The sequence below is a fragment of the Ovis canadensis genome, chromosome 17 (genome assembly GCF_042477335.2).
Source record: "Ovis canadensis isolate MfBH-ARS-UI-01 breed Bighorn chromosome 17, ARS-UI_OviCan_v2, whole genome shotgun sequence".
NCBI lineage: Eukaryota > Metazoa > Chordata > Mammalia > Artiodactyla > Bovidae > Ovis > Ovis canadensis.
The window spans coordinates 16,914,154-17,202,511 of record NC_091261.1 but is presented as its reverse complement, the minus strand read 5'-3'; the positions used below and the strand labels follow the sequence as shown (position 1 = coordinate 17,202,511).

Genomic DNA, 288,358 nt, shown 5'->3' with positions numbered 1-288,358 from the left:
TATTTTGCAATAGCCAGGATATGAAAGCAACCTAAGTAGCAATCAGCAGACAAATGGATAAAGAAGATGTGATATATACACACAATGGAATATTGCCTGACCATAAAAAAATGAAATATTGCCATTTGCAGCAACCTTTGCAACCCTAGAAATTATTATACTGAGTGAAGTCAGACAAAGACAAATATTATATATCACTTATATGTGGAATCTAAAAAAATACAAATGAACTTATTTATGAAACAGAAACAGACTCACTTACATAGAAAACAAGCGTATGATTACCAAAGAGGAAAGATGGGGGAAGGGGGGGTAAATTAAAGGTATGGGAGTAACAGATATATACTGCTGTATATATGTAAACAGCAAGGTCCTGCTATATAGCACAGGGGACTACATTCAATATCTTGCAATAACCTATAGTAGAAACAATAACAAAAATATAGACATGTATAACTGAGTCACTTTGCTGTACACCTGAAAGTAACACAATATTGTAAATCAACTATACTTCAGTTTTAAAAAGTCTCCAGAATGGTTGGACATTTTAACTCTTAGGAGACAGCTGAATCAAACTGTTATTCTTAAATAATTATATATTTATTATGGATAGAGCTATAGAGCAGTAAAAACATATATATGCATATACTGTTAACACATATATTGCAAAGCAGATCTTAACACCCCCATTTGGATCCTGTGTGATTCTGTTTATTTATGAGGAACCTAAGTGTGGGAAACTCTCATCCCATGAAGTTAAATGGTATTCTGATTGTTTAAAATGTCATTATAGCTTTTATTATCCCTGCACAAAGAGGGAACTGGAATTGAGTCTGTTTATAAAATAGTCTGCAGAAGGGAAAACACTGAATAGATTAAGCTCCATTCTTGGCTTTATTATGGGTGAAAATTATGTTAGCATAATCAAGAACCCATGGCTAAACTATAATTGTTATATAAAAATGATGAGTATGGGATGGCAGGCCGATTGTTAATAGCAAGTTGATGAAAGAGGAAGCTACAGAGGCTGAGGGGACCAGAGCAAACCAGGCTAATGCCTGGATTCTACCCTGAAAGCAACCTGCTGCCTTTAGGGATGTCAAACCCTATCTAGTGATAGGATTTCACTAGACTCCTAAAACCACTAGCAACTACCCAACCCCAATACATATTTGGGTAGAATCACCCATTGTATAGTAGTGGTGGGTTGCAGTGTTTATATTAGTTTACAATAATTTGCATTTATAGAGGTGTGCAACTGTGTGCAATAATGAGATTAACACATTCATTGTAGGAGGGCACTTAGGTTTAGTCTTTTTCCTCAAAATGTTGAGAAACTGAAAGTAAAGTTAAAACATCTTCTCTGGGGCTTCCCTGCTGCTGCTAAGTCGCTTCAGTCGTGTCTGACTCTGTGTGACCCCATAGATGGCAGCCCACCAGGCTCCGCTGTCCCTGGGATTCTCCAGGCAAGAACACTGTCCTTCTCCAATGCATGCATGCATGCTAAGGCGCTTCAGTCGTGTCTGACTCTGTGTGACCGCATGGACCGCAGCCCACGAGGCTCCTCTGTCCACAGGATTCTCTAGGCAAGAATACTGGAGTCGGTTGCCATTTCCTTCTCCAGAGGCTTCCCTAGCAGTCCAATATTGGTACTCCACACTTTCAATTCAATGCAGGTTCAATACCTGGTCAGGGAACTAGGATCTCTCATGCCTCACAACTCAGCAAAAAAAAAAAAAAAAAAAAACAGTCTTATCTTCCCATTGGTAGATGTCGCACCATCTTTACTGAGGGGCTCAGAAGTTTATAAATATTATTTACCTGTCAATCATTAGGAAAATGCAAACCAAAACCACATTGAGGTATCACCTCACACTTATTAAAATGGCTATCACCAAGAAGACAATAGAGGGCTTCCCTGGCGGCTTAGTGGTTAAAAAAAAATCTGCCTGCCAATGCAGGGAACACCAGTTCAATCCCTGGTCTGGGAAGATCCCACATGCTGCAGAGCAACTAAGCCCACGCACCGCAACTATTGAGCCTGGGCTCTAGAGCCCAGCAACCACAGCTACCGAGCCTGCGCACTGCAGCTCCTGACGCCTGCACGCCCTAGAGCCTGGGCTTGCTAACAAGAGAAGCCACCTCAATGAGAAGCCCAGAGAGTAGCCCCCCTGCTCGTCACAACTAGAGAAAAGCCCAAGCAGCAATGAAGACCCGGCACAGCCAAAAATAAATATTAAAAAAAGAAGAAGAAAAGAAGTGAAAAGCACTGGAAATTATGTGCAGAAAAGGGAACCCTTGTACATTGTTGGTAGGAATGTAAATTTTTTCAGCCACTATGGAACACGGTATGGTGGTTCCTCAAAAATTAAAGATAGAACTACCATATGATCCAACCGTTCCACTTCTGAGTATATACCCAGAGGGAATGAAAATAGGATATTGAAATTACAAATGTATCTGCACTCCCATTTTTATGGCCGTGTTATTCACAAGGGCCAAGATACGGAAATAACAGTTTTGTTGCTGTTCAGTCTCTGGGTCGTGGCCAACTCTTTGTGACCCTATGGACTGCAGTGCACGAGGTTTCCCTGTTCTCCACTGTCTCCTGGAATTTGCTCAAACCCACGCCCGTCAAGTCGGTGATGCCATCCAACCATCTCATCCTCTGTCGCCCCCTTGTCCTCTTGCCCTCACTCTTTCCCAGCATCAGGGTCTTTTCCAGTCAGTCACCTCTTTGCATCAAGTGGCCAGAGGATTGGACTTTCAGCTTCAGCATCAGTCCTTCCAATGAATATTCAAGTTTGATTTCCTTTAGGATGGACTGGTTTGATCTCCTTTCAGTCCAAGGGACTCTCAAGCCTCTTCTCCAGCACCACATATGGAAACAACTTAGGTGTCCATAAGTGGATGAATGGATAAAGAAGATGGGGTATGTAGCCAACAGAAAGAAGAGCATAGTGCCATTTGTGATAATATGGGTAGACCATAAGAGGATTATGCTAAGTGAGATAAATCAGGCAAAGAAAGGCTACTACTAGATATCACTTATATGTGGAATCTAAAAAAAAAGGCAAAACTCATAAAAACAGAGTAGAATGGTGGTAACCAGAGGCTGGAGGGAAGGGTGGGAGAATTGGGGGGATGTTGTTTGAGAACCAGAACAACTAAGAGAAAAATAAGTCCTGTAGATCTAATGCACAGCACAGTGATTATCGTCAACAACACTATATTAGGAACTTCAGAATTGCTAAGAGTCTAGATCTTAATTGTCCCCGCCACAAAAAAGAAAGTGATGTGGCAGAGGTGTTAGCAAACCAACGGTGGTAATCATATTGCAATATTGACAATATGGCAAATCAACACGCTGTACACCTTAAACTTCAGTTCAGTCGCTCAGTTGTGTCCGACTCTCTGCGACCCCATGGACTGCTGCACGCCAGGCCTCCCTGCCCTTTACCCACTCCCAGAGCTTGCTCAAACTGTCCATCGAGTTGGTGATGCCATCCAAACATCTCATCTTCTGTCATCCCTTCTCACATCTTAAATTTACGTGATGTTATATATCAATTATATCTCAATTAAAAAAAAATACTTGCTGGAGAAGGAAATGCCTTGAGTCTAGAAGAATAAAGAAGATAGTATGACTTGAAAGAAGGCAGTTTTCCTGAAGTGTTCAAACCAAGATAGCAAAGACTGTCAAGACCTAAAGGTTAGGAAAAGTATAGGTTCTAGGGCCTACAGAACCACACAGGGGCTATATCCAATGAATAGGTAATGTAAGATCATCTACTGAGATGAGAAAGATCATCAGGGAGAGTGTGTAAAATGAAGAGGAGCACAGCTACAGAGTACGGGGCTTGTGATAGATAACAGAATGTCCCATAAGGATATCCACATTCTATTAGGTTGGTACAAACCCAATTTCAGTTTTGGACTGTGAATTTTAAATCATTATAACAATGCTCAAACATAGCTTTATTAATAAAAATAGAAATCATTAAAATCAACACATTTTTTTGCCAGTGAGAAATAAGTTTGTTTATTCCTATAGCATAAAAATCCATGTTTAGGTTTGGACGAACTCTTGGAAAGCATTTTCTGCCTCCTGTTGGCTGTGGAGGCATTTTCCCTGCAAAAAGTTGTCAAGATGCTTGAAGAAGTGGTAGTCAGTTGGCAAGAGGTCACGTGAATATGGCTGGTGAGCCAAAAGTTTATAGTCCAATTCATTCAACTTTTGAAGTGCTGGTTGTGTGACATGCAGTCAGGAGTTGTCATGCAGAAGAAGTGGACCCTTTCTGTTGACAGATGCTGCTGCTGCTGCTGCTGCTGCTGCTGCTGCTAAGTCGCATCAGTCGTGTTCGACTCTGTGTGACCCCATAGACGGCAGCCTACCAGGCTCCACTGTCCCTGGGATTCTCCAGCAAGAGTACTGGAGTGGGTTGCCATTGCCTTCTCCAATGCATGAAAGTGAAAAGTGAAAGTGAAGCCGCTCAGTCATGTCCAACTCTTCGCGACCCCATGGACTGCAGCCTACCAGGCTCTTCCATCCACAAGATTTTCCAGGCAAGAGTACTGGAGTGGGGTGCCGTTGACAGATGCTAGCTGCAGGCATTGCAAGTCTTGGTGCATCTCATCAATTTGCTGAGCATACTTCTCAGATGTAATGGTTGCGCTGGGATTCAGAAGCTATGGTGGATCTGACGGGCAGCAGACCAACAAACAGTGAGTGACCGTAATCTTTTTTTGGTGCAAGTTTGGCTTTGGGAAGTGCTTTGGAGCTTCTGGGTCCAACCACTGAGCTGGTAGTCGCCAGTTGTTGTATAAAATCCACTTTTTGTTGCATGTCACCATCTGATCAAGAAATGGTTCACTGTTGTTCTAAGAGAAGACACTTCAAAATGACTATTTTTTTGATTTGCCATCAGCTCATGTCATTCACTCGCTCAGTCGTGTATAACTCTTTGCAACCCCATAGACTGCACCACGCCAGGCTTCTCTGTCCTCACTATCTCTCAGAATTCAGCTTGTCCTTCCAATAAATAATCAGGGTTGATTTCCTTTCGGATTGACTGGTTTGATGTTCTTGCTGTCCAAGGGACTCTCAAGAATCTTCTCCAACACCACAATTCAAAAACATCAATTCTTCGGTGCTCAGCCTTCTTTATGGTCCAGCTCTCACATCCATACATAACTACCAGAAAAACCGTAGCTTTGACTTTTACAGAGCTTTGTTGGCCAAGTAATGTCTTTGCTTTTTAATATGCTATTTAGGTTTGTCATAGCTTTTCTTCCAAGGAGCAAGCATCTTTTAATTTCACGGTTGCAGTCACCATCTGCACTGAGTTTGGAGCCCAAGAAAATAAAAGTCTGTCACTGTTTCCGTTGTTTCCCCATCTATTTGCCATGAAGGGATGGGACCAGATGCCGTGATCTTAGTTTTTGAATGTTGAGTTTTAAGCCAGCTTTTTCACTCTCCTCTTTCACCTTCATCAAGAGGCTCTTTAGTTCCTCTTTGCCTTCTGCCATTAGGGTGGTGTTAGCTCACGAGCATCCACTGATCAAGATTTTCCCCCTTTCCAATTTGCTTCAAATGACAAACGACTATAGAATGGTTGGCACTGAGTTCTTCAGCAACTTCTTTTTTTTTATAATTTTAAAATCTTTAATTCTTACATGCGTTCCCAAGCATGAACCCCCCTCTCACCTCCCTCCCCATAACATCTCTCTGGGTCATCCCTTCTTGTGTAGTTGTAGGAGGGTCATCTTTGATGATCCTCTCAGTTGGTGGTTGTCAACTTCCAACAGTCGGCCACTGCTCCCTTCCTCTTCAGGGCTCTCTTCTCCTTTGCAGATCTTCTTGAACCACTGCTGCATTGTGCGTTTGTTAGCAGTCCCTGGACCAAATGCGTTGTTGATGTTGCAAGTTGTCTCCGCTGCTTTATGACCCATTTTGAACTTGAATAAGAATATCGCTCGAATTTGCTTTTTGTTTAACATCACTTCCCTAGTCTAAAACAACTATAAAATAAACAGCAAGTAATAAGTCATTAGCAAAACACATATATATATATAAAGAATGCAAGAAATTACATTAAAATGATGTATAACATAACCACGTTTATTTAAGAATATATTCCAATATCAATTGGCAAAGAGCAACAATAGAAAACCTCAATTACTTTTGCACCAACATAACAATCCCTGGAACCATGTGAATATATTAATTCACATGGAAAAAGGACTTTACAGATGATTAAAAGATCTTGAGATGGGATATTATCCTGCATTAACTATTTCAGCCCAGTATAATAACAAAGATCCCCATATGTGAAAAAGAAAGGCCAAAAGTATAGAGTCAGTGAGAGATTTGAAGACGTCACCTTGATGGCTTTGAAGATGGAGGAAGAGGCCACAGGCCAAGGAGTTCAGGAAGTGTCAAAAAGCCGAAAAGGTAACGAAACAGATTTTCACTTGCAATCTCCAGAAGGAACACAGCCCCACCAATGCCTTTATTTTAGTGAAACCCATTTTGGAATTCTGACCTCTAAAAATGTAAGATGAATTTGTATTGTTTTAAGCCAGTTTTTTTTTTATAAAAAGGTAAGTATATTGCCACCTTCTTCATATACGCAGCTAGGCTCAAATATAGAAAATGACATTTTGAAGCCATAACTGCCTAATTCTGTGGTTCTTACCACTGACCATTCTCAAGAATCACCTTTTATAAATCCCAGTGCCCCCGCCAATTAAATCAGAATCTTGAGTCGGACCCAGGCATCAATAGTTTTTACAGCTTCCCAGGCAATTACAAGATAAGGCCTAGTTTAAAACCACTGAACATTTTTTTTTTTTTTTTTTTGGCCTTGAGGGAGTGAAGTTGCTCTGTCGTGTCTGACTCTTTTGCAACTCTGTGGACTATAGACCACCAGGCTCCTCCATCCATGGGATTCTCCAGGCAAGAATACTGGAGTAGGTTGCCATTTCCTTCTCCAGGGGATCTTCCCGACCCAGGGATCGAACCCAGGTCTCCTGCATTGCAGGCAGACGCTTTAACCTCTGAGCCACCAGGGAAGTTTTTTCAGCCTTGCAGGATCTTAGTTCCCTGACCAGGACTCAAACCTGCACCCTTGACAGTGGAAGTATAAGAGTCTAACCACTGAACTGCCAGGGAATTCCCTGAACTAATTTTTATTTGATTAGCATATGATTGTGCTTACTCATGACTTCCGTGATGACATATGTGTATATATATATAATGAACTATGTTTATGTTAATTAAAAATAAGCTGTATTAATATAAAGATTTTAGTGTCACTCAGATTATTAGAAACTACCTGGAAAGTCTCTAAATCTGGGCAATCTGGGTCATGTATTTCTAGCCCAAAAACAACACTCTTCTAAATCAGAGGGAGAACAACTGAGAGCTCTGTGTAAATAGAAAATGACAGAGAGTTGCTAGATTTCATAGTAAAAGCAAGACAGAAATAGTGTCGACTTCAAAATAATTTATTTCTAAAGAAAAACATAGTAAGAAATTAGCATTTAGGAAAATGCAGTTTCCAAGATCTAAACATGAGATTACTAAAAGTCTGTGATCAACAACTATGGAAGAAATAGCTGAGGGAAATTATTTTATGCTGTAAAGTAAAATTAAAAAGTCTTTATTCCTCTGCTAAATTCAGTTTCTTTTAATGGAAAGTTAAAGAATGATAGTTAACAAATGATAGTTTAACATTGATGTCTTTAAGCTTTAGAAAAACAAAATGTATTTTGCTTAGGTCATTTTAACCACTTGAGAAAAATCTCATACAGAAAGTAACACAAACCAGTACTGAGATAGGACTAGTTCCGTGAGTCATAGTTGTAGAAGCTTAAAAGGCAAAGAAAAAAACTATTGAATTGAAGTCCTGGAAAAATGAGGTAAGATGAACTTCAGTGGAAACAAGTATGGTAAGCCACCCCCAGACTATAATACACATTTATGTCAGCCTTCTGTTTTGTTCTTTACGGATGGATGAGAATTAAGAATAGAAAATTTTTTTTTTTTAATTCTCCCTCAACCATTGTTAAACAAGGCAGTACAGTACAAAACGAGAAGAACAACTGAGCAAATAAATTTTGTGTTTTTTTCCCCTCCGGTTCCTAAATATCTGACTGTCAAAAAACCAAAGTGAATCCACTTTTTTGTGTACTATTAGTTAATTCTAAATTGTGATAACTCAGTCAAGGTAGGTAGATCTTACCTTTTCAATAGGAAGAATAAAAGAAGACCAGAGACATCTACTGAGTTTTCATCCCAAATCCAGAGACTGTTAGTACGTCTGGGTGCGCGAGGAACTTTCGGAGGCCGTGAGTAAAAGCCAGGAGACCATCTAGGATAACACTTACGTAGCCTACACAAGATGGAGGCAGAAAGGGGAAAGGAAAGAATTTAAGATATATTTTTAAAACAGAACTAACAGGATTTGCTCATGCACTGTACTCACGTTCCTCTCTGAGGAACCGCACGGACTATAGCCTGCCAGGCTCCTCTGTCCGTGGATTCACCAGGCAAGAATACTGGAATGAGATGCCATTTCCTTCTCTGATGTATTGGATATTTGTGGGCAAAGATGAAAGAAAGGGAGCCGTGAAAAGTGGCTTCTACGTCTTGCCTTGAGCAATTTGTGGATATGCAATTGCCTGAGGTGGGGGTGACTGGAGTTGGGTTGGGAGAAAAGTTGGCAGTGTAATCAAGGACTTGCTTCACTCACTTGTTACTACCATAGCTCCCGAAGGCATTTTAATTTATTTTTTTTTTCCCTCTCTAAGTGGATGGTGAAGAGGAAACCCCAGATCAAGCCTGGAGCTCTCTGAAATGGAAAGGGAGGTGAGGAGAGGAGAAGGAGCTGAGGAAGGAGACTGAGAAAGGGAAGGCCGACAAGGTAGGTGAAAAACAGGAGTGGGGAGCCGCTGCAGCCAGGGAGGGAGGCAAGTCAACCAGGAGGAGAGTGATCAGGGCAAGCCTGTGCTTACTCGTGACCCTGCTTCATATGATACTGGCTCGTGGAAAATTCTGAGACATCTCTGTACCGGTGGCTGCACCTGTGCAAGAATGGGCTTTTGTGTCACAGCTACATTCGTATGTTCAGTTCACCCCGCCCTTGCTCCCCACAAAATGTCGTTATCTGTGACAAAATTGATGATGGCACATTTATTATTCCTCTTATGGTATTTTTCTCTTCTACTTTAAACAACGCTGAAGGGTCTCACATTAAAAAGTAATGCATATGCCAAAAAGAAGGAAAGAACAAGAAAACAAAACAAAAATAATGCATGTCAGTTGAAGAAAGTTTGGGAAAGTGCAGAAAAAAATAAGTCTAAACAAAAAAGAATTACACCCTTATTGCAACACCCATACATCTTTGGCCCTTGGTGTACAAATGTAGCCCCATAAATAAATGATTATTATAAAAGTGAGATCAGGTGAAACATACTGCTTGTAGCCTTCTTTTTTTCACTTAGAAATGTATCACTAACATTTTCTGTGTCTTTTAAATATGACCTTAAAAATAGCTGTATATTATTACTTTATTTGACTTTTCAGGCGTTCAGTGGTTAAAAAAAAGAATAGGCCTACCAATGCAGGAGACTCGGGTTCCATTCCTGAGTTGGGAAGATCCCCTGCAAGAGGAGGAAATGGCAGCCCACTCCCGTATTCTTGCCTGAGAAAGCCCATGGACCGAGGAGCCTGGTGGGCTACAGTCACAAGAGTCTGGCAGGACTGAGTGCTAGAGAAGGGGGCGGCAGAGGATGAAGTGGCTAGACAGTGTCACCAACTCATTAGACGTGAATTTGAGCAAACTCCCGGAGACAGGGAAGAACAGGAAAGCCTGGCATGCTGCAGCTCATAGGGTTGCAAAGAGTCAGACATGACTAAGTAACTGAATAACAACAAATGGTACCCTAAAAGCAATTAGTGCTCAGTAAATGTAAGCCGTTATAACAATAATTAAAGCGCATGTTGTTAATTGACTGTACTTTTAATTTTTGAAAAAATTATAAACACTTTCTGATCAATAAAGCTATCTACTCTTCCGTTTACCAGCTATTCTGGCATTCAGACCCTGCATTTAATTTTTGATTCAATCACAAATTTCATTAGTTTCTTGGACCCAAAGAGGTTAACTCTTGACAATGGGTTTTTCTTTGTTCAGTTAGACCATTGCTGCTGCTACTGCTGCCAAGTTGCTTCAGTCGTGTCCGACTCTGTGCGACCCCATAGACGGCAGCCCACCAGGCTCCTCCGTCCCTCGGGTTCTCCAGGCAAGAGTACTGGAGTGGGTTGCCATTGCCTTCTCCTACTTAGACCATTAGGCATCCATAAAGCCAAACTATTTAACTGATCTTTTTCAGAAAATTTCAAATCACAAATGAACAGTGCTTAACAGTGCTAAGCACATGAACAGTGCTTATCTGATAAAATATATCAACAAGAATCTAGGACTAAACACGACAAACGAGTAGAGGCTCCTGCCCTGCCCGCTAGGCTGTCAAGGCTGCTTGCTTCCTCTACGCTGCTCTCCGTAGGGAGTGAGAGGCAAGAAGGCCGAGCAAAGTTCACCGGCACCGAGAAGCTCCTGAATTCTGCTCTGCCTGAAACAGCAGCTGCACTCGCCTCCGGCACCTCCCCAGCAGCTCATAGACTATGCCCTGCAGCAGGGTTCAAGCTCGCCAGATCCTTTTGCGCCTCCATCAAGAAAGAATTATTCTGACTTCTTTTGGAGTAAGCTGAGTTCTCACTCACCTCTTGGTCCCTTTTTTAATCACTGAAAATGCTTCAGGGTTCCTACTCATGAAGTATTTGAGTCAAAAGTTTTGGATAGTTTTATTTTTATTTTTTAGAAAAATGCAGGAGCAACCAGACAGCCTTCCTACTCCACCTCCACCTCCTTGAATAAAACTCTTATTTGGTGGACTGTGGGTTATCTACCGTGATCTCTTTCTACTGCGTTCCTAGCGTGCCAACTAGAAAAATTACAGGTACTATGTTTACACAGCCTGCATTTCTGTTTACAAAATCTCTCTACGGAGTTTGTGAAGTTGGTTATTTGTTTCGTTTCTTCCTCCCCCACCCCCCCTCTTTTCTCGTGGCTGCACCTGTCGATCCGACTCTGAAGCCAGTTTCCGACAGGGGAAGTCAGGGGGCGAGGTACCCATCAAACTGGTTTGACTGCTTGAAGATGGCTGGTTACCCCAGTTTTAGCAAAAATTAGAAACGACAAAATAACCTCACTGTTTGGATTTCTCAGTGCAGAAACTGAATTTGAGGCCTGTGAATGACCACTAATACACTTTTTTTTTTAAACCATTTTAGGACTGCCATGTTGACAGAGCTCTAGAGAGTTGCATTGTTCTTACAAATAGTGCAGACTCTATTATACCCTCTCAGAATGGAAGAGTTAGGTCTCCAAGAACCTAACCAATTGCTGGGCCACTTTGACAATGAAGAAAATGAGTCCCCTGGGTTAAATAAAAGGTACTGAATCTAAGGACCCCTGAATCCATTCCGTTTCAATGATGGCATTTTGCTTCCTGATTTAGTAGAAATGAAAGGAAGGAACACACTTAAATAAATATTCTCATTCAAGTTGCCTAAAGAATTCATTTCAAATAATGAGGAAAGGAGAGTTTAATTCTATTTGGAGTCCATTTTGTATATTCTTATTTAATTTCTCTGAGTCTCATTTTCTTCATCTATAAAACAGGACTAATAAAACCTATGAGATGGGTTATTCCAAGGATCAAGCAAGGAAACAATTACCACTAGATATGGTAATCACTTTTAAAAGAAAGTTTTTATATACATAACATAATGAACAAATGGGCTTCCCTGGTGGCTCAGAGGGTAAAGTGTCTGCCTGCAATGCAGGAGACCTGGGTTCGATCCCTGGGTCAGGAAGACCCCCTGGAGAAGGAACTGGCACCCCACTCCAGTACTCTTGCCTGGAAAATCCCATGGACAGAGAAGCCTGGTGGGCTACAGTCCATGATCGCAAAGAGTCGGACACGACTGAGCGACTTCACTTTCACTTTCTAATGAGCAAATAATTGAAAAACCAATTTTTCTTTGAGAATCACACAAACTTTATAACTCAGTTCCTTTCTTATTACCAATGAAACATTGGTAATAGATACCCTCTTCTGTGGAAAGATATGAACCAATCTTAGCTTCAAGGTCACCTTTAGTTACCGCTCCTTTTCACATCCACAAAATACTGCTTATGCTTCTTATCAACACTCACCTTATTCTGCTTTGAGTTTAATTACTTGCTTATCCTGGTGGCTCAGACAGTAAAGAATCTGCCTGCAATGCGGCAGACCGGAGTTCAATTCCTGGGTGGGGAAGATACCCTAGAGAGGGGAATGGCAACCCACTCCAGTATTCTTGCCTGGAAAATCCCATGGACAGAGGAGCCTGGCGGTCTATAGTCCATGAGAGTTGGACAGAACTGAGAGACTAACGCTTTCACTTTCACTTGCTTACCAATCTCTTTCCTCCAGAGGACTGAATTCTTTGAGTCTTTCCCCCCTTACAACCTCTGGCATGATGTCTTGGATGTAGTACATTTTCCATAAAAGCCTGCATTGAAATGATAGAAGCTGAACAAAGAACCTGTTATAGGATCTCGCTGTTTCCCATTGGCAGTCATGTCCTGACTGGAGCCCTTTTTTAATTTTCTGTCAGTGGAAAATGGACCAGGGGAGGGAGTACAGCTACCATCAAAATGAGTTGGTAAGGACAGCCTTTTAAAAAAGACAGAAGATTAAATTGTTAAATGCAGATAGCTAGGGAAGGATGAGGGCTGATAAAGGTCCATTGGTTTTCCTGGTGGTTAGGGATGACCTTCAGTCGAGCTAGAATGGCCTCAGTTAAGTGGTAAGGAAAAGCCGGTTTACTGTAGGCTTGAAAGTGAGTGGTGGTGGTTTAGTTGCTAAGTTGTGTCCGACTCTTGCAACCCCATGGACTGTGGCCTGCCAGGCTCCTCTGTTCATGGGATTCTCTAGGCAAGAGTACTGGAGTGGGTTGCCATTTCCTTCTCCAGGGGGTCTTCCTGACGCAGGGATCAAACCGAGGTCTCCTGCATTGCAGGCAGATTCTTTACCAAATGAGCTACAAGGGAAGCCTCAAAAGCCTTAAAAGTGAGTGGGTGGTGATAACTGGCTGGAAGACAGTACAGGTTATAGACTATTTCTGCCTCAGGGTTGAGCTCAGGTCCAGGATGACACATCCGTGCCCTCCACAAGTCTACTCTCCAGCCACGCCAGCCATACCACAGCTTCTTTTTTACACATAGTGATTTCCCATCCGCAGGATTTCCTTCTCCCCAAGTGACCTGAGGCTCCAATGTCAAGTACCTGAAACTCAGAAGTCTTTTCTCAATTGCTCCAGCTTAACATGTTCTGTTTTGCCCTGAAATTGATAACATGCAAGCCTTATTTTTTAACAAATTATTTATTTAATTGGCTGCACCAGGTCTTAATTGTGGCACATGGTTTGATTCCCCGCCCCCCCCCCCCCCCACAGGCTCTAGGCACACAAGCTTCAGTAGTTTGGCACCTAGGCTTAGCTGCCCTGCAGCATGTGAAATTTCTTCCAACAAGGGACTGAACGGTGCCCCCGCATTGGCAGGTATTTTCTTAAGCACTGGGATGCCAGGGAAGCCCAGCACATGGGTCTTCAGTTGCAGCATGTGGGATCTAGCTCCCTGACCAAGGATCAAGCCCGGGCCCCTGCACTGCTGTTGTTGTTGTTCGGTTACTAAGTTGTGTCCGACTCTTTGTGGCCCTATGGACTGCAGCACACCAGCCTTCCTTGTCCTTCGCTATCTGCCGGAGTTTGCTCAAACTCATGTCCATTGAGTCAGTGATGCTATCGAACCATCTCATCCTCTCCTGTCCCCTTCTTTTGCCTTCAACCTTTCCCAGAATCAGGGTCTTCTCTACTGAGTCAGCTCTTCGCATCAGGTGGCCAAAATACTGGAGCTTCAGTTTCAGCATTAATCCTTCCAACAAATATTCAGGGTTGATTTCCTTTAGGATTGACTGGTTCAGTCTCCTCTCAGTCCAAGGGGCTCTCGAGAGCCTTCTCTAGCACCACAGTTCAAAAGCTCCCCTTGCATTGGGAGTGGTCTAAGCCACTGGACCAGCAGAGAAGTCTCAGTTACATGTAAGATTTCTGATGGCATTAAATACATTCAGCCTAGTATTAGAGTTAGGTAAATGTATCCCTTATTAGTCTGTAAGGGATAAACAGACTTTAAAAAATACTGAATCTTTTCATCATGTTAAGATACTACTTATTCATATTAGATACTATATAATGGGTGTTATAATTGTCTTAAGTAGATTCAGACAAGGAATTTTAAGTCAGAAAAATTAAATCTAGACTTTTATAGTTTCATTTTAATCCAACAAACATGTACTGAATATCTTTTGTGTGCAAAACATTGTGCCATCAAGGAGTTTAAGATCTAATGCATTAGTCTGCAAACTTTTTAAAATAAGTATTCAGTAAATATCTTAGACTTTACAGACCATATGGTCTCTGTCTCAACTATTTAACTCTGTCACTGCAATGAGAAAGCAACATTAGATACTGTTTAAACCAATGAGAATGGCTGTATTCCAATAAAATTTTATTTATGAACCCTGAAATTTGAATTTCATAAAATTTTCATATGTTATGATACATTATACTTCTTTTGATGTTTTAAAAAAACAGGCCCCTACCCAAGTAGAGGATGGTATTTCCATGCCCAGATGGGTCAGAACCAGAGGGTTAATGACTGAGATTTCACTCCCCAATTAGCTAACACCAACCAGTCAGAAGAGAGTCAGGCACTCTGTAGGCCTCATCCCATATGTAGCCTTTATAATCATCGTGGAGTTCAAGTGTTTTGAGCCCAAGTCACCTGTTCTGGCTTGGCCATGGCATAAAACTTCCTCTCCTCCAAATTCCAATATTTCAGTTTGTTTGGCCTCACTGTGCATCAGGCATACAAAATTAGGTTCAACAACAGAAGTAACTTTGAAGTTCTATTCTTAATACTAAAACAATCTATTATTTTGCTGCTGTTTTGGCAGGATTTGTGACTGACGTGTGACTTCCCCAGGTGGTCAGTGGTAAAACCTGCCTCCCAGTGCAGGAGTAGAGGAGACGTAGGTTTGAGCCCTGGATCGGGAAGATCCCCTGGAGGAGAAAATGGCAACCCGCTCCAATATTCATGCCTGGAGAATCCCATGGACAGAGCAGCCTGCTGGGCTACAGTCCACGGCGTCACAGGAAGTCAGACACGACGGAGTGACTGAGTACGCACGCATGTGACTGACTTACGCTACTGACTTAGAGTTCCGTGCACTTATTCACAGAATATTTATTCAGTGCCTACCTCATTCTCAGCACTATGCCAGGAACTGAGGACACAAGGTGAGGAGGTCAGAAAAGAGGACTGTTTTCAGAAAAAAAAAAAATCAGTTTTTCAGCTACCATTGTAAAATAATTCAAGAGTCATCAAAGGACACTAAAACCAATGAGTGAAAGATTGTTAAAGAACTAAATATTCACATGTTTTCAAAATATCAATATTAACTATCAGATGGGACAGCTTTCTATTTAATGTTCACTTGATCTCTAATTTGTACATTATGTAGCACTTTAAAACTCTAGATTTAGGGAGAAGACACAGTTCATGCCTTGGAGGAGTTTACAGTCCCACAGAAGCAGTTCTTATTTTGCCTGTTGTTCAGTAAAGGCATTTTTAGGAGGAAACAATCTGATAGACCCCATCTTAACCAAATGACCCAACAGCATCACCAATAGCACAGACTAACATTAGGTCTCCTGCTCTGATGCAGTAAGTACCTCATCGCTATACGGGCTTCCCAGGTGGCGCTGAGTGAGTGAGTGAAAGTAGCTCAGTCGTGTCCTCAGTCAGACCCCGTGGACTGTATAGTCTATGGAATTCTCTAGGCCAGAACACTGAAGTGGGTAGTCTTTCCCTTCTCCAGGGGATCTTCCCAACCCAGGGATCAAACCCAGGTCTCCCGCACTGCAGGCAAATTCTTTCCCAGCTGAGCCACAAGGGAAGCCCCCAGGGGGCGCCAGTGGTAAAGAGCCCGCTTGCCAGTGCGGGAGAGGCAAGAGAGGTGGATTTGACCCCTGGGTCAGGAAGATCCTCTGGAGAAAGGCATGCTGACCCACTGCAGTGTTCTTACCTGGAGAATCCCACGGACAGAGGAGCCTGGTGGGCTACAGTCCATAGGGTCGTAGAGAGTCAGACGCAACTGAAGCTACTTAGCACATCACATTAATATTCTTGCCAAAAATAGATCAGAAAAGATTCTACAAGACAAGGAGCCTGAGCATTCCCTGGTGGTCCAGTGCTTGGGATTCGGCATTTTCACTGCCTCGGCCCTAGGTTTGGTCCCGACATTTCTATTCTGCAAACCATGCAGTGAGGTGTTAAAAAAAAAAAAGAATAAAATGTCTTAGTATAAACTTAATCAAGGAGGTAAAAGACCTATACTCTGAAAACTATTAAGCACTGATGAAGGAAATTGAAAATGGAAAGATATCCCATGCTGTTGGATTAGAAGAATTAATATTGCTAAAATTTCCATACAATACCCAAAGCAATCTACTGCTGCTGCTGCTGCTGAGTCGCTTCAGTCGTGTACGGACTCTGCGTGACCCCATAGACGGCAGCCCGCCAGGCTCCCCTGTCCCTGGGATTCTCCAGGGAAGAACACTGGAGTGGGTTGCCATTTCCTTCTCCAATGCATGAAAGTGAAAAGTGAAAGTTAAGTCGCTCAGTCGTGTCCAAGTCTTCGTGACCCCATGGACTGCAGCCTACCAGGCTCCTCCGCCCATGGGATTTTCCAGGCAACAGTACTGGATTTAATGAAATCCCTATCAAAATGCCCATGATATTTTTCACTGAAAAATAATCCTAAAATTCATATAGAATCACAAAAGACCTCAATTTACTGAAGTAATCTTGAGGGAAAAAAAAAGAAACCTGGAAGTCTCAGACTTCAGCCTATACTACAAAGTCACAACAATCAAAACACATGCTACTTATCAGCACAAAAGCAGACACATAGATCAATAGAACAGAACCAAGAGTCCAGAGTTAAACTCAGGCACATATGATCAATTAATCTATGACAAGGAAGGCAAGAATATACAAGGAATGGAAAAAAGACAGACTCCTCAACACTTGGTATTGGGAAAACAAGCAGTGCTGTTTGTAAAAAAATGAGATTAGAACATTCCCTTGCACCATACACAAAAATAAACGTAAAGTAGTCCAAAGATATAAATGTGAGACCTGAAACCATAAAACTCTTAGAAGACAACACAAGTGGAACACTTTTGATGTAAATCATAACAGTATTTTCTTGGACCAGTTTCCTTAGGCAAATAAGTAAAATAAAAGCAAAAATTTTTAAATGAGACCTGTTTTTTAAAAATAAAACTTAAAGGCTTTTGCATAGCAAAAGAAACCATTCACAAAATAAAAAGACAACCTATAGAATGAGAGAAAATATTTGCAAATGATGTGACTAACAAAGAGGCAATATTAAAATATATAAACAGCTCATACAACTCAATATCAAGAAAACAAACAACCCAATCAAAAAATGGGTACAAAACTTGAAAAGATATTTCTCCAGAGAAGACATACAGATGACTAATAGGCACATGAAAAGATGCTCAACATCCCTGATAATTAGAAAAATGCAAATCAAAAGAAGACATCACTCCACATCTGCCAGAATGGTTATCATCATACTGTCTGCAAATGACAAATGTTGGAAAGGATGTGAAGAAAAGTGAACCCTTGTACATTGTGTTAGTGGGAATATAAATTGGTCCAGGCACTATGGCAAACAGCATGAAGTTTCCTCCAAAGAACTAAAAATAGAACTACCTCCTGCATGCGTGTAAGTCATTGCAGTTGTGTGCAACTCTTTGCAACCCTGTGAACCACCAGGTCTGTGGGATTCTCCAGGCAAGAATACTGGAGTGGATTGCCATTTCCTTCCCCAGGGGATCTTCCTGACCAAGGGCTGAGCCTGTGTTTCCTGTGGCTCCTGTATTACAGGCAGATTCTTTACTGCTGAGCCACCGGGAAAGCTCAAGAACTAGCAATTTCACTCCTAGATAAATATCCAGAGAAAACAAAAACATTAATTGGAAAGTATCTATGCACCTCAATATACACAGCAGTGCTATTTACAATAGCAAACACAGGGAAACAACCCAAGTGTCCATTACAGACAAATGGATAAAGGAGATGAGGTATATATGTATATGTGTAAATATATATATATTATATATATACACACACAATGGGATATTACTCAGCCATAAAGAAGAATGAACTTTTGCTATTTATAGCAATGTAGATGGACCTGGAGAATATTATGCTGAGTGAAATAAGTCACACAGAGAAAGAAAAATATTTTATGATATAGAAAATAATACAAGTGAATGTATATGCAAATCAGAAAAGACTCTGATACAAAAAACAAACCTGTGGTTAATAACGGGGAGAGAGAGGTAGGGAAGGATAAAATAGGAGTATGAGATTTATAAATATAAACTGCTATGTAAAAAATACATAAGCAACAAGGATGTTTTTATAGAATAGGGAATTATAGCCATTATCTTGTGATAACTTATGATGAAGGGTAATCTGCGAAAATACTGAATCACTATGCTATACACCTGACACTAATATAATATTGTAAGTCAACTATACTTAAATTTTAAAACAAGAAACAATTGGAAAAAATTGAACATAGATTATATACAAATAGTATTATGGAAACTTAAAATATTTTAGAGTGATAATGGTATTGTTATGAAAGAAAGATTTCTTGTTCTTAGGAGATTCAAGTTGAATTACTTAGGGGTGAAGTATGATATCTGCAACTTTCAAATAGTTCAAAAAAATATAAACATACAAATATAAAGACAGAAGTAGAGCAAATGTGATAGGATGCTAACAGTTGAAGATCGGGTGAAGGATATTTAGGTGTTCATTATACTATTCTTTTAACTACCCTTTAGGTTTGAAATTTTTTAAATAGAAATCTGGGAAATTTTTTTTTTTTTAAGAAAGAGAGCTAAAACAAATAAACAAAAATACCTGTTCCACAAAATTTACATCCTAACAAATAAGTAACATACAGCCTTTTACAGATTATAAGAAAAGTCAGTGAAGAAAATAAATGTGACATGACAATGAGTGGTTGGGCAGATGGGAGCCTATTTTGGAGATTGTGCTCAGAAAAAACCTTCTCTGCAGAGGCGTTATTTCAGTTGAGACCCTCAAGATCAGCCAGCTGAGTTAAATACCAGTAGGAAAAGGATCCCAGGATTTTAAGTTAAGGAAACACTGATTGTAAATGTGTCATGAAATAAATCGGAGAGGTGCAGGCAATAGCCATATTACACAAGGCCATTGTTAAAGGATTGAATTTTCTTTAAAAATTCAATGAGAGATGTCTGCACAACTCTGTGAGTTGTATATTTAAGAAGGTGAAAATTGTGTGATATGTGAACATATCAATAAGAAATTATTTAATAAAAATAAATTCAATAAGAACCCAGTGAAGGTTTTAAGTAAGAACATGATACGACCTGGTGGTTTCCCTGGTGGTTCAGAATTCACCTGCAATGTAGGAGACCCAGGCTCGATGCTTGGCTCGGAAGATCCCCTAGAGAAGGGAATGGGGTATTCTTGCCTGGAGAATTCCATGGATAGAGAAGCCTGGCAGGCTAGAGTCCATGGAGTCACAAAGAGTCAGACACAACTGAGCGACTAACACTTTCACGTGATATGACCTAATTCACCTTTAAAAGTTCACTGTGGCTGACTGCAGCTTTCCTAAGTCACACACCCTCACTGCCTTGTATTAAGGTTCCAAATGTGTCTGATCTCTCTAGCAGTTTGTAAATACTGGACTCAAGGGATCAGTACGCAATGTAACTTTATATTCTTCAGAGTGTCAAGCCCAGCACCTTACTCATGTTTTACGTTCAGAAAATATATGCTAAATGAAATGATTAACAAAGGGAAAACTGCATCTCAATGATAACCATATATTCTTTATGGTTTACATAATTTACATTTCTTTGGAATCAAGAAATCAGTGTCCAAATATATATTCAATGTGGTTTATAAATATATATTCAAAATGGAAACAGTGAGAGACTTTACTTTCTTGGGTTTCAAAATCACTACAGATCATGGCTGCAGCCATGAAACTAAAAGACGCTTCCTCCTTGGAAGAAAAGCTGTGACCAACCTAGACAGCATATTAAAAAGTAGAGGCATTACTTTGTCAACAAAGGCCCGTCTAGTCAAAGCTATGGTTTTTCCAGTAGTCATGTATGGATGTGAGAGCTGGACTATAAAAAAGGCTGAGCACCGAAGAATTGATACTTTTAAACTGTGGTGTTGGAGAAGGCTTTTGAGACTCCCTTGGACTGCAAGGAGATCCAACCAGTCCATCCTAAAGGAAATCAGTCCTGAATATTCACTGGAAGGACTGATACTGAAGTTGAAACTCCAATACTTTGGCCACCTGATGCAAGGAACTGACTCATTGGAAAAGACCTGATGCTGGGAAGGATTGAAGACAGGAGGAGAAGGGGACAACAGAGGATGAAATGGTTGGATGGCATCACCAATTCAATGGACATGAGTTTGGGCAAGCTCCAGGAGTTCGTGGTGGACAGGGAAGCCTGGCGTGCTGCAATCCTTGGGGTCACAAATAGTAGAATACAACTAAGCAACTGAACTGATCTGATTGATGGTTTATAATCCATTTCAAATATCACTGATATAAACACTCCAAGAGAGTTCCATCCAGTCATGATATTGTTTATAACATCTAATTTTATTTTTGCATATTTTGCCACATTTTTCAAGTTTCCTACAGATGAACTTGTAATACTTTTTAAGTATTTATATTTTAAAAATATTAATTGACTGCATGCATGCTAAGTTGCTTCAGTCCTGTCTAACTCATTAGAGGAGCCTGCCAGTCTCCTCTGCCATTCCCTTCTTCAGGGGATCTTATAGACCCAGGGTTCGAACCCTTGTCTCCTGTGACTCCTTCATTGCAAGTAGATTCTTTACTGCTGGGTCACGGGGGAGTCCCTTATTTGATTGCATGATCTTAGCTGCTGCAGGCACCATCTTGGATTTTCTTTGGGGCCTGCAGGGTCTTTTAGTTGTGGCATGTGGGATCTAGTTCCCTGAAAGTGAAATTCACTCAGCTGTGTCCAACTCTTTTCGACCCCGTGGACTGTACAGTCCATGGAATTTTCCAGGCCAGAATACTGGAGTGGGTAGCCTTTTCCTTCTCCAGGTTTTCTTCCCAACCCAGGGATCGAACACAGGTCTCCCGCATTGCAGGCGGATTCTTTACCAACTGAGCTATCAGGGACCAGGGATCAAACCGGGTGCCCCCTGCATTGGGAGCAAGGAGTTGTCACCATCAGACCACCAGGGAGGTCCCTGTAATACTTTTATAATCAGGACAAGCAGCTCTTCTAGACTATAATTAGAAGTGTATAAAAAATTTTAGATCATTAAAAACAACCAATTACATGTAGTCTAAGAATGAAGCTTGCCCGATTTTCAGTCTCTGCAGGACTCTTCCTCACTCAGCTGAGGCCACTCACACATTTGTTTATTCATCAATAAAATGCTATCAGACCAGGGCTGATAGACAGACACACAACTCCAGAAGGATCCATTCACACAGAGTACAGTGAATTGAAGATTGTCAGTTGCGGACACTTAGGCACTAAGCAGGTTCTGCTTCAGGCAGTTTGTAAGCCTTGGAGGTAAGAGAGAAAACAAAGCATTGTGTTACAGTTAGAAATGTAGTTATCTGGCTCCCCTGCTGCTGCTGCTGCTAAGTTGCTTCAGCCGTGTCTGACTCTGTGCGACCCCAGAGATGGCAGCCCACCAGGCTCCCCCGTCCCTGGGATTCTCCAGGCAAGAACACTGGAGTGGGTTGCCATTTCCTTCTCCAGGGCATGAAAGTGAAAAGTGAAAGTGAAGTCACTCAGTCATGTCCAAATCTGTGCAACCCCATGGACTACCGCCCACCAGGCTCCTCCGTCCATGGGATTTTCCAGGGAAGAGCACTAGAGTGGGGTGCCATTTCCTTCCCTAGTATGATGTAAATCCTGTGAGGTCAGGAACCATACAGACTTAGATAAATGAGATTTAGGAAGGAGGTGATCACTAAGAAGTGTACCCAAGCAGTGAAGGGATGCAGTCAAGGAAGAAGATTCCCATCAGAGCAAAGAATAAATGAGAAGGCAAGAGAAGATTGTGTTTGACCTGTTCTGTTAGTGTAGGAAAAAGAACAGGAGTAAGACAGTGGAGAGACACCCATTCTGGAGAGATTTATGAGTTTCAAGAAAGGCTTTGGATTTAACTCTAAAGGCCAGGAGAACAAAGGAAGAGTTTTAAGGAAAGAGTAGCTCTATGAGATTTGTTCATTCCTAAAACAGACACTGGATAAGAGGCAGGATCTGACTGAAGGCAGGGAAATTTGTTTAGACGATACAACCTAAAACCAGGGGCTCATTATCTGTGGTCAATGGTAGGATGAAGTTGGATAGGAAAATACATCTTTAATTTTACTTAGTGTTTACTGAAATTTAGGAATCCCTCACACAAATCCATGAAGCGTTCCATATTTTGAGGGGCCTTCCCTGGTGGCTGAGTAGTAAAGAGCCTGCCTGCATTGCAGGAGACCAGGTCATATCCCTGGTTTGGGAAGGCATGGCAACCCACTCCAGTGTTCTTCCCTGGAGAATCCCCATGGACAGAGGAGCCTGGCGGGCTGCAGTCCACGGGATCGCAGAGTCGGACACAACTTTGCGACTAAACCACCATCAGTTATAAATGTGGGCAATAAACCACAGTCCTATGAAATGTGTGCTTCTAAAACTGATAGAAATCAGATACTTTCCCAATACAGTCCTGTTACTGCACCTATCGCAGACATTATTTATCCTCACTGCTACTGTGGAATTATAGTAGGGCTTCCCTGGTGGCTCAGAGGTTAAAGCGTCTGCCTGCAACGTGGGAGACCTGGGTTTGATCCCTGGGTTGGGAAGATCCCCTGGAGAAGGAAATGGCAACCCACTCCAGTATTCTTGCCTGGAGAATCAAATGGATGGAGGAGCCTGGTGGGCTACAGTCCACGGGGTCACAAAGAGTCGGACACGACTGAGTGACTTCAACCACACCCACTGCTACAACTTACTATTAATAGGTTAATAAAGAAATACATGTTGCACTTTCATTTTTAAGTATTCTGATAACTGCACTGTAATTTAACAGTTTCCTTCTTTATACATTTAAAATATTACTCTTGAGAAGGGTTCATTGGCTTTACCAGATGGACAAAGTGAGTTGTGGCACAAAAAAGGCTTAAAAGCCCTGCTCAGGGTCTAGTTTTACTGAAACACCTTTGACTGAAGCACCAGGCTCCTCTCCCTGACCTTGACCTACTTGCCCAATCTCTTCTGGTTTAAAAGCTGGTTCTTTTCTCCACCCTCAGACTAACTCCCTTCGGATTTTACCTTGGACTCTCTGCACCTACCCTCCCTTCTCCAATCAAGTGTCCCTTCTATATACTTAAAAAAAAACCTTATCATTTATTCCTTGATAAGAAATCCGGTCGAATTCTGTATTACTGGGATCACAAGAAGGCAATTTTTAAAAACATACATTTGAGATTGTTGGGTCAACAAAAAGCACAGCTAAAGGAATCCAGAACTTCTAGTTACCTTCCATTGGTACATGAGATTAATATTTAAGATAAACGTGTTAACTGTTTCTAAGCAATTCTGTAATATGACCAAGGACCTTAGAAGCTAGAGAAATCTGGCAAAAGTTCAAGAGCTTCTGAAAGGTTAGATTATTTCTCACCAAACGTGATCTGGTCTTTAAAGCACTTGTAAGCCAGGGGTTCCTGCCATGTTTTAACATAAAGCAGCTTAGCATTCAGATGGGCTCTCCGTATACTCTTCTGACAGCCTGTTTTTACCCCAAACATAGCGCTTGCAGGTGGACGCAGCATCCCCAAATCTAGCACTTGAGGTTTTAAATATCTCAAGCGGCCGGGAATCTCCAGGACATGTAGTGATTTGTCAGTCTGCCGAGGCATGAAATAGGATTGCAGTCGCTGAGCCAGTCAGGGGCCTGACTGCCCAGGGTCCACCTTGCCACATGATGTTTTTCTATGTGCACAGCAAATCTCTAAGTGAAGTCCTGTCATCCCCGTTTTACAGATGAAGGGTTTGATGAAAAGTTCAAGTAAAATTAGAGGATCTGGAGATTTTCAAAGGTCTTTAGTCCTCTTTAAAGCTCTGGCAGTTGGTGACGGACAGGGAAGCCTGGAGTGCTGCAATCCATGGGTCGCAAAGAGTCAGACGCAATTGAGAGGCTGAACTGACGGAACTGAGACTATATTGATTCTGACTCAACTTAAGGAGTGAGCTCCCTGAAGGCCAGGAATTTGTCTTTAATCCTGGCTCCCCAGGGCATATACTGGGTCTGACAACAGTAGGTGCTCAATAAATGGCTTCTGGATTAAATTCTAAAGAACTCTGCCTTCCCTCATAAGAAGGGAATTTCCTGGAGATTACGGCCTCCATCTTGATCCCGTGAATTCCCAGCTTCTAGGAAAGTACCTGTCTCATAAAAATTAAAAGTATTTATTGAGCTTCCCTGGTGGCTCGGTGGTAAAGAATCCACCTACCAATGCAGGGACACAGGTTTGATCCCTGGTCCAGGAAGATCCCGCATGCCGCGGAACAACTAAGCCCGTGCACCACAGCTGCTAAGCCAGCCCCCTAGAGTCGGTGAGCCACACCACTGAGGCGCACACACCCGGAGTCCCACAGCCGGAGAGACCGCTGCAGTGAGAGGTCTGCGCGCCCCCGCGGGAGAGCAGCCTCCACTCTCCGAGCTGAAGACGGCCCTCACACAGCAACCAAGATCCAGCACGGCCAACAATAACATAAAATGTTTTTAACTAAAAATATTTTTTAATTGATTAACTTTGTCTTTGGCACCTGACGTACACTTTGTTTTAGAAGGTTTTCTGTAAATGTCTGAACATCAAAATAAGGTACGAAAGTATAAATAAGCCCAATTTTATAGAAAATTAGTACCCCACTCCAGTACTCTTGCCTGGAGAATCCTATGGACCGAGGAGCTTGGTGAGCGGCAGTCCATGGAGTCGCTAGGAGTTGGACACGATTGAGCGACTTCACTTTCACTTTTCACTTTCACGCATTGGAGAAGGAAATGGCAACCCACTCTAGTGTTCTTGCCTGGAGAATCCCAGGGACGGGGGAGCCTGGTGGGCTGCCGTCTATGGGGTCGCACAGAGTCGGACACGACTAAAGCGACTTAGCAGCAGCAGCAGCAGTAATTCTTTTAAGTTTTCACCATTTCTATTCTTTGGAGTAACTTGAATATCAGCCTCCTTCATTATTATAGGGAGTTTTTACTTATAAAATATTAGGAGAGAAATCTGTATTTTGTTTTGGCTACTGATCATCAGTATACATATGACTGGTACACACAAATAATGGTACTTTTTTTTTGTAAAATCCGGTGTTAGGGGCTTGCCTGGTGGCTCAGGCAGTAAAGAATCTGCCTGCAATGTAGGAGACGCAGGTTTGACCCCTGGGTCGGGAAGATCTCCTGGTAAAGGGAATGGCTACCCACTCCAGTATTCTTGCCTGGAGAATTCCATGGACAGAGGAGTCTGAGCCTGGAGGGCTATAGTCCAAGGGGTCACAGAGAATCAGACACAACTGAGCAACTAACACAAGTGTCCTTTTTTTTTTTTTGGTAAAATCAATGTACTACTTTATTAAATGAGTTATTTTACACAATATGAACATCAGTATAATCACAATTGTAAAAAAAGTTTTTATAACAAGGATGGACTGGTATTCAGATTTCCAAATCAGACCCAACTGTACATTTACACAGAATTGTCTTTGCTTGAAGCCCCAAAAGAAATAGCATAAAAATGAGCATTTCTGTAGTGGCCCCTTATTTTTGCTGATCAACAATTTGTTAGAAAAAAGCTGCAGGTTTGTTACCGAAGGGCTGAGATCATAGAAGAGTCAAAGGTGTCACAAATTCACCTATAAACAACTTTATGCCTGAACATCTAATATAACATCTAGCAGCTAATTCTGGAGAAGTGGAGTCAGGATGCTTGCTCTCAAAGGGCTGCTTGAAGGTCTTAGGGTTTGGTATTTGTGTCCTACAGACTGTGCAGGTATACACTAAGGCAGCTTTTGGCAGCCTTTTGCTCATGTCCTTGTTTGTTTCTTTTGTCCAGATTGCTTTTTGGCAGTTTTCTGCTGAGACTGAATCTTCTGTTGTCCAGCAGCCATGTCTTCCCACCCTGGCCTCCTCCCTTCTGACCCTACCCGCTTGTACACCAGACCCTCTTCCAGTCACGCCAAGGGTACTTTTACATAATCATATTTTAAGTTCAGATAGAATAAAAATAATAATATTTGATTTCTCAGTTTCTTCAGACATTCATCTTACAGAATGAAAAAAAAATGAGGCAGAAATAAATATGGGGTGCTAGGTGGGGGGAAGTTTCAAGAGGGAGGGGACAAATGGCTGAAAGCATTGGGGATGGCACTGGCACAAAAACAGAAATATAGATCAATGGAACAAGGTAGAAAGCCCAGAGATAAAACCATGCACCTATGGGCACCTCATCTTTGACAAAGAAAGCAACAGTATACAATGGAGAAAACAGTCTCTTCAGTAAGTGGTGCTGGGAAAACTGAACAGCTATGTGTAAAAGAATGAAACTAGAACACTTTCTGACACCATACACAAAAATAAACTCAAAATGGATTAAAGACCTACATGTAAGACCAGAAACTATAAAACTCTTAGAGGAAAACACAGGCAGAACACTCTCTGACATAAATCACAGCAAGATCCTCTGTGACCCACCTCCTAGAATAATGGAAATAAAAACAAAAATAAACAAGTTTGGCCTAATTAAACCTAAAAGCCTTTGCACAACAAAGAAAACTATAAACAAGGTGAAAAGATAACACTCAGAATGGGAGAAAATAATGGCAAATGAAACAACTGACACAGGATTAATTTCCAAAATATACAAGCAGCTTATGCTACTCAATAAACAAACAATCCAATCAAAACATGGGCAAAAGACCTAAACAGACATTTCCTCAAAGAAGACATACAAATGACTAATAAACGCATGAAAAATGTTCAACATAGCTCATTACTACTACTGCTGCTGCTGCTAAGTCGCTTCAGTCGTGTCCGACTCTGTGCGACCCCATAGATGGGAGCCCGCCAGGCTTCCCCATCACTGGGATTCTCCAGGCAAGAATACTGGAGTGGGTTGCCATTTCCTTCTCCAAAATGCAAATCAAAACTACAATGAGATTATCACCTCACACCAGTTAGAATGGCCATCATCAAATAATCTACAAGCAGTAAATTCTGGAGAGGGTGTGGAGAAAAAGAGGACCCTCTTACACTGTTGGTAGGAATGTAAATTGATACAGCCACCATGGAAGACATTATAGAGATTCCTTAAAAAACTAGGAATAAAACTACCATATGATCCAACAGTCCCAATACTGGGCATACACCCTGAGAAAACCATAATTGAAAAAGAGCCAGTGTTCATTGCAGCAGTACTTGCAATAGCTAGGAGATGGAAGCAACCGAGATGCCCACCGACAGGTGAATGGATAAAGAAGCTGTGGTACAAATACACAAGGGAGTATGACTCAGCCGTAAACAGGAATGCATTTGAGTCAGTGCTAATGAGGTGGATGAACCTGGGGCCTATTATACAGAGCGAAGTAAGTCAGGAAGAGAAAACCAAATATGTCTATGGAGACACAGTGGAGATGCGGACATGGAGACCAGACTTATGGACACGGGGAGGGGCCGGTAGGAAGGAGAGGGCGGGCAAATGGAGAGAATCGTATGGAAACATATACGCTAAAATATACAAAATGGATAGCCACTGAGGATTTGGTGTGTGACTCGGGGAACTCAAACTGGGGCTCTGTGATGACCTCGGAGGTGGGATGGGGTGGGAGGTGGGAGGGAGGCTCAAAAGGGAGAGGACATATGTGCACGGTGGCTGACCCATGTTGATGTATGGCAGAAACCAACACAATATTGTGATTATCCTTCTATTAAAGATGAATAAATTTTTTAAAATGTGTTGAGCTTCCCAAGGCTGATTCATGTTGATACATGGCAGAAACTAACACAATACTGTAGAGCAACTATCCTCCAATTAAAAATAACAAATGAAAAAAAAGAGAAATATAATGGGGAAACTCAATGTAAACTGTAGCATTTACTTTAGGCTTGAGATTGTTCTTCAGAGGGATGAAATTTTATGCTAATAGTAAGTCAAAGAAAAAAAAGATACACATTTTTCAATATCTCAAATGTGTTAAGCACAAAAAGGGTCCTATCTCACAATGCTTCCTTCCTGAGGGATCCAGAAATAGACACCTAAAATCCAACTGTGAAATGTACAAATGTCTACCTAGCTCCTGCCCTTTTCCCTCATTAGCTTCAGCTGGACTAAACTTGCTCAGTCACTAATGACTATGTAGCCCATGTATAAATTTAGAAGCCTCCTTGCAGAAGCATTTGTCTTTGCCTCTAAGTGTGGGTTTCAGTGAGCACGTCAGTTACTGTTCCTTATATATCACGAGAGTACCAGTTTGTAAAATTAATCACTTTCACTTTTAAAAAAATAATGAATTTTCATGTGGTGAGGGATGACAAAAACATTGGTACTATTTTTTCATATGTCATATAATCAAGGTAAATTTACCAATGATTGTTTAAACAATTTATATATAATGTATGGATAAAATATAATAAAGGAAAAACAGTTCTCAGTTCATCTTTGTGAAATTTGGGGATATGTTGACAAATGAAAACATTTTACTGAATCCTAATACATTCTGAGTCTACACATAAGTGATGTGACCAAAATCATCTCCCCATCCGTGGTCTTCCACATCTAAAAAGCCAACAGTGGGATTAGTCATTAAAGGTTTTCTTAGCATGTTGACATCTGAACTGGAAGTCACTCTGTTAATCTGCTCTGTAAATTCATTCCTCCTCATTCATGTAGAGGAAACCATGGCTCCTGAAAGATGGCACACATAGTGCTAATTTTTCTCCCTCTCTTCCTCTGTTTTTGGCTGTGCTGTGTGGCGTGCAGAATCGTTGCTTCCCGACAGGGATTGAATCCATGGCCCTGCAGTGGAAGTGCAGAGCCCTGACCACTGGACTGCCAGGGAATTCCCTTAACAGCTATTTTTTAATTGAGAGCAAGTTCTGCTAGAGAAAAAACACCCACCTTCTGATATATCAAAGTATCCAGGAATGACTACTCCACCATCTTTCTCTTTAGCTAGTTTTGATCCCAAGGAATAGCAACATTGAGTTGGAAAAGAGGTAAAGAAATTAGGCAAATAGTGTCAGTCAAACCTCACACATATTTCTTGATAATGATGATGATTCTAAAAGAAAAATCCCAAAGTTCACACCTAAAGCATGAAAGAGGCAAAAATTTAGCTCAGCTCTAAGGTATATTACAGTATTGTCTTATATATAAGTTAAGAAAATATTTCCGAAATTTCTGAGTTAGGGTAGCAGATCAAAGGCATTTATTTCACTCTCCTTCCCAAATAACAGCACAGGTAAAGAAGTATAGAAAAAACAGACTGAAGCATCAAAATTTTGGAAGCTGAAAACAAAATAGACCATTGGTACTGACTTAGATCCAAGAACCCTGAATCCCAGAACATCAGTTGAAAACCAACTCAATTTACTCTACAGGATCTTCGAAAGACATGGAAGAAGCAGCGTCAAGAGCCTCTGAAACTTGCAGACAGGAAGCTGATGATAAGAGCAATCTGGGGCTTCCCTGCTGGTCCAGTGGCTGGGAATCCACCTGCCAGTGCAGGGTACACGAGCTCCATCCCTGGGACAGGAAGATCTCACATGCTGTGGGGCAACGAAGCCTGCACACCGCAACTACCCAGCCAGGGCTCTGGAGCCCATGAACCACAACTACTGAGGACCATGTGCCCAGATCTGTGCCCCCGCGAGAGAAGCCACCGCAACCAGAAGCCTGCTCACAGCGATGAAAGCGTAGCCCTCCATTGGCCACAGCTGCAGACAGCCCGGTGAAGACACAGCGCAGCCATAAATAAAGAAATCTTTACAAAAGTAAGAAAAAAGGCAGTTTGACTTTCCCTTTCCTGCTGGGGAACAATTGTTCCTCCTCAAGCCAGGTGATGGATCAGACATTTATTCTCTGAAGACAGTAAAAACGTAAGGTCTTTAGACTGTGAAAGTTCCTGGTGCAGTTGAGGGGATAGGTCTGGTACCCCGACAAGTGGACTTATCGTCTGTATGTGAATTGAATGCTGACTGCAGAGGCCCTCAGGCCTCTTTCCTCCCTTAGTGCCGAGAACGTCAGCAACCAGGCGCTCAGCCACCTGGCATGAGATTCCACTTCTCTTTCCAGGTGGATCAAACCTGAGTTAGACTTGCTCAAAAGGTCGCCCTACAGAGAACTGTAGTCACTAAGAACTGTAGTCACTAAGCCCAACATTTAGCATATTCAATGAGTTCTTTTAGTCCCTCATCTTAATCATGGGGTTACAAGGTCAAGGAATACCAGTCATTGAGGAAATCTAACGTGAAAGATACAGACAAATATAACAACAAATCCCCACAATCTGCGGGAATTAAAGACTATACAAGGTGACGAAAACTTTAAAAAGGAAAAAAAGTCATTAATATCTTTTAGAGTTAATTTTTAAAAATTATGTGCTGTGTGCTTAGTCGTGTCCCACTCTTTGTGACCCCATGGACTGCAGTCTGCCAGGGTCCTCTGTCCATGGGATTTCCCAGGCAAGAATACTGGAGTGGGTAGCCACATCCTCCTCCAGGGGAATCTTCCTGACCCAGGGACTGAACCAGTGTTTCCTGTGTCTCCTGCATCGGCAGGTGGATTCTGTACTGGCTGAGCATCCGTGAAACAAGAGCAGGATGACATGCGACAGGAATTCTCAGAGGATAAACAAAGAATCCTTGGGAATTAAAAGCTTGATAGAAGGTAAAAAAATAAATAAATAAAAACCTTAAAGTTTGGCTTAGAGGATAAAGTTGAAGAAAGCATCCGTAAAGGTAGAACAGAAGGGGAGAGGATACAAAATAAGAAAAAAAAAAAAAGATAATAAAACTGCAGAAACAAAAAAGTAGAACACAGAAAATCATCAAAATTATTCAAGAAAAATTATGAGAATGTAAGGACTTACATTTCCAGATTAAAAGAACCCAATAAAAATAGTTGAAGATGATAGAATCTGTTGAGGATAGAATCTTGAATCAATCTTCATAACAAGCCACTTGTGAAATTTCAGAACACCTGGACAAGGAAACAATTCCAGTAGCTCTCAGGGAAAAAAATAAACAGGCTGATTACACACAAAGGATAAAGGAAAGCAACTCTGGACTCCTTCACAGCAGCACTGAAAGCAAGAAGACAGGCTTTCAATAAGCAAGAGAAATACATTCAAAACTCTTAGTAGCCAACAATATTGTAAAGCAATAATCCTTCAATTAAAAATAAAAATCTTTAAAAAGAAATACATTCAAAATTTTGTACAAAAAGATTTCCAACTGAAAATCCTATCCTCAGAAATTATCAATCAAGAATGTGGATTGAAAATGGTATTTTCAGACATTCAAGATCTCAATTTATTTCCCATTTATCTTTCCTTAAGATGCTACTGGAAGATATGCCTCACCAATATGAGAGAATTAACCAAGAAAGAGAAAGACATGTAATACAGGGAATCCCAGGTTAGCTGTGTCCCGCACACGGGGGCAACCAGTCCAGGCAGGGCAGTATGGCTCCAGATCAGGCGCAGTCAGCACCACCAACATCCTCTGCCCTTACACCCTCTGTCAGCCTGAGGATGCCTGTGTGAGCCTGACCCAGGCTCTTATCTGTGTCTTATCTGGATGTCTCTTTAGTAGGCCACAGGAGTCACAAGTAGAAACTACAGAGAAACGCTTCCTGTCAGGCCAAACTTTAGCTCTACGACCAGTATCTGGTCCACACCACATCCGTGTCAGATGGGTGAATTGTATTAAGCTATCTGTTTTCCAGGAATTTTCTACAGACAGAGGAAGTCTCTTATAAACCTTCAGAAGAGCTGAAAGCTAGACTATGATACAGAGACTCCATTCAATGTTTTTCCTGATAGTCTTCAACAAGTGATGACAATATTTCTTTATGCAGTTAGGTTTGTGATTGCTACTCTGGTTTTCAAAACTAAATTTTATAATATATATATATGGTAATTTTTATTTTTGCTGTGCCACACAGCTTGCGGGATCTTAATTCCCTGACCAGGGATTGAACCTGGGAACTTGGCAGCGAAAGCATGGAGTCCTAACCCTGGACCACCAGGGAATTCCCTAAATAATGTACTCTTCAGGGTAGATATACAAATGATGGGGCTTTGGGGAAAGCAAATGAATGGTGGAAACAAAATCAGAATGATAGTTGTCTCTGAGAAGAAAGCGGGAGACGGATGGGCAGGGGCATGCAGAGTGCTGGTATAGTAAGCTCTTTCTTCACCCAGGTGGTGGGTCCACAATTTATCATGAGTATTTAAAACTATGCATATATGAGGTTTATACAGTGTTCCAAATAAATGAAATAGGCATTTTAATAAAAGTTATTTAACTGCATTTAATGAAAGGTGCTTCTATTTTATTACTAACTTTGATATCAGATCTAATCAAATTCGAAGTGTTTATAAAACTTCATCTCTCTCAGTGCAATTATTCGCTTCAAATAAAAGCATTCAGAAAAAAACAACCCTCATCTCTCCTATACTCATGGAATATTCCATTCGAAAGGAAGTCACATAAAATAATAATAATTTCTACTTTGTAGAAAACAGAGAGCAGTTTCCTTTCAAATAAGCATAATGCAACCTGCTTTTGCACTGTGTAAATTTTCTTGGCCCCTGACATCAATTTACTTGGTAATTTTATAAGTATAAAAAATTAGGAATATTTTCTCAATGTTTATGCTAACGCTATAAGCAATTCAAATATAATACATATTTAATAGTAATATTTAATTAGATAAAATATTTAAAGTATATTAAAAACCAGAAGATCTAATGTTGCCACTAGTTGACCAATCTCGAGTACTATTTACCCTTCTTAAAACACAGTGTTCATATTTACTTATTAAATCAACTGTGGTAATCTAAAGTGAATTTGCTTACCTTTGGTTTTGAGACTAGCTGGTGAGGTACAGTGATATTTTGATGTCCCTGTTTTGGTTTATTTTCAATATCTGAATATTACTGAGGTCAGGTAAAGGAATTTTTACACAGGTTTATAAAACACAGATATTTTTCTAGTTTGGCTAAATATAAACTACAGTTAAGAAGATTCTAATTTTCTCTGGACACACTGCCTCAGGCAAATATCTACTTTTACCTATGCCCAGAGGTTCTCATTGCTCATTAAAATTGCCATTTACCCTCTACCTGAAAATTGCTAATTATATATATTTTTTCTAAAATATACTACAATTGTAAGATAACGATGATCCTATATGCAAGGCAGCAAGAGACGGAGAAGTAAAGAACAGACCTTTGGACTCTGTGGGAGAAGGCGAGGGTGGGATGATTTGAGAGACTAGCGCTGAACCATGTATTTAACCATATGTGAAACAGATCGGCAGTGCAAGTTCTGTGCATGACGCAGGGCACTCAAAGCTGGTGCCCTGGGACAACCCAGACGGACGGGGTTAGGGAGGGAGGTGGGAGGGGGTCCAGGATGGGGGACACATGTGCACCCATGCCTGATTCATGGCGACGTACGGCAAAAACCACCACAATGCTGTAAAGTAATTACCCTCCAAGTAAAACTAAGTAATTACAAAAATAAAATGTGCTACAATGGTAAGCAATCGTCAGTCTAAAACTAAAGCTGAGTCATTTGCTCTAGTTATGAGTAGCCTCAGTACTACCCATATAAAAGTTCTTACTATAAAAAGTGAGGTCTTGCTAATTAACTATTTAATTAGAATTTTATTAGTACTCACTACATGTGAAACACTGTACTCAGTACGTTAGAAGCAGTAAAACACTGTACTGGGCACAGCAGATAAAGCAGAAATATCTCTGACCATGGGAGCTTATATTCCAGCACGGGGGGCTGATGATAACCTTATATGGCATAATACAGTAAGGGAGGAGGGAACGTAGAGGAGAACACAGACAGGAAATGTGTGTGTCATGACAAATGCAGTTTTTTGGGGGGTGGGGGGCGCTGTGCTAGGTCTTTGTTGCCATGGGCTCTCTCTATTTGCAGCGAGCAAGGTCTGTTCTCTAGACGTACATTCTCTTTTTGCAGAGCACGAGGTCTAAGGCACGCAGGCTTCAGTAGTTGCAGTTCACGGGCTTAGCTGCTCTGCAGCATGTGCGATCTTCCTGGACCAGGGGTTGAACCCATGTCCCCTGCATTGCAAAGCAATTTCTTAACCACTGGACATCAGGGAAGCCCACAACTGCAGTTTTAAACGGCATGAAATGGCATGGTTAAGGAAGACCTCACTGAAAAAGTAGTATTTGAGCAAAGTTAGGTGACAAAGACATGAGAGCTGAGGTTATCTGGAAGAAATGCATTTTAGGCAGAGACAACAGCAAGGATAAAGCCCTGAGGTGGGAGTATGTCCAGTATGTTTGTGGGAAAACAAGGAGGTCAGTGCACCTGGAGTGGAATGATTGAAGACTGTTGTAGATGAGATCAGAAAAACAAGGGGCCAGATCATGTATGGCCTCGTAGGCCACTGTGAGGAGTGTGATGGAAAGCCACTGGAGGATGGATATGGTGGGCATCTTTGTTGAGCACATGAATGAAAAAAATCATTACTTCAATTTCTTTTAGTTTTTATTTAAACTTTTTTTTTCTTCCAGTTTTACTGAGATATAATTGACATATAGCACTTGTATAAGTTTAAGGTGTACAGCGATTTGACTCATATTCATCATGAAATTATCACAATAAGTTTAGCGAACTTATTTCATCATCTGAAAGATACAAAATGGAAGAAATAGAAAAAAACCTTTTCTTTGTGATGAGAAGTTGGCCTTTATTTACTTATTTTTGGTGTGCTGAGTCTCCATGGCTGGGCAGGGTCGTGGTTCGGAGGCTTCTCATTGCAGTGGCTACTCTCGTGGAGCACGGACTCCAGGGCCGTAGCTTCAGTAGCTGCAGCACGCGGGCTGTAGGGCGCGGGCTCGGAACATGTGGTATCTTCCCGGATCAGGGACTGAACCTGTGTCTCCTGCACTGGCAGGCAGACTCTACCACTGAGCTCCCAGCAAAGCCTTGGCATTTATTTTTATACAGTCCCTCTGGGGAGTTCCCTGATGGTCTAGCAGTTAGGATTCACTGCTTTCACTGTATGGCTCAAGTTCATTCCCTACTCAGGGAACTGAGATCCTGAAAGCCAGGTGTTGTGACAAGAGTCCCACTGGCTGTAGAATTCGGAATAGGCTGGAGGCAGGGCTAAAAGCCAGAGTACAAAAGCCAGGTACGGAGAAGAATGCAGGCAAGATATGATGATGGCTTTGACCAACAGTGGAAATGGTAAGAAGTAGTCAGATTCTGAATTTATTTTGAAGATAGAGCTGATAGGTTTTAGATGTGGAATATGAAAAAAAAAAAAAGAGCTGAAGCTAATTCTAAGGTGAACTGCTGGAGGAATTCAGCTGCCATTACTGAGATGAGGAAGGTTACATTCTATCATGAATACGCACACCTGAGTTTAGAAACGTGGTGAATTTATTTCTAAAAAACGTTTTATTAGTTATCAAAAAACAACTTGAATTAGAATGTGACCTTTTTCATTCCTGAGGATCTGGTAAATGAAAGAAACATTCACAACTGTTCTTTAAAAACAGCACTTCTTATATAATTGTTAACTGTAACTTGCAATCTTTGCTCTAGTTAAGCTGCTTGAGTCTTTGTGTCTCACTGTGGGTGTTGAAGTAAGTATTGACTCCATAGCACTTTAATTGCAGGAATTATCTCTTAGCCTATCCATCGCCTGATTTTTAATTATCTCTAAAGAAAAGTGTAGAATTTCCACAATGATTACCCACTGTCCTACGCTGGTAACTCCAAAAACTGTTCATTATGATGAAAATAGGATAAGAATATGTCCTCCACTCCACTTCATAGGGTCTATTTCACAGTGGTGTCCATTTTCATTTTGACAGACAGTCCAAATCTAAAAATGTACACTCTTCTCTCTTATTTTTATTTCTTGAAAATAAAATTCTTTGTTTTCAGGGCATCACTCTTGACAATGACTACCATGCCTGAGTTTTATTCCAGTATTCTTTAATGGACATTTATTGTTTATTTCTATAAAGTGAGTTTTGCTTTGCTTTTAAGATTCTAGAATTCCGATTTTACTGTCATGGTAAATATTGGCCTGTTTTACATTCTTTTTAACCTTAAAATTAATATAGAATCACATGTTAGCACTTATCAAAAATAATGGTCACCTTGGCCATTTATTTTAACCATTTCCAGTATCAGAGAGCCCACGACACTACATAGCAGCCCACTGCCATTCTGAAGAGCTCTAACTGCCAAACATCTCTTTTTCACAAGTAGTTAAAGTTGGCCTTCCTACATCCTCTATTCATTAATCCCTGGAACTACAAAAAGCACAAGGGACTTTTCTTCTCAGGTCAGCCAGTAACTAGCCACGTGAGGTCAGGACAGAATCAGTCACTCAGAGCTCACCACACCATCTGATCTATAAAATGAAGGGATGGATCTCTTCTAGCTCTTAAGTTCCTTCCAGTAGCTCCTGCACAGGATCTTAGGATACCTCAGATAGCACTCCTCCCTAAATTCATGTTTATTCCACCCTAATGACTGGAGTTCACACCAAGATTCCTTGTATGACAGTTTTTAGCTCCTTCACAATCCTTATCATCCCTCCTTAGATAAGCTCCAGATTACCAACATACCTAAAGGTAACACCCAGAACTGAAAAAAAAAAAAAAAACAAGTGATATTCTGGAGAATCTGGATACTGAGTTCCATGTTACTAGTATGCCATTGTCCTTGTAGTGGTTACCTATCCCCACATAACCAGTTGCCCCCAAATTGAACAGGTTTAAACAGCAAGAAACATGAACCCACGGGTCAGGAATTCAGAAAGGGTTTAGCTGAGTGATGCTGGCTCAGGGTCTCTCATGAAGTAAGAGTCACTGACCAGTGCTATCGTCATCTTAAGACTCAACTAAAGAAAAAAGAGAGAGAGCGACTCAACCGAAGGATCTCTTTTAGACTCACTCATGTAGTTGGCAGGTTTAACTTTCTCACAGGATACTGAATAGAGAGCCTCAATTTCTCATTACATCATGTGGGGCTCTCCAAAGAACTGCTTACATCATGATGCATCACGACAGTTCGCTCACCCCAGAGCAAGTGACTGTAGGGAAGGGGAGAGAGAGAGACAGGAAGGGGGGGAAGAGAGAGAGGCCACTCTTTCTTCTTATTTTTTTATTAAAGGATCTTTATTGGTTATTTGAAATGTATCAGACAGTTCTCTAGGCATGTGGGATATTAAATGAACAAAACTGACCAGTTCCTTGCCCTTCTTTCTAAAATAATCTCAGAGGGAGTATTCCATCACTTCTGCCATATTCACTTGCTAGAATTAAGTCACCAGGGTCCAGCCCATAGAGTTACACACAGACATTGAGCATCGGGGCAGGAGGTGCTGCGGCTATCCTAGAGGCTGCCTGTTTCAGTTGTGAAAACCATCTTTCTACAAATGCAGCCCAAGATCTCATGATGGTTTAGTGCCAAACGTGCCTGCTGATCTTCTCAGCAACTGAAACTCAAGTTTCTCTCTGTTTGCTTTACAAAGCCATTGATTTTGTACTTAATCCTTTAAACCTAAGGGCAGGACTTATCTCTGACGTTTAATTTGTCTCTAATACATATTTTTTAAAGTTACTTCCTATATATTATAATTTAAATCCCTATTAGAGGAGGAGGAGGCTGCTAAAACACATTTTTCCAGATGTCGACCAATGTACTTTCAGTGACTCTTATGTTGTCTCCTGAGGGTTAGGGGGGTTAAAGTAGTATTTTGAGTAAATGCAATATCTCATTAAGCCTCAGATTTCTCTTATAAAAGTTGACAAACATTCTTTATTAAATTAATAGAAGTGAAGTCGCTCAGTCGTGTCCGACTCTTTGCGACCCCATGGACTGTAGCCTATCAGGCTCCTCCGTCCATGGGATTTTCCAGGCAAGAGTGCTGGAGTGGGGTGCCATTGCCTTCTCCAGGGGATCTTCCCGACCCGGTCTCCCACATTGCAGGCAGACACTTTACCGTCAGAGCCGTAATAGAGGATGGCCATAAATAAACTACTATATCTGTGTTGGTCTTCCAGGCCTTTTCAACCTTTGACTAACCAAGCCTTGCAGGAACTGAATAGGAATTCATGTCTGTTCTACTTTCTGTTTCTTTGAGTTACTTAAACTTACTATTATTTAAGATTAAAAAATATTATTTTTCTAATCCAGCTAAAATAAAATTAATGTTAGATTAGGCCCCACTTAAGAGATTTTCTTCTACTCTTCTGCTTTCTAATTAAAGAGTTTTAGTGTACAAAATAAATACACAAATTTAAAATGGCACAGTTAAGTACTGAGACACAGCACATTACATTTTAAGAATCTTTAGTATAAAAAATGTATTTAGTGTTATAAATCTTGCCTCCAGTTTCTAAATAATTCCTTTTCCTTTTATAGAGTAAAAAACACGTAAAAAATAAATATGAATAAAATGACATTTCTTAATGTTGTAGATGTTTCGTACTAGTTTTGCAAAATATGAAATAAGCATCTTTTGAACGGCTATTTTTAGCAGCATAGTACAGTTATGTACTATAAACTAAGGAAGTGTATTTCAAGTTAAAAATCACTGACCTGATTCAGAAATCCCATCAAATAAAATCATATGTTTTTGACTAGTGAAGAAAGTGAAAGGGAAAGTTGCTTAGTCGTGTCCGACTCTTTGCTACTTACAGTCTATGGAATTCTCCAGGCCAGAATACTGGAGTATTTCCTTTTCCAGGGGATCTTCCCAACCCAGGGATCAAACCCAGGTCTCCCTCAGTGCAGCTGGATTCTTTACCAGCTGAGCCACCGGGGAAGCTCAAGAATACTGGAGTGGGCAGCCTATCCCTTCTCCAGCCGATCTTCTTCACCCAGGAATTGAACTGGGGTCTCCTGCATTGCAGGCGGATTCTTTACCAAATGAGCTAGTGGAGAAAAAGAGGTTTCAAATTTGTTTCTTTCCTTTCAACAGGAAGAACCATCTTACTAAGATCAGAAGATCCAGGCTCTGTATAGTACTTCCTCTATGGTATGACCTTACATCAGTCATCAATTCCTCTACATCCTGGTTACTGGTCGGTGAAAGGAAATGGTTGGATCGAGGTTTCTTTCAGCTTTCAAAGCTTCTGATTCTATGAATTTCCTATAGTTCCCAGTCTCTTCTCTGATAATTTCAATTTAAAATTGTAAAAAATTGTAGAGAAGAGAAGCACAGGCAAATTAAGTATGCATCTGGGTGCTTCAGTTCAGTTCAGCTCAATCACTCAGTTGTGTCCAACTCTTTGCAACCCCATGGACTGCAGCACCTGGCCTCCCTGTCTATCACCAACTCCCAGAGTTTACTCAAACTCATGTCCATTGAGTCAGTGATGCCATCTAACCATCTCATCCTCTGTCATCTCCTTCTCCTCCCACCTTCAATCTTCCCCAGCATCAGGGTCTTTTCCAATGAGTCAGTTCTTTGCATCAGGTAGCCGAAGTATTGGAGTTTCAGCTTCAGCATCAGTCCTTCCAATGAATATTCAGGGTTGATTTCATTTAGGATGGACTGGTTAGATCTCCTGGCAGTCCAAGGAACTCTCAAGAGTCTTCTCCAACACCACAGTTCAAAAGCATCAATTCTTTGGCGCTCAGCTTTCCTTATAGTCCAATTCTCACATCCATACATGACCACTGGAAAAACCATAACTTTGGCAAGATGGACCTTTGTTGGCAAAGTAATGTCTCTGCTTTTTTGTCTAGGTTGGTCATAACTTTTCTTCCAAGGAGCAAGAGTCTTTTCATTTCATGGCTGCAGTCACCATCTGCAGTGATTTTGGACCCCCCAAAATAAAGTCTGTCACTATTTCTACTGGTTCCCCATTTTAATTCATCTTTAAGAAAAAAAAATTTAAGCAGTTTTAGGTTTGCAGTAAAATTGAGAGGAAGATACAGAGATTTCCATATGCCCCTAACCCCCATACCTGCATAGCCTCTCCTATTCTCAGTACCACTGGTAGATGATATATTTTTTACTACAGATGAACCTACACTGACACACTGTAATCACCTAAAGTCTACAGTTTACCTGAGGGTTCAATCTTGGTTTTGAACAGTCTGTAAGTTTGGACAAAAGTATAATAACATATCTATCATTATAATATCATGTAGAATATTTTCATTGCCCTAAAATCATTAATATTTTAAAGATTAATTTGTTAATTTTAAATTTAAACTTAAAATATTTTTAAATTAATCTTTTAAGTTATAAAATGTATAATCTTTATGGGAAATTCAAATATTTTAGAAATATAAAATTTTTGAAATGAAAATCAACCTAACCACTCTTAGAAGAAATCTCTGATAGTTTTTTGTGCAAACCTCTAGATTTTAAATGTGCATTTTAACTTATATCTTAATTCTAACCTAACCTAAATATTTAATGAGCACCTATTACGTACTCAGATTATTTTAAAAATCATATAAATATTAACTTAGAGAAATGCAATTGCATTTCATCCAATACATGCAATTCAAGCCACTGTCTTTTTTCACCTAACGAGGAATCTTGAAATACTACATGGTTTTCTATTGCCCTTTTAACAGATTACTGGGTTGTTTCCAATTTTCATTATTATGAATAAACTTTCAGTGGACTATGTTCCTTTTTGAAATCTCTTTAAACAGTTTGAAAACAAACTGGCTGGAGCAGATTAAATATGAGTGCTAATTCTGACTCCACCCCCCAAAAGTGACAACAGATATGTTATTACCTTAATTGTACCCTTAACCTCCTCAAGGACATCTGGAGAGATCTCTAGAGGTAGTTAAGTTGTTATTTCAATGCAGAGAGCAGTACTTCAGGAAAAACAAATGTGTGTGTAAATCACGAGGAAAATATTTGAAAGAGTAAAATGTGAATTTGGATATGATTTGTCATTGTTGATTATTTATATTTTTCTATGTGTCTTACGATGAGCCTAAATATATTTCTAGAATTAAAGTTTTGTTACAGTAACAGAACCTATTTCTATTTAGACAGAAAACTGAATTGCTTTTTTATTGAGATGTGATTCACATATCATACACTTCAGTAAATTTTAGTATATTCAGAGTTAAGTACCATCACCATTATCTACTTAGAGAACATTTTGTGCTATGCTTAGTCATGTCCGACTCTTTGCAACCCTATAGACCATAGCCTGCCAGGCTCCTCTGTCCGTGGGGATTCTCAGGCAAGAATATTGGAGTGGGTTGCCATGCTCTCCTCCAGGGGATCTTCCCAACCCAGGGATTAAACCCAGGTCTCCCATATTGTGAGCAGATTCTTTACCATCAGAGCACCAGGGAAGCCCAAGAATACTGGAGTGGGTAACCTATGCCTTCTTCAGGGGAACTTCCCGACCCAGGAATTGAACTGGAGTCTCAATTAATCTGCCTGCATTGCAGGCGGATTCTTTACCAGATGACCTACCTGGTAAGCCCACTTGAGAACATTTTACCACCCTATTAAAAAGCCCCATATCCATTAGCAGTCACTCCTCATTCCTCTGTCTCACCACAACCCCTGGCAACCACTAAACTATTTGTCAATTCTATGAATTTGCCCATTCTGGAAATGCCATAAAAATAGAATCATACAACTGGTTGCCTTTTGTGTCTGGCTTCTTTCACTTAACAAAATGCTTTCCAGGTTCATGTATGTGTCCCATATATCAGTTCATTTCATAGCCTGTCTTAGTCACTTCAGGTGCTTTAACAGAATACCATAGACTGGGTGGCTTAAACAGCAGACGCTTATTTCTTTTGGCTCTGGAGAATGTGAAGTCTAAGAGCAAGGTACTGGAGGATTTGGGTCTTAGAGAGAACCCTCCACTTGTCTAGCAGTCACCTTTACTAAAAAGAGGATGCGCTAGTTTCTGTTTCCTTGAAAGGGCATTAATCTCATCATGAGGGCTACATTCTCAAGACCACATCTAAACCTAATTACTTCCCAAAGGCTCCATCTCCTTAAATCATCACACTGGGGTTAGAGCTTCACACATGACTTTGGGTGGGCGGGAGACAAAATATTTAGTCCATAACATGACCCAATAATATTCCATTGTATAGAATACCATTTTGTTTATCATTTCATTAGTTGACAGGCATTTAGGTTGTTTCCACTTTTTGGCTATTATGAGCAATGTTACTATGCACACTTGTATACAAATTTTGTGTGAATGCATGCTTTCAGTTCTCTTGGGTATACACCTAGGCATGGAATTTCTAGCTCATATAATAACTCTATGTTTAACCATTTAAGGAACTGCCAATCTGATTTCTCACTGGCTGTACCATTTTATATACACATAAATATATTGTTTATATATACATTTGTTGCTGTACCAGCAATATATTAGGATTCTGATTTCTCCAAATTTTCACCAATACTTATTATTGTCTGTCTTTTTTATTATAACTATCCATCCTAGTGGGTGTGAAGTAATCTCTCATTGTGGTTTTGATTTGTATTTCCCTAATGACTAATGTTGAGTGTGTTTTCACAGGCTTATTGTCATTTTTTTTTTCTAGTGCTCTCACACATTAAAAATTTTTTTTCTTGGAGTACAGTTGATCTATAATGTTGTGTCATTTGTACGTCTTCTTTAGAGAAATGTCAATATGAATCCTTTGTCCATTTTTAGTTGGGTTATTTGTCTTTTTTATTGTTAAATGTAAGAGCTCTTTATATATCCTGGATACAAATTCTGTATCAGATATATGATTTACAAACATTTCCTCCCATTTTTGGGTTGTCTTTTCACTTTCTTGATAGTGTCCTTTGAAGTACAAATTTTTTTTTAATAAAAAGCAATGATAAATTACATTTTTTAAAGGTCTTTGGAGATCTGGATCCAGCATAATATTTTCCTATCACATAATAAAAGTTTCATAGAATTATATAGCAGGTAGAAAAGTAATTCAAGAGTGTATTATAAGAATAACAACAGAAGCTAATTGATAATTAAAAGATATTTTGATGGGTAGGAAATTAAATGTCACATAGCTAATATATGAGAATAAAGACTCTAACATATTTAACTTCTTTTTCATATGTGTAAATGCACATAAAGCAGACTGCAATAAGTTATTTTACGCACACAGTTCAGTTCAGTTCAATTTAGTTGCTCAGTCATGTCCGACTCTTTGTGACCCCATGAATTGCAGCATGCCAGGCCTCCCTGTCCTTACACACACACACAAGCCAGAGAAAAATCTGTGCTTATCCCTAAACCTACTAAGTGGAATTGAAGCAGAAACAGAGTTGATTACTCAGGTTAATGGGTAGTTGTCTATAAATGACAAATGACTATATTAAAGAAGTTACTAACTTTATATGCTGAACTATCGCTAACGATATTTTACAATAATTAACAAAAGCTGCTTTTGAAACAAACCTTTCTGGTTAATTTCTCCTCTCTCTTTGGAATCTTTGGTATTTAAAAAAACTATACTCAATATACACATGAAACTTTTACAACAGTTAATATAGAGCATTCAAAGGTAACAGCTTATAAATTCTCCTTAAGGCAAGGGAAAAATAGTGGGCATAAGAAACTATGAAACACTATCATAGTCACACTTGCTCAAAGACTTCTCTAATGTACTTTGGGCTATTCATTTCCTTCTTGTAAATACATTTTACCATTCTTTAAAGAAACATGAAGATGCTGTAAGACACAGAAGGAATGAATAAGGAATTCAGGTGGTCAGGTGAGATTTAAATAACAGGATTGGGTGACGGTAAAGTTGGAAGTAGTCTCTTCAACATGGGCCAATAACACAGGCAAGAAGAAAGACTGCATGAAGTCGGAAACCCAGTCAAGCAGACTAGTCAAAAGAGTCTGGAACTTAAGCAGACTTTAAATATTGGGTTGGTCAAAACGTTCATTCGAGTTTGTTACAGTTTACAGAAAAACCCAAACAAACTTTTGGGGCAACTCAATAACAGATACAGGGACAAATAGCTCGTGGCATCTTGACTCCCGGTAACTCTTATATGCTTCCAGTTAAGAAAGAATTACATTCTCAAACCTGGCCTGAGTCTGCAATGAAGGTCAGTGGAGTACTTGGCTGAAAGGAAGAGAACAGGAGTTTTTGACACAGACTAACCCTGACAAGACTGAGGTCTGCGTACCTGGGAGAGTTTCTAAAAAATCTGGAGCCATGTATATTCTCCAGAGTGTTCTCTAACTATGTTGGAGAATGTGGGATCAGTTGAAGTAAGCATTTTCCAGCATTTGTAGAAAATCAGTGTTACCTAGTGGCACTTGGTAAACATAATGTTTTAGCCGCTAATAATAAAACCCATTCACATTGTGACTAATACTCAAACAACTGGGAAATTTATTATATCATATAACAAAGAAGTTCAGAGGGAGGGCAAGGTTGATAGATGCTGTTGCACAACTATGTTATGAAGGATCCAAGGCTCCTCCAATCTTTACTCTATCATCCTTCAGACAGAGCTTCATCCTTGGGCAAGAGAGAGATGATAGCAAAAAACCTTGGCATCACAATCCAAACATGCCACTATCCACTTCTCCTTAAGGCAAGAAAAAAATAGTGGGCATAAGAAACTATGAAACACTATTGTAGTCACTCTTGCTCAAAGACTTCTCTAATGTACTTTGGGCTATTCATTTCCCAATGAATGGAGAAAGAAGACAACTCTTAGGAATGAGGAAGTATTTCTAAGAACCCTGGCACAAGTGGTCACACTCCTAATTTGGAACCAATTGCTGAAAAGAAAATAGAATAATTATAATTAGTTTAGACTGGTCATCTGAGGTGTACCCAAAAATGGGATAAGCACTGGTCAACTATTTATACTAAGATTTTGCTTTTGTTGAGACTTCCTCAGTTTCCCCTTAAATTGTCTGTAAGTTGTAATGTCATAATTATTGGGTGATATCACAAAGGAGATACTGCATAATCTTTTTGCTCATCTGTTTTGGTAAAGAGCTTTTTTTCTTCTCCCATGCCATGAACCAGAGCTGAGGTACTACTGTCCTTCTGTGATGACCTAGAAGGAAACAGATATCTGAATACTTAGCTTGTAAGTCAAACTTATAAAGTGATGAAAATGTCTGGGAGAGAAATAAGTTCACACTACCTATGCCATGCACATGTGAAACAGTTTAATCACAGGTAAGTCAGTATGACTAAGGTTTAGAATGAATGGTATAAGTACTTACTGTTGAACTCAAGGGAGTAGGGGGTGTGCAAGGAGACTGTGTGACCTGTTTTGATTCCAGAAAGACAGACAGTTAAATTATGTAATGACATTTATCTAGCATCACAGTGAAGACTACAAGGACCAAGCAACTGAGGGGTGATGAGTAGCAAAGTCAGGTTACGGGTTACAGTGTGCCTGTCCATCAGCAGGCCTGGGTTAATTGTGCCACAGGTATAACAGGGGAGGGCCTTTCATTCTTAAAAGAAGTAAGGAAGTTCAAGAAGTTCAAGTCCTACCAAAGATCACTATTTCCAGGCACCTAACCTCCCTGGCAGATTTGTGTCTCCATTCCTGACAGGCCGAACAAAGGTGCTGACAGAGCCTGAACTATTAATTAGTGCAAAAACGCCTGAAAGCACCCAAAAGAGTTTTTATTTGGGGAGGTTACTTTTTACATGTGTTAAACGGGAGAATCTTTGAAATTCTAAAGTGAAAAGAAAAATACAATGAAATATATGCACCTTGTCCATCAACAGAGGAATAAAGATGTGCTACATATATATATATATATAAAATACACACACACACACACACACACACACACACACGATGGAATATTACTCAGCCATAAAAAAGAACAAAATAATGAAATTTGCAGTAATATGGATGGACCCAAAGACTGTCATACTGAGTGACATTAGACAGAGAAAGACAAATGTTATATTGCTTATATGTGGAATATAAGATAATGGTACAAATGAGAACTTATTTACAAAACAGAAATAGTCACATATGTAGAAAACAAACATAGTTACCAAGGGGGAGATGTGGGAAGGGATAAATTGGGATTGACATATACGCTCTACTATTTATAAAATAGATGACTGATAAGAACTTACTGTACGGCACAAGGAACTCTATTCAGTGCTCTCTAGTGAGCTCTGTGGGAAAAAAATCTAAAATAGAGTGGGTATGTGTACATGTGTAACTGATTCCCTCTGCTGTGCTGCAAAACTAACCAACTACACTCCAATAAAACTGAATTGAGAATATATAAAGCCTCATTTTTCCCTTGATAACTCTAACTGATTTCACTAGATACTTACAGCAGTGGTATTCCAACTTTTCTGATCATAAGGCACAGTAAGAAACACATTTGATATGGTGACCCACACCCACACATCACTTTATATTTTCTAAAACTGAAACAAAAACTCGTAAAACAATAGTTAAACTTTCTAAGTCCATGCTAGTCCTACTCCATTTCATTTAAAAGCAAGTGCTGCTTGACACTAAACTGATTCCATGACCTACTACAGGATCTGACTAGCAGTTTGACAAGCATTGTTTTAAGGTCAGTGGGTAAGGAACCCAAGTCCCTTAACGCAAATCACGCCTCTGCTCCTCCATAACAGACAATGGTGGGAAGGAGATCACGGTAGGCAATGGTGAGAAGTGGCCGGCAGGGTCACTGAGTCCCCAGTTTCATTCTCCCTTTTAGCTTCTAGCCTAGGGAAAACAAAGCTCTTCTCTTAACTTTATGTGGCCTAGTTAATTTAAATAAGATTTTACCAAAGGCTGAGGGATGACAAGAGGAAAGTGAACAAGAATAAAATGAGCCTAGATCTTTTAAGATAAGACTCATTTATCTACGGCTTTGGTGGCTAGTTCTGGTTGCCTCCCAGTTGCAGAGGTCATCCTCTTTTTCCCTTCCAGAAGGAACCCGAAATGAATTCTCAAGAAAACAACAGAGTAACTCCCAGCCAAATACCTGAAGTTCCCCCTCCTGACCCTCTAGTCTCTGGTTTCCTATTTCTTTCTCACCTCTTTGACACTGAGCGCAGTAAAGACCTGCTCCTCAGGGGGGACCTGCACCCCTAATATCAGCAGGATGACCTTGCCCTGTGACTTTATCCTGTTGAGTCAATAATGTACATAAAGAAGTCTTTTGTGAGTTCTCGAAGGACTGATTAAAAGAAATACATTCAAATTTCCAGAAAGCAGGCACACTTACTCTGGCCCTTCCGAAAGAGTACTGTGATAAGCTCAGGTAGGATAGACATCATTAGAGCAGCAGAAACATCATGCTTCCCAATTTTAACTTTTTTTTTTCCCTTCCTGAGAATACAGTCTTGTGAAGTCCAACTCACTGTACCTTAAAGGACAAGTTTCTTGTTCTCTCTGAATCCCAGTTTATTCATCCATAGATGGACCTAAATAATACTCACAAGCTTGTCAAACAGGATTAAATGAGCTAACCAGATAACATGTATGATTCATTTAGCTAATCATCAGTACATGGCAGCTGCTGCTTATATTAGGCTGGTTGGCTATAGACTAAGAAAACAAACACTGTAAACTTCTTGTTTAACAAAGAAATCTTAGGTTGCCTGATACTTCCTGGTCTGATGTTTCCTTTGGGAAGCTTTCAATTTGCCTGTTATCTAGAAGGACTGTGCTAATGTTCAGATGCTTCAGTTGTGTCTGACTCTTTGCGACCCCATGGACTATAGCCCACCAGACTCCTCCATCCATGGGATTCTTTAGGCAAGGATACTGGAGTGGGTTGCCTGCCTACCTCCATGGGATCTTCCTGACCGGGAATCGAGCCCACGTCTCCTGTGTCTCCGGCATTGGCAGGTGGGTTCTTTACCACTGAGCCCCCTGGGAAGCCCCATCTGGAAGGATACCACTATCTATATTCTGGTCTGCTCTCTCCTGCTATAATAGAAGTCTAATTGTAAGTGCAGTGGATATAAAAGAAAACAAAAGGGTAAACACAGATTTCATATGTTTCTTTCTAGGAATAGAAAGAAAAATGCCCAGTTTAGTGCCCCTAGGGGCTGAGACCACTGCAAGAGGCCTGTGCCTCCAGTCCACCTCCAGCCTACCAAATCTGTGATGCCAGATGGATTTCCTAGAGCTCTGACTGTGTCATTTCATTGCTCAATGAATGACCTTAGCTCCCTACAACCTACCGAAGAACCGTATTATTTTGGTATTGGGTATAATATGAAGGAAAAGAGTCTAACTTGCTTTTGTTTTGTGAAATAAAATTCATGCTTTATTTTATGCAAGACAGAACAATTTAAGCAGGAAACACTGTCTTTGCCCTCCGGCCTCCTCCCTCCCCTCTACTGTGCATTGCGTCTGCATCATGCATCAACCACAGCCTCCCGCGGGCAGAAATACCTGCCCAACTGCAGAGAGCAACATTCTCCTGGCATCAACAATGCGACTCCCTGAATAATCGCATTCATCCCTTCTTGGTCTTGTAAGGGGTCACAATGACCCACCACTTTGTACCTGCAGACCTGGATTGTGTAAACTGCCAATAACACATCATTTAATGTACAGCCTTCTGTCTCAAAATAACCTACATAACTGGGTTTGGACCTCTAATGAGTAGGACATTTCTCAGAGCTGAGAGGTTGTTCATGGGTGATAGTCCTCAAACTGGCTCGAATAAAATTTTCCTATTCTTTATTAAATCAGCTAATTATTCACAATGTTTTTTAAACAATAAAATGTTTATTTTTGTTGTTGGACTTGTCAGAGAAGACCCTGATGCTGGGAAAGATTAAGGGCAGGAGGAGAAGGGGATGACAGAGGATGAGATGGTTGGATGCCATCACCGACTCCAGGAGACGGTGAAGGACAGGGAAGCCTGGTATGCTGCAGTCCATGGGGTCGCAAAGAGTTGGACATGGCTGAGTGACTGAACAACCGCCTCTTCCCCTTTGGTAACCATGCTTGGTTTCGGTGCCTGTGAGTCTGCTTCTATTTTGTAAATAAGTTCATTTTTACTATTTTTTATCCCACATGCATGTGATGTCGTATTTGTCACTCTCTGTCTTATTTGCTTGGTACAGGGATCTCGAGGTCCACCCATGTTGGGGTAAGTGGCACTGCATTCCTTTCTGCGGCTCAGCAACATGCCCTTGTATATACATATGCACCACACGGTCTCCATCCATCCGTCTGTCAATGGACACTTGGGTGGCTCCCATGTCTTGGCTATTGTAGGTAGTGCTACTATGAACACTGCGAGTTTTTTCTCCCAGTGCATAGGTTGTTTTTTTTGCTTTGATTTTTCCTTTTAATGTTATTGATATGGTATATTACATTTATTGATTTTGAGAATTAAGCCAATCTCACACTCAAATATATCCCACTTGGTCATGGTATATAATTCTTTTTATATGTTATTGGATTCGATTCTAGTATTTCATTGAGGATTTTCCACATTCATAAGAGATACTGGGTTTTTGTTTTCTTTTTGTAACTGCTTGTCTAGTTTTAGAATAGCTTTGTCTAGTTTTTTAAATCAGGGTAATACTGGCCTTATAGGATGAGCTTGCAAGTGCTCCCTCAACTTCTGTGTTCTGCAAGTGTTTGTGATGAATTGGTACTAATTCTTCTTTAAATGTTTGGTAGAATTCATCAGGGAAGCCATCTGGGGCATGGCTTTTCTTTGTGGGTATACACAGAAGGAAAGGGGGCAGGGCACAGCCTTTAAAAGAATGACATAGTCATAGGACATGACAAAAACTGGTCAGAACCATCTAGGTCCAAGATGACAGAAGATCCCACTTCTAGTGAAACTTGAGCCTCATTATACACTCACTGTAATACAGTAGCATCTAAATGACACAGCCACCAGTGCCATCCCAGTTCTGAAGCTAACCATAAAACATCAAAAAGTGGGTGATGGCCCCTGAGAGCGAATCATTCTCCCACTCTTTAGCCCATGAAATTACTCAGCCCATAAAAATTAACCACACCAAGACAGGGCCTCTCACCTGAGATGGCCCATATTCTGTGGGTGTGTTTCTAAATAAATCCACTCTTTCTCTCGTTGAATTCTGAGACAAGACATCAAGAATCTGAGCTTCATTAAGTCAAGTGTGTGATCTCAATTAAAAGACTGTGGGTTCAAGTCCCAGTCTGAACTGCAGTTTCAGGTACTGTTTATTACCAATTCAATATGCTTATTATACGTCTATTAAGATTACCTATTTCTTCTTGAGTTAGTTTTGGTGGTGTCTTTATAATAATCTGTCCATTTATCCTGTTATCTAATTTATTTAATTTATTGGCATATAGTTGTTCATAGTTTTCATTTATTATCCTTTTTATTTCTGTAAGCCCAGCAAGAATATCCCCTATTTCATTTCTGATTCTAGTAATTTGAGTCTTAAAAAATTTTTTTCTTGGCCAGTCTAGCTAAAGATTTGCCAGTATTGTTGACCTAGTCAAAGAACAAGCTTTTGTTTCCATTTATTTTCTCTATTGTTTTTCTATTCTCTACTTCATTAATTTCCTCTCTAATCCTCATTATTTTCTTCCTTGTTTGCCTAAGATTTAATTTGCTCCTGCTTTTCCAGTGTTTTAAGATAGAAGGTTAAGCTATAGATTAAAGAGCTTTCTTTTAATTCAGGCATTTTCGGCTATAAATTACATTCTAAGTGTTGCTTTAGCTATATCCCATAAGTTTTGGCATGCTGCTTCATTTTCATTCATCTCAAATTATTTTCTAATTTCACTTTGGCTTTCTTCTTTGACCCTTTGGGTACTTGCTGCTGCTGCTAAGTTGCTTCAGTCATGTCCGACTCTGTGCGACCCCACGGACGGCAGCCCACCAGGCTCCGCCGTCCCTTGGATTCTCCAGGCAAGAACACTGGAGTGGGTTGCCATTTCCTTTTCCAATGCATGAAAGTGAAAAGTGAAAGTGAAGTCACCGAGTCGTGTCCAACTCTCAGCAACCCCATGGACTGCAGCCTACCAGGCTCCTCCGTCCATGGGATTTTCCAGGCAAGAGTACTGGAGTGGGGTGCCATTGCCTTCTCCATTTGGGTACTTAGGAGTCTGTTTTTTAATTTACTTATGAATTTCCCTAGATTCTTTCTGTTACTTATTTCTAATTTCATTCTTTTGTGAAACAAAATTCATATTTTATGGCAAGACAAAAAAATGTAAATAAAATTTTCTTTTCCTTTTTCCTCCTCTTTCCCCCTACTGTACATTGTATATCTGTATTTGTATCAACCAAACCTTCCCCACTGGCAGAAATTCCCTCTCAAACACTAAGAGCGACATACTCTTAAGACAGGTAACATTCTTTCTTGATATAGGGCCACACTCAGATCTGGATTATGTAAAATGTCAGTAATACATCTTTTGATATATAGCCCTCTGTCTCAAAAAAATTCCGATATAACTGTGTATTGACTTCTTATGGGCAGAACAGTTCTCAGAGCTTTCTGAGATACTCTTTCTGGGTTATGATCCTTAAATTATGCTTAAATAAAAATTTCCATTTCTTTTCTTAGACTGATTTTTCTTGACACTTTGTTTGAGAACATATTTTGTGTTATTTCTATCCTCTTAAATGTATTGAAGTTTATCTTATGGCTTAGCATATGATCTATCCCGGAGAATCTTCCATGCGTATTTGAGAGGACTGAATTCTGCTGTTGTTGGGTGGAGTGCTCTCTCTACCTATTAGGCCTAACTGGCTTATAGCATAGTTCAAGTCATCAATTTCTTAATTGGTCTTCTATCTAATTGTTCATTTTTGAAAATGGAGAAGTCTCCAGTTATTACTGTAGAACTACTTTTCCCTTCGTTTGTCAGCTTTTGCTTTACGTATTTTTGATGATCTGTTGTTGGATGCAGGTATGCTTATAACTGTCACAGCTTCCTGACAGATAGACCCTTTTATCATTATGAAATAGCCCTCTTCATCTCTAGTAACGTTTTAATAGACTTTGTCTATTTTGTCATACTAATCATTTTAATTTCTTTTGATGTTTGTATTACATATCCTTTTCTTTTCCTTCACTTTCTATTTATTTGTATTTTTGAATATAAAGTATCTAGTTTTATAATCGCTTCTTCTGTAGACAATATAGAGTTGAATCCCTTTAAAAGCCCAGTTTGACAGTGTCTGCGTTCTGATTGGGCTGGTTCATCCATTCACGTCAGGTTACTGGGCTGCATTCACATCTGTTATTTTTGCTTCCTATATGTCTCATGTGTTTTTTTTTTCCTCTATTTTTTTAGTGCAAAAACACACAAAAAGGACTGTATATGTTTCAAGAGGGGTAATCTTAGTTGTTCCCAGCTAGTATATGCTGGTTTTTCAACCCAATGTTCCATACAGTTTTATCGATACTAGATGATGAATACAGCAGTCTTGCCCAGTGGTTCTTAAAATGCGGAGCAAGATCAGGATATGTAATTCCCAGCAACATGTGGGAATTTGTTAGCGGAAAAGAGTTAATCTCTGTAATCAAACTTGGTTTTGAGTCCCAGCTCTACATTTATAGCTGTGTGACTTGGGGGAACTCGCTAAAGCGTGGGGCCTTTTTTCCTCATTTAATAATCCTGTCTTACACTGTGGTTGTGAAAACTGTAAGAGACTAAGTGAGATAACATAAATACTACTACCGGATCAGGACTGCTCCTGATTTTCTCTCTCCCTGCAACAAAATAACAAAGCTTCTACCTGTTTTCTCTGTATTTTCAGTGTAACTACCAGCAGCTTAAATTACTTAAACTAATTCTCACTTGAGCAATTACTGAGAGGGACAAATGCAGAAACAGGAATAGGAATAGAAACCATGAGGCTGTGTGGTAGGTTAGCAGAGAAAAAGAGGAATTCAGTCTGAACCCATCTCTCAAGCTACCCAGAAAAATGAGGTGGCAGTTTAAATATCACTCTGGATGCTGATATATGCTCAAGGTCTGAAATTATAGCAATTTTAAAAACTCCCTATTTCTCTGCATTTTTAACTTCTACTGAGAGCACAGCTATAATCCTGTGCGGTAGACTAGGCAGGCATTATTATCTCCATTTTGCAGGGACCTAAATCTCAGAGGGATTAAGTAACTTTTGGTGGGAAAGCTGGGACTGAAGCCATGTCGGTTAATTGCAAATTACACTTATCACAGTACTTGAGAAGTTCTCAAAATAAAGGTCATATGGAAAGGATAAAGGTCATGCTATGTATCTCAACAACACTATTTTTTTTTCAACAATACTATTGAACGAATAAAAATCTGATTTACAAGTAAAAATCTTGTTACGATGAACATCATCGCAGAGATCCTAGTTAAAAGAATATCCATGTATTTGCAATACAGGAGTTGAGGGTAAGAAGTGTGTATGTGGATATTTGTTCTGATTAAAAGTTTGAACAAGAGGCATAATATTTCTGAAGTCTTCATAATTTGTATTGACTATACACAGAGTTTAAGGCGGTACATATATTGTTCTACTATACCATTTGAAGGGGTCACTGAGTAGAATCCATGTACAGATGAGGCCATGTGTAAGTTTACTAGACCACATTGCTCAATCTCCTTAGCATGCTAGACCATAAGATTCTTGAGGGCAGAGCCCTGTTTTTGAATGAATCATCATTCAAAATGAATAAATTTTGAATATCACTAATGAATCAATCGATACATGAGTCTGTAAGTGAATGTATTTCCTTTAAAATCATTCTTTGTTTACTCCTCTCTTGTCAAAAGCACCTTTTTCTATTTCTGACTCTTTAGAGGTTAGAAACAGACCTATTCTCTCCTGCTGGTCAAAAATATTTCCACCTAATCACCTCATACTTGTCAGAATGGCCATCATTAAAAAATCAACAAATAACAAATGCTGGAGTGGGTGTGGAAAAGAGGACCCTTCTGCACTGTCAGTAGGAATATAAGTTGATGCAGCCACTATGCAGAACAGGATGGAGAGTCCTCAAAAAATTAAAATAGAATTACCATGTGATCCAGCAATCCCACTCCGGGGCATATACCAGGACAAAACTATAATTCGGAAAGACACATAAAACCCCTGTCCAAAGCAGCACTATTCACAACAGCCAAGACATGGAAACAACCTAGATGCCCATTGAGAGAATAACGGATAAAGAAGATGCGGTACGTAATATATAACAGAATATGTATCATGAAAAGAATGAAATAATGCCAACTGCAGAAACAGAGATGGACCTAGAGATGATCATACTAAGCAAAGTAAGCCAGAGAGAGAAAGTCAAGTGCCATATGATGCCACTCATATGTGGGAGCTAAACTATGGCACAAACGGACTCACGTCTGCAACAGAAAGAGACTCCCAGACAGATAGCAAAGTTGTGGCTGCCGAGGGGGACGGGGTGTGGGAGTCGATGGACTGAGAGTATAGGGTTAGTAAATGCTAACTATTACGTATAGAATTGGATAAACAACAAGGTCCTACCATATATACTGTTTATCAAAAAACCATAAGGGAAAATAACATGGAAAAAGAATACGTAGATATATGTATCACTTAACCACTTTGTGTATAGCAGAAATCAACACAACATTGCAAATCAACTACCCTCAATAAAATAAATTTAAAACAAACAACCAAAAAAACTAACAAAATATTTCCACCTAAGCCCAGACTAACTTTCTTCCAGAATGTCTTTTCCCTCTACCACTGGTTTATCCCCTAAGTAACAGTTCAAAATGACTCTCAATCATTCGGACCCTGTGTTGGGACCCTGAACTGCTCACCTAAACTGGCTTACCGCCACTTTCATTATCCTACTCAGTTCTTATGAACCAAGTTTCTGATCAAAATCAGCCCTTTCAAGGCTCCTTCTGGTGCTCCCTGTTCCCAAGCGTTTATTTCTTCAGTACCTTTCATGTGTTCATTATAGTGCTACATATTTAAACAGAGTTATTAGTTAATTATTCAGTTAAGCAAAAAAAAAATAGTATTCTTATTTATGTTTGTAAATGTATTGCTAATAAATGGTATTGGAAATAATTTCCTTTTCAGGATAAAAGAAAGAGAGAAATGGGAAAAAAGAAAGTTTTTTGAAAATCTACTTTGTGTGAGTTACTTTCCATGCATTTAATTTTCAAAAGTAAATTCAAATAAGGCAGACAGAGACTAATTGTTCCTAAATATCCATCCTTCTCTTCTTTGAAAAATAACAGGATTTTTGGTAGGCACATGACTGTACAGATAAGGTCTACATTTCCCAGCCTCTCTTACAGGTAAGCACATCACAGTGATTTGCAGAGTAGATACTGGCAGATGGTGGAAATTCCCAGGTGACCCAGTGGTTAGGACGCTGCGCTCTCACTGCTGAGGGTCTGGGTGGAACTAAGATCCTGCAAGCAGCACAGCGTGGCCAAAAAAACAAAACAGGACTTATAGACGGTATTCTGCAAGGAAAGAAATATGCCCTCCTGTTTGCTTCTTCCTCTCCCTGCTGAACTAGAAAGCAACACATTATGGATGGCAGAATAATTAAATAAGATTAAGAAGGGAATGGCTACCCACTGCAGTATTCTTGCTGGGACACTTTTATGGACAGAGGAGCTTGGTGGGCTACAGTCCCCGGAGTCGCAAAGAATCAGATGTGACTGACTAACACTAATACCACAGAGCCTACGCGTCAGCCCTGGACTGTATACAGTGGGACTGCTGCAGGAGCAACAAATAACTTCTACGCTGTTTATGCCTATCAGTGAAGTCTCATTACAGTTTCTGAGTCAAGTTTTTGCTTAACACCTTGTACAACCTATGTGAGTGGCACTCCCTGGAGTTGTGCAACTTGGCAGTTTTGAACTCACCTTCCGACTAACAGAGTAAGGTGAAAACAAGCTCAGAAAGATTAAAAACTTCTCTGAAGTCAAACTATTAAGTGATAAGGTGAGACTGAACTCAGATATACATGATGCCAAGTTGTGACAACACTAGGGTCTACCTTAAATTTTCACTTTGTGAAATGTTATCCAGAAGAAAAGTTCCACTACTTATAGCAGATATACTATTATAGCTACTACGTGGGCAAGAATCCCTTAGAATAAAATGGAGCAGCCCTCATAGTCAACAAGAGTCTGAAATGCATTACTTGGGTGCAATCTCAAAAACGACAGAATGATCTTGGTTCGTTTCCAAGGCAAACCATTCAATATCACAGTTATCCAAGTCTATGCTCCAACCACTGATGCTGAAGTAGCTGAAGTTGAATGGTTCTATTAAGACCTATAAGACCTTCTAGAACTAACAGCAAAAAAAGATGTCCTTTTCATCAAAGGGGACCAGAATACAAAAGTAGGAAGTCAAGAGATACCTGGAGCAACAGGCAAATTTGGCCTTGGAGTACAGAATAAAGCAGGGCAAAAGCTAACTCTCTTGGCAGAGTTTTGCCAAGAGAACGCATGGTCATAGAAAACACCCTCTTCCAATAACACAAGAGAAGACTACACATGGACATCATCACCATGGACATGGTCAATACTGAAATCAGATGATTATATTATTTGGAGTCAAAGATTGAGATGCTCTATACAGTCAGCAAAAACAAGACCTGGAGCTGACTGTGGCTCAGATCATGAACTTCTTATTCTAATTCAGACTTAAATTGAAGAAAGTAGGGAAAACCACTAGGCCATTCAGGTATGACCTAAATCAAATCCCTTATGATTATACAGTGGAAGTGAGAAATAGATTCAAGGGATTAGATCTGATAGACAGAGTGCCTGATGAAGTATGGACAGAGGTTCAAAACTGTGCAGGAGGCAATGATCAAAACCATCCCCAAGAAAAAGAAATGCAAAAAGGTAAAATGTCTGTCTGAGGAGGCCTTACAAATAGCTGAGAAGAGAAGAGAAGCTAAAGACAGGGGAGAAAGGGAAAGATATACCCATCTGAATGCAGAGTTCCAAAGAGCAGCAAGGAGAGTAAGAAACCCTTCCTGTGATCAACGCAAAGAAATAGAGGCAAAGAATAGAGTGGGAAAGACTAGAGATCTAGGAGATGGTGAAGGACAGGGAAGCCTGATGTGCTGCAGTCCACGGGGTTGCAGAGAGTCAGGCACAACTAAGTGACTGAAAACAGCAACAAGTTACCCCCTTAAAGTGTAAGGGAAGTGACTTCAATTCCCACTTAGAACCAGCAATAATGGCTGCACGGGTATCAGAAAAAACGTGAGTGTGCCTGGGACGTGTGCTGTTTCTGTGACAGCAATGGCGATAAGGAGTCCAATTCGATTGTACGGCTGCACCTCTGTCACGACGCTGCACCACCATGTGCAGACGTGAAGTCAGCTTTCCTTCCTAATTCTCTTGCTTCCCTCCTTGGACAAGCTCCTTCTTCCCATCTGTTCCCAAGAAACCACCTGGCTGAGCGCACTCCAAGGAGAGCAACACTTGACCTTTAAATAAGGTTAAGGGCAGGGAGGGGCTCGGTGAGCGTGCAGCTGAGAAAAAGACAGCACCTCTGACATTCATTTTGGAGCGAGAGAAAGAGAAAAGGAGAGTTAGCAGTTACTGAGTGTCTACTATGTGCCTGTGCTAGGCTTCCAATGTACACTGTGTCATTTAAACTTTTCAGTAACCACAGGATTCAGGTATTGTTCCCACTCAATCGGTGAGAAAATAGACTCTAATACAAAGTCCCGGGCCACGTGGCAAAGCGATGGCTTGAAACCAGGTCTGGCTTCAAATCCATGTTGTTTCAGTTATACCCTGAGGCCTTTAAACTTGTTAAAACTGTCTTTTCTTGTTTTCAAATACATTATCTCCTCTATATAACTCTGAAGAGCATTTGGTTACCTTAAGAAATTTTCCAGGCCTTACTGTGTTTGACATGACCAATAAAATATTCTGCAGCACTTGGAGAATTCAGCTGATCTTTTGTCACAGGGCAATGAAAGGTGCCAGTTGGCAACAAGATAAGGAGCTTAAGCCAGAACGCAAATTAGCATACTACTTCCTCAAGAGAGAGCTCTACCGTGGAAAAACACCCTCACCTGAACAATGTGTTCCGTGACAGGATTGATTTCATTCTCTTTGCCAACTGATCATAGTTTGTTGACCTGTACTGTTCTGATCACTGTGCCCCGGGAGGAAATAGAGTGCATTCTCATAATTCCATCTGGAACACCTCTACAATGAGAACTCATTACTCCATTTTCACTTTGTAAACAGAAAAGAAAGAGAAAAGCTAAGTTTCAAAAGAAAATGTGTAGTCTGATATCAAGTAAAAATATTAATCAGGATTCATTATTGAGTCATTCATCCATTCATTCAAGACTAATATACAAAGAGATATTTAGGACAGTCTCTGCCTTCTTCCCAGGAGGGAATGAGGTAGTGAAAGTAACACGGCTTGCCAGGCTTCTCACTTCATGGAATTCTCCAGGCAAGAATTCTGGAGTGGTAGGAAAGCACCAATTAAAAAAAAAAATCATTACAGTGAAATGTGATTATCTCTGATTTCCTCTTTTTCTTCCCACGTCAATTAATCAGCATATTCTTTAGGCTCTCATTTCAAAACATAACCAGAATTTTCACTTCATCCTTCTACCCAGGGCAACTGCACTCACTTGAAGCCCAGAGGATGCCGTCTGCATTTTAGTCTCCTTGAATGGGGTCCTGCCACCACAGCTCTCCACCCTGCGCACTGCCGCCTCTGTCCCCCTGCGTGGAGCTCCTGCCGTCTCCTTGAACGTCTCCTGCTCACCACACAGCGCTCTCCACGCAGCAGCCAGTGTCACTCTGCTCCTCAAAGGCCTCCGATGGTTTCTCATCCCACACAGGAAAACATCAGGTCCTTACTGTGGCCTGCAAGCCCCGCCTTATCTGAAGTAGGCAACAAGGTCATTTTCTAAATATGACAGTGGATAGGCTGAGTTGGGGATGGGAACAGCATTGTCAGCGACTGGAATAGTCACACTTTGAGAGGAAGGGGAAGGGTTGTTTACAGGGAAAAGGGTTGTCAAGGGCCCAAGACTCAACTGAGATCATTGATTTCTAACAGTTCCAGTCTGAAATATGCAGTTTTCTCTAACCACTCCATGAGGGTAGGGGTCATTGTAAGGGTGTGGAAAAATGCACGGTACTTTCTGCTGCAACCCAAACTCTTCCAACACTTAAAACAACAAATACTTATTATTTCTCACGATTCTACGCATCAGCTGGGTGGGTCTTCTGTTCTGGGCGAGCTCATTTGGACTACATGGTCTAGGATGGCCTTTTTAAAAAACACCTAATGGTCGGTAGCCAGGTTGTTCTGGAAAGACCTCAGCTGGGCCTTGTTATTTCCCCTTCAAATCACGGCTCCTCTCCAGCAGGCTAGATTAGGCTTCTTCAGGAAGTGAGCTCAGTGTTCTGAAGAGCAGAGAGAGCGAGTCCACGTGTGCCAGCATCTTTTAAGTCATTGCCCAACTTGCTAATGTCCCTTGATGAAAGCAAGTCACAATATCAAGCCCAGAGTCAAGGTGAGAGGGGACAACACATAGTCATAGATAGAGGCAGGAGTGAAAAAATAGGGGCAAATACTACCATGAAGGGTAAATTGCACACTGAAGTAGGTTTAGGGTTTTCTGGGCAGGGTCAGAGAGGGCTAGGGCTTCGAGGAAGTACAGAGTTTTGGTGAAAAAGTATGTTGTTCACATGAAACAACCATGAGCTGCAGCTAAAAAGAAAAGGAAATGAGATAGGGGTGTTTACAGATTGGGAGAAAACGATGTTACAATTCTGGAACCCATTCGAACATGGTCAGGGGAGACATTCCCACACCAACAAAAAAACTCTTGGCCACCAGCTGGGTATCCTAAATTTAACTTGATTCACAATTGGAAAGGTTAACGGCTCAGTCCTACAAGACTCCCAACACCCCTTCAGATGCCAATCACAATTATGCTCACTGGGTTTAAATCTGACATTGAAGATGTCTGAAGGAATAAGGAACAACAAAGGGATATAAATTGAACACATGAAGCATAATGTTATAAAGCAATGTAAATTCAATAGAAAATAAAGTTTAAAGACGTGACATAGGGCTTCTCTAGTGCTCCAGAGGTTAAAAATCCGCCTTGCAATGCAAGGGACACCAGTTTGATCTCTGGCATGGGAAGATCCCACATGCCACAGAGCAACTTATCCTGTGCACAACTGCCAAGCCCACGTGCCTAGGGTCTGTGCTCTGCAACGAGAAGCCACCTCAAGAGAAGCCTGCACACCGCAAGGAAGAACAGGGCCCACGAACCACAACTAGAGAAAGTCCGGGGCAGCAACAAAGTCCCACCACAGCCAAAAAACAAAAGAAAGAAAGAAATCTTTAAAATAAAATAAATAAATAAATAAAAAGAAATCTTTAAAATAAATAAGTGACATAAGCTGAAAAAAAGCACTTTTTATTTCAGAAATAAAAAACATAGCAATCAAACTTCAAACAAAATCACTGGATGGATTTAACAGATTAGTCAAAGACGGAAAGAGAAAAAAGCAATATTGACACCTTAGTGTTGCTGTTCAGCCGCTAAGTCGTGTCCAACTCTTTGCAAACTCATAGACTCCAGCACACAAGTCTTCCCTGTCCTTCACTATCTCCCAGTTTGCTCACACTCATATCTATTGAGTCGGTGATGCCATCCAACCATCTCGTCTTCTCTTGCCTTCTTCTCCTTCTGCCCTCAGTCTTTCCCAGCATCAGGGTCTTTTCCAATGAGTCAGCTCTTGACTTCAGGTAGCCAAAGTATTGGAGCTTTAGCACCAGTCCTTACAATGAAAATTCAGGATTTATTTCCTTTAGGATTGACTGATTTGAACTCCTTGCAGTCCAAAGGACTCTCAAGAGTCTTCTCCAGCACCAGAATTCAAAAATATCAATTCTTCAGTGCTCAGCCTTCTTTATGGCCCCATTCTTATATCTGTACTAGTTGAGACTTTACTAGGTTTGCTATATTGACAATTTTTGTTCCATTGTATTCCATCTCAATTTTGAAATTCCTAGACAGTTGAGACCCAATAAACTGATTCACACCTGTCATGCTATCTTTTAATGGATATATTTTAATTAAAACTGATGATTGCACCATACAAGACAACAGTGTTAGAGAAATACAATTTTTAAAAAGCTTTCATTACAAGGCAAAGTTGAGGACTGAAATTTGTACCTCTGACAAATCCCTCAGGTGCTGATGTCTCCAGAATAAACTAGACGTAGCTGACTTCATTAATGACTCCCCTGGGACTCTTGCACTCTTGGGCAGAAAGAGGAATCAGTCTAGGAAGAAAGCAAGTTCAATTTTTATTCTGACTTGGGGGTTGATAAAATTTTCCATTGGGAAATTTTTAAACCAGCGAAGTGTCACCTATGAAGTAAACTTAGTCAAGGTAACTGTCAAATATAGAATTAATGGTTTATTACACTCAGTACCATATTTGGAAGGACTCATTGATTTCCACTGATCACTAGTAGTCTTGAATCTGTGATGAGACAAGAAAAATAAGGTCGTAGACTTTTTCATAAAGCTAATTTATAGTATGGGTTCTTTATGAATTTTTAGAGGGTTTTCTTTTTATTTGGGGGGTCAAAATATAATTTTTAAGTGAAATGAGGCTGATAGAAAATGGCAGTTGTTTTTGGCTTTGTTTCACAGATTGGTGAAAATTTTAAATTGTTGTTGATTCCCCAAATTATTTTGAAAATCTAGATTGATCCTCAAAGTTCAAAAGACTGGGACCATCACCAATGTTGTCTACTCTTATTTATTCATCCAACAAATATTATGAGGGCCCACTATGTGCTAAAAAATGGCCACAAATAAGACGATTGCACTGCGTGCCCTCCTGCTTACAGTAAGAAACAGACACGTTCACCAGTAGTTACTAACAAGTAGTGTGAGTTCTTCTGGGAACAGATATGAGGGAAGGCTTGTTGTCTGGGGAATTAATCTCTTAGTGAAAGAAGAAATGAACCTGAGCTGCTCGAAAATGAGGGTTCCCTGGTGGCTCAGGGGTAAAGAATCTACCTGCCACGAAGGAGAAGCGGGTCCCTGGGTTGGAAAAGATCCCCTGGGGAAGGAAATGGCAACGCACTCCAGTATTCTTGCCCTAGAGCATCCTGGCAGGCTACAGTGCCTGGAGTCACAAAGAGTTGGACACGATTTCGTGACTGAGCATGTTCACACACCTTGAAAATGCACAGGTATTTGATGAGGGAAAAGGAATGGAGGCAAGCGAAATCTTACTGCAAGGAATTTTAAATAGTTCTAGCTGGGGTATCCACTAACGACTAAGATAGGGTGAGAATGAAAACAGAGGTAAGTCAAGATAAAAGAGGTTTCGTAGGTTCAGCTAAGGATTTTTTCGACGCTAACAGTAAAGAACCCGCTTGCCAATGCAGGAGACTTAAGAGTTGTGGGTTTGATCCCTGGGTCGGGAAAAGCCCCTGGAGGAGGGCATAGAAACCCATTTCATTACTCTTGCCTGAAGAATCCCATAGACAGAGGAGCCTGGTGGGCTACAATCTACAGGGTCCCAAAGAGTCAGACACGACTGAATCGACTTCACACACCCACAAGGACTTTAAAAGAAATAATTGTGATAAAAACACAATATAAAAGTTATCATTTTAACCATATTTGCGTGTACAGTTCAGTAGTGTTAGGTATATCCTCCTGCTGTGAACTAAGCTGGCTAGGCTTGGAGATTTAGGAAGACTGTTTTAGAAAGTAAGGGTCACAGGAGGTAAGGGTTGTCGGCTAGAAGGACTGAAAAGAGATTAAAGGACTTGAAGGCTTGTGGGAGTCATGTGACTCCAGCCAGGTTTCTCGCTTGGTAGCAGAGATTTTTGCCAGAGGGGAACTCAACATACCACTGGCGGAGTACCAAGCCTACATGGGCCAGCTTTTCAGGGACTCATTACACATTGGAAGCTAGCAGACCACATCTAGCCAGGAGGAATTTCCTTATCCCCTGCAACTGAAATAAACTTTTCCGGAAAAATCAAGGTATCTGGAAACACTGCAACCATAGTCCCTCAGGAAAACAATGAGAACTCACTCCACTGAAACAGAAACAACTCCCCTCCCCCCTCAAAAATAACCCATGGCCCCCCAAACACCTTTTTATCAAAGTATAAGAAATTCATAGAAAACTACAGATGCTCACAAGGCGAACGTATTCCACTAACCAACCAGCAGCTTTCAACAATAAGCAAAACAGAACCAGTATCTTCGATGTTACACTTATTTAATCTTAATCCTACGAGGTAGATCACACTACCGCCTCCATCTCAAATACAAGGAAGTACAGACAAGCTAGTGTAAGAACCTAGGACCTGCTGTCTAACCCCGAATGCCACAGGCTTGGGGTTTGAGAAGAAACAGGCTTGAAAGTGATACGGTGAGTTTAGGTTTGAACGACGCTGAGTGGGCGTCCGCTTCCTAGGAAACCTACTTCCGGACTTCAGAGCCTCGGGAACCATCATTACCAGGAGCCCGCACCTCACATTACCAGCGCCAGCACTTCCGGAGCTCGGCCTCTCAACTAGCGGCCGCGGCATTCTGCACAGCCTCCACACACATGAGGGCGCTGTCGCAGGCACAGTCGGACGCTTGCCTCTCTCTGTTGTCGCGATATTCTTGAGGCCGGAAGAGCGTAATGTCGAAGGTCACGTAGACAGCGCGTCCCGCCCCGCACGCCTAAGTTCTCGCGCGAATTGCACTTCCGCCCTTTTGGCTCTCTGAGCGGCACCATGGCGGTCGGCAAGAACAAGCGCCTTACGAAAGGAGGCAAAAAGGGAGCCAAGAAGAAAGTGTAAGTGGCAACTGTCGCGGCCTCCGCTTTGGGGGACCCCTACTGGAGTCGGCGAGCGGTTTCTGAGCCGCAGAGAAAGCCGGATGGCGAGGATTCTAATTGGATTGCGATGGCCGTGCGTAGTTGGTAAACTGCGAACCGCGGCCCGGCGGAGGCCGGTGCTGCTTTGAGGCGGGCTGACTGTTTTTCCCCTGGCCTTCTGGGCCTAATGCGCGCCCCTTTTGAGTCAGATTTCTGTCGCGAGTCGGACAGGAGTTGTGGGATCATGGGCTTCGTAAATTCCACGGATAATACCTCTCTAAGATCTGGAGATGTGAAAGACACTTCTGTGGTTCACTCAGGACCCCGCCTCTCTCCGCTGCTTGGGCCGGGTGGAAGCTGGAAGTTTCCAGTAAGCTAGCACGAGGTCCTAAAGTGTGCGGGTCACCAGTGTGTGTCTTCACGAAACAGTAAAAGTGAAGAGACATTGCTTGACGGAGGCAGTGTTGGTATGGTGGAAGGACCGGTGGTGTGGGGAGAGGGTCTGTGTTCGTGGCATAATTAATTGACTGGAGTGCCAGGTCTGCACAAGGACCTGGTGAGAAGAGCTAGATTACGTGTGCGTCCCTCACCTCGCTAAGAGGAATTTAGTTAGCTGTTTAAAGTAATTAGAATGAGGAAGGTTCGAAACAATTACGTGATTTTAAAACTTAAGCATGTTTTTAAATACAGGGTTGACCCATTTTCTAAAAAAGATTGGTATGATGTGAAAGCACCAGCTATGTTCAATATAAGGAATATTGGGAAAACGTTGGTCACGAGAACTCAAGGAACCAGTGAGTATCTTATTCTCCGTTTGTGTTTTTCTTCCTTTGAGACATGCGTGTATCTTGGTCTACTATCCGTTCTGTGGTGTGATATTTAAGGAAATGTCAGCTTTTGATTGCGACTTTGGCCCCACTGGGGACTGTCCTAAGGTGGCTTGTGGAAGCAAGATGGTACTTTAAGAATTACCAGTAAAACGTGCCTGGTTAGTTTTGAGCTTCTAATAAGCACTGTCAGTAAGTTATTGGTGACCATATGGATTTGGTTAACAAAAGTTAAGGTCTTTATAATTTTCTTAATGCTTGAACGTTAACTTAGCTGGCTTGGCTTTGTTTACGTTGTTCCTAACATTAACAATTGATTCTTGTTTTGTAGAAATCGCATCTGATGGCCTCAAAGGTCGTGTTTTTGAAGTGAGTCTTGCTGATCTGCAGAATGATGAAGTAGCATTTAGAAAATTCAAGCTAATTACTGAGGATGTTCAGGGCAAAAACTGCCTGACTAACTTTCATGGTATGGATCTTACCCGTGACAAAATGTGCTCCATGGTCAAAAAATGGCAGGTGAGAAGAACATGCATGGTGCTGTAGTGTGCACGGCCAAAGATCATGATTTAATGTCAGGAAGGAGTGTGTGCATTTGAGGTTTAGATTTCTTTGTTTATATTTCTTTTCAAGTCTGTGATATTTTCTTGCTGTTGAGTGTGGACTTTTGAACTTGAGCAACAGCAGTGGTGGTGGTGGTTAGTTACTCAGTTGTCCCCAAACTCTTTTTGTGACCCCATGGACTATAGCTGGAAAAGCTCCTGTCCATGGGATTTCCCAAGCGAGAATATTGAAATGGGTAGCCGTTTCTCCATGGGATCCTCCCAACCAGAGATGCAACCTGTGCCTCCTGCACTGTAGGTGGATTCTTCACCAGTAAGCCACCTAGGAAGCCCTTAAACTGAGTTCAGGATTTAATATTGCATTATCGTCAAAGTTTTTTTTGCTGCATGAATTAGCACAGGTTTGCATGAATTAGTACAGGTTTGCAGTTTAGGCTTTGCCTGTCCTCAGAACACCTTTGAACTTCAAAATCTTGTGAATTTTATCATGAAAAGGGGCTATTGGGTTAGTTTTATCTATTGTACAGTTCAGTAGGAGAGGCAGAGCCTCTGGAGTGAGATTGGAATTTTGTTTCCTTTTCCCAGTTACAGTCTCTGAAAAGTAACTTTTTAGTTTAGTTCAGTCCATTCCAGTTGCTCGGTCCTGTCCAACTCTGTCCAACTCTTTGACCCCGCGGACTGCAGCATGCCAGATTTCCTGTCCCATCACCAACTCCTGGAGCTTGCTCAAACTCATGTCCATTGAGTCAATGATGCCATCCAACCATCTTATCGTCTGCTGTCCCCTTTTTTTCCAATAAGTCAGTTCTTCACATTAGGTGGCCAAAGTATTGGAGTTTCAGCTTCAACGTCAGTCCTTCCAAATGAATATTCAGGATTGATTTCCTTTAGGATGGACTGGTTGGATCTCCTTGCAGTCCAGAGGACTCTCAAGAGTTTTCCCCAACACCATAGTTTAAAAGCATCAATTCTTTGGTGTTCATCCTTCTTTGTGGTCCAGCTCTCACATCCATACATGACTACTGGAAAAACCATAGCTTTGACTAGACGGACCTTTATTGCTATAAAAAGTAACTTACAGCTTGCTAAGCCTTGTTTTTTTTTTAAATCTGTAAAATGTAGGTAAGAACATTAGCTCATGGAATCAGGATAAAATATCCATGTAAACATGCTTTGTACAGAACTTGTTAACAAAAAGCATTTGCTACAAGTTAGTTTTAAGTACAGGAAATAATGACATTGGTTCAGATACCATTTGGGAATGTTCTATGTGTGGGAATGAATGATGACAAAATGTTTCGGTCCCAAATGACATAATGATTATACCGTTACATTTCTGACATTCCCCTGAGGTTTTAATAGTATTTCTGTAAGTATTTCTGTAAGGTTTTGCACTATGATTGCATTATATTGGTTTTTTGAAAGTAAAGCATAAAATTTAGAAAAAGCAAAGAGGGCAAATCTTCCTGAATTTAGGTAGTGTTAAGACTATGGATTTTTTAAAATTATGTTTTAGCTGTGAAATGGAATATTTAATCCTTATTGTGGCTTTGGTTTGGAACATAAACGACATTTTAAAATATATGTTTGGTGTTATTACATTAGATGTCAGTATTGTAGAGTCTCCTAGAACCCATTTTTTGTTCACTTGCAGAGTTAAGAAATTGATTGGGGGAGGAGCAGATTGTTAAAGGCTAGCATGTGTATGTAAAAGAGGGGGTTCTTTGCAGATAGTGATAATGAGGCTAAAGAACCTACCTGGAGGAGATGGGGAAGACAGCCGAGAGGACTCATTGTTTAAATTAGATTTGTAGGATAGTAAGAATTCAAGATAACTGTTGGTAAGCTCACTTCAAGGACATTAACTCTATAAATTAAATAGCCCATTTATATTATACTTGATATTGTGTAATGAATACTTGACCTTCCACTTTTTTAAAATTGGAATTTGAGGGATAAAAATTGATAACTTTCAGACTGGTGTAACTGACTGTCATTTTTTTCACTAGACCATGATTGAAGCTCACGTAGACGTCAAGACTACCGATGGTTACTTGCTTCGTCTGTTCTGTGTGGGTTTTACTAAAAAGCGCAACAATCAGATTCGGAAGACCTCTTACGCCCAGCACCAGCAGGTGCGCCAGATCCGCAAGAAGATGATGGAGATCATGACCCGAGAGGTGCAGACCAACGACCTGAAAGAGGTGGTCAATAAACTGTAAGTGCTTTCCTTACGATACAACCCTCAGATAAGGAAAAGCGCGTGAGACAAGGTGTGGTCAGAACTGTGTTCAAATTATCTGAAACTGTCTAGCTGCATCTCTTGAAAATGTGTTAAGTGTTCAGTAAATGTTACTTGATGGTTTCACATTTGGGCATTTAGTGCGACTTGAAGCTCAGGACTCATCTTTGCCTTAGAAAATACAAACCTTTTGTAATTAAGTATGGGAATAAATGATGACAGATGTTTCGGTCCCATATGATGTCCGATGATAAAACTTAACATTTTTCTGATGTTCCCATGCAGTTGCTTAGACCTGTGTTTGGAAAAGGTGTATAATGCTTGGATTCAGAAGGGCTGATTTTGCTATTAAGTAGCTGTATAGTTCAGATTATTTAACCGCTTATGAAGGGGCAATAACAGAACGAGGATAATTGTGGATTAAATGAAGTGTAGGTTTATTCTAACTTACCATTTCTGGTTTGCAGGATTCCAGATAGCATTGGAAAAGACATAGAAAAGGCTTGCCAATCTATTTATCCACTCCATGATGTCTTCGTTAGAAAAGTAAAAATGCTGAAGAAGCCCAAATTTGAATGTAAGTGAAGTCACAGGATTTCTGAAAGAAAATTGTGTAGAAAAGTAGTTTGTGTAGAAAAGGTTGTGTTTTTTGTGTGTTGAAAAAATTGTGTAGAAAAGTGTTTTTTTAAGGTCAGGTGTTGCTTTGTTTTCTCCTGTCTTCCTTGTATAGTATTATAGAGTACTGATAACATGTTTCAAGATATGGTAGACTGTAACTAACAATTTTTCCCTTCTCTTTAGTGGGAAAACTCATGGAGCTACATGGTGAAGGTAGTAGTTCTGGAAAAGCTACTGGGGATGAGACAGGTGCTAAAGTTGAACGAGCTGATGGATACGAGCCACCAGTCCAAGAATCGGTTTAAAATGCAGACTCTTAATGGTGACAAATAAAAGATCTTATTTGTGGTATTTTTTTCCTGATCATTCTTTTTAAATAACCTGACAGCTTATTTAAGATGTTCTGATTTGTGGTGAGGTTTTCTTACCTTTTGTGTATATTTTATTTAGTTACTAAGTAGCCAAGAAAGGGTAAGACCTATTTTAAGCAGGAATGGTCTGGAAGTATTATAGATGGTGAAGAAAAGGAAACCCTTTCTTTACATGGTTGAAGTTTTGAAAGCAAAAGTCACTCATTTGTATCTGACTCTTTGGCAAGAATACTGGAGTAGGTTGCCACAGCCTTTAGGGGTAACCCCAACCCGGGGACTGAGCCCAGGTCTCCTGAACTGGAGGCAGAGTCCTTACCATCTGAGCCACCAGGGAAGCCCAGGTGGTTCTCAGATCTCTGAAAGGCGTGCAGGGCCTGCCCCGAGAAGTTCTGATGATGTAGATCCAGGATGAAGTCTGCAAGTTGGCAGTTGGCAACTTTTCAGGAGACGCTGGTGACAGGAGCCATACTTCATGAACCACTGTCCTAAACCGTGCAGTGGGAAGAGGAGAGCTTATTGCCGTCTTGTATAGTGGGTTTGTCTTTTAAAAATATAAATGCTGTCTTGTGTTCTCTAGAGGTAAATCCCCCTTGAAAACCTTAATGGTCAAGCTGAAGTTGACTAGATAAGTAGAGAAACTGGCTCTTGGTCTCTATTAAGGGGGCATTTGTCTGCTATCCAGTGTTTACTAGTCACTCACCCTTTCTGTTGTATACCTTCTCCGCTCAAGTCTCTAATTTTTCGTTCTCAGTTCAGCTGATGGCCTTGGGAGTAAGAACCTCAGAATTTGCTGTTACTTCTACCCTGCCTCATGCTGGGAAAGACAGGGCAAAAAGGAGAAAGGGGGTGGCAGCGGATGAGATAGACACCATCACTGACTCAATGGACATGAATCTGCAAACTCTTACAGATAGTGAAGGATAGAGATGCTTGGCGTGCTGCAGTCTGTGGGGTCGCGGAGTCAGAAGCATCAGATTCTACCTTGTTCTTGGCTCCATCAGTTCTCACCTTTTTCGTTATTCCTCTGCCAGTCTCAGCGAAGAAGCAAGTCCTCTGCCCTTCCACATACACCCCTATTCAAGCTTATAGCAAAGCTTGCAAGAGTAGCCATGTTTCTTGCACGTAATTTTATTTTTCTTGCTTGAATCTATCGCAGTTGGGCTTTTTTCTCTTTCACACTTTTTTTTACACCCCACTTTTAAGGAAGCTGTTGCTGTTAGAATTAACATGTCATTGCTAAGCCAGCGGTTCATCCTTAGCTTTCATTTTACTTCTGTAACAGTGATAATTGACAGCTGATTTTCTTCTGTGTGTCTTAACTATATTCTGGAATTGGACCTCAGTTTTCCAAATAGTGTTGCTAGCTACTATTTGCTAGTTTGTTTCAGGCCTCAGTGTTGAGCCCTAGTCCTTTTATGTTTACCAATATTCTTTCTAAAAATAGTCTTACTCAATTTCTTGGTTTTAAATAAACTGACTCAGAATTTTACTTCTAGTCTGGACCTTTTTTGAACTCCAGGTTTGTCCCTCCAACTCCCAGTTTAATGTCAATAGACATTTAACGTCTAAAATTGTATTCCTGAACAACTTCACCCATCCTATTTTACTTTTTACAATTTATATTCTAAGTAAAATACTTGGCTGCATCGGGTCTTAGTTATGGCGTGCAGGCTCAGTAATTGAGGTGCATGGACTTAGTTGCTCCATGGCATGTGGGATCCTAGTTTACCAACCAGGATCGAACCCAGGTTGCCTGCATTGCACAGAGGATTCTTAACCACTGAAATACCAGGGAAGTCCCTCCATCCTGTTTTAGACAGAAGTCCTCTGGTCATCTTTGATGATTCACAGTTCATTCAAAAGAAATCTGGCAGTCCAGTGGTTAGGCCTCTGCTTTCAGTACCAAGGATTCAAGTTTTTAATGAAGAAACAATGGAAAAATTGTCTACCCATCTGTTCGTCATGAAGTGATGGAACCAGTTGCCATGATCTTTGTTTTTTGCATGTTGAGTTTTAAGCTGGTATTTTCACTCTTCTCTTTCACTTTCATCAAGAGGCTCTTTAGTTCCTCTTTGCTTTCTGCCATTAGGATGGTGTCATCTACATATCTGAGGGTATTGATAATACTCCCGGGAATGTTGATTCCAGCTTGTGCTTCCAGCCTGCGATGTCACATGATGTACTCTGCATAGAAGTTAAGTAAGCAGGGTGATGATACACAGCCTTGATGTACTCCTTTCCCAATTTGGAACCAGTCTGTTGTTCCATGTCTGTTTCTAACTTGACCTGCATACTACAGGTTTCTCAGGAGACAGGTAAGGTGGTCTGGTGTTCCCGTCTCTTGAAGAGTTTTCCAGTTTGTTGTGATCCATACAGTCAAAGGCATAGTCAGTGAAGCAGAAATTGTGATGTTTTTCTGGAATAGTCTTGCTTTTTCTATGATCCAATGGATGTTGGTAATTTGATCTCTGGTTCCTCTGCCTTTTCTAAAACCAGCTTGAACATCTGGAAGTTCACGGTTCACATACTGTTGAAGCCTGGCTTGGAGAATTTTGAGCATTACTTCGCTAGCGTGTGCAATTGTGTAGTAGTTTGAACAGTCTTTGGCATTGCCCTTCTTTGGGATTGGAATGAAAACTGACCTTTTCCAGTCCTGTGGCCACTGCTGAGTTTTTCATATTTGTTGGCATATTGAGTGTAGCACTTTTCACAGCATCATCTTTCAGGATTTGAAACAGCTCAGGTGGAATTCCATTGCCTCCACTAGTTTTATTCCTTGTGATGCTTCCTAAGGCCCACTTGATTTCTTCTCACTCCAGGATGTCTGGCTCTAGGTAAGTGATCACCCCATCGTGGTTATCTGGGTCATTCAGGTTTTTTTGTACAGTTCTGTGTACTCTTGCCACCTTGTAAATCTCTTCTGCTTCTGTCAGGTCCAGACCGTTTCTGTCCTTTATTGTGCTCCTCTTTGCATGAAATGTTCCCTTGGTGTCTAATTTTCTTGAAGAGATCTCTAGTCTTACATTGTTTTCCTCTATTTATTTGCATTGTTCACTTAGGAAGACTGTTGAATCTAATCCCTTGAAAATATTTGTCACTTGCACTGTATAAGGGATTTGATTTAGGTCATACCTGAAGGGTCTAGTGGTTTTCCCTGCTTTCTTCAACTTAAGTCTGAATTTTGCAATAAGGAATTCATGGTCTGAGTCAGTCAGGTCCTGGTCTTGCTCTGACTATAGAGCTTCTCCATCTTCGACTGCAAAGAATATAATCAATCTGATTTCAGTAATGACCATCTGGTGATGTCCATGTGTAGAGTCATCTCTTGGGTTGTTGGAAGAGGATGTTTGCTGTGACTATGCATGCGTTCTCTTGGCAAAACTCTCTGCCAAGAGAGTTAGCCCTTACCCTGCTTCATTTTGTATTCCAAGGCCAAACTTGCCTGTTACTCCAGGTTCTCTCTTGACTTCCTACTTTTGCATTCTAGTCCCCTATGATGAAAAGGACAGGTTTTCAGTGTTCTAGAAGGTGGTGTAGGCATAGAACCTTCAGCTTCTTTGGCATTATTGGTTGGGATATAGACTTGAATTACTGTGACATCGAATGGTTTGCCTTGGAAACAAAGATTCTGTTGTTTTTGAAATTGCACCCAAGTACTGCATTTCGGATTCCTCACTTAAATGGCCCTCAAATGTGTGCTTTTACCTCTTAATCAGTAGATCCTGCTGATACATTCATCCTATTAAAAACCCGGTCCTTTAGTCCTTTCCCTATTTTTCTATAGTATTTAAACTTCTGGCTACTAGGAAAATTCCATGTGGACAGCTTTTTTCGGGGGAGGAAGGTGGAGTCTGGCTCACTGCTACACTTTCCAGTGCCTTGAAGTTCAGGATTATTTGAATAAAGGAATGAATGGCATTCCCTTACTGAAGAAGCACATGTTTTTAGTAGGAAACAGTTGTAGATTTGGGGCTGAAGTGACAGGTGCTTCCTTTCCAAGGTAGAAGTTAGGAGTTGAGTCTATAGAGTGATAATTCAAGGTGGGGACCAGGAATGGAGAAGTGGTGGCTTGCTGCTTCATGCTGGACATCATCCAGTAAGATACGGCCAGCGAAGCTCCAGTTTGCTACATCTCTTGAGTAGGGCTTGGCATGGTTCTCATTTGGAAGGGTTCATGTGAAAACGCTTCCAAAAATAATGTTTTTTAAAAAAATGCTTTGGTCTGATAATGTGTTTAAGTTACCTTCCCATAGGTCACCATGAAGGTGGTTAACATCCATATAATAAAAAGGAAAGACTATAAGGGGTGATTGTAAGTTTCCCATTTAGTATCATGTATGTGATATGTATATATTAACAAATGGCCTTTCTCTACTTGATTGTACCTAGAACTGTTTCGTAACCAGGGATATACATTTTGAATCTTCAAAAAGGAGTTACTGAAGACCTTTATGTCACGGCATGACTGAAATAGCAAAACTAACTCTTGATTTGAAACTGGCTTTTGCTTTAATGTATACAGTTGAGCAGCACCGTTAACGTGAGAGCAGGAAAGACTGCCAGGGGAGTATGCTAGATTATTGGACTGAGCCTAATTATACGAGTTCTTAAATGCAGAAGTTTGAGGCAGAAGTGGTTGTAACACAGTGGGAGGACCGCCCAGTGTTGCTCCATCCTCTAAGGATGGAGAAAGGGCCATGAGCCAAGGAAAGAATGGCTTGTCACAGTTGGGAAAGGCAAGGAGGTTCTCAGTGGCACACTGGCTGAGGGAATATCCCACCGTTATCCCACATGGCATGCATAAGCCTCAAAATACCACCACCACCAACTCAGCAAGTTTCAAATCTTCCTAGCACATGGCCCACCACATCTATAGTGCTGTGTAAACACTGCTTCAACACATGGCCAGAGCTTTTCCCTCAGCCCTTACATGGTCTCAGTGCTACAGGGGTATGTTCGTAGTGCCCACTTTCAATCCTTAAGCTGACTGCTCTATAGTTTTTTTGTTGAAGGTGCTTTTTTGGTTGATTGCTCAGGAAGTTCATTATCTGAGTTCTTGTATGTTAATACAGTTATCGTTTGCTTTATACCTGAAAGGCACTTGTATTGGATCTAAAATCCTCAGCTTACTCTTTGAGCGTCTTAATTATATTACTTCTATTTTCTTCTGGCATAAAGCATTGCTAATGCAAATCTGATGATAATTTTCTTTCCCTTGCAAGTCACTTTCTGGTTTTGGCTAAAAGCCCGAATAATTTCTTGTTTATTCAAAGTCAAAATAATTTTATAAAATATTTGGTAATAGTCTGATAGAACAGTCTCAGGTATGCAGTATAGGCGTACCTTGGAGATACTGTGAGTTTGGTTCAAGACCACCTCAATAAAGTGAGCAATACGACAGAGTGAGTCTCAGGAATGTTTTGGTTTCCCAGTGCATGTAAAAGTTACATCATCTGTTAAGTGTACAATAGCACTGTCTTTAAAAAAATGCGTACATTAATTTAAAAATACTTTATTGCTAAAAAATGCTGAACATCATATGAATCTTTAGTGATTCACAGTCTTGCTGGTAGAGGGCTTGAAGTACTGCAAGAATTGCCCAAGTAATACAGGTAGGAAATGAGCAAATGTTGGAAAAATGGCACTGGTTAAACTGCTTGACACAAAGTGCAGTCAAACTGAATGGTTTATCTACGCTCTATAGTTTCAACAAGAATAATTTTTTTAGTATAAGCTTTGCCTACAGTAGTTGTTAGCACTTCTCCTGTTTTGTGTTTTAACAGGACTTTATGACCTGGCAGCTGTTGTCTCTTAACCATCCATGCGCCGTGTTTTTGTTGTTGGGCTGTATTTCTGTAAGACAAGGGTCGGCTAATTACTCCCCATGGTATAGATACGGCCAGTTGCTGTTTTTGAATAGCCTACAAGCTAAGAATGGCCTTTCGGTTTTTAATATGGCTGAAAATGTGGGAACATGATGTGAAATTCAGATTCCAGCATCCATAAGTAACGTTTTGTTGGAACCCAGTCACGTTCTTGCCTTCCTGTGTTAGCTGCTGCATCTTGCAGTACAGCGGCAGAGCTTGAGGACATGCAACAGAGCATGCATGGTACTCCTCAGTTTGCAGTCCGCTGTAATTCCAGTGATTGACTTATAACTCCACAATTTGAGTGCCACACCTATCACATATAAGAAAAATGCTTCAAAGATGGCAGTATATAAAATCTCAATTACAAATCAATAGTAACAGGTGAATCAATTTTTTTTTCTTGCATGTACAGATGGACCTTTATTTAAAATAGTACTTCATATAAAAGGGACAACCATCAAGTGTTCAAATTGTGAAGAAATAGTTGGAAACCTGGGCTGCAAGCTGCCAGGTGAATTGCTTTTTAATGATGGAGGATCACTAACTGAACCCTAATTAGGTGGGCTGTTACACCCCACCACAAAGAAGGATCTGTATTACAGAAAAAGCTACTCAATGAGCATCATAGTTGGACTTCGTTAACAGAAGTTTTAGAGATTTGTTTCCTCTCCTAATGCTTACATAGGAAGGAAGTGAAAGTCGCTCAGTTAACTGGTTAACACTAATACCCCTAAACATGAGGTTGACTGCCTGAAAGGAGGCCTGACTTCTTGATGGATGCTCTGGGAACTGGAGACAATTTATCCATCAGTCAAGAGACCTGCCTGGTCAGGTAAAAATAGTGTTCTCTGGGATGCGTCGGCCTCAGAAACTTTTGGAAAATTGTTTCCCACCCTAGTATCTGAAGCATAGCTGCTGCTTCAAAGGGACCCTCACTTCAGAGTCCCTTGACTACCTGGACCTGAGTCATGGTAGCTCAGCTAAGTTAAAAGGTAGTGGTATGCACTGTGCTGCTGTGGGTGTTTAGCACCAGCTCTGCAGAGGCAAAGAGAATGTGGTCCGTGCTCAGCAGATCTGGTCGTGCAGAGTCCTGTGCTGTCTGGGGCTTTTGCTCATGGCATACTCAATCTGGCTTGCCACTTGAAAGACTTCAGAGCAATTAAAACACCCCTCTTCAAGGCTGTATGTTGTGGGAACAAGTTGTGGTTCCTGATTGGACAGTTACTCAGGTAGTGAAGTGAAAGTCGCTCAGTCGTGTCCAACTCTGCGACCTCATGCATTATAAACAGTCCATGGAGTTCTCCAGAATACTGGAGTGGGTAGCCTTTCCCTTCTCCAGGGGATCTTCCCAACCCAGGGGTCAAACCCAGGTCTCCCGCATTACGGGCGAATTCTTTACCAGCTGAGCCACCAGGGAAGCCCTACTCAGGTAATGTCTGCAAAGGGCCAGTTCTCTGACAGGACCCAGTAACACCAGCCCTCAGACTGCCCTCGTACACGGCTGCATGTGCACTGTCACGGGCTGTGCGTCCTCGTGCACGACAGGCTCGTGGCTCCTGCCAGGTCAGTCGGTGTGTCTTGAGGGGGTTGGGGCCTTTTCGCACAGGCTGACTACCGACAGGCTGCACCAGTCCTTTGGCCACCTTTCCGGGCAGCTGCTGGTGCCTCCGCACTACTGAGGCATTTTTAGGTTACGGTGTTGCTGTCTCAGTCCAATCAGCTGACTGGCCACACAGCTGCAGCACTTGAAACTAAAATGCCATATGGATCATGTGCTTAGTTTTCTGGACCACTTAGAATCTCACTAAGGGGCACTTTTTGTTGCAAAGGCCACCTGGCAAATTTGACATTTAACAGCTGCCTGCTCTCCATGGATAGCTTAGCATTAGTTCAGTTCAGTTCAGTTGCTCAGTTGTGTCCGACTCTGTAACCCCATGAATCACAGCACGCCAGGCCTCCCTGTCCATCACCCACTCCTGGAGTTCACTTAAACTCCTGTCCATCGAGTCGGTGATGCCATCCAGCCATCTCATCCTCTGTCGTCTCCTTTTCCTCCTGCCCCCAATCCCTCCCAGCATCAGTCTTTTCCAATGAGTCAACTCTTCGCATGAGGTGGCCAAAGGACTGGAGTTGCAGCTTTAACATCATTCCTTCCAATGAACACCCAGGGCTGATCTCCTTTAGAATGGACTGGTTCGATCTTGCAGTCCAAGGGACTCTCGAGTCTTCTCCAACACCACAGTTCAAAAGCATCAATTCTTCGGTGCTCAGCTGTCTTCACAGTCCAACTCTCACATCCATACACGACCACTGGAAAATCTATAGCCTTGACTAGATGGGCCTTTGTTGGCAAAGTAATGTCTCTGCTTTTCAATAAGCTATCTAGGTGGGTCATAACTTTTCCAAGGAGTAAGTGTCTTTTAATTTCATGGCTGCAATCATCCATCTGCAGTGATTTTGGAGCCTAAAAAATAAAGTCTGACACTGTTTCCACTGTTTCCCCATCCATTTCCCATGAAGTGATGGTACCAGATGTCATGATCTTCATTTTCTAAATGTTGAGCTTTAAGCCAACTTTCACTCTCCTCAAGAGGCTTTTTAGTTCCTCTTCACTTTCTGCCATAAGGGTGGTGTCATCTGCCTATCTGAGGTTATTGATATTTCTCCCGGCAATCTTGATTCCAGCTTGTGCTTCATCCAGCCCGGCGTTTCTCATGATGTACTCTGCATAGAAGTTAAATAAGCAGGGTGACAATATACAGCCTCAACATACTCCTTTTCCTATTTGGAACCAGTCGGTTGTTCCATGTCCAGTTCTAACTGTGCTTCCTGACCTGCATATAGGTTTCTCAAGAGGCAGGTCAGGTGGTCTGGTATTCCCATCTCTTTCAGAATTTTCCACAGTTTATTTTGATCCACACAGTCAAAGGCTTTGGCATAGTTAATAAAGCAGAAATAGATGTTTTTCTGTAACTCTCTGGCTTTTTCGATGATCCAGTGTATGTTGGCAATTTGATCTCTGGTTCTGCTGCCTTTTCTAACTCTAGAAACCTCTAGAAGTTCACGGTTCACGTATTGCTGAAGCCTGGCTTGGAGAATTTTGAGCATTACTTTACTAGTGTGTGAGATGAGTGCAATTGTGCGGTAGTTTGCACATTCTTTTGCATTGCCTTTCTTTGGGATTGGAATGAAAACTGACCTTTTCCAGTCCTGTGGCCACTGCTGAGTTTTCCACATTTGCTGGCATATTGAGTGCAGCACTTTCACAGCATCATCTTTCAGGATTTGAAATAGCTCCACTGGAATTCCATCACCTCCACTAGCTTTGTTTGTAGTGATGCTTTCTAAGGCCCACTTGACTTCACAGGCCAGGATGTCTGGCTCTATGTGAGTGATCACACCATCGTGATTATCTTGGTCATGAAGATCTTTTTTGTACAGTTCTTCTGTGTATTCTTGCCACCTCTTCTTAGTATCTTCTGCTTCTGTTAGGTCCATACCATTTTTGTCCTTTATCGAGCCCATCTTTGCATGAAATTGTTCCCTTGGTATCTCTAAGCTTAGCATAGCTAAGCATTAAAAAGCTTTTTGACTACTCCCCTCCTCCAGTTCTACATACCTGACTGGGTCACAGACTATGGCAATGCCCCTAAAAGGATCATCTCATCTTGGTTGCCTCCTGGGTGATAACCAGAAAGTCTGGGTGAAAATACCTGGAGAAAATATGAAATTATAGGTACAGATTTTGTGGCAGTGGAGGGAAGACAACAACCTTGACACCTGGGAAGAAAACGAGGGAGAAGAGGGGAGTAATTAATGCACTGTGGTCTGGAGATCATCATTTCTCAACTGTGGGCCTACTGATATTTCAGGCTGGATAATTCATAGTTGTGAGGGACTGTCCTGTGCCATGTGGGGTGTTTAGCAGTACTGCTGGCCCCTACCCACTAGATGCCAGGAGCATCTTTCCCCAATTTGTGACAGAAATGTTTTCAGACACTGTCAAATGTCCTGTGGGACAAAATTTCCCACAGTTGAGAACCACTACCCTTGATCCAGGGCTTCCCTGATAGTTCAGTTGGTAAACAATCCGCCTGCAATGTGGGAGACCCCGGTTCGATTCCTGAGTCGGGAAGATCCCCTGGAAAAGGGATAGGCCACCCACTCCAGCATTCTGGCCTGGAGAATTCCAAGGACAGTCTATGGGGTTGCAAAGAGTCGGACATGACTGAGCCCCTTTCACTCGCTCACCCTTGATCCAAAACTGCTATCTGGATCAAGTGGCTTGCGTGCCTGCTCAGTTGCCAAGTCATGTCTGACTCTCTGTGACCCCATGGACGGTAGCCTGCCAGGCTCCTCTGTCCATGGGATTTACCAGGGAAAAATACTGGAGTCGGTTGCCATTTCCTTCTCCAGGGGATCTTCCTGACCCAGGGATCGAACACACATCTCCTGGATCTCCTGCTTTGCAAGCAGACTCTTGACCCACTGAACTGCCTGGGATCAAGGGGCAGTTGCAGCTAACAATCTGACTTGCCACTGGGCTTGTCATAAACAGGAAAATTAATATAGACATGGTTGTCCTGTGCCTGGTGCCATCAACAGTAGCTCCCAACTGCAAACATGTACAGATGTACCTGGAATAACACCATCTTGATTAAATCTGGCTGATCACATGCTTTTTTACAATGGAAATATTTAATATTACATTTTCTTTAGGAAAATGTCTATTCAGATCCTCTGCCCATTTAAAAGGTATTACATAGTGATTTGATATTTGCATATATTATGAAATTACCACAATAAGTTACTATCCCCCCAAAGTTATTACAATATTAACCATATCCCTTATGCTGTATATTACATTGGTTTATCTGCTTTATAACGAGGTTTGTACCCTTTAATCTCCTTCACCTATTCTGCTCCCCCCCCTTCTGGGAAACCACAGAAAACTAGTTTGTGTCTGTAATTCTCTGTGGTTTGTTTCTTATATTCCACTTAAAAGTAAAACCATATGTTTCTCTCTCTCTCTGATTTATTTCACTTAGCATAATACCCTCTAGATCCATCCATGTTGCCACAAATAGCAAGATTTTTAAATGTCTAATATTCCACTATATATAATGTCTAATATTCCACTATACACACACACACACCACATCTTTATCAGTCCTCTATTGTAAAAATGCTGCAATGAACACTGGTACATATATCTTTTCAAACTCATAAATACCTGGATTATACAGCAGTTCTGTTTTCAAATTCTTCAGGAAACTTCATACTGTGTTCATAGTGGCTGAACCTACCGACAATCCTACCAGCAATGTATGAGGGTTTCCTTTTCTCCACATTCCCAAAACCTATTTGTCTTTTTGATGAAAGCCATTCTGATACGTGTGAGGTGTGGTTTTGATATGCATTTCCCTAACAATTTGATATGCATTTCCCTAACAGCGTTTATGAGAAACGCTGGGCTGGATGAAGCACAAGCTGGAATCAAGATTGCCGGAGAAATATCAATAACCTCAGACATGCAGATGACACCACTCTCATGGCAGAAAGTGAAGAGGAGCTAAAGAGCCTCTTGATGAAAGTGAAAGAGGAGAATGAAAAAGTTGGCTCAAAGCTCAACATTCAGAAAACTAAGATCATGGCATTCGGTCCCATCACTTCATGGCAAATAGATGGAGAAACAATGGAAACAGTGACAGACTTTGTTTTGGGGGCTCCAAAATCACTGCAGATGGTGACTGCAGCCATGAAATTAAAAGATGCTTACTCCTTCGAAGGAAAGTTAGGACCAACCTAGACAGCATATTAAAAAGCAGAGACATTGCTTTGCCAACAAATGTCCCATCTAGTCAAGGGTATGGTTTTTCCAGTGGTCATGTATGGATGTGAGAGTTGTACTATAAAGAAAGCTGAGCACTGAATAATTGATGCTTTTGAACTGTGGTGTTGGAGAAGACTCTTGAGAGTCCCTTGGACTGCAAGGAGATCCACCCAGTCCATCCTAAAGGAGATTGGTCCTGGGTGTTCATTGGAAGCACTGATGCTAAAGCTGAAATTCCAATACTTTGGCCACCTGATGCAAAGAGCTGACTCATTTGAGAAGACCCTGATGCTGGGAAAGATTGAGGGTAGGAGGAGAAGGGGACAGAGGATGAGATGGTTGGATGGCATCACCAACTTGATGGACATGAGTTTGGGTAAACTCTGGGAGCTGGTGATGGACAGGGAGGCCTGGTGTGCTGTAGTCCATGTAGTTGCAAAGAGTTGGACACAACTGAGCAACTCAACTGAACAATTAGTGATGCTGAGCATCTTTGCATGTGTCTGTTGGCCATCTGTATGTCTTCTTTGGGAAAATGTCTATTCAGATCCTCTGCCCATTTAAAAGTTGGCTTATTTGTTTGATGTGTTGTATGAGTTCTGTATATATTTTGAATGCGGTTGTTCATCAGTAGCTATGTCGTGTCCAACTCTTCGCAACCCCATGGTCACATGCCAGGCTTCCCTGTCCTCCACTATCTCCTGGAGTTTGCTCAAGTTCATGTCCATTGAGTCGGTGATGCTATCTAACCATCTCATCCTCTGCAGCCCTTTTCTCCTTTCGCTTTCAATCTTTCCCAGCATCAGGGTCTTTTCCAATGAGCTGGCTCTTCACATGAGGTAGCCAAAGTATTGGAGCTTCAGGCTTAGCATCTGTCCTTCCAATGAATATTCTGGGTTGACTTCCTTTAGGATTGATTGGTTTTATCTCCTTGGAAGTCTACAGGACTTTCAGGAGTCTTCTCCAGCACTAGAATTTGAAAGCATCAATTCATCAGTGTTCAGCCTTTTTTATGGTCCAACTCTCACATCTGTACACTACTAACTGATAAAAACATAGCTTTGACTATACAGACGTTTGTTGGCAAAGGGGTGTCTCTTGCTTCTTAATACGCTGTCTAGGTTTGTCATAGTTTTCCTTCCAAGAAGCAAGTGTCTTCAAGTTTCGTGGCTGCAGTCACCGTTCACAGTGATTTCAGAGCCCAAGAAAAGAAAATCGGTCACTGCTTCTACTTTTTGTCCTTCTATTTGCTATGAAGTGATGTGATCAGATACTATGATCTTAGTTTTCTTAACGTTAAGTTTCAAGCCAGCTTTTTCACTCTCCTCTTTCACCCTCATCAAGAGATTCTTTAGTTCCCCTTTGCTCTCTGCCATTAGAGTGGCATCATCTGCATATCTGAAGTTGTTATTCCTCCTGGCAATCTTGATTCCAGTTTGTGATTCATCCAGCTTAGCATTTTGCATGATGTAAAACGGTGACAATATACAACCTTGTTGTACTCCTTTCCCAATTTTGCACAAATCTGTTGTTCCATGTAAGGTTCTAACTGTTGCTTCTTGACATGCGTACAGGTTTCTCAGGAGACAGGGATATGCCCATCTCTTTAAGGATTTTCCATAGCTTGTTGTGATCCACACAGTTAAAAGCTTTAGGCAGTCAATGAAGCAGTAGATTTTTTTTGGAATTTCCTTACTCTATGAGCCAACAAATGTTGGCAATTTGATCTCTGGTTCCTCTGCCTTTTCTAAATCCAGCTTGTATATCTGAAAGTTCTTGGTACATGTACTGTTGAAGCCTTGCTTGAAAGATTTTGAGCATAACCTTACTAGCATGGAATATGAGTGCAATTGTCTGGTAGTTTGAGCATTCTTTGGCAATGCCCTTCTTTGGGACTGGAATGAAAACTGACCTTTCCTAGTCCTGTGGCATCAGCTGAGTTTTCCAAATTTGCTGGCATATTGAGTGCAGCACTTTCACAGCATCATCTTTTAGGATTTGAAATAGCCCAGTTGGAATTCCATCATCTCCACTAGCTTTGTTTGTAGTAATGCTTCCTAAGGCCCACTTGACTTCACACTCCATAATGTCTGGCTCTAGATGAGTGACCACTAGACTGGGATAAGCCAGGTTATCCAGTCATTAAGACCTTTTTTATATAGTTCTGTGTATTCTTGCCACCTCTTCTTATTCTCTTCTGCTTCTATTAGGTCCATACTGTTTCTGGTAAGGACCAGATATCTTGGATTATTTTCCCATTCAGTAGGCTATCTTTTTGTTTTGTTCATGGTTTCCTTTGCTGTGCGAAAGCTTTTTAGATTGATGTTGTCCTATTTATTTTGGCTTGCTTGAGGAGATGCATCCAAAAAAGTACTGCTAAGACCAACATCAAAGAGCATACTGTCTGTTTTCCTTTAAGAGAAATTTTATGGTGTCAGGTCTCACATTTAGGTCTTTAATCCATTTTGAATTTATTTTTGTATATGGAGTAAGAAAGTAGTCCAGGTTGTTTTGCATTTAGCTGTCCAGGTTTCCTGACACCATTTATTGAAGATGTTATCTTTTCCCCATTGTATTGTTGCTTACTTTGACTTAAATTAATCGTCCACTTAAGTGTGGGTTTATTTCTGGGCTGTCTATTCTGTTCCATTGACCTATGTGTCTGTTTTTGTGCCAATTCTATACTGTTTTGATGACTGTAGTTTTGAAAGTAGTTTGAAATTGGAGAGTGTTAAACCTCTAGCTTTGTTCTTCTTTCTCCAGATTGTTTTGATTAGAGTATTTTGTGTTTACATACAAATTTTAGAATTATTTTTTTCTAGCTCTGTGAAAGATGCCTTTGGTATTTTGATAGGGAATGTGCTGAATCTGCAGATTGTCTTGGATTGTATGATCATTTTAACTATATGAATTCTTCCAATCTGTGAGCATGGTATATATTTCAATTTGTGTTGTCATTTTCTGCCATCAATGTCTTATAGTTTCCAGACTATAAGTCTTTTACCTCTTTGGTTAGATTTATTCCTAGGTATTTTATTCCTCTTGATGCAACTGCAAATAGTATTGTTTCTTAATTTCTCTGATAGTTCATTATTCATGTATTGAAACACAACAGATTTCTGTAGTATTAATTTTGTATCCTGCAACTTAACTGATTGCATATATTAGTCCTAACACATTTTTGGTTGTCTTTTAATGATTTTTCATATATAAAATCATGTCATCTGCAGACAGGTTTACTGTTTCCTTTCTAATTTGGGTTTCTTTTATGTCTTTTTAAAATTTATTTTTATTTATTTCTGATTGCTGTGGCTAGGACTTACAATACATTAAGACTGTCAGTCAATTCTTGCTAAAAAAAGAGAGACAGAGGCTTCCTTGGTGCTCCAGTGAGTAAGAATCCACCTGCCAATGCAGGAGACACAGGTTTGATCCCTGGTCCAAGGAAGAACCCACATGCCTTGGGACAACTAGGCCCCTGCACCACCGCTGCTGAGCCCGCACGCAGAGCCCGGGAGCCACAGCTGCTGAGAAGCCCGCAAGCGGAGCCCGGGAGCCACAACTGCTGAGAAGCCCGCACTTGGAGCCCGGGAGCCAGCGCTGCTGAGCCTACGCGCCTGCAGTCTAGTCCACAAGAGAAGCCGCTGCAGTGAGAAGCCCAGGCACCTCAACGAAGAGTGGCCCCTGCTTGCTGCAACTGGAGAAAGCCTGTGGGCAGCAACAAAGACTCAGCACAGCTGATAAATACATACATTAATTTTTTAAAAACAGGACAGAAAACCAGTGGGTAATTCTCCTTTCTGAATAATGAATCTGAATTATTCTCTTGAAAAAAATTTCATTGAGTTATTGCCTAATTTGTAGTATTTGAAGATAAATAATCTGGTATACATACAATTAAGATTCCTTAAAAATAAATCCAGAATGTGGCCCAGACTCAAATATAAACTTACTATACATTTATAAGCAATTGAGTTTATGTTATAAGCAATTGAGTTGATCTATTAGAGTCCAAAATACTAAGACAACGTTTTGTGCTCCATGTATATAAAAATCTCAGTTTAAGACTGCTCTGCTATTGCCAACAGCACAGCCCTACAGACGCAGATCTTTTCAAGATCTGACGGTCCAGGCATTCAGATACTTCCTACTACACAGAAAAAGGAGTCCCCATTAATGGATCAGTCCATGTTTGAGTTTTTAGGTAACATCAATATAAATAGCCTACATAAAAATTGAGAAGCCCAGCACAAATCTTTATTTCTTCTTCAAAGAAATAAATTCAAGGTTTTACTCTCTGTATAATATATATTCGAGAAGTTATAATCTTTTCTGTAATAAACCAATTCTACTTGTTTAACTACTAAAAAGAAATGTATCACTTTAGCACAACAAATACAAAAAGTTCTGAATCAAGACTCAGTAGATAGGTTTTGCTTTAGGCTCTGCCATACCTGTATGACCTTAGGCAAATCATTTAACCTCTGCAGGTTGAGCTCTGACCTGCAGATTTCTGAGGTTTAACAGGATGAGACTGCAGTTAGGTAAAAGGCCCCTAGATGGTGGTAGTGTTCTGAGTTAGGCTTTCTATTTCCCCTCTACCCCATAATTACAGTGAAGTATAAAGGAGTAGGTTAGAAAATTATTTCCTATTAAGTTCTGAAAAAATTCACTGCTAAGGATTCAATTAATGACATTCAAAATAGCACTGAATTATGAATCATATGGTCCAGTTACATTTGATATTAATTAAAAGGAATATACCACTAATGATTATATTAATATCAAATATCTCTTTGTAATTAGCCTATATCATCAGTATTTCCCTCTGGGTATATTTATCTAAGCTTAAGAAGCTAAACAAAAACTAAACAATTATTGTTACGAGTAATGATGCATAACAACCCTATAGAAAAATAAAATTTTTTTCAAACGCCAGTTCTAACAAATTCTGATAAATGTGCTGATCTTTTTCATAATTAACATTTCAGACTATTAAAAACCTGTGATTTCCATAAGCACAAATGACATTAATCTCCCCCCCAGTCATATAAGCTAGAGCATCTTTTAAAGAAATCTGTGGTCTTTTAGTGTTCAAAAGGGTAAGATTAACATATTAAATGACTTCTCTAGTTTAACCCACCAAAGAAAAAGGATTTGGAGATCCTAGTTTGCAGTGGCTTGGATGAACAATATTAGGTTTACAACTAAAATTCCTGAAAAGAGCAAGAATACATTTCTATTTCTCCACTATGAAATTCACTGAGTATAAAAGTCATGGTCAATCAGTATACAGGATAAGAAAGTACCTAAGAAAACTTATACCATGCTATATTTTTACTTCTCATCAGCTGAGTAGGTAATAAATGACAAGCAAAAAATGTAGCATGATGGAGTGGAAGACATATAACTGCAAATTTTGTTTCAACAAAGTTTTTTGTCAGTAAATCAAAGAGGAAAGATATTTGGACCATAGTGGCTCCAAAATAGTATCACTATTACATGAAAGTTATCCCCATCCATCCAGCCAACCAACCAACCAACCAACCAACCAACAAGCCTCTATTGAGCCCGTATGGTACAAACGGCTGGAGATAAAAAGATATCACCTCCATTCTCAAAAACCTCAGTCTAGTATATGTAAGAGAAATGGGCTTTGAAAGTTCAGTTCAGTTTATTATAGTGTCAAGTAGATACACACCTATTGCACTTATCATTCTGCTGACAGAGGCCAAAATTTAAGAGGAATATTTTTCTCCAATAAAGCTAAGTTTTCATGATTTTTGATGTAAGATGTTAAGATTACACAGGCAAAGAAATATACTTCATGCCCTATCCCAGTCCCCCAGAGTCTCACCTTCCTGCTGTTACACAAGCTTGCTGCAAATAGGAATTTAGTTGAGACAATGCTTTAAGCCATCCATTTCTTATGAAATTACTCTTGAGTGATATTTGACCAGTTTTCTTTATTCCATCTTCTATACCCAAAACATGTTAAAAAAATTAGCTCCCATACCCCCAAATCAACTGTAACCATATACTGGGAAATGACTTTAATCAAAGACAAGGTAAGTCTCTCCTCCGTTACAGAACCCCACATGGTGTTCACATAATGGTTTCATCACTTAACTGCCTAACTTTTCAGACAATGGAAACAATAACAAAAGCAAAAAAGTGGCCCAGCATATGAAACTCTTCTCAAAAACAGAAGAAAGTTATGAACATTGTTGGGACAGTGTTTTACATTTCCAATGAAATTCTATTTCATTGATCTGTTTGAAAGATTGTCTTCAACCAATATATTTGGCTTCAGCCCATAAGCTGTAATTGATTCAGTTTCACAATGAACCACTTTTTAGCTTTAAGACTTTCATCTTAAGCCTGGAGTGCGTAACAATGCATAGCAGGGAAGTGGTTTTTCTATTTACTCTAAAAACTGCAGGGATGAGCTGGGGGGAGAAGAACAACCCCGGAAGTATTAGCCTTCAGATTCTCAAGTTATTTTTAGCTCTGATTATATTTGGAAGAATGAGCTGCGGGTTTGGCATTGTTTCCCATCTTAACAGTTGCTCTGTATTCTGAGATATATATATGTGATTCATAATGTACCACTGTAACAAGACACAGCTTTTATATATTACTGGGGGTAACGCAAAGAAAATGAATTTTTCTTTGAGTACCAGTAATTGTCAAAAGAATGATTACAGAATCAGAAAATGTGCTTTATAATAACCCTGTTAACATAAGGTATACACAGAGGAAAGAAAGAAGTACTGCAGGTATGTGAAAGAGTTAGTTCTATTAGCAAGGCTTTTCAGGGTGGTTTTGGTTCTTACGCATCAAATTTTAACCACTTTCAGACACTGGGACCAAGGGAAAACATCTGGCAACACAGGAGCATTTGGTGACTATGAGCTGATTCCCCACATGCTCACCAAGGCTCCACTAGTCAATGAACTACTCCCTTCTGAAACAAGGCTTTGCCCTGGTCATAAGGATAACGCTCTCAAGCTGTTAGAATTAATTTGAATGTCAAAAATGAAATTTCGGTTACCAACCATCGCCTGAGAGTTACAGCATGTAGAATAACAAATGTCCTCTTCTAAAACTGAAGCGAAAATTGAAGAAGCACGGTTGCTTTACTTGCGCCGATGAACACAGACGTCCAAGTGCAGTGTTCGCTTGCGAGTGTCGCAGTGCAGCCCTGTCACCAGACGCTCTGCCGGCGGAGGGTCTGCCTGCCTTGCTCCTGCGTGATGTCCTCCTTGGTAGAAACGTGCGCGTGGGTTTCCATGCACACATTTCTAATGTGAAAGAAAGCTAACTACAAAATCAAGATGTTTTCTGCTTTCAGAAAATTCTAGTATACCGTATACAGCATCGATATTTCTTTCCGTTTAAAAAAATAGTGCAAAAACATATCTGATAGTCAAAGTGAGAGTTCAAGTGAGTTTCTGTGCCAGGGAGCACAGTCAAGCATCACCTTTAGCTAACTTGTAAAAACTGAACGTACGTTTTGGGAAATATTCCAGATTTTCCCATCAGTTCTCCACTCATCCAGTCATCATCGACAGATTCCAGCTCTGTTATTATGTCTCCAGCCTGTAGGAAAACAGGAATTGAAAATAATTATTAAGTTTCTGTTGAGTACCCACGTTAAGCTGCTTCTCTTCCTCAAACCCCATTCCTCTGTCATTGTTGCCTTTGTTGCATTTCCAGGCTGTATTTTGTGCCCCTCAAATTCACCACTCCTAATCTAAAATTATTCTTTAATAAATAAAAATACCAGCTAACATAGTATATATATATAAATTTTTTCCCCAAATAATAGTTATTTATCAGGCACCCACTACGTGTCAGACACTATTCTGGACACTGGATACAGCAATGAAGAAAGACCTTATTCCAGAGCTGGGAGACGAATAACTGAGCTAGCAGAGGAGGGCAGAAAGTGTGAGCTGCCAGCGCATTAGGGCAGTCTGGGGAGGCCTCATCCCAGGCGACGTGCAGAGACTCGGTGGCGCGAGGGGGCTGTATGCTCACTGTACGTGTGCCTTGTCCTTTTCTATGTGCTTTATGGGAATTCACTCATTTATTTTCTTTTTTATCAAACTAAGAATAGTGAAAATTAACTCATTTAAACAATACTGCAGTCCTAGAAGTGGTACTATTATTTCCCAATTTTTGATAAATATTTTTATAGATTTCCTTATTTTATAGAAAAGGAAACTGAAACTCAGAGGGATTATGTGACTTGCTCAGTGCTGCATGTCGGTGAGTGGTAGAAAGAGGATTCAAATCTAGAGTGATTCCCGGGCCTATCCAGGAATCATGATGGATAACCTAATGTTAACCGTTAGGCATGAGGTCACCACATGATACAGTCTACCTTCTTAGTTAGGCAGGCTCTTACTAACATTGCCTTTTCTCAGCCTCCTGAGCATTTTGTGCTCTACATCTGTTCTTCCACATAACGCATTCTCTGCCGTTTGGAGCATTCCACTCCTCTGCGGCCTCAATATCACACCGCAGCCTCCCTGTCCCTGACTTAGCACGTGATTGTCTTCACTGGGCTAGTCAAAAGGGCTGGGTGTCTCACTCCTGTGTGAGTTATACCATCTCAACAGATGAGGACATAAGTTTTGAAATTATCTCCTGAAACTATTTTGTTCTTTGTGGTTTCTAGCCATTTCCTGGAACCTGAATTAAGATTCTGTAATGGTCCAAGAATACCCTGGCTACTTTTAAGGATATCTTTATCAGGTTAAATGGATTTATTTGTAGCCCTAGGACACTGCCCTTTGGAAAACTGGTTTGATTTAAGGCCATTCTTAATGGAAAATGCTGACGATCTAATGTCATTAATTTAGTTTACTCTGCTAAAATGTGTAAAGACTCTGGCATCTAAAGTCTCTGTTCTAAGCTCCTTTTGGTTCCTGAGCTATAATCCTTGACTAAAGCTATTTTTCTTGGCTCTGATTCATACACACGTATATGCCACATCTGTTTTCTGAGAACTAGGACAGTTTTAAAAAAGTTTTACTTACTAATATTCTGTGGATATTGAATAAAATACTAATGATCGACAATACTGAAAATGGTACAGCATCCCTTAACTAAAAGACTCTAGAACTATCTTGCTTACAGTCAGGCATTTGCAAAAATGCCTGAAGACAACCTATTTTCTGGATGATTATACTGACATAACCTAAATGAAGGCCAAAACAATACCCCAAAAGTCTGAATCCAGAGGGTTCACTTGAAGTAACATTATACTTGAGGATAAAAGGAATTAATTTTAAGCCATTGACTCTCAAGATTGAAAAGGACTAGGGCAACAGTTTCTAAACATTTGGATTTTATGGATGAAGAAATTAAAAAGAGAGAAAGAAACATATAGGATTACCAATTATAATTTTGCATAAGAAATATGTATCATTTACTAGTAATATTTTATAACGGAAATGACATTTTAATATAAAAAGAAATTCTCAGAAGAAAGTAAACTCCATCACAAAACAGAAAAGTTAGCAACCTTATACTGACATACCTCAGCATGCCCACCTTTCTCCATGACTCCCCTGAAGCCTCCACATCCCCAGCCATCGCCATTTTCCTCATTTTGTTGTAGACAGGTGTAAACCTAATGTGGGTACCCACTGTCTTAAGTCTCATCTTGTCCAATCACTCCTGGATTCTTTCATTCCCTCTGTGGCATCCTTGCTCTGAGTATCTCCAATGATGGGGAATTTCCCACTGCCTGACAACTCTTCTGATAGCATCTGGCCCAATACCACAGTACTACCCTGGGTACTTTCCTCTGAGCACAATCCACCTATGGATGTGGAAACAGGATCATGCAAGCATTCTGTTTATGATTAAGGTTAGGCTTTAGGCTTCTTAAAAAACCCTCCTCAAAGTACCTTAATCTTCTGGGATCACTACCCTAAAATCTATTCAGTATCTCTGTGGAAAAGACTCCAGGGCCTTGTGAGGCACTGCTGCAGAGGCCAGCTGTAGTAGGGGCCGCCTGACTTCCCCGCTGATTTCAAGACGTGACAGCAGCAGGCTGCAAGGGCCATGCAAGGGATCATCCCTCCTTTACTTTGGCTGAGCCGCGTGGCATCGTGGGATCTTAATTCCTGAACCAGGGATCCAACATGTGGCCCCTGCAGTGGAAGCACAGAATCTTAACCGGGAGACCACCAGGGAAGTCTGAGGACCATCCTTTACGAGGGCTTCCAGTGACAGCTCCAGCATTAGTGAGATCACATGCCATAAGGCTGAGGAATAAGGAAGTTGTTTGGCAACTGTGGGTCTAGCAATATCAGTAAGACTTTAAGTGCCTAAATGACCTGCAAATACACATTTGCCCTAGTCACTTCTCTGATCTCATCCTTAAGAACGAGGGTCCGAGGTCCTTTCATTCTTGATCAATGACCAATACTCCATGCAAGTGTTCACCCTTCAGTGGAAGACATTTCAAAATTTACAGCTGCTTAATGCAGTTACAGAAAAAGATACACATTCTGACCTTGAAGGAAAGCTCATCTTCATTCTCCCCATGGAAATCATACAAGGCTTTGGCCTTCCTCCCCTTCAGTGATAAAGCAGCCATGCCTTTTGCCTCAGCTATGAAGACACCGAAAATTCAAATACATAGAAAGACATTGACTAAAACACAAATCAAACATTTTAAGAAATCCCCTTGTCATTTCCAGTACATAACATTTTCAATTAATTTTGAATTTATTTTAACTTGCAAAAAGATGAAATATGTACTCTTAGCAGAAAAAAAATTATAGAAAATATATTCAGGAGATAAAACTAGCCATTATCGATTAAAGGTATCTTTATCTCTTTTCCCCACATAACTTCAACAAATTATATGCAGAAAGTCTGCATAACCTTATGAATTAACTTTCAAATACAGGCAAACAACTGAAATGGAGCACGGCCAGAGGGACAAGAAATCTGTATCATTTCAAAGGCCTTGGGGTCCCCTTGGCGGGTAAGAGCCTCCCGGGCAGCGGTGGTACCTGGGCAGGGCCGCACGAAGACGGCGGGGAAGATGCCCTCTCGGTCCCGCAGTCTGCCCTTGTACCAGTCGGAGTCCACTCGCTCCAGAATCAGGATCCGGTCTCCCCTCTTGAAGGATAAGTCCTCACTGGTCTCTGCCATGAAACTGTGCAGAGCTTCGCACCATTCTCCACAAAGATTGTTCTCCTGTTACAAATCAGTTTGATAAGAAATGTGAAATTTTATTTCAGATTAATTTTCACAAAGCTTAAAAAGTGGTGGCAAAAAAACTAAGGGGTCATAACATTTCAAAGTCTGAGGGCCACTTGAAATCACTCAATACCTAATGTCACTAATGAGTTTCAGAAATATAAGCTTCCAGAAAATTTTTTCTTAAAATTCTAAATGACACGTGATAAAATTTGTGGCTTTTGCATTATGGTCTATGACACTGTGTGTGCTACGTCACTTCAGACGTGTCCGACTCTCTGCAGCTCCATGGACTGTAGCGTGCCAGGCTCCTCTGTCCATGGGATTCTCCAGGTAAGAATACTGGAGTGGGTTGCCATGCCCTCCTTCAGGGGATCTTCCCGACCCAGGGACTGAACCTGTGTCTTTCTTCTGCCTTGGCGGGCAGGCTCTTTACCACTAGCACCAACTGGGAAGCCCATGATCTATGACATTAGTTCCACTAAAAAATTAGAGAAAAGCTTATCGTATTTATATATAGTATTTATGACACTATGAAAACATTCTGGCAAACATAATTTTCCTTTTTTCTTTTTTTTTGGCCACACAGTGCAGCTTGTGGGATATTTTTTAATTAATTAATTTTTTATTGAAGGATAATTGCTTTACAAGCTTGTGGGATTTTAATCCCCAGACCAGGGATTGAACCCAGGCTCTTGGTTATTGGAAGCCCAGAATCCTAACTACTGGACTTCCAGGGAATTTCCAAGCATATAATTTTCAGTGAAGCTCTTTACCTGAATTAGGAAGGATCAGAATGGGCAGTCTGTTAATTCCCAGGTCTTTACCTGGTGACTCAGCAATAAAGGATCTGCCTGCAATGCAGGAGATGTAGGTTCAATCCCTGGGTCAAGAATATCCCTGGAGGAGGAAATGGCAACTCACTTCAGTATTCTTGCCTAGAAAATTCCATGGACAGAGGAGCTTGGTGGGCTACAGCCCATGGAGTTGCAAAGAGTTGGACACAAGTGTGCACACGACTGAGCAGTGAGCACACCACCTGGCTGAGAGGTTATCGGACCCCACGGCCCAAGTCTCCATCAGTCCACACTTCTAATTTTACAAGTCATGGTTTGCTCCACAGCTGGCAGGGTAACTACCTGGGGTGATGGTTCTTGCTCCAACAAGAATGCTTTTTGCTGCAAATGCATCATAAGAAGGTTCTGCTCTGTGACAAGGAGTCTCTGCCAACTCAGATGAGAGCCCTGTGTTCAAGAAGCTCAAGCAGGGAGGCAAGGATTACACTAAGATCAAAAGCTTAGAGCCAGTTCCGTCACTCCCAGTTAACACAGGGCAAGACGTTTCACTAGGCTAAGCCTCAGCTTCATCTCAGGGCTCACGTGGGGTCAAACGAGGTAATGCATGTAGACTGCTCAGCACAGTGCCTGGCACATCTTAAGTTCTCAGCAGTTGATGGCTTCAAAGGAAAACAACAACATAAACAGCCCTAACCCCGTCCTCTTGCTCCTGCACTTGAGAAGCCAACTCTACAGAAGAGTACTTGTCACTCCTGGGAATAGGGGCCACCATGCGAACACTTCCTTTCCAAGAACTGTGGTCACTTTCTTTCCTGTTTGACAATCAGTGGGGGGATGAAAGAATTGAGACACACAGCCCAGTGACCCCTGACGTTGTGACAATGACCCTGTCAGGCTCACTCTTCTAAAATCTGTCACAAAAAACGATAGAAGTCACTCACATTCCTGTCCAGTTTGAACTTCTGAAGTCATGCTAAACACTAAACATTTTAATACATTTTTTCTCTCTCCTATTATAAAAATAATACAAATGTTCCTGAACATTTGGCAAGTTCGGAAATGCATGAAGAATGGGAAAAACACCCATCTATCTATAATGTTAACCACCTAGGGAAACTGAATGTTAACAACTTAAATACATTTCCTGCTCGTCTTTTTATGCTGTATATTTAGTTTCACTATATGTTTTCCTCCCATGACATTTACTTCCCAAATCTAGTTTTTCGTGGCCTCAGAACATTTTCCCAATAATGGCCATATTCAGGTCATTTCCAATTTTTTCACATTATAATAACACAGCTATGACCACCTTTTGTGACTAAAACTTTGTCTCATTTTTCATCTTTAGGGTGAGAGATAAAAACAATGATAACAATAATCTGTACTTTTCCTCTTTTAACAATCACGTACCTATAATTACTTGTTTGCTGTTGTTGTATTGAATCTTTGGCTAACTAGATATGTTAAACTGAATTTTACTGTTTCCTTACAAGGCATTTCTTTGATTACTGTAAGGTTAAGTAACTTTCTTGGGGACTTCCCTGGTGGTCCAGTGGTTAAAACTCTGTGCTCCCAACACAGGGAGGGTGGGTTTGAGACCTGGACAGGGAACAAAGGTGAGCAGCCAAAAACAAAACAAAAAAAACCACAAACCTTTTTTACTATCAGCCACTTATACTATCTCTTTCATGAATATTCCAATAATGTCTCTTTCCTCATTAATTTTTATCAGTGTTTGTATGTTTTTCTAATTCATTTGTATGATGAACTCTATGAGCAAGAAAGGGATTAATCACCTAACTATTTACCTCAAATATCTGCTACATGAATTAAAAAATTAAATACTTTTTTTTATAATTATGATTTTAACAGTCCTCCCAGAGATAAAACTTGGCTTTCACCACAGTTATCTATTCAAAGAGCCTACCTGAGAATTTGCACCATAATCTTCTTTTTTGGTCTTTGGTGGTACCTTTGTGCCTATATTTTGAAAGAAAAATAAAAACTTCAGATGTAAAGACCACACTGCACTGGGGAAAATCTTTCGGAGGAAAGTTAAAAGTCTGGGATTCCAGATCAGTCTCTTCACATACTGGGTGCTAGCTTTGCCAGGCCAGTACAAACCACCCTCTCTGGGTTTGTTCTCTTTACTGTAGACTGAAGGAGGAAATGCATTAGCTATACTCTACAGGCCATTTCTGTTTAAAAGTTGATGATTCTTTTTTTTTGCCATCTCTAATATGAAGCTTCCCTGATAGCTAATATGAACGGCTTCCCTGATGGCTCAGTTGGTAAAGAACCCGCCTGCAATGAAGGAGACCCCGGTTCAATTCCTGGGTTGGGAAGATCCCTTGGAGAAGGGAACAGCTACCCACTCCAGTATTCTGGCCTGGAGAATTCCATGTGTAGCCCATGGGGTCACAAAGAGTTGGACACGACTGAGAGACTTTAGTAAAAAAAAATATGAAGCTACTGCTAATTACCTAAAATACAAAAACCAGCTCTTTGAAAGACTGCCACAATAATGACTATCCCCAAAATGACGAATACCATTTAAAAATCATTTTTCCTTCTACCTTAAAAAATATGGCAATATGGATTATTATGCAACTTAAGTATTAACCTATTACCTGGTTTATTTGAATTAGGATAGTACACAATAAAAAACCATATTCTCGATACTCACTTAAAACATTTGTACCAGAAGTGGGATGATCCTCAATGAGTTCCACAAAGTTAAGGGGGAAGATTCCAGATCTGTCTCCAAGTTCTCCTCTCGCCCACTCATCATTCACATACTCTTTAAGAATAATAATTTCTCCCTCTGAGAAACTTAACTCATCCTTCTGGTCTCCAATATACTCAAATCGAGCAACACACCTTGGGCCTCTGAAGAAAGAAGATCACATTTGTGGGTTAAACTAGGCAGTACTAACTTTCAAAATGCCTGGAAACCCTCATTTAATCTTTCAGTGAATATTTATTTTGTATTTACTTTGGAACAAGATATATGAGGCATAATTTACAATCTCCATGAAAAAGAATAAGCTTCATTTCTAAATGACAGTCCTTACTTTGTAGATACGAGCCTATCTTACTCAGAAAGGCTAAAGCCAAGTTTCGAGTACATGCAGAATCCCAGATAGGCAGCTGGTGGTTGGTTTAGGTTGTCGCATCTTTTGATCACCTCTTCATGACAGAATCTCCCCAGTCTCCATGTTTTTGTATCCCTGGGCCACAGTAATCCAGGGCCGAGTCTGAACCCTCTCAGTCATAAATGCACTGAGTTTAGAAGTGTTAACCCTGAGCATCTCAGGGCAAGACATCAAACTTCCATGGCAGAAATGCAATGGGCATCAGCTGGGCAGGGTAGATGCTTAAGACATGTTGAATCAGTGAGTTCTGTATATAGATGAATGGTCTTCAAAACTAGGAGGTTCAAGGAAAACACACTCGGCACATTATCTTATAACATTTAATCTTATACCTACTACTGTTGTTTTAAAATGATTTTTGTATCTCCTTTAAAAAGGCTTCATTTCTGAGAATTGGAACAATCCTTAAATGATCTGCAATTGTGACTGATAATAAGATAAAAACAGAGATGAAATTGCATCCCTCAAAGACATGACTGTATACCAAACCTTCGATTTGAGGCTTCAGAAAGGAAGTTTCAATGGCAATGACTAAGGAGAGGCAATTGCCTGAAAAGAAAAGGTTGGTACTGGCTGCAATCAAAGTCTGATTTAAGTCAGGTCAATGGATCAACAGCTATGAAAGCCCACTTTAAATTCAACCTGCTGACACAGTAAACACTGCTTAAAAACAGGAGAAAAGCTGAATCTGACACAGAATTGAACTATTGTGGCTTCAGAAGTTTTCTTATTTGTGATAACCTTTGCATTTATTTTCTGAAGTCCTCAGAGAGCATATCTTCTTATGTCTGACCTATTCAAAGACAGGTTTACTGTCTTCAGGAGGTACTGAATTCTATTAATTTGCTCATTTAACTGGAATATAAAGTTGCATTGTGGCAATGTTTTAAATCACAAAGGAGTTACAATGATGCATAAAAGGATACATAAATTGGTCTTCAAACATAAAAGAAGCCTCCTCCAAATTAACTCCTCCTTTACTTTCTTCTAGGTCCTCTCAAAAACAAAACAATACAAAATACCTAGCAGATCTATAGACTTCATGTTTCTATTAGGTTTAAATATTTTCTATTGTTGGAGGAGGGAATGGGCTCTTGTCAAACACTCGGAAATGAACTCTCTTAGGAGACACATGTGCTGACAAAGCAAGACGCTTTGTTGGGAAGGGGCGCCCGGGCGGAGAGCAGCAGGGTAAGGGAACCCAGGAGGACTGCTCTGCCACACGGCTGGCAGTCCCAGGTTTTATTGTAATGGGGTGAGTCTCTTGGTTGTCTCTGACTCAGGGTCCTTCCTGGTGGCGTGTGCATTGCTCAGCCAAGATGGATTTCAGCAGGAAGGATTCTGGGAGGTTGGCAGGACATATTATAGGCTGGCATCTCTTCCCTCCTTTTGGCCTCTCCCAAATTCTTCCAGTTAGTTTTATAGGACATACTATGGGCAGGCGTCTCCTCCTTTTTTTGGCCTCTCCCAAATTCTCCCGGTTAGTTTCCATGCTTCTTATCGGGACCTCCTATTGTGAGACAACTTGGTCACGTGGTTATCATCATGCCTGGTCAAGACAGGTGGTTTTGGTCAATGGTTCCCTAACACTATGACAAAGATATTTGAACTTTCTAGAAATCAGTTGGTAGATAAACACCAAAGGCCAACACAAAATGCAATGGATGATGAAACCTGTCTATTCAGACAAGGTTAGGCTATGGGAAGCACCAGGACAGACTGTGGCTGTCTATATGCCCTATATTGGCGCAGAGGGTTGCCACTATCAGCATGCTGCAGTTTCATCAGAATTTTTAAACAAGTCGTTTTCCTCATAATTAAAAAGACATTCTGAGAATCTGAATAATCATGCATCTGAAGTGTTTAAGCTTCTTAATTCTTTATGATATAAATGCTCACATCCTTTGTATTTCATGCAAAAGAACACAAGTAAAACTTACTTAACACAATGAGATGAGATGGATTCCCGTTTCCCATTTCCTCCTGGAACATCAATCTAGTAAAGACAAAATCAAGGCAATAAGTGTATTAATTCAGATTTTCATAAGATAAATTTAAGGCTAAGTAATTAGCCAATTTACAGTGGAGGTTAACCAGTTTAGCTAGGTATTAAATCGACAAAACATACCATAGATGCTAAAAAGGTATGAAATCCAGAATTTGGGCTTTGAAAAAACTCCACAACTTGTGATGTGGCCCTCCTTGTACAGCCAATCAATCTTCCTCTTATTTGCTGGAATAAGCACATTATGTCATTCCCCCCTAACTGGGGCTCTCTCTCTCATATCCCCTAAGTTGAAAACCTCAGGTGAGGAGGGCTTAGCATAGGAACTGGGCATAGGTGCTGTCTGGACACCTAGCCAAAGCGTTGGGAGGGCTTAGCATAGGAACTGGGCATAGGTGCTGTCTGGACACCCAGCCAAAGTGCTGGTTGAATTCTGCAATACTTCCATGACCCCAAATGAAATCTTTTCATCAAACTCGTGATTCTCTCCATTTTCACAACTCTGGGCCACTGTAAGTAGGGAAGGAAGAGAGGACTTAGCACTCAGGGAGCATCTAGGGATGAGCACGTTATATAACACCTCATCTACAAGGCTCAGTAGAGCTAAGTTGTGATGAAATATTTGACCATAATGCACTGTTGGAAAACTACTTAAAGCTTTGAGGTTTACATTAAATAAATCAGTGCCCTTCTTGATGAATTCCAAAAGTTTGAAGTTTTAAAACAATTTTTTAAACTTGCAGGCTTAGAAATAACACACCAACAATGTGGCAAGTGCAGTGTGACTGATCCCAGTGTGGTAACTGTGCTTTTTAAAGTACTGCTACTCTGGGCCGAAGAAAAATGAGGAGGAGTGCTAGAGCCAGCATTGTTCTCCATATTAATTCAGAGAATGTGGTTGGACTTCTCCAAATAATCGGGGTATTTATATATCAGACAACTTGTAAGACCCACATTTTGTAATTCAAGAGACTCAACCTCATTTATACTTGAAAAATATAGGTTATCTGTTATGCCTGTTTGCTAAGTTTCTGCTGTAATGGAAAATCATTTGCTTCCCCCCCTCAAATAAGCAGTTAATGCTCAACTATTTCAGTATCAATAAGTTGTATCAGCAAATGAGTCATTCTCTTCCCATTGATATAAATGCTCGCGTGGCAGTCTTATTTCATCTCTGTGTTTCTCAGCCACCCGGGCTTAACACTCAGGGCTCTACCATAGGGCTCTGCTTTCACCAGTTAGGCTGGAGGGTGTGTAAAATCCTGACACTGTAATAGAATATTTCCCAGTCAGATTTGAAACTATTAAGTGAGAAACCATTCCCTCCAGTGAAAGTACTTTAGTATTGCCAAATCTATTTTTTTTTTTAAATCTGTTAATTTATGGCTGAACTGGGTCTCTGTGCTGTGTGGGCTCTTGCTCGCTGCAGTGAGTGGGAGCTACTCTCCAGCTGTGGCCCACGGACTCCTCACTGTGCCGGCTTCTCCTGCTGCGGAGCACGGGGCTCGCACGGGGGCTTCAGCAGTTGGGGCCCGTGGGCTCTCGAGCTTGGCCTTGGTAGTTTGGTACACTGGCTTAGCTGCCCTAAGGCACGTGAGATCTTTCCAGGACAAGGACTGAACCTTTGTTCCCTGCATTGCAAGGTGGATTCTTAACCACTGGACCATCAGGGAAATCCTATATATATATATACATATATATATATATATATTTTTTTTAAAGACGGAAATAAATGGGAATGGAAAGAATGAAAGAAATCAGTAACGAAATGCACTCCAAAGAAAAAGAAAAGTGGTACCATAACCTCGGAGAACAAACATTCCAGTATCATTAATTCTTGTCTGCTGAATGTTTCAAAGAATTAACATATACCCTCAAGTGCTTATCAACCCTCCAAGAATAGCCAATTCACCAATGGACCTGCAGTAGCTTTTTACCTTAGGATTTCAGATAGCATTTAAGCATTAAGTTCTAATGCTCCATAATACAGTAATAACCACTATTTAGTTGAACAAACCTTTATTTCTGAATTTTTCAAACACTAAATGAATTAATGGAAGAGACAGAACTAGAAGCTAAGAATCAAGGCATCTGGTTATTTTTTTCAAACTGCGAATTACAAAGACTCCACTGAATATGTGACCAATTTCAACATGCACAACCTACTTACAATCACTTTGACGTAGTTGGCCGGAAATACACCAGTCTGGTTTCTACATTTCCCTCTGTACCAATCTGTGTCTATTTTTTCCAGAAGATAAACAATCTCTCCAGAAGTGAGGCTCAGATCATCAGCTTGCTCTGCACGGTAAAATTATAATGATGTATGATCAGTTACTCTGGTTGCAGAGCTGAATAGAGCAGAGCACAGCACAGCATTTACTTCTGTCCACCAAGGTGGTGCGTTCTACCGATTCTGAGAACAGATTATACTAATTGAATTGACTTTTAAAATATATTTTTTTTCTGGATATTGCTATTATGAGTTTCCCCTTTTAAGATCAAATGAGATATTTACCAGGCACTGACTGATAGGGAATGGTTAAACACACACATACACACACAAAACATTGTGCTTGCCAATGATTCTTCCTGTGCCAATATAAACGTCTGCTGAATATATATTTTAACAGTGAAACAATTTTATAGACACGGTATAATATTCATATGATTCTCAACCATGCTTAAAAATCATTTCAATCTCAAAATACTAAGGGAATCCTACAGCTCTTTAGCATATAAATTTACTCACACTGAAATAAAAATCAGTCTACCAAGTGGACAAAAAAAAAAGTTATAAATAAATCTGGAATTTATTTGAAGCCTTGGATATAAAAGGTATTTAAAAATTGATTACAAAAACATATATTTTCACTTCATCAATAATAGCTGAGCTATGTATGTTGGTTTTACAAGCCTTAGCAGAAAAGAACTTCACTTATTAAAGCTGAACTAATTTCATTATGTTGGGGAAGAGTTAAACAGTTTTCAACTGGTAGGCAAGTTGCTATTTGTTCCTGTGTAAGAGAAACACTCTCTCCTCTCTCTCTCTCACAGGGAGTATCAAAAGCAAGGGTATGCAGGTAAGCTTTCTGTCATGGCCGGGTGCAGTCAACTCTTCCTGAAGGTGGGGTGATGGATAAGATGACCTGTCCAGTCCAGGGCTCCATCGGTACAGAAAGGGAAGACAGATGTCCCTGAGAGGTTAACCTTGGGAAGATGCCCAATCTCGGATCCTAAGGTTCTACCACTGCATCATCTGTGTCCTCACCTGCTGGGAAATCATGAAGAACGATAGCATGAGGGGCACCACTGTCAACAGGCTTCTGAGGGCAGCTTGGGTCCTGAGGGAGAGACAGAGCAGTGAATGGAGTGTGCATGATGGATGCTGGGTTCACTATTCACTCGGAGACCTTTTTTTTTTTTCCTCATTGGGGTCCTCTTGACACAATTACATTATGAGTACAAGATGCAAACCACACAGCTGAACAAGAGAATCATGACCAAGTGGAAAAGGTGTGAGTCCTTGCTGGAGGAGAAGAGAAATAACCCTCAATTATGATACCCCTCCGCGCAGAGTCGGACATGACTGAGGCGACTTAGCAGCAGCAGCAGCAGCCAGCATTTTTCTTAAACTGAGACAGTAAACAAAAGGAAATTAAACTTAAGCTTTTGTTGGTTGTTTTTTGTTTTTTAAAGCAGTATCTATTCTACCCTGAGGTAGTCATTTTTACCTCTTTACCTTTCAGGGATAGCTTTTTCCATAAACTATGATCAGGACTAAACCTTAAGAACAAGACCTTAAAAGTATTCTCTTCATTAAGATGGAAAAAGAAGGAAGTTCTGCAATTTACACGCTTGCCTTTTATAATGAAAAGAGCTAACGACTTTTACAAAAGTATAATTCACACAAAGTAAAATCCATTTCATTTATTACCACTTAACTGAATGTCTTCCCTAATTTGAAAGCCAATGCTACCTCCCATGCCTGGCCTGGATTTTCTATTTAATCTGAATGGTTTATTCAATAGTAATTCTAAGTAAATTAGCAAAGAGAAGTCAATATTCTCCACTCATCTAACCAGCTGCTTAGACTGGCCAGAGGAGAAGCCACATTTGAAGAGTGCCTGTTTCTCAATGACAAGCATCTGTCATCCACACCATCTTCATCATCCAATCTGACTGATGGATACTATTTGGAATCATACTTAATTCGATTTTTAAATGAAAGTGATTTTTTGTGCCTTTCTCGTCTCTTCCTTCCTCTAATGGCTCCTGCCCACCAGGGCCTGCCCCTCTCCTGACCATGGTGTTCAGGCCTCAGGGGTCGTGGTCCACTCCCTCCACGTCCGCCCTGCAGCTCCTCTGCACAGCTCTTTTCTGAATCAACTATAAGGCAGCTGCAGAGGCACGCTGCCTCCTCTCATGCCCGCTGAACATAATACAGGAAGGGCTAAGGCAGCTTGGTGTATTAGTTTACCAAAGCAACACCAACATTTTCTTAGAGGCTGCTTAGTGCTTTTGCTTAAATAAATGGGCATAATGGGAATTTCAGGGATTGTGGAAAGGAACTATGAGATATGTCAAGCCTGGAGGGGCTTTAAAAATTACTATTTACCCAATTTAGTATATGTGTGGCTTTCATTTTTTTCTGATTTACGTCTGTAGACAAAGGGATGACTGCTCCAATAGATGGTGTTAGGCTAGATGGCTTTACATCTGGAAAAAGTGAAGTCAGAGGCCTACCCCACACTGAACATAAACATGGGCCTGCAGATGGATCGAGGCCTACACACCAGCCAAACAGGGTAGAAGTGGGACAGGAGGCAGCCTGTGCCTCCTGCTCCCCCCTCCCTGCCTCCTGTGCACGGCTGTCCCTTTGATGCTGCTCATCACCTTGGCCTGGCAGGTGAAGGGTGAGAGGGCAGGTGAACGGGGCTGGCCACAGGGGTAGGAACACACCATTAGAGTGGGTATCTGGGAAGAAAATCTAACATATTTCAAAGTTCTTTCTAGTATGACTATAATAGCTAATACTAATGAGTAATGAGAATAGTTAATATACACCATTTGCCCACTATGCACTATTCACTATACTAAGCACTTATAGGTGCTAGATTACCTAAATTAATTAGCTCATTTAATTTTTTAAGGATCTTTGAGATATAAGGCACATGCCATAAAATTCAAGCATTTAAAGTGTACCTAATTCTAGCATATTCACAGAATTGTGTGACTATCACCATAATCTCCCGGGGAAGGCAATGGCACCCCACTCCAGTACTCCTGCCTGGAAAATCCCATGGACGGAGGAGCCTGGAAGGCTGCAGTCCATGGGGTCACTGAGGGTCAGACACGACTGAGCGACCTCACTTTGACTTTCATGCATAAAATGGCAACCCACTCCAGTGTTCTTGCCTGGAGGATCCCAGGGACGAGGGAGCCTGGTGGGCTGCCGTCTATGGGGTCACACAGAGTCGGACACGACTGAAGTGACTTAGCAGCAGCAGCAGCACCACCACAATCTAACTTTAGGACGCATTTATCATCCTCCAGAAGCCTCCCACCCATTGGCCATCACTCCCCCTCCCCCGTCCCCCAGCCCTGGGCAAGCACTAATCTACCTTCTGGATTTACCCATTCTGAACTTTCATATAAATGGAATCATAATGATAAATCAATTCTATAATCAGCTCTGAGGATTCTCATATCTATTTCACACATCTGTAAAATGAGGTTCAGAGAGGGCTGGGAGGGGAAGTGAGACCCGCCGCTGTGAGAGCCACGCGCGGTGACGATCCCTGCCTCCCTGCTCGGACAGCCCAGCCTCAACTCATAACGTGCAGTGTCCTCTGTAGACCAAGGCAGGGGAGAGAGTAACACAGTTTTAGGGATATTTACCTTCACACTAGGCTTTCAAGTAGGTTTTACTTTTCTGAAAAGGGTAATGTTAGCCATGACCCAGAGCCTAAGACAGGCCCCACTTGGGTTTCACCAGCTGTGGGTCACTGGTGGTCACCTTTCGGCAAGTCTATGGCACAAGCATGAGTAAGGTAATGTTCCAAGTGACAAAACCGTGAATGTTTATAAAGCACAACTTATAATTTTTTCAGCTTCTATTTTTCATCAAGGAAAGCTTTCTGACAGTACAATCCCCATGGCTACCCACCAGTATGTTCAAAAGAGAGGAAGAACAGGGTAGACAGATGGGTAATGCCTCAAAACAAAGAGAAAATGAGCAACAGAAGAACTTTCCCTGTGTGAACTGAAGTCAGAAACTTCAACATTCCAGCTGTAGCCAGCATAGCACATATCTTCTCTGCTCTCCAAAATTCGAATCTTTACTTTCTTGGCAAACCTCAAATGACAGACTGCCTTCCAAGAACTGGATGAGATTACAAAAACTAGGATGGATGACAAACCAAACACTTTAACTTGGCTTAAATGACTGACAGGTCTCATTTTGCATGTTTGCTGCATTACCTAACAGACAGTGAAAATTTAACTGGATACCCTAAGCAGCTCTTTAAAAAATATGCCTCTGTAAATTGTTCAATGGCATTTTTCTTGCTCAACAAATGACCTTCAATAATCATTGTATTCTCCTAGGCTCCACAGATTTGTTAGGCCTAAATAGTGACTTCAGAGTGTTGTAACATTTCATTTCATTATTTTATGAGCTATGATCAGAGAAACAAGGTCTATACTCATCTTAAATCTCACAGGGAAGTTTTTTAATGTCAGCCTTTATAGGGCCCTCCTTAAAATAATTATCCATTCTGCTAGAAAACCAATCTCTAGTACCTTGGTAAATGTATTTACATTATTTCAAAAGTAAATAGCTCTCACAGTTGAAAGTGAATGGCTGCATGTCCTGGATGCTGTAAGTCAGCGTGATACGAGGAAGGCACGCCATACGGTAGTCACTCTGCATCAAAGTGATTAGTCTGGCCGTGGCAAGGCTCTTAGAAGTAATTTATTCTTAAAATGGAATAAAACGCTACTGTAATTTTTACTCTGGTTAAAATAAACGTGCTAATAAAAACCTGAGGATGAGCTATACTTAATAGTTCTATGAAACGTGCTGCCATGTGTGATATGAGGATGGTACACTATCAACTCCTCACGTTTGGTCTGCTGCTAAGATGTTCATCAAGCGGCGTGACGATCTTCATCTGAGACAGGTGAACTCTGCCGGCATCGTCTCCCTTCCGGCACTCCAAGTAATTACCTTCTGCCTGCTTCAGTATCACCAGGACGTCCCCACGCTGTAAGGTACAATACCACTCTCTGAAGCAATTATTATTTAATAAAACATTATTACTTTTCCACATTCTAATCTTTGGAGCCTAAAGCATTTAATAACGTGTAAAACAGTAACAAAGGCCAGCAAATTTTTAAAAAAACTTGTCAGTAAAGAAGGAGCTCTACTTTACCTTACAAGAAAGTTCTCCAGGGTTTTGCGGGATGACATCTTCATTGGCAATTCCATGAGGCACAGACAGCTTGAACATAAACCAATATAAAGGATTATTCATAATCAAATAACTGCGTCCTAAGAGGCCAATCAGGTGGGTATTTGGCACACGCGCCTGCAGCATGACTTCCAGCAGGTAAACTCTTCACTCAGCTTCCGCAAACTCAGGATCTAGTTGGCGGGGCTGCCGCTTCTCAGGACACGCAGAGTCCTCCGGGGCTTGGGGCTGAGCACACAGGACTCAGGGGCTGAAGGCGGCCTAAGGTGCCCCTTCACAGTCACAACCGGGAAGGCCCACTCCACCAGGTTCCCAGAGCATCATGAGGGCGAATGCTCGGCACTGACCTCACAGCCTGCAGTTCACGGGGGCAGACGCGGAACTGGACAGGCTGCTTCTACCTGCCTTTAATCTCTTTCCGTGCAGTCTCTCAGGTGCAAGTGTCTATTTAAGCCCATTTCACTGCCTGACCTCAGTCATTCCTGGTCACTCAGCCTTGTCTTATCTCAGAATGGCTTTTACGTCTGTCGCCTCTTCTGGCCAGAGGACTCTGCTCCCTGCCTTGGTAAATTCCGGCTGATGAGCATGGGTCAGAGGGCTGTACAATACAAAAGGTGTACCCAGGAGATGATCACACAAGCTCATATACAACAAGGAAAGGGAGGCTGCACTCGGGAGCAAAGACACAGAGCATAAGGGCGCGGCCCCAGGAGGCAGGGAGGGTGGGGCGGCTTCCAGCAGCACTGTCAGAGCGCCAGGGTGCCAGAGGTGACCCTGGGGGGCAATTTAATGGTGGGGAAGCCACAGGACAGATGAGGGGTTTAAGGAGTTACTTTGTAAAGAGACATACTACTCTAATATATCATCATTTTGATTTATTAATTTCTTTACTTTTCTGGCCTGGAGAATTCCATGGACTGTGTAGTCCATGGGGTCGCAAAGAGTTGGACATGACTGAGAGACTTTCACTTTCACTTCACTTTTAAGTTATTCAAATGCTTTATTAACATTATATAGCTATGCTAAGACTGATAAGCAAAATCTGATACCCCCAATGAGGCTCTTAACATGGAACAGCCAGTGTAAGTAGAGACTTTACAATTAGCAACATGACTTTCGTTCTCTTCTTTTGGCTGCACAGGCTGGGCTTTGTGAGAGCTTAGTTCCCCGACCAGGGATTGAAGCCGCGCCCCTTGCAGTGCAAGTGTGGAGTCCTGACACTGGACGCCAGCGAAGCCCTGTAACGCCCTTTCCTTAGTGGGGCTTAACGGCAAAGAGTGTGGGCCTAGACCAGTCCGTCTGGGTCCAAACCTTGGCTCCACCATTAATGGCTTTGTGATCTTTCCTTAGTGGGGCTTAACGGCAAAGAGCATGCGCCTAGACCAGTCCGTCTGGGTCCAAACCTTGGCTCCACCATTACTGGCTTTGTGATCTTTCCTTAGTGGGGCTTAATGGCAAAGAGCATGGGCCTAGACCAGTCAGTCTGGGTCCAAACCTTGGCTCCACCATTACTGGCTTTGTGATCCTGGACAGGCTATTTAATCTCTCTGAGTACTATTTTCTTCATCTGCATAACACACATAATAATAGTATCCACTTCACAGGGTTGATGTGAGGAACAAATAGTCGTTTAATATATATAAAGTGCTTCAGACAATGCCTGACTCATGAGTACTCAACATATCACCTGCTGCTTTTATTAAGTAACCCTATCCCAATTAAAATTTTATCAGTTTAAATGAATATGAATACATATGAATATCCTAGCTCCTTCATCTCTGTCTATATCGTTCCCTTAAGAAGAGGTAAAAAAATCCTGAATGGTTTAAAATGAGAACAATTTCCAGCTCAATGATGGAACTATAGAACAATATGAAATGAATAAATGCTGTTGTTGTTAAGAGCTACTGTTGTACGATTGTTTAAAAAGTGCCAACACTCCTGCTTCTTATCATTTTAATTTGCTCTAGATTTCATCAGGTTAACCTGACCAAAGTAGAGAGAACACATCAACTCCGAAGACAAAGGCTTAAGGTCACAGGATAAGAAAAACATTCAGAGAGAATAAAATTAATATCTCAATGATCTTGATTATTGATGAAAACTTCCAACTGGTAACTATTAAATGGACCATGATAATCAGATTTTTAAAAGTGTAAAATAAGGGAAAAACCATTTTAATAAGAACTTTCTTTCCACTTCACTTCAAATTTTAGTCTGTGGGCAAGGTAGATATAAGATGTAAACTATACTGAGATGTGAATATAATATCTGTCAGATACTCCCATCAGTACAACCTACTGGGTCAGGTTTTTCAGAGTTTCTGTTTGGTCAGCCTAGACAGCATGTTGCAATCCCTGTCTGCCCTGCTTCCTTTTCCTATGTTTTTCCTAATAATGAAACTGTGCTTTAAAGACTTAGGTTTTATCACAGCCTACTTGTCTAAAGCACTCTAGCATCAAGGGGCAATTACACATTTGTCTCACCAACTTTTTCTAAGGAATAGGGGTCTTATATATACTTTAGGACAAACCTCTGGACCAAAACCATTTTTAAAAGCTACATTTACCATGTACTTCCTGTAGAGAGGGTGTCCTGGTTTGGGGCGCGGGGGCAGTACTGGATCTTGATTTTTAAAGACTTGACTCTTGGCTTTTGAGAGTCCAGGTGCCAAGTTACTTGGTTTTTTCTGAAGATCCATGTCAGAAGAAGACCGATTAAAAGGCAGTTTTTTATTTGATGTTCTGGTTGCTGGAAGTTTAGGGGGAGGTGGTCTCTCAGGGGCCCCCTTGGGAGGAGGCTGTCGAGCTGATATGACTTTTCCATTTACAGGCCTGAAATTCAATGTGGCAGCTGTGAGTCAGTGTTTGATCGATAGTAGGTTCTGCTTTGTCCTTTCTTACACACACACACACACACAGACACACACACACACACACAGCTTTCTGCTAATGTAACACCATTTACTGAAACATGCAGGGTATGCTATTTTTCAGCAAATGACTGCTGCATTAAACATTATATTATTAGAAGAAATGCCATGATGTTCCAGCTTCTTCTTATCTTGCACTAGAGATTCATTAGTTCAAGACAAACAAGCATTTACTATCATGAGCTCTCTAAGGCCCCATTTGCTCTTAAACACACCATGACTGTTTCAGAAAACTAAGCACTTTCTACCAAAGCCTGAGATGAAAAGCTTATAATAAGATATCATGGAGATGTGATGGGGTCTTCCAGATTATTAGGAAGGAAAAAACAAACTCTAATGTTCATGTCCTAGGAATCATTATTAAAACTCTAATTTAGATTAAAACAAAGAAAGCTAGTTCTGAAAATAGGATAGCAACACCAACTCAATGGATTTGAGTTTGAGCAAACTACAGGAGATGATGAAGGACAGGGAGGCCTGGCATGTTGCAGTCCATGGGGTCAAAAAGAGTTGGACACAACTTAACAACTGAACAACAACAACAGAGATTCCTGTGTGTGCTCTGTGAGTTGTTAGATTCCGTTAAACAAGAAACAGAGATTCCTACAACCTGTTGTCAGAAACAGACTGTGGGCTAGTGGCCTGGGTAAATTTGTGACTTATTTCTAAAAAAAGATAGAAGGGCAACGACATGGGAAAAAAGGTCTGGTCTTGGAGTCATTAGATTTTCTTTAACTGACTTTTTAGAGGTTTTCCCATGCTTACCTACCTGGGTGGCAACCTTGGGGGTCCTCGCCCAGAACCTCCTGATTGACCAGCAATGTCAGATTCCTGAAAGAATCAGAGAATGCTTTTTAGTTAAGGTTAATCTGAAACAAGAGCTTGTCAAGAGGAATTATAGACAAATTTTTGGCTAGATCTCTAAGTGGAAATGTAGCGGAGTTATAGAAAGGAGATTAAAAGAGTCTTCTCGTCTCTGTCCTCACTGTCCAGGTCACAGTGCAACTGAGAACAGAGAGGGAGACCGCCGGGGTCTGCTGCTGTGGGCCATGGCCCACCCGACGGCACTGGTAACTACACACCCAGCGTGCTCTAAGGAGGTAAGGATGATGCTTAACTCGTGATAGGTTACACAGCACCAACTTAAGCAGGCACTGTAGGCAATTATTTTAAAATATAGCATTTATTTATCCCATGACAATACTTAAGATAAGATATGCAGTGCTCCTAAGTTTAAACATACAGTAAGTGGGGTGGTGATTAGTTTGTTTTACCTAGAAAAGCCAAATCTCTCATACTGGCTGGTTTCCACATGGTGTGGTGGGTTTTGAGCTGGCAGGAAGTGGGAACATAACAGAAACTTAAGGAGTGGCCTGAAAGGAGAGCATGTGAGAAGGAACAGATAAGGCTTGAGAAAGCAGAGAGCTTATACCACAGGAATCTCTTAGCAGAAGTGGAGCAGCCCTCATAGTCAACAGAAGAGTCCGAAATGCAGTACTTGGACGCAATCTCAAAAACAACAGAATGATCTCTGTTCGTTTCCAAGGCAAACCATTCAATATCACGGTAATCTAAGCCTATGCCCCAACCAATAATGCCGAAGAAGCTGAAGATGAATGGTTCTATGAAGACTTACAAGATCTTCTAGAACTAACACCCAAAAATGATGTCCTTTTCATTATAGGGGACTGGAATGCAAAGTAGAAAGTCAAGAGATACCTGGAGTAACAGGCAAATTTGGCCTTCGAGTACAGAATGAAGCAGGGCAAAGGCTAATAGCGTTCTGCCAAGAGAATGCACTGGTCATAGCAAACACCCTCTTCCAACAACACAAGAGAAGACTCTACACATGGACATCACCAGATGGTCAACACCAAAATCAGATTGATTATATTCTTTGCAGCCAAAGATGGAGAAGCTCTATACAGTCAGCAAAAACAAGACTGAGAGCTGACTGTGGCTCAGATCATGAACTCCTTATTGCCAAATTCAGACTTAAGTTGAAGAAAGTAGGGAAAACCGCTAGACCATTCAGGTATCACCTAAATCAAATCCCTTATGACTATACAGTGGAAGTGAGAAATAGATTTAAGGGCCTAGATCTGATAGATAGAGTGCCTGATGAACTATGGAATGAGGTTCGTGACACTGTACATGAGACAGGGATTAAGACCATCCCCAAGAAAAAGAAGTGCAAAAGGCAAAATAGTTGTCTGAGGAGGCCTTACAAATAGCTGCGAAAAGAAGAGAAGTGAAGGCAAAGGAGAAAAGGAAAGATATGAACATCTGAATGCAGAGTTCCAGAGAATAGCAAGAAGGGATAAGAAAGCCTTCTTCAGCGATCAATGCAAAGAAATAGAGGAAAATAACAGAAAGACTAGAGATCTCTTCAAGAAAACTAGAGATACCAAGGGAATACTTCATGCAAAGATGGGCTCAATAAAGGACAGAAATGGTATAGACCTAACAGAAGCAGAAGATATTAAGAAGAGGTGGCAAGAATACACAGAAGAACTATACAAAAAAGATCTTCACAACCCAGATAACCACAATGGTGTGATCACTCACCTAGAAACAAAAATCCTGGAATGCGAAGTCAAGTGGGCCTTAGGAAGCATCACTACGAACAAAGCCAGTGGAGGTGATGGAATTCCAGTTGAGCTCTTTCAAATCCTCAAAGATGATGCTGTGAAAGTGCTGCAGTCAATATGCCAGCAAATTTGGAAAACTCAGCAGTGGCCACAGGACTGGAAAAGGTCAGTTTTCATTCCAATCCCAAAGAAAGGCAATGCGAAAGAATGCTCAAACTACCGCACAATTGTACTCATCTCACACGCTAGCAAAGTAATGCTCAAAATTCTCCAAGCCAGGCTTTAATAGTACGTGAACCGCAAACTTCCACATGTTCAAGCTGGTTTTAGAAAAAGCAGAACCAGAGATCAAACTGCCAACATCCGTTGGATCATCAAAAGAGCGAGAGAGTTCCAGAAAAACATCTATTTCTGCTTTATTGACTATGCCAAAGCCTTTGAGTGTGTGGATCACAATAAACTGTGGAAAATTCTGAAAGAGATGGGAATACCAGACCACCTGACCTGCCTCTTGAGAATCCTATATGCAGGTCAGGAAGCAACAGTTAGAACTGGACATGGAACAACAGACTGGTTCCAAATAGGAAAAGGAGTACATCAAAGCTGTATATTGTCATCTGCTTATTTAACTTATATGCAGAGTATATCATGAGCAACGCTGGGCTGGATGAAGCACAAGCTGGAACCAAGATTGCTAGGAGAAATATCAATAACCTCAGATGTGCAGATGACACCACCCTTATGGCAGAGAGTGAAGAAGAACTAAAGAGCCTCTTGATGAAAGTGAAAGATGAGAGCGAAAAAGTTGGCTTAAAGCTCAACATTCAGAAAACTAAGATCATGGCATCTGGTCCCCTCACTTTATGGCAAATAGATGGGGAAACAATAGAAACAGTGACAGATTTTATTTTGGGGGGCTCTAATATCACTGCAGATGGTGATTACAGCCATGAAATTAAAAGACCTTTGCTCCTTGGAAGAAAAGTTATGGCCAATTTAGATAGCATATTAAAAAGCAGAGACCTTACTTTGCCAACAAAGGTGCATCTAGTCAAGACTATGGTTTTTCCAGTAGTCATGTATGGATGTGAGAGTTGGAGTGTAAAGAAAGCTGAGCACTGAAGAATTGATGCTTTTGTTTTTTTTTTTTTTAGTTTTTTATTTTTTAAATTTTAAAATCTTTAATTCTTACATGCGTTCCCAAACATGAACCCCCCTCCCACCTCCCTCCCCATAAGAATTGATGCTTCTGAATTGTGCTATTGGAGGAGACTCTTGAGAGTCCCTTGCACTGCAAGGAGATCCAACCAGTCCATCCTAAAGGAAATCAGCCCTGAATATTCATTGGAAAAACTGATGCTAAAAGCTGAAACGCCAATACTTTGGCTACCTGATGCATAGAACTGACTCGTTTGAAAAGACCCTGATGCTGGGAAAGGTTGAAGGCAGGAGGAGACAGGGATGACAGAGGATGAGACGGTTGGATGGCATCACCAGGAGCTGGTGATGGACAGTGAAGCCTCGTGTGCTGCAGTCCATAGTGTCACAAAGAGTCGGACACGACTGAGCAACTGAACTGAACTGAACTATACAATCAGAGCAAAGGGGTTGGATGTGCTGAGAAGATTTTTGGAGGAGAGAGCAAAGGGGGTGGTGTGAAAAACCAGAGAGGGAGAGTTGGAATGTTTGGTCTGAAAGTAGATGAGAGAAATTGGAAGTGTGGAGATCAATAGGAAGACTTCTCTAGGAGAAGGGGTTCAAACTGTGCTAATTAAATAAGTTTTCTGAACATGTTATTGCCCAGGGACTGGGTAATGAATATAAAACATGGAAAACTTTTTCAGATCATCTGTTGAATGAGAAGTTAAAGGCTCTTAATGCCAAAAGTTCTATTCTTTAAGGGAAAAGTCCTCACTAAATTCTTCTAATTCTAATTGAGTCTCTTTTTTTCAACTTTCCTACTTTTTAAGCTCTGACCACTGACATCCAGGACATAATATTTTTCCAATACCACCTGAGGGGAGGGGAATGCTAGGTCTTCAAAATGACATTCCTTTTTTTTTTTTTTGGTAAAGGAGATATAGCTACAGATTGATAATCTTTGGGCTAATTTGGTCTCTTTTCCCCCTTCTCATTTTACTAATGAGTTAAAACTCACTTCTGTGGTTTGTAATTCACACTGAATATTTACAACTTTTCCTTAAATACCAAATGATTAATTGCTAATAACTGCGATCATCTGAATATGTTTCAATGTTTTATAATCTCATTTTAAAAAACAAATTAAGCTTGCCCTTAAAACTTGGTTTCACTAATGAGTTCAGTTAATGTAGTGAGGCAAGTCACCAGCTCATAAACCCTGCAATATTACAAACCATCATCCATGTCTTATAAATACACTGCCTATATGCCTTCCAACAAATCCTGCTATAATACCTGAAAAACTCATTTACTTCTTTGGCCACCTTTAAAATTGAAACAAAGAGAAAAACACTCTAGCAGATAGGTAGGAACTCATATCTTTTCTTCAAAATTAGTTAATAATTAAGGGCAGATTAAAAAAAGATGTATAAATTTGACATGGAAAATTATAGATGATATACTTTAATAAAGACATACCACACAATCCTAATCTTCTACCAAATATTAGCTGTAGTTTTCTCTGGGTGGTTTATATATCTTTATGGGAGATCTTAAATATCTTTTTAATTTCTCAATTTTGAATTATCAGCAAAAATAAATTACAGAAAAAGGCAGTGTACTTGAACCCTCCAGGACTGTTAGGCACATTCCAAAGGCATTGCTGCACCAGAGAGCCTTCATACACTGATAGGAGGGGCTTGGTTCCTGCAGGAGCCACGGTCTGAGTGTCTGGTCAAGTCCAGGCTTGCGCACAGCTTCTGCTGACAGTCTTTGGAAGCTTATTCATTAGGGATTTCCTGTTTTTCAGTATTCCACACATGCATGGAGCGTCTCTGTACTTGCATTTTGCAGTTTTTTTCTAGCTCTGACATCCCTGAACTTTGACTTTTGATGTGTTTGGGTAAGCATTTTAGTTCTGGGCAAAGTTGGTTTCTCTATTTGTACTGCCCCACAGATGCCATCTTTTTGTTCATCTTCCTTGGGATGGTTTCTTATGTTCAATTTAAAAATAATTCCAGCCCCCTTCCCCCTTTCTTGCTGTATTTTCAAAAGGCAGACATTTCTTCCAAAACCTCATTCCTGTCTGCTGGGATCACTGAGCAGCCTCTGCAGATGTGCCTTCTCTTCTTGAGGCACTGATACCACTTCTCACGTCCTGAATTCATCAGAGAGCTCCTGGGCTGCAGCCAAGACACCTTCCACCCTCTGGGCCACGTCCCCCAACTCTCTTCCTGTGCTGGCTGGCAGAAGCCCTGGATTTCCACAGAACAGTGTGCTCCCATGACAGAATGGCGCCACTGCCTCCTGATGTTTCTCACCCTGGAGTCCTCTATCGTTTAAGTGAGGACTGAGATTTTGTAGGGACAGCCATCTTGTCATGAGACAAAAAATTCCCTGGCTCTTAAGGCAGGAGAAGCAGTAGAGGGTCTTCGTTCTGCACCTCATTAGAAGACTTACCTGTCAAAGACCCTCTCCACATGGTTCATCACACTGGTGAAACATTCTTCCCAGAGATCTTTCCCTACACCTCAAGCCTTTCTGGCCTCTGGTCTAAAATGCACTCAGTAATTGTAATTCTTAAAACAAAAGGAATTTCTCAGTCATAGATCTCTCGCTCTGGACATCTATGTGCATGACTTCAGCCAAATCATTTACCCTGTGACCTCTTTCTTGTTTCTTCTTCCTTCAGACCCAGCATGTCTATTACATATGCATTCATTACTGCACAGCACAGGGGGGTCTCAGCTCTCCCTCCCCCACCCTCTGTAAACACTGCAGGACGGGATTTCTGTCATGCTATTCTCTTCACGACCCAGATAATCACGATGGTGTGACCACTCACCTAGAACCAGACATCCTGGGATGTGAAGTCAAGTGGGCCTTAGAAAGCATCACTACGAACAAAGCCAGTGGAGGTGATGGAATTCCAGTGGAGCTATTTCAAATCCTGAAAGATGATGCTGTGAAAATGCTGCATTCAATATGCGAGCAAATTTGGAAAACTCAGCAGTGGCCACAGGACTGGAAAAGGTAAATTTTCATTCTAGTTCCAAAGAAAGGCAATGCCAAAGAATGCTCAAACTACCGCACAATTGCACTCATCTCACATGCTAGTAAAGTGATGCTAAAAATTCTCCAAGCGCGGCTTCAGCAATACGTGAACCGTGAACTTCCAGATGTTCAAGCTGGTTTTAGAAAAGGCAGAGGAACCAGAGATCAAATTGCCAACATCCGCTGGATCATGGAAAAAGCAAGAGAGTTCCAGAAAAACATCTACTTCTGCTTTATTGACTATGCCAAATCCTTTGATTGTGTGGATCACAATAAACTGTGGCAAATTCTTCAAAAGATGGGAATACCAGACCACCTCATCTGCCTCTTGAGAAATCTGTATGCAGGTCAAGAAGCAACAGTTAGAACTGGACATGGAACAACAGACTGGTTCCAAATAGGAAAAGGAGTACATCAAGGCTGTATATTGTCACCCTGCTTATTTAACTTCTACGCAAAGTACATTATGAGAAATGCTGGGCTGGAAGAAGCACAAGCTGGAATCAAGATTGCCGGGAGAAATATCAATAACCTCAGATATGCAGATAACACCACCCTTATGGCAGAAAGTGAAGAGGAACTAAAGAGCCTCTTGATGAAAGTGAAAGTGGAGAGTAAAAAAGTTGGCTTAAAGCTCAACATTCAGAAAACAAAGATCATGGCATCTGGTCCTATCACTTCATGGCAAACATATGGGGAAACAGTGGAAACGGTGTCAGACTTTATTTTGAGGGGCTCCAAAATCACTGCAGATGGTGACTGCAGCCATGAAATTAAAAGACGCTTACTCCTTGGAAGAAAAGTTATAACCAACCTAGGTAGCATATCGAAAAGCAGAGACATTACTTTGCCAACAAAGGTCCGTCTAGTCAAGGCTATGGTTTTTCCAGTGGTCATGTATGGATGTGAGAGTTGGACTGTGAAGAAAGCTGAGCACCGAAGAATTGATGCTTTTGAACTGTGGTGTCGGAGAAGACTCTTGTGAGTCCCTTGGACTGCAAGGAGATCCAACCAGTCCATTCTGAAGATTAGCCCTGGGATTTCTTTGGAAGGAATGATGCTGAAGCTGCAACTCCAGTACTTTGGCCACCTAATGCGAAGAGTTGACTCATTGGAAAAGACTCTGACGCTGGGAGGGATTGGGGGCAGGAGGAGAAGGGGACGACAGAGGATGAGATGGCTGGATGGCATCACTGACTCGATGGACATGAGTCTGAGTGAACTCCGGGAGTGGGTGATGGACAGGGAGGCCTGGCGTGCTGCGATTTATGGGGTCACAAAGAGTCGGACACGACTGAATGACTGAACTAAATTGAACTGAACTGAACTTATTCATGTGAGGTATAAACAGTTATGAATAAAGTTCCCCCTCCAGATGGTTTAGTTTATTCTAACTTACTTTTCTTTCTTCTTCTTTTTTTTTTTTTTTCCTATGTTGGAGTTGCTTTGTGGATTGCTTAACACCAAATGGAATAATACTTAATATTTTAATAGAGCTTTATGGTTGATAAAGCCCCTGACTCAGTGAATGCTAAGTATGTCTACTTGTCATCCTATCACTCCATTCTACTACCCTTTAGTAACCTCCTCAAGTAACTTTTTCTCCATGGAAATATGGGATTTCCCCCATTCGACAACTCTATGGTAGGAGCTCTATCATCCTCTTTTGGGTTTTCTTGGCCCAGTTTTAATAAAAATTTATTACCAGGTACTTTGAAATGCAAGTGATCACTAAATTTTAATCCAGCCTACAGGAAACTCTCATTAACTTAATATTGGCTAATTCAATTTAATGGGTCCATCAAAGAAATTTCTCTTCACTAGATGATTAGATCAGTTTGCATGTATAATAAGCAGAGTTAATTCACAATGTAAAACTATTATGAAATTTGAACTGAAATTTTGGCTCAAAGACTTTAAGAACTGGTTTCTTTTGAAACAAACTATAAAGATAACCTAGGAATTTCAAAAAGTATGGAAAAATGGTATTGAAGTTGGAATTTTTTTTAAAAAATGTGTATATATTTAACCTTTTGACCACCATCTGTTAATAAGCACATGCTAAAGCACTATTTTTAAAATTAAAAAATAACATTCTCCTAAATTTCAGATGAACAAATCTCATGATTATCTTAAAATGATGTGATTCACTCAGTATTTCAAATATAATCTGATCACTGAACTAAGTCTGTTTTCACAACAAAGACCCAGTACAACCAAAAATGTAAAAAAAAAAGAAAAATTTTAACAGACAATATACTGGTATAGGGCAAATTATTTTATGATGAAGTACAATGAATTAGCCTAAGTCTTTTATCCTATATGAATTTTTAAAATATTAAATAAGTACATGGAGCTTAGAAAATGGTTTGTAATAAAGGTTTTATCTGACCAATAGTAAAATAATTTAGACATCAGCTGAGTACCTAAAATTAGTGTGTAGCTTAGGACAACCTATAATGACCACTTACCAAGTTTCTAGTTCTGTCAACATTACCAAGCCTTCCAGATACTGTGCTGAAGGTGTTTCCAATAGGTTTTTCAGTAGGGAGAGGAGGTGGGCTTTGTGGATCCTCTTCATGTAAACCTGGAAAAATAGCAATAATTAATCAGTAATTTCTAGTCTTCGAGGGTTTCACAGCATGGAAAGACTTGCTTCCTTAGGAAAATGTCTATACACAAAAGAATAGGTGGCTGAGCAAAAGAGAAAGATCTCCTGACAAATCTCAGAAAATTGATGGGTTAGCAGCCATCAGTTAATTTTACCCAATGTTTTATCAAGAGTAAAAATGATACTAAATAATTACAACAGTAAGCCAGCGTTTGTTGGAACCTTCTATGACGAGGCATTAAGTTAAGGCACTTTATTCATATGCGTTTCTCTAACCAACATCTATCTAAGTGCTAGATCTGTTGAGTCTGCTAGCTAGTAGCCACATATGGCAGTTTGAACTTAAGTCTTAATTAAAATTAAATAAACAGTTCAGTCCTGCAGTTGCATGGACCACACTGAAGTTCTCAGTAGCCACATGTGGTTGTTGGCTACCACATTAGACAGCACTATGCTAGAAACCCCTGCATCCATTTGACGGATGAAGAAACTGAAGCTGAGAAGAAAACAAATGAACTATCCAGGTCTTGCTTCAACAGTATACGAACAGAGAACTTCCAGATGTACAAGCTGAATTTAGAAAAGGCAGAGGAATCAGAGATCAATTTTCCAATATCTGCTGGATCATAGAAAAGAGCAAGGAAGTTCCAGAAAACATCTACTTCTGCTTCATTGACTATGCTAAAGCCTTTGACTGTGTGGATCACAACAAACTGTGGAAAATTCTTAATGAGATGGGAATACCAGACCACCTGTGAAACCTGTATGCAGGACAAGAAGCAACAGTTAGAACCGGACATGAAACAACAGACTGGTTCAAAATTGGGAAAGGAGGACGTCAAAGCTGTATATTGTCACCCTGCTTATTTAACTTATATGCAGGGTACATCATGTGAAATGCTGGGCCAGATGAATCACAAGCTGGAATCAAGATTGCCAGGAGAAAGATCAACAACCTCAGATACAGAGATGATATCACCCTAAGGGCAGAAAGTAAAGAGGAGCTAAAGAGCCTCTTGATGAAAGGGAAAAAGGAGAGTGAAAAAACTGGTTTAAAACTCAACATTCAAAACACTAACATCACGGCTTCTGGTACCATTACTTCGTGGCAAATAGATGGGGAGAAAATGGAAACAATGACAGATTTTATTTTCTTGGGCTCCAAAATCACTATGGATGGTGACTGCAGCCATGAAATTAAAAGACAGCTGCTCCTTGGAAGAAAAGCTATGACAAAGGTAGACAGTGTATTAAAAAGCAGAAGCATCACTTTGCTCACAAAGGTCTGTATAGTCAAAGCTATGGTTTTTCTAGTAGTCATGTATGGATGTGAGAGTTGGACCATAAAGACGATTGACCGCTGAAGAATTGATGCTTTGGAATTGTGGTGCTGGAGAAGACTCTTGAGAGTCCTTTGGACAGCAAGGAGATCAAACCAGTCAATCCTAAAGGAAATCAAACTTGAATATTCAATGGAAGTACTGATGCTGAAGCTCCAATATTTGGCCACCTGATGCAAAAAGTCAACTCATTGGAAAAGACCCTGATGTTGGGAAAGATGGAAGGCAAGAGGAACAGGGGATGACAGAGGATGAGATAGTTGTATGGCATCACTGGTTCAATGGACAAGAGTTAGAGCAAACTGCAGGGGATGGTGAAGGACAGGAAAGTCTGGCGTGCTGCAATCCATGAGGGAGCAAAGAGTTGGACATGACTTAGCAACTGAACAACAAAAACATCCAGGTCTCAATGCTCGTAACAGTCAGACCACAGCTTTGAACCCAAAAGTCTATTTTCATTGTAATAAGCCTTGCTGCTTCCTAATAGGTGGTGTGTCCAACCCTCCCCCAATCCAAATAATTAAATGTGCTTTCCAATTTATCAGCTCCAGATTAATGGGCTTAATTGCTCTCATTTCCACAAGCAATATCTTTACATCCAAATTATATCCTTAACCCAGAGATAGTGTACCAACTTAGTATAAAAAGAAGAAAACAAAGATGACCAGGCTTAATCTGTGACAGCTAATTAAAAGCTGTGTGCGAAATACTTGGAGCGAGGATGATGGTAACACACTAAAGGAGGCTGAAGCCAGCTTTTACTGGTTAAGGCATTTAAAGGAGATGGGAATTTTTCTCATTCAAATGAACACTGTCTGCTTCCATTTCACATGAAAAACTTACAGCAAGAGGATGAGTTCCTGTTTTATTCACAGACAGGGAAACACTCTCAAAGGAGGAAGGTACCTAGGCCAGCTACTAGGAAAACAGTGACACAGAGACAGGCAAGCCTTCTTAGTGAGAGGCAGGGCCGCCATACAGAGACCGTCCATCTCAGCTGCCATCTTGAAGACTCCCTCTGTGTTGTAGTTTCCTTATTCTTACACAGAAATAATGAATCACCTAGGATATGTTGTCGTGACAAAAAACTGAAGGGTACAGAGTAGTAAGAACATGAAAGTAGAGAGGAGATAGCTTACTGGAAGGAAGGGACGTAGTAATTATCTGATGTGGGTACATGGGGGAGGTGGAGACTTTCGATTTCAAATAACGTGGTCAGCGGAGGCCTCAATGAGAAAAGTGCCATTTGAGCAATGACCTGAAAGAACAGTGAAGAAGGAAGCTATGCAGATATCTGGGGAAAGGATATCTTAGTCAGAAGAAAGAGGTCTCCAGGGGAGGAAGCTGATAGGTTCAGAGGAAGGAGTTTTGCACCACAAAGCTGTTTGTTTCTTTTCTTATCCATTCAAAGTTTTTCGGACACCAAGTCTTATTTTTTTCCCTCTACAGCATATATGCATTGCTTACTAATTGTAATAACAAAATTTGAGGGGACTGTTCTTTTTTTTTTTGGCTATGCCTTGTGGCATGTAAGATCTTAGTTCCCCTACCAGGGATCAAATCAGTGTCCCTTGAAGTGGTAGCACAGAGTCTTAACCCCTGGACCACCAGGAAAGTCCCTGGGGAACTAGTTTTTTATATAAATAGAAATAATTCTCTAGGAACTAGCCCTTCCGTTCTCTTACATACAGCAGTACAGAACTCAGCTTTCTAATAGCTCCTGGAGCTTTGTCAGGATAATAAATAAAGGTGCTTCTTCAATATGTCTTTTCCAGGCTTTCAGGACTACTAACCCAATTTATCAGTGTATAGAAAAGAATAAACATCGCAGGACTGAGTTACAAAGGTGGCCCTTGATGGCCTAGAAAGTTGGATTTTGGGAAGGTTCCCACCATTTCCAGAACAGATAAAAGAATACGGTTTATGCTGGACACCCGCTTTCCTTCTGGGAATCTGGAATTTTGGTACATAACAAAATTTCTAGAGGTGCCCATGTAAACAGCCCCCAACAAAACCCCTGGGTACTGAGTCTGTAATGAGCTTCCTTGATTGACATTTCACAACTGAGGAGATGGAGGAACATCCTGTGCGTCCCAGCTAGGAGAGGACCCCCAGAGGCTCGTGCCTGGTTTCTTCCAGACTTTGCCCCATGCACCTTCCCCTCTGCAGATTTTGCTTTCTGATAAATCGCAGCTGCAAACACAACTAGATGCTAAGTTCTGTGAGTCCTCCTAGCAAATCACCAAACATGGGGGTTTTGGGGACCGTGACACAACAGGAGAATACATTTCAATGTCCAAGTTGTATTCCTTGAAGCCACATGAGCTTTGGACAATATTTATTATCATTATATCTCACACGGCTTATTAAAATCCCAAACACTTTATAATAAGGTAACCGCAAGCAAGCAGAGAACCCAATGAGCTGTCAAGCGGGCTATATCCGTGGGTTATATCATGCTGTCAAAAGAAACACATTACCAGTTCTTTAGTCTAAAACTACTATATAACTTCCTACGAAGCTTCAACAGTACGTGAACCCTGGACTTCCAGATGTTCAAGCTGGATTTAGAAAAGGCAGAAACCAGAGTTCAAATGGCCAATATCCGCTGGATCATCGAAAAAGCAAAAGAGTTCCAGAAAAACATCTACTTTTGTTTTGCTGACTATGCTAAAGCCTTTGACTTTGTGTGGATCAACAAACAAACTGTGGAAAATTCTTAAAGAGTTGGGAATACCAGACGACCTGACCTGCCTCCTGAGAAATCTGTATGCAGGTCAAGAAGCAACAGTTAGAACTGGACATGGAATAACAGACTGGTTCCAAATAGGAAAAGGAGTATGTCAAGGCTGTATATTGTCACTCTGCTTATTTAACTTATATGCAGAGTACATCATGAGAAATGCTGGGCTGGAAGAAGCACAAGCTGGAATCAAGATTGCTGGGAGAAATATCAATAACCTCAGATGTGCAGATGATACCACCCTTATGACAGAAAGTGAAGAAGAACTAAAGAGCCTCTTGATGAAAGTGAAAGAGGAGAGTGAAGAAGTTGGCTTATAGCTCAACATTCAGAAAACTAAGATCATGGCATCTGGTCCCCTCACTTCATGGCAAATAGATGGGGAAATATTGGAAACAGTGACAGACTTTATTTTGGGGGGCTCTAATATCACTGCAAATGGTGACTACAGCCATGAAATTAAGTCGCTTGCTCCTTGGAAGAAAAGTTATGGCCAACCTAGACAGCATATTAAAAAGCAGAGACCTTACTTCGCCAAGAAAGGTCCATCTAGTCAAGACTATGGTTTTTCCAGTAGTCATGTGTGGATGTGAGAGTTCGACTATAAAGAAAGCTGAGCACTGAAGAATTGATGCTTTTGAATTGTGCTGTTGGAGGAGACTCTTGAGAGTCCCTTGGACTGCAAGGAGATCCAACCAGTCCATCCTAAAGGAAATCAGCCCTGAATATTCATTGGAAGGACTGATGCTTTGGCCACCTAATGCAAAGAACTGACTCACTGGAAAAGACCCTGATGCTGGGAAAGATAGAAGGTGGGAAGAGAAGGGGATGACAGAGGATGAGATGGTTTGATGGCATCACCAACGTGATGGACGTGAGTTTGAGTAAACTTAGGGAGTTGGGATGGACAGGAAGGCCTGGCGTGCTAAAGTCCATGAGGTTGCAAAGAGTCAGACACGACTGAGCAACTGAACTGAGCAACTGAACTGAACGAAGTGAAAACCCACTAGATTTTGGTACTGTTAACTTTCTCTCCTCCTCATTTTCCATAGCAACTCTGTTCAATCTTCTCACTACTTGGATTGGAGCCATTCGTTAATAAAACCATCAAGAGACTAAAACCAATATGATTCTTCTAGGTAGTATTTTATAGAGAGAGAGGTCAAACCCCTAAGCTAAAGGGGTTTCATGGCATTGCAGGGTATGCTTACAGCGTAACCCCGGGATGCTGCAGGCGAAGGACTGGTATACTTGCTCTGCTGTTGGCAGGAACGCAGTGGCAGGGTCTCGTTAGATAGAGGCAAGGATGCCTCCGGGCTACGCAAAAGCGTTAGAGGAAATGAAATGAAAGAGGCTCACAGAGAAAGTGTGTGATTACCCTGGAACCCACTGTATGTCATTTCTGTACATACATCTCACACACTTTTTCTCTTGGCCCTGTAGGAGTCTCTCTTATAACAACATCAGATTTGTTTTTGTTTGCTGTACTTATTAAAACCCATCCAAAATTTCATGTAAGAATGTGAAAGTGGTTAGGGCTCTGCACTTCCAAGCCAAGAGCCTGCGTTTGATCCCTGGTTTAAGGAACTAAAACCTCGCAAAGGCAGCCCCCCAAAAAATATCAAGTAAGGAAGTTTATAAAACATGTAATGTTATACTAATTTAAAAGTCTTTTTATACATTGTTACGTTTTTATAACTTTTGGTTATTTCCCTTCAGACAATTCACACATAGCTATATTTAGATTATGCTGACTGGAATAATATACTCCAGTGTTCTTTGGAAGGAATGATGCTAAAGCTGAAACTCCAGTACTTTGGTCACCTCATGCAAAGAGTTGACTCATTGGAAAAGACTCTGATGCTGGGAGGGATTGGGGGCAGGAAGAGAAGGGGACGACAGAGGATAAGATGGCTGAATGGCATCACCGACTCGATGGACGTGAGTTTGAATGAACTCCGGGAGATGGTGATGGACAGGGAGGCCTGACATGCTGCAGTTCATGGGGTTGCAAAGAGTCAGACACGACTGAGTGACTGAACTGAACTGAACAGACATATACAATTGTATCTGCTATCAGTTTCAAGTACTCCTCCACTCTATCTTTACTACTGGCACTAACATAGGGTATTACACTTATTCTGAGTTTAAGCCTCCTTTTAAACTCTCTGCCTAAAAGGATGTTAAAGAGAAGTAAAATCTAAATTAACCGTACTAATTGTCTAGAGAATTATGAAAAAACAACTTGCTTTTATATGTTCTCAGCTATGAGTAATAATAATAAATGGCCGATTACAAATAATTTCAGAAGCAAACATTGATAAATTAGCATATATTTCTCCCCAGCTCCTGGAGTAAAAAATAAATGAGGCAGAGAAGTGCTTACATTTTCCTGGTTTGGCTGGAATTCGAATCACAGTGGGCTTCCTGGTGGGTGCTGGTTGAACTGCTTGTTCCTTTGTTGGTTCTGTTCTGGTGGGGAGCTGAAAGGGATCTAATGAAAAACAGTTGATTTTTGCACGTTTTAGTTAATATGGACTCAAACAAAAAACCTCATTCATAATTAAACAGTCATATTTCTCATGCCCTAGGGAAAACTATTCATGGATAAACAAAATCTCCGTTTGCAGAGACAAAAACAAAATCAGGGCTCATGAAAGGAAACAACTTGGAGCTCTGTAAATAATTTATACGGCTTTGCTTCCTCTCTGATGAGAGAGAGCCAGGACAATCTTCAATTATGTAGAAGCTATCTTTCACGGGAGTGTAATCATTTTATAAGTGTCTCCCTGAAAATGAGGGGCAACTGAAACAAGGAGCCCGTTTCCCCGCACTGTGAAGCCTCCCAGACCCCCCACTCCCATGCCTGTGCTAGAAAACCTCCCCCGGGGGCCGCCAGGGCCTAGAGGGGGCGCTCCGCAGTCTTGGATTGAATAGTCAGGTAAAACTACACCTCACTAACAGGAAACGGAAAGCGTTTTATCTTGGAAGTAAGGTAAGACATCTTCCTTCAAATATTTAATTTTGGGGCAAGGAGTGAGCATTCCTCCATCTTAACTCATTCATTTAAAACTGGGCAGTATGGCTTAGGGAGAGTATTTTAAACAAGAGCGTAACCACCAAACTTCTTTTCCCCTTTCCTCTGGCCACACTGCATGGCTTGTGGGATCTTCACTCCCAGACCAGGGACTGAGTCTGGGCCCTCAGCAGCGACAGCATGGAGCCCTAATTGCTGTAGCACCAGGGAATTCCCCCACCAAACCTTTTTACTGAAAGAAACAGTCTTTTTTTCTTTAACGCAAATGTTCTTCTTAGTAGCTTGGAAAGATGACCATAACTTTTTAACAGATGAGAAATCTAAAAATAAATAGATTAGCAAAAGTAAAATCAAATGCTGTATGATGCATACGTATACTCTGCACAGCACATGGGATCTCATGAGGCTGCTTCTGCCTTTATTCCGCAAGAGCCAGAATGAATTTAAGTTATATCTGGCACCTGTCCTCTGGATCTCACCTGTGGGGAGATGCTCCCTGTGAAACAATGCACTCCAGCATTCGTGGTTGGCCTGTTACAAGCCGCTGTTCAATAAAGCACCTTTTGCTGACCAACTCTTTTCAGGATAGATGAAAAGCTGAGCTAAGGATAAGAAAAGCCCTTTCAGCTCCCCGATACTCGCCTTCCCTTCTACCCAGCTCTCAGGACACCCCACTCTCAGACCTGCCACCAGAGCTGCATCCACTCACTAATCACTTGTTCTCATATCTGCCTACCATGTGCTACTCACAGTGAGAGGTGGGAGACAGGCCTGTCAAGTACAATCCTACTTTAAGTTTATTATCTACCACCTACGTAAGACCCCCAGGTGGCATGCTAGATAACACAACTACTGTTAGGCTACTGGGAAAAAAAATTAGATGACCCCTCTATGGAAACCTATTAGTAGCACATTAGTGAGGCGAGTCTTGTCTATGTTCAAAAATCCAACTCAATGTTGTCAAAACAATGTCAAACTTTCAGAAAAGGCTCTTACAATATAACCCCAGAAGATAAACAAAGCTCTTTTAGGTCTTAACCAAATTCTTTAATCTTTTATTTTGTTATAGCATTATTTTTCATTTCAAAAGTAATAATTATCGTAAAACTGGGAAACATTGAGAAATATATGATAGAAAATCTCCTGTAATCCCATCCCTCTAGTAATAATTATTATCTAAAATTTGGTGTATCTGTCTACAGATTTTTTTTCTATATCGCATTGTAGATATTTTTGTTGTTTTGGAGTTTCTGGGCTGCAGCACGTGGCTTGTGGGATCTTCCCCGACCAGGGACTGAAGCTGGGCCACGGCAGTGGAAACGCTGAGTCCTAATCACTACCGCCAGGAAGATCCTGATTATGCAGGTATTTTGAAAAACAAAAGGAGAATCGTTTGGTATCTATTTCTTTGTGAGACGGGCTGGGACCTGGGACTCTCTGCTGCAGGGCTGCAATGCGTGCACCTGGACACACCCCTCCTCAAGCAACTAAGAAACTACATAAGACTAAAGTAACGGCATGCATTTGCAAATGCGGTCGCTGCAGATTCTGGACAAAAGATACAAAGAGACCAAAGAACCCAACTGCAACTTCTGAAGAACCCCAAGCAAAAGCAGGGTGCGGCACATGCCCCCTGCACACAATTCCACCTAAGGGGTGGGAAAACATCTATGCTACCCCTCAGAAGGTAAAGAATCTGCCTGTCAATGCAGGATATTGGGCTTCAATTCAGGAAGATCCCCTGGAGAAGGGAATGGCCACACACTCCAGTATCCTTGCCTGGAGAATTCCGTGGACAGAGGAGCCTGGCAAGCTACAGTCCATGAGATCACAAAGAGTTTGGACATGACTGAGGGACCAACACACACACACACACACACACACATACACACACAGACACAGACACACAGACACACACACACACCCTCCAGCTGGACCCATCACTCACTCCATATCAGGAACCAGCTTGGCCCCCCTGGGGAGCCAGTGAGCAAGGGAAGCTGTTGCTTGTTCTTGCTCCCCACTGCTACAGGAGGGGCCCTGATAAAGCCTTGCCTAAATTTCTTCTCTGGCCTCTAGTCAATTTCTATTGATTAAGGAACCCAAGAACCTGGTGGGTAGGTAACATTTGTAACTTGCTCTTTTACTTTTTTTCATTCAGTGTTGATTGAGTGCATGCTACGTAACAAACGCTGTTCTAGGTCCTGGGGATATGTCAGTGAACAGAACAGGGAACTCTGCCCTCATGATGCTTACGCTTGGGCAGGAGATGGAGACGGCAAACAATAAATATAATAGAAAAGTGATCCATGTGCTATATTACAAGGTGAGCGTGCTACTGATAAAGGGAAATGAAGAGCAAGGGGGGACTTCAGGTGTGGGCTGAAGGGAAGCAGGCTGTAGGTGAAATGGCAGAACAAGGGCGTGTGCGGAGTGGAGGGATCCAGGGCCCTCTTTCAACAACTGGATTTTACATATTCTAACAGTTCCTCCAAGTTGAAGAATACACATCTGGTCTTTGGGAAATAGCAGTGCTCAAGGATAAAAAGGGGTAGGTACACCGATATGAAAGCCCATTATTGCAAATATTACCTGAACCTGAACTCCCTGGACGTTTCATCTGAGTACTGCTGGCTAAAGTGGAAGAATCTGAAGACTCTATGTAATCTGGCATACATTTTATTCAAACATAGGAATATCATATCTTTCCCGTGCACACAGCTCTCCTTCCTGTTCGTCTCTCTCCCCTGCTGTTGCCCCTGCTGTGCCTCCGTAGCCCTCTTTGGAACCTGCTGACCGCCAAGGAGTGACCCCACCTGTGGCTGTGGCACAGACTTCACCATCCCCAGCCCGCAACTGTGGCTGTGACGGCCCATCCTCTCAGAGCTGTTTCCTCCTGGGAAAAGGACCAAAACTCAAGAAAAGGAATAAGACTGACAGCCGCTCTTGGTGCTCTCCCATTCAAGTAGCATGTCTGCTCTAACAGCTGCTTTGGGGCCTTATAAGCTGTTGGTTATTAGGATAGGTGTTTAGTTGGTGAGTTTAGGGGGTGACTATGGAGGGAGAAGAAAATCTTGAGCGTGGCATCACTTCAATCGTCCCCCAATCCATCTAGGTGAGCGTAGGAGACCACCTACGCTTTTTCACACTCCGGGAGTGAGAGCATGAGTCAGGTGGGCAGGGAAGGAGAAAGAAGCCACTCAAGCGCTCTCGGTGGACTGGGCACAGGGGCTCCCAGATGTGCCTGCTCTTGGAGGACTGGCCTCAGGGAACCCTGTCCCAAATTCTGCAGGTCTCACTGATCACATTAAAGGGTGGTCATTCTTTTACACTTGCTGGGTTTAAACTTAAATACAAAGTATTCAAAATATCCTAGACATTCACTTTCTCTCTTCTTGGTCCTTATTTTTAATTTAATTTAATTTAAAGCTACTCTTTATTTTAAAGCTGCTGCTGCTGCTGTTAAGTCACTTCAGTCATGTCCGACTCTGTGTGACCCCAGAGACGGCAGCCTACCAGGCTCCCCCGTCCCTGGGATTCTCCAGGCAAGAACACTGGAGTGGGTTGCCATTTCCTTCTCCAATGCATGAAAGTGAAAAGTGAAAGTGAAGTCGCTAAGTCGTGTCCGACTCTTAGCGACCCCATGGACTGCAGCCTACCAGGCTCCTCCGTCCATGGGATTTCCCAGGCAATAGTACTGGAGTGGGATGCCATTGCCTTCTCTGATTTTAAAGCTACTCTTTATAACTGGCACTCATATCATGGGTAATTATTCTACTATATATGTCTCTGCAAAAAAAAATTTTTCTCAATACAGAGAAGCAAGGCAGTCTCAGTGTTCCAGCACTGTTGTTTGGCAGGAGCGGGTCTGCTGAGTGACCTCCCCCAGCTGACTCCCTAAGTCAGCGAGCTCAGCATCTGCCTCTCTGTCCGTGCTGGCCCGGGCTGCCATCCAGAAGAGGTGTGCAGATAGGTGGGGAGGGCACACGGCATCACTGCAGTGAGGAAGTGGGGCCAGAGGCCTGGTTTTCATCTTAATGATGCTGTGTGAGTCTCTCTAGATACACCATATGTTTACTTTTTATGTCTTTTCATGAGGGGGCTATTTTTCTCCAACAGCAATGTAAGTAGGTGACCTAGAAAGCAAGGGTGGCTCCTCACGTTTGGGAACTCCTGGCAGTGCCAGGCAGGAAACTGTCCACTATGGCATTTTTTTGTAGCAGCAAATTAATAAATAAATAAAACAAAACAACCTGAAATGTCCATCACTAGAGGAAACATTGACTCGAATATGTTGTGCCCATCCCAGGGAATATCAGGCAGGTGTAAGGAAACAAGGGTCAGACTTAGATCTACAGGCCCAGAGAGAAGACCTTAAACCTCAGTACTAAATGAAAAAGGCAAGCTGCTGAGTAATGGGTACAATGTGGTAAAAATTTCTGTAAAAAGTAGGAAAAAGTTTATATATGTGTACACATTTGTAAGCTTTGGTTTGGAACATTCAAAGGCATCAAAAGCTACATACAACATAGTTCACGCTGGTTACTCTGGGGATTTGAGTGGATTGGAAAGAGATTAATTTTTTATTTTACTAAATGTTTATATTGTTTGATTCGTTACAACTGTTACTTTGTAACTGAAAAGAAATCCAATAAAATAAATTTAATCACATGAAAAAGTTACAAAATTAAGCTGAAATAAACACCTGTGCCAAATAAATTGAAACAAAAAATCACTTAGAAATAAAAGGAAAAAAACATGAAAATACTTGTCCCTTTAGTTGCTTTTTCAAGGTAATAACAGCCCTAAAATTTTCCATAAAGTAACCAGAAAAACAAAAACTCTTTTTTATTGGGCTATTACTCCTCAGTGATTCTATTTAATAGGAAAGAATGCAGAGAAGTATTTTTGAATTTGCCTAATTTAGACATATTTAGTTCATAATAATTAGCTTTTATTTGAACTTTGAATAATATAATTATTTAGAAACACTGTAGTTTACTATTTTAAAAATTTCTTTATTTTTTAAAATCCTCAGCCTGTCATGACCCACAGGCTGAGGATCGGTGCAGGAGGCCATTTTTCCTCTGGGGCAAAGACAAGCGATATCTCCCTCAGTTTCTTTCATCCTAATTCTGCTTATGTCCAGCTATTTAAAGGCCAGTTTCCCCCAACCTCCCCTGACTACCCAGTTCCCTCATAAAAGACAACCTTTGTTAGCATTTTTTACATGGCTTCCAAAGACACAGCATATTTGCATGTAAATATGTGTTTTAACACCAACAATAGCTAAAATATCATGAATACTATCTATACTTTGTATTTTTCACCTAATAATATCTTGGAGATTGGTCCATATAGAGGATAACAGGTGTCTGCCTCTTTTTTAGTTACTGCACAATATTCCATTGTATGGATGCATCAGAATTTATGTAAGCGGTCCACTGAGGATTATTTCCAGTATTTCATAGTAGAAGTCCTTGATCTGGGGTGAAGAATAGGCCCTTGAGGCTCTGGAAATTGTACCTCCAATTGTGCATATATGTCAAAACAGTATTTTCAAGGTAGTAAAAGATTCATAGGCTAATCAGATTCTCTGACTTTTGTGATCCAGAAAGGGTTAAGAACCTCAGGGTCATAATTTTCTCTATCAAAGACTGTTTCCTCTTGCTTCTACAGAAAAAATCAAAACTGTCCGCAAAAGCATCTCCTAACCAAATCTAAGGAAAGTCCACGGCATCTTTCTCTACTGTTACTTGCAGTGTTTACTCGGCCCTCCTTCCAGCCCCTCACACCAGTGCTCTACACCTGCTGCCAAACAAGCAGGCCTCTTTACACCTATACCCGCATGGTCTTCATTACCAGGTCGAGAAAAACATGATGGTAATGTAGTTTTCTGCCCATTACCCGTCTCTAATAATAGGCTTGTCATCATAATTGGTTTCACCATCCTTGGCTTGCTTTTCTGTCATTTTTTCCCCTTGAGTTCTGTTAATAGCAGAAATTGGCTGCTAAACTATTATTCTGGTCTGTGTAATGGGGCTGAGAGCAGAAGCATTCTGCTTTTTTGACAACTGGGTATGATTTGTAAAGGTGTGAAGAGGAACTGCTAATGCTTCTCAGCTCCATTACATTAACCTGGAAGGCATTCCAGCTAAGAAATGAATCCAATATTAAACGCCTGGTTTATGAGTTTCCCCTTAATAATTTTTCTAATCCTTACAATGTTTTCATAGCTTCAGTATTTTCTGATCTCTATTTCCTGAGATTAATATGGCAACTTCACTTTATGAAAACTGCTTTATTGGATTTTCTTTCTTTTTGAGGGGAGAGAAAAAGAAGGAAAGGCCTATTTGTGAGTTTCTTGCCTTTCTCTTGGGTTCCTCCCCAAGTTTCTGGCTAATGTCAGAATGATTAGGCAAGTTTTCACAAAGAGACCATAATCCTCTACTTACAAAGACAATATTATTAATATACCATCAAAAAGTCACAAAGCCTTACAGCATAGGGAATACAGTCAATAATATTGTAATAACTTTGTATGATGGCAGATGGTAACTAGACTTATGGTGATCATTTTGAAATACTGAATCACTAGGCTATGCACATGGAACCAACATAATGTGGTAAGTCAATTATACTTCAATCTAAAAAGTGTGTATGGCTTCCCTGGTGGTCCAGTGGTTAAAAATCTGCCGTGCAGTGCAGGGGAAACCAGTCTGATCCTTGGTCCAGGAAAAGCCCACATGGCAACTAAGCCAGGGCACCGCAACTCCTGAGCCTGTGCGCCACAAGGAGAGAAACCACCACAAGGAGAAGCTCCAAAGAGCAGCTCCCACACGCCACAACCAGAGAAAGCCCGCGTGCAGCAACGAAGACCCAGTGCAAACAGACAATCGTTTCCCTCTCTGAAAGAGTCACAAAGCCCCAATCATTAAACAAAAATCCCCCTACATTTTGAAGAATTCAGAGATAATCTTGAATGCCTCTGGAGGCCAATAAACAAGGAAGCAACAAGGTCCAATGTATGCTCTAGACACACCCCTTGGGTAAGCATGGTATAGCTGATGGTGGTTTAGAAGCAGAAGCAGAAGCTCAAGTTATCTGGACCTGAAGATTGGAAAACTGGGCCAGTAGCAGGAGGGATGGAAATGAGAGAAAGAACTACTCATAAGGTAAAATCAGCAGGACCTGGCAACTTATTGGATGTGAAGGGCAAGAAGTAAGACTAACAACCACTACTTAACGAGCACACACTGTGTTTCAGACAATGTGATAGAGCTTTCCTGCATAATCATATTTAATACTTGCAATGCCTCCACTAGGAGTATTAGGATCATGTTTTATAGATGAGGAAACCAAGGCACTGTGGGGTTAAGTAAATTGCCTCTGGTCACCCAGCAATTAAGTGGTGGACCCCAGCCTGCTTGACTCTAAATTCAAACAACTAGCCACTGTGCGTGACAGGTAGGGAGGCTCAAGCATGAGCTATAGGACCCTTTAGGAAGGCTGCGGTGTAATGGAGAAGCTAGGCCAGGGGCAGAATAAGGAAGGGGAGCAGGCTTAAAAAGAAGACAGAGGGGCTGCCCCGGTGGCCCAGTGGTTAGGCCTCGGCACTCCCAGGGCAGGGGGCGCAGATCCAAGCCCCGTTTGGGGAACTAAGCTCCGGCATGTCATATAAGTAAATAAATAAAAATAAAAAGAGGACAGTGCTCAGTTCAGGATAACTCCACAAGCCAAGAGCAATGGTTAAAGCAGTCGGGCAGGGCAAGCAAATTACACCTTTTACTGAAAGGTGCCTCAATAATTAAACGTTGTACAGAAATCAAGAAACAGAAAAGGCTGAGTAGGAAGCTCGACACTATGCTCATGCTGATGGATGCTGTTGACCTTCCTTTTTGAAGATGACTGTAATTATCTGCTTGATGACATGGAATAAATTCTCAGCAATTATGAACCATGTTGCCATCAGCACAGACTCTAGCAGCTTCAGAAGGGGGTGTTACTTTGGCTTGTACTGTTGCCACCCCTTCATAGCTTGCTGGTGTTGGATCTAACCCTCTCTGTCCTGCTTGGAACCCTGTTAACACCAAAAAGGTTTAAATAAAAAATGCTATAATGAAGACTTGAGAAGTTTTTAATGTGTTGCCTGGTTTAAGGATTCATGAAAATGTTGAGGTGCAACATGATAGAGTGAAAAATAAGCTAGACTTAGAATAAAAAGATGCAGCTTGAATCCTGCTTTGGAAAATTATTAGCTTTATGATACTGATTAAGCTAGGTGTTTATCTCAGTCTGATATTCTTCATATGTAAATGAACCACGATGCCTTGCTGAGGGTTACTGCGAGGATTAAATTCAATAATGTATGTCTGGGATCTAGCAGAGGGTTTGGAACACAGCAGAAACTCAATATATTTTACTGTTTTTCTTTTCACTTAAGGACAAGAGGCACGCTACAGCCACTTCCTACATTGTGTGCATAGTAAATATTTAATAAATATATGGTTGTTATGTCCGAAATACATCTGTGCTCTGCAGAATTTGGTTTTGCATTACGCAGTTTATATCATTTTGATGCATCTTAAACATTTAGAAGATAACAGCTAACCTTTTGAAAACAGTATTATGCTTACATGTTCATAAATTCTATCCAAATAAGTAAACAGCAGTAAATGGAATCTGATTGATGACAAGTAGAGCAGCTTGGTTTGGCAAATCAAAGAGAAGCTTTAACATCACACTCTCCATCTGAACAGTGTGAGGAAAGGAAAAAAAAAAAAGACTTCTGCCTCTTGGGAAATCTAATTGTCCTAATTTTGGCAGGAAACTTAAAACTGCTGTATTCTATTTACAAAACTTTAGCATTCCCAAGGGAAGGTGCTCTGTGAAGATTGTGGAACAACGTTTTGCAACATATTTTGCCAAGGTCCTCCGCAGGGCTGGCCCCTCTCCCGGCACTCCCCCAGGGCTCAGTCAACCTGAGGAGTCCTTCTGGGGCATGACTTCCCATCTCTGAGAAGTTTCCCCTACATCCTCCTCGTGCTCCAATCTCCACTTGCCTGAGGAAGGAGCCAGCCTCTCATCTAGTTAAGTCCCTGGTCCCAGTCGGCTTATTCCTGCCTTGATGACAGGAATCGGCACATGTGGGACTGCCCTGGTGGTCTAAGACTCCGAGCTCCCAATGCAGGGGGTCCTGACATGATCCCTGGTCAGGGAACTAGACCTCACACGCCGCAACTAAAGATCCCACATGCTGCAGCTAAGATCTGGCACCGCCAAATATCTCCCTCTCTTTCTCTATCTCCCCACCTCAGGTTTTCCCTTCGCTCTGATTCTTCCTGCCACCTAGCTCCTTGCCTCTTCACTTCACTGTTCCTCCCTGTCTCTACACACACACGCGGGCATGTGCGCACATGTGCACGTCCGCACCCCAAGAGCTCACGTGCTGGAAACGAAAACAGGTGCCATTTCAAGACAACCCTCTGAGAAGCTTAGATTCCTCTCTCCTTCTGGGTTTTACTCACCCAGAACCATGTCTGGACCAACAGAGTCCTCAGCCAGGGTCCCAGATGGTGCGGGTAAAACATCATCGTCGAAGCTGATGAGGTCGATGTCCCCCGGAGGCTTGCTCTGCTGAGCAGGAACCGGGGGGCTGGCTGGGGGTCCCTCTCCCAGTGACCTGAAGGCTTTGGCTTGTGACGCCACTGAGAGTCGGGGAGGCACAGTGGCCGGCTTCAGCAAAGCCACAGAGCAGGGCGCGTTTTCTGAGGACACTGATTTCTTGGGCAGTAAAGGCCGAGGAGCGGGAGTCGGGGCTTTCTTCCCACCATTGGGGCTCTCGGCCGTGGGCCCTCCGCCCAGACTCTCAAGGTTAATGCTCCGGATAAGGCCAGGATTTGGTTTCTTTGGCAATTCGGGTTTGGTGACAGGGCTGCTCCTTGCTTCCTTCGGCGGAGAGTGTGGGGTGGGGCCCCCCCTGAGTCTGCTTGAGGTCCAGGAGTCCCATTCTCCAGAGGCTCTGTTGGCTGCAGGTTTGGGAGCCACCGAGGGTTTCCCTGAGGAAACAGCAGGTCTTGGCGGGACTGTGCGGGGCACAATTTCTGGCTTCTTGGGCAGTCCCAAGCTTTCTGTACTTGTCTGGCCCTCAAGTGCTTTGATCCTGGAAACGACAGTGCTGCGGCCCTGCTCTGTGCTCATCTTGTTCATTGTGGCCTGGCCCTCGGGGCGGCTGGCACCTTCCCACAGAGGCAGGGGCTGGCTCGGGGCTGCCTCCTCCTGCGCGGCTACCGGACTGCTCCGGGAATTCTGCTCTTTAACATGAGAATCTCTGGCCACTGGTCTGAGGTTGCTTTTTGTTCTTGGTTTTGGCACTGGACATCTTGGAGCACTGGAGTTTTGTGGACAATTCTGTTCTTCAGAAATATCAAAGACTATTAGAGGCCCCTCGTTTGTTGGAGGGTGCCTGGCTGAGACGGCTGGGGAAGGCTGGAGGGGTTTCAGAGGTGCCTGCAGGGCTGACAAGACCAAAATGAACAGAAGCTGCAATGTGACAATTGCAAAGAAAAAAGATACACAGATTTTAAAAATATACATATAGAATAACAAGAGATTTTGGTTTCCTTCATTAGTAAAAAGTAATTCTAAAATCATGGCAGAAATGTTTATATTCAGCGTCCTGCAGGAGGGTTCTTCAGGTTGCATTTATTCATTTAAGAAATATTCATTATATAATATTTTAAAACATCATTAAATTCCTGATTCTCAGTAGATGTATCAATAAACGATCTCTCTTCTGCTTTACTTTTCCAAGGTAACTTACTCTCATCTGTTATCCTAATACGACGGCCCCCTCTTTCTTTCTGCCATGTGGCATGTAGAATCTTGGGCTCCCAGACAGTGCAGTGGTTAAGAATCCACCTGCCAATGCAGGAGATGCAAAAGACTCGAGTTTGATCCCTGGGTTGGAAAGATTCCCTGGAGTAGGAAATGGCTACCCACTCCAGTATTCTTGGCTGGAAAATTCCATGGACAGAGGAGCCTGGTGGGCTACAATTCATGGGGTTACAAAGACTCAGACACGACTGAGTGACTGAGCACGTGCGCGTGTGCGCGCACACGCACGCACGCACGCACGCACGCACACACACACACGCGCAGGATCTTAATTTCCCAAACAGGGATCAAACTCCACACCCCGACAAATGCAGGATCTTAATTTCCCAAACAGGGATCAAACTCCACACCCCCTGCATTGGAATGCAAAGTCTTAACCACTGGATCACCAGGGAAATCCCTACAAGGGCTTTTAAAAAGGCCTAAAAGGACAACTTTTAGCGTCCTACCAAGTTTAAGTTGCTAAATATAACAGCTTTCTCAATGGAAATAGAGGGCATCAGCGTGAGTTAAGAGGATGATGTTTTTGTGATATGAACTAGGATGAACCCTAGAGATCGGGGCTGCAGCTTGTGAGAATGATCTATTATAATAATCACAGCAAGGCCAAATAAAGCAAGCACACAGTGATCACATACCGACTGGAAATCGAGCTCAATGAATTATGCACAAATTGCAAACTATTTTAAAGGCTGGAGTCTACTGATTACTTCCTGAGAACTAGGTCGGAAGGAAGGAAGACAAATTACTCGCATTACTTTGAGGCAGATGGTTGTCTATTTCTTCTGAAAAGTCAGTCTGAGTTGCTGAAGTAATAGTGTGCCGTGGAGTGGCAGCAGCATTATTGTTATTTGTAGTGTTAACTTGAACTTGGTTGATTTCTTTTATGACTTGTTCATAAGATGGTGGGAGCTGCAAAAGAAGAATGAAGATTTTAAATAGCTATAGGCGATAGCCAAGGTTCTTATCTTTGAACTTCATTTAAAAATAAAATGCAAAGAGGTAATGCGATATGTACTCACCTCAGCAGGAACCAGCTCACTGGGCCTCCAAGGGCCTGCTGCAGAAGCCGGGGGAAATGCCAGTCCTGGGGGGTGGGCTCCTGGAAACCACGAGGTGGGCCTCAGCGGCTCAGCTGCCACAATGGTGATCTCTGGGCGCCTGGACACAGACAGAAGCCTCAGTGAGGTTTTGTCTATTTGCAAGTGTTCAAAGATTTATGAAGATGACTATCAGCCAAGAAAGTGACATAAAGCCTGCCAGTCACAGAAATGACCTGTCTGGCCTGGGCTGTCTCTACCAGTCCACCCAGGCAGGCTTCGAAGGAGCAAATGACAGCCACCTTCCGAGACACTGGCCTCAGAGAGTTAGAGATACACCTCGAGCACACTTCACCCTGCCTTGGTTGGTCAGAATTAAGAACCAAGCCCCATACAACCTCGTTCTCCGAGGGCTCTGCTGTCCAGCCTATGCTACAAACATAGGTGCATCATAAACTAGGAAAATGCATTGGTCCAATGGAAATGGTTCGTCTCCTGTTATTCCAAGTACAAACTCTGAAGCAACACTATATGATTAGAAGAACAGCTTCTTCCTCCTCACTCTACCTCCCCCTCAGTGAGAGCTATCTTTAAGTGTTTACAGTTGGCACGTTCACTTCTAGACCCTGATGTGTGCTTCTGTGTTCCTGGTCAGTTTGTATATGAATCTGATGATTAATCCTCAGTCCTGAGGAGCCACAGTGATTTAGGTGTGGCTTCTTTCATTATTTTCTTAAGCTGATTCTCTGATCTCATGTTTAACCTTCAACCTGCTTTCATAACAAATACCAATTGCCTGACTCTGAGCAAACTCATCAACCTCTCTTGAGCCTCACTTTTCTCATCTAACAAATAAGTGTGATGGTGACCTGCTCTGCCTTTCTCTGGTACTCTATGGAAAATAAAAATAAAATGCACTGCCATTATCAAAACTGCACATGTACACACATTCTCATGCTAGCTTGTGAAACAGCAGAACCTGCCCATTGATTTTGTTTGAACCGTATTCCCTAAGAACCTCTGCTTACAGCTTAAAAAATTAAAATAATAAGAATTATTTATTAGGACAAATAACTGAAATAAGAACATATTTCAATGAGAAAAATGATTAAACAAAGTATATGATCACCTCACAAATATTATTTAATCACAAAAGTCATATATTGGAAGAAATTGCATTCACAAAGGGACCTATAATCACCAGATCTAATTATGAAGAAAAGACAGGTTCTGAGGTGTATGTACAGAATCTAGCTACCTATCTTCATAATCTGGAATGTACTATTTAAAGTTACTAACTGTTGCTGTCTTTACACAGGAGAGTGAATAAGCTGTGTTTTATTCTTTATATTTTTCTTAGTTTTCCACTACTTTCTGTAATGAGCATGTATTAAGAGCTAGAAAAATTGCTTCACAAATTGCATTTAGCCCTCAGCCCTCTTAGATATAACGCTAAGTGCAGCACAATAAACTTTCACTTCCCTCTGTGGAATCCAAGAGTCATTTCAGTGTTTGCTGCTGCTAAGTCGCTTCAGTCGTGTCTGACTCTATGTGACCCCAGAGACGGCAGCCCACCAGGCTCCCCAGTCCCTGGGATTCTCCAGGCAAGAACACTGGAGTGGGGTGCCATTGCCTTCTCCAATGCATGAAAGTAAAAAGTGAAAGTGAAGTTGCTCAGTCGTGTCCGACTCCTAGCGACCCCATGGACTGCAGCCTACCAGGCTCCTCCGCCCATGGGATTTTCCAGGCAAGAGTACTGGAGTGGGGTGCCATTGCCTTCTCTGATTATATAGCTTTTATCTAGATAGTGAGCTACTAGTTAATAAATGTTAACCACTATACATGTATTAGCCCTCATGCCAACCCTATGATGTATTTTAAAGGCGAGGATACACAAACTAAGAAAGGTTAAGGAGCTTGCCCGAGGTCATAGGGTGAGACAGCGAAGTCAGGATTTGAACTTGGTTAAAGTCCCTGTTCATTACACTATATTTTAAGAAATTTGAAAGCAGGGACAATAAATCTACCTTTCTACTCATCTGCCTGTCCACCCTCCCACCCATCCTACCATCGGTCCATCCGTTGGTCCTTCCTTCTATCTGTACAGTGACTCACTCCTCCCTGCCCCCCCACCCACCAGGCATCTAGCCTTTTTTATTCACTTGCTATCTATCTAGCTTACCTGACTTTTCCTTTCTTTATCTTTCCTTTATTCAGTTTTCTATCCTGTCATCAGTTCATTCATCCATGGGATATTTATTAAGTAACTATGAGGTACAAAGCATGTCATTGAAGCATTTACAGCAATGCTTTCCATATAGCAATTGCTTAATAAACATTCTGAAACTGACTTCAGTAAATGATTACTGTCAAAAGACCATTTTCAGGCTTGTACTGCCTCTTTTCTCAAGAGAAACCATCATTCAAACTTGTAGATTAATTTAGAAAATGTATTGATGAGGTAGAACATTGTAATATACTGTTTATGAGAAAAATATGCAGTTTGTTAACTGATGATACTTTTACTTCATAATTAGCAGAATATATGTCCTCTACTATAAATATAACCATACCTCCTATCCCGATGAAGCTCACTCTGAATAGAAGTCCGAGAAGCTACAAAAGAAACAATACTCTGATATAGTACAAAATTCATACGTTGAATAAAGGTTTAAACTTTTACAGGATACAGTTTTGGAAAAAGTTAGCTGATAACTGACATTAGATAGAACATACGAATTTTATCACCCATAAGTAGAAAAGCAAATCAAAACAATCCTCTCATATGGCATAAAGTTAATTAAGTTATATATTTGAGTTGCATAAGAAAATATAGATTTCAAAAACATTCCAAAGCACGTTCTGTGGTTCTGAAAATAATTTGAAGAATGAACAAAGCAGACAGCTATTAAGTAGAAACTGCCTGGTAAGAGTATTATGATGACAGGAAATAACAATGGGCAGAAAAAAATTTTAAATATCTATTCTAATCCATATGAGTATGCTTTTGTGATATTTGTTTATAAGTCTATTATAATGAGAGTGGAAGTGGTCAAATTTCCAACTATTTTCTCATTTTTCTTGAGTTTTACGAGGTTAAGTTGTTTTGTTACTTAAATTAAGAGATAATACATGCAAAAAGTGTTCAAATCACTTTTATAAACATGTTTAGAGACTATTATTGTACATGCAGCACTAACTTTTCCCTTAAACCTCAAACTCTAAAAACTAGATGGATTACATTTTTCTAAATTTTATCTAAAAATTAAATTCTGTATTAACCAGATGACTTGGAAAATGTGTCACACATGGGGTCACTATTACACACACATGTGTAACAGAGAACAGTATTCCTATTTTAAGAAGCACATTTAAAAGATGCCTTAAAAAAATCAAATAGTGTATGGTAAAAAATTTGTGGACAAAGGGGGATTTGTTTCAGATATCAACTATTTCTACTTCCTATGTCTCTTTGCTATTCTACTTTTTTAGTTCTTTTGATTTGAACAGGTTGAAGGTATGAATCTTTCTTCCTCCTGTTAAGTTCTGGTTCTCTCTGATCCAGGAGGCTGCCCAAGCAGAAGGCAGGGGCAGAGATGGGAAAGGGGATGAAATTTAGGCTGGGGCTGGCGCTGTGACAGCGGATCCTGCATGGGGTTAGCAAAGCAAACCTAACACCTGAAACCAAAACCCTTGGATCTCGAGTTGGAGGATGTTCTGACCTCCTATCATCAACCGGTGTGACCGACTAGGACATGTCTATCAAGAGTTAAACCAAGTTGAGGTATATTTTCTCTACTGGAAAAAGAGTACAGAGAAGCTGAAGCTCTGAGCAGCAGGTCTGATTTGTAAGAATGGTTTCATTAAGTCAGAGGCTCACCAAGTTAGCTACAATCACATCACCACGATCACTAAAGCCAGAATCAGCAGGCACAGCACTTTTAAAAGACATCATGTTATGTATCATCACAAACATACCTCTTCCACGGGGCATTTTTGCTGTGTACTATTCATGAATGCTAAAGGAAAAAAAGAAGGGGTTACAGAAGAAGAAAGGGAGAAAAAAGAGTGAACCCAGTTGCCTAAGCTCTACAAGGAATTCAGCAGCAAAACTGTCTTGCCATGCCACTGTTTCTCCCCCTCTGCATTTCGAGAAAAAGGAAAAGTTGATGAGCCATAGTTTCAGAGACTAAAGAATTATGTTGCAGGCAGGATACCACACACATAACCACGGGGGGTGGGGGGGGTGGGGTGGGTAAAAAAGTCTTCCTACAGTTTTTAGCAAAAAAAAAAAGAATCATTTTACAAAATCAATTTGCTACTTCAACCGGGATCAATTTTAAAGTATCAATAATATGTAAAAGGTAATTCAGTAGTCAATTTACATCTTTCAAATTGGTGGCTTTTCACTTGACTCTGCCCCTTCACACCAGCGGTTGTTAGTAACGCCCCCGCCCTCAGCAAGCAGACTGGAGCTCCCACACTGATGGAGCAGGACGAGGGGACTGAAGGCCCCCTAATCCTACTTACAGGCCTCCTCCACAGTCTTGCAGAACCACTCCTCTCCCCTCTCCTGCTCTGAATTTTCCCCCTCACACTCCCTCATCTTTGAAATCTCTTTTCTCTATAGGATGACTGGCACTTTTTGTCAGTGAACAAGTTTAGCAGCTAGAAACACTTCAGATTTTCAAGGCAGATTTTCACATAGTGCCTCACAATCTTCCTGTTAATTTCTCAGCTGTCTGCTTAATCTCATTCTCATTTCACCAGATTAAACAGATTTGATCTGGTTGTTGCCAGGAGAATCAAATTTGCCACCATGGCCCCACAGAACGACATGCTCCTTTTGACCTCTGCCACACACTGCCAGTCTTGCGTGCATTTTGGATTAAGGCCACAGAACTAAGGCAAGGTTTTCTTAGTGAAACGCCTATTGTTCCATGAATTATTCACCAAGTTTTCAGTTCATATGGCTAAATTCTCAGTACAAAGGAAATTCATATCCAGCTGTTTATAAAAGATTGAGCTCTGGATTTGCAATATTATTGCTAATAACGAACTCTCCTAAGTTCCAACAGGGTCATACATCTGGATGGACCCTTAATGACCATCCTTCTCCAACCTCACAGATGAGGAGAATGACCAGTTAAACTCCTTGAGGAGCCAGGAGTTTAAATAATTCTAAATAATTCAAAAATATCAACTAAATGATAGGCAGGAGAAATAAACATATAGAAGGATTATATTACAAGCATCTTTGCTATAGTACTACTTTCCCAATAAAAATCACAATAATAAAAATACTAACTACATTTCCTTCAGACAGAGTATAAACTAGAGGCATTTGACATAACAGGAATGCCCTTGGAGTGGAAAGCTCAAAAGGTCCTTGAAGTCAGGAAGTCTTCATGACCTATCTCATAAAGCCATTTAATCTCCTAGATTCAGTATCCCCATCTGTAAAATGGGGTTAACTCCCACCATGCTGGCCGTTATTTTATAATGTAAATGAACAGTTGCTGACTCATAGAAAGCAATGAATATTAGCTACGTCTGTGAATTTCAAAGAATAATTTCCTCTTAAAAAGTTAATGAAAGGAAAAGCATGAATTTCCACATGTATCCGCATAGAACACGTTCAAGAACTCTGCCCAAAATATTTAGTGTTCACAAGAATGAACACAAAAAGAAGAATCTCAAGACTTGACTGGATCCAAAATCATTATGAAAGAATTTAAAATACAATCAGTTAAGGAATATTGCTTTCAAAATATGATAAGGTCTCTTCCTTGTCAAGAATAGATGACTAAGTCTAGGATAAGAAAGCAAACATTTTATTGGGTTGGGTAAGACACAATTTCCACTTCATGGATCACAGCCTTGACATAGCTAAGGGGCTTGTATAACACAGTGAAGCTATGAGCCATGCTACCATGCAGGGCCTACCAACATGGACGAGTCACAGTGAAGAGTTCTGACAAAATGAGGTCCACTGGAGGAGGGAATGGCAAGCTACTGCAGGAAAGAAAGCACCCATGATCCGGATGACTTTGATTTGCTCAGCGTATAAAATGAAGAAAATAATACCTACTTTATTAGGGTTGTTTTAAGGATATCCTTCACAGATCACTCCCTTATCGTTGCAAAGGGGCGTACGTAACTCAGTGCAGCTATGAGCCATGCCATGCAGATGGGTCGTAGTGGAGAGTTCTGACAAAACATGACCCACTGGAGGAGGGAATGGCAAACCACCCCAGTATTCTTGCCTGGAGAATCCCACAGACAGTATGCAAAGGAAAAAAGATATGACACCGGGATGAGCTCTGCAGGTCAGAAGGCCTCCAATACGCTACTAGGGAAGAGCAGAGGGCAATTAGTAATAGCTCCAGTAAGAATGAAGCAGCTGGGCCAGAGCAGAAATGACACTCAGTTGTGGCTGGTGGTAAAAGTAAAGTCTGATGCTGTTAAGAACAATACTGCATAGGAATCCAGACTGTTAGGCCCATGAATCAAGGTATATTGGATATGGTCAAGCAGGAGATGAACTAAAATGTATGGGAATGGGTGAATTTAATTCAGATGACCATTACATACACTACTGTGGGCAAGAATCCCTTGGAAGAAATAGAGTAGCCCTCATAGTCAACAAGAGTCCAAAATGCAGTACGTGCATGCAGTCTCAAAAATGACAGAATGATCTTGGTTTGTTTCCAAGGCAAACCATTCAATATCACAGTAATCCAAGTCTATACCCCAACCACTGATGTTGAAGAAGCTGAAGTTGACTAGTTCTATGAAGACCTATGACACCTTCTAGAAATAACACCAAAAAAAGAAAATGTCCTTTTCATCATAGGGGACTGGAATGCAAATGTAAGGAATCAAGAGATCCCCAGAATAACAGGTAAGATTGGGCTTGAAATACAAAATGAAGCAGGGCAAAGGCTCAAAGAGTTTTGTCAAGAGAATACACTGGTCATAGCAAAACCTTTTCCCAACAACACAATACTAAAATCAGACTGACTATGTTCTTTGCAGCCAAAGATGGAGAAACACTATACAGTCAGCAAAAACAAGACTTGGAAGTGACCGTGGCTCAGATCATGAGCTCCTTATTGCAAAATTCAGACTTAAATTTAAAAAAGTAGGAAAAACCACTAGGCTATTCAGGTATGACTTAGATCACAGTGGAGGTGACAAATAGATTCAAGGGATTAGATCTAGTAGCCAGAGTGCCTCAAGAACTATGGATGAGGTTCGGAACACTGTTCAGGAAGCGGTGACCAAAACCGTCGCAAAGAACAAAAATGCAAGAAGGCAAAGCGGTTGTCTGAAGAGGCCTTAAAAATAGCTGAGAAAATAAGAGACAAGAAAGGCAAGGGACAAGTTTAGTTCAGTTCAGTTCAGTCGCTCATATGTACTCTGCACATAAGTTAAATACGCAGGGTAATAATATATAGCCTTGATGTATTTCTTTCCCAATTTAGAACCAGTCCGTTGTTCCAGTTCAGTTCAGTTGCTCAGTCATATCTGACTCTGTGACCCCATGGACTGCAGCACACAGGCTTCCCTGTCCATCACCAACTCCCAGAGCTTGCTCAAATTCATGTCCATCGAGTCGGTGATGCCATCCAACCGGTGATGCCATCCAACCATTGTTTCATGTCTGGTTCTAACTGTTGCTTCTTGACCTGCATACAGATTTCTCAGGAGGCAGGTAGGGTGGTCTGGTATTCCCATCTCTTGAAGAATTTTCCACAGTTTGCTGTGATCCACACAGTTAAAGGCTTTGGCATAGTCAATAAAGCAGAAGAAGACATTTTTCTGGAATTCTCTTGCTTTTTCTAGGATCCAACAGATGTTGCCCACAGTAGTAGATGTAATGGTCATCTGAATTAAATTTGCCCATTCTGATTCATTTTAGTTCACTGATTTCTAAAAGGTTGATCCTCACTTTGCCATCTGTTTGACTACTTCCAATTTTCCTTGACTGATGGACCTAAATTCCAGGACCCTACGCAATATTGTTCTTTACAACATGAGATTTCACTTCCATCACCAGTCACATCCAAAACTGGGTGCTGTTTTCACTTTGACTCAGCCTCTTCATTCTTTCTGGAGCTATTTCTCCACTCTTCTCCAGTAGCATATTGGACATCTACCAACGTGGGGAGCTCAGCTTTCAGCCACAGGACTGGAAAAGATCAGTTTTCATTTCAATCCCAAACAAGGGCAATGCCAAAGAATGTTCAAACTACTGTATGATTGCGCTCATTTCACATGCAAGAAAGGTTGTACTCAAAATCCTTCAAGCTAGGCTTCTGTATTATGTGAACTGAGAACTTCCGGATGTACAAGCTGGGTTTCAAAGATCCAGAGGAGTGTTGTATGAAAGGAGAGAAGGTTAGCACTCCCCTTGACAAGGATGGAAGAGGCTCTCGGGCCTAACAACACGCATATGGTTAAGGCATTGCCACCTACTTCGTGGCATCTAACCACTGTTTTTAGAAAGAAAAACACCAATACAGTATACTAACACATATATATGGAATTTAGGAAGATGGCAATGACGACCCTGTATGCAAGACAGGGAAAGAGACACAGATGTGTATAACGGACTTTTGGACTCAGAGGGAGAGGGAGAGGGTGGGATGATTTGGGAGAATGACATTCTAACATGTATACTATCATGTGAATTGAATCGCCAGTCTATGTCTGACGCAGGATGCAGCATGCTTGGGGCTGGTGCACGGGGATGACCCAGAAAGATGTTATGGGGAGGGAGGTGGGAGGAGGGTTCATGTTTGGGAATGCATGTAAGAATTAAAGATTTTAAAATGTAAAAAATAAAAAACTAAAAAAAAAAAAAAAAAAAAAAAAGATCCAGAGGAACCAGAGATCAAGTTGCCAACGTCCGTTGTATCACAGACAAAACAAGAAAGTTCCAGAGAAGCATCTACTTCTGATTCACTGACTACACTAAAGCCTTTAACTCTGTGGATCACAACAAACTGTGGAAAATTCTTAAAGAAATGAGAATACCAGACTACCTTACCTGCCTCCTGAGAAACCTAAATGCAGGTCAAAGCAAGAGTTAGAACCAGACACTGAACAACAGACTGGTTCTAAATTGGGAAAGGAGTACATCAAGGCTGTATATTGTCACTCCGCTTATTTAACTTATATGCAGAGTACATCATGTGAAATGCCAGGCTGGCTGAAGCACAAGCTGGAATCAAGATTGCCAGGAGGACTTTCAATAACCTTAGAGATGCAGATGACACCACCCTTATGGAAGAAAGTGAAGAGGAACTGAAGAGCCTCTTGATGAAAGTGAAAGAGGAAAGTGAAAATGCTGGCTAAAAACTCAACATTCAAGAAACTAATATCATGGCAGCCAGTCCCATCACTTCATGGCAAATAGATGGGGAAACAATGGAAACAGTGAGAGACTTTAGTTTTTTGGGCTCCAAAATCACTGCAGATGGTAACTGCAGCCATGAAATTAAAAGATGCTTGTTCCTTGGGGGGAAAAAGCTAGGAGTAACCTAGACAGCATATTAAAAAGCAGAGACCTTATTTAGCTGACAAAGGTCCATCTAGTCAAAGCTATATTTTTCTAGTATTCACGTATGGATGTGAGACTTAGACTATAAAGAAAGCTAAGCACCGAAGAATTGATGCTTTTGAACTTTGGTGTTGGAGAAGACTTTTGAAGGTCCCTTGGACAGCAAGATCAAACCAGTCCATCCTAAAGAAAATCAGTCCTGAATATTCATTGGAAGGACTGATGCTGAAGCTGAAGCTCCAATACTTTGGCCACCTGATGCGAAGAACTGACTCATTAGAAAAGACCCTGATGCAGGGAAAGATGAAGGCAAGAGGAAAAGGGGATGACAGAGGATGAGATGGCATCACCGACTTGATGGACAAGAGGATGAACAAGCTCCGGGAGTTGGTGATGGATAGGGAAGCCTGGCGTGCTGCAGTCCGTGTGGGCCACAAAGAGTTAGACATGACTTAGAGACTGAACTGACTGACTGACTGTGGGCAAGGATCCCTTAGAAGAAATGGAGTATCTCTTATAGTCAACAAAAGAGTCTGAAATGCAGTACTTGGGTGCAATCTCAAAAATGACAGAATGATCTCTGTTAGTTTTCCAAGGCAAACCATTCAATCCAAGTCTATGCCAGAACCATTAATGTCAAAGAAGCTGAAGTTGAACGATTCTATGAAGACGTATACAAGACCTTCTAGAACTAACACCAAAAAAAGATGTCCTTTTTGTCATAGGGGACTGGAATGCACAAGTAGGAAGTCAAGAGATACCTGGACTAACAGGCAAGTTTGGCCTTAGAGTACAAAATGAAGCAGGGCAAAGGCTAACTCTTTTGTCAAAGAGTTTTGCAGTCGTCAGAGCGAACACCCTCTTCCAACGACACAAGAGACGACTCTACACATGGACATCACCATATGGTCAATGCTGAAATCAGACTGATTATATTCCTTGCAGTTGAAGATGGAGAAACTCTATATAGTCAGCCAAAACAAGCGGACTGTGGCTCAGATCATGAACACTTTATTGCCAAATTCAGACTTAAATTGAAGAAAGTAGGGAAAACCACTAGACCATTCAGGTATGACCTAAATCAAATTCCTTACAATTATACAGTAGAAGTGACAAATAGTCAAGGGATTAGGTCTGATAGAGTGCCTGAAGAATTATGGATGTAGGTTCGTGACATTGTACAGGAGGCAGTGATTAAGACCATCCCCAGGAAAAAGAAATGCAAAAAGTCAAAACAGTTGTCTGAGGAGGCCTTACAAATAGCTGAGAAAAGAAGAGAAGTGAAAAGCAAAGGACAAAAGGAAAGATATACCCATCTGAATGCAGAGTTCCAAAGAATAACAAGGTGAAGTAAGAAAGCCTTCCTCAGTGATCAATGCAAAGAAATAGAGGAAAACAATAGAATGGGAAAGACTAGAAATCTCTTCAAGAAAATTGGAGATACCAAGGGAACATTTCATACAAAGGTGGGCACAATAAAGGACAGAAACAGTATGGACCTAAAAGAAGCAGAAGATATTAAGAAGAGGTGGCAAGAATACACAGAAGAACTGTGCAATAAAGATCGTAATGACCCAGATAACCATGATGGTGTGACCACTCGCCTAGAGCCAGACATCCTGGAGTGCGAAGAAGTCAAGAGGCCCTTCGGAAGCATCACTAAGAACAAAGTTAGTGGAGGTGACGGAATTCCAGCTGAGCTATTTAACATCGTAAAAGATGATGTTGTGAAACTGATACACTCAATATGCCAGCAAATTTGAAAACTCAGCAGTGGTCACAGGACTGGAAAAGAGATAAACGGAAAGATAAACCCAACTGAACATAGAGTTCCAGAGAATAACATGGAGAGATAAGAAAGCTGTCTTAAATGAACAATGCAAAGAAACAGAGGAAAACAACAGAATGGGAAAGACTAGAGATCTCTTCAAGAAAATTAGAGATATCAAGGGGATACTTCATGCAAGGATGGGAACAATAAAGGACAGAGACAGTAATGACCTAAGAGAAGCAGAAAAGATGAAGAAGAGGTGGCAAGAATACACAGAACTGTCCAAGAAAGATCTTAACGATCAGGGTAAGCACAATGGTGTGGTCACTCCCTTAGGCTGGATATCTTGAAGTGTCAAGTCAAGTGGGCCTTAGGAAGCATTACTATAACAAAGCTAGAGGAGGTGATAGAATTCCAGCTGAGCTACTTAAATCCAAAAGATGATGCTGTTAAAGTGCTGCACTCAATATATCAGCAAATTTGGAAAACTCAGCAGAGGCCACAAGACTGGAAAAGATCAGTTTTATTCCAATTCCAAAGAATGTTCAAACTACTGTGCAATTGTGCTCATTTTACATGCAAGCAAGGTTATACTCCAAATCCTTCAAGCTAGCCTTCAACATTATGTGAACGGAGAACTTCCAGATGTACAAGCTGGGTTTCAAAGAGGCAGAGGAACCAGAGAACAAACTGTCAACAGTCATTGGATCATGAAGAAAGCAAGAGAGTTCCAGAAATCACCTGCTTCTGTTTCACTGACTATGCTAAAGCCTTTGACTGTGTGCATCACAATGAACTGTGGAAAATTCTTAGAGAGATGGGAGGGTCAGACCACCTTACGTGCCTTCTGAGAAACCTGTAAGCAGGTCAAGAAGCAACAGATAGACCTGAATATGGAACGACTGGTTCAAAATGGAGAAAGGAGTACGTCAAGGCTGTATATTATCACTCTGCTTATTTAACTCATATGCAGAGTACATCATGTGAAATGCCGGGATGAATCAATCACAAGCTGGAATCATGACTGCTGGGAGAAATATCAACAACTTCAGACATGCAGATAATACCACCCCAATGGCAGAAAGCGAAGAAGAACTAAAGAGCTTCTTGATGAGGGTGAATAAGGAGAGTGAAAAAGCTAGCTTAAAATTCAGCACTTAAAAAATTAAGATCATGGCATTCCATCTCATCACTTCATGGCAAATAGAAGAGGAAAAAGTGGAAGCAGTGGCAGATTTTATTTTCTTGGGCTCCAGATGGTGATTCCAGCCATGAAATAAAAGACACTTGTTCCCTGGAAGAAAAGCTAAGACAAACCTAGACAGCATATTTAAAAGCAGAGACGTCACTTTGCCGACAAGGGTTTGTATGGTAAAGCTACGGTTTTTCCAGTAGTCATGTATGAATGTGAGAGAGTTGAACCATAAAGAAGGCTGACTGCTGAAGAACTGATGCTTTTGAACTGTGGTGCTGGAGAAGACTCTGAAGAGCCTCTTCAACTGCAAGGAGATCAAACCAGTCAATCCTAAAGGAAATAAACCCTGAATATTCTTTGGAAGGACTGATGCTGAAGCTGAAGCTCCAATACTTTGGCTACCGGGTGTGAAGAGTCGACTCATTTGAAAACACCCTGATGCTGGGAAAGATTGAAGGCAAAAGGAGAAGAGGGCAACAGAGGGTGAGATGGTTAGATAGCATCACCGAATCAATGGACATGAATTAGCAAGCTCAGGGAGATAGTGGAGGACAGAGGATCTTGGTGTGCTGCCATCCACAGGGGTTACAAAGAGCCAGACATGACTTAGTGACTGAACAACAACAACAAAGACAAAATCTGCTTATGCCTTTTTCTTATATGATGGACAAAAAGGGGAATGGAGAGGGAATGGCAGTTATTCTACATTCTGTTCTATACGGCAGCACCCAAGGATCTGCTTGCCCTTCTCGCCTAAACAGCAAAAATAAATATAACCAACACAGAGTTCCTTAGTGTATACAAAGTGAGTGCTACATTAAACGACAACTGGGTTATTATTTTTTTTTAAGACATCTTGAAGCAGGCATTTCCCTATGTTTTATCTTCTCCCTCCTTCCCTCTCCTCTGGGGCCCTGCTTCATCTCTTCCTCTCCACCCTTCTCCTCTACAGTGTGGTCTCCCCACTGGCTCTTTCCTCAGGGCCTACAAACATCTCCAAGCTTCTTTCTAAACAGTCTATACATGTGCACAGATCTCTCTGCTTGACCCGCCATCCTTCTCCTTCTCTTTCTACCCAGTTCATGAAAGAGGAGCCTATCCAGCTGCCCCCACTTCACATGCTCCATTCACTGTTGAAATGAAGTGCGGCTTCCAGCTTCAATATTCTCCCAAACCTATCTTCTCAAAGTTCACTTCTGGCCTCTTGACCACCACACACACCCTAGTCTCACCACCTGTCCCCTCACCTGCTGCAGCAGTTTAAGAGCTGTATGCGGTTTTCACTCATTCTTTTTGAAAACCTCTCCTTCCTTGGCCACTAACATCCAGCTGTCTCCGAGTTTGTCTATTACTGGCATCCTTCTTTTCCAGCTTTTTTTGGCCCCCTCCTCCTTAGCCGACCTCTCCTAAGCCTTGCATGGTACAGAGGCCTCAGGGTAAGCAAGATCCATCCTGGAGGATCTGTAGGAAATCAGGTATGGATTACAAATCCCCCCCAAAAGAGGTCTTGAAATCCAACAGGGAGAGAACAAGGTAAGAAGTCAGAGAACAAAGGCAGGGGTTGAGAGGAGGTCACATCTCTCTAGCTCTACAGAACCTTAAAGGCACAGCTTGATCTCAGATACTGATGTTTCACAAGATTCTGTCTTTTTCACCTTCTCTATTTCTTGTTTTTTTTTTGTTTCATTTTTTCTCCCACCTTTTCTATTGATTGCCAATACTACCTTCCTAAATATTGAGCTACTTCCAGGGTTTTGCTTACACACAGATAACCTTAATTACCCCAAGTTATACCTTTAGCTTGTCAAGGCTATGGTTTTTCCAGTGGTCATGTATGGATGTGAGAGTTGGACTGTGAAGAAAGCTGAGCACCGAAGAATTGATGCTTTTGAACTGTGGTGTTGGAGAAGACTCTTGAGAGTCCCTTGGACTGCAAGGAGATCCAACCAGTCCATTCTGAAGGAGATCAGCCCTGGGATTTCTTTGGAAGGAATGATGCTGAAGCTGAAACTCCAGTACTTTGGCCACCTCATGCAAAGAGTTGACTCATTGGAAAAGACTCTGATGCTGGGAGGGACTGGGGGCAGGAGGAAAAGGGGATGACAGAGGATGAGATGGGTGGATGGCATCACTGAATCGATGGACGTGAGTCTGAGTGAACTCTGGGAGTTGGTGATGGACAGGGAGGCCTGGCGTGCTGCAATTCATGGGGTCGCAAAGAGTCGGACACAACTGAGCAACTGAACTGAACTGATACCTTTAGCAAGAAACTCTTACCTAATTTCGAAATCCTATTCTTCTTTCTAGATTCCTTTCCTGCCCCATCTCCCTCACTTTCCCCAAGGGCTCTAAGGCATGTACAGCTATTATAAACTTTTCATTTCATATATGAATTCCCACCAACATCCACTGTGGCATTCCCACACCTTTACAATTCATGACCATCATCAAAAAATTAAATATGGGAAATGTGGAACACTTTTCTGTGTTGCCACCTGACAAAGTATTCACTGCAATGGTTCAAATGCATGCTCTTCACACCTATGGGTATCCTAAATTCATACTAAATATTATAAGTTATGTTTTTTAAAAACAGGATATTTCTCCTCAGGGTGGTGACCTCAGCTCAAATAATGCAAAGAACATTTAATATCCCTTTCTTTTTTTTTTTGAAATAATTCAGGTTAATTCAGGTGGTGCAGTGGTAAAGTATCTGCCTGCCAATGCAGGAGATGCAAGAGACGTGGGTTCGATCTCTGGGTCAGGAAGATTCCCTAGAGAGGGAAATGGCAACCCACTTCGGTATTCTTGCCTGGGAAATCTCATGGACAGAGGAGCCTGGGGGGCTACAGTCCATGGGGTCACAAACAGTTGGACATGACTGAGTGACTGAGCACACACCATCCGTGTTCTATTTGGAAAAGAGATGTTTGCAAAGCCTTTTACTGAAAAGAATGTTGAACTCTTGTGCCAACAGCAAATTTTAAAGCTTTAACCAAGAAGTAAAGTCAGGAAGTATGAATGCACCATTTTAGAGAGAGTTCTGTTACAGTACTTCTGTCATGCATGTGGAAGCGTAAGCGGAACTCCATAAGCATTTATAGAGTTAAACAAAAATAGCATGGAAGCAAATCAGTAAAAAAGTACAGGATCTAATGTTTTTGAAACCCATCAGATGTCTCTACCTAGGGAAAATAGTTACAATTTATATTAGATCATTAAAATTGACTAGATAATACATTTGTTAAAAATAGGTGCGTTCTCTAAAAGAAAAATACTGTTCTCAGGAACTGGTTTATAAGTAAAAGTTGAAAATAATCTTGAAAACCTAGCTGCTTGTCTGAAATGGTTTATTACTCCTTAGGAGAAGCTACTCTTGTCAGATTATTTGTAAGATTCATCAAATACAATCATTTGCTGGAAATCTAAATCATCATTTAAAATTATTTCAGTGGAAAATACAGAGCAGGAAAAATAAACTTACATCTCTTGATTACTGCTCTAATTGATGACAAGGGTCCTTGGCTAGAAAAAGAAAGAAAAAAAAGTTATTACACATTCATTCATTAATCTTTTTAAAGCAGAATCATTTATAATGCCAGATCATTTCTGGGATGCAAATAGCTGCAAGCAGCCAGTTTGATATATTAGTTACTGGACTATCATATTTATAAAACACAAATTAAACAACTTAAAAAATTGCCTTTGAGGGACTTCCTTGGCAGTGCAGTGGTTAAGAATCTGCACTTCTACTGCAGGGGGGCACGTTTCGATCCCTGCTCAGGTAACTAAGATCCTGCACGTCTTGCAATATGACCAAAAAAAAAAAAAAATGCCTCTGCTATTTAAGATGCTTTATGAGGACTGAGGAGGCTAGCAGAAGTAAAACTTTGCCTTAAAACTTTAAAATAATTTTTTAAAATATTTAATTTCAATTTTGGTTTCGTTGGGTCTTTGATGCTTTGTGCAGGCTTTTCCTAGTTGCGGCAGGCGGAGGCCACTCTCCGTGGTGGTGCACAGGTTCCTCTAGCCTCTGCGGAGCACAGGCGCTAGGTGTGCTTCAGCAGCCGCAGCACATGGGCTCAGTACTTGTGGCACATGGGTTAAGTTGCTCTGCGGGATGTGGAATCTTCCTGGACCAGGGATCAAACCTGTGTTCCTGCACTGGCAGGTGGATTCTTCTCCACTGTGCTACCATGGAAGCCCTTAAAATGGTTTTCATACTTCTGCACAGAGAATCTTCCAGTAAAATTCTGGACATAGGTTAAAGTCAGGTAGTAATTATATGGTGCCCAAAAGAATTTTGACCTGCTATATCTCTTTTGTGTTTTGACATTAGAATTCCTGTCTTCTATATCACATCAAAATAGATCATTTTTATAGTCAATTTGCCGTGGCTCAGATGGTAAAGAATCTGCCTACAACATACAAGAGCTGGGGTTGATCCCAGGGTCGAGAAGATCTCCTGGAGAAGTAAATGGCTACCCACTCCAGTATTCTTGCCTGGAGAATTCCATGGACAGAGGAGCCTGGGGGGCTACAGTTCACTGGGTCGCAGTCAGACACAACTAAGTGACTGACACTTTCACCTTTACTTTTTTATTGACCTAGAGACCAACAGCGCTTCTTCCTAAGATTAGAATTACAAACATCACTACCTAGAAAGAACAGTCTTCTGCTTGCTTTGGGTTTTGCTCAGTAGCTGGTTGGTCCTGGCTGCCCCTGACTATGCGATCTTGGCTGAGTCACAGAAACCTTGCGAGCCTCATCTTACTGGTCGAAACCATCTGGCTGCAAAGGGTAATACTATTAACACTAGTTTGTACGGTTGCTTGTTCATTTGTTTCTTGTCTTTATTCAAACCAGCTGGACTGTCTTTGGAATCATTTAGAAAAAATATACAACCCTGAAATTTTAATCATACGATTAAGGAAAAAATACTTGTTTAAAAATTCCTTGTTTGTTTAATGCTTTTTAAAACATTTATACTTATTTTCCAGTTTGTGCTCTTTTAAAAGTTTATGCCTGTAGTAATCTATATAAATCCCCTTGCTAGATAGATAAGATAAAACTTCAAGAAGATACAATGATATATCAGTTCAGTTTATGGGAGGAATACTTTTAAGCATATACTATTATACCAGAGAAGGAAGAAAAAAAAACAAAACACTCCAGGAGGTCTCCAATATCATGATGGTAGGACCATAATTAAAAATATAGTATTTTCAGCAATATTTATTTATTTTTTTAAATTTTAAAATCTTTAATTGTTATATGCGTTCCCAAACACGAACCCCCCTCCCACCTCCCTCCCCATAACATCTCTCTGGGTCATCCCCGTGCACCAGCCCCAAGCATGCTGTATCCTGCGTCAGACATAGACTGGCGATTCGATTCTTACATGATAGTATACATGTTACAATGCCATTCTCCCAAATCATCCCACCCTCTCCCTCTCCCTCTGAGTCCAAAAGTCTGTTATACACATCTGTCTCTTTTTTGCTATCTTGCATACAGGGTCGTCATTGCGATCTTTCTAAATTCCATATATATGTGTTAGTATACTGTATTGGTGTTTTTCTTTCTGGCTTACTTCACTCTGTATAATCGGCTCCAGTTTCATCCATCTCATCAGAACTGATTCAAATGAATTCTTTTTAACGGCTGAGTAATACTCCATTGTGTATGTGTACCACAGCTTTCTTATCCATTCATCTGCTGATGGACATCTAGGTTGTTTCCATGTCCTGGCTATTATAAACAGTGCTGCGATGAACATTGGGGTACATGTGTCTCTTTCAATTCTTGTTTCCTCAGTGTGTATGCCCAGCAGTGGGATTGCTGGGTCATAAGGTAGTTCTATTTGCAATTTTTTAAGGAATCTCCACACTGTTCTCCATAGTGTACTAGTTTGCATTCCCACCAACAGTGTATTTTTTTAAATAAAGGTTCTTGAAGGCTTTCTGTAAAAAACTACTTGAATAAAGATTGATATATGGTGACATAGAAGTGATATTAATAACAGCACTAAAATACAAGTAGGTTGACTGAACTTTTGAGAAGAAACTTCTCGGTGCAAAACTGGAGAGACTGCATGTTAACATCATGCTGACTTAGATATTAGCAATGAAAAGGATCAGAATCAGTACTTAAGAAACATGTGTCCAGGCAGGGTATAATGGATATAATCAAATGTCTACATGTAGTAATCTCCTTATTTAATACCACTGATTTTATAGGATGTTAGATGCTAAAGCTGAAACTCCAGCACTTTGGCCACCTCATGCAAAGAGTTGACTCATTGGAAAAGACACTGATGCTGGGAAGGATTGGGGGCAGGAGGGAAAGGGGACGACAGAGGATGAGATGGCTGGATGGCATCACCAACTCGATGCACGTGAGTCTGAGTGAACTCCAGGAGATGATGATGGATAGATAGGGAGGCCTGGTGTGCTGCGATTCATGGGGTTGCAAAGAGTCAGACATGACTGAGCGACTGAACTGAACTGATGACACTTTGTTATCTATGTAAAGGAGAAAGGCATATTGACTGGGGTGGAACATGGTAGGGGGTGTTAGGGTTAAACTGTTCTCCCCCCTCCAACCAAAAAATATGTTGAATTCCTAATCCCTAGTACCTCAGAGAGTGACCTTATTTGGGAATAAGGTCGGTACAGATGTCATTACTACAGTCAAGATGAGGTCATCCTAGAGTGGGGTGGGCCCCTGATTCCAATGTTACTGGTGTCCTTACAGGCAGCCCACGTGAAGACAGAGGCCCAGACAGGGAAAGTGCTGCGTGACACGGGGAGACGGGAAGCCGCTGCCAGCTGAGGAATGCGAAGACACCGCAGACCCCTAGAAGCTAGGAAGAGGCAAGGGAGGACTGCCCTGTGGCTCTCAGGGGAAGAACGACCCCTCTTGACAGGCTGGATTTCAGTCTTCTAGACTCTGGAACTGTGAGACAACACACTTCTGTCGTAAGTCACCCGGTTTGTTAGTGTTTGTTAGCACTCTAGAGTGCTGAGTGGGAGTGATAATTCATGGAGCTGTATACTTCGTGTATTTTTCTGTATGTTAACATTGAAATTAAAATGTGTGTCAGGAATTCCCTGGTGGTCCAGTCCTTCAGACTGTGCTTTTCCTAGCAAGGGTGAGGGGTCAATCCCTGGTTGGTGGACTAGAATCCCACAAGCTGCTGTTGGGGTGGAGGGTGGGGGCGCTGGAAACCTTGTTATAAAATCGAATTCTGACTGAGATGAGCTCAGGTTCTACAATTCTCAAGACTTACAGCATCATGTTTAGATCTAGAAACCAACCAACATCTTATTTCTGGTTTAAAGTTCTGCTTTAGTGGTTGGTCAAATGCAGGTCTATGGGAATCAGTTTTGGGAGATGCTGGAGTAGCCTCCAGGCTGTGCGGTGCATACAATGCAATTTCTGAACCTCAAATGTAGCTGTGGTTGAAAAACTCGTGGTTTTGCAGATGCCCCCTTATCTCCACCTTTCTGCAGAGCCCAGGTAGGAGAGCCGCCACGGAGCGGCAGGCATAGTCACTTGACCTCTGATTAAAGAAGGGGGCAACAGAGCCTGCTGTGGATCCAACTGCCCATACTCACTTCCAGCACCTCCACTCGCCAGCTGGTGCAACTCTGTGCGGTTTAAATTCCTTAGCTTCTCCAAGGAACCTTATTTCCTCACATATAGAAGCACAGATAACTCAACTCCCTCACTAGGTTGCTGTGAAGCGTAAGAGGGAGAAACCATTAAAGCAGTCGACTCCAGCCTCCAGGATCTAGTGTCTGATGATCTGAGGTGGAGCTGAAGGAATAATAATAGATATAAGGTGTGCAATTAATGTAATATGCTAGAATAACCCCCAAACCACCCCACCCCACCCTCACCTGCCCCAGGTCCATGGAAAAACTGTCTTTCACAAAACTGATTACTGGTGCCAGAAAGGTTGGGGACTGCTGTATGGAAGCATTTGATACAATGCCTGGAATGAAGTGTGTGTTCATTAAATACAAGTTGCTGTGAGCATGATTCGTTTGTTCATAATCTTTGGGGGCATCACAAAACATCTGACAACACATATAAACCTTGACAAGTTTTCACTTTGGGGTCTGATAGCCTATAGAGAGTAGGCCTAACACTTTATGTTTTTAAGAGATTGTTTTCCTCGAGGCTTACTTTGCTCTCCTCTGATTTCTGCTGTTCAGACAGAACCTGAGACCAGACCAACTTCTGCATGACAAAACACAGGACTGCAGAGGTGCATCTTCACTCCATTTTAATCTTATAAGCCTGTCCTGGCCCCTGGCAGAGCTGACCCAGATCTTCTGCCTTCTGCTTTTCAAGCACTGCTGCCCTATTACCAGGAGTCCTTGCTCTCAGTGCAGCGGATAACCCAGTCCAGAGTATGAGAATCACGGATCTTCCAGAGGAAAATGAAGGGTTGGGGAAATGGCTTTTGGATCCTGAGGAGGAGAACCAAAAGTCTGGGTCTGAGAGAAGTGTCTCAGGCCTGACTGCTGCTTTGGATTTCTCTTCCTCCAGGACTCTGGGGGTCCCCTTCCATCTTTCCATCCCACTTTCCCCTCAAAGCCCCTCTTGGCCTGTGCTGTAGGATCACTGTCTCCTGCTGCTTTTGCACAGAAGCTTGCCTAGTGGTTAAGAGGTGCTTTTAAGAAAGAAAATTGCATTTTAAAAATGAGTTTCTCAGCATAATGAAATTCCAGTGATGAATATAATGATGAGAATAGCTTATTATCATGTGTGCCAAACATAATTTTGAAAATGAGGGGGAAACAGGCTTAGAGGTTAGGGCTTCAGTCACACAGCTGGAAAGTGACAGAAAGTGAAAGTCGCTCAGTCGTGTCCAACTCTTTGCAACCCCATGGACTATCCAGTCCATGGAATTCTCCAGGCCAGAATACTGGAGTGGGTAGCCTTTCCCTTCTCCAGTGGACATTTCCGGCCCAGGAATCAAGCCGGGGTCTCCTGCATTACAGGCGGATTCTTTACCAACTGAGCCACCAGGGAAGCCCCAACATGAGGGAAAGTGACAGAGGCAGATGTGAACTCACTGCAGTCTGATTATAGTCCAAACGTCTCTAATTCAGGTTGGGTGGGTGGGTAAACGTTTCTGAGTATTCCACAAAGTTCAATATGTAGGCAAATTACTTCTAGGTATAAAGCCTGCCCCCCAGATTTCATACAGATTCTGTAGATACGGGAAAGAACAAAATAAAAGTTGCTAAGTATGACGTTGTAATGTTGTCAACAACAACAAATGGTCGTTCTTAATCTCATCTAAGAAAACCCAACCTCTCCTTATTTGGGGTCACATTTTATTTATTAATATAACAGTAAAACAGATTCTAAAAAGTATTTACACAACCTTCAAAGTAACAGTTTGTTCCTAGGTTTAAATCCATCCCTCTCCCTCCCCCTCACTTTGCTAAGGAAAAAAAACTGTTTCCACAAATCCAGGAGCTGCTGGATTTGGTTTGTTTGGTAAACAAATGAGAATGATGCCCGCAGGTGCCATCATCATCAGCACATGGGTTTTGGGAGCTTCTCTGTCTTCAGAGGGAACTGAAAATATCTCTAAAGATGCATTATTTATACAAATCCTCAATACATGCCATGGGCATATTATTAAAGTACCAGTCAATAAAGACATCAGCTTAACAAGGAGTTGAGTTACTGTGATCCAGAGATACAGCCCTCCAGTCAACTTGATAAAGCTGCCACTGAATATAAACTTTATCTCATGGTAACATCTTCTCTGAAGGCTCTCAACATTTGGATGGATTCGTCTCCACCTCCCAGTAGAAAGGTTTAACCAGACTGGTGTGATTTTTGCAGGTTGAAAGAGGTAGTCTGTCCCATCCATTCGCTCGTACATTCAATATTTATCACATGTATAACGTGTATCAGGCACCAGACATGCCTTGACAGCGCAGACTCTGACCTTTGTGAGAGAGACAAATATCAGAGGTGCTCTGCTACTCGTAGTATACAGGGGTGGGCACAACGTGCTCCGAGTGCAGAGAAGGCTTACATCACTCGATCGTGGCATCTAACATAGGACATGTATCTTGACTGAGCCTGAAGAACGTGAGAAGGAAAGCAGGAGTGAAGAGACAGCTGCGCACGATCTAAGCACAGCATATGAAGAAGCCACGGTAAGAGAGAAGAAGGATTTGGAACGCAGACGCCACGCTGAAGGACGTGGGAACATGCTGGAGGGAACTGCTGACGCCAGCATGACCAGTCAGGTTAAACACTAAGAGTACCTGGTCAGGGATATGACAGCAAATTGTTTCAAAAACAAGGAGGAATGTTTTTGGGACATCTCCCTAGAATAGACACTGTTGACTCCAGCCACTCTGTAGGCACCAGCCACCATGATGTTATGACTTTTCATGAGCTCATGAATGAATCCTGGAAGGCTGGTGTTATATGTCTCGAATTGTGGAAAGATCTACATTTTTATGGATGATAAGACTGACATGTTAATATTTTAAAAGATAAGTAATGAGTAGATTTAGGAAAAAGAAGATAAAAATGAGCAAGACTAGATTTCTGAAAGGGCCAGAAAGACCCTGGAGTAGTCTAGGATGCCTTATTCAAAACTATGTTTATTAACTTATGAAGCTCTAGCTATGTACCTGGCATTCTGCCACAAACTGGGGATACTAATGTTGATAATACATAATCTCTTCCCTCAAGAAATATGCAGTCTTTTTGGCAAGATCAGCAAATGAAACATATAAACAGAATGTGACAAAAAAAAATGTTATGCAAGGTATTATGGGAGCTCAGAGGAGGGGTATCTAAATTTAGCCCTGGGAGCTATGAGGAAGACCCAGAGCTGATGCTTGAATAGAATTAACGCAAGTTTTCTCAACTTTGGTACTATCGACATTTGTTAAAGGGGCAGGCGTGGGGGGTATACTGTGTGTAACAGAACGATTAGCAGCATTCCTGACCTATACCCACTAGAAGCTAAAAACATATGGTCCCCTACCCCCAACACTTGTGACAGCCCCAAATGGCTCTGTTGTTGTTCAGCCACCCAGTTGTGTCTGACTCTTTGTGACCCCATGGACTGCAGCATGCCAGGCCTCCCCTTCACAGATAACTGCCTTGCCCTGGCGAAGGGGCTTGCATAACTCAATGAAGCTATGAGCCATGTATGAGCCTTGCGTGTAGGGCCACCCAAGACAAAGTGTTCACTGCAATGGTTCAAATGCATGCTCTTCACACCTGTTGGTAGCCTAAATTCATACTAAATATTCTGTTATGCTTTTAAAAAGAGAAAAATTACCCTCAGTTGAACTAGTAAGCCAATGACAACAAAATAGAGTAACGGTATTTATATGGATGGGAAAGAAGTCGGCTTTGCCATTTCCAGTTGTCAAGCTGATGGTGGCAGCAATGGGATCAAATGGGGATGGGAGTGGAGGCTCGGTCTGAGGGGACAGGACAAAGGCAGCTATTAGAAGAGAAGAAAGAAGAGAAATTTCTAGCACCAAGAGCAGCCTTTGAAAAGTGGTGCTGTCACCATGTCAGGTGAAAAAATTAGTCTTACTAAGAAGGAACACAAGAAGTCAGTCATTCTATGAGCATAACCTTTTTAAGTCAGGTGTTTATAAACCAAGTCAGGTGCTTATGTGCACTGCTTTTTTTAAATGATACTCATTTCAGGACCACAGTAAACCTTCACTTGCTGTATAGCAGGAAAAAAATCATTATATATACTTTTATAAGCAGAGCATTGGGCCAACCTGTATTTTTCTCTTAAAACAGAAAGTAATAGTGTTATAGAATAACAAAAATACCTGTGCTTTCATCTTTTGTGTATCATTCAAAATTTTTATCACCCTACATTACCTGCTAGATTAAAACACTATCATGTAATGGGGAAATAAAGTATGAGTTAGTAAATAACATTTACCACTAAGACAAATATAAAGCTATATGATGCCATTTTAAAAGTGTCTAAGTTAATATTATGATCACAATATGTAGGGCCAAATCTGATAAACTGTGGGGAAAAAATAAGTGTAGTTACCTGAAACTAATGAAAACAAATTATGTTTTAGCTCTAAAACTCTAATTAGCTTCCATAAAGTTTGGGCATGGCAAGGGGAATGAGTTCCTTCTTCAGACTTAGGAAATAAAGATTAGTAAAGAAAAATTATTGAGATCTAATTAGAATGGTTTTTACTAAAGTTAAAAGCTATAACAAAACTACAAAATACTTCTATTATTAATAATACTGTGAAAGCCTTACAAAAAGTTATGAGTCCTGAGTTCATTTGCTTTTTCATAACACTGACAGCTCAACTATAATCACTGAGATCTATAACATAACATTGTTATATCAAGTTATTTTTCTACTGACTCTTTTTAAAGAAAAGAAAATCATTTGTACAACCTTTATTTATATTCTTGGTTTCATGACAAAAAAAGTTAGTACATATTTGAATTGAGTTTCACTGATATACTTCACCTGCTATAAAATTTGTAAAATGAGTTCTATTGACAGTGTAGCTGTGAGCATGAACAACACACAGGTAGAGAGAAAGCAAACAGGATGCATGATGTACCTCCAGGGCATCATGACTGTAGTGGGAAAAGGAAAGAATCTGGAGCCAGCCAGAGGCCTGCTTCGGAGAAGGCGATGGCACCCCACTCCAGTACTCTAGCCTGGAGAATCCCACGGACAGAAGAGCCTGGTGGGCTGCAGTCCATGGGGTTGCGAAGGGTCGGACACGACTGAGCGACTTCCCTTTCACTTTTCACTTTCATGCACTGGAGAAGGAAATGGCACCCCACTCCAGTGTTCTTGCCTGGAGAATCCCAGGGACAGGGGAGCCTGCTGGGCTGCCGTCTCTGGGGTCGCACAGAGTCGGACACGACTGAAGCGACTTAGCAGCAGCAGCAGCAGCAGAAGCCTTTCCTATCTGCATGCATGCTTAGTTGCTCAGTCATGTCTGACTCTTTGCAACCCCATGGACTATAGCCCGCCAGGCTCCTCTGTCCATGGAATTTTCCAGGCAAGAATACAGGAGTGTAAGTTCAGCCTATGTACTCACTCACTGGAATTATTTCTTATCTGTAATATATGGATACCAATGCCCATCTTTTGGCTTGTTTCTAAAACTGAATGACCTTAAAAAAAAAATAAACCTACATAAAATATACAGCACAGTGCTTGGCACATCTGGGACTTCCCTAACGGTTTGGCGGTTAAGAATCCGCCTTCCAGTGCAGCGTATATGGTCCCTGGTGTGGGAACTAGGGTCCCACATGCTGCAGGGCAACTAAGCACACATGCTATACTCACAGAAGTCCGAGGACTGCAATGCAGAGCCCACACAGCCAAAAAGGAAAAGTAGGCTCTATTTTTCTGCCCTACTTCCCAGTACACAAGTTTCTGGAGTCCATAATTATACCAAGCTACAATTTTTTAGAGATGCCCGGCCAACACCAGTTGAGCTGCCCAGTAGTTATCACAACCCTACCTTATAAATTCAAATAATTGACCATTCACATTTCAGTTGCAATTATTATTCACAACTTACAACCATTCTGAGCTTTACACTGCACGCTTCACATGTACCTAATCTCTTTTGAAGCTGAAGCAATAATAAAGCCGAGAGAACAAAGCAGATCTACAGGCTTTCTTGAGCACTGTGTTTTCCCACAGAGAACACAGATCCCTGCTCCTTTAGGTCATCCTTCCCATAATGTTTTTCACCAAATGGGCATGGTGATCAGTGGCTCTGCAGTTTCATATTTCTTTAGCTCTATTAAAAAAGAAGTCTCACAAAAGTGTTCAAAGATCCTAGCAGAGGCTTTTAACTTTACTGTTAATAACTAAAGTACATTCAAGATTAGCATATGTTGCCCCATCCTTTCCAACGTTTTGTTTTTTCTTTTTTTTCCACACATGCATGTCTTGATTTCCTAATTACACTGTAAACTTCTCAAGGAGAGACACGATGATCTTCCATTTGGTTTTACAGCGCAGCTTCGTGGGAGTCACAGGCTCACTGAACTATTGAGAACTCAATCCTACTCACAGGGGGAAACACAATAGAGTGAATAGCACAGGTGATTCCACCTACAATCTACTAATAAGCAAATCCCCAGAAATAATTTCACTGCTGGCTTTGTTCTGCTTGTTTGTTACATCTTGTATGCACATCTTGCCACAAGTGTCTGGCTCTGATGCTTAAAAATAGGAATTTTTCATACAAAATGTCACCTTGATAAGTATCTGGTGTTCAGTGAAGAACAGAACTCTCTCCTAACAGTAGATGGAAAACTCTCTTATTAAGAGATGGTATCCATCGTGGCACCTAATTTGGCAACTTTGTCAATTAATGGAATTTTAGTGGTAATTCTGCCTATTCACAGGTTTTCACCATATGCTATCTTTAGAATCTGTCTCTTTATAAGTTAAGCCTCTGGTAATTCCCAACCAATAAGCAGCACATCACTGGTGTGCTGCTAAAGTTCAAACCATGACCCATACACAGTAGTACACAGTGATGTTAATCAGATGCAACCGCGAGTTATGTTACTTGATGCAGAGCATGTACAACTTGCCCCAAGAAGAGGAACAGGAATAATGTCAAGTCAGCACCTAAGAAAGGTGGCATTTACTGCAACATGTAAGAACAGGATCTTTGGCACGATCTTAAGATGTTAACACAAAAAGGTTGAAAACTTCAGGTTTGATGTATAACTGTGTTCAATAAACATCTATTGAATGAATCAAGGAAATAGTAACCAGAATAAATCTTTTCTGGTTTATATCTTTCTTCTATAGTCAACCTAAAGTGATCTATAGAACAAGTTTACATAGAAAACATGGGCTTCCCTGGGAGCTCAGAGGGTAAAGAATCCGCCTGCAATGCAGGAGACCCTGGTTCAATATCTGGTTAGGAAGACCCTCTGGAGAAGGGACAGGCTACCCACTCCAATATTCTTGGGTTTCCCTGGTAGCTCAGGTGTTAAAGAATCCACTTGCAATGCGGGAGACCTGGATTTGATCCCTGAGTTGGGAAGATCCCCTGGAGAAGGGAAAGGCTACCCACTCCAGTATTCTGGCCTGTCCATGTATAGAATGTACAGAATGTCATGATCCCATTCTATATAGTCCATGGGGTCGCAGAGTCATATGCAACTGAGAGACTTTCATGTAGAAAACCTAGAAAGACAAAAAGCGCTAAAATTTACTCCTCCCTTTGCTGTATATATAGCAATACAGGAGGATTAACTTTTATGATTAGAAGTTATTTGTTGGTAAAAGTATGAAATTCCAGAGAAACATCTACTTCTGCTTCATTGACGATGCTAAAGCCCTTGGCTGTGTGGATCACAACAAACTGTGGAAAGTTCTGAAAGAATTGGTCTTGGGAGTACCAGACCACCATACCAGTCTCTTGAGAAACTATGTGGGTCAAGAAGCAACAGCTAGAACCAGACATGGAACAACTGACTGTCCAAAATTGAGAAAGGAGTGCAACAAGGCTGCATATTGTCAACCTGCTTATTTAACCCCTATGCAGAGTACATCATGTGAAATGCCAGGCTGGAGAATCACACACTGGACTCAAAATTGCTGGGGAAAATATCAACAACCTCACATATGTAGATGATACCACTCTAATGGCAGAAAGTGAAGAGGAACTAAAGGGCCTCTTGATGAGGGTGACATAGGAGAGTGGAAAAGCTGGCTTAAAACTCAACATTTAAAAAATTAAGATCATGGCATTCAGTCCCATCATTTCATGGCAAATAGAAGGGGAAAAAGTGGAAGCAGTGACAGATTTTATTTTTTTGGATTCCAAAATCACTGTGTTCAGTGACTGCAACCATGAAATTAAAAGATGCTTGCTCTTTTAATATGGCAAACTTAGCATATTAAAAAGCAGAGATATCATTTTGCTGAAAAAGTCTGTGTAGTCAAAGCTATGGTTTTTCAGTAGTCATGTATAGATGTGAGAGTTGGATCATAAAGAAGGCTGAGAGCCAAAGAATTGATGCTTTTGAACTGTGTTGTTGGAGAAGACTCTTGAGAGTCTCTTGGACGTAGATCAAACCAGTCAATCCCAAAGGAAATCAACCCTGAATATGCATTGGAAGACCTGATGCTGAAACTGAAACTCCAATACTTTGGCTACCTGATATGAAGAGCCAACTCTTTGGAAAAGACCCTGATGCTGGGAAAGATTGAAGGCAAAAGAATAGGGCAGCAGAGGATGAGGCAGTTAGATAGCATCACCGACTCAATGGACATGAATTTGAGAAAACTCCGGGAGACAGTGGAAGACAGAGGAGCCTGATGTGCTGCAGTCCATGGAGTCTCAAAGTGTCTGCCACAATGTAGCAACTGAACAACAAAAAAAAGCATGAAAAGATCACAGCATTCTAAAAAAGTGTCCATGATATGCCAGGACAGAGTAAGGGATAATAAAATGTTGAACATGTGGCAGTTTCAGCTTGAAGCACTGCAAATATCCAGAGACTGATTTTGCAAACTTTTGTCCTATTAGCTGATGATGTCTGTATTTCTGACCAAAAGACAGGTATGTACTCAGTTACAAAGAGAACAATTTTAATTTTCAACCGAGAACTTTAATGCTTCTTTTATCCCAGGTATTATGCTAGATATCAAGAAATAAGATCTATGGCTAGGACATGGTCCCTGGTTGTAAGATGCTCATGGTTTAGTCAAAAGCCTGTGGACTGAAGCGCACAATATGTACTTCTGATTTTCTTAAAATAAAGTCTTTCATAGACTGGGTACTTTTATTAGAGGTATTCTGTTGCATTATTTCCTCTACTAGTCTATAAATTCCTTCCCAGGCAATGTACATATTGGAAAGATGTTACATATAAACCTTAAATTAAAAAAAATTATGGACAATTAAAAAAAATTAAGAACTTTTAAAGTACTTTTGGCATGTTCAGATTCCATGCCATAAAATATTTCAGATCATAAGTAAAGAACAAGTCTCCTAAAGACTAGTGACTAATATAGTTCTTGTTGTTGCTCTTCAAGCTTATTTTTATTTTCTTGAAGTAACACATAATATTACTTTAGAAACCAGATAGTCTTAGAAACTTATTAAAATACAAAATGACAATCCCCTGCCCATGCCCCCTCCAGAATTTTCTCCAGAGTCCCACTGTCTTCTAGCTCCACTGGCACCACAAAGAAGCCCGTTGTGACCTCTGCTCTTTTCCCTTGGAGGTCCCCGGGTTCCCTGTATCTTTGCAGCCTCTCTGCATCTGCCCATCCCCCTCGCCGTACTCGGGGTACCCGGGACCCAGGCAGCCTGGAGACATGCCCTTCATCCCTGGGAAAGTGTGCTGTGTTTTCTCTTTGACAAGTTTCCTCTACTGTTTGTCTTCCTGGAAAACTTACTAGTCGATGTTTAGCTTTCTGAATTCATCCTTCAATTCTCTTCTTTCCTTGCCTGCCTGTGTGACTCATGCAATTCTGCCCTATTTAACAATGACTTTTAAAGACTTTAAAGAAAAGTTCTTTGTAAACAAGAAAAAAGAGAAAAAGAAAATCCACACTCTTCCTTAAAACCTATCATCCTGGTTTAAAAAACTCTATGCAGCAGAGCTTCTACTAGAAAAGGTTGCCATTTCCTTTTGGATACTTCCTCAATGGATGTTCCAGGAAAACCTGGGATAAACTCCTAGGACAGACACAAGACTGGCAGGGGTCTCCACCTGGCAAGAGAAATTAGGACACAGGAAGTATGGTGGAAATCCAGAGTCACCTGGTCACATTACAGAAGGGAAAATTAAAGGCAGATGTTTCCTACATCATAGACCATATACAGAGTCCTAAGGCCTACTTAATAAGAAGCAAACACAAAGTGACAACCTGCTACTCAAGGATGAAAAAAATTTACAGGGAGAAAAGAGGAGGAGGAAAAGTTTCTCATAACTGATTATTTTATCACCTACCTAGAAAAATCTGCGTTTTGGTATAAGTTTGTTTTTTTTTTATGATGGTTCTCATCAGGCAATATAATCTATTTTTCTTTTCTCTTGGTCCCATTATGCAAAAAGATGGAAGAGGGTGGGATGCAGAAAGAGGATGATGTAGAATGATGCCACCCCCTCCACTGCCTTTGTAAACTCAGAGGCGTACCTGGTAACATTATATGACGTGTCAGTACGGGAACAAGCTCTTTTCTAATATTTCTGGCGATAGCTTTTAGTTACGTTTTTCCTTCCTTAGTGCATGAACAAATCTAGCATTTAAAAAACAACCTGAGATTGACTGTATTCAAAGGAATAAATATGTAGATAAGTAAGTGAGAGTATCTGATTAATAGATTATTTGAATTTTAGGTCATATAAAGGATGTAAGAGGACATGGCAGGAAGGATGGGAGGAGGAAAGAGGATTTAGACTCTATCCACAACCTGATAAATCTATCTCAGTAAAAGTGAGGGGATTCATTTTCAGTGGGGGTACAATTAGTATAGACCATAGTTTTGGCTTTCACCTTGACATTCCTGACTCACTTTGAATAATTCAGGATTGAAACCTAGAAAAGATAACAGCATAGCATGGATGCTTAGTGTCTCCTGATGATGCAGCAATCAAAATCAGCACCCAAACTCAAAACTTTCAGAAGCAGCTAATATCTACTCTGGGCCAGCAACAAGATGTGTGCCAAAGGGATGTGTGTAGGCATATGAGTGTCTGAGAAGATGCATCAGTCTCAGCATGTGGTGGTTTTCAAATGAAACCAAACTGATCTCAATTAACCAGGGTAATATTCTTTTGTAAAAAATAAAACCTTACTACTATCAATAAAAGCATATGAAAAACCAGTGGGTTTAGTAGAAGGCAGCAGGGAAAGAAAAAAGGTGAGAAACATGAGTTTGCATTTCTCCATTCTTTATGGTACGAAGGAAAAACTGCCACAAGGGATGATAGCTTGCTATTTTTCACTGCAAAAACAAACACATATTTTAAGCATCTGTAACTGATCAAAATTGCACTCATCTCACACGCTAGTAAAGTAATGCTCAAATTCTCCAAGCCAGGCTTCAACAATATGTGAACTGTGAACTTCCAGATGTTCAAGCTGGTTTTAGAAAAGGTAGAGGAACCAGAGATCAAATTGCCAACATCCACTGGATCACTGAAAATGCAAGAGAGTTCCAGAGAAACATCTACTTCTGCTTTATTGACTATGCCAAAGCCTTTGACTGTGTGGATCACAATCAACTGTGGAAAATTCTGAAAGAGATGGGAATACCAGACCACCTGATCTGCCTCTTGAGAAACCTATATGCAGGTGAAGAAGCAACAGTTAGAACTGGACATGGAACAACAGACTGGTTCCAAATAGGAAAAGGAGTATGTCAAGGCTGCATATTGTCACCCTGCTTATTTAACTTCTATGCAGAGTACATCATGAGAAATGCTGGGCTGGAAGAAGCACAAGCTGGAATGAAGATTGCCGGGAGAAATATCAATAACCTTTAGATATGCAGATGATACCACCCTATGGAAGAAAGCGAATAACTAAAAAGCCTCTTGATGAAAGTGAAAGAGGAGAGCGAAAAAGTTGGCTTAAAGCTCAACATTCAGAAAACTAAGATCATGGCATCTGGTCCCATCACTTCATGGCAAATAGACGGGCAAACAGTGGAAACAGTGCCAGACTTTATTTTGGGGGGCTCCAAAATCACTGCAGATGATGACTGCAGCCATGAAATTAAAAGATGCTTACTCCTTGGAAGGAAAGCTATGACCAACCTAGACAGCATATTAAAAAGCAGAGACATTATTTTGCCAACAAAGGTCCATCTAGTCAAGGCTATTGTTTTTCCAGTGGTCATGTATGGACGTGAGAGCTGGACTGTGAAGAAAGCTGAGCGCCGAAGAATTGATGCTTTTGAACTGTGGTGCTGGAGAAGACTCTTGAGAGTCCCTTGGACTGCAAGGAGTTCCAACCAGTCCATCCTTAAGGAGATCAGTCTTGGGTGTACATTGGAAGGACTGATGCTGAAGCTGAAACTCCAATACTTTGGCCACCTCATGCGAAGAGCTGACCCTGGAAAAGACCCTGATACTGGGAGGGACTGGGGGCAGGAGGAAAAGGGGACGGCAGAGGATGAGATGGTTGGATGGCATCACCGACTCAATGGACATGAGTTTGGGTAAACTCCGGGAGTTGGTGATGGACAGGGAGGCCTGGCGTGCTGTGATTCATGGGGTCGCAAACAGACATGACTGAGTGACTGAACTGAACTGAATTGATCAAAATATTAATTGATGCTTCCAACAAGATAAAATAAGTCAGTTTGAAACCCTGTCTTTAAAAACTTACAAAGGTAGGGACTCCCCTGGTGGTCCAGAATCCATCTTCCCATGCAGGGGACTCGGGTTTGATTCCTGGTGGGGAAACTAAGATCCCACATGCCATGGGGCAATTAAGCCAGTATGCCTCAATAAGAGATGTCCATGCACTGCAACTAGAGGGGCTGGGGCACAGAGGGCCCACGCACAACAACAAAGAGCAAAAAAAAAAAAAAATTTACAAAGGTATTACTTCTAAAACGTTAGCTCCTTTTTTTATTTGAAACAGTGAGGCAGATATTTTTTAAAAGCTAGGTTTAAATGTTATTCATAAAAAGGTGTAAATTATTTGTTAGAAGACACTACAAGATTTTTTCGAGGCCATTAACTTTTTAAAAATCTCTTTTAAAAGTAAATGTTGAAAAAACAAAAAAAAGTAAATGTTGCAGCCACCCATTACTTAGCTTCATCATCTTTTGATCAAACGTTTTAGGTTGGCTAAATTCTTCCATTAGAGTTTCCTTCAGCACTACATTTCTATCTTTTTACCAAATCTCAGTGATGTCTAAGTCAGAATAAAATAGGCTTAACCAATGGTGGAGGAAATAATAATGAAGCAATAAACATACAAAACAGAAAAACTTAACCAATGTAATTTCAAATATTAAAAGCCTAAAAAGGCTTTTATTTTGCTAATAAAAATAAATACAGTAAAAATCATTTAATCAAGTACTTTAAAAGCTGGCAGTTCTTAGAGTTTCTGTTAAAGGTTACAACTTTGACTAAGAATGTAAAAGAGAACAGAGACAGCTGAGCTCATTCTAACAACGTGTAGATTTGTTTTCCTTTGGGAATTAGAACAGAGCTTCAACAGCTTGTAGGGAGGAAAACTTTTACTGCAAATATTCAACAATTTTTCCATCATGTAAGGAGTGCAAGCAATGCACTTACCAGCTATTACATATCTTGTTTTCCAAATCCACTGGAAATCTTTTTCATTGGAAAACAAGAACATATTTGGCAGCCAAAGGACTTTAAAGGCATTTATAATGATGACTACCAGGAGTTATATGAAATTACCTAATAAGTATAGTAAATTTTGGGCTTCCCAGGTGGCTCAATGGTAAAGAATCCACCTGCCAATGCAGGAGACGCAGGAGATGTGGGTTCGATTTCCTGGGTCGGCAAGATCCCCCAGTAGGAAATGGCAACCCACTCCAGTATTCTTGCTGGAGAATCCCATGGACAGAGGAGCCTGGTGGGCTACAGTCCACGGGGTCGCACAGAGTGGGACACGACTGAGCACACACATATGAAGGCTGTAGACCCCGAGCACAACTGCCCTCAAGTATTAATAGCAGTTCTGTCTTTACAGGACATTTAGAAAGATTCACAGAGTAAATCTATCTATAAGCATTAGGACAAAAACAGAAAGAAGGGTAGCAAGAAGATGCAGAAGAAAACACAGGAGAGAATAGGTCCAGCGGTACCGTGGATGAGCAGAACTCCAGAGTTCTCAAGGGAAGGACTCTGCCTGAAGGCTGAGGCAACACACAGGGGCACCATGCTTGGATCTAACGACCTGCTCCACTGGAGATTTATGCTGCCGCTTTCACACTATCCTCTCCTCTTCCCACCTGCACTGGAGAGGAGAGGCACTGCATTCAGCCATTCTCACTGAGCCTCACCGGCTATACCAGGGAAGTGGCCGAAAGTGCAGTCTGAGGCGAAGCAACCGCCATGACCAATACAAAATTTCCTTCTATAAGGTAGATAAGTGGATCCCCAAGCTGAATAGTCAACATGACCCCAATCTTATTTTTTAAATCTTACCTAAAAAACCATATATATACATATATATGTACACATTGTGTATATATATACATATATAATTTATATAATTATATATTTTATATTTATACAAGAAAAATGAGAATGAGTTTACCCAGTGGTATGCTGGAACCAGCTTATACTAGCTCCTGAAAACAGACAATTAAATTTTCAGAAATTTTGCAGACCAGTTTTTATAACATAGCTACTATTTAAAATTATATAAACATTTAACTTACATAAACTAACAATTAAACAAATCACATTAAAAAGGTAATCCTGGTTTGATCAAAAAGTTAACCTGGACGAACTTTTTGGTCAGCCTAATAAATACTCAAAACTTATCATTTCTTAATCATTTTACTACATTTTATCATTATCTATGCTCTTGAGATGGTTTATTCCTATGATTTCTGAGTGGTGGAAATACTGTATAATGATGTACTACTGTGCAGTTTTTCCCAGTTCATCATCACTGAGGTCATGATGGCCAACAAAAAGCTGGCAAACCAGGGTTCACTTTATTGTTTTACTGATTGTCTAGACATAAGAAAGTGACTGAGAAAATGTTAATACTGCAGATTCAACATAAAAACAAGTTTGCAGCTGTTACACTAGGAATATCACAAAAATTTGAGGAAATATTCTTCCAGGATTTGAAAACTATTCTCTAAATCAGCAAACAAGTTGCTCAAGTCATTAACAAAATCTGACCTAAGTTTTGGTTATTTCACTTTCATCTTACTCATTAATATAAACAAAGGTATCAACCAATATTCATTGGAATTATACTTACCTGGTTGTTAAACATGTATAAGCACATCACTGCATATGATTTTATCTACCTATATTTCTATATTTTCCAAGTTTTAAATAATGAACACTATTACTTCTACAATTTGTAAATTATTTTTTAAGAAAGATTCATTATGGCAAAAACCAAAAAAGTGATTGGTTCATGGCTTTTTTTATGGCCATGTTTATGGCTTTTTTTAAAAAAGGCTTTTTAAATGTGAATCATTTTTTTACAGTCTTCATTGAATTTGTTACAATATTGTGTCTGTTTTATGTTTTGGCCACAAGGCATGTGAGATCTTAGCTACCTGACCAGGGATCAAACCCACATCCCCTGCACTAGACTTAACCACTGACCACCAGGGAAATCCCAAATTCATGACTTTTTATTAATAAAAATTAACCAATCACTCTACAGAAACAGCAGGCTAAGGTTAAATCTAAATGCCATTATTTGGATGAAAGTCCCCCAGAATCCTAGTATGAACAGCAGCATGCATACAACTTCAAAACAGGTTTCAAAAAGAAAACAGCCTATGTATTTTACAAACATCTATGGATCTAGGGTAAAACTTTTTAAAGAGTAGTTAATAAACACATAGAACTCCCTTGCATTCCTATACACTAACAATGAGAAAACAGAAAGAGACATTAAGGAAACAATTCCATTCACCATTGCAATGAAAAGAATAAAATACTTAGGAATAAATATAACTAAAGAAACAAAAGACCTATATACAGAAAACTATAAAACACTGATGAAATAAATCAAAGATGACACAAATAGATGGAGAAATATACCATGTTCATGGATCAGAAGAATCAATATAGTGAAAATGAGTATACTGCCCAAAGCAATCCATAGATTCAATGCAATCCCTATCAGGCTACCAATGATAGTTTTCAGAGAACTAGAACAAATAATTTCACAATTTCTATGGAACTACAAAAAACCTTGAATAGCCAAAGCAATCTTGAGAAAGAAGAATGGAACTGGAGGAATCAAACCTGCCTGACTTCAGACTATAGTACAAAGCCACAGTCATCAAGACAGTATGTCACTGGCACAAAGAAATATAGATCAATGGAACAAAATAGAAAGCCCAGGGATAAATCCATGCACCTATGGACACCTTATCTTTGACAAAGGAGGCAAGAATATACAATGAAGAAAAGACAATCTCTTTAACAAGTGGTGCTGGGAACAAGTGGTCAATCACTTGTAAAAGAATGAAACTAGAACACTTTCTAACACCATACACAACAATAAACTCAAAATGGATCAAAGATCTAAATGTAAGACCAGAAACCATAAAACTCCTAGAGGAAAACATGGGCAAAACACTCTGTGACATAAATCATAGCAGGATCCTCTATGACCCACCTCCCACAGTAATGCAAATAAAAACAAAAATAAACAAATGGGACCTAATTAAACTTCAAAGCTTTTGCACAATGAAGGACACTATAAGCAAGGTGAAAAGATAACCTTTGGAATGGGAGAAAATAATAGCAAATGAAGCAACTGACAAAAAATTAATCTCAAAAATATATAAGCAGCTCATGCAGCTCAATTCCAGAAAAATAAACAACTCAATTAAAAAATGGGCCAAAGAATAAACAGACATTTCTCCAAAGAAGACATACAGATGGCTAACACCACATGAAAAGATGCTCAACATCACTCATTATCAGAGAACTGCAAATCAAAACCACAATGAGGTACCATCTCACCCCAGTCAGAATGGCTGCTATCAAAAAATCTACAAACAATAAATGTTGGAGAGGGTGTGGAGAAAAGGGAACCCTCTTACACTGTTGATGGGAATGCAAACTAGTACAGCCACTATGGAGAACAGTGTGGAGATTTCTTAAAAAACTGGAAATAGAACTGCCATATGACCCAGCAATCCCACTGTTGGGCATACACACCAAGGAAACCAGAATTGAAAGAGACACATGTACCCCAATGTTCATCACAGCACCGTTCATAGCTGTTCATAGCTAGGACATGGAAGCAACCTAGATGTCCATCGGCAGATGAATGGACAAGAAAGCTGTGGTACATATACACAATGGAATATTACTCAGCTATTAAAAAGAATGCATCTGAATCAGTTCTAATGAGGTGGATGAAACTGGAACCTATTATACAGAGTGAAGTAAGTCAGAAAGAAAAACACTAATACAGTATATTAATGCATACATATGGAATTTAGAAAGATGGTAATGAAGACCCTATATGCAGCACAGTAAAAGAGACACAGATGTAAAGAACAGACTTTTGGACTCTGTAGGAGAAGGCAATAGCATTGAAGAGAATAGCATTGAAAATGTATATTATCATATGTGAAATAGATCGCCAGTCCAGGTTAGATGCATGAGGCAGGGCACTCAGGGCTGGGGCACTGGGACAACCCTGAGGGATGGGATGGGGAGGGAGGCGGGAGGGGAATTCAGGACGGGGGACACATGTACACCCATCACTGATTCATGTTGATGTATAGCAAAATCCACCACAATATTGTAAAGTAATTAGCCTCCAATTAAAATAAATAATTTACCCAAAAAAAGTAGTTAATAGTCAAATTATTATATGGGCTTCCCTAGTAGCTCACCTCGTAAAGAATCCGCCTGCAATGCAGGAGACCCAGTTCAATTCCTGGGTTGGAAAGATCCACTGGAGAAGGGATAGGCTACCCACTCCAGTATTCTTGGGCTTCCCTGGTGGCTCAGCTGGTAAAGATCCACCCACAATGCAGGAGACCCGGGTTCCATCCCTGGGTTGGGAAGAACCCCTGGAAAAGGGTTTGTCTACTCACTCCAGTATTCTGGCCTGGAGAATTCCATGGACTGTATATTCATGGGTCACAAAGAGTTGGACATGACTGACCAACTTTCCCTTTCATATACTTTCAATCAAATTAAATGAACACAAACATTTAGAATTTAAAAATCATTAATGTGGGACTTCCTTGGTGGTCCAGTGGCTAAGAATCCACCTAGGAATGTAGGGGATGCACGTTTGATCCCTGAGCGGGCAACTAAGATCCCACATGCCACAGAGCAGCTAAGTTCACAAGCCACAACTGAGCCCGTGCACTGCAAGTAGCGAATCTGTGGGTCACAAGGGGAGAAGATCCTGAGTGCCGCAACTAAGACCAACGCAGCCAAATAAAACAATATTTAAAAAAATAAAAATGAAAATCAAGAATGTAACTATTATTTCCTTAGCATATTCTACAGTCCAGAGATTCTCCTAGGTACTAGGGTCAAGAGTATAGGAAATGGCAACCCAGTCCAGTGTTCTTGCCTGGAGAATCCCAGGGATGGGGGAGCCTGGTGGGCTACTGTCTATGAGGTCGCACGCACAGAGTCGGACATGACTGAAGCGACTTAGCAGCAGCAGCAGCAGCAAGGACAAGAGTAAAAATGATGCGCCCTGGCACTCAAAGAACTTATAGTTAAGTGGAGAAGATACATAAGAAAACAGGCAAGATCTTTTAAAAAAATTTAATCAGGCAATTTTAATACATATTAGGGGGTGAGGGAAAACCTAGGGATATCTGGAGTCTTTAGAAAAATAACATCACAAATGTGAAATAAGTCATGACTATCAATTCAAATGAATAAAAGGGTGAAGTATAATCAAACTTTAAAAAATCATAAACTGGATTGCAAGTGGCAAGACCGTGCAGATATGACCAGTAAAGTTTACCTCCTTGCAGCAGCCAAAGTCAGAGATACTCCTCAAATTCCCAGGTAGCTCAGGGCTAGTGTTTCCAGAACAGGCTTGGCAGAGAAGTCCATCCTAACTCAAATTTCTAGTGGCACCCAAGACCATCCTGCTCAACTGCCACCAACGCCTGTGTCACCTTAAGAACACCGATGAGATATGGCAATTGTTCCCTGGGCCATGGCTCTTCCTGTTACAAGAATTCCTAACAACAGAAATCAACTGAAATGAATGTGCAGATGGACAGATGGATGGATAGGCAGGTGGGTGGACAGACAGGCAGATGGATGGGTAGATGGAATTGTTTTTTCCTTAAAACCCTTACTTTCAAAAAAGAAGATACATTATTTAGCAATTCCCACTCCCTGTATGGCCTCCTTATTTAGGTAGCAAATATCATTCCTGTTTTATTGATAGAGCAGTGAAGAGAGGAAAGCATCCAAACACCCGAAGCTGGTATGATAATGCCACACACTTTGCTTCCAGACACTCTGTTAAACCTGGGACCACGGTTTTCCTGGGACAGATGTACAACTGTTTCAGTCTGAGTTGAACCCCGTCAGATGACATTTTAAGATTTTTCCTGGAATTTCAAGAAAAGAGGAAAGAAGGAAATGGAGACAAAAGAGGAAACAAACAAAACTACAAATGGTGAGGTTTGGATCTAAGACATTTCCAAGTTCTTCTCCTAATCCCACCTCATTCCCACAGGCCACAGCCCTGACAGCAAGACCCTGAGAAAGACAGGATGGGGTTCCTGTGACAGGAACCCACAGTAGCAGCAAAGGTTCCCTCAGCATCGCCACCAGCACTTTAACCAGAGCCAGCTGATGTGGGACTAGCCTTGGTGGTGGGGCAGCAGCGCTACCGGATGGTTTTAGCAGCCTGAGAAAACAGCAATGTGTATAGACAATCAACACACAAGTACAAATCGGAAAGGTTATTTTCTTTCAAACATGGGTTATTTACTTCTGCAAGTATCCTCAAAAGGGCATATATTTCTTGAGATCCTGAGATTTCTAGTTATTTCTAGTTCATTTGCAAGTATCTCCTCTCAAATCAGAAAACACTGATCATCTGTCATGTTACCAAACCTAGAGATGCAAAGATGAACAGCTGCCTTCAGGTGGTGAGCCAGACTTATATAATTATGTACTATATTACAGGGTAGTCTGTGCTCCAGACAGAAGTATGCCCAAGTAATTAGGACCCAGTCTTTAGTTGGTTCTGTGATATCAAATGTTTCAAATAGTAACTTTAAGTCCCTTTTTAAAATTTTAACACAGAGATTGTTAAATCTCTTATTCCTCCTTTAACTCTAACATTTCCTTAGAAATGTTTGTTTTCAAACTAGGACTCTGTATAAGAATAGTGATCTTTCTCTTATTCAAGTAACTCAGGCTTGATCATTTTATCCTAGATTATCTGGTAAAACAGAATAAAAGCTGCTTACTATGCTAATATTGAAAGGAATGATGCTAAAGCTTAAACTCCAGTACTTTGGCCACCTCATGCAAAGAGTTGACTCATTGGAAAAGACTCTGATGCTGGGAGGGATTGGGGGCAGGAGGAGAAGGGGACGACAGAGGATGAGATGGCTGGATGGCATCACCGACTCGATGGACGTGAGTCTGAGTGAACTCCGGGAGATGGTGATGGACAGGGAGGCCTGGCGTGCTGTGATTCATGGGGTCGCAAAGAGTCGGACACAACTGAGCGACTGAACTGAACTGAAGCTAATGTTGAATTGCTGTAACTTATTTTGTCACAGTAGTTTTATGTATTTTGGGGGGTAAGATTTTTTAAAAAATCAATTTAAAAAAATTTAACAGTTTTTTTTAATAGAAAAGCTGTGAAGATTAGTAGTTTTCACACACCCCACATCCGTTCCCCTCGTTATTCACATCTTACATTAATATGCTATGGTTATCACCATTATGCAAGCGCTTTCTTTTTTTTTTGCTGCACTGGGTTACACTGGTGTGCATACGCTTTCTCTAGTTGCGGTGAACGGGGGCTGCTCTCTAGTTGTGATGCTCGGGCTTCTCACTGTGGTGGCTTCTCTTGCTGCAGAGCACCACGTCTAGGGTAAGCAGGCTCAGTAGTTGTGGCTCACGGGTTTAGCTGCCCCATGGCATGTGGAATCTTCCTGGGCCAGGGATAGAACCTGTGTCTCTCACATTGCAGGGTAGATTCTTAACCACTGGACCACCGGGAAGTCTTGTGGTTTTTAAACACTCTGATTATGCAAACTCTGCTTTTCATGTTTTATTTGTAAGAGACTGTAGGTGGTACTCGAAAAGATCCCCTACAAGAATTAGTGTAATGTTGTCAAAACCCAAATATTTGTTTCTCACGGTGAGGTCCTGTCCAGAATGAGGAGTGAGGTCAAGCAGGCCCAGCTGTGGGGCTCACCATGGTGACTAGTGTCACTAGAAAGAGCATCTGGAGTGCTGCTTTACAGAGAAGAGCACACCAGAAAAAGGAGGACTGAAAGACTGCCCACCTTAACAGAGTTAAAGGGAAATTAGGGAGAGCTAAAATTCCTACAGATTGTCTTTTAGGGTTCCAATTCCCCAGATTTAGTATAAACTACCTCAATCCTCTATAAATGCTTAACATACACAATAACTATTTGGTGAATGTACGTGAATCCCACTTTCAAACATGGCATCATAGAAACCTCACCCTGGAGAAGGAAATGAAAACCCACTCCAGTATTCTTGCCTGGGAAATCCCATGGACAGAGGAGCCTGGCAGGCTATAGCTCATGGGGTGGCAAAAGAGGTGGACATAACTTGGTGACTAAACAACAAACATCGATGTACAAAATTTTGGTTGGGTATCTTTTCATTTTTCTTGGGTAGATACCTAAATGCGGAATTGCTCAATTGTAGGGTAAAGTGCCAAAAATTAACTTTTTAAAAAAAGAAACCCCAGTATATTCATTTGATATCAAATTTGCATTCATTGATGTTTCATAGAGATTTTTTTTTTTTTTGGTCATACTTCCTTAACATGAGGCCTACCCTAAATGCAAGTGTGGTTTTGCTTCAGGCTTAAGCAAAACAAATCTATGGGCATCTGAAGGCTATATTCTCAACAATCACTATTATAAAACAATAAAGGGTGGTATGTTATTTACACCAAGATCAAGTCATTTACACCAAGATCATGTCTCTATGCAAATAAGGGCCAAATAGAAGAGTGGAGAGGGGAGAGGTGACTCACCCTTGTACTTAAAAAGCATCTGATAGCATTAAGGCTGTAAGTGAATCCCAGAGACACAGGGCATGTAGGGCTCAGGACTAAGGATGCTTCTGAAAGTTGTCAGACACAGAGAGCGGATGCTGAGAAGAGTTCAGAGGTTTGAGGTCCAGGTACAGCCACACCACAACTCTGAGCATAACTGCATCATTTAATGTCAATTTTCTCATCTGTCATATAATAGCATTTGATTGGATGATCTTTATTCTACCCTCCACTATAAAAATTTTTAAATATGAAACTTAAACTCCAGTTCCACTTGGTAAGAACTAATTGCTTAATCTAACTGAAGGGAAGGACATTAGAGTTGATAACTAGTCCATTCCAATGGCAATAATAGCTAGCCTGGGTGACCTTATTGAGCACTGCTCTAATGCCTTACACCTTTTAACTCACTTATCCCCACATCCACCCTTACCTTAGGGGAATGTATCAATACTATTGTGACCCCAATTTTACAGATGAGCAAAGAGTTTACGTTCAAGTTCTCACAGCTTGTAAATGATGAAGCCAGGATTTAAATATTGATGGTCTGGTTCTTAGACCTGAGTTCTTAGCCACTGAATATCACTCCCTCACCTATAGCCAAATTTTGAGAGGAAGTCACCAAAAACAAAACAAAACTTAAAAAAAAAACTCAAATAAGTAGAAATTGTGAATTAATTACCAAAGAACTCTGAAAATTTGTCTTTTTTCATGGACTCTTCATGACTGGAAGATTTAAATCAGAGGAAGGGGAAAAAGATCTTGAAGAGTATTAGAAGATGATTTAAGACTTTTATCACTTCTGGGATTTATTCATAATATATCACACGTCAAGGAGTATATGCAAATAAATGTTTGAAAATTCATGCATCTGTCTGTATTTGTGTTTTAGGAGATTCCACATCAGAGAGAGGTATTTGGGGGCTGGGTTGTTGGTTTTTTTTTTTTTTGCCTTTTGTTGGTAGAAGAAAACAAGGCAAAAAAAGTCTTCTATGACTCACCAAGGCATAGATCTGCTGTCAGTGTTCATAAGACAAGCAATACATTTTCCTCTTCACACAATATATTTGTATGGCAAGGATCTGGTTTGTACATAAATACTTTCAAGTACTAATCTGCACTGTTCCTTCAGCATTACTCATGATACCCTAACCCAGGTGGAAATAAATGCTAGAGTCAAGGATATAGTTTAGGATAGTCCTAAAGCCAATGTAAGTAAGTAATTTTCATTTTTAAATTACAATATTGTTGAGATTCCTTAGATGTTATTTTATTACCTTGCAAAGTTAAAAGCAACTGAAACCCTTTAAATGTGAATTTAATAAATGGGATTTTAATTCTGAGCATACAAGGGTATCTTAGGAATTCCCATAAACAGGAAGTACAGCTGAGCTTCATGCAGCACTGAAAACAAAGTCGTTTCCTACACAAGCTCTCTTCTTCTGAGACCATACCATCTTAGCTTCTCTCTTTAAATTTGCTACAGTTGGACCCTTTCAGTTTAGTCATCAGTATACCTGGACAGTGTTCATCAGTACGTATGCCCCAACCAACCCCAAATTTAAATAATTTTCAAGAAGAAAATTCCAAAGAGTGATTTCAGCTGATAGGAATTTTTTTCTGCTGAGAGTTTCTCTTTGGAATCTGTAACCAAAGAGAAAGCACTGGGCAAGAGATGGTGATAAACGTTTAGGTCTGCTTGTCATTCCCTGGCACATCCCTGGACTGCCTGCACAAGGCAGTATCCGAGGGACAACTTTATCTCCAGGAAACGGGTTTACAATTGATGGGATGTTTGTAGTTTAGACACAGTCTTACTCAGAAGCATTCAGACAATCGATATTTTCCTTGTGTTCTTTTCTTTTCTTAATTACCAAAGGGCACTGACTCTCAGACCTCCTTTCCAAAAGAAGAGAGAGTCACACACAAAGTCCTTCTTTGGCACTCCTGCCTTATTTTTGCTGCATTTAGAATTGTTGTGCAAGGGTGGGCAGGCTCACTCTGCATCTTTTGAGAGCTGCTCTACAACCGGAATGTGATGGAAAGTGACAAAATCTTGTCATGGGGCAGAACTGAATGTTCTGACAGTGTCCAGAGGAGTCCCTCATCAAAAAGGAGATGCCCAACCCTGAAATTATTTTTTTGGGACCAGGTCTGATTTCCAGTTTCAAGACAATATGGAGTTTCCTTAAAAAACTAAAAATAGAGCTACTATATGATCCAGCAATCCCACTCCTGGGCCAGTATCTGGAGGAATCGTTATCTTGAAAAGATACATGCACCTCACTATTCACTGCAGCTCTATTTACAGCAGGGAAGATATGGAAGAAACCCAAGTGCCCATCAATAGATGATTCCTCAGCTATAAAAAGAATGAAATATTGCATGTGAAACAACATGGATGGATCTAGAGAATATTATATTAAGTGAAGTGAGCCAGGTAGAGAAAGACAAATATTACATGTATGTGGAATCTAGAAAATAATATAAATGAATTTATATACAGAACAGACTCACAAGCATTGAAAACAAACTTAGGGCTACCAAAAGGGGAAAGGGAGAAGAGGAGAGAGAACTAGAAGTATGGGAGATATAAGCTACTATACATGAAATAGATAAGCACCAAGTATCGCTATACAGCACAGGGAACTATATTCAATACCTTGTAATTAACCTATAATGGAAAATAATCTGAAAAGATGTGTGTGTGTGTGTGTGTGTGTGTATGAATCACTTTGCTGTATATCAGATATTAACACAATAGTGCAAATTAACTACACTTCAATTTTAAAAAGAGACAAAAAGGAAGGGTTTTATATATGAAACGACCGAATCTGGATCAACAGTAGGGTTCTGTTAATGACACAGCAGGTGATTGGGCTTCTAAGTGACGATTTAGCAATTCTGTCCACACTAAGATTCTTCCAGGAATTAGTACACTTTTATGGTTTACAGTCTTATGCAATACATTTGAAGAATGTGACACATGCTCTGCCAGTAAGGGAATGCATGTAAATAAAAAGTTAAAGTCCAGTTGTACAAGGACATTTATCAATTGGGGTGAAATCATAACCTAAGGGCAAACTGAAATCCAAAGATGGATACAAAGTTCACTCAAGTAAAGGCTATTTAATACAGCTTTTATAAGACTGTGTAGATAACTACTTCTAAATTATATTGCAGGAAAGCAAAGAACTGATATAAAATATAATCCAAGGGAAAGAGAGAAAAGAATTAGGATGAAAAATTTTAAGGGCCAGGATATCCATGAGCTCCTTGGATGCTGAGAAGTGGGTGGCCACACATGTCAGTCTTGAGGAAAAGCAGCAAATACAGGACCAGCTGCTGTTCCAGTGAACTGCCTGCTGATAGTTTAATTTGAAACAACTTCAGAGAAGCCCCCATACTAAGCAGTATGGCAGTGGTAGGCCAGCTGATAAACCTTTTCAATTACCCAACCGACAGACCATATCAATGCTTCATTTTCATTCCCATCACACTAGGGGAAAATGCTAAAGTCACATTTCTTAAAGCCATAGTAAAAAATACATATTCTCTGTAGAATGACATAAAATGTTAATAATCCTTTCATATCTCTGATTGCAAAAAGATTTTTCCCTACAAAACCTGTATACACTGTAATTTTTCACCTTGTTTACAACATTACAGATGCTACAGCAAAAAATGATACTTCTCTTGTAGCTTAGAAAACATAATGCCAAAAAGTAATTACACACAAGCTATAGTTTATAGAGGTACAGGAATCAAAACATATGGGTAGGGAAATGCGATAGAATTATACTAGTTAAACTAAGCCCAGTGGAGCATGACATTTTAATAGACATATTTAAAAAGGAGAAAAGCAAAAACAAGTTAAATCTTTTGCTTTTAGCTAATCTATTTAAACCATAATGTGATAATGGTAAAGTGTCAAAATAAAATCCTAACATCTTTATAAGACAATAGGGTTGTTGTTCAGTTGCTAATTTATGTCTGATTCTTTCTGACCGCATGGGCTGCAGAATGCCAGGCTTCCCTGTCCTTCACTACCTTCCAGAGTTTGTTAAAATGTATGTCCATTGAGTCAGTAATGCTATCTAACCATCTCATCCTCTGCTGCCCCCTTCTCTTTTTGCCCTCAATCTTTCCCAGCATCAGGGTCTTTCCAGTGAGTCGGCTCTTCACATCAGTTGGGCAGAGTACTGGAGCTTTAGCAACAGTCCTTCCAGTGAATATTCAAAGTTGATTTCTTGTAAGCTTGAAGTGCATGGGGTCACAAAGAGTCGGACACAACTTGGTGACTAAACAACAACAACATATACATCTACACTACACACAGATATAACCTCATTTCTTCTAATATTATATTTCAGTATATACCAAATATATGTATAGAAAGTAGACTAGAATAAACACTGAACCAGTCTCCTTTATGGAGAAGGCAATGGCAGCCCACTCCAGTACTCTTGCCTGGAAAATCCCATGGATGGAGGAGCCTGGTAGGCTGTAGTCCATGGGGTCGCTAAGAGTTGGACACGACTGAGAGACTTCCCTTTCACTTTTCACTTTCATGCATTGGAGAAGGAAATGGCAACCCACTCCAGTGTTCTTGCCTGGAGAATCCCAGGGATGGGGGAGCCTGGTGGGCTTCCATCTACAGGGTCACACAGAGTCGGACACGACTGAAGCGACTTAGCAGCAGCAGCAGCAGCAGTAGCAGACTCCTTTAATAATAGTTGCTTGTAGAACAAAGATAGACATCACATACTTCTGTACTACTAAAAAGTGTTTTCAAGTGTAACTTGTTTAACTGTTGGGTAAAAAATCAAAATAAGGTAAAAACCCACAGAGTGATAAATAGTGCCTTTAGTAGATGGTAAAGGAGAGATAAGAATGCCTTCCTCAGTTATTAGTACAAAGAAATAGAGTAAAACAATAGAATGGGAAAGACTAGAGATCGCCTAAAGAAAATCAGATACGAAGGGAACATTTCATGCAAAGATGGGCACAATAAAGGACAGAAATGGTATGGACCTAATAGAAGCAGAAGATATTAAGAAGAGGTGGCAAGAATACACAGAACTATACAAAAAAGATCTTCATGACCCAGATAATCATGATGGTAGAGCCAGACATCCTGGAATGCAAAGTCAAGTGGGCCTTAGGAATCATCACTACGAATAAAGTTAGTGGAGGTGATGGAATTTTAATTGAGCTATTTCAAATCCCAGAAGATGATGCTGTGAAAGTGCTGCACTCAACATGCCAGCAAATTTGGAAAACTCAGACGTGGCCAAAGGAAAAGCAGTGGGAAAGGTCAGTTTTCATTTCAATCCCAAAGAAAAGCAATGTCAAAGAATGTTCAAACTACTGCACAATTGCATTCATCTAACACACTAGTAAAGTAATGCTCAAAATTCTCCAAGCCGGGCTTCAATAGTACATGAACCATGAACTCCTAGATATTCAAGCTGGATTTAGAAAAGGCAGAGGAACCAGAGATCAAATTGCCAACATCGGCTGGCTTATCAAAAAAACGAGAGAGTTCCAGAAAAACATCTATTTCTGCTTTATTGACTATGCCAAAGCCTTTGACTGTGTGGATCACAAAAAACTGTGGAAAATTCTGAGAGAGATGGGAATACCAGACCACCTGACTTGTCTCTTGAGAAACCTGTATGCAGGTCAGGAAGCAATAGTTAGAACCAAACATGGAACAACAGACTGGTTCCAAATAGGGAAAGGAGTATGTCAAGAGTGTATATTGTCACTCTGCTTATTTAACTTCTATGCGGAGTGCACCATGAGAAATGCTGGGGTGGATGAAGCACAAGTTGGAATCAAGATTGCTGGGAGAAATATCAATAACCTCAGACATGTAGATAACACCACCCTTATGGCAGAAATCAAAGAAGAACTAAAGATTCTCTTGATGAAAGTGAAAGAGGAGAGTGAAGAAGTTGGCTTAAAACTCAACATTCAGAAGACTAAGATGATGGCATCTGGCCCCATCACTTCATGGCAAATAGATGGGGAAACAGTGACAGACTTTATTTCTTTGGGCTTCAAAATCACTGCAGATGGTGACTGCAGCCATGAAATTAAAAGATGCTTACTCCTTGGAAGGAAAGTTATGAACAACCTAGACAGCATATTAAAAGCAGAGACATTACTTTGTCAACAAAAGTCCGTCTAGTGAAGGCTGTGGTTTTTCCATAGCTGATCATGAAGAATTGATGCTTTTGAACTGTGTTGTTGGAGAAGACTCTTGAGAGTCCTTGGACTGCAAGGAGATCCAACCAGTCAATCCTAAAGGAAATCAGTCCCGAATATTCACTGGAAGGACTGATGCTAAAGCTGAAACTCAATACTTTGGCCACCTGACTCATTTGAAAAGACCCTGATGCTGGGAGAGATTGAAGGCGGGATTAGAAGAGGATGACAGAGGATGAGATGGTTGGATGGCATCATCAAGTCGATGGACATGAGTTTGAATAAACTCCAGGGTTTGGTAGATGAACAGGGAGGCCTGGTGTGCTGCAGTCCATGGGGTCACAGAGTCGGACACGACTAAGCAACTGAACTGAACAGAGTAGACGGAACTACAGGTGTAGACCATGAGTAGAAACGGGGGCAGTGTGTGATCATGGTTGTTTTTTTTAATATTCTCAATTACTTCTTCCTTTTAATTTTCCTCTTTCAGAAATAATCAAAGAAAATTTCACTCAATTTTTTTTAAAATTTTTTTTTAAATTTCACTCAATTTTATGCTCCTTTCCTGTAAAAACACCATTTTTGGTGCCACAGAATTCAAGAAAGTCCTCTTAAAGGTTTTTAAAATTAATTATGAAAATTTTCAGGATTCAAAACAAAGTCCAAAACTGAGCCATTTAATATACGCCTGACGCTCCCTGTGTACCCCTTTTTCATCCATTCCTTGGATAAGCAATGTCCTAAATTCACTATTTATCACTTCCATATGTACTTTTTTTATACTTTTAATTTACTTTTTAAAGTTTTTATTTTGTATTGGAATACAGCTGACTAACAATGTTGTGATAGTTTCAGGTTAACAGCAAAGGGACTCTGTCATACATATACATGTATCCATTGTCCTCCAGACTGGCACACCATACTTTTACTTTAAAGGTACACATATACAAGTAATATATATGTGTGTATATATATATATGTATGTATGTAGCCATAAAAATATACAATAACGAATACGCTGCTTGTGTTTCGCCTATGACAAAGGGAGTCAGCAAACTGTTTTTTGCATCTGGAGTTGACAAACTTTGTCTATAAGGGGTCAGAGGCTTAGAGGGCCCTGTGGCTTCTGGTGTAACTAGTCAGCTCTGCAGCAGTGATGTGAAAGCAGCCATAGCTAGTAGGCATACAAATGGGCGTGGCTGAGATCTGATAAAACTATTCACAGAAATAGGTAGCAGGCCAGATTTGGCCCGTGCGCTGACCTCTGGTTCATATATATGGTATCATACTGAGCTATGTTTCTTTTATGACTTGCTTTTTTTGTTTTTAACTGATGTATAGCTGATTTATTGGGTTGGCCAAAAAGTTCATTTGGGTTTTTTATAAGATGTTATGGAAAAATCCAAATGAACTTTTTGGCCAACCCAATACAGTGGTGTGCCAGTCTCTGTTATCCAGCAAAAGTGACTCAATTTTACACATATATATGATATATTCTTTTGTAAACACTCTTTTTCATTGTGGTTTACCCCAGGAGACTGGATATGGCTTCCTACACTTTACTTTTATCATCCACAATTCTGTTTTTCAGCTGCAGTTCCCTCAGTCCATTGAGATTTATATATGCTGTCACATACAGCTGCAGTTCCCTCAGTCCAAGGAGTCCTACTCCCAGCATTCCTGGACACAGCTCCTTTGGCACAAGTGAAAAGTATTTCTCTGGGGTACTTAATATCTGCTGGGTTATATGGTCTGGGCATTTCCAACTTTACCATAGAGTGCTCAGTTACTCTCTAAATATGCTGTATCAAATTATTCTCTCACACACTTGTAATTGTCAGTCTTTGAGATTCCTGCACCAACTCAATGGAAGTGAAATGATATCTCATCATCACATTGGTACACATCTTCTTAGTATTAGCAATCTAAAGCTTCTTAGGATTCATCTTTTCTGAGCTCCCTGCCCCTGTTCTCCTGAGCTATTTGTCTTTTCTTCCTGATGTGTATTTATATTGGACACTAACCATTGTTACCTGTGTGTGTTTCGGTAACAACTTGTCTTTTCACAAGCTTTTGCTGTCTTCATGTGCATAAGTTTTAAAGTTCCACATAGTCAAATTTGTCCATCTTTTTCTTTATGGTTTTCACTTGTTTAAAAACATATTCCCTACTCCAGCATCATAAAGATATTCTCATGTATTTCCTCAAAATGTTTTACTTTTATGTATTTAGATTCCACCTCACATGATAAAATAAAGCAAATTCCATCTAGAATTTTTTTTTTAAATACAGGTAATCAATTGTTCTTGCACCACTTGTTGACATGTGCACTTGCCCCACTGACCTGTATTGCCAGCTCCATCACAGCACCACACAGAACCATGCATGCTGTGCTCAGACGCTCAGTCGTATCCAACTCTTTGTGACCCTACGGGCTGTAGCTGGCCAGGTTCTTCTGTCCATGAGATTCTCCTGGCGAGAATACTGGAGTGGGGGAGCCATTTCCTCCGTCAGGGGACCTTCCTGACCCAGGAATAGAACCCACATCTCTTATGTCTCCTGCATTAGCAGGCAGGTTCTATATACCACTCACGCCACCTGGGAAACCCAGGTGTATCTTCGCTGGGCTCTGCATTCTATTCCTTTGACCTGTTTCTCCACTGACAAAACAGTCTTAATTGCTTGCAAGAGTCCATCTCCCAGTTTTGATCATCAAAGTTGGTTATTCTTGTTCTTCCTTATAAATTTTAGAAAATTTTATTTTTGTCTAATTTTTAAATAATTTTTGTGAATTTTCCTGAAATTCCATCAATCTTTATAAACAGGTATCAAAGGCTTTAAAAAAGACTAAGATTCAAAAGATAATTTCTGAGAAACAGGTTAAGGGTTCTCTGTTCTGCTGCCTTATCTTTTCTGCTATAAATTATTTCCTTGCAGTATGTAAAACCTTTAAGACAAAGTAGCTTATTTTTCAGTCGCCATAAGTCATTGGGTCCTATTATTCAGACCTGCTGGGGTGGTTTAAAAAAAGTTCCTAATTTTCCATTGCTGGCACTGATTACCACAGGGCGTAACTTCATTGTCTTTAGCTCCTACTTCCCTCTCAATTAGTTTCCCAACTGCCATTCCATAGTATGTTTTTCTAGATGTTATTAGTGCCTGTGTCTGGGAAAGGAAGTTATAAATTCAGAGAAATTTTAAAAATCCTCTATAGTAAGTTTCTCACTTGGAGTTTTATAATGCATTTCAGTATATCAAAGACCCTCAGTAAAAAAACATGTCTAATTTTGTTTTAACTCACCATTTTCAAATTTTTTCATGCAGTAATTATTTACTTCTTGCATACTGATTATATCCTATAAAGAAAGTTCCATGGGACATCAATTTGGGAAATGGTATATTTAAAATAACAAGGAAAAAATAAGAATTCAGATATTTCTGACTTCTACAAAACAAACCAATCAAAAAGCACCCAGCAAGCCTCTGGGAAATGCTTAAAGTGATGCTTTTTTTAGCTTGGGGTCTTAGTGTTGACCTATACCTAATAAAACTTTTCCTTTCACTTGACAAAAGTTTTACTTCCTTTTTATTTCAGCACTGAAATGAAAGAACAGGCAGCCGTCCCAGATTTATTCACCTCTCACTGTGAAAGCTATAGGAGTATTTGGCCTTATAAAAACACAAACCAAAGAAATGCATCTCTCTTATGCATGCTGGGCATTGAGCCCATGTTCTTGCTGCCAAGTGGCCTGAGGAGAACCAAAAAGCACACCAAAATTAAGTGACTTTTGTTTATTTTTTCTCCCCTCTGCCCTGTTAATGCAGCAGGTATTAATCTGGTTGATGCACTGCTGGACTGGCAGGGTGGCCCTGCTCAGCTAAGGACAGCAGGGGAAGAGCAGGTCACTGCCAGTCTCGGCAGACACCTCAGACAGAGGACACTGGCCTTTCCTGGAAAACACTTCTTTCTTACAGGGCATACTCCTCACTGCTGTAGTAACAAGCACTCAACAGCAGTCATGTGCAAGCTTTTGAGAGTCAGGTTCTTTCCAGTCAACAAGGAAAAAATATTGGCATTCCCTGTCCCTCTTCGAACTACATCTGACATTTATTCAAAAGTTTTTTTATTAAGTGCTTACGGTGAACCAGGCATGTTACCAAGACCAGTATCATAGTCCCGGAGGGCCTGAAAGTATAAATTAGAGGTTGAAGGCTGAGTACCACGAGCACCGCCCGAAGTAGAACTGCAAAGACTTGGATCCTGACGTGAGTGATTGGGAATGTAAATCCCAAACAATGGGCACTCTGTGCTCCACAAAGCTGGAGACCTTTCCTTGCTTTCTGCTGTATCCTGAGCCTGGATTAGGGTCTCGCAACAAATATTATCGGCTATTGAATGAGCAAGGGCTGGAGCCATCTAGAATCATGATTCAGCTATGCATGAAACTTCTCCATTTTATCCCCTCTACTAGCTTGTCCAGCTTTTCCTTGACAGTGTCCCCCACAGATTCCCTTCCATCCTTGACCTGCTATGTCTGGAAATCCTTCCTCACATTGTGCAGAAATCCACTCTCTCAACTTTGCACCCACAGATGTATATTTTACCCCCAGGACAACACAGGACATACAGACCCACTCCCTCACTGTACTGTGTGTGCTTAGTCGCTCAGTCATGTGACTCTGTGGACTGTGGCCCGCCAGGCTCCTCTGGCCACGGGGATTCTCAAGGCAAGAATCCTGGAGTGGGTTGCCATCCCCTTCTCCAGATTCCCTCCTCTACTACTTCTTGTTGTGAAATTTCAAGTCTACAGAAAAGCTAAAGGAATAGTACAGTGAACACCCATATATACATTTCATCTATTCACCAATTATTAATATTTTCCTGTATTTCCTGTTACATCTTGCTGTTTTTAATGTTCATTAATTATTTGAGAGTATGCTGCAAACATAAGCCTGTGTCGCCTCTAATACATCTGCTTACATCTCCTAAGAATAAGGACATTCTCCCACATAACAGCTTTCCAAGATACACCTAATCAAAGAAATATTAACCAAAAAATCTAAAATAAATTTCATATTTAATTTTCTTAATTATCCCCAAAGCATTTTTTTTAAATCTGGATTTTTAAATTCCAGATTAAAAAAAAATAGTCTTTTAAAATCTGAAATATCTTTCTAGCCTTTTTGTATTTTTCATATTACCTTGTTTTGCCCAGGGTTCCTATGACATAAACAATATCTATGTGCATTGCTAAAGCATCAGCTGGAGTCACAGAATGTCAGGTTGTCTCACCTGAGAGTGAGACAGACGGTGATAGGTATACAAGTTGACCACTTGGTTAAGAATGTGAGCACCAGATCTCTTCACTGACAAAGGTACATTTTTCCCTTTATAATTAAAAACTTAAGTATTTCTTCTTCTATTTGGATTTTTTTAAATCCAATGTGTTAGAATCTATTGTCATTTAAAACTTTTGCTACTCAAATTGTCCCAGATTTGGTCAATTGAGCCTCTTGAAGCTGCCTCCTAGGCCTTTTTGACATGACCCCACTGGTTGAGCACTTCCTACCTTCCTATCAGTAGGGTCCAGGCTTACCCAGACTTTCCCTTTCCCAGGATCTGGGATTACCTATTCCTCCGAGGATCCCTGGTTCTTCCTAGCAATTGGGAGCTAATGCTGGGAACAGCAATTATGAGAACAATTTTGCTAGTCTCTTCTACAGCCCTTCAGGTGTTTGAATACAGTTATTTCTGTCTTATACCCCTTCCCAAACTTCCAAACCATGGCTAACTTCTCCCAGTTCCTTAAATAAGTCTTCCTGTGACTTAGCTTTGACTTCTACCCAGCTCTTCTCTTTCACTTTCCCTCTCCCAGCTCAGCTGTGGTCTTCTATCCCAGTGGTTCCCAACCTGGCTCTCCATCAGAATCACCTGACACTTCTTTAATATACAGATTCCCACGATCTACTCACTCCACACCTACTGAATGAGAATCTCTGGAGCAGATGATAGGATTCTGCTTTTAAGTACCTCAATATTGACAGAGCCAGTGCAACGCACACTTCAATTTCTCAAAGCCTTGTGGGCCCAGAATTGAACAGCATATCAAAAGTGTGGTCTAGAGCTATCACTTTTCTTATACTGGACATTATAGGTCTTTCAGCATAATTAAATCAATGCCGACATTTTTGGGGAGGTGGAGGCAACAACATGAAATTTTTGACTCTTAATGAATGGATTTATTTATTTATTTTGTTCCTGTTGGCTGTGCTGTGGAGCTTGAGGGATTTCAGTTCCCTGACCAGGGACTGAACCTGGGCCATGGCAGTGAAAGCCCAGAATCCTAACCCCTAGGCCACCAGGGAACTCCCCTCATGATGAATTTATGAAGAATTAAATCCTCAAGGTTTTTTTCAAAAATATTGTTAAGTCACCTCTCCCCTACTTGTTCATGCTCCATTGATCTTTCAGCCGTAGGGGTAAGGATTTACATTTGTTCCAATTAAAACTCATATTGCTTAATTCAGTCAAACCTTCAGTATGTCAGGGGTCTTATGGATCCTGATTTTATCATCCTAACTATTTTTTACCCTTTCAACTTTATGTCACTCACAGTCAAGCATGCTGTCAAAGTCCTCTTACATTCTTTTTTTCTATTAAGTATTAAAAAAATCAATCTTACACATTCTATGATTATGGCTATCTAACTGTATGTGTTTGTCAAAACTCATAGAAACACACACCAAAAAGAGTGAATCTAACTGTATGTGTTTGTCAAAACTCATAGAATCATACACCAAAAAGAGTGAATTTTAATATATGTGAATTATACTCCTCCCTAAAAAAACTACCTTACATCCCAAATACTTAGCTGTATTTTCCTCCCAGATTAGATCTCAGTAACTTACTTTGATTGACAATCTCTGCAAAATGTACTGGAGCTTCCCTGGTGCCTCATATGGTAAAGACTCTGCCTGCACTGCAGGAGATCTGGGTTTGACCCCTGAGTTGGAAAGATCCCCTAGAGAAGGAAATGGCAACCCACCCCAGTATTCTTGCCTGGAGAATTCCATGGACAGAGGAGCCTGGTGGGCTACAATCCAAGGGGTCGCAAAGAGTCAGACACGACTGAGCGACTAATAACACTATCACAATATAAAATGCAAAGAAAAAGTGATGAAATGTGGAATAAGGTGAAAATGATATTAAAAAGTTACAATCCTTCACAGAACTAGGTTAAAAAATAAAAAAAGATCTGTCATTCTTGCCTAGAGAGTGGAAGTTGGACAGTTTTCCACATATAAGTTTGACAAGTGTTAGTTGCTCAGTTATGTCCGGTTCCTTGTGATCCCCGGGACTGTAGCCCCCCAGGCTCCTCTGTCCATGGGATTCTCCAGGAAAGAATACTGGAGTGGGTTGCCATTCCCTTCTCCAGGGGATCTTCCCAACTCAGAGGCTGAACTCGGGTCTCCCAGAGCGCAGGCACACTCTTTACCATCTGAGCCCCTTCCATCCCATAAGTTTGACAGGGATTTCAAACACACTCTTCAGTGTTGGTGAAGCTCTCATAGGACACGCTTCTCAGCGTGAATAACGGGCTGAAGGGGCAGAACTTTCCTGGCCATTCAAAACTGTCTAGTAAGAACTTAAAGAATTCAACTGCAATATATATATATATCTCTGTGTGTGTGTGTGTGTATTTATACTGATAAGCTCTAGAAAGAATTAATTACATCAAATTTTTAGCAGTAGCCAGCCATTTCCAGTTGATGAAAGACATTCTGTTTTTTTAAAATGATTTCTACTTTAAAAAATAATTTTTAAATTTCTATAAGCCCATGCTAGCTTTATACATAATTAGAAAAAAAGCAGTACACATTTATAAAAATACCAATTAAAGAAAGTGGAGGGAAATAAACCACAGAAGAAAAGAAACAGGGATAAAATAATTTTCTGTAAAAATATACCTGTCATTGATACAAATTCTCAAAATAAAACATGTCTTCCAGGTAGTCAATAATTTTATAAAGAATGTTTGTTCTGAGAATGAACAGTATTTCCCTTGTGAAGCCTGAGGGCCATGGAAGATTCAAAGATACAGTGTTTCAAAAAGGGACACTTGCACTTCTTCCAAATAATATTTCCTGAAAGAAAAGCTTTATACAGTTATTAAATACTATAACTATAAATTCATACCTTGAAGAACGATGCTCTGGTTTATTTCGTTCGTTTCGATCTGTAAAGAAAGAAGAGAGTCACATTTTAAAATGCTCTTTAGAAGTCTTAGAAAAGAAGTTCTTAAATACCAGCTGCCATACCATCAGATTTCACAAAGGACTGTTCAAAGGTTGCTGTGTCTTCCCCTACATAAGACTCTCCTTCAGAGTTGAGAGGATTTGCCTGACAGAGGAGTTATGAAAGATATAAAGGACAGGCATATAAAGTTTTTACAGTTTGTTAAAAATCATCTACTTAGAAAATATATCATTACACATATTATTTCATTTTCAAAGATCTTTGCTGTTTTAAACACTTTGCTAAAACCAAAACAAGTTTAGCTAAGGAAAGAAAGTAAGGAAACTGAAAAGCCACAAATTACTCAGCTCAAAAGAATCATTCCATGAATCATGGTTGGCAAAAGCTTCTAACAGGATGGGGAGGGGAAAGAAATGAGCAGTCAGCTACATCTGCAAATACACTGAGACCAGTACAGCCTCCTCCTTAACTCTCTATCACCCAGAACTTTTCAGAAGTTGGATTTCCATGTTTCACAGAAAATTAGGTCTAAAGGGCTACAGGGCAGTGGTTCTCAACCAGGGGCGATTTCGCTCCTCTTCCCCAAGGGGACACCTGGCAATGCCAGGAAATGGTCTGTGGTTGTCACAGCTTAGGAGGAAGGAGCTACTGGCATCTGGTGGGTAGAGACCAGGGATGCTACTCACCACTACAATAAAGAATAATCTCATTGAAAATGTCAACAGTGTTAACACGGAGAAATCCTGCTACAGAATAAGAGGCCAGAGCCCAGCCGCTAGACGTTTTCAGAAATGCCTCTACGTACTACTCTAAAATGTGCTTCATCAACATGAAGACGATTATATATAACAGAAAGAACCACAAAACTCATAGGTTGTCCTTTTTTTCTGACTAATGATTTTTCCTTCAGTATATGCTTAAAAATAAATGAATGAAGTAGAAAGATAGCAGTGTTATGAAAAAACTAACAACAGAAAGCAATGGGTAAAAAAAAAAAAGAAGCAAGCAATGTGTAAAACCACAATAAAACCCTATAGAATGACTTTTAAAAATCCTATGCAAGATTATCAAAAGGTAGTTTTCTAAACTATCTTCTGAATTAACACTAACATGATACAATTCAATGGCTAAACAAGATTAGACTGGAATGCTTTCTTCCCCCCTTAATTTTACTGCTGACGCAGCAGCATAAGGATAATGAAAACAGTCTCTAAAAGTTCTGAAGAAATTTTATGAAAAAATTATGAAAGAATACGAATCAGATTTACATAGTTAAATATAAATTCTTTCTGAATGAGTACTTAATAAAAAAGAAATGTCTTTTTAAACCAAGGAGTTAGCACACAGGAAGATACTGTTCTCTGAAACACTGACAAGGAGAAAGATCCACAATAAAACATATTTGTTTAGCTAGAAGGCTCTCCCAGACACATGAGGTTAATAGGCTTCTGGTTCCAATTTCTCTACACAGTGACTTAGTGTTACTGCCACTTTTAAAACTTTTAATTTAACTTGGTTTACCCCTCCTCTAAATAAAAATCGAGTTTTTCATTTGTTGAGTACTATAAAATTTAAAGTCAGGAATACAGCGCACATGTTAAACCATTTTTTGACTGTTCCTCTTCAGCTCTTAGCCTGTTAGTTTTGCTAACAAAAGTAAAGTATACTGTCTCAAAGTAAAGCCAGAAACTAGATGCACATCAGCTATCCTCATAAGAAAGTAACAACTCTTACCTGTAACTAAGATGAGCTAAGTCTGCCCGAAATACAATTTGCTGTGGCTGGTGTCTTAGTTTCATACAGCTTATTTAGGCGCGTAATAGCAAATTCCCCTACAAATCTTCCTAGACATACAACACAAAGGAGGAGGGGAGAAACAGAGTCACGATGCAGAAACGATGCCTGTAAACAAGACTCAGCCTCCAAGGTTCCCTCCAGGGCCTGCTCTGATTGGCAGATGTGCTGTGATCAGTCTGCACAGCTGGAATGCAGCCATTCAGGAAGCAAATGGCTCATAGTTCTCCTTCATTCTTGGTTAAAACAGGAAATTCTACCAACATTCTAATATTTTCTCCTCTAAGAAAATACAAATACCTTCCCACTGTACTTCCCTATGGAGAAGTAATTAAAATTGGAGAAAATAACTTGATAATCTGTTGGAGGACATTTTAAACGTTTCCTCCCAAATTCACTCTTAGTGTACATGTGTTACATTTCCGCATAAATATGCATACACAGTGCTTATAACATGTTACTCCTAAGACTCATATATTTGATAATTTGAGGGTAAGGGTAAATTATCCATTACTTATAGTATTCCCTCATCATGGCTCTTGGCAATGGAAAACAAGATTCATGTTCCTGGCTTAATCTTTTTTCTTAAAATACACAAATAACTGGACTTCACATTTTTCCATAAGCCATCTTTTAGCATGAAAACATATAAATATGTACTGTGTGCGTGTTGTGTGTCTACATTTTAACATACTTATTTTAAGCAAAGTAATTCTCATGACAGCCGAGACTATTGTGCAATTGTCAAGAAATACATTAGTGTTAATGCTGAATTTCTGGCAAAATAATAAGTGGTTATTTTGATCCAAAAGCTGAGACTGAACAAAACAAAGCACTGAGGGCAGATTCAGAATCCGGATCTTGCCAACGACAATAAAACATTTGGATTAAAATTCCCTTAAGAAAAATGAGAACAGATCTATAGCAAACATGGACATTTCATCTTGACTATATACAGTGCTTTGAGCATATGGTTTCTATTTATTTCAAATCAAGTATTCTTTAGCATATTCCCCCCAATTTTTCAGAGTTCTAAGTTTTAAATAATTATGAGAGAAAATACTTGCAAAGGCTTCTCAAATCTTTACATACTTAGATAACTTACTAGCCCAAAGCCTCAGCATTTCCACAAAGAAAAGAGTTATTAAAAATAAGAATGGCCTTTTTCAATTATGGTTTTCTCAGGGTATATGCCCAGTAGCGGGATTGCTGGGTCATACGGTAGTTTTATTTCTAATTTTTTAAGGAATCTCCATACTGTTCTCCACAGTGGTTGCATCAATGTACATTTCCAACAACAGTGCAAGAGGGTTCCCTTTCCAGCATTTACTGTTTGTAGATTTTTTTTTTTTGAAGACAGCCATTCTGAACAGTGTGAGGTGATACCCCATTGTAGTTTCAATTTTCATTGGCAGAAGCCAACACAATATTACAAAGCAACTATCTTCAATTAAAAATAAATTCAAAAACAGAATGGCCTAACTCGAAAATTCAGTTACCCCACGCTGCACATTTCCTGTGGACAATGCACTAGCTCCAGGGACTGAGCAGGCTGGCAGTATAGTTTCAAGGTGAAAGTTAGCATGGCTGGACGGCTGTGTGAAAGTGTGCAGCTCTGTAGGCTTAAGTCACTCATTCTCTCTCTCTCTCTCTCTCTCTCTCTCTCTCTCACACACACACACACATACACGCTGTGCAAGAGAGAGACCTTAGATTTCCTGCTCCCACTCATCCACACCTCCTGGTTAATAAAGATAATTGAGGAAATGGAAGAACACCCTGAAGGAACAGCAAAGGCAGAACACAGGCAGAACTGGTGCAAAGGGTGTTCAAGACGGTGCATGTGTGGATGGTGTAGGGACAACTGAGGAAACAATGGGCACATCAAGAGCGCCAAGAATCAGTTCAGCACTGGGAAGCTGCCATGGGTCTGAGCACTCCAGGTGACCAGATTTTCCTGCCATGATGACTCCTGGTCCTAAGCAATCTGGACATGCAGGATCCCAATGTTTACATATTTAGATGGTATACCCCATTGTAGAAATAGGCCCTGATACTGGCAGGGACAGCGTTTTGGAAATGGAAAGACAGATTCTACTGAGGCTAATTATTCAGGGTGATCCTGAATCTAATAATATAACACTTTGAAATGAAGATGACAAAAATGTAGATGTCCTCTTTTGCTTTGATTACAATGGCCAACTCAGAACTTAGTAGAATCTACTCTAAGGAACGTGGGCTTTGAGGATCTGGCTCTAATCAATTAACTGGAGAGAAAAATCAAACCCCATTGGGTCAGCACTTATACTACTAATTCAAGTGGGAGACAAAAGGTCCTAAGTCATTCTTTGAAATTAGTGGGAAGATTCAGTTTCCAGGAGTGAAAATACATAGTCACACTCAAAATCGAGTAGGAATCTCTCTTGTATTTCATGTTGGAGTGCTAATATCTCTCTTTAGAATGACTATTATTTGTGAAGGGATTACGCATCAGACTTCCAAGCATTACTTACACATTCCAGCTTGGGAGTATATATGAATAGGTTTATGTTATTTTAAAGAATGATTAATGCTAGTCAGTATTAACTGAAAGATCTACATGTTCTGAAGAAGAATTCTTTGAACCTTATGGCAAACAGAATAAATAAAACGATGAATTCCTCCATGAGAAGAGAGAAGATAATCAGGGTTCACAAATCTTACTTTAATGACTCTTTAAAAGATGGCAAAACTGGTTCTCCTCAATAGCACATGGATGGAACTTTACATGTCTCAGATGAGAGTTTCAGAGGCTCTCCTAAAATCTTTAAATGTCATTTCCTGAGAAAATGACAAATATGTCTACTTGGAAAGAACCCAGGATTCATTGTACAAATTACTGACACCAGCTAATACCTAGTTACAATTCTAATTAAAATTCCTCACCCTTGTTCAGGTGTCTTTCCAAACTGATTTTTAGCCACTTTTGAGACTTCCACAGTGACTAGTATCAGTTCAGTTCACTTCAGTTCGGTTGCTCAGTTGTGTCTGACTCTTTGCGACCCCATGGACCACAGCATGCCAGGCCTCCCCATCCATTGCCAACTCCCGGAGTTTATTCAAACTCAAGTCCATTGAGTCAGTGATGCCATCCAATCATCTTATCCTCTGTCATCCCCTTCTCATCCTGCCTTCAATCTTTCCCAGTATCAGGGTCTTTTCAACTGAGTCAGTACTTCATATCAGGTGGCCAAAGTATTGGAGTCTCAGCTTTAGCATCAGGCCTTCCAATGAATATTCAGGACTGATTTCCGTTACGATTGACTGGTTGGATCTCCTTGTAGCCCAAGGGACTCTCAACAGTCTTCTCTAACACCACAGTTCAAAAGTATCAATTCTTTAGCCCTCAGCTTTCTTTATAGCTCAAATCTCACATCCATACACGACTACTGGAAAAATCATAGCTTTGATTAGACTGACCTTTGTTGGCAAAGTAAGGTCTCTGCTTTTCAATATGCTGTCTAGGTTGGTCATAACTTTCCTTCCAAGGACTAAGTGTCTTTTAATCTCATGGCTGCAGTCACCATCTGCAGTGTATTTGGAGCCCCCCAAAATAAAGTCTGTCATTGTTTCCACTGTTTCCCCATCTATTTCCCATGAAGTGCTGGGACCAGATGCCATCATCATAGTTTTCTGAATGTTGAGTTTTAAGGCAACTTTTTCACTCTCCTTTTTTACATTCATCAATAGGTTCTTTACTTCTTCTTCGCTTTCTGCCATAAGGGTGGTGTCGTCTGCATATCTGAGGTTATTGATATTTCTCCCAGCAATCTTGATTCCAGCTTGTGCTTCTTCCAGCCCAGCGTCTCTCACGATGTACTCTGTATATAAGTTAAATAAGCAGGGTGACAATATACAGCCTTGACGTATTCCTTTCCCGATTTGGAACCAGTCGGGGTTGTTCCGTGTCTAGTTCTAACTGTTGCTTCCTGACCTGCATACAGATTTCTCAAGAGGCAGGTCAGGTAGTCTGGTATTCTCATCTCTTTAAGAATTTTCCACAGTTTATTGTGATCCACACAGTCAAAGGCTTTGGCATAGTCAATAAAGCAGAAGTAAATGTTTTTCTGGAACTCTCTTGCTTTTTTGATGATCCAATGGATGTTGGCAATTTGATCTCTGGTTCCTCTGCCTTTTCTAAATCCAGCTTGAATATTCAGAAGTTGATGGTTCATGTACTGTTGAAGCCTGGCTTGCAGAATTTTGAGCATTACTTTGTTAGCGTGTGAGATGAGTGCAACTGTGCTGTAGTTTGGGCATTCTTTGGCATTGCCTTTCTTTGGGATTGGAAGGAAAACTGACCTTTTCCAATCCTGTGGCCACTGGTGAGTTTTCCAGATTTTCTGGCATATTGAGTGTAGCATTTTCACAACGTCATCTTTTAATATTTGAAATAGCTCAACCGGAATTCCATCACCTCTGCTAGCTTTGTTTGTAGTGATGCTTCCTAAGCCCCATTTGACTTCGCATGCCAGGATGTTTGGCTCTAGGTGAGTGATCACACCGTTGTGATTATCTGGGTCATGAAGATCTTTTTTTTTTTTGTATACTTTTTCTGTGTATTCTTGCCACCTCTTAATATCTTCTCCTTCTGTTAGGTCCATACGATTGTGCCCATCTTTGCATGAATATTCCCTTGCTCTCTAATTTTCCTGAAGAGATCTCTCTAGTCTTTCCCATTCTATTGTTTTCCTCTATTTCATTGCATTGATTGTTGACGAAGGCTTTCTTCTCTCTCCTTGCTATTCTTTGGAACTCTGCATTCAAATGAGTGTATCTTTCCTTTTCGCCTTTGCCTTTCGTTTCTCTTCTATTCACAGCTATTTGTAAGTGACTAGTGTATTGTTCTTTTAAATGGTAAACTTTCAATACATATACTGGGTTGGCCAAAAAAGTTGGTTTGTATTTTTCTGTAACAGCTTATGAAAAACCCGAATGAGCTTTTTGGCCAACCCCATATATCTGCTGTTGTTGAACTTAAGAAAGTTACTACTCTCTTGATCCAAGGAATGAATGGCGTCTGTAAGTGGCGTTTACACAGCACTGCCCATGCTTCTAGGGGTAAGCAGAAAAGTCTGGTTGACACCACTGCCAATACTGCTGCCTTTCATTAATTCTAATTATTAAATGTCTCAATTCATGCAAAGGCAGCACAATAATCACAGAGGGGGGAAAGCAGAGACAGAAGTGTTTTCAACATACGAGTTAGGTTTCCATAAGGAAGCAGACTGTCTCTGGGATCTGTTTTCTCCTTCCCATGCCCACTGCTTTTGCCTACATTTTAGGTTATGATCAGCACTTGTCTGGATGGTGATGTCTTGACTCAATTTTTTGGTTCCTGTCTCATCCTCTCCAATTCATCGGTATTGCTTGGCCAGATAAATCCATGCCTCAGAAAAATTACAAATCACTACGTGCCCTAGACCCTGAGAGAATTCCATGAGGTAATGACAGATGCATCCTTAGAACCTTGCCTGTGCATGGTGAGCTCTCAGTAACTGTCAGCTGCCACCTAGGGTTAAAAGGACAGCTCTTAACTAGAAGTAGTGACTAGTAAGGAGCAGTGGCTGCACTTTGCTGGAGCAGCCATGAAGAGATAGCCCACGTCCAAGGTAAGAGAATCCCTAGTAAGACGGTAGGTGCTAAGAGAGGGCATCAGTGGGCAGACAGACTGAAACCACAGTTACAGAAAACCAACCAATCTAATCACATGGACCACAGCCCTGTCTAACTCAGTGAAACTAAGCCATGCTGTGTAGGGCCACCCAAGATGGATGGGTCTTGGTGGAGAGTTCTGACCAAATGCGATCCACTGGAGACAGGAATGGCAAACCACTTCAGTATTCTTGCCTTGAGAACCCCATGAACAGTAAGAAATGGAAAAAAGATAGGACATTGAAATATGAACTCCCCAGGTCGGTAAATGCCCAATATGCTATTGGATACCAGTGGAGAAATAACTCCAGAAAGGATGCAGAGACGGAGCCAAAGCAAAAACAACACCCAGCTGTGGATGTGACTGGTGATGGAAGCAAGGTCCGATGCTGCAAAGAGCAATATTGCATAGGAACCTGGAATGTTAGGTCCATGAATCAAGGCAAATTGGAAGTGGTCAAACAAAAAATGGCTGGAGTGAACATTGACATTTAAGAAATCAGCGAACTAAAACGGACTGAAATGGGTGAATTTAACTCAGATTATATCTACTACTGTGGGCAAGAATCCCTCAGAAGAAATGGAGTAGCCATCATAGTCAACAAGAGTCTGATGCAGTACTTGGATGTAATCCCAAAAATGACAGAATGATCTCCGTTCATTTCCAAGGCAAACCATTCAATAGGATGATAATCCAAATCTATGCCCAAACCAGTAATGCTGTAGAAGCTGAAGTTGAAGGGTTCAATGAAGACCTACGAGATCTTCTAGAACTAACACCCAAGAAAGATGTCCTTTTCATTATAGGAGACTGGAATGCAAAAGTAGGAAGTTAAGAAACACCTGGAGTAACAGGAAAATTTGGCCTTGGAGTACAGAATGAAGCAGGGCAAAGGCTAATAGAGTTATGTCAAGAGAACACACTGGTCATAGCAAACACCCTCTTCCAACAACACAAGAGAAGACTCTACACATGGACATCACCAGATGGTCAACACCGAAATCAGACTGATTATATTCTTTGCAGCCAAAGATGGAGAAGCTCTATACAGTCAGCAAAAACAAGACCGGGAGCTGACTGTGGCTCAGATCATGAACTCCTTATTGCCAAATTCAGACTGAAATTGAAGAAAGTAGGGAAAAACCACTGGACCATTCAGGTATGACATAAATCCGATCCCTTACAATTAAACAGTAGAAATGAGAAATAGACTTCAGGGACTAGATCTGATAGAGTACGTGATGAACTATGGACAGAGGTTCATGACATTGTACAGGAGACAGGGATCAAGACCATCCCCAAGAAAAAGAAATGCAAAAAAGCAAAATGGTTGTCTGAGGAGGCCTTACAAATAGCTGTGAAAAGAAGAGAAGCCAAAAGCAAATGAGAGAAGGAAAGATAAACCCATCTGAATGCAGAGTTCCAAAGAATAGCAAGGCAAGATAAGAAAGCCTTCCTCAGTGATCCATGCAAAGAAATAGAGGAAAACAACAGAATGGGAAAGACTAGAGATATCTTCAAGAAAATTAGAGATACCAAGGGAACATTTCATGCAAACAGGGGCTCAATAAAGGACAGAAATAGTATGGACATAACAGAAGCAGAAGATATTAAGAAGAGGTGGCAAGAATACACAGAAGAACTGTACAAAAAAGATCTTCATGACCCAGATAATCATGATAGTATGACCACTCATCTAGAGCCATACATTCTGGAATGCGAAGTCAAGTGGGCCTTAGAAAGCATCACTACAAACAAAGCTGGTGGAGGTGATGGAATTCCAGTTAAGCTATTTCAGATCCTAAAAGATGATGCTGTGAAAGTGCTATATTCAATACGCCAGAAAATTTGGAAAACTCAGCAGTGGCCACAGGACTGGAAAAGGTCAGTTTTCCTTCCAATCTCAAAGAAAGGCAATTCCAAAGAATGCTCAAACTACCACACAATTGCACTCACCTCACGCGCTAGCAAAGTAATGCTCAAAATTCTCCAAGCCAGGCTTCAGCAATATGTGAACCGTGAACCTCCAAATGTTCAAGTTGGTTTTAGAAAAGGCAGAGGAACCAGAGGCCAAATTGCCAACATCTGCTGGATCGTCAAAAAATCAAGAGAGTTCCAAAAAAACATCTATTTCTACTTTATTGACTATGCCAAAGCCTTTGACTGTGTGGATCACAGTGGAAAATTCTTAAAGAGATGGGAATACCAGACCACCTGACCTGCCTCTTAAGAAATCTGTATGCAGGTCAGGAAGCAACAGTTAGAACTGGACATGGAACAACAGACTGGTTCCAAATAGGGAAAGGAGTACATCAAGGCTGTATATTGTCACCCTGCTTATTTAACTTATATGCAGAGTGCATCATGAGAAACGCTGGGCTGGATGAAGCACAAGGTGGAATCAAGATTGCCAGGAGAAATATCAATAACCTCAGATATGCAGATGACACCACCCTTAGCAAAGAAGAACTAAAGAGTCTCTTGATGAAAGTGAAAGAGGAGAGTGAAAAAGTTGGCTTAAAGCTCAACATTCAGAAAACTAAGATCATGGCATCTGGTCCCATCACTTCATGGCAAGTAGATGGGGAAACAGTGAAAACAATGACAGACTTTATTTTTTGGGGCTTCAACTATACTGCAGATGGTGACTGCAGCCATGAAATTAAAAGACACTTACTCCTTGGAAGGAAAGTTATGACAAACCTATACAGCATATTAAAAAGCAGAGACATTACTTTGTCAACAAAGGTCCGTGTCGTCAAGGCTATAGTTTTTCCAGTAGTGATGTATGGATGTGAGAGCTGGACTATAAAGAAAGCTGAGTGCCAAAGAATTGATGCTTTTGAACTGTGGTGTGGAGAAGACTCTTGAGAGTCCCTTGGACTGCAAGGAGATCCAACCTGTCTATCCTAAATGCGATCAGTCCTGAGTGTTCACTGGAAGGACTGATGTTGAAGCTGAAACTCCAGTACTGTGGCCACCTGATGTGAAGTACTGACTCATTTGAAAAGACCCTGATGCTTGGAATGATAGAAGGTGGGATGAGAAGGGGACGATAGAGGATGAGATGGTTGGATGGCATCACTGACTCAATGGAAATGAGTCTAAGTCAACTCTGGGAGTTGGTGATGGACAGAGTCACTGAACTGAGTGACTAGCACTGAACATTAGTGATTACACACTAATCCTAAAGCTCAGTTTTCTCATCTACAAAATGGGAAAGAATTGTATCTTTATAGAGTTTTTGTGTGGATAAAACATATAAGGTGGTTAGCTCAGTATCTGCAAGACAAACTTGATGACTCTAGTGCTGTTATGAGTTTTCTTACTGTCTTCCAGGCCTGGCTCAAGAACTACCTTCTTCATGAAACCATCCTTGACTCTTCTTTCTCTTCAGCATCCTTGTATTAGTTTCCTATCAGTGTTGCTGAAGCTACAAGACTTTGGTCACCTGATGTGAAGAGTCGACTCATTATAAACACCCTGATGCTGGGAAAGATTGAAGGCAGGAAGAGAAGGGGACGACAGACAACGAGATAGTTGGAAGACATCGCCGATGCAATGGACATGAGTTTGAGCAAACTCTGGGAGATGAGAAGGACGGGGAAGCCAGACGTGCTGCAGTTCACAGGGCCGCAAAGATTGGACACAACTGAGCGGCTGAGCAACGGTAACAACAATCACTGCTGTAAGAAATTAACTTAAAACTTGGTGGCTTAAAACAACAAAGATGTATTTATTATCTTACACAAAGTTATAATAGGTTTTACTAGGCTAAAATTGAGGTGTGTGCGTGGCTATATTCCTTCTGGAGTTTCTAGGGAAGTGTCAGTTTCCCTGCCCTTTTCAACTTCTTGAGGTCACCTGCATTCCCTGGGCTTGTGGTCTGGTCCCTTCCTCCAACAATGTGGCATCTTTGAATCTCTGACTTCTGTCTCCCTTTTCCAATGTATAGATGCCTTATTATTGATTACATTGGGCCTCCTGGGATAATGCAAAATAACATTACATCAAGATCAGTAGATAAGGAACCTTGTTCTTTGCCATGCAATATAACACAGTGACAGGTTGTGGGGATTAGACCATGACATCTTCAAGGGGGGAGTATCATTCTGCCTAACACATCCTATCAGAACTCTTACACAAGCTCCACCATTCACTTGACATTCAGCAATACTAAATAATGCTGTATTAGTCTTTAGCATCAGGCTTGCGTCTACCACCTTTCAGTGTGGGTGAGGAGAAGAGGACTCAGGCTGCTCCACAGTCACCCTCTGCAAATGTCTGTTGATAATGGTAACACCCAGAGCCTCTCAATTCCTTCCACCTGCATCCTTCAGCCTATAGTTGGCTCCTTGATATATCTGACATTGCTAAAAAAAAAATGTGTCTCCTGAAAATTCTTATTTTAAATTCCCAGGTGGCACCAGTGGTAAAGAATCCACCTGCCAATGCAGGAGATGCAAGAGAAGTGGGTTCGATCCCAGGGTTGGGAAGACGCCCTGGAGAAGGAAATGGCAACCCACTCCACTACTCTTGCTGGGAAAAGTGCATGGGCAGAGGAACCTGGTGGGCTATAGTCCATGAGGTCACAAAGAGTCAGACACAACGGAGCACACACACACACAGCAGTCCCGTAATTTTCACAGCCTGGTGGTTTGACTCTCTGTACTAAAATGACCCACATTTGGTCTATTCTTCTGTCTCAGAGTAGCTCTCAGCAAACCAAACTCCACACAGAAGATAAAAACCTACACAGCACATTTGAACTGGAAGAAGAATCAGCTATTTGATAACAGGCTGCTACTTCTTTTTAATAATTCTTCCTTCAAATAGTTCAACTGAAACATTTTGATTGTTGAGTGCAACTCACTACTTTTTCTGATTTTTATCTTAGTTTCAGAGGTGAAATTGGAGCCACCATCCACTCTGCCCCTTTTCACCCCAGAGTGAATTCAGCAGAAAAGTTAGGAAGATGGGCATTTCATCGGGGCCACCAAGGGCCTGGGGGGAAGGCGACGAGGGGAGCAGATGGAAGCAGCCTCCACAGCAAGCGGTCCTCATCCTCACTGCTGCTCCCCCGCAAGCCCCTGCTGAGTCTCTTAGTACTTACTTTCATAACTCTTCTTGTTACAGAATCTCACTTTCTTCAGCAAGTGAAACTTGCGATTTAAGAAGGGATAGAGAGACCTTTTAGTTAAGTATAAATCTCTATTCCCCCTACTGCCAAATTAAAAATATTAGATCCATATTTAAAATACTAGGCCACTCCCATGGGCTTTTCTGAAGTGAAATGAAGTCACTCAGTCATGTCCGACTCTTTGCGACCCCGTGGACTGTAGCCCACCATGCTCCTCTGTCCCAGGATTTTCCAGGCAAGAGTACTGGAGTGGGTTGCCATTTCCTTCTCTAAAGGAGGTGTAAATTTTACCTGGAGTAAGATATGCTTCAAGAAAGGTAACCTGAGGAAGTGACCCAGTAACAGGGATTGCTTTCAGTAGTTCCCAATTTATTAATATAAAAACCTCTAGGGTAGTTACAAAGCGTATTAGTACCTCAAAGGCTCTAAAAAATCTTGCAATTAAAATTTTTGTTTACCTTTGTTTAACCAGCATTTCCCAAACTAATTTTAGGGTGAAACGTTTCTTACAAAATCAGATGTGCTATCTGGTGCCTTAGTATGACCAGTGCTATCTCATTATCACCATGACCTCCCCTGGGAACCCAGGGTTCCTTTACAAAGCTAGTATTTGCAGCTCAGTGTCCAGCACCACATCTGACATGTGGGTGGCACTTCTCTAATGAACTGAACTCCAGCTGGTATGGGGCCAGACATGGTCCCCAAACAGGTCAAACCTTGATCTTTGAAGATTATAGTAAATGTGTCCTTTCTTTAAGCCCATCACTTACTTATCTTTGACTTTGCAATGTTTGGGTTAATTTGTGCATTTTAGAATTAGAGGTTCCACAAAAAAAGGTGACTGCATGTAGTGCCTCTGGGTCTCTACTAACGAGTCGCAGCCATGATGGGAAATCAGGTGCTAGTTCATGATGACAACCTAGATAGAGGTTAAGAGCAGAAACTCTAGATCAGACAGGCCTTGTTTTGAGTTCTCATGCCACTGTTTATTACCTGAATGACCTTAGGAAGGTAGTAGCCTTTGTAAGCCTCAGCATCCACCTCTGTAAAAGGTGGGAAAATCACCACAGTAGTACCCATCTCATCATGCTGAATAAGAATCAAACGAAGAGATGCATATAAAGGATAGTGTGGTGGCTGGCCATGATAAATGCTCAATAAATGTTCACTACTATGATGATAATATGAGGGATACACAATATTCAGAGTTCATAATACTGTGGGTAGAATTATCCAAAAGGTAATCATCCTTTGTCCAATATGGATTATTTTAATTCTGTAGGATTTTTTGCTAGCCTATTACTGGTCAAGAGGGCAAGAATGTACTAATAAATAATTTCCAAGTCTTCCCTCATCCAGCAGCTCCAGTCTCTTTACCTTCCCATTTCTTTTGAACCAAGGGCTACTATTAAAAGATTAATAAATATGATTTTCACTTTTTTTCCATCTTCCCATTGCAGCCTCTGCCAGAAATGATAAATAAGCCCTAAAAGTAAGCAGCAGAAGGGATAGAAAGAACTCAAAGGCAGACAGAGGTAGTTCCTTCAGGATGAAAATCTGTGCCAGCCAAGGATCACCACCCCTCCCATCCTTCCAAGTCTTTTCCAGTTAAAGTTCATTCTGACGGTGTTAAGCCCTCAAGGTCATTTTCTGAGACTCAAGAATTCTAACATGAATTTCCTGAGGAGCATGAATGAGTGATGTAAAGAAAGAAACTAAATAGATTAAATACAGATACTGTATCTGTTTCTGAAATTATTGAAATCTGCTTCCATATTTTAGGGTGGTATGGATTTCTTTCACAAGCATCCAGAAAACAAAGATTAAATGTGTTATTTCAAGTTATCAAAGGATAGGTAACATCTCTAACCACAGGCTGTCTTTTCAACTATTAGGGTAAAAATAAAGATGATTTTTCCCCTCTTTAAGGGCTGCTGCTGTTGCTAAGTTGCTTCAGTCATATCTGACTCTCTGCAACCCCATAGACGGCAGCCCACCAGGCTCCTCTGCCCCTGGGGTTCTCCAGGCAAGAACACTGGAGTGGGTTGCCATTTCTTTCTCCAATGCATGAAAGTGAAAAGTGAAAGTGAAGTCGCTCAGTCGTGTCCAACTCTTTGTGACCCCATGGACGGTAGCCCACCAGGCTCCTCCGCCCATGGGATTTTCCAGGCAAGAGTACTGGAGTGGGGTGCCAGCGCCTTCTCCACCCTTTAAGGGCAAAAGGTCCATTCTCACTGCTCCCCTTCCTTTAGTTCAGGATGATTTTGCAGATGTTGCAACAAGGTTTTACCTTTCTAGAACTGACTCTGCAAAGTGAGCAAATAACAGAAACCACTGTAACCAAGAGAATCCATTGCCTAGGGAAGCAGGAAACAAAGGGAAGATCACACCGTCCAAATCCCAGGCATATCACTCTGGTGGGCGGCCTCCTACACAGCTGAGCCGTTTCTGATCTGACTCTTCAGACACAGTGCGGGAGTCTAATCTGAAATGATGAAAAAGGTCAGGCCATATCCAAGCCTTGCCACATCACCTTACAGAAGGGTAGAGAACCTATTCTTTGCATAACAGCACGTGGCTTCCTGCAAGTTCCAGCCTGCCTGGCTCCTTCCTCTCCATTCCATTATCAAGCTGCCACCCACACCAGCACCTCCAAAGTGCTGCCAAGACACTAACAAGGAGCATGCCCAGGAGCCTTCTCCACTCTTCAGCTGTGTGGCTCAGTTCTTACTATCCACAGTTCTCAACACACATGACCTTTGGTGAGAGGAGGCTCCAGAGGCACCTGCCATCTGTGGTTGAAGCCTTATGTTTCCCACGGGCAGAAAGAATGCTTCCCCTCCACTCCCACCAACACACATAGTGCCCCGGACCTGTTGGTACTTAACACACGTGCGTTATAATTCTCATCAGAAGCTATGGTACATACATGCAAGGGACCATTACTCAGCCATAAAAAGGAACAAAACTGGGTCATTTGTAGAGATGTGGATGGACATACAGAGTGAAGCAAGCAGAAAAATAAACACCACATATTAAGGCACGTATGTGGAACCTAGCAAATGGTACAGCTGGACCTCTTTGCGGAGCAGGAGCAGCGCTGCAGATGTGGACACTGGACATGAGGACCCAGCGGCGGAAGCAGAGGGAGGCGTGAACTGAGAGCCTAGCACGGACACGCATACACTGCCACGTGTGCAACAGCTAGCTAGTGAGAAACTGCCACATGACACAGGGAGCTCAGGCTTCTCTGGTGGCTCAGCGGGTAAAAAAAAAACATCCACCAGCAATGCAGGAGACACGGGTTCAATCCCTGGGTCAGGAAGATTCCCTGGAGAATTCCCTAGCCACAACAGTATTCTTGCCTGGGAAATCCCCTGGCAGGCTACAGTCAATGGAATTGCAAGAGTCACCCAACGATTTAGCAACTAAAGTAACTCCCTATAGTTACTTTAAAAGCAACTAAAGCAACTTAGCTCAGCTCCGTGCTCTGTGATGACCTGAGGGGTGAGATGGGGATGGGGATGGGATGGGAGGAAGGCGATATTCGTGTACATAAAGCTGATTAATGTTCTTGTACAGCAGAAATTAATACAACATTGCAAAGCAGTTACACACAATTTTTAAAAAATCAATAAAAAAATGCCCTTTATCTATGTCTTCATGCTGTTAGTTCCTCCAAGACAAGGCCTTGTACACCCTGTAATGCCTGGCAGAGCCACTTACACACAGTAAGTAAACGTAAGTATCCGTCATTGAATACAATGGCATGAAACCTCCCCAACACCTCTGCAAACTAGACAGGCTTTGTGCTGTTTTGTGTTGTTTTGGAGGGGTAGCAGGAAACGGCTGTTATTAATTCATAGAGAAGAGATTGTGAGTTACCATGGGGAGGCTTCAAATAATTTTGACTTGGAATGAAAGCATTTTGAAGTGCTACTTCAGAACTGCAGAATTCGTAAAAGCGTATTCATATGATTAAACATGCACTGTTTAAGCTGGGGTGAGGAGGCAATGCAATTATCACAAAAAAGCACAGGAAGCTGCATGAAGGGCTCATCTCTGTGGGTCCCAGGTCCCAAAACACAACTGAGATCCAGTGGACAACTGGCTATTAGTATGCCAACACCATCACCAACGACAGCTGTTATTCATCTCAGTTCAGTTCAGTTGCTCGGTCGTGTCCAACTATCTGTGACCCCATGGACGGCAGCATGCCAGGCCTGTCCATCACCAACTACTGGAGTTTACTCAAACTCATGTCCATTGAATCGGTGATGCCATCCAACCATGTCATCCTGTGTCATCCCCTTCTCCTTCTGCCTTCAATCCCTCCCAGCATCAGGGTCTTTTCAAATGAGTTAACTCTTCACACGAGGGGGCCAAAGTATTGGAGTTTCAGCTTTAGCATCAGGCCTTCCAAGGAACACCCAGGACTAATCTCCTTTAGGATGGACTGGTTGGACCTCCTTGCAGTCTAAAGGACTCTTAAGAGTCTTCTCCAACACCACAGTTCAAAAGCATCAATTCTTCAGCACTCAGCTTTCTTTATAGTCCAACTCTCACATCCATACATGACACTGGAAAACCCATAGCCTTGACTAGATGGACCTTTGTTGGCAAAGTGATGTCTCTTCTTTTTAATATGCTCTCTAGACTAGTCATAGCTTTTCTTCCAAGGAGTAAGCATCTTTTAATTTCATGGCTGCAATCACCGTCTACAGTGTATTTGGAGCCCCCCAAATAAAGTCTCTCATTGTTTCCATTGTTTTCCCATCTATTTGCCATGAAGTGATAGGATCAGATACCATCATCTTAGTTTTCTGAATGTTGAGTTTTAAGCCAACTTTTTCACTCTCCTCTTTCACTTTCATCAAGAGACTCTTTAGTTCTTCTTCACTTTCTGCCGTAAGGGTGGTATCATCTGTATATCTGAGGTTATTGATATTTCTCCCGGCAATCTTGATTCCAGCTTGTGCTTCTTCCAGCCCAGCATTTCTCATGACGTACTCTGAATGGAAGTTATATAAGCAGGGTGACAATATATAGCCTTGACATACTCCTTTTACAAATTGGGAACCAGTCTGCTGTTCCATGTCTAGTTCTAACTGTTTCTTCCTGACCTGCATATAGATTTCTCAAGAGGCAGGTCAGATGGTCTGGTATTCCCATCTCTTTAAGAATTTGCCACAGTTTGTTGTGATTCACACAGTCAAAGGCTTTGGCACAGTCAATAAAGCAGAAGTAGATATTTTTCTGGAATTCTCTCGCTTTTTTGATGATCCAATGGATGCTGGCAATTTGATCTCTAGTTCCTCTGCCTTTTCTAAATCCAGCTTGAACATGTGGAAGTTCACAGTTCACATATTGCTGAAGCCTGGCTTGGAGAATTTTGAGCATTACTTTGTTAGCGTATGAGATGAGTGCAATTGTGCGGTAGTTTGAGCATTCTTTGGCATTGCTTTACTTTGGGATTGGAAGGAAAACTGACCTTTTCCAGTCCTGTGGCCACTGCTGAGTTTTCCAAATTTGCTGGCATACTGAATATAGCACTTTCACAGCATCATCTTTTAGGATTTTAAATAGCTCAACTGGAACTCCATCACTTCCACTAGCTTTGTTCATAGTGCTGCGTCCTCAGGCCCACCTGACTTTGCATTCCAGGATGTCTGGCTCTAGGTGAGTGATCACACCATCATGATTATCTGTGTTTACTGTATTAGAGGCATTCTTAATACATTCTTGCTTAATCTTCACAGAAGTCCCATCATGCAAGTCTTTCCCATACTACTGAGAAAACAGTCTCAGAGAAGCTAGTTAAATAAAAAAGGAGTATGAGTTTTCAACCTGGATTTGAAGAACCCAAAGTCCCTGCTCTTCCCACTACATCAGAAGCCTGGCAGTCCCACTTGTTTGATGAACTACAGAGTAAATAGGCAGAAATACTGTTTACCACCAGCCGCGCTTATATTTCAACATCAGATAGTGTATTGTTTAGAGACTGAATCCAGGGCCTCAAATTCCTTCCAACTGTTTCTGAGGGGTTTTCTTCAGCTCCATAAAACTAACACCCTCTCATAAGAATTGCTAAGAATACAGAAGATTTTGACTTGGGTGTCTTATAACAAGATGTCTGAGCTGGGCAAATAATTTCTACTCACTACCTCAATATTCATGTTTTAAAAGTTCAGATTTCTGATTTAAAATACTGCACATAATTGGATTTCTGGTACTTTAAGAAAAGTATTTGTAAAGCTCACATACTGGCCAGACCAACCAGATCTATGTGAAATGGGAGAGAACTGGTAATAACTTGAGCTGTACTTACTTCCATTCAGTGTCTCATACGCATCAACCCTAACTGTCACAGCCCTGTAATTATTCTCATTTGAAAATGTGGAAATTGAAGTTTCCAGAGGGTAAGTAACTTGCCGGGCTTCCCAGGTGGCTCAGTGGTAAAGAACCCCCCTGGCAAAGCAGGAGATACAGGTTCAGTCCCTGGGTTGGGAAGATCCCCTAGAGAAGGAAATGGCAAACCACTCCAGTGTTCTTGCCTGGGAAATCCCATGGACAGAGGACCCTGACAGGCTACATAGGGTTGCAGAGAGATGGACACAACTTTGTGACTAAACAGCAAATAAATTTCCCAGGGTCACAGGATCAGCAAAGGGTGGAACTGAGACTGGAATTCAGCTTTATTTCACTCCAATCTCAGCTCAAGATGGCTCTTCACAACAGCACATTTCTGATCTTTTAAAATAAATAGAGAAAGAGACTAAAAACATCACATTTCTATTCAGTTCAGTTAGTTCAGTCGCTCAGTCGTGTCCAACTCTTTGCAACCCCATGAATCGCAGCACGCCAGGCCTCCCTGTCCATCACCAACTCCCGGAGTTCACTCAAACTCACACCCATCAAGTCAGTGATGCCATCCAGCCATCTCATCCTCTGTTGTCCCCTTCTCCTCCTGCCCCCAATCCCTCCCAGCATCAGAGTCTTTTCCAATGAGTCAACTCTTTGCATGAGGTGGCCAGAGTACTGGAGTTTCAGCTTTAGCATCATTCCTTCCAAAGAAATCCCAGGGCTGATCTCCTTTAGAATGGACTGGTTGGATCTCCTCGCAGTCCAAGGGACTCTCAAGAGTCTTTTCCAACACCACAGTTCAAAAGCATCAATTCTTCGGCACTCAGCCTTCTTCATAGTCCAACTCTCACATCCATACATGACCACAGGAAAAACCATAGCCTTGACTAGACGGACCTTAGTCGGCAAAGTAATGTCTCTGCTTTTCAATATGCTGTCTAGGTTGGTCATAACTTTTTCTTCCAAGGAGTAAGCGTCTTTTAATTTCATGGCTGCAGTCACCATCTGCAGTGATTTTGAAGCCCCCAAAAATAAAGTCTCTCACTGTTTCCACTGTTTCCCCATCTATTTCCCATGAAGTGATGGGAACGGATGTCGTGATCTTCGTTTTCTGAATGTTGAGCTTTAAGCCAACTTTTTCACTTTCCTCTTTCACTCCCATCAAGAGGCTTTTTAGTTCCTCTTCACTTTCTGCCATAAGGGTGGTGTCATCTGCATATCTGAGGTTATTGATATTTCTCCCAGAAGTCTTGATTCCAGCCTGTGCTTCTTCCAGTCCAGCGTTTCTCATGATGTACTCTGCATAGAAGTTAAATAAGCAGGGTGACAATATACAGCCTTGACGTACTCCTTTTCCTAATTGGAACCAGTCTGTTGTTCCATGCCCAGTTCTAACTGTTGCTTCCTGACCTGCATATAGGTTTCTCAAGAGGCAGGTGAGGTGGTCTGGTATTCCCATCACTCTCAGAATTTTCCACAGTTTATTGTGATCCACACAGTCAAAGGCTTTGGCATAGTCAATTAAGCATAAATAGATGTTTTTCTGGAACTCTCTTGCTTTTTTGATGATCCAGTGGATGTTGGCAATTTGATCTCTGGTTCCTCTGCCTTTTCTATATCCAGCTTGAACATCTGGAATTTCACAGTTCACATATTGCTGAAGCCTGGCTTGGAGAATTTTGAGCATTACTTTACTAGTATGTGAGATGAGTGCAATCGTGTGGTAGTTTGAGCATTCTTTGGCATTGCCTTTCTTTGAGATTGGAATGAAAACTGACCTTTTCCAGTCCTGTGGCCACTGCTGAGTTTTCCAAATTTGCTGGCATATTGATTGCAGCACTTTCACAGCATCATCTTTCAGGATCTGAAACAGCTTTACTGGAATTCCATCACCTCCACTAGCTTTGTTCGTCGTGATGCTTTCTAAGGCCCACTTGACTTCACATTCACAGGATGTCTGGCTCTAGGTGAGTGATCATACCATCATGATTATCTTGGTCATGAAGATTCCTTTTGTACAGTTCTTCTGTGTATTCTTGCCACCTCTTCTTAATATCTTCTGCTTCTGTTAGGTCCATACCATTTCTGTCCTTTATCGAGCCCATTTATATTAACAAGTCAGAATTTTGGTTGTAAAAAGAAAAAAAAACTATACTGGAATAGAAAGGGGAAGATGTATTTATAAGGATAGGTTTTATATGACTTTAAATGGTTCTTTATACCCTTGGGTGACAGCTGATTGGGAAATTAACATCAACACGCTAAGACATAAAGCCTCTGGTATGGTGGCTTCCATAGTAATGGGGGCTGTATTTAACTAGGGCCAGAAGATTCTTACTCTCTAAATATGATATACGGGAAATAAAAAAGATAAGTGATCTTTCAATAAAAAGCTGTAAGAAAGTCTCCTAGACATAGATTTGGCTTTGATAGTAGTACAACTAATTAAGATGAAGGAATCAAGGGGGGGGGGGAGAATAAGCAAAATAAATTTCTAATAATAAAAGACACTCTGATTAATTCCATAAGAATAATTCTATTAGATAAATTGTAAAAGGATTTAGAGAGAACAGAATAGCTTCAAATTTTTCTTCCTTTTCCCCAGAAATAAGCATTGTATAGATGAGAGCCTTCTCACTGGTTCTCTCTCCTCAAACTGTATGATGCCAAGAGCAAATAATGCTGCAATCAAGAATTTGTGCACTTCCTTAGAAATTTGCATCCAAATATTTGTAAGAAAAATCACTTAATATGTAAATTGAGAGTACTCTGTTATGATCAAATAAAAAGTATTATTATAGCAAATAAAAATGCCAGCCTGTAATGTACACTATAAAAGGGAAAAAGAAATGTCTCTTGCTTTCTGTTTCTCTCCATAAACACCATTACGATGTGGGAGTCAAACTGTATATGGGGTAATTGAAATGATTCGCACCTCTGGTAAGGATGTCACTGACAACATGAAATTCTTAAATGTTTTAAGCATTCATACCATGTTGCCTACTGGCAGAAATTAAGTCATAAGTGGATATGAGATTAACATATGGTAATCAATATTGCTATCATTTTAAAGACCAAAACAAAGCATGAGATATTAGATCTATACCATGTGTTTCCAAAGCTATTTCCTAAGTTAATGCATCACAACTGTTGGAGAAGAACTGAATATTCAAAAACCCTCAATTTATTACTCTTTCCCTGAGTATTGAGGAAAACGGTTATTCTTTCATATAAACTTAGAGAAGAACGAGTGATGTGGTTTGAGAATCACTATTAAAAAGGAGACAAACCATAAACAGATTTTCAAGTCCTTGTAAGAAGTGAACAGGAAGTGTATTTCCAAATACTTCCTCTTCAAAAAGTGAAAAACTCAATGGATTTTCAAGATGCACTGTGGAATTTAAACTCCAAAGTGTTACATACATATTTAAACTCCAAAGAGTTACATACATATCTTCAAGACATTAGCAGACATTAGTAGGGAGGCTAAGTGATTTTTGTGGGTTACTGAAATAGCTACTAGCTCCTAAATTTAATAACAAGGAAACAAAAGCTGATTTTACCTGTAAGAGTCTATAGTAAATAAGACAGGGACTCTGACTGTGAAGCCACAGAATCATTTCACATCTTAAAGAAAAGAAAATGCTTAAGGATTTTCTTGAGTTGAAAGACACCCCAATACATGATTCTGGTGGAATCATACCTTTAAATTTTAGAGAAATTGTTTAAAACTTTAATAGGGCATGGGGGGAAGCTCAACATCCAAATTAACCTAGTGAAAGTGACAGTGAAGTCACTCAGTCGTGTCCGCCTCTTTACCACCCCGTGGACTGTAGCCCACCAGGCTCCTCCACCAGGATTCTCCAGACAAGAATACTGGAGTGGGTTGCCATTCCCTTCTCCAGGGGTGTGTGTGTGTGTGTGTGTGTGTGTGTCTGTCTGTCTGTCTGTCTGTCTGTCCGTCTGTGTTCAGTCACGTCTGACTTTTGCAACCCAATGGGACTGTAGCCCTCCAGGCTCTCTGTCCATGGAATTTTCCAGGCAAGAATACTGGATTTGGGTTGCCATTTCCTACTTCAGGGGATAGTCTCAACCCAGAGATCAAACCTGTGTCTCTTGTGTCTCCTGCATTGGTAGGTGGGTGAGGATGCTAATACTTGGTTCTAAACTGTTTCTCTCTGCATCTGAAGATCGCAGAAACAACTTTTTCTCAGAATTATCTTAAAGGAAAAACAATAAGCGGTTGAGGATGAAACAGGCCAGAGGATTAAGTGGTACAAACTTTCAGTTATAAAGTATATAAGTCACAAGGATGTAATGTACAGCACAGGGAATACAGTCAATAATATTGTGATAACTCTGTATGGTAACAGATTACTAGACTTGTAATGATCAATTTGTAATGTATTTAAATGTTGAATCACTATGTTGTGCACCTGAAACTAATATTATATTGCATGTCAACTATACTCCAACTAAAAGAATTAAAAGGAAACAATAAGAAAAAAGGAGATTTAAAACTAAAATTTAAACATAAATGCAAGGTTTATTTTTAAAAGGCTAAACCATACTGTGTTATAGTCAGAGGCCATAAGACACATATGTCAAATGAAATGTACATTCTGCAAGAGCCTGAGATGTAAGTAAGTGTACATCAGAACTGCCTCTCAACTGTACTATCCAATTTAAAGTAATCTGTACAGAGAACATTCTCAATATTGGATTCAAATGTTAAACAAGTGTCAATGGGTGTATCTGTTTCTAAAACATAATTATAACAAACAAGACATGAACAGGAGCAATTTCTGTTAAACAGAATTAAAATATATACAAGAATAATTAAACTGGTAAGGAACTTTATCACTGCTGACTTTTCTAATTTAAAGTCTTAAAACTAATATATTCATTCAAGTCTTGAGTAAAAAGTGTAACAAGACATAGCTCCCTCCCTGTTAATTTGTTTCTTAGGGAAAGACTAAGGGGACTTTGCTATATGGCAAGATTTCAGATGAAAGCTCTACTCCAGGAAAAGGGATTATTCCCTCTGTAGTGTCAAGCCTGTAGGAGACTATATCTAGGACAGAGATGGGTTCCTTTCGCCCTCCCAGCTTTTAGTGGCGACTGTACCCAAGGCTTTGCTAGACAGTCCTGGGACAGAGATACCTGTTCCCTGTAGATGAGCATAAACATTCCTGGTTTGCTCTTGTTGGAAAGTTATCTAACTTTGGATTTAAATGGATGGAGTTACACTGGCCCAATGCAGGCTTATGACGCCTTCTCAGAGACGGGACCCATTCTCAGTTCCCAAAGCAACTGGGAGGCGTCTCTGGCGGGCCAGTGGTTAAGACTATGCGATTCCTTTGCATGGGGCACAGGTTCAAGCCCTGGTTTGGGAACTACGATCCTGCATGTCATGTGGGGGCATGACCAAAAAAATAAAAAATTATTTGAAAGATTGGAATGAGGCTACCTGGAGAAAGAACAATATAGAGAAGCATTGGAGAGACACATAACTTCAAAACTGTCTTGGGAGGCAAAATAAATAAATAAAATAAAGCTGAAAATAAATTTTTCTTCCCTGGTGGCAATTGTTTTGGTAGAGTATTTTTTAAGTAATGTTTTTAGGAAAATTTCTCCATCAGATTAAGTTGCTACAGCAAAGCTACAAAAGGTAAATATTCTAACATCATATACAATTTGAATATGAAAATGAAAACTCCAGGAGCACTAACAACATTTCTATATTTCAGGGTTTCCAGTGTTTTGAGACAATGTTTTGATTTTGGGATTTAATCTAGGTCATACCTGAATGGTCCAGTGGTTTTCCCTACTTTCTTCAATTTAAGTCTGAATTTTGCAATAAGGAGTTCATGAGGTGAGCTAAATCAAATCCCTTACAATTATACACTGGAAGTGACAAACAGATACAAGGGATTAAATGTGATAGAGTATTTGAAGAATTACGGATGTAAGTGATTAAGACCATCCCCAAGAAAAAGAAATTCAAAAAGTCAAAATGGTTGTCTGAGGCGCCTTTACAAATAGCTGAGAAAAGATGAGAAGCGAAAAGCCAAGGAGAAAAGGAAAGATACACCCATTTGAATGCAGAGTTCCAAAGAATAGCAAGGAGAGATAAGAAAGCCTTCCTCAGTGATCAATGCAAAGAAACAGAGGAAAACAACAGAATCGGAAAAACTAGAGATCTCCTCAGGAAAATTTGAGATACCAAGGGAACATTTCATGCAAACATGGGCACAATAAAGGACAGAAATGGTATGGACTTAACAGAAGCAGAAGATATTAAGAAGAGGTGGCAAGAATACACAGAAGATAAAAGAAAAAAAAAAAAGAATACACAGAAGAACTGTACAAAAAAGATCTTTACAACCCAGATAATCACGATGGTATGATCACTCACCTAGAGCCAGACATCCTGGAATGTGAAGTCAAGTGGGCCTTAGGAAGCATCATGACGAACAAAGCTAGTGGAGGTGATGGAATTCCAGTGGAGCTATTTCAAATTCTAAAAGATGATGCTGTGAAAGTGCTACACTCAGTATGTCAGCAAATTTGGAAAACTCAGCAGTGGCCACAGGACTGGAAAAGGTCAGTTTTCATTTCAATCCCAAAGAAAGGCAATGCCAAAGAGTGCTCAAACTACGGCACAATTGCATTCATCTCACATGCTAGCAAAGTAATGTTCAAAATTCTCCAAGCCAGGCTTCAACAGTACATGAACTGAAAAATTCCAGATGTTCAAGCTGGATTTAGAAAAGGCAGAGGAACCAGAGATCAAACTGCCAACATCCGCTGGATCATCAAAAAAGCAAGAGAGTTCCAGAAAAACATCTATTTCTGCTTTATTGACTGTGCCACTTTGACTGTGTGGATCACAACAAACTTGAAAAATCTTAAAGAGATGGGAATACCAGATCACCTGACCTGCCTCCTGAGAAATCCATATGCAGGTCAGGAAGCAACAGTTAGAACTGGACATGGAACAACAGACTGGTTCCAAATTGGGAAAGGAGTACGTCAAGGCTGTATACTATCATCCTGCTTATATAACTTCTATGCAGAGTACATCATGAGAAATGCTGCGCTGATTCCAGCACAAGCTGGAATCAAGATATCTGGGAAAAGTATCAATAACCTCAGATATGTAGATGACACTACCCTTATGGAAAAAAGTGAAGAAAAACTAAAAAGCCTCTTGATGAAAGTGAAAGAGGAGAGTGAAAAAGTTGGCTTAAAGCTCAAGATTCAGAAAACTAAGATCATAGTGTCCAGTCCCATCACTTCATGGCAAATAGATGGGGAAACAATGGAAACAGTGAGAGACTTTATTTGGGGGGTGGGGGGGCTCCAAATACATGTAGATGGTGACTGCAGCCATGAAATTAAGAGACACTTACTCCTTGGAAGAAAAGCTATGACCAACCTAGACAGCATATTAAAAAGAAGAGACATTACTTTGCCAACCAAGGTCCATCTAGTAAAAGCTATGGTTTTTCCAGTGTCATGTATGGATGTGAGAGTTGGTCTATAAAGAAAGCTGTTTGGGAACGCATGTAAGAATTAAAGATTTTAAAATTAAAAAAATAAAAAACTAAAATAAATAAATAAATAAATAAAACCATCAAAAAAAAGAAAGAAAGAAAGCTGAGTGCCGAAGAATTGATGCTTTTGAACTGGGTGTTGGAGAAGACCCTTGAGAGTCCCTTGGACTGCAAGGAGATCCAACTAGTTCATTCTAAAGGAAATCAGTCCAAATATCCATTGAAAGGACTGATGCTGAAGTTGAAACTCCAATACTTTGGCCACCTGATTCGAAGAAAAGACATTGGAAAAGCCCGTGATGCTGGGAAAGGGGACAACAGAGGATGAGATGGTTGGATGGCATTACTGACTCAATGGATATGAGTCTGAGTAAGCTCTGGGAGTTGGTGATGGACAGGAAGCCTGGTGTGCTACAGTCCATGGGGTCACAAGGAGTCGGACATGACTGAGTTTAATTGAACTCAACTGGGACAATGTTTGAGTTAAAGTTGTGTTGTATGCTCTCAATAAATGAAGGATATAAATGATTACACTCTATTTGGGACTTAACAAATTACCTCAGATTTTCTTTGCAACAATGATGTCCAATTCTAGTGGGAGTAATGTAAATACAGACAGTCTTACCATCATCTGTAGGAAGGGGTGTGCTCTTTCTGGAGAGCAATATGGGTCTTTAAAAAGTTTATGGCTTTTGCCATAAATTAAAAAAAGAATGAAGTTATTCCATTTGCAGCAACATGGATGGACCTAGAGACTGTCATATTAAGTGAAGTCAGGCAGAAGCAGAAAGACAAATACCACATGCTATCACCTACATGCGGAATCTAAAATACAACACAAACGAACTGATCTGCAGAACAGAAACAGACTCGCAGACACAGAGCACAGGCTTGTGGCTGTCAAGAGGGAGGGGCTGAGGGACGGGAGGGCTGGGAGTTAGGGCCTGCGCCCGTGCTTGCTCGCTCAGCCGTGTCCGACTCTGTGACCCCGTGGACTGCAGCCCGCCAGGCTCCTCTGTCCGTGGGGTTCTCCAGGCAGGAACACTGCAGTGGGTGGCCATGTCCTCCTCCAGGGGGTCTTCCCAACCCAGGGATCAGACTCAGGTCTCCTGCATTGCAAGCAGATTCTTTACCATCTGAGCCACTAGCATATACAGAGGGATAAACAACAAGGTCCTATCGTATAGCACAGGGAAGTATCCTGTGATAAACCATGACAGAAAAGAATATGAAAAATATATGTATGTATAACTGAATTACTTTGATATACAGCAGAAATCAACATAAGTCAACTACATGTCAATAAACACTTTAAAGTTTATGATTTTTTTCTCTAAAATCTACTCCTAAAATTCTATGTTCAGAAATAGAAAAGTGAGAGAAATTTCCATATGAAGATATGTATTACTGCACTCTTCTTTATAACAGCAAATTTAATGGTCAACAATAGAAGAATAACAAATTCTGACACGTTCAAGATTTTATAAAGCTATGCAGTTATTGTCATAGCCAACATTTACCGGGTGTCAGACACTTTCCTAAGTGCTTTACTCACAGCCTTCACAAGAACCCTATGAAGTAAGTTCTCTTATTTACTGTTCCCACTTTGTTGACAAGAAAAGAAAGAAGTTGAGCAGCATTGCTGAAGTCACAGAGCTGGGTCCTGGTACTGAGATTCCAAGCCTGTCCACCTCCAGAACCCAGACTGCTCAGGACTATCCTACACTGCTGTTTTGTATGTTACTTTTCAAATGCGATACTGAATTCTATTCTGTAATTTTTCTTCCAAAGATTTTTGCTTCAATATTCACAGCAAAATTGATCTTTGGTTTTCTTTTAGGAGAAATATCTTTTTGATGTTTCAATATCAATGTTATTTTCCCTTCATAAAAAGGTAAATGAAAGCTGCTCTTCATTTTCTATCTTCTAAACAACAGTTCAGAATCATATTGGGATGATTTGTTCCTTAAGGTATGACAGATTTGCCTTGTAAACCTGAAGAAGAGAGAAGGGAGGGTGGATTTTAAACAGATTTCTCGGCTTCACCAATAATAAATTTTCTTTTAGACTTTCTGTCTTCCAGGGCCAGCTATGGTCACGTACTTTCCCTTTCATTAAAAAACATTAATAGCTTTACTGAAGCATAATTTACAGGCCATACAGTTACTTGTTTGAAGTACACAATTCAATGATTTTTAGTAAATTGACAGAGTTGTACAACCATTATTACAATCATTTTAAAACATTCCCAACACCCTAAAAAGATCTCTTCTGACCACTTAGAGTCAACCCCTGCTGTGACCTCCAGCCCCTCCATTTTGTCTTACTAGTATAAGTCTATAACTAAAGTTTTTGAGCAGATGCATCATATATATATATATATACACACACACACACACATAAATATATATATGTATATATATATATATATATATGTATATATATATATATATGTATAACTAATTTGGGCACCCTGGGTCCTAGCTGCAACACGCAGGATCTTTCAGTTGTGGCATGTGGGATCTAGCTCCCTGACCCAGGATCAAATCTGAGCCCTTTGCATTGGGAGTCTTAAAAACCACTGGACTACCAGGGAAGTCCCTGCATCTATTTTACATGGATTAAATAAAACAGCAGAGTCAAATCTTCAGCTGAACTGCATATACTGTGACTATATTATATTAAAAAGCTCTTTACTTTTACGAAAGCAGTGTGGTGCTGTGCAGAAGTGGTATAATTTTCTCGTTGCTCTTTTAAAACTACCTGGTACCTATGGAAAAAAGGCAGCATAGCTGTTCCCATTTTCCTATCTTCAGTACTGAGACTTCCAGAAACACTTATTTTTAATAGCCCATGGGCAGCAAGCAATAGGAAGAAAATACTAAAATACGATCATCCTGCCTCTAGACACATCAGAGATTACCATTCTTCCTTATTTCATGTTACCCATATTTTCTAACAATAAGATAGTTTTAAATGATTTTTGTTTTCTTAACTGCTTCCCCCACCCCCCGCCCCCCCCCCAATAATAGCCAAGCTACTTCTAAACTGAACAAAGTGTTTTACCCATAATGTTCAGGAATTTAGTGCTGAGAATTAAGCCTAGCTGACTAGAAGTCCAGCCAATATATTTTTAGTTAGCACTGAATAGAGATTTCTCTAATTAGGAAGCATTAGTGTCATCTGATTTCTGATCCTTGCTTCAAAGTTCTCCCCATACAGTAGGGAACATTAAGTAAGAGATTAAACTTAATTTACCAAGAAAATATTTTTACATGTTCAAACATGCATAATGCAGTCAGAAGCATATTTAGACTCTAAGGTTAGCAAAACTTCCTGAGTATCAAGAATTTCTTCTAATAAAGGTCAACAGAAAATAGACTCTTCGAGAAGTAGAGATAGCACTGAGTGTGGAACCATAAACATGGGCTCCAGTCTACCTGATTGCTCTCCCCCCTCTCTCCCTCCCTCCTTCCTTTCCAGCATTCCCTGCCCTGCCCCTACCCCCCACCTAGGAAAAAACCGAAACACACACGCTTCAGAGGAAACATACTCTCAACATTTTTCTTGAAGTGAATTTATACTGATTTAAATTTCTTAAGTTCTGGAACAAAAGTAACTAAATTCAGTTGCTTCCCTGTCAACTCAATATCCTTGTTGGCCATCTGTTACTTTTTATCATCTTCTCCGTAAAGACATAAAGTGAGCCTCAAAGACACTTAAGAGCATATTACAAGGCTGTTTTGCATTTTAAACAGATGTGCACTTACATGAAAACCCAACCATAAAGCACTTAAGGCTATGTAATTATTTTGCTGACAGATACGAATTCAAAATAAAGGTAACCAAAACACACATATCCTCTTACATATATTCAGTCTGTACATACCTTTCATCCTGGGTATATCCTCATCATATCTGTAAAAGTCACACTACTAAAATATATTTTCTTAGTTAATAGAAGAAAAACAGCTATACTTGGCTCTTCTAGTTTCATACTGAAAACTTAAATGTTTCTCTGGAAAAGTATCAGAAAGCTATCAGTCGTCAAGAAATCACTTTTACAAGACCATAAATATAGAATAAGCACGCGCGCATGCTCAGCTGCGTCCGACGCTGTGATTCCACGGACCGTAGCCCACCAGGACCCTCCGTCCGCAGGGCATGCTCAGCTGCGTCCGACGCTGTGATTCCACGGACCGTAGCCCACCAGGACCCTCCGTCCGCAGGGCATGCTCAGCTGCGTCCGACGCTGTGATTCCACGGACCGTAGCCCACCAGGACCCTCCGTCCGCAGGGCATGCTCAGCTGCGTCCGACGCTGTGATTCCACGGACCGCAGCCCACCAGGACCCTCCGTCCGCAGGGTCATCTCAGCTGCGTCCGACGCTGTGATTCCACGGACCGCAGCCCACCAGGACCCTCCGTCCGCAGGGCATGCTCAGCTGCGTCCGACGCTGTGATTCCACGGACCGTAGCCCACCAGGACCCTCCGTCCGCAGGGCATGCTCAGCTGCGTCCGACGCTGTGATTCCACGGACCGTAGCCCACCAGGACCCTCCGTCCGCAGGGCATGCTCAGCTGCGTCCGACGCTGTGATTCCACGGACCGTAGCCCACCAGGACCCTCCGTCCGCAGGGCATGCTCAGCTGCGTCCGACGCTGTGATTCCACGGACCGTAGCCCACCAGGACCCTCCGTCCGCAGGGCATGCTCAGCTGCGTCCGACGCTGCGATTCCACGGACCGTAGCCCACCAGGACCCTCCGTCCGCAGGGCATGCTCAGCTGCGTCCGACGCTGCGATTCCACGGACCGTAGCCCACCAGGACCCTCCGTCCGCAGGGCATGCTCAGCTGCGTCCGACGCTGCGATTCCACGGACCGTAGCCCACCAGGACCCTCCGTCCGCAGGGCATGCTCAGCTGCGTCCGACGCTGCGATTCCACGGACCGTAGCCCACCAGGACCCTCCGTCCGCAGGGCATGCTCAGCTGCGTCCGACGCTGCGATTCCACGGACCGTAGCCCACCAGGACCCTCCGTCCGCAGGGCATGCTCAGCTGCGTCCGACGCTGCGATTCCACGGACCGCAGCCCACCAGGACCCTCCGTCCGCAGGGCATGCTCAGCTGCGTCCGACGCTGTGATTCCACGGACCGCAGCCCACCAGGACCCTCCGTCCGCAGGGCATGCTCAGCTGCGTCCGACGCTGTGATTCCACGGACCGTAGCCCACCAGGACCCTCCGTCCGCAGGGCATGCTCAGCTGCGTCCGACGCTGTGATTCCACGGGCCGTAGCCCACCAGGACCCTCCGTCCGCAGGGCATGCTCAGCAAGATTGCGGGGGCAGGTGGCCATTAGGCGTCCTCCTGACCCAGGGATTGGACTTGTGCCTCCTGCTCCTGCCTTAGCAGGCTGATTCTTTACCACTAACCCACCCAGAAGCCCATGGACTAACCATGAGAATCTGAAAAGCAGTACAAAACCTACACTATGTATTCTTACAGGTCTCTCCTTTCAAAAAAAGGTCAGAGTTTAAAGATCTGGAAACCTGATTACTGATACAAAATTTCTTTCCAATTTACTCACCAGAAATTCAGAATTAAACTTAGATAAAATCTGAAATCAATTCTTTATCAGGGTTTACCAGCAGACTTGAAATCTTTGCAAACTTATTTTAAAAAATAAATTTGGGAACATTTTCAGAAACAAAAGAAATCAGTTCTGTCCTTTTATTTCTATGACTTCTATTAATCTCCAGCCATGCCTCTGTCCACTTTCCTATCTAAGGTATTGGCTAAGGGCTGCTTTGTTTTAGCAAAGTCTCAGAATTTGGAGAAGCATTAATATTCCATGCTCTGCATAAGGAATAAGCATAAAACTATCTCGCTATTTTTCTTATTTCCCAACTTCAGTTATTCCCCCCAATTATTACAGTCCTGTCTGGTTAAAGTATTTTCTCCTCATGGTCTTATCAGATTGGCTGAACTGGAGAGGGTGGGAAGACAAACAACCAGTATGAAGGAGGTGGGAAGAGATGCCCTCAGGCATAATAAACGGGGGCCAGCTCTTTGGAGGATGATTTTGCAGTAGAGATTAGAGTTTTCTTTTTTTCCTCTGCAGGTAACTTCATGGGCTGACTCTTGCTTCTTAAAGGTCAAAGAGGAAGGGCATCACACCGGCTGCCTCAGGCGCTGTTGGATACTTTCCAGCTGAGTGGAGGCCAAGTGCCTGGCCTCCTCCACAAAGGAGGGGTCTCTCCACATCAGCTTCCAGAGGCAGAGTGGAGGCCATGCGCGGGCTCCACTGTGCAGGCTGCCCAGCACGCTCTCAAAGCTGTCTCAGAAAGACTGTGACACACGCTAAAACATGCTGTCTGTCCTGTAACTCCACGTCAGGACAATTCATATCACAGCAACGTACAAGTATGCAGGAAGAGTAATAAAGAACACACATATACTTAGCATACTTTATAATAGTAGAAAATAAAGAAAACCTAAGTGTCCAATCAACAAGGGCATCATTTTTTTGGCCTAATTTTCAAATTATACTATTTCTATACTGTGTACTGCTACGTAGCTGTTCTAAAGAAAAGTAATTAGGTTGGTATATGGGCACGGGAAGTAGAAAAAGTTTGAGTAGGAAAAGTTACATTGCATAAAAGAATACTTCCACTTTTTTCTGTGATGTAAGTATACATCAGCACGGATATGTGTATACAAACCCCACACAAATACATAAGTACAGGCAGAAAGACAAGGACCCCACACAAATACATAAGCATAAGCAGAAAGAGAAAGAAGGACAGAAAGAGAGACCTGGAATGATGTTCAAAAACAACCCACGACTTATTAGAAGTAGAGAAATGAGAAGGAAACTCTACTTCATACATTTTTCTACTATCTAAATTTTCAATAATGATAAAGGAAAAAACCAATCATACATTATATTTAGCATGCAGCAGAAGAGGGAACCAAGCCTATTAACATTTTAATAATAACTGTTAGCTCTCGGTTTCTTCCCATCTGCCTGCCTGCCAAGAGAGAAGGGGCGTTCTCTCTGTTCACATGTGCGCTAGACCTAACTGTGCCTTCCAGGGCAGTTTTATGAACCGAAAGGAAAACCGTAGCGAAAAAATGAGCAGTTCGGTTAGATTAATCACAGCTGAAGATCAGGCAACAAAGTCCACTAACCAATGGACGCATTGCAGCCTCAAGTTTCAGTGGCTCTCCAGCCTGGGGCCTTGGTCCTCACTCTGAACGACTCAGGGAAAGTGCAAGAAGAGCCTCAGACCTCTGCATGCTCCTGTTAAGACAGTCACTGCCTTTCCACCATAATCCGTCTTCAGAACTAAATGATCTTTTCACTCAGCCTCAGACACTACCTCTGTGGTCCTCTCTGGCCTCGGCATCACCAACAACTGCATCCTCTCCACAATCTCAGTGTGAAGCATTTCACCTTCCCAGAACACGTTATCTTACACTTCTTATGAAAAATACACTTCCAGTATTTTTCAAACCTGTTAGGGATCTTCCCGACCCAAGGATTGAACTCAGGTCTCCCGCGTTGCAGGCAGTTGCTTTAACCTCTGAGCTACCAGGGAAGTACCATTAGGATTTATAATCCACTGATTTTTTACCTCACTTGACTCTCTAGCCTCCCCATTCTTAATTTCCCTCTTTTCCAGTTTAAATTCCTGATTTATCTTTATAATCATTCCTTTCCCCTCCCACTTCACCACATGATCATCAGAAATTCTCAACTTGATTAGTCACCCTCCTGCTCCCCCCATGCCTCCATCCCTTTGCTGAAAAACAGTGTGTGTAAACACACAAGTTTGCCAATTTCACTTCAGGTGGGTACTTTCTGTGCCCAGCAGTCACACTGCTATTTCTCCGGTCCATTCATCTCCCACACTCGGTTCACGTCTTCTTAAGTCCTCAACACTTCCCTTCCCATCCTCAGCAGATAATTTCTTTCCTAGTTCACTAAGGAAATGAAAACCATCGGTTGACAATTTCCACCACCACATTTCCCACCAACCAGCATCTGTGCCCACATGCTTGCTTGTGCTCTTGTAGGAAAGACGGGTCTGTGCTCCGGTCTAAGCATCCTCATCCTCAACCAGTGAGTTACGCTCAGTCCCCTCCTGTCTCAGGGACACAACTTCAGCAATTCTCTCACTTTCTCTCCTGCATCATCAATTTCTCTCTCTCTCAGATAATTCCATTAGTACACAAACATGACATAATTTCTCTCATCTTAAAACAAAAACTAGAAACGCTGCTCCACCCAGGCTCTTCTGCCAGCTGATTACTCTAAAAAAATGCCTGAATATTTGCCATCTCCAAGCTTTCCTCTTCCTCTTGAATTCGTTTCGTGATACCAAATCCAATGGTTGCTTGTTGTTTGCCACATTCGGCAGCCAATCACTTCTTCCTTCTTGAAACACTTTCTGCACTTGGCTTCCAGAATACTACGTCAGCCTTCCTCTCTGCTCCCCACTTGGTCTCTTATCGGTTCCTGCTTATCTCATCTAAACTTTGGTCTGATCAATCCTTAAAACTCACAGAGGGTTTTATTTATGCTCATTCCCTAGGCAACCTTACCTCAACTCTTGGCTTTACATACTATGACATGCTGACACCACCCTAATCTAGCCCTTTAGCCTGTGGCAATCTCCTGATTACAGATTCGTATATTCAGCTTACCTAGTGGACATCTCCAGTTAGACAATCTGTCGAGTGTCTTAAACGTGCCTATAGATGAACTTCTACCCCTCAACAACCTGCTCCTCCTCCAGGTGCCCCAGCTCAGTAAATGGACAGTCTCCACTTCAGCTGGCTCAGGCCCAAAACCTTGGAGTCATTATTGACTCCCACCAACAACCAATCCATCACCATGTCTCACTGGTTCTGCCTTAAAAATGCCACCAAAATCTGCTACTTCTGCCTCCATGGACTTGTCCAAAGCCACCTTCACCTCCTGTCCAAATTACTGCAATGGTTTTCTGACTGGACTCTCTGTTTCTACCCTGACCATTCTCAACTCAGTAGCCAGTAGGACACTTTGTAAGGCCAAAATCTTGCCATTTTACTTAAACTAGAAACCAAAGGCCTTACAGTAGTCTCTGAGAGTCCATGTGGTGTGACCCTACCCCAGTCTGACCTCACTCCTACCATGGGAGCCCGCTGCCCACTCTGCTGTAGCTTCAATGTTTCTCAAACATCCCAAACATACCTCTGCTCAAGAGCCTTGTAAGTTACACTCTGGGCTTCAATCCCTTTGCCCCAGTTAACCCCCTGGTTCACTGCCTCTCTCCTCAGATTCCTGATGCCTCCTCACTGATCACCTCACTGATGCCTCCTCTGAACCACTCTATTTAAAAGTGATGCCCACTCCAGCAACCCCGTCTTGTTTAACTTTTCTAAGAAGTTGTCATATCTGACCTAAAATTAAAATAAAAAATCCATAACGGCTTTTTCTATGTTGAAAGTGAAAGTCGCTCAGTCATGTCTGACTCTTTGCAACCCCATGGACTATACAGTCCGTGGAATTCTCCAGGCCAGCATGCTGGAGTGGGCAGCCTATCCCTTCTCCAGGGATCTTCCCAGCCCAGGGATTGAACCCAGATCTCCTGCATTGCAGGCGGACTCTCTACCAACCCCAAGAGTACTGGAGTGGGTAGCCTATCCCTTCTCCAGGGGATCTTCCCAACCCAGGGATTGAACCCAGATCTCCTGCATTGCAGGTGGATTCTTCATCAGCTGAGCTATCAGGGAAGCCCCTTTTCTATGTCATCATACTTCTGTTCTGGGACAGTACCCGGCACAGGCATTGAAGACATGACTGCTGAATAAATGAGTTCTGTCTCCTGGACTTGGGAAGGTGCTGTAGTGTGTAGGCAGAGTTCTAGACCATGAATCAAAAAATCTAGATTTAAATCTGATATTAGACTAGGAGGGTTTCCCTGTTAGCTCAGTTGGTAACGAATCCGCCTGCAGTGCAGGAGATCCCGGTTTGATTCCTGGGTCAGGAAGATCCCCTGGAGAAGGGAAAGGCTACCCACTCCAGTATTCTTGGGCTTCCCTTGTGGCTCAGCTGGTAAAGAATCCACCTGCAATGCAGGAGACCTGGGTTCAATCCCTGGGCTGGGAAGATCCCCTGGAGAAGGGAAAGGCTACCCACTCTGGTATTCTGGCCTGGAGAATCCCATGGACGCTATAGTCCACGGGGTCGCAAAGAGTCGGACACGACTGAGCGACTGGCCCCTGCACTAGACTAGGAAACAGAAGCAACTCCCAACTTTGCTAGTGCACAGGATGCTACAACGAATTCAGTCATGTAACCCCCAAGGTTCTTAGTTTCCTCATTTATAAAACAGAGATGAAAACAGGCTCCCTTCCCAGGGTCACTGTGTAGATGACAATGTTATGCAAACATAAAATATTGTCAAGCTTCTGTAATATCATGTTAAACTGTTTAGAATCAATTCAACATTTATAGGCACTAGTTTATTCTTTTTGTAAACCAAAAAACAAACAACCCCAACTTGAATTATAACTGATACTAAACTGACCTTTCCTCTGTAGAATCTTTAATTGTCTGCATTATTAATTATACACATTAATACCTTAATCATAATATTTAACTGCTGGCCTTATGGCCATAATTAATTTTGCTTTCTATTCCGAGACCTCATCTGTTCTAAATAGGGAGAGAAGAGACTTGATATCTTGAGATCTGGGTACTTTTTTTTGACTCTGGATTGTCCTTCCTACAGCCAACCATCAGGTAAAGCTGAGGTGGGCTCTCACAGAGCAGCAACATGAGACAGATTCCTTAGGAAACCTTTATTTATTCTTTATCTTATTTAGGAAATAAAACGTCAATAAAAAGTCAAGACAGTCCAAAGGGTATGCAGCGAATGTGGACCTCCCCAAAGCAAGCTTTGGGGAGACTGGTATTTGAAAGAGGAAAGAGGAATCTTCTCTAAATTCTACTTTCATTTCAAGTTACATAACAAAAAATAGCAACACTTCTTTTAAGTTAGTTCAGTTCATCAGAGACATGACTTTACCATGACTCAAAATGATGACATCATTATTTGTGAGAAAAAATATAAAAAACAAGAAATGTTCTCAGTCACCTATAAAGCCACTTACTATGTTAACTTCTGTGCTTTTTACAATATTGTAACAAACTCACTGAATTAACTGGCAATGGGAAAAAAGTTATTTCCTGACTAAAGGGTACAGTTCTTATTCCCAGATGAGATAAGATATGAGATGTGAGCTAAGTGTGCTGTGTGCTGTGCTTAGTTGCTCAGTCGTGTCCGACTCTTTGTAACCCCATGTTACTACAGCCCACCAGGCTCCTCTGTCCATGGGATTCTCCAGGCAAGAATACTGGAGTGGGTTGCTATTCCCTTCTCCAGAGGATCTTCCCGACCCAGGGATCAAACCCAAGTCTCCCACATTGCAGGTGGATTCTTTACTGTCTGAGCCACCAGGGAAACCACCAGGGAAGTTCACCCTTTTTTTTTGATCACAGTTTTTCTCCTGTGCCTTGATCTCTTGAAAGCTTCAAGTTAAATTAATTCTCTATTTCAGTAATTATAATAATCCCATCCTTGATATTCAGAAGTATAATCTCTCCTCCTTATTCTATAGGCCTTCTAATCTCATTCATTTTTAACGTACTCATGATGCCCTTCTGTGCCAAGAAATTGATATGGAATATTAGAGTCTCAGTAACTGTTTCGTCATGCTGCTGCTACTAAGTCATGTCAGCCGTGTCCAACTCTGTGTGATCCCATAGACGGCAGCCCACCAGGCTCCAGTCCCTGGGATTCTCCAGGCAAGAATATTGGAGTGGGTTGCCACTACCTTCTCCAGTACATGAAAGTGAAAAGTGAAAGTGAAGTCGCTCAGTCCGACTCTTTGCGACCCCATGGACTGCAGCCCACCAGGCTCCTCCGTCCATGGGATTTTCCAGGCAAGAGCACTGGAGTTGGGCGCCATTGCCTTCTCCAGCTTTGTCATGGCCATGTTTTTAAAAACAGCACTTGGAGAAGGGAATGGCAACCCACTCCCATGTTCTTGCCTGGAGAATCCCAGGGACGGGGGAGCCTGGTGGGCTGCCGTCTATGGGGTCGCACAGTCAGACAAGACTGAAGCGACTTAGCAGCAAGAAGGAACTACTGCAGAGCAGAGAGGCCTCTGCTCAGTGTCAGGTGGCCGCCTGATGGGAGGGGAGTCTGGGGGTGAATGGAGACACATACGTGAATGGCTGAATCCCTCTGCTGTCCACCTAAACTAGCACAACACTGTAAATTGGGTATACCCCAAAACAAAATAAAACCTTTTAAAAAAAAGACAAAAATAAATAAATAAATAAAAACAGCACTAACATTTGCTTAGCACTTAGGTGATATGTCTTGTCTAGGATCAGCCAGTGCCAGTGTTAGTGGTTGAGCTGTGTCCAGCTCTTTGCCAGCCCATGGACTATATCCCGCCAGGCTGCTCTGTCCATGGAATTCTCCAGGCAAGAATACTGGGGTGGGTTGCCATTCCCTTCTCCAGGGGAATCTTTCTGACCCAGGGATGGAACCTGGGTCTCCTGCACTACATGCAGTTTCTTTATCATCTAAACTACCAAGGAACAAAAGTTCTCAAAAATCAGTCTGTGGTGAAGCCAGGAATGAGGCTTGACAGCCTGGGCCAGCCCACAGTGCTCTGTTCTTGGCTCCCAGACCCACCCGCACGTTCTTTTGTAATGAATAAGGTACCAAGTACAAGTCAAAATCTCAAGTTACTTCCTTATTCCACATCTCTCAGACCAGAGTGTCAGCTCCTTGGAGGCAGGCACCCCCACGATGCCTGCCCCTTTACAGATCTGCTCCACAGTTATAGCTTGATACTTTGTACACCATAAAGACCCAGTAAGTATTCCCTGACTTAGGAAGCCAAAGACTCAATTACAACAGGTAGAGACCCAAGTACAAAAGGGCGAGTGAGAAAGCAGAACATATTGGTCAGCTAACTGACTGGCTTATTTCCTCTTTATCTTATCAGTCCTGTAGCTATTCTCAAGGCTAAGGACTTAGGGCAGACCTGGCACAGCCCTTCGTGACCCAAGTTCAGGGACTTGCCTCAGAAGGTCACTACTGGCTGGTGCCTGGGGGGCAGGGAGTGGGAGTGGGTGGGAGCAACTAGGCGGGCCCCTGAGACGGATGAGGCAGAGGGAGCCTGCGAACTCCGCCTCGGCCCACACCAGGGTCTCTGTGCCAACCAAGCCCTGCTCCTCCTAGCACCCATCCCCTCTGCCCCTCCTCCCCCCACAGGCAGGAGCCCCCGCACCCTGGTCCGCCTGGGCAGCAGGGGGCGCTGAGGCCCTGGCTCCTCCCCCGGGCCCTGCGGCCGCACCCTGCAGGATCTGGCCTGGGCAGAATGCGGACTGAAGAAGAGAGGGAAGCCCCGGACCACCGGAGGAGGAGAAGGCGGTTCCGGCCCCTCCTCGGCTGCTCCCTGGATCTCGCCCTGGGATCCGAGTCCAGAAAGCAGGAGGAGGGAGGAGACTCTGAGGAGAGAAACATGGGCCCTGCGGGCTGCGTCTTCCTACTGCCTCTTCTGTTGGGGGTCTCAGGTGAATTCTTGGGGTGAGGAGAGTCCTGGCGGGGGCTTCAGTGGCCCTTGTAAATAAGAAGCCATCCTGGCGGTCCCCCACACTGCCCCCGTTCTCTCTCCAGGCACAGATGAGGAGGAACCCGAGGATCTCGTCATGTCAAGTAAGGCACCGCCGTCAGGGTCCACGTGCCTGGGGAGCACGGGAAGGGGCCTGGTGCCGAGGGGAGGACACCGGCCTCCAGGCCTCTCTCGGCCGTCTGCGGGCGGCCCGCGGTTTTATCTGGCATCGTCTCCGGCCTGGAGGCCAACGTGGGGCAGTGGCCCTGGCAGGTCAGCATCCGCCAGGGCTTGTCTCACGTCTGTGCTGCCTCCCTCATCTCAAAGCAGTGGGTGCTGACAGTGGCAAGCTGCTTCCGGTGAGTGCGGGCTCTGCTTAGGGGAGACCCATCAGGGAGGTGGGTGACTGGGGCTGCTGGGCTAAGGGCAGAGGAGTTTGTCCAGCACTGCCCCAAACAGTGTCTGTTCCTAAGAAGTCAAGTCCGAATGTTTCCTGCCCTACCTCTCAGTTCAGTACTAGGCAGGTCTCCTCACATTTGAAAATCATCTTGACTGAAATGAACGTCTAAAAAAGTTTCCCACCCTCCCCCATCTAATTCTCTACCCACATCTTGACAGCATTCTGGGTGCATGGTTCTGAGCCCTCTTCCCACTCTCTAGGTGGCCCTCCTATTCCTGTGGTTTAAAAGGTCATAGATTGGTTGAGAGCACCCACATTTCCATCACCAGCTCCTAACTCTAGTCTAATGCATTTCTATTCAGCTGTCTCACTGCTGTCTCAAAGACAACCTGATTAAATGAGAACTACAATTCTACCGCCACCAATATCCCAAACCTTTCTCTCCCTTTCTTCCCATCTCATGCGATAACATAGCCAGTTGCTCAGAAATATGAAACCTCACTTCCCTTACTCTCTACACTCACTGCTACTGCTAAGTCGCTTCAGTTGTGTCCGACTCTGTGCGACCCCAGAGATGGCAGCCCACCAGGCTCCCCCGTCCCTGAGATTCTCCAGGCAAGAACACTGGAGTGGGTTGCCATTTCCTTCTCCAATGCGTGAAAGTGCAGTCGCTCAGTTGTGTCCAGCATTCACTGCAAATACCTAATTCTTCAGTTTTACTTCCACAAAATACTCTTGACTCTAGCACAGCTGTCTTGGACCACTGCAACAGCATAATAGGTTTTCTTTTAATTGGAATATAATTGCTGTACAACATTGTGGTTTCTGTAGTACAATCATGTCAATCAACCATACGTATACATACATCCTCTCCCTCCCAACCCCTCATCTCCCGTGTCCCCCATCAAGGTCACCACAGACCACCGAGCTGAGCTTCCTGTGTTAGCAGCAGCTTCCCACTAGCTGTCTATTTCACACATGGTAGTATACATATCCATGTTACTCTCTCAATTCATCCCACCCTCTCTTTTCCCGCTCTGTGTCCACAAGTCCCTTCTGTATATCTTGCCTCTATTCCTGCCCTGCAAACAGGTTCATCAGTACCAATATTCAGTATTTGTTTTTCTCTTTCTGACTTACTTCACTCTGTATCACAGGCTCTAGGCTCATCCACATCACAACAACTGTTTTTTGCTACGTTTATACACACAACAAAGTGATTTTTTTTTTTTTTTAATCAGAAGCAAAATCATGTCATTCCTTCCTTGAAATCCTCCAGTCACTGCTTGGGAACCTAGAATAAAATTTGTAAGCCATGAATTACCAGGTATCTGCTTATCTCCACATCAGCCCATTCTACTCCAGGTTTATTTCTATTTCTAGAAACTGCCGAGCTCTTTCCCACCCTCAGTGCCTTGGCATATGCTGTTTCCTCTGGATTGCTTTTCCTTATAGCTCTTCACATGACTCTTCCTGCCTTGTGGGACTCAGTTGAAAGGTTCTCCGTTCAACAAGACCTTCCCTGATCCAATTCATAGGCTCTTCCCTCATCTTTTACTTTCTACCTTAAAATCCTGTTGATTTTCTTCATAAGATTTTTCACGCTTAAAAATTTTATACTTGTTCACTTGTGTGTTGTCTCTGCCTCCCTCCCTCTCCCCCAACCCCTCTATCTCTTTTGACATAGACATACAACCCTTGAGACCAAAAGCCCTATGACAGCCAGATGCTGCCTAAGTTTCATTTATATATTCAGGAGATACGAAGCACTTATTGAAGAAACAATGCTTAGCCAGGTGAAAAATACCACCAGAACTATGGGCTCTGCTGGGACTAAGGCCTAAGAAACCCATGCTGCTTCTTCTGCTCCTCTTCTTCCTGGGCCTAAGGACACCAGGAAATATGAGGTACTGGTGGGATCACTTCAGGTCTCTGGTCACCAAGGCATCAAAACAACGAGCATCCTTGTGTCCAGGATTATTCCCTACCCCGATGTCCAGGGACACGCATCTAGTGCCCTCGCTGTGGCAGAGCTGGCCCGCCCACTTTCCTTCAGCCCCCTTGTCCTGCCCATCTGTCTCCCGACATCAGCAGTCCAGCTGAAGAACGCAACCTCCTGCTGGGTGACGGGATGGGACAATTCAGGGATATTCCAATGTGAGGATAAGTAGATTTTCTGAGCTCTGTTTGCTCCACTGACCTTCCCTCCCCCTACTCTCTATCCCACTCCTGGCATGGTGTGCTCTCACTCTCCAGCAACTCATCCGAAGGACTGCAGACTTCAGTTCTCTAACCCCCAGCTTCCCTCTGCTTCCTCCATACTTCTGCTGCTAGAATTACTCTGCTTATTTACAGCAGCTTTTGCTCCTATTTCACAATACTGCTAAGACCTTAAAGGTGAAAAGGCCAAGGCACTGAACTGATGAGAGAGAGTTCTCAGTTCTCCTCCAGCACCTGGTAGAATGTGTGGGCTGGCGGACGGGGAAGCAGACAGGAGCATGGATCCTCAGCAGGTCCCGAGTCAGACTAAGAGGATCTCACACACCAGCAGTCTTGACTCTCTCAGTATATCAGATCCACCTTCTTACGTTCTATGGAACATAAAAAGTACATGTCAAAGTCAAACAACATAATCTCACATCTTCATCATCGTACATTTTCTCAAATCAATTCTTCAGCTGTCTGTGATATCTGAGCAGGAACAACTGCCTTTAGTCTTGTTCAGACCTAGGGACTGCAGCCTTGAGACCATGTGCCAAACCAGAAATCAGAGCACTGCCTATGATGTGGGGCAGAAACTTGAAATCAGAGATATCCCTGAAAATTAAAGGCATGAAATTGTATCCAAAGCTGAAAGTTGCTTCCTAATTTTTAAGACAGCTTTGCTTTTTGACCTTACAGCTATGACACCACCTTACACACTGAAGGAGCTAAAAGTGCACCTCATCGATCTCCAGACATGCAAGAAATATCAGAAAGAAAGCTTGTTACGAGGAGTCGAGCCCATCAGTGAAGCTGTGATCTATCTGTTCCCGGCTCCCAGTGGGGCAGCCAGATGGGTGTATAGTAAGAATCCCTTCCCACAGGCATCTTTCAGAGCTCCACCTGTCCCCAGCATGCTTCCTCCATGTCCTCGTAGCTCTGTGGGCCCGGGTGAACCCAGGAGTGCCGGGACAGGCCCAGACTCCACAGCTCTTGGCTGAACTATGAGTCTCTTGCCCTGTGCATGCCTAGCCATATGTCATCTCTCCTTCAGGCCAGGAGAGGAGATCCCCTGATGTGCATAGTGAAGGACTTCTGGGTTCTAGCAGGAGTGATGAGCTGGGGATCAAACTGCATCGGAATCAACGAGCCTGGATTATTTACAAACATCAGTTTCTACAAGTCTTTAATTGAGAAGTCAGCCGTCTCATATGCTGACCTTTCTGCTACCCCCAGGTCAGACTTCTCCAGGTTCTTCCCGGTAATGCTTCTGCCTCTCATATTCCTGGGGCCACCCTAACTAGCTGAGGGAGAAAGAGGAAATGCTTTAAGGTGAGGATTTTGAGGAGAGATTTTAAAGATTCAGCAAGAAAGAAGCAGGTCAGCTACCTCTAGGCACAGCCCTCAGGAGCCAAATCCACTTGCTGCCTTGTCTCCTACAGGTCAACATGGAAAGCAAGGTCCCCCGTGTGAATAAAGTTTGGTTGATTCTTTTATTTCCCATATTCATTGTTTGCATGAAACTGGAGTTGGGGCCTGGGGAAATACAGAAGCAAAGAACTTCAGAGCTGAAAGGGATCTGAAAATCCCTGACCCAGTCAATCCCCCACATTCTACAGAAGCAGCAGCTAGGGTCCAGAGAGGTGAACTATCTTGCTCTTGGCTGAATTCAGTGAAAACCATCCAATCTGGGACTAGACTGAGTTCTAAAGAAAAATCAGGGACTCGGAGGACTAGCCGGTTTCAGTGGAAGCACATTAGGCAAGTGCAGCATGTTATCTATCTACTGCTGTATAACAAATCACCCCAAAATTGGAGACAACATTTATTATCTCTCAGTGTCTGTGAATCAGGGAGACTTAACTAGGTAGTTCCTGCTAACGGTGTTTCAAGAGGCTGCTTGCTGCAAACTGCAGTCATCTTCAAGTTCAACTACTGACAGGAAGAACCTGCTTCAGGGTCACTCTCAGAGGCCTCTCTGCGGGAAGAGAGGGCAATTGGCGTCCCACACAGTGAGGATCCAAGATAAAGTGACAGAGAACACCCCAAATGGAAGCTGCAGTCTTTCTATAACCAGAAAGACATCTCATTACTTCTGCTGTATTTTATTCTTTAGAAGTGACTCGACAAGGTGTAAGTATCAGGAGGCAAGAATCACTGCAGACACAATGGCCACCTTCTACAAATGCAATAGGGAAGGGTCTGGAGGTGAAAACTAACTCTGTTTAGCAGTCAAACATTAAGCAGAGGCCTGGGGCGGGGCTAAGTTGAAGTCTGGGCAGAGGGTATTTCTGAGTCTCCTGTTCATCCCACTGAGAGCACTGCATGGTTGTGTGCAGAGAAGGGTCTAAGAACATGTCTCACTAAGAACTGTATGGCTGCTTGAATCCCATCCTTTTCTTGATGTATGAAGAGTTGCTAAGAACACAAGATTTACACTGGCCAGCAGTGAGTTAATTTATCAATTTCATAAGATACTGATTAAAATGATTCAGGATATACCATATTACTAGACAAATAATAGTGAAAAACAATTAGGAGTTTCAGGAAGATGGTAAAATGAACAGCAGCAAAGTGAACCTTTCTTGCTCAGCTTTCATTCAATACCAATAAAATCACTGTTTGAAAATGAAATTTTTCATCAATAACTGCAAAGATAAGATAGTTACATAAAAAATAAGGAAGTTAAATCTGGGCCATCAAAAACCCTTCCATACATGAAGAAAATAGTTAAGAACATTGAAAAAATTAATTTCCCCAATGCAAAAGTTATGCAAAATATAAGCAGGATTCAAAGACCAATTACAATCTATACTCAAAAGAACACTGTACATGTTTATAAGATCTCAGGATTTATTTTTTAGATGACAGCACTACAGAATTGCAAGCAAGGCATAACTGACACTGGAAAAATGCTTCAGCAGAAGATAAACTCATTAAATATATGAGATACTAAATAAGTAAGAAACGACAAAAGAATATGAGTGCAGAGGATGGATCTAAAGATCCACCCCAGGCTGCAAAAGGAGAGAGACTCTTAAGTCTGATGAAGATAAACTTTGTATTTATTTAGAAAAACATATTAAAGCCAAGAAATCAAGTAAAGAGATAAAAACAGGTTTTAAAATCATAAAATAGTTGGAAGTTACTTTAGAAGTTGTTTGATACAACTCTCAGCTCAAGGCGTTAAGTTTGCTTGTTTCACACACCCGATGTCTGACGTAATACTTGTTAATACCGTAGCACTGGGAAACTAACTACTCACTAACCTTTGGTAATGGGGGAACGAGAACTACACAGCACCACCCTACCAACTGCTCACCAAAATCTTCAAAAACTGAAACTTAACAAGTAAAACATAGACATAATGAATGAGACAAAAAGAGTTTTCTGTAGAAAGGATGCACAAAATATCAGTAAATACATGGTTCTGTGTTTTAGGAATAAGCTAAACATGGAGATTTGGGTATAATCTCAAGGCAGCATACCACGAATGAGACCATACCGGGGAAAGCTTAAGTGTTACCAACAGTATTTGGCACTAACTGAAGAAAAACATCATTCGGAACAGGAAGAGTCTCCAAATGGAATCGAAGAAAACAAAAGCCAGATGCCTTTGTGTTCATCAGACCCTGGGCTGTAAAAGGAGAGAGACTCTGAGTCTGATGAACACGGGCTATAAAAGGAGAGAGACTCTGAGTCTGATGAACATAAACTTTGTATTTATTTAGAAAAACATGTTCTGTTATGGAGAAGCACTCTTTCACCCAGGTCTTTTTAGAAGAAGGGATATTTCATCCTCTTCAGTGAAATGCCTGTAGAGGTTTGCCAGTTCCACTTGTTCTGATCTGTGAAGCCTCTTCGAACCATCACTCTTTTTTACTAATTTGGTTTCCCTACTCAACATCAAGAAGGTGTGCCCAGCTAGGGAAAAATGAAAAGGCCAAATGAAAAACACGAATAGTCCTGATTGCAAATCAACATCCTGGTTCATGAACAGTCTCTTAAATTTTAGTGAGTCCGTCTCTTGAATTTGATCTATTCTAGGTGCTCTGACAAGAATTTCAGAAGCTAAAAAGCTGAGTCCAGAGTCTAGGCTGAGATGACTTGAGCCACGTCATGCTGCCTGCCAAAGTGGTTTCTCTGGGTGTCCTGACATCTTTATCCCACCTCCAACCACGGCAGGAACTTGTATTCACTTTATATCTTCTTTGCATCAATTACTATACCGGCCACTTTAAAAATTATCTTATCTCGTCCTAACAACTCAAGAAGGTATTATTTATTCCACTGTTACAAATGAAAACACACACAAAACAACAGCAACTGAGGGTCAAAGAGGTTAAGTAACTTGCTAAGTTCACACACCAAATATTTAACAGATGTATTCAGGACTGTCTGACTCAAAAGATTTGGCTCCTTCCACTATACCAAATTACCTCCATTCACTATTAGTAAGCTCTATTAAAGATCTTTGTACAACTCCAAAATCACACCTGCCCTTTGATTCTAGCTATTTGTACCTCTTGCTATATTCCATCAGAAATTGACTGCACACAGCTTTACTTCTTTTGAATGGGTAAGAACAACCTTGAGAAGAGAAAAACTGCTGTCATCATCTTCCTGATCTTCTAACAGTATCTATTATAGTGTTGCAAAGAGAAAGTATCAAATCTTATTTTCTAAATAACAAAATGAAAGCAATAGACTAAGAAAGCTAGCTGTCAAAAGGGAAGGAAAAATTCATTTAGTATAAATTCAAGTGAGTAAACAAAAACCATTTTACTTTAGTGATCAAAAGAACAGAGGCAACTCCTGCAAAGGACTGCCCAGGGCACACAGGAGGGAGCTCAGAGCAGGACTGTCCCTGTGGAGAAAGTGAGTACAGGCCAATGAGGCAAAGGGCGGAAAGAGGGAGAGGGCTGTCCCTAGAAGGTTGTGCAGGCCTTGGCCCTGACATAAATGCCAAGTATATGGGCTAGTTCCAAGACATACTGGTTAGTGGAACTATTTCTTGTCCAAGTTCAAGAACTAAGACCAAACTGGATCTTTCAATAGAGGGCATAGCTGTCTGTTGCTGCCAGGCCAGGGCCTGCGACACACTGGCTAGAGAAATCAATAATTCTTTAGAAGATTTTCATAAAGGGATTTATCCGTTTTCCAGTATAAGAGACTGATCTGATAGAATCAGAAAAGAGACAGTGGAATCCATCTACCTTTCCTGGAACCACAGATAAAAAGCTAAAACCCCTGCAAATGTACTGCTGTCCCTGTTCTGTTCTCAGGGTACGCAAGAGAAGGCTGCAGCCGGCAGTGGCATCCTTCCTCTACCGCAGTGGTTCTCAGCCAGGGCTGCTGACTCTGCACTCCACTTCCCACCTGGTGACATTTTTGGTTGTCACAACTAGGGCTGGTTAAAGCCAGAGATGCTGCTTAACATCCCCCAATTCACAGGACAGCCCCCCACAAGAAAGAATCACCTGGCCTCAAACATCTACAGTGCCAAGGCTGAGAAATCCTGGTCTATAGGCACCATCAACATCAATCTAAGCCATCACCAAGAAGACCTGTTTGACAGAATTAAGACAGGACTTAAAACTGGGATATTAGTTCGACAAAAACACTAGTAAAAACAGTGGCTACTATTTATTGTTTTGTGCTTAAATAGTCTAAGTACTTGCCCTATATCTCATTTAATTCCTACCCAAATCTTGTGGGGTATTAGTAATTCCCATTTTGCAGAGATGACAAGGCAACTAGGCAACAAGCCACATGGCAACTCATAAAGCTTTCACCAACACCACCATGTTGCCACTTCCCAAACCAACAGAGGTATTTGAAGATAATGTTAATGATAGCATAACAATCTGGGAATAGAGAATCTAGGACCCAAAGATAGGGCATGATGAGACAGACACAGAGCTGGAAGAGTTATCTCCAGGAAAATCTCTAGAATGGACATTAAACACAACTCTTTTGCTTCAACTCATTCTTTCTTTCTTAGAAGAAGCAAAGGAGCATTAAAATGGGAGACCCACCCAAAATGTTTCTTGATGGCTAAATTAAAAATAAGACAGTATTTGTAGAGGGATAACAGAGGCAATAGATAAAGATAAATAAATACAAATAGATAAGCAATTCATAAATCAATGTTACATCTGCAAAGACACTTTGAGAGCATCAGCTGATTCTAGCGCCTTCATGGTACAATAAGAAAACACATGCCTTAGGGGAAAGCTGACTTCTTGAAGGTCGTGCAGTCATCACCATGAAAATAACAGCACTGTGGGCTGAAGACCAGAGGAGATTTCTCCAATATGGTACAAGAGTTACCCCAGGAAGCTTGTGGGATCTCGGTTCCCAGACCAGGGACTGAAACTGGGACCATGGCAGTGAACGTGCCAAGTCCTAACCAGTGGACCACCAGGGAGTTCCCAAGAGTTTAGCTTAGATTTAGAAAGGACTCATGGGTGCTCATTCTTGTAAGAATGGACATTTGCTTACATAACTCACAGTTACACCTATCAAAATTAACAATAATTCTTTCATACCATCTAATACCCAGTTAACGATCAAATTTCCTTGATAGTATCAAAATGCTTTCTTAGAGCTAATGTGTTAAATCAGGATCCAAACCCCTCAAGCAATGACAAATGAAGACAACTAGATTTGCAAAACATCAATTAGATTACAATTTTGTCACGGCAGTAGGTAAACAAATAGAGGAAGGATTAATTTTTTTGAAGTGTCCGCTTCTAAAATCTGAAAAACGTGTTGCAAGAAAGAAGTAAACACCTTACTGTCCTGAGACACAGCACATGTGTCACTTGCCCACCACAACAGTCCCTGTGGCTGAGCTGGCCATATCGTGTGTGCGTGCTCGTCACACACGAGGGCACAGGGGCATCATACTGCAAGGACATGTTGAGTCCATAGCCATGAAACTACGGCCTAGTAAGAAAAGATCATCTGTTCAAATTCTTTGGAATTTGAACTGAAAATAAGAAAAAAACTTGAGTAGTTTACAATGGGACAGAATGAAAAGACATGGAGGGTGGCTGGGCCATCCTGCCGGCAGAGGACCAGGATGAGGATTTGGAACAGCTGCCCTGAGCTCTCGAGACGTCGTGGATTCAAAGCCCCCGGTCAGCTCTGGGCTCCAGTCTGTCCACGCACAGCCCCAGAGGTCCTCTCACTCTGCTCTCCTCACTGTTCTCAGATGCCTGCAGTGGTTTGCTGAGGCTGTCATAACAAAGCACCACAAAGGGGGTGCTTCAAGACCAGAAATGTGTTTTCTCACAGTTTTAGACGTGAGAAGCCTAAGATTAAGAGGTCAGCAGGGTGGGTTCCTTCAGAGCGACGAGAGGGACAATCTGATCCCGGTTTCCTGGGCCTTCTTCCTTCCCTCTCTGCGTGCATCTATGTTCAGATGTCCTTTCCTATAAGGACACCATCATACTGGGTTAAGGCCTATCTTAATGATCTCATTTTGGGCTTCCCAGGTGCTTAGTGGTAAAGAATCCACCTGCCAATGCAGGAAATGAGTGTTCGACCAGAGGGTCAGGAAGATCCCTTGGAGAAGGAAATGGCAACCCACTCCAGTACTCTTGACTGGTGAATCCCACGGAGAGAGGAGCCCAGCAGGCTACAGTCCATGTGTTGGTGACGAGTCAGACACGACTGAGTGACCGAGCACACGCACACATGCCCTCATCTTAACCTCAGTTACCTCTCTTAGAGACACTATCTAAAATGTATCACATCCTAAGGTACTTGGTGTTTGGACTGCAACTATACAACTACAGAGGGGGGAGATACATTTTGGCCCACACAATACCTTTAAAACAATCTCTCACTGTTTAAGCTAGTTTAAGTGAGTCTCTGTTGCTTTTAACTGAATAACAATTACCAAAACAGCTACACTTTCTGGTATTTTAAAAAATTATTACGGTGTTTTTCAAAATTCACAAAAGTTTAAGATATAAGAGAGCAACAACATGCTTTAACACTGCTAAATTCTGCCTCCACAGACTTAGCACCTATAAACAATGGGGACAGGAAACACGAAAGGCGCAGAGAAAAATTCTGTGGCAGAGGCAGGACTGAAGCTTTCCGTTTCCTAGCAACCAGGAGTGCTGGCCGCTGACAGCTCAAAGGCTAGTCCATTCCGAGGCTGCCACCAGAGACATCTTTCTCCTCAGGTGATGAGCCCTCCAGGAGGCAACCTGCGCCCAGTCCTTTAGAAGCTCAAGGACCCAGCCATCCCATCCCATTTCAGGGCATATTTGAAGGGCCATCCGAGCTCCAGAGCAGCCTGTGGGATTGGCTGAAGCCTCTGTTGCCCATGCATCACATCAACCTTGCCTTTGCCCAATCCTGTTTCCATTCCCCCCACCCCCACCAAGGTGTTGATCTAAGACTCCTTCCCAACAAACTTCCTGCACACAAATCTCTGACTTACAGTCTGTTTCCCAGAAAATCTAACTTGCAATACTTTCTATGGCTAACACTGTAAAGGAAGATGGGGAAAAAAAAAAAGAAAAAATTAGCCAGGTCTTGGTTAATTTCCTCTTTTTCATTTCTTCCTTGTGAAGAATCCTGCTGATCCTCCATTTCCTTACTAGAGACAGGGTTCCACTCCTTTCCGAACCCTCCAACCTGCCCTGGGCAGCAGCAACTGTGTCCACCACTCACCTCTCCCCCCGCCCAGAGGCAAAAGCCCAGACACTTTGCCCCCCTGGACAGCAGGAGGCACCTCGAGCCCAGTGCCTCTCCTGGGTCCCACAGCTGCACTTCTCAAGTCTGGTCTCTTCAGCTCCTGGCCAGGGTGAGGACTGAGGAGGAGGAGGCGGGTGCAGCCAAGGATCCAACCAGGAGGAGAAGCTGGTACTGCCCTCTTCTGAGGCTGCTCCCAAGCTGGCCTCACCCTGGGAGCCTGAGTCCAGAGAGCAGGAAGTCCTGACACTAAGGAGAGGAATATGGGTCCTGTGGGCTGTGCCTTCCTGCTGTCCCTTCTGCTGGGTGAGCCCCTGAGGTGGAGGTGGAGGGAGGCAGAGGATTTTTAGCTCAAGAAGTTACCATGTAGGCTACTAGGACACTGCACACATGAGATGTGACTCTGAAGGGTGTGCCCTGAAAAAGTCTGAGGGGACCCTGTGTGCCAGGCTCCAAACAAATCAGGGCTCTTGGAAATGGCAGCAAACACAAAGATCCCTGCCCTCGGGGAGGGGGGTGGGGTTACAGTCAATGCACGCAGCAAATATGTAAATTATAAGGCAGGTTAAAAAGCAATAAATACAGTGACCTGAAGGGGACCTCTAGAGTGTAGAGAGGCATTATATTTTAAACAGGGTGGATCAGGAAAGTTTCTGTAAGAAGCAGCTATTGGATCCAAGACTTGGACGAGATGAGTGATTTGGCTAAAAAAATCAAGGAAAATAGTAATTCAAGCAAATGGAACTGAAAGTACAAACACCCATCCTCGATTTCAGGAATTATACTGTTCATTTATTTTTCCAGCACATGGTGATTTAAAAGCAGGATTAGCTGAGGGTAGCAAAAAGATAATAGGTAGCAAAAAAGAAACAGACACAAATACTGCAAAATGCTAGTTCAGTTGAAGAAAACACGACAAAAGTAAACAGCTTATACACCTTAAAAACATCTGAAGGCATGAATGTATTTACAACCTCACATACTTGATATCCCTGAAGGAGACGGTGAATCGTTAAGTAAAAGCTAAGTTATGTTCCATACATGCCGCTAAAAAGTCACATAAGTATGTAATCAGCAAGATTTCTACTAACAGATAGATATAAAAATTTGGCCTTTAACACCAATCTGAGAAATTGAAGTTACAGAAAGCCTTTCTATTCAGAAAACCTGGATGTATAATAGGTGTTGTTATATATTATATATGTGTGTTGTTATGTATTATATATGTGTGTTGTTATATATTAATGATACGGTGTATTTGTTTTAGGGTCTTTCCCATCCTCTTTCCAAAAGAAAACCCTCCAGTCAGGTGAGTGGTTTCCACTTGGGTCCAAGACTGCTGGGTTTGGAACTGGAACAGGACAGAGAATGGAGGCTAGGGAGGACTCAGGTCCTGGGAATGGATGGGAGTTTGGAGACAATGAGAAGATGGGGATCAGAGGAACAGGACAACGGGACTTTCACATTTCTCTCTCCTCTCTCTAGTGTGTGGACGCCCTGTATACTCAGGCCGTGTTGTGGGCGGCCAGGATGCTGCTGCCATGCGCTGGCCTTGGCAGGTCAGCCTGAAGCTCTTTAGCTCCCACATCTGTGGGGGCTCCCTCCTCAGTGACAGGTGGATAGTCACTGCAGCACACTGCTTCCACACGTGAGTTCCCGCTGGTGATCAGGGCACACGGAGGCAGGTTCTCAGTAAATAACTGAATGAAGTCACGAATGCACCAGCAGACAAACGCAAGTTCCAAGACAAGCAGGCAGAAGGAAACCTAGGTCATCCTGGACTGAGGACAGGCCACAGAGGTTAAAAAAAAAAAAAAGAATGATGAAAGTGGTCACTATAGTAGAAATTTTTCTCACTTATCACCAAATCACCTCCTAAACACCAGTCAGGAGTTTTGTCTTCAGCTGCTTCGGGTCACAAACACAATCTGTGAGAGAAGCAAGGTACCATGTGGTGAGCAGCCGTGAAGGAAGCTGTCGCCGACCAACAGCTAATGAAGACGTGACAGACTCTCGTCGAGACTAGAGATGACACCGCACACCACCTTCAGTACAGCCTGCTCAGAAGGAACCAGACTCCCGACGGACAGAAGCTGGGAAAGGGGTGCTGTCTGCAGCCTCTAAGCTTTATGGCAATTTGCTGTGCCACGATAGATGACATATATGAAGAACGAAACCACCAAACCTTGCAATAACAAAAAGCTCAAGTAAAGCAATAACTTCAAAATGCTGAGAGAATTCCAACTTAGAAGTCTACCCATATCTGCAAACTATCCAACGAGCGTGGGGTAGAAATAAGACATTCTCAGATACACAAAGCAGCAAAACTTTGTGCGGCAGCTGTCATGCACAATTCCTCAGGAAGCCATAGTTGAATATGCTTCACCAAAATGAAGGAGGGAAAACAAGGAAACATAGAATCAAACAAAACAAAACAGAATACAACACAGAAAAGAACTCTCAAGAAAATCATAAAGGAAAGTACCAAGATTGGAGTTATAGGGCAGAGGCCTTAAAAAAAAGTATAGGATCGACAGAATGCCTAACAGTATCAACATATTGAGAGACTTATACTTTTGGCAGACAGTTGGGGAAAACTGATGAGTTAGTGACAGGTACATAGAAAACTAACAAAGCAAATAAGTGAGACCATATTATTAGCTCCAGAAGAAGCAAAAAGCTTTACAAGAAATACAATTACAGGACCAAACATGGCCAGGAGGTGAATGTTTTCATAGTCACAAAACATACATATTAAATAGTAATCTGACAAAAAGTTAGCATAGATTAGGAGGATGGTGAAAGGAAGTGGGTGAAGTGGCTGTAATTGTTGGTTCAATCCTCACCATGTACATAGGAATACAATGTTCTAAAATTGAAAAAACAATTAATGACAATACATAGGGTTTCTTAAAACTATAGGGAAAATGCTAGAAGAAAGAGCTACCAGTTGAAAGTGATTGCCTTTGAATAGCAAGAATTGAGGGCAGTAGGGCAGAGAATGTCTGTCATTCATTTATTTTGTAAATCTTATCAGATGACTTGACATTGTAAATTACATGAACACACAGACACACACACACATATATAAACTTGGTGGTTATAGTTTGCTTTAATTTCTTATGCAGAAATAAAGGTCTAGTGCTCAGAAATCAAAACTGAAAATAAAACAATAACTACTAAGCATATTTGTGATGGCTGAAACAATGGAGAACAGCAGAGGTGACTAGGAGAACGAGGGAAAAACTGTAAGACAAAACTCTGGCCATCAGAATAAAAAAGCATACCACAGAAACAGTAGACCACAAAGGGAAGAGTGGTCAGGGAGGTGGGGTAGGAGGAGAGGAGGCATGCAAAACCTAGGCCAAGCTGGAGGCAGCCTGGTTAATTCCAAGTCTGTTACCTTCCTTTCTTCCCCAAAGACTCAGCCACACAAAGGCAGCTTGCTGCGACCCAGCTGTAAGCAGAGAAGCACAGTCCACTCTTATTCTCCTCTTTCTCTTCCCCTCAGGACAAGGATTCCTTTCTTATACACTGTGTGGCTGGGGTCAGTTGATATGGACAGTCTATATGAAGGCGTGATACATCGTGTGAGCCGAATTGTCATCTATCCCACATACAATAATATCAGTGGAGACATTGCCCTGTTGAGGCTGTTCTCTAGAGTCACCTACAGCTCTTCCATCCTGCCCATTTGCTTGTCCAATGTCAAAAAGAAGCGGTTGGTAATTCCAGACTCTTGCTGGGTGACTGGATGGGGAAAAGTGAAAGAAGAAGGTGAGAATGCACACAACAAGGGGGTGTTTTATACATCACCTTCTCGTACCCACTTCAGGGTATTCATATTCTGGGCATTTCAACACTGCAGCAAAGATTTCTACAAAACCAGACCAACCAACTGACACTCTCCAGAAGTTTTCAAATAAAATAGCTGCCTATTTATATGATTATTAACTCATATTTTGGCTAGAATCTAGCTATACTGGTAAGAACAAATACTAACAATTTATATATATATTTAACTACTTATTTTTTAATACTAACAATTTAAATACATAATTACCTCTCTGAAGCAGAGGTTAACAAATCTGATTTAAAGTTTGAAAAGAGTCTAGTGCTTATTTAATCTGTTTTCAAAGTGTTGTGTCAACTCTTTGAATACTTTAGAATATTCACATTTTTACTTAATCAAAATATATCAGAATTTCTCTTTATCTAGAACATTAAGAATGCCCCAGGTGGCACATCAAAAAATCGCAAACAGAATTTTGAATTATCCATTGTTTTAGATTAACTATGCCACAAAACTGTTCCATTAGCCAACATGATGAGAAAGTGACTGTATTCTGCTTTTGGATTACCATTCCGAGATGTCTGCATATCATGACTGAATGTTGTCCCTACCGTTCCAGGTTACTTTTCCTTTCATTCCTATTTATCTCTACAGATGCTGATTACCCTTCCATGCTCCAGGAAGCGGAAGTACCCATCATTAAACGCCAGAAATGTGAAAACATCTACAACCCACTGGGCTCCTTCTTGCCGCAATTACAGCCAGTCATCGAGGAAACCATGATTTGTGCCGGTGATCTTAACAAAGGGAAGGATACCTGCCAGGTTAGGGTTTGCTCTTGAAATTTTTAATTTTAACATGGCATCTTAATTTGGTTCCAGGTTTGCCCATCTATAAACAACAGTGAATTGGAAATCAGGAGATAAGCGTTCTTTCAAAAATTCTTCGTTGCATCTGGATAAATCACTTAAACTTTATTAATTTAATCTCTTCAACTACTGATCTAGAGTAATGCTAACCACTGGTGTTTGGATTTTCATAGTCTCAAATGTTTTCATAAATATATTAAGAGGTTAACATAGAAATGCATCAACTTTTTACTTTTTTCAAGGAAGAAACATTTCATTGTACACTTAAAATGTGTCATTCCATTGTCTCCTGATCATAACTATCTGATGAAAAATCGGCCATCATTTGTGTCTTTCTCCACTGGGTGTGGTGTACTTTTCTCTGGCTTCATCCAATATGTTTTCCTTCATATTGGCTTGTTAGAAGTTTGAATGTCATATGCTAGGTGTGGTTTTCTTTGTCTTTATCCTTTTGGGGTTCACCAAGTTGTTATTTTAATATATTCTTTTCAGTTCAGTTGCTCAGTTGTGTCCGACTCTCTGCGACCCCATGGACTGCAGCACACCAGGCCTCCCTGTCCATCACCAACTCCTGGAGTCCACGCAAACCCATGTCCATTGAGTCGGTGATGCCATCCAACCATCTCATCCTCTGTTGTCCCCACTCCTCCTGCCTTCAATCTTCCCCAACATCAGGGTCTTTTCAAATTAGTCAGCTCTTTGCATAAGTGGCCAAAATATTGGAGTTTCCGCTTCAACATCAGTCCTTCCAATGAACACTCAGGACTGAACTCCTTTAGAATAGACTGGTTGGATCTCCTCGCAGTCCAAGGGACTCTCAAGAGTCTTCTCCAACACCACAGTTCAACAGCATCAATTCTTTTGCGCTCAGCTTTCTTTATAGTTCAACTCTCACATCCATACATGACACTAGAAAAACCATAGCCTTGATGAGACGGACCTTTGTTGGCAAAGTAATGTCTCTGCTTTTTAATACGCTGTCAATCTATTCTTTTACCTTTCATCAAAATTTGGGAAATTTTCATTCATGATTTCTTCAACTATTTTTCTGCCTCACTTCTTTCTTTTCTTCTTCTAGTTAAAACTGGAAGTTTCTAAGTTATACCTTTTGATATTTTCACACAAGTCCCTAATACTCTTTGTCTAATTTTTACCCTTTTCTGTTTTTCAAATTTGAAACTTTAAATTAACCTATATTCCAAATCACTGCTTCTTTCTTCTGCCATCTACATTTTTCTGCTAGGTTCATCTAGTGAGATTTTTATTTCAGATATTTTATTTTTCAGTTTTAAAACCACCACTTGGGTTTTACTTCCTCCCTGCCTCTCTTTTACACACATGCACACATTCTTCTACATCTCTGCCCAAATTTCCTATCTGTATATTCATTATTTAAAAAAATCAATCAATGTACAGTGACACAACTTCACACCCACTAGGATGACTTTAATCAAGATAGATAATAATAAGGGTTGGCAAAGAATTGGACTCTTCATATACCTAGTTAAAATGTAAAATGGTACAGTCATTCTGGAAAACCTCAAAAGGTTAAGTATAGACTTACACACACACACACACACACACGTATAGACTTACCATATAATTTAGAAATTCCACTACAAAGTAAATACCCAAGAAAAATGAAAACATACAACCATATAAAAATTTGTACATGATATTCACTGCACCAATATTTATAGTAACCAAAAAGTGAAAAGTAAAATGTCCATCAACTGATGACTAGATAAACAAAAACGGGCTATGTCAATATAATTAATATTATTCACTCATAAAAAAGGGATGGAGTACATACATACACTATGAACCTTGAAAAGAGTATGCTAAGTGAATGAAGAGAGACATAAAAAGTCAGATTTTATATGGCTTCTTTTATACAAAATGTTCATAATATGCAAATCCATGGAGAAAGAAAGTAGATAATTGGTTGGCCTAGGGCTGGAAGGAATGGGAGGAAAAGGGTGACTGCTAAAGTGTATAAGGTTTCTTTAGGGGGTGACACAAAAGGGTTGTGGTGATGGTCAAACAACATTGTGAATATACAAATTGAACTGAACTGTACACTTTAAAGGAGTGAATTAAAGAGTATGTGATTTCCATCTTAATAAAGCTGTTACCAAGAAAACAGGAAGACTAAGAGACTATGAACTACTATCACCATTTTATATAAGGAAAAATTACTTTAACACTAAAAATGGCAATAAGGACCTAAAAATAGAAAATAAGGAGAGTTCCCTCAATGAATTTAACTTCAGTGAAAAACTCAAAATCTTTATTTCTTTTTAATCACAGGTAAGTATTTTGAAACCACTCATATATTTAGCTAAGGTTTCTGCCAATTTCAGACTCCATGATTCTAAGTTTCTGGTGTCTCCCCCAAGTGGTAGGAGGTCCGGCTCCCTTCCCAGCTTTATAGCTCCGTGGGCTTCCCTGCTCCGTGGCAAGGAGCCTCCACCCCCGATGACCACTCTCCTCTTCATGGCCCTTACTCACTGTGCTCATGATTTTTATCTCTTCCGCAGGGTGATTCTGGAGGGCCTCTGGCATGTCATATTGATGGTATATGGATCCTGATTGGATTGTCAAGCTGGGGAACAGGATGTGGTACTTCTTTCCCTGGAGTCTACACCAATGTGACCTACTACCAAAAATGGATTATGTCTGTTATCTCAAGAGCTGAGGTCTTGGGTGCCAACAACCTGCACTTATCTGACTTCTTATTGTCTATTGTGCTGCCTTCTCTGGCTCTACTGGGACCCTCCTGTGCCTTTGGGTCTAACATTTTACCAGGAGAGTAGGAAGTGTAGCTGACACGGCTGACTAAGGACATGGCTACGAAGGAAGGTGTGGAGAATAAGCACTCGGGGTGGGGAACTCACACAGTCACTGGGAACTCTGGATGACTTTATTAAAATAATTAGAAGTGATTCTGGTTTTGAGGTCCTTGATTCTGGAAGTAGGTTTTACTGGCTGGAATGCCTACAGCTGAGAAATAAGAATGCCATTTTGTGTATGGCATTCTTTGTCCTTGACAATGCAACTTACAAGGCAGGAAGGATGCCTTCTATGAAGAAGTATGTGGACACAAATGGATTAGTCCACAGAAGCCAGCAAGGAAAAAAAGGCAAATAGTAAGGTCCTCAAGAAAGTACATTAAGGGTTTACTTGGTGCCCATGGGTCACATTATGAGTTTCTTACCTGGTCTATATTTCTCTTCTTCCTGTACTATCTTATACTTCCCCTCTGTAGCAAGGTATCAAATAAGAAATCCACGTATGTGTTTCAGTTCTGAATATTTCTGAAATTTTTAGTTTTTGAAATACTTATATGACTACCACCAAAAATGGATTAATGCAATCAGCTCAAGAGCTGAGGTTTGGGTTTCAAGAATCTAGACCTAACCGGGTTACTGTTCAGTTCAGTTCATTTCAGTTCAGTTCAGTTGCTCAGTCATGTCTGACTCTTTGCGACCCCATGAATTGCAGCACGCCAGGCCTCCCTGTCCATCACCAACTCCCGGAGTTCACTTAAACTCACATCCATCGAGTCGGTGATGCCATCCAGCCATCTCATCCTCGGTCGTCCCCTTCTCCTCCTGCCCCCAACCCCTCCCAGCATCAGAGTCTTTTCCAGTGAGTCAACTCTTCGCATGAGGTGGCCAAAGTACTGGAGTTTCATCCTTAGCATCATTCCTTCCAAAGAACGGTTACTTCTATAATAAAGTACTTTAAATATTTATAAGGAAAACACTGTCTCTCTTGCTAGCTAACATGCTTCTTTTTACTTTCTTAAGTTGACGACCTTGCTGGGTCTTTGCTGCTGTCTCGAGCTGTGGTGCAGGGCTTCTCACTGCGGTGGCGTCTCCTGGTCCAGAGCACAGGCTCTAAGTGCGCAGACTCAGCAGTGACGGACGTCGGCTTAGTTGCCTCATGGGATGTGAAATTTTCCAGGACCGGAGAAGGAGCCGGTTGCCCACTGCACTGGCAGGCAACTTCTCAACCACTGGACCACCAGGGAGGTCTGCATGCTATTTTTTGTTCGCTAGTCACAACACTTAGACTATTTCCTTTTCTGCTTAGGCGTCGAGGAGTTCAGAGCTACGTTTTATACTTGATTTCAGTCATTATCTTTCTCCTGTACTATCTAATATAATTCTACGCATACTCCTTTTTATTTCAATCATCTTTCATTTCTCATTGAATGAATACGAGTTTTGTTGACTTTATGGTAAGTAAACTTTCAAAAACAATGTTTTGGGATAAATACATTTAATAGGATGTGAGAGGGATTTGGGTTTCCCTGGCAATCCAATCCAACGATTCTGCACTTCAACTGCAGGGGTGCAGGCTTGATCCCTCATTGGGGAAACTTAAGATTCTGCATGTCATGCAGCCAAAAAATAATAATTTTTTAAAAAGAAAGTGAGGTAGGTTTGAAAAGTTAAAACTCTTGCTAACCCGCAACCTCGCTTCTCCTCTAGACCTCCACTGTAGCCTCCCAACTACCCTTCCCATGTCCTTTCTTCGCTCATACCTATCAGTTCAGTTCAGTCACTGAGTCATGTCTGACTCTTTGCGACCCCATGGACTGCAGCACGCCAGGCTTCCCTGTCCATCACCAACTACTGGAGTTGACTCAAACTCATGTTCATTGAGTCTGTGATGCCATCCAACCATCTCATCCCCTGTCGTCCCCACTCCTGCCTTCAATCTTTCCCAGCATCAGGGTCTTTTCAAATGAGTCAGCTCTTCGCATCTGGTGGCCAAAGTACTGGAGTTTCAGCTTCAACATCAGTCATTCCAATGAACATTCAGGATTGATTTCCTTTAGGATGGAATGGTTGGATCTCCTTGCAGTCCAAGTGACTCTCAAGAGTCTTCTCCAACACCAGAGTTCAAAAGCATCAATTCTCTGATACTCAGCTTTCTTTATAGTCCAACTCTCACATCCATACATGACTACTGGAAAAACCATAGCCTTGACTAGACGGACCTGTGTTGGCAAAGTAACGTCTCTGCTTTTTAAAATACTGTCTAGGTTGGTCATAACTTTTCTTCTAAGGAGTAAGCTGCAATCACCATCTGCAGTGATTTTGGAACCCCCTAATATAAAGTCTGTCACTGTTTCCCCATCTATCTGCCACGAAGTGATGGGACTGGATGCCATGATTTTAGTTTTCTGAATGTTGAGATTTAAGCCAACTTTTTCACTCTCCTCTTTAACTTTCATCAAGAGGCCATTTAGTTCTTCCTCACTTTCTGCCGTAAGGGTGGTGTTATCTGCATATCTGAGGTTATTGATATTTCTCCTAGCAATTTTGATTCCAGCTTGAGCTTCATCCAGCCCAGCGTTTCTCATGATATACTCTGCATATAAGTTAAATAACCATGGTAACAATATACAACCTTGATGTAGTCCTTTTCCTATTTGGAAACAGTCTGTTGTTCCATGTTCAGTTCTAACTGTTGCTTCCTGACCTGCATACAGGTTTCCCAAGAGGCAGGTCAAGTGGGCTGGTATTCCCATCTCTTTAAGAATTTTGCACAGTTTATTATGATCCACACAGTCAAAGGCTTTGGCATAGTCAATAAAGCAGAAATAGATGTTTTTCTGGAACTCTCTTGCTTTTTCCATGATCCAGCGGATGTTAGCAATTTGATCTCTGGTTCCTCCGCCTTTTCTAAAACCAGCTTGAACATCTGGAAGTTCACACTTCACGTATTGTTGAAGCCTGGCTAGGAGAATTTTGAGCATTACTTTGCTAGTGTGTGAGGTGAGTCCAATCGTGTGGTAGTTTGAGCATTCTTTGGCATTGCCTTTCTTTCAGATTGGAATGAAAACTGACCTTTTCCAGTCCTGTAGCCACTGCTGAGTTTTCCAAATTTCCTGGCATATTGAGTACAGCACTTTCACAGCATCATCCTTTAGGATTTGAAATAGCTCAACTGGAATTCCATCACCTCCACTAGCTTTGTTCATAGTGATGCTTCCTAAGGCCCACTTGACTTCACATTCCAGGATGTCTGGCTCTGGGTGAGTGATCACACCATCGTAATCATCTGAGTCATGAAGATCTTATTTGTACAGTTCTTCTGTGTATTCTTGCCATCTCTTAATATCTTCTGCTTCTGTTAGGTCTATACCATTTCTGTCCTTTATCGAGCCTATCTTTGCATGAAATGTTCCCTTGGTATCTCTAATTTTCTTGAAGAGATCTCTAGTCTTTCCCATTCTGTTGTTTTCCTCTATTTCTTTGCACTGATCACTGAGGAAGGCTTTTTTCTCTCTCCTTGCTATTCTTTGGAACTCTGCATTCAAATGGGTATATCTTTCCTTTTCTCCTCTGCTTTTGGCTTCTCTTCTTTTCACAGCTATTTGTAAGGCCTCCTCAGACAGCCATTTTGCTTTTTTGCATTTCTTTTTCTTGGGAATGGTCTTGATCCCTGTCTCCTGTACAGTGTCACGAACCTCAGTCCATAGTTCATCAGGCACTCTGTCTATCAGATCTAGTCCCTTAAATCTGTTTCTCACTTCCACTGTATAATCATAAGGGATTTGATTTAGGTCACACCTAAATGGTCTAGCGGTTTTCCCTACTTTCAGTCTGAATATGGCAATAAGGAGTTCATGATCTGAGCCACAGTCAGCTCCCGGTCTTGTTTTTGCTGACTGTATAGAGCTTCTCCATCTTTGGCTGCAAAGAATATAATCAATCTGATTTCAGTGTTGACCATCTGGTGATGTCCATGTGTAGAGTCTTCTCTTGTGTTGTTGGAAGAGGGTGTTTGCTATGACCAGTGCATTCTCTTGGCAGAACTCTATTAGCCTTTGCCCTGCTTCATTCCGTATTCCAAGGCCAAATTTTCATGTTACTCCAGGTGTTTCTTGACTTCCTACTTTTGCATTCCAGTCCCCTATAATGAAAAGGACATTTTGGGGGGGTGTTAATTCTAGAAGGTCTTGTAGATCTTTGTTGAACCGTTCAACTTCAGCTTCTTCAGCATTACTGGTTGAAGCATAAACTTGGATTACCATGATATTGAATGGCTTGCCTTGGAAATGAACAGAGATCATTCTGTCGTTTTTGAGATTGCATCCAAGTACTGCATTTTGGACTCTTTTGTTGACTATGATGGCTACTCCATTTCTTCTAAGGGATTCTTGCCCACAGTAGTAGATATAATGGTCATCTGAGTTAAATTCACCCATTCCACTCCATTTTAGTTCACTGATCCCTAGAATGTCAATGTTCACTCTTGCCATCTCCTGTTTGACCACTTCCAATTTGCCTTGATTCATGGACCTAACATTCCAGGTTCCTATGCAATATTGCTCCTTACAGCATCAGACCGTGCTTCTATCACCAGTCACATCCACAGCTGGGTATTGTTTTTGCTTTGGCTCCTTCTGTTCATTCTTTCTGGAGTTATTTCTCCACTGATCTCCAGTAGCATACTGGGCACCTACCAACCTGGGGAGTTCCTCTTCAGTATCCTATCGTTTTGCCTTTTCATACTGTTAATGGAATTCTCAAGGCAGGAATATTGAAGTGGTTTGCCATTCCCTTCTCCAGTGGACCACATTTTGTCAGAACTCTTCACCATGACCAGTCCATCCTGGGTGGCCCTACACAGCCCAACATGGCTCATAGTTTCATTGAGTTAGACAAGGCTGTGGTCCATGTGATTAGACTGGTTAGTTTTCTGTGATTATAGTTTTTCAGTCTGTCTGCCCTCTGATGGAGAAGGATAAGAGGCTTATGGAAGCTTCCTGATGGGATAGACTGGCTGAGGGGGAAACTGGATCTTGTTCAGGCCCTGGTCAGTAAATCTTTAATCCAATTTTCTGTTGATGGGTGGAGCTGTGTTCCCTCCCTGCCAACCTAGGCCAAACTATGGTGGAGGTAGTGAAGATAATGGTGACCTCCCTCAAAAGATCCCATGCATGCACTGCTACAGTCCGTGCCCCAACCCTGCAGCAGGCCACCACCGATCCACGCCTTCACCGGAGGCTCCCAGACACTCACAGGCAAGTCTCCTGTGGGGTCACTGCTCCTTTCTCCTGAGTCCTGGTGCACAAGGTCCTGTTGTGCCCACCAAGCATGTATTTCCCAGTCCTCTGTAAGTTCTGGCAGTTCTGGTGGGGTTAATGGCGACCTCCTCCCAGAGGACTTATGCCACACCCACACCCAGAGCCCCTGTCCCTGCGCCAGACCACTGCCGACCCGCCCCTCCGCAGGAGATGCTCACAGTTCTGTCTCAGTCTCTGTGGGGTCCCTGGGTCCTGGTGCATGCAAGGTTTGTCTGAGCCCTCTGAACGTCTCTGGTGGGAATGGGGTTTGATTCTGAACATGAATTCGCCCCTCCTATCGTCCTGCTGGGGCCTCTCCTTTGCCCTTGGACATGGGGTATCTCCTCACAGCCGCTCCAGTGCCTACCAGTCCTACTGGGGTTCCTCTGACCTTGGATGTGGGGTATCTCCACACAGCCACTCCTGACCTTGGACGTGGGGTATCTCCTCACAGCTGCCGCTCCTGACCTTGGACATGAGGTGTCTCCTCTCGGCCGCTGCTCCTGACCTTGGATGTGGGGGGTCTCCTCTCAGCCACTGGCCGCTCCAGCACCATGCAGCCGCCGCTCACCGCTCATACCTATCCTCAACTGCATTTGTTCTCCCCAGATTTCAGACTAGTGTTTTAAGATTTTTAAAATGCTGTTTGTTGTTGTTATTGTTTAGCCGTTAAATCATGTCTGACTCTTTGCAACCCCATGCACTATAGCACACCAGGCTCCCATGTATAGGATGTGATTTTCTAGGCAACAATATTGGAGTGTGTTAACATTTCCTTTTTCAGGGGATCTTGCCAACTGAGGAACTGAACCCATGCCTTCTGCATTGGCAGGAGGATTCTTTACCACTGAGGCATTACCACACATCAAAAGCATTCTACTGCTCAGAAAATAAGGACCCAAGTCCTTAACCGGACACAAAAAGCCCTGCTGGATCTGACCCCAGCCTGCGTCTTCAGCCTCATTCATCCTCACCTGGACTGCTCTCTGCACTCTCAATGTCCTCAAATGCTTCAGAAGCCCCTTCTAAGCACTGGACTTTCACACCTGCCATTTCCACTTCTCTGCTGTCTTTGCCAAGTTAACTCTTTCTGTGCCTTCAGATCTCAGTTCAATCTTCATTGCCTCAAGGAAGCTGTTCCCAGCTCTCCTGATGAGAACAAACCCCCCCAATATAGTCTCAAACTCCAGAGCTCTCCTTGATCAGACTCAACACAGGTGTAACTTAACAGTCATTTGTATAATTGTCTAAATGTACGTCTGTCTTACCAAAGAGTAGAGAGGTTCAGGAGAGTAGGAATTTTTCTTTTTGTCAATCACTATATTCAAGTCTCAAGAACTATCTGTTAGATGTCCACTGGCAGATGAATGGATAAGGAAATTGTGGTACACAGACACAATGGACTACTACTCAGCTATAAAAAGGAATGCATTTGAGTCAGTTCTAATCAGGTAGATGAACCTGGAGCTTATTATACAGAGTGAAGTAAGTCAGAAAGAGAAAGAAAAATACTGTATATTAATGTACATATAGGGGATTTAGAAAGATGGTACTGATGATCCTACATGCAGGGCAGCAAAAGAGACACAGATATAAAGGACAGACTTTTGGACTCAGTGGGAGAGGCGAGGGTGGGATGATTTAAGAGAATAGCACTGAAACATATACATTACCATATGTAAAATAGATGACTAGTGCAAGTTCAGCGCATGAAGCAGGGCACCCAAAGCCAGTTCTCTGAGACAACCCAGAGGGACAGAATGGGGAGGGAGGTAGGAGGGGCTTTCAGAACAGGGGGACACATGCATTGTTGTCTAGTTCTTAAGTCATGTCCAACTCTTTGCAACCCCATGGACTGTAGCCCATCAGGCTCCTCTGTCCATGAGATCCTCCAGGCAAGAACACTGGAGTGGGTTGCCATTTCCCTCTCCAGGACACAAGTATGAAAGTGAAAGTCGCTCAACCGTGTCTGACTCTTTGTGACCCCATAGGTATAGTCCATGGAATTCTCTAAGCCAGAATACTGGAGTGGGTAGCCTTTCCCTTCTCCAGGGATCTTCCCAACCTAGGGATTGAATCCAGGTCTCCCACATTGCAGGTAGATTCTTTACCAGCTGAGCCACAAGAGAAGCCCAAGAATACTGAAGTGGGTAGCCTATCCCTTCTGTAGCAGATCTTTCCAACCCAGGAATTGAACCAGGGTCTCCTGCATTGCAGGTGGATTCTTTACCAACTGAGCTATCAGGGAAATCTGGACACATGTATACCTGTGGCCAATTCATGTTGATGTATGACCAAAAAAAAAAAATCACAATATTGTAAAGTAATTATCATCCAAATTAAAATAAATAAATTGAAAAAAATAAAAATAAAAATCTGACCTAAAAAATTTTCTCTAATCTACTGCTCTTATTCAGATTGTTCCTAGATATATACTTAAAAAAAGAAGTATTTGTTGAATGAAGGAATGAATAAATGAATGATAAATAAATACACAATCTCTTTGTCTCACCAACTAAGAACTTGGGTTGTTTGCAGAGATAGCCCAAAACTTGGCACAATGTCTTACACAGAGCAGGTGTTCAAATACTGGTTAAATAAAAGGAGGAAGGAAAGAATGTTTCAGCCCCATTCTCTTTCTTACCTCTCTCCAGCTATAAGGCACAAAGGAGCAAAGAGTACACAAAACAGGGAGACTGAAATGTTTCTCAGAGACAGTCATTCAAGCTAAGCAGGCTCTGGAGTGATTCAGAGGACAAAGCAAAATGGCAGCTGAGAGAAAAGAACATGCAAGATAAAAGAGTGGCTAGAAAGGAAAATGGAGGAGAAAAGACAGAGGAAAATCAGGAATGCGAGAACAGACAGGAAGAGAAAACACATGCACGGGCCAGGACCACACAGCAAGGGGACAAAAATAAGGTGAAGAGAGCCAAAACACTGCTTCCAATCACTCCTCCAGACCCTCTGGAAGCAAGCGCTCCGCAGCATGGTGGTCTGACAAAATTGTCCTCATGAACCAAGAGTTGAAACACAGACCTTTTGGAGAGACCAGGCCATTCAGGTGGGAAGGAATATCCATAGAAGAAGATCACATGACCTCACTGTCCTGATCACTACTGGTTGGACTTGCTAGGGATGAGCATCTGACTTTAGAGCTGCCTAGAGGTTAGCGGGGCACCAGACCTAGCACCTCAACCAACAGATGGACTAAATACTGGACAACCCAACAGAATCCTTCTCTTGGGAAGTCTGAACATGAGCCCTACAGTATGTCAGTGTGCAATCAACAGTATTAAGTGCCCACCATGTTCCAGGTACTGAGGATACCGCAGCATCTATAATGCACCAAGCCTGCCTCGAAGGAGTTGACATTCCAGTGGGCAAGAGAGACATTAAGTAGACGCAAAATATAGTCCTCCCTCTGTCTTCACTTGGGGTTTGTTCTAGGATCTCCACAGACACCAAAATCTACAGACGCTCAAGTTCCTTACAGAAAATGTTACAGTAAGTCAATCCTCCATCTGTGGTTCCACATCCATGGATTCAACCAACCCCATGGATGCAAAAACCCCAGCTTACAGGGGGCCAACTGTAAATGTTTATTATAATGTCAAGTACAAGAAAATCTGACAAAGGAAAATAACATAGAAGCAGCAGATAAAGTATGAGGGTGGGGGATTCCACTTTAGGTAGTGTGGTCAGGCAAGTTTCTCTAAGGAGGTGACATTTACAGAGGCCATATGAAGGAGAAAAGCAAAACAAATACCTGGGAAAGAACATTCCAGGTAGACAGAACAGCAAGCACAAGGGCTCTGAGGTGTGAGGATGCTGTCTGTGTGTTAGAACAGAGGTCACTGCTTGGGGTGGAGGGTGGGGAATGGCTGGAAATTCAGAGCAGTGGGGGGCAGCGCCCTGGCAGCTGCAGGGAGGACTCTGAATCGAATTAGTGGGGTGAGAGGGCATTGAGGGCTGAGAGCAGGGAATGATCTCAGAACAGAACAGAAGAAGAGTCCACGTTACTGCTCATGGTAGCCTGCAGAGGCCATGAGGGAGCTGGGATGGTCGACGGGATAGCTGGCTGGGAGCAGAATGAGACAAGCAGCAGAGAGAGTGAGAATCAACACCAATGAGCTAACCAGCAAAACACCAAAGGGCTACAGTGCTAGAACATGAGTAAGGAAGGTTCGATTCTCTGGGGCTGTGGCTGTTTTCAGTTTTCCCTGTTCTCTACTGGCTCCGCTCTTATAATAGGGCCCCAGTAATCAAGGTGATGAAGGCATAAGTCTAAGGTTTTTAACATCTACTTTATAATTCATCACTAAGATACCTACCTTACTACTTGTTGTTTCCCCTCTAACCCAGGCCTTCTTTCTTTTTCCGCCTCAAGGCCTTAAATCTGTCCTCTGTACTTGGAATACCCTTCTCTTGTACACCTCAACCCAGTCAATCTGTTGATTAGAAAAGGAGGCAGTGAATATCTGAAAAAATACACTGAAAGGACCCTAGGAAACGGTCTTAAAAACTAAAAAGCAATGGGTGAAATACATAGTATGTGAATTATATCTCAATAAAGCTATTTTTTAAACAAATGAGCAGGGACGTTTTCTCCCTGCTCTAACAAGCAAAGAGCCTGTGGTTTATTTAGGGTTTTCTAGGATCTTCTATATAATTCTCGTGGTTGTATTCCAAGAAAAGGCTCAAACTATATATATTTTCTGTTTCCACTGCTAAAACACAAAATATAAAGCTTGACCCAATATATGAATACCCAACTGGAAACACATTACTGGAAGACAAAAATAAATCAATAAACATTTGTATTCACAAAACTAAAATGTCACACTTACTGATAATGAATTTAGTCCAGGCCACCACTGACCAAATGCAGAGAAAATAGGAACATCTTTATACTTTATTTTGGATGGGGGTTTCAATAGCCTTTCTGCCTTAAAATTCTATTTTAATTTACAGAACAGTTTATTCCTTGGAATATCTGATTTAGTACGCTCCAATTTTCATTTTCTTGAGGAATTTTAATTAAGGTTGGTTTTGCTAAGGTCACACTGAACATATAAAACTATATATACTAAGGCTGCTAAAAATCCAACCACAATTTTTTTCTTAAAAGTGATGAAATATAATTATTTCCAGATCTTTTATTTGTATAACACAGACTATTTCAAGTAATCACCTACTTTTTTCCTTTATTTCATTAAACTGTAAGGTTTCTCACAACATACGGGAGTATTCCAGAGAAAAAATTCAGAACAATAAAATGTGGAAGTTATAAAATTATATTATTTCAACAATGGGTATTTTATCTTTTTAGACACTTGGCTTCATTCTGAAGCTATATTCTTCTCTACACCAGTTTTGACTATGTACAGGTCATTTACCGGAAATCAGTTGCCTAAGAATTTTGTTAAACATGTTCCTTCTTCAGGAAAGAGAGGAAGGAAAGGAGTCATTTAAAATAAATAAAGATTAGATTAATTTTATTCCATACAAACAATAGAGAGGAAATGTTCACTGTCATGAGAATAAAAAAAGGCTGAAGTCTTTCATGGGAAATTTGAATTGCTTCCAGGATAATTATCCTCAACCAACCCAAATTCTCTCCACAGCGTCTTCCACCACCTGCGTCTTCACTCGCCATCTTCGTGTGGTTGCAACATATATTCCTGGGCTCTCTGCGCCACCCTTCTGACACCTAGCCCACACGGCCTTATACCATAATTAGCAATGGTAATCAACACCCAGGAGTAAAAGGAAGAGGATGGAGGCCGAAGGCTCCACAGTGCTGAAGGCACCCTGATTTCCGTGGGAACTAGTGAGAAGTGGACAGATTCTGGATGCAGTTGTGTGGCAGGACTGGGAAAGCATTCTGAGTGGGTTCGAATGTGACTCAACGGATTGGATGCGGGCGGTGGGAGTGCGGGTGGTAACCGGGATAGGAGAATGGGGAAGACAGAGATTTGAAAATAGAAGTCAAGAAGGGCTGCTAGCTTACTGGTCTGAGGATGGCCATGCTATTAAAGGAAATGAGGAAGGCTGCAGGAGGAACGGATTTGCTGGGCTATCAAATCCAGTGACGGCCCCCAAGGATGTCCCTAACTCCCCACAGCCTTTGACTACGTTACATTACCCGGTAAAAGCAACTCTTCCCATCTGATTAACTTGAGTAGTGTGAGATATGGAGAACATCCTGGATTATCCAGGGGGGGCTCAATATAATCACAGATCTTTTTAAAGAGCAATGCAAGAGAGTCAGAGATGTTTATGAGACTATGCAGAAGGATGGAAGCTGAAAGAAAAGAGGAACAAAGGTGCTGTGCTTTGAGGATGGAGCAAGGGTCCACAAGCTGAGTGCCGCTGGCCTACGCAAGTTTAGAAAGGGCAAACATGATTCTCCCCTAGGTCTAGAGATAAAATGCAGCCCTACCAAACTTGATTTTAGCCCACTGAACTGATTTCAAACCTTTGACCTCCGGAACTGTAGGACAATAAATCCATGCTGTTTGAAGCCACTAAATCTGTATCAATAGCAACTTGTTATAGCTATGGGGAACTAATACATATATATTAGATTTGAGATGTCTATTAGAGATACAAGTAGAGATGCTGAGTAAGCAGTCTGGAGCTCAGAGAGGGCAGAACTAGAGAAATAAAACCAGAAAAATCTGTTTGAATTGTGTATCATTTTCCCCACGTTGCTCTAACCCTGCATCCCAAAAAAGCACTCAACTGCAAACACAACATTTTTTCACGAAATTTCAAGATGTTCAAGAATCCCTATTTTCCTGAAATCTCTAGCATAAGGAATCACAAAGCAGCCTGTTCTAACCCTGATAAGATGATTGCTCCCTCCCTAAATAAAAGGAAACCAAGTAACTCTCTTCATTTAAAAATAAAAATCTTTTTTTACAAAAAACCTTTTCCCCAATACTTATTTTTAAAAAATCCAAATGTTACAGAAATATCTAACATAGAAAGTTCAAATTCCCATGCACCCACTCTGTTCATCACTACCCTTTACATGTTCTCCTCTTGCTTAAAGATGTGGTCAATTTATCTCTGACTCCTTTTTAAATGTTTATACAGATAAATAGTTTCTTTTAATCTTGCTTTTTTTCTTCAATTAAGCTTACTTTTTAAAATTAGCTTAGGATAACAGAAATCTGTGCTTACAACAGCTGCAAAGCTTCAGAGGTGAGACTTTTGATTTCTTCTATTAGAATTCCATATAACTAGGCTAGATAAAAAGAAAGGATAGCAAGCAGTTGGTTGATCAAAGAAATTTTGTGTCAATGAATTTTAAATAATGAAAACATTCTGGCCTGAAATTTTAAAATCACTAGAGTATCTTCAAAGCAAGTATCTGAATTTCTCCTATCCCCCTATGAGTTCGATGAGGCTATTTTTATTTCTGAAACAGAGAGCTAACATGAAAGACCCAGAGGAGACAGTATTTTTTTAAGATGCATTTGTTTCATATTCCTTTTGTCCAGAAGCTGCTGAGTTGGTATCATAAGGAAAAATATGTTAGCTCACTGAAAAGAGGACCAATAAATGACAAGTTCCAAAACGGGCACATTTTAAACTTCTAAAAACACGTCTCAGTAAAAGTAAAATAAAACCAGTGTCAATCAGCCTTTCTTTGGGAGTCCATCTGGCTTAGTCAAGCCCTTCCAGGAAAGGGCAATCCACTGAGCATTAGGATGAGCGCACCCTCCGCACTGCACACAGCCAGCTCTGCACAGTACTTTTTGTCTAGTGTTTGAGTCTCTTCAAGTGGAAAACATCTACCAAATGCTATGTGAGTTCATCAGATACGGCCGAGAAAAATCCTTCCAGAACAACGATCATATTTTCCAGCCAAGAAGGTAAGTTAAGTATAACAGGACTGACTCGGGAATTCCCAGGAAAAAAAGAAAGAAACGGTTCAAGGCCATGCTAAGAAATCTGAGCTTTAAGAGGTAGATTAAATAAGACACAGGAGTTTTAATGCAGAGGAATAACATGATCAGTTCGCATTTTAGAAAAATCACTCTGGTCACTGTATAGAGAATGAATTACAGGAGGTAGAAAGCCTAGTTAGTTAGTTATAAGGCTGTTGGGAATGGTGAGAGATGCTTGGTCCAGGATGGTAGTAGGAGGGAGGAGGACTGAGTCAGGGCTGTAGAGGGGATGTATTCAATAGACTCTGGTAACTGCCTGGTTAGACAGAAGTAATCCTGGTAAGGGAGGAAGTTTAAGAATTTCACCCAGGTTTCTGGCTTCAGTAACTTGAGCTGTGTTACTGTCCCAGTGAGACATGGGACCTTGGAAAAGGCAGCTTAGGGGTGAGAATTAGAAGTTAAAGACATCAAGAGTCTATAAAAAGAAATCCAAACATATTACATTATTATAATGAGCATTTGTTAAATAAGTAAGTAGAGAGAATTAGAATATGCTCCAAAAGCTCAACAGGCCAATTTCTAGTTACTTGTTAGCTGTAGAGCATTCATTAAAAATGTAACACACAAAGAATTCTAAAAGCAAGTTTCTGCCATTAGTTTTAGTTTGCTCACATTAGGGAACCTTTAAAGAAGCTATAGTAGATGATGTTGTTCCCAGTGTTTCCCAGCTCTCCGTGCAGAAAGATGATCCACCCACTCAAGGTACCAGGTGATTTGCAGGGCCTCCTACAGAAGGATTACCCTTCCCTGCACCACTAACATCCAGCTGGCCAATGTGAGTAGAAGTAATACACACCTACTTCTGAGAAGTTTTAAAAACTGGCACATGATTTGTTCATTGCTCCTTTTCCCAGTAAGGGATTACACCTACAGCCAGGATCCCAGAATGAATAAGACAAGTGAGGCTGAGCTCACTTGTTTATAACTGCAGCAGTAACAAAATATGCCAGATGTATGATGGATATAGGTGTCTAACAAATAACAATGTGTGATCTGTATTTCCCCTCCTCCAGCTGAATTTTTCTGGTGATCTCCTAAGAAGCAATCTAATTGGAAAAAAGAAATAATTGGCCCAAGCATCCAAAAATTTAAAAAAAAAAAATTTAACCTGAAAGAAAAATTAATAGTCTGGAGTCAGCAAACTTTTCTTTTAAGGGATAAACAGTATATACTTTAGGCTCACAGGCCACACAGACCCTGTTACAAATACTCAGCTCTGCAGATATGGCACAAAAGCAGCCATAAATAATATATAAACGAATAAGCGTGACTGTCCCAATAAAACTTTATTTACAAAAACAAAAAGTGAGCCAGATTTGGACCACAGAAATACAGTTTTCAGATTCCGGGTCTAAATTGTTCATATTGTCAATGAGGAATCTGAGACCCAGAGAGATTAAATCAAGGACACACAGCTGACTGGTGGCAAGCTGCGTGTTAGAATGCAGGTCTCCTGAATCCACTTTTCTGGAATAGATTCTGTTGGGTCACGACTTGGAGATGAAACACACAGTAAAATAGGTAGAGAACACAAAGGGCAGGTTTTGATTATGTTAAACAGTTTTCCACAGTGTGGTTGTGAGGATTTGCATTTTAAATGATTATGGCTTTCATAAAGACAATGAATGTCATAAGATGGAATAGGTGACCAAATGATAAATTAGCCAGTGTTTGAAAAATGATCTTCAGAGGAAACACAATTATAGACTTCTTTCCTACTATCATTTTCTCTAACACGCATCAATCATTTCTTTTATCAGCATAACAGCATTTGCCACTGCAGTAGCTCATCTTAAGGCAAAACAGGTTAAAAAAAAAAAAACCACAACATGAGCAACAAATACACTAGGTCAGCAATTATTTCACATGGCATTTTAAATTTATTGTCCCTTTCTTTTAACTTTCAAAGTAACACTCATTGGAGGAAACTCAATACAGAAGTGTATAAAGTGACACCCCGTGCCCTCAATTCCCCTCCCCAGTGCTAACAATGACTGATTTATATCAGAACATAGCAACAAAGCTACATTCTCAGAGTCATTCTTTAAAAAGCAAAGGGGAATATGGATTCTCCTGGCCAGATATTCCTTGAAAATCAGGTTTTTAAAAGTAACAGCAGTGCAAGTTCGATTAATGAAGCAGAGCATTCAAAGCTGGTGTTCTGGGACACCTCGGGGGGGGGGGGGGGGGGGGGATGGGGTGGGGAGGGAGAGGGGAGGGGGGCTCAGGATGGTGGGACACATGTACACCCACGGCTGAGTCACATGATGTATGGCAAAAACCACCACAATACTGTAAAGTAATTAGCCTCCAATTAAAATAAATAAATTATCTTTTTTTAAAAGTGAAAATAAATAAATAAATAAAAGTAACAGCAGGCTAGGGGGTGTCTGTGCCTGGAACTAAAATAAGCAAGCTGTCTATGCAGGGTTTAAATGAAAAAGGGTCTTGACTCCAGCACTGTGACCGGATGAGTGAGGCTCCTCAAATACCTTGATAATGCTACTGTAGGATATACAAACACTTCAAAATGAGTAAGACTATCCTATCCACACCTTCTCTTTCAGTATTTTATTGGGAAAAACTTGGCCACTTTGCTCATAAAAAGACCGACAATCTTAATTAGTTGCTTTTTAAATCCATCCTTGAGTGCCATCAGTGAAAATGGCAGAGTAAAGAACTTCAAGATTCTGTTCTCCAGAAAAGCACTGGAAAACTGGAAACTGGAAAATGGAAACTGGCAGAATCACCTTTTTTTGAACTCTATAAACTAACCAAAAGTTTGCAGCAACCACTTGATGCATTTAAGTACAATGAAACAGTCAAGAAAAACAAGGTGAGTTTTAGCTGGAGTAGCAAGCTTTGTGGCATTTTAACCAACCCTGGTCTCATCCCCCATTCTCCAGCTCAGCAGTAGCCTTGAAAATAATAACCTGTCTACCTAGTACCAGTACTAGTACCAGAGGGAGCAGAAAAGACTTCATTCGCAAAGAATTGTAAGAATTTGCTCTGACTTGTCTAGTGGCACCTCAGAAGGCCAGCACAAAATACTTGTCTTTACCTTGCCTAACTCAAAACTCTCCAAACCCTGAAAAGTGGCTAGCCAGAGAAAGCTTATTGAAATCATTTACAGACAAATAAATATATTAGTTGCTGCTGCATGAGTCAATGGATAATAGTTGGGGCAAACAACAGACTAACCAAAGAAACTGGGAGGAAAGGCTAGAGGATGAGATGCTTTGGGGAATAAGGGCTTTGAAAAGCTCCCACATATTCCTGGGAATCTGAAAGTCTGTGTGCATTCTCAGGATGGGTTCAAGCTCAGAAAGGATCTGAGATGGCCCTAAGCTCTCATCTGTGACTGACCTACAAGCTCTGCACAAGTAGAAAGTGAAGGCTAAGGTGAATTGTACACTACTTGGCTGAGTATTGAAGGTATGCTGTGATACACACACAGAGCGCCCTGCGATGACTGGGAGGTTTTTGGGCGTTTTTTGTTGTTGTTCTAGGCATTTAAGGAAAACTGTCTAATCACTAGCTGTCCACTAAGCTAATGAAATTGAGACTTCAGTGTCACACATCACACAAAAATTATACACTTTACAAAATTAGTTCAGAAAAATTACCAGACAAGTGACAACAATTATAACAGCAATAATAAACCCTAGGGAGAAGAATCTGATTCTAGAGCTGTAATATTGTAATATTCAAAATGTCCAGCTTCCAACATAAAATTCTGAGGCACATGCACAGAAAAAAACTGATCAACATAAACAGTTCTGTGAGAGCCCAGATACTGGACTCACTCGAGTTTCCCTGGTGGCTCAGGCCTGCAGTGTGGAAAACCTGGGTTTGATCCCTGGGTTGGGAAGATCCCCTGGAGGAGGGCATGGCAACCCACTGCAGGATTCTTGCCTGGAGAATCCCCATGGACAGAGGAGCCTGGCGGGCTAGAGTCCATGGGGCCACAGAGAGTCAGACACGACTGAGCAACTAAGCACAGCACAGACAAAGACTTTAAATCAACTATTTTCAGGAAGATCAAAGAGCTACAGACACTGCTAACAGAATGGAAAAGTAAACGGCAGACCAGGAGAAATATTTTCGTATCTTACATCCAGCAAAATAGCTGAATGCAAAGTATCTAAAGAACTCTACAATTTCACCATATGGAAACAAACAAACTAATTTTAAAGTGGGCAAAGATTTGACATTCTTCACCAAAGATGATACAATGGATGGCAATTAACCACATGAAACGATGTTCAACATCACTACACATTAAGGAAATTCAAATTAAAGCCACAAGAAAATATCACTACACATGCATCAAACAAAAAGCCTAAAAGACTAAAACAAAAGCCAAAGCAAAAAACCTGACAATACCAAAGGCTGATCAGAATGTAGAGCAACTCGAACTCTTATCCATTGCTGATGATAATGCAAAATGGTTTGACACAACTCTGAAAACACTTTGGTAGTTTCTTATAAAGTTAAGCATACACTTACCATATGACCCATCAAAACAATGTCCAGGTACTTAAAACTAGAGAAATAAAAACTTGTGTTTATGCAAAAACCTGTATGTTTAGAGCAGCTTATTCACAAACACCAAAACCTGAAAATCACCTAAGTATCCTGAACAAAACTGTGGTGCATTCATAGAATACTGAATACTGAATAGCAGCAAAATGGAACAAACTATTGACACATGGAACAACATGAATTAATCTCCACACTGTGCAGGATGAAATGACTCCATTAAAAGGCAAAATTACAAAGACATGGAACAGATCAGGAGTTACAGGGTATAGGGAAGATTTGACTGCAACAGGAAGCACAGGAGTTTCAAGGTGATGAAACTTCTGTATTCTGACTATGGAGGTGATTACATGTGTGTAATCATACAATTGTATTACATACAATAAAGGTGATTACCTTTATTAAAGCTCACAAAACTATGTACCCAAAAGAAGTCAACCTTATGTGTGTAAATTTATGTACGTAAATTTAAAAATTAAAGGAGAAAAAAGACTGCAGGAGTTCAAATTCCAGCTCTACTTCTCTCTGCCTCATTGTTCTCATCTTGAAAACAACCTAACTTTCTGTGTTACAGGAGTTCCTGGCATACTTTACACACCAAATTAGTTACTGATTGATCAATAAAATGTTTTGTTCAGACATGCTAAAAAGTTGGTACTTTAAAAAACCTACTTAAACCTCGTTTTCAATGACAAAAGCAAAGAAAGACTATTGCGCTTAAAACCCCTAATTTTTCATTACCTTTATTAAACATTCATCAGAAACCTATGAGGTGATCAGTACCAAATTATGTTCCTCAAGGTTTACACAATTCATGCGCTCAAGAAGATACTGAAAGGTTTGTTCCCAGTGCTAGGTGAATACTCTCCACACTGCTTAACAGGAAAAGCAAACAGGCTCTAATTAAGATTTAATACTCAACCTTGTGTATCATTTGCCCTCTCCAGGGGAAGGTATCAACCGGAAGCTTCTTTTCCCAAGTCAGGACAGGTCAGCATCCTTGGACTTGGCCCTCGCTGCGCTGCCTACATCCCGTCCATCATCAGCTGGTCCGTCCCTCCTCAGACACATCCTTACCATCCAACCTCCTCCCATTCCACGGATAAGGGGTTTGGAGCTTTTTAAGAGGCAGCAGCTGCTGTAACAGCGACTCCCATCTTCCCAGTGTCTCCCTCTTTACCTGAAAAGCGGCCTCCTTTCCTTGGCCAAATATCCAAATCCACACTCGACCTCTCAGAGCAGAGGTGACTGGGACCCTGGGTGGCGGCGCTTTGGGGCGGAAGGGGCGGCTCACCTCCCAGAAAAGCAACCACCGCCGCGGGGCCATGGGGGCCCTCAAGGGAGGCCGTCAGGAAGGACCCTGATGGCTGAGCTTCGTATCCACTTCAGCCCAGAGCCTGGCGCCAGCCGTACTGATGACACCAAGCGGCAAACATATCCTCATCGCTACTAAAAACGCAACAAGAAAACTTCTTGCGGTCTTGGAACGTGCTGTTTCAGTGAGGCACTCGTGGAGTATAAAACTCCCTCACCATTGCGGTGTACACAGGATCCGGGTTAGAATAAAATATAATCAAATGAACAATAAAGACAACCTTAAATCGTTAAAACCATTTTCTATTTGTGTTCTATTTGACATGCATTGAACATGTGTGCCAGGCACCCTTGTGGTTTACGAGACTGTAACAATGAACAAAATACATCTTTCCCCATGCTACTCAGTAACGAAAGGGTGTTCAAGTCATGCATGGAATCTACCGGTTTTGCCTTCTCACCCTCATAACTAACCTCAGAATGCACCCCAAGCCCAAAGTCTCATGTGACAATGATACTGAACAATGCAAGTCTAACTGTCCAACACTCTGAGGCCAAATAACACAAACACTGGAGTCTGGAACAGAGAAAGGTTCACACAAGAAGATGGGTGGCTCACGCCCTAAGAACCCCAAAGTCACTGAAAGCTTTCATCTCCAAGGTAGCCAGGCGCCCAATCTACTGGCCCTCAGGTTCCTTAAGCCACCCAAAAACAGGTCCCATAGATTGTGACCCAGGCAAACTGCCAGTGCTTTTAGGTCGCGTTGACAGGGGTAGTGGAGAGGCTCACCGCGGCCTCTAGGGCTGGGCCGAGCGAGTTGGTAGCCGCAGTCAGGGCTCTGAGCCCTGCAGGACACAACGCTAAGCCCATTCTGGGCCCCCCGCTCACCCGCTGGCCCACGGCCGGGTCAGATGGAGGGCCTCAGGGAGAAGGCCGGGATCCGTCTCTCACCTCACTCTCCACCTCACCACCACCACTCCACCGTTGTCTAGTTCCCCTCACTAACCGTAGCTCCTTAACGGCAGGCTGCTTGTAGGCAGGACCCGCTGCTGTGCTGTCCAGTGGCGGAGCAGGACCCTACTGGGGGCTCCCTGACAGTTGGGTGCTGGTGGGCGGGGCCTGGTGAGGCACTCACCAATGGCAGAGCAGGACTCACTGCCTGGTAACAGGGCACCAAGTAGTAACGGGCAGCAGTAGCTGCTGGGCAGGGCTGAACTCGCTGTGCTGTTACAACCGAAGCAGCTGCAGGTGTCTGCTTTTGTCAGAGGTAATTCTCAACTCTCACATGCAGGTGGCCAGGTGAGTACCACAAGACCCTACCATCCTCCTCCTTAAAGGTACCTATCTGTACTGTGTCATTAGCTTCTGCCCCAAGGGGACGCTCTGTGCAGGACCCTAGCTGGACAACCTACTTAGAGGCTCTTCCTTGGGGAGGCTGACTACAACAAAAACAAGAGTCATTTATTCAATAAGTTTAGAGCTATGGATGGAGAAGGCAATGGCACCCCACTCCAGTCTCTTGCCTGGAAAAATCCCATGAACGGAGGAGCCTGGTAGGCTGCAGTCCATGGAGTCGCTAAGAGTCGGACACGACTGTGTGACTTCACTTTCACTTTTCACTTTCATGCATTGGAGAAGGAAATGGCCACCCACTCTGGTGTTCTTGCCTGGAGACTCCCAGGGACAGGGGAGCCTGGTGGGCTGCTGTCTATGAGGTCGCACAGAGTCGGACACGACTGAAGAGACTTAGCAGAGCTATGGAAAGAAACAGAGGTAAACTGAGTCACCAAAATGATGACCGTGGTGACAGCAACATAAGGAATAACAATCTTCCCAACTTACAAAGGAATGTTCTCTGGGGAAACTATTTGCCGTGTTTCCAAATAACTTTTTGCTATATTTCCAAATGACTTCTGATGCTACTTCCTGTCTTCCAACTTACTCAGTTCAGTTCAGTCGCTCAGTCGTGTCCGACTCTTTGTGACCCCATGAATCGCAGCGCGCCAGGCCTCCCTGTCCATCACCAAGTCCTGGAGTTCACTCAGACTCACGTCCATCGAATCAGTGATGCCATCCAGCCATCTCATCCTCTGTCGTCCCCTTCTCCTCCTGCCCCCAATCCCTCCCAGCATCAGAATCTTTTCCAATGAGTCAACTCTTCGCATGAGGTGGCCCAAGTACTGGAGTTTCAGCTTTAGCATCAGTCCTTCCAAAGAAATCCCAGGGCTGATCTCCTTCAGAATGGACTGGTTGGATCTCCTTGCAGTCCAAGGGACTCTCAAGAGTCTTCTCCAACTCCACAGTTCAAAAGCATCAATTCTTCGGCGCTCAGCCTTCTTCACAGTCCAACTTTCACATCCATACATGACCACTGGAAAACCCATAGCCTTGACTAGACGGACCTTAGTCAGCAAAGTAATGTCTCTGCTTTTCAATATGCTATCTAGGTTGGTCATAACTTTTCTTCCAAGGAGTAAGCGTCTTTTAATTTCATGGCTGTAATCACCATCTGCAGTGATTTTGGAGCCCCCAAAAATAAAGTCTGACACTGTTTCCACTGTTTCCCCATCTATTTCCCATGAAGTGAGGGGACCGGATGCCATGACCTTCGTTTTCTGAATGTTGAGCTTTAAGCCAACTTTTTCACTCTCCACTTTCACTTTCATCAAGAGGCTTTTTAGTTCCTCTTCACTTACTGGTATATCCTTATAATAAGCCTCCCATTAACCTCCCATCTGAGGTTAGCAGAACAGGCCACTATTTCTTACAATCTGAAAGGACATAACTATCACACACATTACTTCCCAGTTACTTCAATGATGGGCCCTTACAACATTCTTTATGTGGAGTCTTCTTGCTGCTGCTGATGCTAAGTCTCTTCAGACGTGTCCGACTCTATGAGACCCTATGGACAGCAGCCCTCCAGGCTCCTCTGTCCACAGGATTCTCTAGGCAAGAATACTGGAGTGGGTTGCCCTTTCCTTCTCCAGGAGTCTTCTTAAGCTATAGATAACACAAAGCGTTAGTCACTCAGTTGTGCCTGACTCTTTATGACCCCATGGACTGTAGTCTGCCAGGCTCCTCTGTCAATGGAATTCTCCAGGCAAGAATACTGGAGTAGGTAGCCATTCCCTTCTCCAGGGGATCTCCTGCATTACAGGCAGATTCTTTACCATCTGAGTCACCAGGGAAGCCCCATGGATAACATAGGGACTGTACCTAGCCAATGTATAAAATGCAGGGTAGATTCCACTTATTGTTTGACTGAAAGGCAACACAACATAAATTACTTACGAGGGAAACACATTACAGGGACTTCCTTGGTGCTCCATTGGCTAAGACTCCAGGCAGGGGGCCCAGGTTCAATCCCTGGTCAGGGAATTAGATCCACAGACCCAAACTAAGAGTTCACATGCCACAACTAAACAAATAAATTTTTGTTTTAAATTACAGTTCAGGGCTTCCCTGGTGGTCTAGTGGTTAAAAACCCATGTTGCAATTCAGGGGACTGGTTGGATCCCTGGTCTGGGAAAATCCCACATTTCGTGGGGCAACAAAGCCCACATCCCACAACTACTGAGCCTGTGCTCTAGAACCCAACAACTGCAACTACTAAGCCCACGTGCCAGAACTATGGAAGCCTGCACACCCTAGAGCTTGTGCTTCAGAACAAGAGAAGCCACTGCAATGAGAAGTCCAAGCACTGCGCCTGCTCGCCACAATCAGAGAGAACCGCGTGCAGCAAAGAAGGCCCAGCACAGCCAAAATCATAAACCAATTAATTAAATTCATTACTTAAAAAAATAATAATACATATTCAAAAACTTACAGTTTTTGAAAGCACAGTGAAACCACTCAACATCACATTTTTAAATAGGAGATGAAGCCAGTGAGTCTCACCTCACATAGAACTCTAAAACTCCAGCTCTCCAGCCATCCCGAAAGTACTTAATCAGGAAATCTGAGTGTAGGGTGAGCACACATCTTGTTGAAAACTCCTCAGTTAATTCCAATGCCCAGTCAGCACTGAGAATTCCAGTACTGAGGCAGAAGTAACTGAGGGCCTTGTTAATCAAAGTGTAACCCAGGCACCAGTAGCAGAAGCAGCATCTACAGTCTGTTAGAAAGGCAGAATCTCAGGCTCCACCCCGAACCTATGAAATCAAGATCGGCAGTTTTACAAGCTCTCCAGGGGATTTGTAGGCATATTAAAGTTTGAGAAGCACTGTTTAAAGTTTAAAGCATTGCTACAGAAGTGTAAGAAATACCATACCATGTTTTCAAGTTGAATACCTCAAGAAGAAAGGAAGAGGAATAGATCAGCATAAAAGATAAATGTTTGTGATATTAGGCATTTCCCATTACTAAGCCTCTAATTAAGAATATTATTCAAATATAAGTCTGCACATTTTAAAACTTGAACTACCACTCCTTATTCCAAATGAATTTAACTTACAAACCACACCTTCCACTGGCAAGAGTTATACCTCAACTGAGTAACGCAGATCGACCAGATAACTTGTTATCTCCATGGAGCTAGTGTGTTGAGGGACACTCCTCATGAGGAAGTAAAGGCACAAGGAGTGCGGTGACAAGGCAAAAAAGGATCTTTTACCTGGGCTAGATAACTTGTTATCTCCATGGAGCTAGTGTGTTGAGGGACACTCCTCATGAGGAAGTAAAGGCACAAGGAGTGCGGTGACAAGGCAAAAAAGGATCTTTTACCTGGGCAGCCCCAAGCTGAGTGAGGGGCCATCCAGATTTTTGTGAACACCTCTGTACTAGTTTCAGAGGACTCTTTGGAAATGGGGATATTTATTGCCAGCAAAAAGAATTCTCCATGTGTCGTGCAAACGTTTTCTTCTGTGCCCCTTGTTCTTGGCCGGCTCTCAGAGAAAAAGCATTTAGCTTTCTTCCAGTACAGCGATTCCTTGATTAATGTATCTTCAGGAAACAACACTCCAGCATGATGAAGGCAGCCATATTGGACACAAACTCTGAATCTTAAGCAGCAGCTCTGGCACACGCTACAGGCTCATCAGCGATGCCACTGCGACTCTGCTCCTATGCAGCGGAGGGACAAAACCACCTCCCATCACAGCTTCTGTTTGTTTGTGCCCTGAGCAGTATTAAACATGGCACTTGGCAAAATGACAAAATCAGAAAACTGTTTTCAGATTCTAGAGGTTTCCTTTTCAATCCCACTAAACAAGGATGACCGTGACCCTCTTCAAGCAATGTACATCACACATGAGAACCTGACATTTATAGGCATTTTTCCCATAGTAAACTTGTAGAGCAGTTAGAGAATAAATAATTCCCATTCAAAAGATGCAAAAGGGAAGGACATCTAAGTTATTTGTCCAAGGTCACATTATAATAAAGCACAAAATAGCAGCAAGAACCTAGGTATCCTAAGGTAACCTCATGGTAACCAAATTAGCCCGGTGATAAGGAGGGAGAAACAAGATCAAGTCAGAAGTTTCATCAGCCAGGAATTGGATTCAACTGCTAATTATAAGGACTTAAGATAACAATTGTTTCCCAGGTGGTATCAGTGGTAAAGAATCCACCTGTCGATGCAGAAGATGAAAGAAACATGGGTTCAATCCCTGGGTCAGGAAGATCCCCTAGAATAGGACATGGCAAGCCACTCCAGTGTTCTTGCCTGGAGAATCCCATGGACAAAGGAGCCTGGCGAGCTCCAGTCTCTGGGATGGCAAAGAGTCAGCTGAGCACACATGAACACATGCACGGCAGCAGAGGCTTAAATAAGACAGTTTTTCTTAAATAAAGGAGAAGCAGGCAATCAAAAGCTCACATGATGACTTTATTAACATCGGGAACTGAGAGTCCATGTATTTTTCTGCTCCACTGTTCTCAGTGTGTGGCTTCCATCCTCAAGGTGCCCTCATGACTCAGGATGGCTGCTGAACCACACACACCTTGTTCCTGATAGGAGGGGGATAGAAGGGGATATGGGCGAAAGGATATTCTGTACACTTGAGTCCCCTTTAGAGAATTTTCCAAGAAGCCCCACTCAACAACTTCTACTTGCCTCTCCTTAGCAGGCTGGGTGAAGCAGTTTCATAGGTGGGTACTCTGCCACAGTCCGTCATACAGGGTTCCACTGACTAAGGAAGGTGGGAATGGATACTGGGGAGGCAACTAGGGATCTGCACAGAATCCTACCTACTCCATTGCTTTCTAGCTGTGTGACCTGGAGTAGATTATTTACACTTAGAGGTAAATAGCCCCTTCAGCTTCTCATCTGCCAAAATGAAGGGAATCATCACACCTATCTCATAGGATTGGTATGAGGACTAACGGGAAAAAAACACACTTAAGACAATTAGAATACCACCTAGAAGCTGCACGATAAATATTAATTCATCGTTTGGTTATCCTAGTCCAGAGCTTTTCCAAATTCCTCTCATACTCTAACTTTCTCTCCATTTCCAAAACTGGAAAGGAATTCGTATTAGTGCTTGGCACCTGTGGATACACTAGTGTGAAGGAGTTTTAATCATAGGCCACCTCAAGCTGGATGTGCATTCCATGTCTTTCTTTTATAATTATGAAAGTGTGTGCCAGACATCAGGACACATCAGATTTTCTGGACAGAACTAGGGTGGAGGAATTGAGCTCACATTCCCCAAAAGGCAAGGTCTAAACACAGTCCCAATGGAGATTTTGGAGAGCCCAAAGAAACTAAAAAAGAATGATATCTCCTGTGCAGAATTCTACAAAACTTATGGAGATAATCTACCCCTGGGGAGGTGAAACAAAACTCTCACTCTAAGTGTGGCCTGCATAGTGACTTCCTTTAGTTCCTGTGATGTGAATGGAGGGGGTAGTGACCTTGGGGTAGAGAAAACTGACAAGCACTCCCTTGGTTAGGTGATCAAGGCCAGCACCAACAGTAATAAGTGATGTTAATATTATACCCTTAATGTGGAGAAAAGGGAACCCTCTTGTACTATCTGTAGGAATGTAGACTGATACAGCCATTATGGAGAACAGTATGGAGGTTCCTTAGAAAAACTAAACATAGAATTCCCATATGACCCAACAATCCCACTACTGGGCATATACCCTGAGGAAACCATAAATGAAAAAGACACATATACCCCAAATGTTCACTGCAGGACTATTTACAATAGCCAGAACATGGAAGCAACCTAGATGTCCCAGGACAGATGAACGGATAAAGAAAATGTGGTACAAATACACAGTGGAATATTACACAGCCACAAAAAGGAATGAAACTGGGTCATTTGTAGTGATGTGGATGGACTTAGAATCTGTCATACAGAGCGAAGTGAGAAAAAGAAAAACAAATATCATATATTAACATATATATATATATATATATGGTGTCTAGCGAAACGGTACAGATGAACCTATTTGCATGGCAGGGATAGAGATGCAGATACTGAGGGCAGACAGGTGCACACAGTGAGAGGAGAGGGGTTAAATGGAGAGCAGCACTGAACCTATATATATTACCCTCTGTAAAAGACAGCCCGTGAGAAGCTGCTGTACAGCAGTGAGCGCAGCTGGGTGCACGGGGATGACCTAGCTGGGTGGGATGGGGTGGTGGTGGAAGGGAGGGCCAGGAGGGCAGGGATGTATGTATATATATAGCGCCGACTCACTTTGCTGTACCTCAGAAGCTTTCACAACATTGTAAAGCAATTATACTCAAAAAAAAAAGAGAAAACTATACCCTTAATATGTGGTTAATATATAAGTCATGGGCTTCCCCGGTGACTCAGTGGTAAAAAAAAATCCGCCTGCCAATGCAGGAGATGCAAGAGACTCGGGTTTGATCCCTGGTCCAAGAAGATTCCCTGGAGTAGAAAATGGTTAACTCCAGTATTCTTGCCTGGAAAATTCTATGGACAGAGGAGCCTGGTGGGCTACAGTCCACGGGGATGCAGAGTTGGACACGACTGAGCACGCGCACGTGCGTGTACACACACACACACACAACTTTACCTCTCAAACACCCCAAACCCCAGACTAAACATGAGAACAGATCCCCGAAGAGCGACATTCTACAAAATATCTGACCAGTACTCCTTAACCCGGTCAAGGCCATCAAGAACAAGGAAAGTCTAAGACACTGCCACAGCCAAGAGGAGCCTGAAGAGATGTGACAACTATATGTAAGAGGACCATGCAAAGCAAGAATAAATTAGGTAAAAATTAAGGAGATGTTAATAAAGGGGAAATATGGGCGTGGGAGATAGGAACCTTCTGTCCTAGCTTCACAATTTTCCTGTAAATCTAAAACTATTTCCTGTAAATCTAAAACTATTCTAAAAAAAAAAGTTCACTTAAAAAAAGAAAACAGCCACTCCTCCAGGGTCGGCTGCTCTCATGTCTGGAGGGTGTACTATCTGTTGCCCATTTAATAAAGTTCTGCTTGCAAAAAAAGAAAAAACAGTGCTTTATTGCCTGTTCACTCCTCCCCAGCCATGCACCCATCCCCACCCAAAGGCAAGCCTAGAGCCCCTAAAGGTGAGACCCACAGAGGCTGAGGGACAGGAACTGACGTTCAGCCTTCATTCAAATGAGAGGGCCAGGCCTCCTTCCTTCCTTCCCATCACCCTGCTCTACACTCTGAAGCTGCTGCTGCTGCTGCTAAGTCACTTCAGTCGTGTCCGACTCTGTGCAGCCCCATGGACTGCAGCCTACCAGGCTCCTACCTCCATGGGATTTTCCGGGCAAGAGGACTGGAGTGGGATGCCATTGCCTTCTCCACACTCTGAAGCTGCTAGATATATATTTCCATCTTGTACTTAATGATAACATTTGCATCGTACAGTATTATAAATTCCCCCAGAATATACGCAAGAGAATTATAAATTTCCCCAGAACACATCTCACATCTTCCACTGATAAAGCGGAGTACCATCCCTCGATCAGTGAAGTACCCATCTTGAAAGACACAACGTAACCTAGCATGACAGCCCTTCTCCAGGTGAGGCATGTCTTGAGCCTGGTACCTTTGGCTTCTCCTTCATCAACAAATTACTTCACAAGGAGCCTACAGAAACACCCCTAGATGTGAACCTGCACATTGGCACGCTCCTGTAAACCAAGTCAGAAGTTCTTTTTCTGCTCATGTCCTAGAATCACAAAATGCAAAGTTGGAAGCCTCATCCTTTCAATTAATAAGGCAAAAACTCAGGCCCAGAAAGATGCTGTAAGTTGCTGGAGGCTAAAGCTAATTAACAGAGATCTGTGTACAGAGGATTAGACTCTTAAGTACCCTTGAATGTAGGGCTTCCCAGGTGGCACTGGTTGTAAAGAACCCGCCTGTCAATGCAGGAGATGTGAGAGATGTGGGATCAATCCCTCGGTCGGGAAGATCCCCTGAGGAGGGCATGGCAACCCACTCCAGTACTCTTGTCTGGAGAAGCCCACAGACAGAGGAACCTGGAGGACTACAGTCTACGGTGTCGCAAAAAGTCGAACACGACTGAAGCAAGCTAGCACACACACACCATTGAATGTAAAGGTGAAACGTTCTGAGGGGAGCCAGAGTTGCCCCCAGAATGTAGCATGCCAGTAAAGTTATAGAAGCCTTGGATGAATAGTGGCAAAGATTAAAAGAGAAAAAAAAGAATGAAGGCATGCACCCTGGTTAAAAATAGGATGTGGAGTCATCGACTTCCCTTTGATTTGTTTGAAATCACTTTAAACACAACGATTATGTCACAAGAGTGAGCTTTTCTTTTGTGACGAAGAAGAAAAGGTATTAATAAAAATCACGACAAGCCACATTAAAATAGCTTGTATGGCGCAAGGAATGTCAAGTGAAGAACTAGGCTCTGTCTTTGATGGTCTTGTAAGATTGATATATTTCAAAAAGACACATGAATTCCAAAGCAAAGCAAACACATTTGATTAGAAATGGTGAAGATGCAGGTTTACCTCCTTTTTCTTTGCCAACCTGGAACTACACAACTATTCCTAAATGAAGAAAAAAAATAGACTGGATAAAGTGTTAGATATTTTAACAATAACAAAATGATACATAAACACTAACAACATTATAGGCAGTATTTATTATGGGCCTAGCTGTGTTCTAAAGGTATTCCGTGTACTAATTCACTTAATCCTCAAACCCTATGCAATAGGTTTTATTAACATTCCCATTTGACAAGTAAAGAATGGATACACACAGGCAGGTTAGATAACCTGTCCAAGGTCACACAGTAAGAGGTTGAGTCAAGAAATAAACTAAGACAGTCTGATTCTCTTATGCTAACCTCCATTTCATAGTTACCATGAACTACTTGATCCTACTTATTTCTTTAAGGTATATTAGTCTTAATTTCCCTAATTCTATGACATGTTCTTTAAAAGCAGGGAGCCTATTTTATATATTTCTCTGTATTCCCTATATTTTCTACACATTTTGCATAATTTTGTTGACAGGATAACTAGATGTTCTTAAAGAATTTGGTGAGTAGAGACTTTTTAAATAGCGTGTCCATATATCTATAGTTTCTGTGAGATTTATAATAACTTTCTCAAAAGAAATTAGATAACTTCGGAAATCTAATAACAAAAAGCGTAAGCTAGTGGCCCAGAAGAATTCATGTAGTTTTCAGAATGATACAACTAATTAGGCACAGCCACACACTCTGGGCCGTCTGACCTGACATGTTGTATGAATCAAATAAACAATGGTTCATGACTTGAAACACCCAATAGAGTAACTGAGCTGCAGCTATATATCTAGCTGTGTTCTTTTTAGATTAAGGTGTTTTTTTTTTTTAAACACTTCCGAGTCTCAATTTACTCGTCTTTAAAATGGGAATAATAAAAATGTACCCTCTTCCTTCTCAGGTTGTTGTAACAATCAAGTTCCATGAGGCTGTGGAAGTCCTTCCTAAGTAGAAAAGCACCAGGTAAATGTAAAAAGTATTTCTAAAATATAACAAGCAACATCATGCAGGTATAAACATGTGGAGCATTCAAAGCAACTGACTTTTATTAGTAGCCAGCAGGATAGCTTGGGAAAACACAGATTTTTCAGGTCAAAAAGACCTGGATTCAAGTCCCCATACTGCCATTTACAGCTTGAAGGATCTTGGGCAAGTCACTTAAATATTTTTAAAATATTTCTGAGCCTCAATCTTTTCAGTTATAAAATGGAGAAGATAACACCTCCCTCACAGAAGACAACATGTAAGCAGCAGTTCATAGAGAACACAATGAGGTCTAATCGTGACCTCATCTTAAAAATATCAGTTATTCTACTCAGAACACATGGGAGAAATTATATCTGTCCTTCCCGAGTTTACCATAATCACATCAAACACAGAGTAAATTTATTTAATATTTATTAAGCCCTATCAAATGCCAGCAGTAAAGAATCCTCCTGCAATACAGGAGACACATAAGACATGGGTTCAATCCCAAGGTCAGGCAGATCCCCTGGAGGAGGAAATGGCAATCCACTCCAGTATTCCTGCCTGGGAAATCCTATGGACAGAGGAGCCTGGCCAGCTACAGTCCACAGGGTCCCAAAGAGTCGGACACACAACTGAGCACACAAAATTAAATGCCTACCACTCCTCGGAATGTTGTACTCCCTGCCCTTTGGAACGACTTCGCTTTTACTTTTCACTTTCATGCAGTGGAGGAGGAAATGGCAACCCACTCCAGTGTTCCTGCCTGGAGAGTCCCAGGGACGGGGGAGCCTGGTGGGCTGCCATCTATGGGGTCACACAGAGTCGGACACGACTTAAGCAACTTAGCAGCAGCAGCAGCAGCAGCCACCCTTTGGAGAAACAATATAAAAATGCTGTCAGGTCACTCAGAGTTCTCAGACCCATTTGAGATTCTGACGAAAGCTATGGCATCTGTCCCCAAAGAAAGCTACAAAACTTTCAGTAGACAAAACAGAAGATATAGAGTATCTTCATGACCTTGGGGTAGAGAAAGCATTCTTAACAAAGGAGGACAGCGAGGAAAGGAGGGACACTTAACTATAAAGAAAAAGATTCATAAATCTACCTACACTAAAAATTACGAATTTCTACATCAAAATAAACCATGAACGAAAATTGTTTACATAAACTAGAGTGGAAGCACAATCTACAACACATGCAACCAATAGAAGCTGAGATTCCTGTGCAAGTAAAAAACTCCAACAAATCAATAAAAAATAATAAGCAAAAATGTGATATATGAATGCAAAGAAAGAAACTAGAGCTGCATGTAACAATATGGATACATCTTACAAACTTAACATGGAATGAAGAAAGCATGACACTCAAGAAGATGTACAGGATGATTTCACTCATGTGAAGTTGTCAAATAACTAAATAAATCATACTTAGTAAGGTAAAACTAAACAATATTGAATAGGGATGCACATATATATGCATATGCTTATATGCACGCATACACGTATAGGTAAAACTGCACAGGAAGGGGGAAAAAAGCGGTTCCCTCAAGGGGAAGGAAGACGTCATGACTAGGAGAGACCAAAGTTTGCTTCGGGAAATGATAATACCTGGGCACAGGCTATGAGAGTCTTACTTTATGATTTACAGGTTTTATATTTACAGGTTCTCCTGAATATACATTGCAAAGTTAAAAAATAAAAAGGCACTTCCACAACCACACCTATATAGTTAGTTAGCAGGGAGAGAAGGAATTCACAGACTCCCTCAAGTCCATACACCCTAAGTTTATGATCACCCTAAGTCAAGCTCTGTGAGATCAAAGAAAAATGGAAAAAATCCTTAGATTGTGAGGTGGTGGAGGAAGGAGAGAGGGGATGAGAAGAGGAAAGATGAAACAGTAGAAAGAGGGGACGGGAGACGCTCCTGGCTGCCCAGTGGGTAAGACTTCACCTTCCAACGCAGGGTGTATGGGTTAGACCCCTGGTCAGGGGGCTAAGAGCCCACACGGTTCACAGCCCCAAACCCCAAACATAAAACAGAAGCAATATTTTAACAAATTCAATGAAGACTTTACAAACGGTTCAGGTTAAGGGGGGTGGGGGGAGAAACATGAAGCCTCTAGGTCAGTTCCTACTCTCTCCCTTGGACAAACGTAACTAACAAATGCCCAAGCTTGGTAAGGAATGCAAAGGAGTCTGAAAAACACACAGGAAACTAATGAGGAGAAAGAGCACAGCTTGCAAAGAAATGTAAACTATTAAATAATGTGTCTCCAAAGAAAGAAGCCTGCTAAAACAGCCAGTTTAACCCTCTGCCCACTCCATAATATCTCTGTTCCTCACCCCTGAACCCAGGCAGGGTATATAAAATGTGAGAAACTGCAAACACCAATTTCTGAGTGAAAAAGAACACGTCACCTCACAGCAACAGATTATCAGGGAACCTAGAAAAGCTCCTGGTAGCCTTGGGAAATTAAAGAACTGGCAAAAACAAGTTACAAAATGCCATTCCCACCGGCCTTGGAATAAACACATATACTGCAACTAAATGATAAACATATACCTGTATCATATCTAGTATGACCTCGGTACGGCTCTTCACAGAACATATGTGAAGCTTTTTGCTGAAGATAAGAGGAGTCCAAGGAATGTTTAAATCAGTGGAAAACAGAAATATCTCTGAAGTTTTTCATTGTATTCTCCCATCAATTATTTACTCATATCCAGCAATCACCCAGTATTTCATTAGATCTGGGTTTATACTAAACAAAACTATCAAGACATTATCTTCCAAATGGTTGGTGTTTGTGTGGTTAGTCAAATGCCTTATTTTGATGGAAAGAATAATGGGCAAAAGGAATGATTTTTTTAAATTACAAAATATTTAATGCTTTTAATTAATTAATAACATGCAGTAATTTACATTGTACACAACATACTTTTCTAATTTTTCTCATATCAATTCATTGTTCATGAACTGCCTAGTCCTCAAATCTTATTGACATTAATAATCCCCACTAAGTATCAAATATTTAGATGGTAACACTCATTGCTAGAAAGAAGTCCAGAGCAAAGAATCTAGATTTCCTCAAAAAAAGTTCCAAAAGGAAAAATGGAATTTGACATTTGGACAACATGAGAAGACTCATCTTCCAAAACGAATGATTTTTAAGGATTCAAAATCCTACCAGGAGCATCAAATCAACCATTTCTTCACCTTCCACTCAAACTCTTTCCTTTCATCCCATTTTCTAGCCTCCATTTGTTCCCCAGAAACTCAGGATCTTCTTTCAATTCTCCAGCTTTCCTTGAGGGAGCCTTCAGGGAGCCATATAGAAAAGTTTCTCCATGGTTTACGGGAATCCTCAGTGTATTCCATTTTCTAAAGAGGCCTTAATGAATGCGCACATCGGAATCTTTCTCACGCCTCTATCTCCCTTTTATTGTCATCTCTTCCCTCTTGTTTTCAGATAACTGGCTTATCCAGTTGGAACCAAAGACCAAAGAATTTCCTCTCTATTATGTTTAAGTGAAAAGCTCCCCCGGAAAGTGAAGGGGTGTGGGTGTGCCCTTACTCACTCTTCCACTTCTGCGCCAAACCATTGATCCGTACCGCCTTTGTGCACCCAAAAACAAGATCACAAAAGCAGTTATATGCCCAGAAATGATTCTCGGTCCCAATGCATCATCACCTTTCAGAACGCTATACTCTGGACTGGGGAGAGGGGGAAGGAGGGAGACTGCGCGGGAGGCGGGGGGGCGAAGAGGGGGTGGTGTCACCAAGTAACTCTAAAGCAAGTCCTACAGAAACTAGGTGCACTTGGGCGATTGGGGGTTGGGAGGGCAGGCCCAGGTCCGAAGTTCAACAGGCACCGAAACCCAAACCCGACTGGACTATTAGCACGTGCTTAGACTCGGTTGCGACAGCCTGGCAAACCTATCGGGAGGGGGCATTCTTCACCGGCCTCTGACTCATCCAGAGATAAGGCAGCCGCAAGTTCCAAGCCAGCAGCTCCTGGATTTAGTCTGCACGGAAAATATGTAGTTTCGGCTCCAGGGCCCCTAACAGGTAGAGATAATCTTGAATTTCCTGGGGCTCGGCCCCAAAGTGAGGATGGGAATTGAAGGAAAGCCACTCTCCCTCCGGCTCGCCTCCCAGAGTTGAAGGTGCGGATCCCCTCCGCGCGGGCGAGGGAGCCGCCGGCGTCCGGAGCAGGGCGTGCGCGGCCCCGGGTCCCCGGCGCCCCCGTCCCTCCTCTCGCGCTGCCCGAGCCCCTCACCTGCGGCCGGGTGGCCGGAGAGCACGCGGCCCCGGGCGCGGCGCGGGGCCCCGAGCTCGCGGCGCTCGCGCAGCTCGTCGTCCTCGTCCTCCCGCCGCCGGCCCTCAGCCATGGACTAGCCGCGCGGGCCCGCGCGCCGGCCGCCAGCCCCGGCGCCCCGCGCCCGCAGCCTCGGGCCTGGGAGGCGCCCCCGCGGAGCGGCGGCGTCGGAAGCGGCTGCCTCGTCGGCTCCACCTGCAGCCCGCGGGGGAGCGGCCGGGCGCGGGCCGAGCCGGCTTCCCCGCCTCCTCGCGCGCCCCGGCGGCCTCCTCCTCCGGGCTCCGGCTCTCCCGCTCCCTTCCCCGCCCCGCGGATCGGAGCCGGGATCGGGCGGGGTCTGGCGGGGCCTCGCCTCCTCGGGGAGGGGTTACCGGCCGCCGAGCCGCCCCGCTGCCGCACACGCTGGGAGCGCCCGCGCCACCAAAACAGACGGGTACCAAATAAACAAACGGGATAGGAAAGGGGGAAAGAGGAGGTGGCCTGGCTTCTTCCTGCCCTTTCACAATATTCCGGTGTCAACAGGAAACCCATTTGCTTGACACTTAAACAAAAGGAGGAGGAGGAACCTGCCCAGAGTTGAGTTGGAGAGATGGGCCAGCTGGAGCATGTGAACTTAGAAACGAACTTGGGAGTTTGGTGGCGCCTCTGCGTTGCCCCGGTTTTTTCCTTTCCCTCTCTTCTCGCCCTTTTAAATCCAACCTCTGGGCAGAGCATACAGGATTTTTAACGCTGTGAAGCCAGTCTGCTGCTGCTAAGTCGCTTCAGTCGTGTCTGACTCTGTGCGACCCCATAGACGGCAGCCCACCAGGCTCCCCCGTCCCTGGGATTCTCCAGGCAGGAACGCTGGAGTGGGTTGCCATTTCCTTCTCCAATGCCTAAAAGTGAAAGTGAAGTCGCTCAGTCGCGTCCGACTCCTAGCGACCCCATGGACTGCAGCCCACCAGGCTCCTCCGTCCGTGGGATTTTCCAGGCAAGAGTACTGGAGTGGGGTGCCATTGCCTTCTCCGGTGAAGCCAGTCTATATGATACTATATGGTGGATACATGTCATTACACATTTGTCCAATCCCGCAGAATGTACAACGGGGAGAGTGAACTGTGACGTAAACCACAGACCTTAAGCGATTGTGATTATGATGTGTCAATGTGAACGCTGAC

At 41.6% G+C, this 288,358-nt stretch overlaps 3 protein-coding genes, 1 long non-coding RNA gene and 3 other non-coding genes across 16 annotated transcripts; 5 read left to right on the top strand and 2 right to left on the bottom strand.

The window, feature by feature from the left end:
- Nucleotides 1-4,014: 4,014 nt before the first annotated feature.
- Nucleotides 4,015-64,276, bottom strand: LOC138422175 (uncharacterized). 2 transcript variants are annotated; one of them, XR_011249777.1, is made up of 3 exons: nucleotides 64,099-64,276; nucleotides 8,247-8,396; nucleotides 4,015-6,021 (listed from the first exon to the last, which is right to left on the bottom strand). It is a non-coding gene; the product is annotated as an uncharacterized lncRNA (long non-coding RNA). The 2 variants fall into 2 exon arrangements; XR_011249778.1 differs by lacking the exon at nucleotides 64,099-64,276 and adding an exon at nucleotides 10,790-10,941.
- On the top strand, nucleotides 63,918-69,085 carry RPS3A (ribosomal protein S3A). Its single transcript, XM_069556737.1, has 6 exons — nucleotides 63,918-64,458; nucleotides 65,170-65,273; nucleotides 65,638-65,825; nucleotides 67,879-68,087; nucleotides 68,579-68,688; nucleotides 68,913-69,085. Exons 1-6 carry the CDS (start codon nucleotides 64,397-64,399, stop codon nucleotides 69,032-69,034), a joined length of 795 nt encoding a protein of 264 aa, XP_069412838.1. The 5' UTR covers nucleotides 63,918-64,396; the 3' UTR covers nucleotides 69,035-69,085.
- LOC138423024 (small nucleolar RNA SNORD73) lies at nucleotides 67,147-67,213 on the top strand. Its single transcript, XR_011250126.1, has one exon. It is a non-coding gene; the product is annotated as a small nucleolar RNA SNORD73 (small nucleolar RNA).
- Nucleotides 68,319-68,387, top strand: LOC138423025 (small nucleolar RNA SNORD73). The gene has a single exon (XR_011250127.1). It is a non-coding gene; the product is annotated as a small nucleolar RNA SNORD73 (small nucleolar RNA).
- Nucleotides 69,086-86,458: 17,373 nt separating the features above from the next.
- SH3D19 (SH3 domain containing 19) lies at nucleotides 86,459-287,712 on the bottom strand. Of its 9 annotated transcripts, none has more exons than XM_069556719.1 (22): nucleotides 287,163-287,517; nucleotides 193,776-193,815; nucleotides 152,867-152,907; nucleotides 140,827-140,867; nucleotides 139,422-139,464; nucleotides 136,831-136,969; nucleotides 136,567-136,720; nucleotides 134,440-135,429; nucleotides 124,262-124,369; nucleotides 117,653-117,768; nucleotides 109,166-109,227; nucleotides 108,034-108,298; nucleotides 105,426-105,494; nucleotides 105,117-105,257; nucleotides 101,261-101,333; nucleotides 100,160-100,290; nucleotides 97,925-97,980; nucleotides 95,516-95,718; nucleotides 94,757-94,809; nucleotides 91,843-92,029; nucleotides 91,338-91,435; nucleotides 86,459-88,405 (listed from the first exon to the last, which is right to left on the bottom strand). In XM_069556719.1, the coding sequence occupies exons 4-22, from the start codon at nucleotides 140,840-140,842 to the stop codon at nucleotides 88,289-88,291; spliced, it is 3,021 nt and encodes a 1,006-aa protein (XP_069412820.1). In that variant the 5' UTR covers nucleotides 140,843-140,867; nucleotides 152,867-152,907; nucleotides 193,776-193,815; nucleotides 287,163-287,517; the 3' UTR covers nucleotides 86,459-88,288. The 9 variants fall into 9 exon arrangements, with proteins under 9 accessions (XP_069412820.1, XP_069412823.1, XP_069412821.1 ...); XM_069556722.1 differs by lacking the exon at nucleotides 287,163-287,517 and adding an exon at nucleotides 236,921-237,057; XM_069556720.1 differs by lacking the exon at nucleotides 287,163-287,517 and adding an exon at nucleotides 195,570-195,703.
- LOC138422979 (U6atac minor spliceosomal RNA) lies at nucleotides 145,230-145,355 on the top strand. Its single transcript, XR_011250091.1, has one exon. It is a non-coding gene; the product is annotated as a U6atac minor spliceosomal RNA (small nuclear RNA).
- On the top strand, nucleotides 245,647-252,861 carry PRSS48 (serine protease 48). The gene is made up of 6 exons (XM_069558311.1): nucleotides 245,647-245,689; nucleotides 246,651-246,692; nucleotides 246,869-247,031; nucleotides 248,895-249,160; nucleotides 249,831-250,000; nucleotides 252,586-252,861. Exons 1-6 carry the CDS (start codon nucleotides 245,647-245,649, stop codon nucleotides 252,859-252,861), a joined length of 960 nt encoding a protein of 319 aa, XP_069414412.1.
- Nucleotides 287,713-288,358: the final 646 nt, after the last annotated feature.

Bases quoted from the DNA above. Each gene is read 5' to 3' on its own strand.
- PRSS48 (XM_069558311.1), top strand. From the start codon at position 245,647: ATGGGTCCTGTGGGCTGTGCCTTCCTGCTGTCCCTTCTGCTGG. The intron at 247,032-248,894 runs GTGAGTTCCCGC...TCTTCCCCTCAG, and splicing joins GCAGCACACTGCTTCCACAC to GACAAGGATTCCTTTCTTAT. The intron at 250,001-252,585 runs GTTAGGGTTTGC...TCTCTTCCGCAG, and splicing joins AAGGGAAGGATACCTGCCAG to GGTGATTCTGGAGGGCCTCT.
- SH3D19 (XM_069556718.1), bottom strand. From the start codon at position 287,274: ATGGCTGAGGGCCGGCGGCGGGAGGACGAGGACGACGAGCTGCGCGAG. The intron at 101,334-105,116 runs GTGAGGAGTTGA...TCTCTCCCTCAG, and splicing joins ATCTTAGCAGCAGACCAAAC to GACCCAAGCTGCCCTCAGAA. The intron at 97,981-100,159 runs GTAAGTAGGTTG...TGTCTTTACTAG, and splicing joins CCAACTACGTCAAAGTGATT to ATTGATGTTCCAGGAGGAAA.
- RPS3A (XM_069556737.1), top strand. From the start codon at position 64,397: ATGGCGGTCGGCAAGAACAAGCGCCTTACGAAAGGAGGCAAAAAGGGA. The intron at 68,088-68,578 runs GTAAGTGCTTTC...TCTGGTTTGCAG, and splicing joins AAAGAGGTGGTCAATAAACT to GATTCCAGATAGCATTGGAA. The intron at 68,689-68,912 runs GTAAGTGAAGTC...CCTTCTCTTTAG, and splicing joins GAAGAAGCCCAAATTTGAAT to TGGGAAAACTCATGGAGCTA.